This window comes from Perna viridis, chromosome 5, assembly GCF_037379345.1.
Source record: "Perna viridis isolate PV_CMFRI_1.1 ecotype Kerala chromosome 5, ASM3737934v1, whole genome shotgun sequence".
NCBI lineage: Eukaryota > Metazoa > Mollusca > Bivalvia > Mytilida > Mytilidae > Perna > Perna viridis.
Window position 1 is genome coordinate 42,039,746 of NC_142449.1, and position 203,305 is coordinate 42,243,050.

The 203,305-nt window shown below is 32.3% G+C and overlaps 8 protein-coding genes and 1 long non-coding RNA gene across 22 annotated transcripts in view; 3 read left to right on the forward strand and 6 right to left on the reverse strand.

Annotated features, from left to right (window-relative positions):
- Window positions 1–1,976, reverse strand: part of LOC148617776 (uncharacterized) — a 5,146-nt gene extending 3,170 nt beyond the window's left edge. For 2 of the 5 annotated variants that reach the window (XM_088585321.1, XM_088585319.1), the window contains exons 1-2: window positions 1,816–1,976; window positions 946–1,223 (exon numbers count right to left, since the gene is read on the reverse strand). In XM_088585321.1, the coding sequence (XP_088441447.1) occupies window positions 946–1,215 (270 nt within the window). In that variant the 5' untranslated portion in view covers window positions 1,216–1,223; window positions 1,816–1,976. Of the gene's footprint in view, window positions 1–945; window positions 1,224–1,543; window positions 1,767–1,815 lie in introns of those variants that run through there. The other 3 variants (XM_088585323.1, XM_088585322.1, XM_088585320.1) reach the window with 3 other exon arrangements.
- Window positions 1,977–18,754: 16,778 nt separating this feature from the next.
- On the reverse strand, window positions 18,755–27,379 carry LOC148617777 (uncharacterized). 2 transcript variants are annotated; one of them, XM_088585325.1, is made up of 6 exons: window positions 27,234–27,379; window positions 25,308–25,628; window positions 24,719–24,784; window positions 22,214–22,300; window positions 19,936–20,064; window positions 18,755–19,656 (listed from the first exon to the last, which is right to left on the reverse strand). In XM_088585325.1, the coding sequence occupies exons 2-6, from the start codon at window positions 25,596–25,598 to the stop codon at window positions 19,420–19,422; spliced, it is 810 nt and encodes a 269-aa protein (XP_088441451.1). In that variant the 5' UTR covers window positions 25,599–25,628; window positions 27,234–27,379; the 3' UTR covers window positions 18,755–19,419. The 2 variants fall into 2 exon arrangements, with proteins under 2 accessions (XP_088441451.1, XP_088441450.1); XM_088585324.1 differs by lacking the exon at window positions 27,234–27,379 and adding an exon at window positions 26,892–26,936.
- A 5,969-nt stretch (window positions 27,380–33,348) lies between these two features.
- LOC148617778 (uncharacterized) lies at window positions 33,349–40,630 on the reverse strand. The gene is made up of 6 exons (XM_088585327.1): window positions 40,499–40,630; window positions 37,269–37,601; window positions 36,190–36,255; window positions 35,067–35,153; window positions 34,403–34,531; window positions 33,349–33,894 (listed from the first exon to the last, which is right to left on the reverse strand). Exons 2-6 carry the CDS (start codon window positions 37,530–37,532, stop codon window positions 33,664–33,666), a joined length of 777 nt encoding a protein of 258 aa, XP_088441453.1. The 5' UTR covers window positions 37,533–37,601; window positions 40,499–40,630; the 3' UTR covers window positions 33,349–33,663.
- Window positions 40,631–43,322: 2,692 nt separating this feature from the next.
- Window positions 43,323–52,615, reverse strand: LOC148617779 (transmembrane protein 208-like). The gene is made up of 6 exons (XM_088585328.1): window positions 52,467–52,615; window positions 49,306–49,401; window positions 47,465–47,524; window positions 45,579–45,682; window positions 45,102–45,186; window positions 43,323–44,203 (listed from the first exon to the last, which is right to left on the reverse strand). Exons 1-6 carry the CDS (start codon window positions 52,470–52,472, stop codon window positions 44,081–44,083), a joined length of 474 nt encoding a protein of 157 aa, XP_088441454.1. The 5' UTR covers window positions 52,473–52,615; the 3' UTR covers window positions 43,323–44,080.
- Window positions 52,616–54,685: 2,070 nt separating this feature from the next.
- On the forward strand, window positions 54,686–63,768 carry LOC148617780 (uncharacterized). 5 transcript variants are annotated; one of them, XM_088585331.1, is made up of 5 exons: window positions 55,041–55,218; window positions 55,576–55,636; window positions 58,620–58,735; window positions 62,597–62,851; window positions 63,484–63,768. In XM_088585331.1, the coding sequence occupies exons 3-5, from the start codon at window positions 58,636–58,638 to the stop codon at window positions 63,744–63,746; spliced, it is 618 nt and encodes a 205-aa protein (XP_088441457.1). In that variant the 5' UTR covers window positions 55,041–55,218; window positions 55,576–55,636; window positions 58,620–58,635; the 3' UTR covers window positions 63,747–63,768. The 5 variants fall into 5 exon arrangements, with proteins under 5 accessions (XP_088441458.1, XP_088441457.1, XP_088441456.1 ...); XM_088585332.1 differs by lacking the exons at window positions 55,041–55,218; window positions 55,576–55,636 and adding an exon at window positions 54,686–54,841; XM_088585330.1 differs by lacking the exon at window positions 55,576–55,636 and having other exon boundaries at window positions 55,042–55,218.
- A 3,062-nt stretch (window positions 63,769–66,830) lies between these two features.
- LOC148617781 (uncharacterized) lies at window positions 66,831–70,092 on the reverse strand. The gene is made up of 3 exons (XR_015922527.1): window positions 70,060–70,092; window positions 68,959–68,987; window positions 66,831–66,948 (listed from the first exon to the last, which is right to left on the reverse strand). It is a non-coding gene; the product is annotated as an uncharacterized LOC148617781 (long non-coding RNA).
- On the forward strand, window positions 66,944–71,906 carry LOC148617782 (uncharacterized). Its single transcript, XM_088585334.1, has 5 exons — window positions 66,944–67,189; window positions 67,756–67,899; window positions 68,085–68,149; window positions 68,641–68,938; window positions 70,248–71,906. The coding sequence occupies exons 2-5, from the start codon at window positions 67,758–67,760 to the stop codon at window positions 70,379–70,381; spliced, it is 639 nt and encodes a 212-aa protein (XP_088441460.1). The 5' UTR covers window positions 66,944–67,189; window positions 67,756–67,757; the 3' UTR covers window positions 70,382–71,906.
- A 607-nt stretch (window positions 71,907–72,513) lies between these two features.
- Window positions 72,514–162,658, forward strand: LOC148617783 (RAB11-binding protein RELCH homolog). 3 transcript variants are annotated; one of them, XM_088585335.1, is made up of 28 exons: window positions 72,514–72,803; window positions 74,019–74,108; window positions 74,513–74,584; window positions 75,144–75,316; window positions 76,669–76,857; window positions 77,328–77,416; window positions 78,345–78,689; window positions 79,050–79,128; window positions 79,841–79,939; window positions 80,622–80,734; window positions 82,649–82,739; window positions 84,415–84,486; window positions 84,721–84,861; window positions 85,627–85,785; window positions 86,225–86,399; window positions 87,906–88,062; window positions 90,078–90,201; window positions 91,059–91,104; window positions 91,474–91,509; window positions 95,573–95,664; window positions 101,018–101,124; window positions 101,471–101,570; window positions 102,009–102,091; window positions 102,628–102,691; window positions 121,389–121,527; window positions 154,190–154,306; window positions 156,350–156,500; window positions 159,211–162,658. In XM_088585335.1, the coding sequence occupies exons 1-28, from the start codon at window positions 72,527–72,529 to the stop codon at window positions 159,323–159,325; spliced, it is 3,495 nt and encodes a 1,164-aa protein (XP_088441461.1). In that variant the 5' UTR covers window positions 72,514–72,526; the 3' UTR covers window positions 159,326–162,658. The 3 variants fall into 3 exon arrangements, with proteins under 3 accessions (XP_088441461.1, XP_088441462.1, XP_088441463.1); XM_088585336.1 differs by lacking the exon at window positions 91,474–91,509; XM_088585337.1 differs by lacking the exons at window positions 121,389–121,527; window positions 154,190–154,306; window positions 156,350–156,500; window positions 159,211–162,658 and adding an exon at window positions 116,797–118,143.
- Window positions 131,958–145,930, reverse strand: LOC148617784 (uncharacterized). 3 transcript variants are annotated; one of them, XM_088585340.1, is made up of 2 exons: window positions 145,743–145,930; window positions 131,958–134,342 (listed from the first exon to the last, which is right to left on the reverse strand). In XM_088585340.1, exon 2 carries the CDS (start codon window positions 134,276–134,278, stop codon window positions 133,133–133,135), a length of 1,146 nt encoding a protein of 381 aa, XP_088441466.1. In that variant the 5' UTR covers window positions 134,279–134,342; window positions 145,743–145,930; the 3' UTR covers window positions 131,958–133,132. The 3 variants fall into 3 exon arrangements, with proteins under 3 accessions (XP_088441466.1, XP_088441467.1, XP_088441465.1); XM_088585341.1 differs by having other exon boundaries at window positions 145,726–145,930; XM_088585339.1 differs by lacking the exon at window positions 145,743–145,930 and adding an exon at window positions 145,548–145,700.
- Window positions 162,659–203,305: the final 40,647 nt, after the last annotated feature.

A 203,305-nucleotide genomic window follows, 5' to 3' on the forward strand; every position in this document is an offset into this window, starting at 1 on the left:
ATGAAGGTGGTTGTAAAATGATATGCCTTTTGTAGGAAAGAGTAATCAAGGAAACCATGATTCTAGCAGGAATCAAAAGAATGTCATCCAGATGCAAAGACCAGACATGAAAAACAGACATACTCAACAAAGAACATAAAATAACCATAATAATACATACAAAGTAACAAAAGTGAATGAGCAACTCGGACCCCAGTAAAAACATGGGACATGGACCAGGTGCACCGGCAGGGTAAGTGTCCTCTGCTTTTCTAGAAACACCCGCCGAATTCTTCATAAAACGTCAAGACAGTCCAGGGTAGACAAAAGAGGAGAGGTAAACTATGACACAATGAACAAATCGGTTTTCATGGTGCAGATGGATACACCGAACCTATCCACGAGTTCATGATGACAAGCATAAAACTTCTGTAATAATGACTTCGACCTTGTAGCAACATAACCCTGTTCCAGAAGCCTAATTATAAGTAGTCTAGCGCGATACAAAAAGTCTGTGTATTAAACGGCAAGCTCTGGCATAATGTATGAATTGTGATTTGAAAACTTCATACGCATGTGCTAATGGTATGTTGCCACAGATATAATACGGAATAAAAAGTTTGTCGTATAGTTTGGTCAATAGTTTTCCCATCCATCGATCTCAAAGTGTAGGTCAATATAAGATATAAGGCTGACTTCACAGTGTTTGTAGTACCCTTCATCGCAAGTTCTTAAGGTAGAAGAGATGTATACAATCCCCAAAATTAGGATTGTTTAACGATAACACGTTATCAAAAGATTTCAGTATACACTTACAGAAGATTTGTACAGGATTTGAGCAGGATAGTTGGATTGGCAAGTCCAAAATAATTTCTTAATTTCTTTAGAAGGGCTCTCCATTCACCGTTACTGAGAAATACTGTCATAACTGTATTAATTGGATGTTAAAACTCTCAAAAAGCTTACCCATCCTGATAACACGAAGCATGTAATGTCGAAACCTAAAAATAGATCTACGAAGCCGTATGAGTCATGACATCTTCGGTAAGTATAATCTATAACGAACTGACAGCCCTTGGATTTTGTATTCCCGTCAATAATGATTCCTACCAAACTAAGAATTCCACAAAGTACACCAAGTCCAATTTGTATTCCACCAAATATTTTCAATGTTCCAACTTTGTAACCACGATATTTTCTTTGATACTCATCGCTATGTGTGTTGTCTTGATTCATCTTCTTAGCTAGAATGGAGTTGAATTTAATTTAAGTCACTATTATATCAATAGTCACAAGATATTATTTAAACTTATTTGTTTCTAAAATTTGTTTATTTCTAGTTAAAAAAAACAATCAGTAATAGAACACAAATAATGATACACCATTTGCATTTTTTTAAATTCCATGTCAATAATTTATACATTCGTAAATTTCCCGTTTTTATTTTTTCGTTACAAGTATCTGTTCTTATCTGGATGGTTCATCAAAAACATAGAGTTATCAAACGTTTTATAATAACGTTCAAATATTTGTTTAGTTGTATTTTTCAATTTTCAATACTTACCTCGACAGTGTGTATCAACATTCCTTTTTCATTGCCGAGCATAACAATAAACCTTGGTTTTGTTACAATATTCATAAACGACAGTGTCAAATGTTGTTAGAAATATTCATATAAAATAAAATGTCGAATAATTTAACTTAGTCATTTCAAGGTTTGACAGGTGAGCATACGAAAAGGATATTTTCGGGATAATATTTCATAATTGTACTTCTGAAGCGGGCAAATTACACACACACCAAATTAAAATCATGATAACAACGAAATGTACTTACCTTCTAAACTTCCTTATATAAAGTAGTGTAGAGTTTGTTTTATGTTATCTTTGTTTGATAAAGCATACCAACATTGTCAAGACCGTGGTAAACACCACCTCCGAATCGATACTTTACTGTGTTTAACTACTTGTTTTATTGCCGTTCGGAAAGACTTGTTACTATATATATACAGTCGGAAAAGTAAATTGGAAATCCCCAATTTTCAAAATATCAAAATATTTGTACGCGTTGTGTCCCTTACCCTAGGTCTACCTCCTTAAGCGTAACAAAATGTCTACTCATAGAGTCCATAAAGTTTTGTGTGTTTATATTTTGAAGATGCATTTTACGGTAGATCTATTTCACTGAACATTCTTTTCTGTCATCTTACAAAATCATACAGTCAAATATACTTTCAATGAATTAATAATGTTTAAAATGATATAAAACAGTAAGTTTAATTGATCTTAAAAGAATTTTCGACATAAAATATTAAGTGGTTAACTAAAAACATTAATTGAATAAAGGTATAAAGCATCCTTTAAAGGGAAGTAACTAACGGAGGAAAAGAAAAGAAATGCAATAGGAACTTTATTGTGTTCAATATAAAACGAAAAAAAGTTCAGTGATTTCTAATTTTCCTTTTGAAATATAAAGTATGGAAGTTAACTGTTTATTCTGTATTTAGGAGAAATATTACTATTTTTTTTAAAGTTTGCGAAATAGTGAAATTTCCAAAGAATCCATATAAAAGTTGCCTCTATCAAGACTCGGTTATCTTGAAATCAGGTTCGGTGACCTATCTTTTTTACATTAAAATTCTAAGGTATGTTCAATCAAACCATCTTCCAGGAAAACTAGACATATTATCTTCTAGAAATGAGGTATCAGATTTCTCTCTTTCTTTGGTGTTAGATTCCTCGTATTTCCAATTTTTACTACTTTCTAAATGTCCCTTGACTGCCTGTGGTTAGAAAGCTAGGATTGCTTTAAGATAAGATAAAAAAATCCACTTCTTGTATTCATTTTAAACATTTAATTATGACACTCGTGTTTGTATCTATCACTGGACTAAATTAACATAAAATTGTTCAGGTTTACAGTTTTTCGGTCGTTACAAATTAAATTGAACACACACATAATACAAAGATGAAGAAGACTTCTTTTGAAATATTTTTATCAGTGAAGTGTATGATATTGAAAGACTTCTTATCATTTAAGGGAAGTATTAATGACTTGCCCTGGACTTAAAAGAAATATATAAGTAGCAGTCCTTGTAAGAATCATGCAAATTTTGTAAAATGTGATACACCACAAAAAAGGCTACACACCTTTATTTTTTTTTGTTATTGAGTTCCTTTATATGTCTATATGGTGAAATAAATAATTATTTATTCCTACCTGTCTGCTCTTAGGAAATTATTCACTTCGAAAATTCGACAGTTTCTATTGTATGTTAGTTTCATTTTCTAAATTATCTCCCTTAGTTTTGGATTTTACAGTACATTCTATATTCTCCTAAGAACAAGGGTTATTTGAGATTCCACAAGTTTTTGTTTCTGTTAACTATAAAAGTTTTAACAAAACATTAAGAATAAAAAAAATATGTAGGCTCTTCAATGAATCACACTTCTTTGCAGGATTCATATTTGTAGTGTTACTTAAATACACATTAATTTACATTAATTTTAAGACAAAGGTAGCTTAAAATGCTCAACTGATTTAAATCTGTACATTAAAAATTAATCAGCAAAACAAAAATGAACAACACAATCATTGTATGTCTGAATAGTTTAACTATAATATTACGACGATTTTAGGGGTAAAATGCAAGTTACGGATGACAAAAATGATTTTTCTGTAATTTGATTATGTTTGTATAAGCAATTTCCAAACTTTACTTTTCTTCTCATTATTTTTCATAAGAGAAAATTGTAACAAGACGTTATATATTTTTGAAATAGTGTGGGTATATTCCTGGCAAATCCAAGTTCTGTTAATTAAATTTATTACACTGGTTAATCTGAGTATTAGTAATAAACTGATAATTATTCACTGAACAATAAAGAATTACGATGTAATTTAAACTATGAAATGCTGAGGAGATTAGCGTAATCTATCTTGGTACTTAATTCACGCCTCTAGCTACGTAACTACCCTTTTAATTTAAAATGGTATCCCAAATTACAAAAGTAACAAATCGAATGGAGGTAAGTTTTGATTGTTGACGTTGACAGCTTCCCGGTTTCTGCTGAAGTCATATTGTTTGTGTAAAGAATTTTTTTATTTGCTAAAATTATTTTCTTATGTTTTTTTAATAATCAAAATATAGAAAATATTTTCCATTGATGTTCAGAATATTTGAGAAAAACGTATTTTTTGATTATTTACGCTGTAAAAAATAAATCGTTTCGTGGTTTGTTCGACCCTAAATCTTTTATATCCAATATTCCAAGCAACATTTTAAACCAACACTTAAGCATATACACAATTTATGCTCTTTAAAATGATTTACGCATTTTCGGATGCAAATCCAATCAGATCGTAAGTCTTTTATTTTGGAATATATATAGTAAATACCGGAAGCAGCTTTTTTTCCAGAACCATTTTAAAGTCTTTGCTTTGTAAACGTTTTAAAATGTCTTAGACTTACATCAAGGAGTGACGTCATCCGTTGTTCAGATGTCATTAACGGAATTTTAAATGGTATTGACAATAGGGTATGTAAGTCTCGTTATGTGACCCCGTGATTTCACGAGAACGGGTCCTAGTCTACCATTCAAAGACATCGAGATAAGTCATTTACAGATCGTTGAGTTCAGTGTTAAGAGCAAATCATCTTTTTTGTATAAACAATGCCAATGACAAATGACAAATATCTATTTCTACATAATAAAGGTATTAAGAAAAATCATAAAATAGAAGATTTTGCATTGTGATACAGCGTTTCGAGTACCCAGAAGTAAACAATTAAATGCAAATCGGTCTTCGGTTTTCAATACGTTTTACGCCAGAAATTCCCATAAAGAAAATGAAACTAGAACGAGACTTACATACTCTATAGTAATGGTTCAATACTATATAAGTGTTGAAACATACAACAACGTGTCCAATATCTACCTGTATTTTTAGGATGTCAGTCAGCTGTCTTTGCTTTAACATGTTTACCATATTCATTCATTCTCGTTATCTGTTGTAGTGTGTTGTGGTGGCAGAAAGTAATGTTGGCATTAATAATAGTTCAATACTTTCAAAGAACAATTTAACTTCATTTTTTGTTCTCGTCGCAAGAGTGAAGTTGTTCAGTATTAGTCAATGAAAGAATCAGACAGTTGGTGGGTAAACATGGTATGAAAAAGCCACAGTTTTAAAAGTTTAATTTGAGTATTTGCACAATTAGAATCAACGATAAAGACTAAATGTTCTTTATCAATTTGGTAAATTGAGTTATAATTTCATTGAAGTGCACTGAAAATTAACATTTCAAGGGCAGACAACTCTAAAAAAACGCCTTATTTGTGAACATTCTATTGAAATATTTTAAGCAAATCCAGTGATGCAGGCGTTAAATATGTTTTATTAATAGAGAATGAAGTAATTATATTGTTAGATTTGTCGGTTTTTTACATGCATATTTCTGGTATATCCTATTTGCCTGATTGACATTTAAAAAAAAATTACACTTAAAATCTAACACTACGGAGGGTTCAAGACAGGAATGTCCTAGACATTTAAGGATACGATTTCAAGTTCTCTAACGAGTTCCAGTACATTGAATCCTTACCCGAAGCAATCTGAAATTTCGTATTCTTGCAATTTGTAGCAACGATTGATTCTTTTTCGCACTTTTATTAAAGTATACAGTGTTGAAAATATTTTCTATATTTTTATTATTAAAACAACATAAGAAAATAATTTTAGCAAATAAAAAAAATCTTTCCACTAACTGGATTCCTAACCTCAACAAAAATCCAATGTTTCAAAGCTGGATCTGCAAAATGTGCCACCAAACCTCCTTCAAAACTTTAAACTTCTATACTCACAACTGTAAAAGAGGGTCTGCAGTCCTACCACAACACATGTTACTCCCGTAGTGGTATCAATTCAATGTGGATCCTGCAAAATTCGAAAGATTTTTGGAGACAACCAGTTCAAGATTATTATATGAACATAATAGCATCAAAACCTATGATTTTTCAACACTGTATACTTCTATTCCCCATTCTCAGTTAAAATCCCGACTTAAAAACATTACACATCGTTGTTTTTCCAGAAAAGATGGTACACCTAGATACAAATATATAGTTCTTTGTACAGATTCCCCATACTTTGTAAGAAATAATTCCAAATCATCTTCCAAATATACAGAGGAAGCTGTTTACAAAGTGCTGGAATTTTTAATAGACAACATATTTGTCCAGTATAGTAGACGTGTTTTTCAACAAACGGTCGGCATTCCAATGGAAACAAATTGTGCTCCTTTACTAGCTGACCTATCCCTCACTCTTATGAGACTGACGTTATAGCTTTAAACAATCCTAATTTCGTGGACTTGATACATCGAATCTACTCCAAAGAACTTGAGATAAAGGATACTACAGACACTGTGAAGTCAGCCCCATATCTTGACCTACACTTAGACATCGATGGTAAAGGAAACCTATTGACCAAACTTTACGACAAACGTGATGACTTTTCATTCAGAATTGTAAACTTTCGTTTCATCTGTGGCAACATCCCTTCAGCACCTGCGTATGGGTGTTCATATCACAACTCATACGTTATGCCAGAGATTGCCGAAACTACGCAGATTTTTGTATCGCGCTACAACTCTAACAAATAGGCTTCTGGAACAGGGTTATGTTGCAACAAGATTGAAGTTATCAGTACAGAAGTTTTATGGTTGTCATCATGAACTCGTGGATCGTTGATGGTGTACCCATCAGCACCATAAAAACTGATTTATTCAACGGGTCATAGTTTTCCTTTCCTCGTTTGTCTACCCCGGACTTGACTTTTTATGAGCAACTCGGCGAATGTTTCTAGAAAAGCAGAGGACGTTTACTCTACCGGTGCACCTGGTCCGTGCGTCCAGTTTTTAGTGGAGTCCGAGATGCTTATTTGCTTTTGTTACATTGTATGTATGATTTTAGTTACTTTATGTTCTTTATGTCTGTTTTCCATGTCTGGTCATTGTCACTGGATTACATTCTTTTGATCACTTCTATAACCTTGGTGTCCTTGATTATTCTTTTAAGAGTGTAGTAAGTTTGTAGTAAGTTTGTCAATTTAGAACGCCCTTCTTGCCGAAATTCTTTTGTTATAACAAGACGTCGTATAGTCAAGCATGTTATTGGTACGTTTAAACATAATGTGTATAATGTCACCGGTGTTTGTGATAAAGACATTCACATGGCTAAATATATGAATATTGTTGTCTTTTTAGTAAGAAAAAGAAATCAGTCCAGTTTCACAGTTTAAAGAAATGTTTTCATTTGATCAAAAAATTGCCTGCTGCAAAATCATCAGATAGACATTGACTTCCCAACTTAAAATAAATTGAACTCTTTAAAGTCAAAAGTTTGATTAACTATATTCAAAATTAGCAGCAAAACAAACGAAAAAAAGCTCCTTTTCTGTGAAGCTAGTCATTACAAGTTTAAATTTTAAGAAGTGGTGATTGATCAGTATTTCCAAATTCTTGACTGAATCCTGGTTGTTGTTGGTCTGTTATTCCATTTGGTCTTGGTGGTAAATTTTGCCCAAGTGGTATATGTTGCTCTTGTGTCATGGTTCCATGAACAACGGGAAAACCTTGTGTTTGGCCTGACTGCACAGTGTGAAAGTAAGGCGCCTGAATTTGTGTATTTGGCACAGAATAATCTCCACATGCTGACTGTTATGTTCCTCCGTAAACATAAGTTGTACCCTAAATATATAACTTAAAGTGATGTAACATGATCAATTTACAAAAAAACACAGGAAAGATCCTAATATCAACTTGTAAGACGCGGTTGTAAAGAAGAAATAGAATATATGGGAACACTAATAAAAAATATGAAAGCATGATACAATCGGTCACCTTTAAAATTGATGTTCGGCGGTGTTATTAAACGTATATCGTGGCAAGGAGATACACATGGCTCTTCCATGAATATAGATACATGAGCTATTCTTCATGAAAAAAACAAAAACAAAAGAACACGTAAACAAAACCATTCAAATCATGTTTTCTTATATCCCGTCGCAAATGTATTTCTAAATTAGCCTCTACCGTTTGTTTACAGAGAGTAATTTTCAGTTTGGGGAAAGAAACCTATAAATGTCTAGTTAATTTCAAACTACCTATATTCGCCCAAAATTAAATTGTCCTAGAACTAGATTCTATAAATACATTTACTGGTTCAATACATTTCACCAAAAAATACTTCCCAAATATCTAGATAGAATCGTAAGGATTAAACAGCTATTTTCGGTCGTTCATGCATGTATGTACGGATCTCTCCACTCCCAAACATTACATGAACGGCATTCGGTCGTTCATTGAGTTTGGTAGCTCGGAGATCGGTTAATACATGCATGGACGACCGAAAATAGTTGTTAAATTCTATAGTAAATAAAATGATCAAAGGGCATATAAACTACATCACAAACATTCATTGATGTATATAACCATGTATAGAAATAATAACGGTGAGCAAGCTATTTTTTTGGAAAGCCTGTACTTGTATTAGATCAACTTCATAACTTTCAAGATGCGTATAATTCTGTTGGTAGTTATCACCATGTCATTTGTTAAAAAGAGGTATGGTAATAATGAAATAGTTTAAGAGTAATCAAGATTATGGTGGTGATCAAAAGAATATAATTCTAATCATAAGATTCTTCATGTTTATAGACGTTTTTAATTGGTCGAGAACGTCTTTGCCAGAAAATTCGTATTATCATGTCTGGTCTTTGTCCCTGGATTACATTATTTTGATTACCGTTATAACCTTGGTTCCCTTGATTACGCTATCATGAACTTCACCAGATCGTTCATACATGCATGAACGCCAGTCTACTTGAAACCAATATGGCGGCAGTGTAGTTCGAAAGAGTGTGGCAACGGCCTGAACGGCATAAGAATAGTTTGTTACATCCACATTGATTTTACCGGTACTGTTTGTTTGCAGAGTAATTTTTAGCTCTTGGAAAAAAACTTATAAATATTTAAAATCTAACTACCATAATTCAACCGAAAATTAAATTGTCCTAGAACTAGATTCTATAAATACATTTACCGGTTAAACACATGTAAAAAAGCAATTCCCAAATGTCGGGATAGAATTATAAGAATTAAACAGCTATTTTCGATCGTTCATTCATGTATGAACGGATTCCGTCACTCCCAAATATTACTTGAAAGGCCTTTGGCCGTTCATTGAGTTTGAGAGCTCCGTGATCCGTTCATATATGCATGAACGCCCGAAAATATCTATTTAATCCTATAGTATTCCAGGGACAAAGACCAGACATGGAAAACAGACATACACAAAAAAGAACAAAACTAACTAAAACCATACATACATAGCAACAAAAGCAAAAAAGTATAACGCATGGACTGGAACTTTATCTTTGATTTTTATCATGTTCGATGTGTTGTTGTGGTTGCATGTATCACTTCTTTGTTGTCTAATTTCTTGTCTTGGTCTTGCCGTCATCCAAGAATTATGTGGTTTTTACCGATACTTGATCCCTTGATTGAACAAGCGCACGCGACTTACTGAAATTGTTTATTTTATCCCATGGAAAATCCTTTCACCTCAGTATTGTTTATGATTGTTTATGAATCATTTTCTGACTCACGAACAACAGAAGTTTCCAACTTACATTTGCTTGATATGTTTTTAAACATGTTTAATCGGTGTGAATTAGGCACTTTTTAGCAAAACGACGTACCAAACTATTGTTCTTGCTTTTGTCAGCCTGTTACAACAAATAAACCGTAAATAGTAGTTATAATAACTGATTATCGATATCAACCTTCAACAATTGAATGATATTACCCTTGTTTTTTCAAAGATGAACAGCAGCAACAGACCGAGGCGGCGACGATTGCGATAATAAATTCTACAAATCTCCCAAAGGCTATCAACACAGTCACTGCTGTTGTACCACCTCTATGGTTAAAGAGCTATGAAAGAGCCAACATTTAAAGATATACATATATATACACTACTTATCATACTTATATATATTTATCCGTAGAGCGGCAATTTAAACTAGTATAAATATGAACACCATACAGTAGTATTAGGCTACTTTTATTTTAATAATAATGATAAAAATAATAATGATAAAAGGTTTTTTTTCATGTTTAAAAGTCAATGTAATCAATTAACGCAGTTTATATCTTCGAATGATATTGATTAACTTACAGAAATGCTTCCAAATACTCCAAAACTGAACATAGTTGGTACCACCACAGCGGCACTACTAATACATATAACCATGTTAGCTATTTTCTGAAAAAGAACATAATATTCTCTTGGATATTTCAGCATAAAATCCTATCGTTATTTTGATAAATACTCTATTTGAATACGTCATAAGTATCCCATTCACTTCTTGATATTATGCATTTCAGAAATTTAATTTTAAATTGAAGATGACCTTTTTAAATATTTTGACAATGTTTGTTCATATGGATGGATTCAGCTAATTTTATACTGAATGTTTTATATCTTTACATTGTATGTTAACCTCTTTTTTTTGAACTCGTGGATCGTTATGGTGTATCCATCTGCACCATGAAAACTGATTTATTCAAGGGGTCATAGTTTTCCTTTCCTCGTTTGTCTACCCCGGACTTGTCTTTTTATGAGCAGTTCGGCGGATGTTTCTAGAAAAGTAGAGTACGCTTACCTTACCGGTGCACCTGGTCCATGCTCCCAGTTTTAAGTGGAGTCCGAGTTGCTCATTTACTTTTTTTACTTTGTATGTATGATTTTAGTTACTTTATGTTCTTTGTTGTGTATGACTCTTTTCCATGTCGGGTCTTTGTCCCTGATTACATTCTTTTGATTACCGCTATAACCTTGGTTCCCTTGATTACTGTTTAATATGACAAGTTACATTGTACCTACTAAGCATCTCCACCTTTGTTGTCTGTGCTTGTTCATACAAAATGGGAACATTCCGGTCAAAAGAAACTTTAAAAAAAAAAAGACTGAGAAAAAATTATAACAATGTACATTTTTTTTTTCAATTTTTGGAATTAATTTACAAATTCAATATGACAAACACTAAGACTACAAATTAACGGGTGAATTGTTACAGAATATGTGATTTTGGGCTTCATCAAGGAAAAACATGAAAGAGAAGTGTATGTAATTACTGAAGCCCTAATTTAGTTAATTTATGATTTATAGGTATATTGCATTGCACGATCACGTGTTGTTTATAATGATATGTTTAAAGTTAAGAATACCATACACCGCGGAAATGAAAAAAAAATGTTTACCAACTTTGAATACTCGAAAAGACAAGTTTTATATACTTCCAACAATTCGGAAGTTCATACAAAATGCAGAATATGTTTCATAGTAAATTGATTGTTGTAAAAGCAAGGGCACTTAGTTGTAAAGTATATCACATATATAGTACTGGAAGATATATACAAGATTTCAGGCTCATCATAGATGACCTGTCGTGTCCAACAATAATGTAATGTTTAGCGAGCAGCCGTCAATTTGGAATGGCAACATTCAGATGAACTTATAATAGAACGTGGGCTTTGATACTCTGCCGTGCAACACCACACTCATCAAACCCAATATGATTTCCAGGTTCCTTATACCTTCTATTTTAAAATCAATTTGTCTCCAAAAAAAGTAAACTGGGACATTTTGGTAATTTTGACCAAATTTTATAACTCGTTGGGACACAGTCCAAATTATATATCTTTTTAAATTCCTTAGACTTCTGCCTTCAACAAAAAGAAGTAAATTAATATGTATAAATCATTAGGTTGCCACATGTTTTATATTTCCAATTGTACAAAGAAAGTTGCAATAAAACTTACGATTATATAATTATATGCAAAACATATATCCCTGCCAACCGATGAATTATTTAATTGACAAATAGAAAGCAATACTTCAGTAAAAAAAATTTCTGATAAGTACTATCACAATTGATACCTTTAGTGTTGTTTTGAATACTTGTGTCGATTGACTTAGTCTAAGTGTATTAATCATTGCTAAAATGTGATATTTGAATTGTTCAGAGGTTAGCTAAATGGTGTAGCTCTTTTATAATTAGTTTTTATGTGATATTCCGGGATTACTCTTGAACAATTAAGTCACAAAATCATGGCTGTGAGTTACAAATAAAGGCTTATACCTTAACTGATTCTGACAGAAGAATATACTGAAGCGACAAATTTTTTCATCACTGGGGTTCAAAGGGTTCCTGAATATGACCATGAAGCGGATCAGTGAGAGATGCACGGTGGGCCAATACAGGCCATGAACTACAAAACGTTTAAATATAAAAAAAAAGCTTACCCAACCAGATAATCCGCAACATGGTATGTCAAAACCGAGAAGCAGCGCCATGTTGTTACTATGGCACACACGTTGAGTATAAAGGCATCTTTCAGTCTTGTAATTCGCGTCAATAATGATTTTTGCCAAACTCAGAATTCCACAAAGAATTCTCGAATCCAATCTGTATTCCACCATATTTCTTCAATTTTCCGACTCTGTATTCACGATATTTTCCCTGATACTCCTCACTTAGCAAAATTTCTTGATTCACTGTCTTTGCCAGAACCTTTATAAACTTCAGAGGATTTTCATTTAATACTCAGACAGTGGCGTGTTCATTTAATAGCCAGGCAGTGGCACAAGCAAAGTTTTTTTTAATTTATCATTCATTAGAGGTCACAAACTTATGTTTTCTGAAAAATGAATATTTATTTATAATATACTGAAATAGTTAAAAAGAAATTGATTAATTTTATAAAGCACTTCAAACTTTGAATAAAGGGAAATAACGTGTTCATGATTCAATTTATTTGTTAGGTAAGTTTGAACATATTACATGAGTCATCCATTTTGGATACAAAGTCATCTCTGTTTCCTCTTGCATTATTTAGCGCCATTTGCACTTATTTAACTAAACGATCAATGAGCATTTAGTCTGTAAAGTTCAAAAATCAATTTTTTTAAGTTACTGATATTCGTCTTTAATCGAATGAATCATCAAAGCATTAAGTTTCAGTCCATATAAAATTTTGATCTTGCTTTTAGATCATGTAATTCATCGGCTAAAAACATTCCACCCAACAAACGATGCTTTTTTTGGTCTTCGTTTGCTTTATTTTTATGTTACAATAGTCTTTTCTGCATTCCAATTTATACTGTTCAGAAAATCAAGCATTCATCACACTAAAATCAACTAAATCTGAGTAAATCAAGCTTTTTCAATATGCTAATTTCATGCTCAACCTATACAACTTTTATCTCAAAAGCAAAACACCCAAATAAAAAAATAAAACTGGTAATATGGTCTGTAACTGATTCTGAAAAGAAAAATGTGATTTCTATGGGTTTTTAAAATGCATGAATCACTTCCTACCATCTAAGATAAGGAACTGTTTGTTTTTACTGACAACTTAACATTTACATCAATAAGTTTGTAAATCCTTTTTGAGTACATACAATGTTTTGGAAATTTCCGAAAATATCACTTAAAATCTTTGTATTTATACAATGTATGAAACACCTGAGTTAGACGATATGAATATTAATGAGTTCGCATAATGAACAATTTAAATATTTAGTTATCTTTTTTAAGAATTGATCGTTACTCGACTAACAGTTGATCAACCTCAAATAACTCGTACAAAAATAACGAATATATCATAGCTGATGGTCGTTTTTTCCATTCCCAATAGAATTTGACTTCAAGTAATTATTTAATTATGATAAATCTATGTTTTTCAATGTCAACATGTGAACATAATCATTGTAAAGAGAATGTGGATATGTCAAAGAGACAACAACAACTCCTGCAGGCTGAAAACTGTCAGTTCGAGGCCACGTCGGCACTCGCGATCAAGTTTGGTTGTTCACTCTTTCCAGTTTATTATCTTTTCATTATCATAAAACTTGTATTTTAAAATGATTCAATTGTTGTTAGTAGTTTAACCAGGTTGATTCTTTGTCTGTCATCATCCAATTTAATTAGTAACGACTGACACACAATCAACCTAGTTTAACTACTAAATAAAGTTATATCACTTTGAAATACAAACTTTAATTACAGTTTCAAACATAGAATTGCCTTTAAAGAGTTTTAGTTCATTCAAGTACATGATTTTTGATTGACCTCGTGTAATTTATGGAAGTATCGAAAATCAAAATTTATTTTTATGACGCATTTTGCTTTAGGATGGATTCATCTTTCACGTTCAATATAAATATACATACAAGTGAACGAAACAGTCGTTTTACATCTAATACGTTATTTTATCATAGTAGCTTAGTTTTAATATTAGAATATTGTCTCAATTGTGTTATAAAATTGTATAGAATAACTTCCTTTTGATAATGTATTTTCCGCTTAGAAAGAAAATTACCTAGTTCAAGTGATTTGGTGCCCTATATTTCTGTTTCATCCGGTTAAAGATCAAATTCCAACGATTTCTAATAAATGGTTTTGGTATTGTCCGATGTTTATGATGATGCTTTATTTTTTTTATTTAATTTGTCTTTTTGAATTATTTTCATTCTTTCCCACATTATTTTTTTTCCTTTTTTAGATCACTACATTTTGTTGAATTGAAAGATTTCCCCCACTATTTTTGAAAACAATTCTATTCCACTACTCGTTGACCTTTCACTTTCATGAGGCTACCTTCTAATGACTACTCATATTTTCAAGGTTCCTTTCATCGATGGCAACATCGCTTCAACGACTTCATCAAAATTTTATATCACAACTGATAAGTTATAGTAGAGCTTTCCAAAAATATGAAGAATTTGTGTTTCATGTTACACTTCTTACATTAAGGCTTATGTGAGAGGATTGTGTTGTAACAAGATTAAAGTCATGTTTAGAGAAGTTTTATGGTGGCAATCATGATCTGAATGACAAAAATCGATTTGTTCACTGTGTCATAGTTATCGTCTTCCGCTTCGTCTACCCTGGACGTGATATTTGATACGCAATTCACCGCGTATTTCTAGAAAACTGAGGTCGGTTACCCCATCAATACACGTGGTCCATGTTCCTGGCTCATATTAATTTTCTTCTGTTTCTCTCTTTACGTGTTTTGTTGATAATTGCAAGTTCTTTTTGGATGTGTCTTTTTTCCAAGCGTAGTCTTCATTCTAGGAATAAATTCTTTTGAGTGTCGCTCGAATCTTCGTTTCTTTGAGTTATACAACTACATTTTGCCGATAATTGACGAATCATGATTAATTTATTACGGTCACTCAGGGAAAACTATGGTATAATTCAAATTTTGAATGGTGTTATAAAACATATTAAACATTAAACATCACATTGCGATAATGTTTGATATGTGAGTATAAGTCGATAATGTTTGATATGTGAGTATAAGTCGATAATGTTTGATATGTGAGTATAAGTCGATAATGTTTGATATGTGAATATAAGTCGATATTTTTATTTCACCTCAACAATTCGTCATAATCAGGTATTTTTAACTCCTTCTAATATGCCTGAAAATGTTCTATTTAAAACAAAAATTGTGATGCATTTTATTTAAATGCTCTATTGTCAATCTTATATAACACAAAAAAAATGAAAATGTATTTGGTTATTTTTAAATGGTTATGCATTTTCAATTCCTTTTTGTTATTCACAATTTTCTTTAGCATGTTGGTATTTTCGACTGTTATATCTGCTCTCACCTTAAATGAGATAGGAAAAAAATACCTATCAAAAGATCTTATCTATGGAAGAGTAATCAAGGGAACCAATGTTATAGCGGTAATCAAAAGAATGTAATCCATGTAGTTTTAAAATTTCCGCATGCTTTTGTGCTTCATATTGGATCTCAAAATTCAGTTACATCTATAAAAAAAAATTATCGTGGAACTTCAGTAGACAAAAACTTCGCGCATGATATAAACGATGTGTGTAATATTGTGTATTTTCATTTCGTACTGCTACCCAAGATTGGAGATAAGCAGACACAAACTCCAGAGCATTGGTCTCTTTCCTGCCGGCACTACTTGTACCATTCCAAAATAATTAGTGTAGGAACGTCAACGGTACGGAACTTGAGCTGCTATGGAGGTTAAAGCAGACGTTAACATGTTTTTATTTGTTTCCTTGTTTGTCTACCTCGGACTTGACTTTTTATGAGCAACTCGGCGGGTATTTCTAGAAAAGCAAAGAACGCTTACCCTACTGGTGCACCTGGTCCATGCTCCCAGTTTTTCGTGGAGTCCGAGTTGCACATTTGCTTTTGCTACTTTGTATGTATGATTTCAGTTACTGTATGTTCTTTGTTGTGTATGTCAGTTTTTCATGTCTGGTCTTTGTCCCTAGATTACATTCTGGATTACCGCTATAACCTTGGTTACCTTAATTACTCATTATGCCTTTGTCTTCAGTGCAGACACTTTCTTAATTTATTTTCCATTTTCAATTTCACAGTCTTGACTATGTAAACGTTGAACCAATTCGGAGACTTTCTTTCTACCTATCTGAGTTTACTTCAAATAGTGACGTCAAAAGGAATTACCTAGCCTTTCAATGTTAAAGAACAGGTAATCTGTTTAAAAATACACACAATGTATCCTTAATCATTATGAAGAACAACAGTGTGTGATATCAGCACTATCTGGATGGGCAAGGGCACATTCATTTGGGGAAAGCAAACTTCAATGCCCCTTTGATCCAAGAATATCATCAGTACAGAAATTTTATGGTCGTCATCACGAACTCGTGGATCGTTATGATGTATCCATCTGCACCATTGCACCATGAAAACTGATTTATTCAACGTTCATAGTTTTCCTTATCTCGTTTGTCTACCCTGGACTTGACTTTTTATGAGCAACTCGGGGGGTGTTTCTAGAAAAGCAGAGGACGCCTACACTATCGGTACACCTGGTCGATGCTCCCAGTCTTTAGTGGAGTCCGAGTTGCTCATTTGCTTTTGAAACTTTGTATGTTGGATTTTAATTACTTCATGTTCTTTGTTGTGTATGTCAGTTTTCCATGTCTGGTCTTTGTCCCTGGATTACATTCTTTTGATTACCACTATAACTTTGGTTCCATTGATTATTCTTTTATCGGGTATTCATACAAAATTTTATTCCAAATGGACAGAAAAGATCGGAATACCTGTTTAAACAAATATTTGTTGATGCAAGATTAAAATTTTAGACATTTCCTCATACACAAGATTAAGGAGTCTCACTGATGGCTCAAATAATGACTGTAATGTCCATGCATAGTCAAAATATATGTGAAGCAAACACATTTTGTCTACTTAGACCCTTATTTTGTTTAAATTCGTCATCTCTTGACCATATCAACACTTAAAATGTCAATTTAAAACCCAATTTGTCGAACTCCACACAAACATGCGTTGAAGTAGACATTCTTAAAACATCACAGCAAATGTAGTGTTCAGTAAGATACAAAATGTCTAATACAACGTTTTGTTTTGTTGAGGTTGACACATTTTGTCTACCTCAACCCAAAAAGTGTTGACGTAAACATTTTATGTCTAAATCAACGAAAAAAGCGTTGACATAAACATTTTAACCAATCCAACACAAAAACTATTGACATAGCCAAATAATGTCTACCAAAACATTTTATTATGTTTAGATTGACAAAAAATGACTAATGCAATACCATTCACCGTTGTGGTAGACAAAACGTATTATTCATAGACAGAAAAAGTGTTGATTGAGACATTTTGTGTCTCTATCAGTCAAAAAACGACTGTGGATGGTCATATCAGTCCTTATTTGGTCCAGTAGTGTCTGTTACGCAGAGTAGTTAAATAAGAGATATACTACAGTCATTTTTTATTATCAATGTACACTACGTTCTTGTATGTAAAGAGCATTTTCATCATGATTTATAATATGTAATTTAAATAGTTAAGGCGAAAACACCACATTTTTATAAGTTCTTTAATGGTAAGTGAAAATCAAGTTTTACAACTAGATGAACCCTAAGTGTTATTCTGACTCTGAGCGTCCTGACATACATACCATATCTGCCTTAGGAATTGAATCAACAATAAATCAATCAACCAAAAAGGGTTTAATCCAAAGGAAAGTACAACTATATCTCAGTAAAGTCGATGGTTTATTTAATGCATTTGCTACATACTCTTCTTATTTGGCTTTTGAGCTCGATGGGACATGGCATGGGGAACGGTGCTATAGCTATTTTGTTTACAAAAATAAATTCTCTCTGTTCATCTTTACTCTTGATGAAGATGAAAAATCTTTTTTGTTCACAATTCCCGACTTTTCAGCTGACTTGTTGATTTGTCTTGTTTTTAAAGTATAAACAAAAACGTAAAGCTAAAGTTGAAAAACACACCACACATCTAAATTGTTAATCAATTGACAGACAAATCAAGTTCATGACCAAAATGTGAAATAATGAAACCATGAAACAGATACGATCTACTTACACAATGTAGACAGCAGAATAAAATACCATTATAAATAAAAACTGATAAGAATATAACCATACCTATCAGAGGAGAAACATTCCTGTAGGTTTTTGAAAATTTTGAAAACCACAACCAACTTACCCCAGTTATAGAAAGGCTTAGTGACTGTAATTATCGTGTCCATCATTCAAAGCTGCCGGTTATACAGAACGGGGTTTTGAAAGCGATTTGTTTTGCGAACATGGTGAACCCAGCAATATACTTTGTTTGAAAAGATACTTGCGAAGGTTTACCTTTGCTATCAGTTTATTGTTATAAAGCAGAAAAACAGATATTAAAAACAAAATCATATAATTTAGTACAGTCCATTGTTATAGAGGACGACGTCCTCATATTGGTAATTGATATAGATTAAACCTATGGCCTTCGATACACTGAGATCCTAATTTCAGTCTAACATGATAATACCATGGCAAATAACCTGGTAACCTAAATGGGGTACAGTAGTATGCACATGTGTAGTATAGATCCATACCAGCAGCAGTAATACCGAGTAATGAAGTAGTTTCGTATCTTTAACAGGAATGAAATGTTTACATATCACATGTTAATAGTTCGTTAAATTATGAAGAAATACAAATCGTTGTTAATGTCTAATTGTCTAATTGTCCTCATCCTTTGACAGGTTACACCTGTCTCGTATTATTTCGTTGATTTCAAGCTGCAATGAATCATATTAACATCGAGTCGAATTTATGATAAATGGATATTACCGCATGAAGTTAATAAAGCATATAAAGCAACATGAAATAATTAAACTGCAGGGGCAGTCACAATACATTTTCAATTAGAACTGTAAATAAAATAATCAAGTTAAAACGATGATTAGACAACACAGTATGTGCATGTATCATCTAGCTTGACGAAAATCGAAAGACTTGTTAAGGTTATAGCTATGATTTGTAAGGTGGTGGTTCGGCTATGCTACTCTGTGTGGAACCAGTCTGTTGTATTGTCTGTACTGGATAGGTGTGTGTCTGCTGTGTCATTATTCTTCCAGTGTCATGACCAAATGGTACATTTTGCGTCTGTACAGTTTGTATGAAGGGTCCTTGGATTTGTGTAGTTGGCATTGCAAGAACAGTTCCAGCAGGTGTCTGGGATGTTCCAACGTACACATAAGCAGTGTTCTAAAAGCGAATAAGTCCCGATTAAGAAAACATTAAGAACGACTTCTTAGTTACAAATGCAAAAAACAAAAGACACTTGTATATGCAATAAATGTTAGACCCTAATTACCATCGTATAAAACTTTCTTCATGTTTTCTTATTAGTGTTTTATTCCGACGATTTTTGTTTCTGATGACATTTCAATTGTAGTTCTTTTTTCTTTCACCAATACAGCAAATCAAATTAGAAATGTTTTGAATTGATCGACTGACATGGATCAGCTGATAACAATCACTTACCCTTGATCCACCGAACGAAGAACAACAGCAGCAGACAGAGGCAGCAACAATTGCGATAACAACCTCTACAAAACTTATCACTGCAAGTAAACCAGGAACTGCTACTACACCACCTTCATACAGACCACGCTAAATACAATAGATGAAATACTGATACATTCAAACTGCATCTATTGTTTCTTTATATTGTAAAATCACAGTATTAAATATTTGTACTATACCAAAAATATTTTTACCTAATTTGACTTTGGTCTCTTTCGTAAGGATAATTTCTATTATTTTTAAATATAACGAGAATGGACATGGTGCATATGTCAAAGACAAAACAACCCCAGAATTTATTTGATTTTGTATGCCATTAATAGTTATGCATCATATGATATAAAAATACCTGTATGGAATAAACTTCCCATTTTATGGGGTATGGGGCAATGGGGAATGGGGGATGGGGCAATAGGGAATAGGGAATGGGGCAATGGGTAATGTTGCATTGGGAATGGGGTAAATGAATAGGGGAATGGGGCGAGGGAATAATTTTGATTGGTCAATCAAACAAATTGTTCTGCCTTCTTAAGCAAGCAACGTACATATCATAATTCTATGACAGCAATTAAAATAATTTTGAACAAGATTGTTTTTAGAGTAATTTTTAATTATTACAGATGTCGCAGTTCATTATTCATTGACATTTTGTTTAAATATTACCCGGAAGTACATTTGTTATTGATTGAAAATGTTCGCGCTCATACAATTTATAAACGTAAATTATTTTTTTTCAAGATTTACACTGAAATAATTTGTGTCGGAGACACTCGTATGATTTTAATATTGACAGATTAAACATATTAAGCAATAATAACAAGACCATTAAAAAAATAATAAGCTGTTTATTCCCTTAGCTTTCAATTGGCAGAAATATGTCGTTCGTCGCAATCTCGAAAAGGATAATAATATTGCCGTTTTTTTTATATTTTATACAAGAATTTTAGACCATTATTGAAATAAAACTGTCCACATACTAACAATGTGCAGAAATGTGTCATATTTACGTGATTGAACTGAAATCAATATGTCACAGCCTATGATGCCTATTTGACAATTTTAAGTTTTTAAACCATTTTATAAGACCAAGGTAATTCAAGTGTTCGCACTTATTCAATTTGCAAAAAAATCTCATTTTCAAGAATTTGGTCTGAAATATATGTATCACAGCCATAATATATAATATTGATATAGATAATTTTAACTACTTTTTTACATTGATTTTAGACTAAAAGGTATATTAAAGGTGTTCGCACACATACACTTTGCAAACATATGTCATTTTGAAGATTTTTGACTGAAATATGAGTGTCACAACCACCTACCGGATACTAATGTTGCCATTTTTAATATTTTTAACTTTATTTTTGGACCATATTTGAAATTAAAATTGTTCGCACCCTTAAATATGACAAATAATATGACATTTTTGGGAAATTTGACTGAAATTGAATTGTCAAAGCAACACATATGATACATTTTTTGACAATTTTAACATTTAAAACAATGATATAAGACCAGTAAGGATATTTTAAGTGTTAGCACTCATTCAATTTGCCAAAAATATCTCATTTTCAAGTATTTGGTTTGCAATATATGTATCACAGCCATCAACAGAATAATAATATAGACAATTTTAACATTTTTTACAATAAATATAGAGTAATAGGTATATTAAAAGTGTTCTCATACATACACTTTGCAAAAATATGACATTTCGAAGATTTTTGACTGACGTATGAGTGTCGCAACCACCAACCGGATACTATTATTGCCATTTTTAATATTTTTGACAATAATTTTGGACCATTATTGAAATTAGAATTGTTCGCACCCATATAATCTGCAGAAATATGACATTTTTGGGAAATTTGACTGAAATTCATGTGTCAAAGCATCACACATGATACTTTTTTTGACAATTATAACATTTTAAACAATGATGTAAGACCAGTAAGGCTATTATAAGTGTTGGCATTCATTCAATTTGCAAAAAATATTTCATTTTCAAGAATTTGGTCTGAAAAATATGTATTACAGCCATCAATATAATAATGATACAGACAATTGTTTACATTAATTTAAGACTAATAGATATATTTAAATTGTTCCCACACATACACTTTTCAAAGATATGTCTTTTTGAAGATTTTTGACTGAAATATGAGTGCCAGCCACCAACAAGATACAAATATTGCCCGTTTTAATATTTTTAACAATAAATAATGAGACTTACCAAAATGCTTCCAACAACACTTAAACTAAATACAGTCGGCACAATGACTGATGCACCAACGATACACAAAACCATATAGGCAATTTTCTAAAGAAAATAAAGAATAGAGAAACGAATTATTACAAAATTTGAAAGAAGATGTAAAAGGCTGAATAAAGGAAAACAGAGTAGTAATTCGGGCGAACCTTACACTGTCACTATTTATATCAAGAGCACCTTCTAGTACGCTGGAAATATGTTTATAATCTGTTTTCGAATTCACCCCAATGTTTTTTACATATATAAATATATCTTTATTCTCAATCACCAAAAGTACATGGTGAAGAGAAGCATACACATAATATATGTTATTATATACAAATACACATATGGATAAAAGAAGGCTAAGCCATAAATGATGATGCCATACCATAAGATACCCTAGAGTGTTTAACCTATTGTCAATAACCTTTATGACTTTACACAGGTTTGTTCATTAAATCCATAAGTTTAAGAATGTTATGTCTCTTTATGAATTTGGTTTTGAAATCTCCACTACCATATAAATTGCATATTCTATTTTCTCTACATATATTTTCAATCTATATGTTCCAATAGACAATTTCATATAGAGGGTTCTAAAACGGCATACATATCTTATATTTTTGTCTTTTAAAATTTCAAAATAGTTATTTATTTTTAATTCTAGTTTCCCTTGTATTACCTGTAGTTTAATGCTTTCGGATCCCCAGTGAGATTTTTAATATTTATTGAGCAATTCTTTAAGGATATTCGCTGCTCATGTTGAGCCTTTTTGTTAGAATTTCAGAATTGTTTCCTTATATAGATAAACCCTATTATCTTTTCCCTCAAAATTGCAATTGCTTATATCGAAAACAATCGGCCACACAGATCAAGGATTTTGTTCTACTGATATTGTATTGGCACGAAAAATCTATACAATCCCTTGTCATTCTTAAGAACAGAACATATCCTTAAGGTAATTTAGAGATACACACATATAAATAAAAAAAAATATAGTTATACTTTTATGACATAAAAACATATTATATCTGTAACTGTATTTAACAATAAGCTTCAATGAAATTTGAAAGAGTAATCAATGAAACCAAGGTTATGAAAACACCATAAACAATTAATTGTTCGTCATTTTTTTTATAATAGAGTGATACCTTTCTAAATCAATCTATATGTTCCAATAGCCAATTGCATATGAAGAGTTTTAAAACGACATACATATCTTATATATTTGTCTTTTAAGTAGCTGTCTATGTAAGAATCATGCAAAATCTGAAAAATGTGATACACCCCAAAAAAGGCTACCTATTTTTATTTTTGTAATTAAGTTGTTTTATGGGTCTATACTATGATATGTGTAATTATTCATTCAAATCTGCCTGCTCTTGGGAGATAATTAACATTGGAAATCCAGAAGATTCTATCATATTTGATCGTCATTTATAGAGTTATCTCCCTTAATTTTGAAATCTACAGTGCATTCTATATAAGTTTTAGCACGTGTTATAGAAAAACCACATGTTAATTTCTGTTTACTTTGAGATTTCAAACAAAATATCAAAAATAAAAATATTTAGGCTTTTTACCCATGAATCACATTTTGCATGATCCTTAGCTGGAGTACTACTTAAAATTTCAAAATAGTATTTTTTTTTATTATTCTAATTGGATCCCCAATGAGATTTTAAACATTTAATAAGCAATTCCTTAACGATATTCGCTGCTCATGTTCAGCCTTTTTGTCAGAATTTCAGAATTTTTTTAATTAGATAAACCCTATTATCTTTTCAATTGTTTGTTATTTTTTTTACAATTCAGTGATACCTTTCTAAATCAATCCTATTTCGAACTTTAAATTATGTAGGGTTTATACAGTTCATACGGTTTATCAAGTTCAATATTCATAAAAATAGATTGAAGAGACTAAAAATTGTCTGGTGTATACAGGTCTTCGAGTTATTCTAGATTTGGTTAAGACAGATTTCACTGAATTAGGTAACAAATTTGGACCGGGAACACAGGAACCACTTTGTACAGGATTGCTCCAATTGAGTTAAAATAAACTATAATACATTTGATATTACACAGAAAAATAGAAGATGTGGTATGATTGCAGATGAGACAGTCATCCACCAAATACCAAGTAATGAACAATTCAACTTCTATAGGTCATCACACGGTCTTTAATGATGGGAAAAACCAATACTATTATGCAAGTTATAAAAGCCCCATAAACAAATAAAGTGAAACTATAAAAACGGAAATCGAACTAATCTTTAAAAAAAATGCAAAACGATTAATAATAAACATTAATAATACAACGAAAACCAATGGACTAAGGTTCCCGGCTTGAAACAGGCACATAAAACATGTGGCGGGTTCAACACGTTTCATTTTTTTAATTCATTTTGATTTTCAAAAATATCTTTCAGTTTCTTGATTTTGTCTTAAATATAAAGTCTCTAGGTTGTTATTGTTTTCACTCACCATACATCTCCAATTCCTTTGTCTGTGTTTGTTCATAAAGAAGGGGAAACTTCCATTCAGCAAACACTAGGTTAAACAATAAACAACTGGATATATATATTTGTTGTATATAGATATATATATTTTTCCTATATATAGATATCTAGTTTAGCAGTATATTTTTTTTGTATATTTCTGTTGTATACATATTTTTCCTATATACAGATATATATTTTTGCTGTATATAGATAATATACTTTAGCTGTATATAGATATATATTTTTGCTGTATAGAGATATATAGTTTGTTCAATCATGTAAATGTTCATGTTGCTACAATACTGCAGTAATCACAATAAAATTTTATTGGTCGTCTTTATAAACTCGTTCTGGTGTATCCACCTACACCATAGGGAGACATTTGTTTAATACGTCATAGTTTTACTTTCCTCTTTCGTTTACCATGGACATGCGATTTAATGAGTAATACTGTAGGTAATTCAAGAAAAACATAGGTTTATGTTATGCAACTATTTTCCTTGTATGGTCGTACTTTTTAATTATATAATAAATAAATCTTACCTATCCAGATAGAATAAAACAAATCTTACCCATCCAGATAGAATAAAACACGTTATGTCAAATCCTAAAAGTGCATCTGCATTCTGCACATACACTGGACAATACCAGTAGCTATAGGGATAGTTATAACCATCATGATAAGTATAGGTGCAACCAGCAGATTTGTGGATGCCGTCAATAACGATTCCAGCCAAACTCAGAATTCCACATAGTATACCGAGACCGATCTGTATTCCACCAAATATTTTCAAAGTTCCGATTCTGTATTCCCGATATTCCTTCAGATAGTCCTCGTTTGATGTATTATTACCTTGTTCCATTTCCCTGGTTACTTTTGTTCTCAATAAAACCTAAAGCAGGCGGTCAGTATATTTTTCGTATAACTACATACATATTAACAAAAAAAAAACATTATCAGAGTTAATCAATCTACCAAAGTTCAAATTTTAAATGAACCTTTAACTTTTTCCTGGTATTGTAATATGCTATTTTGGGTTTTAACTGAATAGTGAATTCAAACATGCATGGAAACAATCGGTCATTGTTACAGCACAATGGCTATTTGTTATTTCAAAGTACATTTGACGATGAACTATCAATACGTAAATTATTGGAGTTCCACAAATAGAAAACTATACAATGTGAACCCGAAAAAAAAATTCTCAAATTTCAAACGTGTTGCAAATCTACTAATTATTATTATATTCTACACGTACAACTGTGCAGAAATTAGCAATTCTCTTAAATCGGTAAACGTTTGTCCATTCTTACAAAATATTGACAAGTGAACTGAAAAGTTACTGTTTCTTTAAATCATCATTAATTTTAGGAGTACAATTGTCGAAACTGCGCAGTTGAAGTTATTGATTATGTTATGTAATATGCATTTTGTTCGCTTTTCATTTTGTTCAGCTAAATTTTTGCTATGAAGACTATAATATTGATGGTGGAATTTTAAACTTGGCACAAGGAACAATCACTATACATGATTTTCTAAACGGAAATTTATGACATAGAAACACTTTTAGTTGATATTAAAGGAACTTATCAGAAAATGGCAAACAAAATGACCAGCGTTTAGTTGAAATAAAAGTTTATTAGTCTATTCCTGACGGCATAGAAAACAATGCGCCAGAGATTAGGTTTTTAACAAGACAATTTTGCATAAATAATTATTAAACAAACATTAGTTTGAACACTTTGCTAGACATAATTTTTTTTTACGGCCTTTTTAAACTGAATTGTTGGTATGGTAATTTTGTAGTATTTTTTCCAGAATGGCCACATTTTAAAGGGGAGGATTGTAATCATACCGAAGAGTAATCAAGGGAACCAAGGTTATAGCGGTAATCAAAAGAATGTAATCCAGGGGAAAAGACCAGGCATGGAAAACAGACATACACAACAAAGAACATAAAGTAACTAAAATCATACATACAAAGTAACAAAAGCAAACGTGCAACTCGGACTCCACTAAAAACTGGAAGCATGGACCAGGTGCACCGGTAGGTTAAGCGTCCTCTGCTTTTCTAGAAAGTACTGTAATCCGGCGACATTTTTTTGTGCCTGTCCCAAGAAATTTCTGGCCTATGTATATCTCGTTTCGTTTTTACCTTAAGTTTATGTTTATGGTACTTGAGCATATAGAGGCAACTCTTTCGCTGTATATTGTATAATAATGTTTAGGAGCCAGCGGCAGCCTACTTTGTGGTGTGAGGGTTTGTTCGTCGTTCACTGAAGAGGAATGGGTGGCTGACATTCTCATCTCGTTGCGGCTGTTGCTTCTTTGATATATACACCATGCATATTATCTTTTTATTCAAATCTATTAGTAGTCGATTGTGACTTTGATTGCAAAAACAAGTTAAGTTTTACCAAAATATTGTTTTCTCAATCAAGGAAAGCTTTTTCTTGACAAAAATGAACGAAATATATAAACATGGTTTAGACCTTACCTGTGAATAGTTTTATATTGATCCAACACAGTATTTACACTTCTTATCAGGAAATGATAAAATTTGTATGCGACACATTTAAACATGTTTAACTTAGGTTATCACGGATATAAATCGATGTTTTACAAACAGCATGACAACAGTGGACAAAAACAACCACAAGAATACGCACAAACAAAAATACAAGCACAAAAAAAATACAGAAAAGCAGGATTATGATAAACCATAATAAAACAATAGATACGGTAAATCCCTTATGTATTTAATTCAGAAGTATATTTGTTTATATTCGTTGTCGTGTGTTTAATTTTCGCAGCAATTTTTGACTTCATTTAATGCGTTAAAAAAAAGATCATTATTTATATGCAGTTTGTTTAACACCCAACTAAGTTTTTAGTTAAGAAACAAAAATTCGATCAGGTGACTTGCGTTTTTTTGGAAGAACGTCTTTAAAGTCAAATGGTAAAACGTGAAACTATACCGACTGCGTCAGAAAAAGATAAACGCAATTACAGTTAGAAGAAGGGAAATGATAATCGTAATTGGCAAGAGATTTATTGATTTGGCACAAGACAAGTGTCTATAGTTCATCTTGCGATGGAAACTACTTATGGACAGGTAACTTTTTTGTATGTCTACAATCTAATTAAAAGCCGGTTTTGCATCACTTTCTGTTTTCTGTTAAAACGCCTGTAACTTAATATGAAACCCGGGGCTACGCGAGATTGGTTTATAATTAGATTGGTATGTTCATTGCAAATTAAAAATTATATGAAAAGAAACCCCTATGTCTAGGGGTGTGAAATAGGGTATGCGATATAGGTCTAGAGGTATAATATATGGAATGCAATTTAGGTCTAAGAGTGTGATATAGGGTATTTTATATAGGTCTAGAGGTATGATATAGGGAATGCATAAAAGGTCTAGAGGTGTGATATAGGGTATGCGATATACAGTCGAACCTCGTTAAGTCGAAGTCGAAGGGACCATGCAAAAATGTTCGAGTTATCCGAGGTTCGAGTAATCTGAGGTCAAGGATAAACCGGATATACTAGTAGTTTAGTCCATGATTGTTTCTGTAGTGACATCATTTGTTGTGCTTGTACATGTACATGTACTTCACTTTACACGGTACTTCGTAATGTCAAGCGTTTCATATCGGAAGATATTTTTTGTATGTTGTATATCATGTTTGAAATACTGAACGGCAGCGAATGTTTTAGTGAAATTTCCTTTTTATTTTTCTATATTAGAAACGTCATAGTTCATAACATGCTGCTTTGTTTGATTCACAATCAGGAGTATCGTCAAACCATGTGCTCTACAATATTACGATAAAATTTCAAATTCACTATTGAAACGATTGTAGTCGTTGAAATACCCTAACTATCGTCTGTTTGATGTTTCATTAAATAGTCAGATACCATTACAATTCATCTGTATTTCTTTAAACAAATTTCAAAATATCCGATATCACTGTTAGTGTAAATTCCCACGTTTTATTAATAAAATTCGTTTCTTTTAACAACACGCGCAATTTTAAATTAATTAAACAAATCAAACCATAAAGAGTGTCAACAAATTAATTTTAAAAGCCACGCTAACTGTTGTTTAAACACACTTCGATCATGGTTTGTAATAAAGCAATAAATTAGTTGACTAATTAGTTTACTTCGAGACATCAGGGTTAATTAACCTCGAAGTACTATCGAGGGGACTGATTGATTACCTTGAGTTGTCCAAGGTTTCGATTCATCCGAGTCGTAAAATTGTATTGAAGTAAGGGGAGTTTTGCTGGGACTTCGTAATTATTTCGAGTTATCCGAGATTTCGACTAATCCGAGTTCGACACATCGAGGTTCGACTGTAGGTTTAAAGGTGTGATAAATGTCTAGAGGTATGATGTAGGGTATGCGATATACATTGTGTATATCAAATGTGTTTATTAAAGCATAATTCACATTAATGTTAAAAAAATACATGTAAGATGTTAACAACCAACAAAAAACGACGAACACGTACAATGTATAGTAAATCATTATTAGTTTCGTTTTGCAAGTTAGATTTCGAAATATACCAATTACTGAGAAGAATACGTCCGGCGCACATGATCATTCGTGGATAGTGCTTCGTACAACTTGTTTTGTGTGTCTTTTGTGTATCGTGTGCGTGTATCGTGGGATCGTGTTTCGTGTTCCATGTGCGTGGGATTGGGAACGTTACACGATTCAGGAGGTGTAGGTCTAGAGGTATGATAAAGGAATGCTATATAGGTCTAAAGGTGTGATATATGGTATGCAATATAGGTTAAAAGATAGGGTTTAAACAAATACTTATGATGCATATTCAAGAAAAGGTATACGTTGATCTTAATATATGATATATGCTCTTACCAATCATTTCAATCTTTGTCGTTCTTAGTTTATAAAGTGGGGGAAACTCCCAGTCAGAAGACACTGGGTGATAAAAGTACAAAGGTTGTAAAACAAACTTTGAACTCATATTTCAAAACATCTTGTTACTTAACGGAACTCAAAGGTGGACTAAACAGCTTCTTTTTTTAAAATTTACTCTACATGTGGCGTGAATCAGATGTAGATTCTCAAGAATTAAAAAAAATACTAAAATAATATATTTTGTCAGAAGCGTTACCTTTAGTAACAGAACATTTGTTTGTATACTACACTGGCACATGACCAGCTAAAATCAGTTTAACGTGATCTTGTTCACCAATGGCTCAATACAAAGTGGGGAAATAAAACAGTAAACTCATCTAGTCTTAAGTAGAGAATAGTCATATTTTGTGGAAAATTACACTGATTGCAACAAAGGTATTCCGTGTCTGAAGTAGTTAAAATGTTGGAATAAGTACTGTCAAATAATTTGAAAGTACTATTGTTCGTGGGCAGGTCAAACCTCGAATTTTGGTTTGCAAAGAAAAAGAGATGTGTACACTGAAAACCACGAATTCAAGAATCCATACTCTTGTGTTTCTTCCCTAATCAATGAAAATTGGTACCCACGAATTAAAGTACTTTAAAAGTAAGCTTCTTTATCAAGAATAAGTTTAGGTTTTGTTTATATCAATACTTCAAATGTCTAGACTACTACTGGATTACATGTACTTGCAATGTGAGGGATGCCAGTGGCAGAGCAGTAACCTGATGTCTGATCAGGTTTTTTTTCAGGGAGTTCATATTGTGCTTAAAGTTTATTTTGTGTCTTGTTTTCTTTGTCTTCGGTTTTTATTTTTTTTTTCAATGTAATCTCTTTTATTCGGTTCGACACACTGTTTGTAAAGTTCGTTTTTGTTTCCAGTTTTTACATTCAAGTTATGGACTTAAATGTTTATGCATTCATTATTTACACATCGGATAATTTATTCAGTGATTTTTCTCATACCTCTCTTCATCCGGTAATAGTGCTCCATAGGTTGTGATATTTTACTATTTTCGAATAATGAATATCCCTTATTTGTCGTTTTCCCTGAACAATAAAGATATCATTTGTCACAATTGGCGATTAATTCAATTCGTTTGCTAATCTGCTTTGCAAAATAGTTTTTGTCTGATTTGATTTGATAAAAGCTAACATAAACAATACGGTTTCATGAACTTACAAAGACGGTAATTGGTTATTTTCTGTAAGCAGTTGTTCTTATTTGTCAACTGGGGATAAATTTGTACATCCAAAGTATGCTTTATTTGACACGAAAGAAATCATTTTTTTAAATACAATAAAAACTGTTGGATTTCAATGTGGATTATCTCCTAAGAGCAGACAGATTTGAATGAAAAGTTTTACATTACATCATGTAGACCTATATAGCAACTTAATAAAAAAAATAAAATCTGTAGTCTATTTTTAACATAATTTGCATGATTCTTACAAAGACTTCTACTTAAATAGAAATGACAATTATAGCTAAATAGCTATATAGGCTTTCCTAAACGGTAAAAATAAAACGCTTTCCCTGGGAAAATATGTTGTCCCTATGTCAAGGAGTAATCAAGGGAACCAAGGTTATAGCGTTAATCAAAAGAATGTAATCAAGGGACAAAGACCAGACATTGAAAACAGACATACACAACAAAGAACATAAAGTAACTAAAATCATACATACTAAGTAACAAAAGCAAATGAGCAACTCGGACTCCACTAAAAACTGCGAGCATGGACCAGGTGCACCGGTATGATAAGCGTCCTCTGCTTTCCTAGAACCAACCGCCGAGTTGCTCATAAAAAGTCAATTCCGGGGTAGACAAACGAGGAAAAGAAAACTATGACCCGTTGAATAAATCTGTTCTCATGGTACAGATGGATACACCATAACGATCCACGAGTTCATGATGACGACCATAAGACTTCTGTAGTGATGACTTCAATCTTGTAGCAACAGAACGCTGTTCCAGAAGCCTATTTGTTAGAGTTCTAGCGCGATACAAAAAGACTGCGTAGTTTCGGCAAGCTCTGCCATAACGTATGAGTTGTGGTATGAACACTCCATACGCAGGTGCTGAACGGGTGCTGCCACAGATGAAAGGAAAGTTAACAATTTTGAATGAAAAGTCATCACGTTTGTCGTAAAGTTTGGTCAATAGTTTTCCTTTACCATCGATGTCTAAGTGTAGGTCAAGTTATGAGGCTGACTTCACAGTGTCTGTAGTATCCTTTATCTCAAGTTCTTTGGGGTAGATGCGATGTATGGAATCCCCGAAATTAGGATTGTTTAAAGATAATACGTCATCTACGTCATCTATATAGCGGAAACTGAGATTAAAGGATTTAGCTAAACGATATTCTTTCTTTCTGATCAGATCACTATAAAGTCAGCTTAATGAGAGTGAAGGAAAGGGTCAGCTAGTAAAGGAGCACCAATTTGTTCTCATTGGAATGCCGACCGTTTGTTGAAAAACACGTCCACCACACTGGACAAATATGTTGTCAATTAAAAATTCCAGCATTTTGTAAACATCTTTCACTGTATATTTGGAAGATGATTTGGAATTTTTCTTACAAAGTATGAAGAATCTTTACCAAGAACTATACATTCGTATCTAGGTGTACCATCTTTTTTTGGAAAAACAAGGATGTATAATGTTTTTAAGTCGGAATTTTAACTGAGTATGGGGAATAGAAGTATACAGTGTTGACAAATAATAGGTTTTAATGCTATTATATTCAGATAACTGATTGTCTCTAAAAGATCTTTCGAATTTTTCAGGATCCACATTGAATTAAAACCACTACAGGAGTAACAAGCATTGTGGTAGGACTGTAGACCCTCTTTGACAGTTGTGAGTATAGAAGTTAGAAGTTTTGAAAGAGGTTTGGTGGAACATTTTGCAGATCCAGCTATGAAACTTTGTTTGTATGGACTCTTGTGGAGTTTTGGAATCCAGTATATAGACGGTAAATCAAAATCATCGTCCTTGGTAGAGAGACCAAAAGAGGATAGCACATATTTAATGTTTTCTGCAATCTCTTCTTTTGAGTGTGGTAGCAGTATAGGTCTTACCACTGCTATTATTTTCTACGTCTACCTCTGATAATAAACATTGGATGTAAAACGTTTTGCGGACAAAAAACATGTTGTTTTGGGCTTTGTCTGCTGGTACGACAACATATTTGTCATGTATAGTAGACAATGGTTTTGCTACATCGGGTCTTTGAAAATCGATGTAGCCTTAGCACTCATTAACCTTCTTAAAACTTTCATTTGTTTCAAAATTAAAGACCTTTAACCACTCTGACAGAGAATCAATGTCTTCTTCTTCTCGCTTTATCCATTTTCTTGCATAGTCCACGACGGCTTCCATAAGAACTTTAAAATTTTAATTCCAATTTATGGAGCGTGGTTCACGGTACTTGGGAAAGGATATTACGCATAGATTCTTTTTCGATGATAGTTAAATCTCCTGTAACGACGTGACCAGAAGGACCATATTTGAATGGAGAGTTTTTGCAAGAACAGTCAGGTGGTTTAGCCTTGAAGTCCTCAATCTCGAAATTCATCACATTTATGCTATTGTTAAGTTTCATAAACATTTTATGTGCGTTTCTCTATCATTTGTTTTCAGTAAACCGTGCATTATCCTATGTGACATTCTATTAATATTTGTTAATGGTGTTTATTGATAATGTTCCATTCTTACCGAATTTGTTATGGTTTTCGAAATGATACAAATGTGGAATATAATATAATTGTAAAGAAACACTAAAAAGGCAGAATGTTTATGTCTGTTCGTTTTGAGGCTGCAATCAGTCATATCTATATCGGTTATAACTTATGATACCGGTATTCAACAATGAACTGCAAAAATAGTGTAGAGCAAAGGATCAAAGGATTAAAATACATAATAATAAACATAGATATATAGCTCTTAGTGACATTATTTAGCATAGTCAAAATATAAAATTTATGCTATATCTATGATTTGGAAGGTGGTGGTTGGGCTGTACTGGCTATTGTCTGTGTCGGTAGATGATACAAGTGCATCGGTTGTGTCATGATAGCTCCACCTTCTTGCACAAATGGTACACTTTGAGTCTGGGCTTGTTGTACAGTTTGAATGTATGGTCCATGGATTTGTGTAGTTGGCAGGACAAGAATATCTCCACCAGGTGATTGGGATGCTTCGGCGGACACGTAAGTAGTGCTCTAAAAGTTAAAGCGACAAAGAAAGTATTTACAATTTGTTTCCCGTCGACAAAATAAAAGGGAAAAATGTTTAGGTAAGAGACCTAAGATAAGGGGTGTAAATATAATTTTAAAGTTTTTCAGTTACTAGAACATTTTAATGACTCCTGATATTCAAGCATCAAAATTGATATTGATGAAAGTTTGTAAGGCTCCTATTCTTCCTTTGTAAACAAAGAATATAAACTGTTTCTTAAATATTCAAATGGGTGCATTATCTGCCTGGAAAACATTGGGACAGGAAACTGATTTAACTAGAATTAGGTTTGACAAATTGTATAATAAAAATTTGTTTAAGGTAAAAAGAATAGGTTAGTATAGAAATATGCTTCTGTGTGTGGTATTTGTTTTAAAAATCGTTATGGCCACTACCGTCGTATCTCATATCTCCAGCGGTACTGCAATTTTTTTTATGGAAGATAATTTATTTTATTGACAAACATGTATCAGTTGATAAAGAGTAACGTACCCATGATCCATTGAACGATGAACAACAGCAACATATAGAGGCAGCAACAATTGAAATAACGGCCTCTGCAAAACTTGTTAGTGCAATCAAAGCAGGAATTGCCACTTCATCACTTTCATAGTAAGAACGCTAATACAAAAAATATATATATCAAAGATGAATATTATGTTCTCCATACATCATGGCTGTAACTATTAAATGTTATAAATGTGGATTTTTTATATTGTATGTTCCATAAAAGCTATCAAAGCGAAACTTCCATACCAAGCCATAGAACTCTACTTAGGAACTGGTGCCATGAACGATATGAAACAATGAAACAATGGAATGTCATAACCTTTTTATCACACATAAAAACTCAATATAACAATTTCAAGTCATATTTGAATATAATATCTTCTTTTATAAACACATTATTTGAAATACAATCAGAGTTACTTTCTTTACTGATGACGTTGTCATTGGTGACGGGTCAATAACAATTTATCAGCACGGGGCTGATAATGACTTGCAACTTTCTGCGTTAGTTAAAGGGCAACACTTTTCATATAACTTCCGATTATGTGATAATTGTTGCATAATTTGATATTTCATATATTCCTGACATTTCACAATATAATTACACAATTACACAATATAATATAATGCTAATGGAAGGACTTACAACAAAGCTTCCGTCGACTGCAAAAATAAACATGGTCGGTACTACGACTGCTGCACCAACGATACACAAAACCATATAAGTTATTTTCTAAAACATAACAGCATAATAAAATGAAAACTTTTGTGGAAGAGAAACATTTAAAAAAACTAAATTATTGTCGATTAATTAGGATAGGAGCAAAAAAAATCCAGGAAACTTAACTCGCACTTCATTAATAATCAGGGCATAAATTAGATCTTAATTACTACTTCCTGGTTAAAAGGCCACTCCTTTATGTAGTACCGAAACACACAGAACCTAGATGTATGCATGTAAGTGCATAATATGTGTGTATGTCTCCTCTAATATAGGAAACGATACAAATGTGAATTTTCAGTATTTTATTAAGCAAATTTTGTGTCATGTAGTATAATGATTTTAAAAGCCTTTTTTTCAAGCTTCGCAATGGTATAAAACATTGAGATGCAACTAATACTGGTCATTCACCGTGAAACTTTGAACATTACTTTTTTTAAATGTAAAGCATTGGAAACGTATGAAGTGGTCAGTGAGACCCTAGGTACAGTGGAAAGATTACCATTGCAGTACAAGGATTTTGTAAACATTCGATGCGTAGAAGGTGCTTAAGTGATCCAGACTGAAGAAATCATGACATAAAGACGTATTGGTTCTATGACTGTTCTTAATTAAGTGTCACTCTCTGATGGTATGATAAAATCCATCGTTTTGAAGTCTTAGTTTCAATATTTGCACCATCTAATTCAAGAAAAAAGAATATCCATATCACTTTGGAAAATTGAGTTAGTTACATTAAAATGCACTAGTATATCAGAACGATATCTTCAAAAAAACACGTTCCTATTTCAACAAATTTGCAAAGGTCAACATTTTGATAAAACAAAAGAGTAGAAGATATTTACACTCCAAAACATGTCCACGAGGAACAGATTTGTACCAGATTGTGTGTATTCAATAAATGGAAAATGTGGTGTTTACTTTATTAAACCAAATTAACTATGCTATTTAAGAATTTGTTTCGTGATTTTCACAAACATCACAGTACGAATTCGTGGTTTTGTCTGAAATATGTTTGTTGATATAACACCATGTTATTAGCACTTACCAAACATCTCCAACTGCTTTGTCTATCTTTGTTCATACAAAAAGGGAAACTTCCAGTCAGAAGAAACTAGATGATAAATATACCAAAAGATTTTAAATTACAATTATTATAGTATTTCTTCTGCATGTTTATTTTATTTTCATACTTTAAACTTACTGCTTTCATCACATTCCCGGTTTATGTTTGATACATACATAATTTCAAACACTATGTGAAAAAGTCATTTATCCGTTTATCGACGAGGTTTTCTTTCGGTAAAGATTCAGTATAATTCAAAGCATAAGTTTATCCTTATTATGCTTGATAATGGATTTGGCCTCAATATTAGTGTTCACATCATTTTCTTCCTAGGAAAATTGTCAGTAATGCATTTCGCAAAGTATCTGGTCTTCTATTCGATGTTTTACATTAGTTTCTGCTATCTCTTGATTACTGTTTTTCGTTAAATTTAAACAGCAGAAAAAACGAATAATTCCCAATTCTTACTGTTATTTGTTTAATGAATCTTACCCTATCGGTGCACCTTGTCCACGCTCTTAGTTATAGTTAAGTGTGGTTATAGTGAAGTGTGGTTTGCCCATTTAGTTTTGTTTCTTTTTATATGTTACTTTTGTTGTTTCGTGTTCTTTGTGTATGTGGTTATTTTCCTTGTCTAGTCGTTATCCTTGGATTGTAATCTTTTTATTATAGTTCGAATCCAGGTTCTTTTGATTTGCCTTGCACATCAATCAGTTAACAGGTCAAATATATCAAGTGCGCCATGTTAAACAGTCATTGAATTTCATTCATGTGAAAAATTCTATTGAGTACCGTCATTAACGCATTTTTCCCATAATTTGTTGTTAACGGTGCATAAAGTATCGGTAGTCGACTGAGATGTCATAAGTCTAATGAACAAATATTATGAAATAAAATGGCCGTTAAAAACTGTTTTTAAGATGCAAGAACCACCAGGAACACTTTCCATTTACATTCGGGGTTAAGATTAAGAAAAATGAAACATAAGAAATGTATGAATAGAGAAAAACTCTGTTTGACAATTACATTTTACTATCAACATTAGCAAATGTAAATCTTACCCATCCAGAAAGTATGAAACACGTGATGTCGAATCCTAAAAGTATATCTGAATACCAATAATAGTTACAATTCGTGTAATCATGATTATAGGTGCAGCCATCAGAATTGTGAATTGCGTCGGTGGCAATACTTGCCATACTCACAATTCCACACACCACACCGAGACTTATCTGTATTCCACCAAATATTTTAAATGTTCCAATTTTGAACTCCCGATAATTTCTCGGATAGTCATCATTCGTAGTATTGTTGCCTTGTTCCATTTTCCTGATTTTCTCCCGTTCTTAGTAAACGCTCATTTGATAGATACTACTTGTCTGTTTAAGCATTTACTAGAAAAATAAGTAACATTATTTATTTTAAATGAAATGGCCAAATATTGATGACTAAGTAAAGTTGGATGCTTCTCCTTTATGGATGGCAAATTTGAAAATTATTCGTCCATGTATTAGACGTTGTGCCGTGCATATAACAGGATAGTTTTTATCTTATCAAAATGCATGGACACAAAACGGTAATTGGTGTATGATATATTTACAGGCGCGTAGCTGAGGCCAAACTGAAGTGTAGGCAAAATTACGGCAGGTGGTCTGGGGGTCAGCAGGTCCAGGGGGCGAAGTCCCCCCCCCCACGAAGCTCCGCAGAGATAACGTTTTAGAGCATCATTTATGCCTCTCCTGGATGTATTTTATCTCCAAAAATAACAAACTAACAGACAAAATGGCAAAATTAAGTGCAGGCAAAAGTTTTTTTGCCTAACGGCAGCTAGGCGCCTGATTTATGATATAAAAAATATTGTTAAAAATAGGAACAATTTTCTCTATCTTTATTGAATGCTTTTAATTGACCAACTAAAAGTATTTTTATATTACTTCTACCAAATTGCAGGCTTGTCAGATTTTTTTAACAAGATCAAGATTAAAAATGGATAACCCCCCCCCCCAAAAAAAAATACATTTTTGTACCATTTTATCAAAATGTTTAGCCTGATAATTTTAATGACACGAACTATGTTTGTCTAATATTGTCAATGATATCATTACTCGTCATCCTAAATAAGTAAGTGTTAATATGGTTGGTGTCCTAATGTTTTGATCATATTGGAGTAATCAAGGGAACCAAGGTTATAGCGGTAATCAAAGAGTAATCAAGGGAACCAAGGTTATAGCGGTAATCAAAGAGTAATCAAGGGAACCAAGGTTATAGTGGTAATCAAAGAGTAATCAAGGGAACCAAGGTTATAGCGGTAATCAAAAGAATGTAATCCAGGGACAAAGACCAGACATGGAAAACAGACATGAACAACAAAGAACATAAAGTAACTATCATACATACAAAATAACAAAAGCAAATGAGCAACTCGGACTCCACTAAAAACCGGGAGCATGGACCAGGTGCACCGGTATGATAAGCGTCCTCTGCTTTCCTAGAAACACCCGCCGAGTTGTTTATAGAAAGTCAAGTCCGGGGTAGACGAACGAGGAAAGAAAAACTATGATACATTGAACAAATCAGTTTTCTGAGGTCTGGAAGTGGCAAGTCAGTAACTGCTAGGAGTTCTGTGTTTTTATGTTAATGTTTTATTCATGGTTTATATTATGATCAATAGTTTTACATTGGCCTCAACCACTCTTGAATTTCATCGTGTGTCCTTGTTTATTATGATTTCTATATTTACTTAAGGTACTGGAGGGTTTGGGCACCACCACACCATTTCAACCCCTTCAACTGTGATTTCCATTTTGGTTAACTAGTATATTTGTCGTTTCATGAGCCAGTTAAATGAAGATTTGTGGATAGGGAAATTTCGCATCGTTCATGGGAAGCCAATGTACCGCCTTTGATTGTGTTTTTCTAATACATGTAGTTTGGTAAGGTTGTTGTCTTCTTAACACATTTCCTGTTTCACTTTCGTCTCTATTGTTTGGATTCGATATTTATATTGAATGCAAATGAACTGTTGTTAATGTATACATGTTACTGCAGAGAAGTATTAGTGTTAGGAATTGGTGTTATTATTGTTCGCGGTATAAGGGGTAAGGACCCACGGCAGTCTAAAAGATAAAAATCTTTTAAGTACTTCTTTATCTAAGAATCAGGCAAAATGTGTATAAGGTATGGCACATGAAGGAAACACAGAGATTTTATTGCATTAACCAAGTATTTATACCCAATACCTCCAGAAATGACCATCAAAGTGTTTGTAAAATTTGCCTTTTTAAGAAATTGAAGTTAGTTGAAATGCACTATGGAAAAAAATTTTCCCGCACTTTTTCCTTATATAAGCAGTCAAAAAATATCTGCTTCATGGATGCTTCAGGATAAATTTAAATATCTTTTCAGTTGTCTTCTAGATGTATTCAATATATTTGAGGCAAAGAAGACCAAATTTAGAAATATGATGTGCCACCCATTGCCCGATTCTTATACAGAATGGTACTTAACTGTTAAAACCCTTAATTTACATGAACGCAATCTTGTTTTTCCCTTTCAACAAATAAGAAGGCATGAACATTGTAATTACATAGTGATAGTGAAATATTTAAATTAATACGAAAGCCACGAGCATTGTTCCTATATTATGTGACGTTGTCAATGAGGTTTATTGTATTTTTTTATGATAGAACCAATTACCTATATAGGAATATTGTACTGTAAATTGTATTTAGGGTAGGGCAATTTATTTTCTACGAAACTTTTTACGTTGCCCAACAAAAATTCTACGAACTAGAGGCTCTGAACACCCGGGGAATACGTTATCATGTGGTTGTATCATCAGGAGGTATCTGTCATCTACCTAGCTACCTGAGCCAAACAAAAAATGGATCTGTTGTTGAGGGCGTGTTTTTTAAATAAAACATTTACGACGAACGACAGGCAACGGCTAGGCGAAATTAGGGGGAGACTGATGCAACGTAATGGCACAAGCTCACTTGGACCCTTTGGTCAAGGTATGTTAAAAGGGATCCAGTAACTGGCAATTGAATTATGATCTTTGAAATGTATGATTGAATAAAATTTTCTGTATGACCAAAGAAACTAGCTATAGTTTCCAGATGAACTTTGAATCTTATGTTAGAATGATATCAATAGGCAACATTGTCCACAGAATTAATATAATTATTTAATTAGATTGACCGGAACTAAGTGACCACGGAACAAATAATCATTCATTGGACTGCAACCGCTATAAGATATAAGAAATAATGAAATTTGGTCTGAACCCTACCTGTTCAACTTCCTATTTTGATCAAATACAGTGTTTACAATTATTATTCGGGGGTGATTCAAGGTTTGTACTTTACGAATAACGAGATAACGTGTACACACCGACATCGTTCAAACAGCGTGTAAACAATATATCTCCTGTGTATCAACATATTGTATAACATTTCTTAATATCTACACTCAGATTGTGAAATTTCTGACCATCCCGAATCAAGTTGTTACTACGGAGAACAAAGTAATCTTAATTTCTAATGACCATTCGGAATGATAAATATTTTTATACTAATATGATACAATACAAAATTTAGAACATAACATTTATACAAAAACAACCGATTCTCCATACACTATATAGTAAAGAATTTTTTTTAACTTCAGAAATAGTTTAAGATAACTGTGTATACAAATTGTGCCTTTTCCATCATGAATAGTACCTTTACATATAAATGAATTCATTTTACCATACAGTTGGTTGTATTTTAATCGAAATGTTTAAGTGAAAGTATATGATAAAATGTCTAAAACAAGGTCTTCGTTCAAATGCCAGAACAAACGGTAATGGCAGCAAGAAGGACGAAATGTAAAAGAGTTAATTATTATTTTCTTTATTAACAAGAGAGTCAATGTTTGAACCAACAAAACATAATTCTAAGGTTTTAACGATCATACGGTGGAGATAACCTTTCCGGATAAGTTAGGTTTTTTTTCAGACTAAAATTATTCTGTTTATATTTTTGAGCTTATTTATTACATGACCATAAAAACTAGATTGTGAAATCCCATTTTTTTATTAAGTTACGACAGGTACAGCCAAACTTTAGCATTCAATCATAACCAGTCATAGTTTTTCATTTGGGGGTTGCACTTTTGAGAAAATATTTATATAGATTGTATATGAAATTTACAATGAAGTTTTCTCAAAGAAAGGACTATTGTCACATAAAAATACAGCATATGTAGACCAAAGAAGCATCGTCTGATCTATGGGTTTTTCTACATCATGAATCACTTTTACATGGGCCACGTCAGAATTTTATTGGTACTTAACAAATTACCGGTAATACATAGATTCCGTTCATTTAATTTTAATACATCGCTACAAACAACACAGGCATATCGAACAAATATTGAAATATATACACCGAAAGAAGGAGCCGTCAAGGAAGAGAAAATTAACAATTGGAAATTGAAAATCGTTCCTCTTGTGGTAAATTATAGTTATGAAGTTACCTTCTGAAATGGAAACATTCAAATCCAGAAAAGGGCAAATAAAAATGTCCTTATTAGCTTCATCTAAAGTCAATTCCTTTGGGTAAATTTCAGTGTATTTCAAAACGTCAGAATTATTCACCTAAAAATACCATCAAGGTAGCTACAGGAATTATGAATTTTGTCCATTAAATCAGTTTTGGAGGGATTTTTATGGAGTTAGGTCATAAAGTGAGATTCATAACAGTACAGGATAGAGGACTTTGGATTTAAGTCAGCTTTATGTCTATTTGAATAACCAAAATATTATCTGAATGTTTCATGTAGTAATAACACAAGTAAGAAAACAGAAGTTTGTAAAGTACAGGTGTTAATTGTAAATTATAATTTGTTATCCTTTTTTGGGCTCTTTCTTTTTTTTAATTTGTCTTATTTATTTAAGTATGTATTTATTTATTTATTGATGTACAAGTTTTTTTTGCTTTCAACTCTGTCAATAAGCAATGAAAGATTAATTCAATTGGTTGAAACAAATAAAGATCAGTTGTGACTCTATATTTATTTAAGTCACTGATGTCTGCTTCCAACATCAGTTTATTATTGTTTAGATGACTTAATCAATATGGTGTATAAACTTATACATTAGAATTTCACTGCAATTGTTTAAATTACATGCTGCTTTAACACACAATCTAAATATTAATTTATTAGTTGACTTATTGAGGTTTAACATCATACCACATATCATTTCCTGCATTTTTACGAGAAAGTTTGGCCAGTTGACAGACCTGCTATGTACTGGTCCAGAACTCTGAGCCGAAACTTTATTTTGCTTGCTCACAGAAGCAACAGAATACAGACATTTTACCCCACTATGACATTATTCAGACTCCTAGCTTAGCTGGGTCTGTTCCCATGACCTCCCATACTACAGGTACAACCAAGGCGGTGACCATCTTAATGTTATAAATATAGACACACAATTCAATCAAATAGATTTGTCCTACCATGATATCTCAAGCTGCCTAAAAAAAACTGATTACCTTCAATGAGACTTACGGTCCCTGTCACTTCATGGTTAACTATACAGTCAAAGATGTTTTCGTGAACCCTAAAATAAGTGGAAACCTGTCCAAATGGAATTCCTTTGCCCCTTTGATATCAATTTCAAGATACTGTAAACCAGTTAAAGTAAGAAAATCTTCCTAAAACCGCACAAATTTTTCGGTGGTTTGGTGAAGACGGGTTTAATGTATATTTCTCATCCAGGGTATACAACATAATGAAGATGTAAGGCAGAGCATAACAAAGGACATTATTAAGGACAAACGGAATGAGTCTGCCATTCCTGCTACACTAAGAAAAATAACCTCAGACACGGAAAGAAAAAATTCTTCATAAATTTTTGGCCGGAAATATAGTGATCTACAGGTCAATGTATTTCTATCCACCAGGGGGCGCTACAAATATATGTATTTGATACTGACCAGTAATTCTTCTCAGAATTTTGATGGATAAAGAGGAGCTATGAGAGTACTAATAGCAAAATATTTCATCAGTTCAACTATAATTTCAGAATTGGATCAGACAAAACTACAGACATTATATACGGTACATACTTACTGATTTATTTTATTTCACAAAAACAGAACAACTGAATATCATCTTGTGCACTCAAGTACAAGTTCTTAAAAAGTAATTTAAAAAGTTATCTCCCCTTCATAAAGCATTCTACATAATCTTCAATGTCATGATCAATACCTAAAAAACAGCATCACTGCCATTCACTTTAAGATCATCTAAATAAAGAACTAATATCAAATTTTATATTCTTTTAAATACCATATATCACCCCTGCCTGGCTCTTACACATAGTTATACATAAATAATAACGGCAGTAATTTTAACAGAAATAAGAATAAATGGATTATAATGAAAAGAAACACAAATATTTTTTCTTATCATTCAAAAGCTAAACAAAGACTTAAGGAAGTAGACCTAAGGTAAGGAAAATAACTCTTTAAATCAGTAATATGTTTGTATCATTTTCAATTTCACCAAAGCCTATCAAGCTTTCATTTGAAACAGATTAAAATCAGTCCAAGTTACGTTGATGCCTACATGAGGTTGATGTAAAATCCTGAATACAAACATTCCAATGATTTGTAAGAGTTGTGTCCCTTACCCAAGGTCTACCTCCTCAAAAATAACTATTTGTGACATGACTTAAAGCATACTTTCACATTTATTTCATGTGTTGCTGATATATATAAATATTTAGAAAAACCCTAAAACCAATGACATGACTTAAGTGTTCATACATGTAAAAATGAGAATGAGACACTTAATAAAAAATCCCTAAAATCTGACTCTGTTAATGTCTCCTCATCTTTCTTTCCATTTTTTTCATTTTCTTGTCATCCTGTTCAGGAGCAGGAGCAAAGAACCATGGTCCTAATATATTAACCCACAACAGATAAAAGGCACGACCTGGTATCTAAAAATAAATATAATACAAATTAACATCTGTGTCATGACCCAGCCATTATAGAAAAAAAAATATACCTTACAGTTTTATAATAGATAACATACTGTTCCTGAAACGATCCATGCAAATATTTGACAGATTGATGACTGATGATTAAATGATTACCACATCGATAACCTGAGACCAGTGACAATCTTATCACAGTTTCGTTATGTGAAATGTTGGATGATGAGTTCATGTATCTTTCAGAATTTTGATTGGAACAAATCAAATAAAGTGTTATATAAGATATACTGAGAGCATAAAGTAATTAATCAACCATTTGTTTTAATTAAAAATATTTAATTTCAGAGAAAAGTAAATGAATAAAAGTCATTACAGTGCTTGTAAACTTTAATAATATTGATAGGCCAAATTTAGAAGAAATGCATTATGGAAAATGGCGTGAGAATTTTCCTTCACATTTCACTACATAAGCACTCATTAATATAAACGTCACAGATGAATCAGGATAAATTTATATGGTCTTTCAATTATTTTCTAGAAGTGATGGAAATATTTGAGGCAAAAAGAACCAAAAATGAAAAATAATGATGTGGAGGTAGACCTAGGGTAAGGGACATAACTCTTGAAATCAGTGATATGTTTGTATCATATTCAATTTCACCTATTGAGCCTTTCAGGCTTTATTTTGATGCTTACATGAGACTGCTGTAAAATGGTGAAGACAAAAATTCCAATGATTCACAAGAGTTGTGTCCCTTACCCTAGGTCTACCTCTGAGTTCAGAAAAGGGCATAAATTAGAAAAAAATTACAAACCGTTTTAACATTTGCATATTAACATTAGCAGAAATATGGACGACATGCACAAATATTTCTTAAATCATCCAAATTTATAAACTTACCACAAGCCACAACAACCAAAAATAACTGGATAGATTTGACAGACTCTGTACTATAGATGTATATAATATTATATCTTTTGCATGTCTGAAAATAAATTATAAACAACATAGCAAATAAATCAATCAACATTGTAATAATAAATATGTTTTTCTCTTCCCTTTTTTTTTCTTGTTTTGGTCTCCAGCCACTACACAGAAGTGGAAATAGAAATACTGTCGTCTGCCCTTACATATATGATATATTTATCTCCTATAGACCAAGTCAAAATTTTACATGTAAATTAAAGGTAAAAATATATGTCTTCAGCTAATTTTGGGTTCCATAAGGCAATTTGATATGCATATATTCACTGTTTTTTCTTCATGTAGTTCTTGAAGGTATTTTCAACTTCTCCCGCAAAGTAGAGGTATTTTGCCTCCCCCCCCCCCCCATTTCAACCTACCAGTAACACTGTATAGTAGGTACTAAGAACTTACTCAGACATTCCCTCACTCATATTGAGGTCAATCTTGCTGCCTGCCATATGTGACATAAACTGGTAACTTCCAAAGTTAACTCCTACTGCTAATAATGATAGAAACTGCAAAAAAATAGGCATCATAGTTGTATGTGTGTACATTGTTAAGTGTTTCTTACACTTTTATAAAGCACACAGTAATCCACCTAAAAGAGCACACTAATAACAAATTTAAAGGCATGTCATGCAAGGATAAACAAAATTTTAGGAAAAATTGGCAGAAAAGGGCAGGGCATTTATAAAACTCATCAAAGAGCAGGAACAGATCCAGGATTTTAGATTAGTAATCCCTTGTTCATAGAGGTACTAGACTCTGGTTCATAGAGGTGCTAAATCCTGTTCTATTGGGGTTTGCAAGGGCAGATCCAGGATTTTAGATTAGGGGAACTCAAAATAAAAATTTCGAGTGGAGCAAGGCAAACAATTTTTTGGGGTTAAATTTTTGAAATATTCTTCTAGAGTGAGTGCAGTGTAGGTATCTTTTGTGGTAAAATTAGCAAGAAATTAAAGTTTCAACCTAAAACTGCTTAAATCTACCCCTGACAACCCATGCTTTGCATATGTTAGGGGGGGGCACGTCCGCCACACCCCCGCCTGAATCCACCCTTGAAGAGGGCAAGGCGCTTATAAAAAAACAATAAAAAGGGCAGGGCACTTATAAAATCCGGAAAAAATGCATGGTGCTTATAAAACCCATCAAAAAGGGCAGAACATTAATAAAACCCATCAAAAAAAGCAGGGTTCCTATACCCAACAATCTATAGGGAAGGAAAGCTGATTGTATATATATGGCAAAGATTCTAAGATGTCCAATTTAACTTTATTATTTGTAATAAATAAAGTAATAAAAAATTGATTTTTTAAGGGGGTCTTCTTTAATGTCTTTTTTGCTATTTTCAAGACCACAGCTAATAGCTAAATGGTAAAACAAAATTAAAAGTAGATTGACTGTAAAGACTATGGTAAAGGTCATTATATTTAATTTGATTGTAAAGACCATGGTAAAGGTCATTATGTTTAATTTGACTGTAAAGACCATGGTAAAGGTCATTATATTTAATTATCATGAAAATGTGACTGGGTTGTAAATATTACAATCTGGAATTTTCAGAAATACAAGTGGTATACTCCTCAACATTGCATACTTTGCTAAAAGTGTAAATGTAAAATGGTGTTAATACTACTAAGAATTCATGTAAATTCTGAAAAAAATACAAGTTACAAAATATAAACAAACGGAACACGAGATAAATTCAAAGTTCAAAAGACTAAGACTCACTACAGCTGAAAGTTTTCAACATTTAAAATTAATGGTAATATTTTCTCGACTTTGAGTGTTTGTAACCACAGAAAAGTATACAAATTATTGGTAAGAATTTATTTGTTGGTAAGTAATTCAGGCCATGTTTGTAGAAGTTTACTTCTAACAAAATAGTAAACACATACTGCCTGCTGTTGAGGGTTATATACTACATTACCAAAGGAAAGAAGAATTATCACCCAATTGTTGTGTTATTTACAATAAATATTGGTACTGATAATTTCTCTATTTACATCTTATTTTCCATCATTAAAAAATTATCGTCTGATTTTTTTATGTTTGAGTGGAAATATCAAAAAGCGGACATTGGAACAGAAAAGAAAAGGAAGATTTCTGGTCAAAGCAGGACGTATTCTTAAAAGAGGGTTGTACTCATGTTCGGGAGAGTGGTATTCATTAAGAAGGGGTGTACACATGATGGAGGATGGTGTACCAGAGTAATTAATCTTTATAAACTAATGAAAAATGTAAATTTTTATATTAAGTATAATATTATTTAATAATACCATTCACAGAAAACTCACAATAATGCCTGCTGTATAACTGTCCCAGAACAGGAAAAAATGTAATATGAAATACACAGCCTGAAATTAAACATAGAAAATCAAACCAATAAATAATAACAGAGGACAAAACCTTAAGAGGAAATCTACACAAAATGTAGATTTAACCTATGACTCTAGAACCAGAAGGTTTGATTTCAGCCTGACAGGTAGTGACCTTCAACAAATCATGTGGTGTAATATGGATGATGAAAGTTTTACATATGGAATAACTAGGCTTGCAGACAAGTCACCCAAAGTCTGCTACCACCTAGCCTGTCACCCAGTTTATCTGGAGTGACTTGTCATTTGATTAGGGCACTTTAACTTTCAAATTTGTCTTCTTACAGGTTGTGCCTGCCATATTAAAACGGTGATAAATGTACATTAAAAACTGTCTATATAACTTCTTATTGTTGAAAAGAACACATCATGCACATCAGATGAAATCCATATACAAGTACAGATCTAGGAGGGTGAGGAAAGAAAAAGGCATATCCAATATTGCTGGCAGTTGCAATAAACTCTACACCATTTCCCTACCATTTTTATATCCCAAAGTAGTGAGGTACTATGTGACACCCTAAGAAAAATTGCCTGTCTGTCCATCTTGCCATCCCCCAACAGTTTCCAGGAGACAGCTTTAAATTATATGAAGGATCTTTTTCAAACTTAGTATAGTTATTTAAATATCATAAAATAAAGATCAAGTTTAAATTTCAGATTGATTTGATTATTTACACAAAATTTATGGCCATTTTAAGTTGTATTTACCCCCAAAATTTGTTTAACAATGTGGCAGAGTATCATTTAATGTTCCATTAGATGCCCTATTTTTATTGCCATGTAAGGCATTCTACAACACATATTCCACAGCACTATCATTTGTTAAAGACTGTTTTGTACCTTGAATGTACAATTTAGCATAGACCTTTGACCCATGATTTTTAAATATTGTTTTAATAATTAACAATTAGATTTACATGCATTCAGTTCAATTGCTTTTGAATCAAGGTAAAATGCAAAGTGATCAACTTCCTTGCCCATTTCATACACAGTTGATAATTCAATGCAAAAAAGCCTACAGAGAAGACAAAACCTCATATGTTTGTCTAAAATATGTAATGTAAATTAAAACAACATTATACATGAAACTGCATATATCATATCAATAATATCAAGTTAAAATTGAAGCAAAACTCAAAATTCAGGAGATGTGTATGTGCACATATATACATAAGGTAAAATGTATTATTAAGTAGCAGTCTTTGTATAGTATGAAATATGTGATACCTCCCCCCTAAAAAAAGGCTACATATTTTTATTTTTGTATTAAGCTGATTTATGGGTCTATACTATGAAATATATAATAATCTGTCTGGTCATAGGTGCTAGCCAATTTTCTATTGTAATTATCAGAGCTATCTTCCTAAACTTTGAATTCGAAACTATATTCTATATGAATTACCGCCATTATATTGTATTGTAAGATTCAGGTTTAAATGAAAAGCTGCATGTTAATTTCTGTTTACTATAACATTTTGAACAAAACATCAAAAATAAAAATATGTAGACTTTCCACCCATGTCTTACATTTTGCATGCATGATCCTTACCTGGAAAGCTACATGAAAATCATTGCAGTCCTTTCAAAAAACCATCCTTACAACTATTAGCTTTTGCTGTTTAGAAAATTCATTAAAGATTCAAAGAGCATTAATACAATTTCAAAGATACCATTTTTTGCACTAGTACTTATATGTCCATTGTAGCAAAAATTGGTACACTCCGAAAGTTCAAATGCTAACATTAATATCAGCTTACATTTACACCAAGAATAATGTAAAGATAAAAGTTGAGTGTTGATACATTTTCCTCTTCTATCTGTTTCTGTCCTTTAGTGTCTGGCTTTCCTTTTGGCTGAAAAGGAAGAAATCAAATATGATATATACATGTATTCATAGAAATAAGAATAATCTTTACAACATTAAAATCAAAACTCACCATTATTCTGTTTATACACGTAAGTAATGAAATTAAAGAACCTTATTGAGAACGCAGCATGTGTTTAGTCCAAGACCAGTAACTATGGTAAAAATCAGTGAAGCAGACCAAAAGATGAAGCTGATCTGAAACTCATCAAGAAAGACTCACAAACCAGAAATCATCTAAATATCTACAAGCTTTTAGAAAAAGAGTCTGGAAAATTAGATGGACTGACAGAATGACAGGTCAAAAACATTATACCCTCCACAATGTTGTTGCGTGGGGTATAATTATACATTAACATGTACTTTTATTTTATATTTTAGTTATTGACTAATCATTTTCTCAGGTGACTAAAGCATTTTGCTAGATTTTGACCCTTTTCAGTCAAAATTTGTATGTGTTTGTACAAAATCCCAAAATGTGACTAAAGCTTTTCAAATCCTGGCAAAAACACTGCTTTTATTTGTCTTCTTTTTCTCAAAATTATTGGTGGGTGAAATAATTTTCACTCAAAACTCTTAAGATGATCTAATGACATCACAATTACTTTAAACGTTTTGTCAGATATTTTCATATACATGTATGTCATGTACGAAAGATAAAAAATTTCTGTCAACAAGACCAAAAGAAAAAGGTACAGAATACAAACAAAAAAACATTCATTTGTATCTGTTTAGTTATGTATCTGTCTTTGATATGTTTGCAGTACAAACTGAAACAGAAAGAGGATGAACTTCTCAATCATCATGACAGGCCTTTTGTTTTAGTGGAACTCGGTAAAACACAGTGCTTATATTTTTTTCCTGTCTTCTGTGGATGTAAAACAATGATATTATCTTTTTCAAAATGAGTTTCCAAAAACCCCCACTTGGAGTGTTGTGTATATTTTGTTCTTTTTGATAACCCCTTTTAATGTTCTTATAGGCATATGAACAAAGTTCTAAATCTTCTTTTAAAAAAACTCTTATCTTTCTTTTATAGAATTTAAAGTATTTTGTTGTAAATCAATTGCTATTTTTGACAACTTAAGCCTAAGGAATGTCTACACAATGTACATTGACATGTATTTAAGATATGACTTATATTTTTTGGGTTGCCCCGTGCAGGTCCGGGTGTGAAAAGAATAGGCCTGCAGCAGTGCTAAGCTTGTCGTAAAAGGTGACCAAATAGTGCTCAGAACCCTAGCCGGGGGCTAGGGTGCTCTGCCCACAGAGCAACTGGGATGTGTGCCCCAGGTGGTGGAATGGGGTACCCCTGGCATGTTACATGTTGGGGTTGTCAGGCTATAATACGGAAAACCTGACCGCAAACCATAGTGGTGCACTGTGTTGGGAAAGATGCCACGTTCCTTGCACATTAAAGAACCCTACTGTAGTATTCTCCCGGAGTAGGAACTGTAGGGCCACAGGAGGCTAAATTGCCCGACCCTACCCACCTCTCCCTATTTCCAGTGGCAATCAAAATTTGTGGAACCCATTGTCCTTGTGTCCCATCCCTTTTTCATTATATCATCATTTCATGTTCATTTTATCATCATTTCATGTTCATTTTATCATCATTTTCATGTTCATCGTCTGAATATAACTGAAATATTGCTGCTCGGATGTTAAACCCCAACAAACAAACAAATTTTTTGGGTCTATGAAGAAATATCCTCAATCAGGTAGTGCACACTACATGTAACTAACCTGCTAAGCAGGTTATTTTCAAAGGTACATGTACATCACAAGCATTGAGATAGACCAACAAAAGTAAAACATTCATTCCTTTTAATTCAAGTATCAATATTCAACAAGTACATGTACAATTTGTACATAAGGTTGGTGACATCACAGTCGCATTACAAAATTTGATCTATGAGATGATAGAAAAAAACTGTTATCCAATCAGAACTCCTGAAATTAAGTTATATAAGTGTATAACCATCATACACAAACAGATTTTCTATAATTGGTTCAGTATAATTACACATATTTAAATTATTGAAATTAAATAGAAACATTCATGAGAAGATCAACTTAAGGAGGTAGACCTAAGGTAAGGGACATAACTCTTAAAAATCATTGGAACATTTGTATTCCGCATTTTACATCAATCTTATGTAAGCATCTAATTAATTTGGATTCATTTTATTCTGCTTCAAATGGAAGCTTGAGAGGTGAAATTGAATATGATACAAACATATCACTGATTTCATGAGTTATGTCCCTAGGGCTACCCCCTTAATAACTATGACTTAACCTGCTGTGAGTGATATAAGCATGGGTTGTTACAGTTAACAGTACCATGTCTATGTACATGTACATTGTACTACCGAAGTGTACATGTATGCCCTAGGCCAAAAAGAAAATGTTTTTATCCTAATGTTGACCACCAACTCAGCAAAAATTCTAATTAAATACTGTCTAGTTATTGATATACATACCTGATTTATTTTCTACCTTTTTTATAGTATTGTGTGAGAATTATATAAATGTACATATATTGTAAATGTAGATTCAGAAGAAAACTTTTTTCTCTTAAATAAATAATTCATTGTAATTGGTCCAGGTATATCTTATAGGTTATGCATGCATAATTGTCACATTTGGGTAATTGGTCCCACATAATATGGTCTGGATTTTGTGTAATTATTGTCCTCATCCAGACACGTTTTGTGTCTGACCATTTTTACGAAATGACCAGCCAAATTAAAAAAAAATATGAACTGGACAAAATCCATTTCGTAAAAATATATGAATTAAAAAGGAAGGGAATTTGAAAAAAAAAACAGTATTCACAGAAAATTATCTAACCCTTTCTGTACTTGAAGGCCTGGAAACTAAAATGACAAATGTTTCATTAACGCAGAACAGAAACAACAAAACTGACGTCGTGGACACCAATGGCCCTTAAAAACAGCCTAATGCAAATTTTACAGAGTAGCATTAAAAATGACCCACGAGGTACGCATTTCAAATACGTATTGAACATTCAATTTAGAAATTTTACATTACCGGCATAGTTGATATCAAAGTCACAACAAAAGACAAGTTTTCTTCGGCATATGTTTATTTCTTTCGCCGAAGCTTCTGGGGTTAGCGGTAAGGGGGAGTGAAACTCATTAAACAAGATTAACGGTCAGTGTCGAGTCGTCCAATGACATAGATCGGCCTTCAATTGATACAAAACATGTATTAAGTAGTACTCCACCTAAGAATCATGCAAAATGATATTCATGGTTGGAAAGCCTACATTTTTTTTTATTTTTTTTATTTTGTTTCAATTGTTATAGTAAACAGAAATTGACATGTGGTTTTTCATATAACCCGTGCTCTTAGAAGATAAAAATTGTATAGAATGCACTGTGGAATTCATAACTAAGGGAGATAACTCTGTAAATGACAGTAAAATACAATAGAAACTGTTGTATTTTCAATGTGGATTATCTCCTAAGAGCAGACAGATTGGAATGAATAATTATACATTTTATAATATAGATCTACAAAGCAACTTGATAACAAAAATAAAAGTATGTAGCCATTTTTAGGTGTATCACATGTAACAGGATTTGTATTCTTACAAAGATTACTACTTAATGTAAAACAAAAGATAACTCTGATTTTCAACCTACCCTGTTGGTGATAAAATATTGAGATTAATTACTTTTCAAATTTTTTTGTTGTATTCTGATTAGAATAAAAACAAGATTGTCTATAGAAAATACCATTCTACTATTATTTAACTTCTATCTTAATAAAACTAGATGCACATTACAAATGGCTAATTTTAATTCTTGATAAATATCTTTTTGACATTATGAATACACTGTTGTGTATGTTCATCTACAGGGTGCATGCTTGCATACCAATAATGAAAGTAGTTTGATTTTTTTTTAATTTCATGTATGTAATAGATCTAAAATGGTATATTGGAAATGTTATTTTCGAATTAAGTGAATACCCTTATCTATATTTTATTCTTTTTCAAGTTTGCCTCAAGTTATTTTTTTCATTGAATTTATAAAGTGATACATTAATTGGAACTATTATTCTCAAATCATGTAAATAATTTTATTAATTTATACTTCATCTTACTCAAACAGTCAAACTTCTATTTAATGCGAAGAAAGATGTAAGTCTTATTTTCAACTTTTCCTTCTGGTGATATATTACATAGATTATATAACAACTTATCAAAACTTAGTTATGTTGGGTTTGGAACAAATCACGATTGCGTATAGATAAAATGAATAATTCTAGCCTCAAAATTGAAAGTTAGAAAATACCTCAAATTTATATGTAATAAAATGATAATTGCATTACAGTTAAGCCTCTGAGGGCTGGTTGGTAAAAAATACAAAACTATATTTAGTGTCATGACTATGTACGAATGTGACCTTACGTTTGTATGCCAAGCTGCACTTGAAAATAAGATATCTATCTAACATGCATGCTCTTTTCAATATTAGATATAAAAATCATATTTTATTCTTTGTTTTTCTCGCGTCTCTGTTTTATCAAAATAAAACGAAATAATGCGATGAGGCACAAAGAGAATTACCTGATCATGCTGAAAGAGCTCATATAGAACCATCATTGTCAGGTTCCTTATCATTTGTTTATGTGTGCCTTTGATAAAGGTACAATCACCCACAGCGTACGTGATTCAGCTTCTGAATCTGTTTTGATCTTGAACTTTGTGAGTTTTATACTCATAAAGTTTTATAAGTTTTATGCTCATAAGGTTTTATGAGTTTTATGCTGAAGAAGGATATCTGTTATCCGAAATATTCAATGTAAATTTTACCATCTTCTGGTGATGTTAAACATATTTAGACGTTTACATATATATTTTTTTTCAAATTTTTCTTAAGGATGATTTGGAGTCCGGGGTTAGCCCCTTTTATCGTAGATGAGGCACGTAGTGAACAGTCTAAGACTTTCATTGCATACATGAGGACATTCTTTTACGCTTATATACATAATATTCATTACGTGTTAATTGTTATAGATTGATGAACACATATGTGCACAATACTCGATATACGAATATTAATACGTTTCAAATCACCCAAGCTGTTCGATCGTTTAAATTCTGCTTTGTTACTTTTTACCAACATATATTTTTTGCTTCAACTCAAGTTTCATCAATATTCGTATGACAGTATAGATGTCGGTTTATTTATTTATTCAATTCGGCAGATAGAAACAAGGCCAACAAGGATATTGACCAAAATGACATAATGTATACTTATCCTACTATAGTTCAATAATCGGATCAGCAAAAAAAAGGAAATCAATCTCCTTTTCTATTTTCCCATGAAACAACAAAGAGAAAAGGTGACTTGTGAACTGTAGTTATGCGTTTGGATGACTAACTCCTAATCTAGGTGAGATACCATTAATTCATAGACGGAATTATTAAAATAAATAAATACCATTTGATTCATAAGAATGACTAATTAAAGCCACTTTATTTATTCATTTTGTAAGCGCCTTTTTAATCTTTTGATCCAATCTTTTTAATCTTTTACATTGGTTTCAGATTGACTAAATTCGGACAGATAAGTATTTAAATCACCATTTCCTATCATTTTGTCATTTGGTGTGATATGCGACACTTCTCGCAGTAAAGCATTGTAATTGAGTCCTTCAGGTGATTCGGATCAGTACATAATTGTAAACGAAGTGTAATTTCCGGCTTTAAATAGTGATCGGTGACACAAATTTGGAGAAAATATGTTGTTTATGTCGTAAATCGATTACGGTGAGTTGTTTTGACTTGTAATGATGAATAATAACAAGTAATTTACATTCTTTCCAAATGACAATAATTTTGTAAATTATTTCATAGTATTTTTAGATTTAAAATTATCATAAATACGCTTTGTGTAATTATAGATAGCGTTTTATCAATTGTGATAAAAGAAATCCCTCAAAGTTTCAAAGTACTGTATTTCGAGGAGACATTGACATTGCTAACTGTCATGGTCTGTGTGGTTTGGGGATCTATAGTTCCTTGATTGTCTTTGTTGGATGTTTTGTCAAACTCAAAAAAGAACAAATAAACATAAAAAACGGATTTAGAAAATATCGTATTTATGAATTTCTTTCTCTGCGCCAGTTTAAGAAGTTCTGACCAATATCAAGGATTTTATTCATATTTGGGCTCACATATAAGAATGGTAAGTACAATTAATGTCACTCTTCAACCGCTTTACAAGTTAAAGATTGATTTTACGATGTCATAAAATAAACTTCATAACATTCGTCTGTTTTGTTCCTCTTATATTCTTTAAGGAAGTTAACAAGATAAAATTGACCGATAATAATTCTTAATCTATGTATAAGTTTTCCGAAACTTTTCAGAAACTATTATTTTACTTTGTCACGGAATTCTTATTTTTTCACTGTCGACGGTTATTCATTTTACATTTAGCAGATGGTGCCTCTTGAAAAACAAGTATTTTCAATGTCGAATCTTATGGTTATAGTAACTGGAGCTCAATACTGACAACTTTTCGTCTGAAAAATCCAGTTAGAAAACCCTTTTATGACACTGGGAACAATATCCATTTCTGTTTAAAGCAGACATATGATAAACAATTATAAACTTAGAAAATGCAACTATACACCTTTAATTCATTTGTCAAATGTAAAAAAATGTTATAACAACATTTTAGTACATTTTTTGCCCATTTAATGGATTTGACTCATGACATGAAGTCCCTGTGCAACAACAGATACCAATAAGTATGAATTGTATATATACACCGAGAGAAAGTTGTTTATACCGTCGCGAAGTTCCAATGAGTCTCTAATTATTGTTTGTATAAAACGTGGTTTAGTTGAGTATTCACGAAGCATGAATAACATATACATGAAACAACACATCTATATATGCATGTACATGCTGCAGTGGTAGTGGAGTATTTTAACTGTGTTTGGCCTTCAGACACTCCTATACATTGTACGTGTATCATATTAAATTCCACAATTCAAAAGAAAAAAAAACAACCTGATAAGATTTAAGTATCTAAATTTCATATTCAGTTGGTCAAATATCGAAAGTGACCCACCAGCTTACAGTAGGTCCGAGATAAGCATATACAAAACTTTAATATACGTCTGACCTGTTCACACTGCTGAGACGCAATAAAATTCAGACATAAAATGCATGGATGTTAATTATGAGTGTATTCTATTTATTTTGTTACAAGAGCATTTACGAGATGATCACCATTAGTTTCTTTTTAAGGGATAAGATATTAGAATAATATACGAAGTGGTCAATGAACATGCGTAACATCATTTTCCTGTAGAACAACAGAAATTTTCTTGTGAAAGTAAAACTTAACGTGCTCATCGACTACCCCAAAGTTAATAGGAAAGGGTTCATACACTATGATCTTTTTAGTTTCTAAACACGAGGCCCAAAATGAAAATGAACATGTTTAAAATTAACAATATGAAGACCAACCATGATACAAGAAAGAAATTTATTCATATAATTTGGAAAATGTTCACGCTTAATTCGGACACACAGTATGTAATTTTTTCGCGGATAAAATTAAGTCCACTTTCGTTACACATAAGAAAACAAACAAGATACAAGATAAATATTCATGGACAAGAAATTTCATGTTGACAATTTCTGACAGGGACATTAAGATTGATGTTGACTTTTCGTTGACATGACTTTTAAAAAATCTCACTTAGGACTGAAAATAAATTAACAAGATGCGTGTCTGTTTATTTATGGATGGCATTTTTAGACAATAGAAGTTTGCATGCCATTTTAAAAATTCTTTTGGATCTTCGTTTTGCACGGTAGGCAGTTTTTTATTACTTATCGGTGAGCACACTTAAATCCTTCAAATTTAATTCTTGTCTGGTCATTATTTTATTTTAAAAAAATGGAAGGGGAAGGCATTTCTTTTCACTTATTTATTGACCCGAAAAAGAGATGATGTAATTTTTCTCATGTATCATGGACAAATAAAAAATGCGGGTGGTGCTTAATGTCATAGAAAAATGGGCAATACCCCTCCCCAAACCGCAAAAGAGACGAATGGGACTGAGAACCTAATTATCAACATCGAGAGGCCTTAAAAACTGGTTTGGAGCTTACAGTATAAATATATACATGTATTTTTTCGTAGAAATATGGAAATGAACAACATGTATTGTATAAAAATGAAGAAAAGCTGATCAAATTTATAACAAAACTTAATGGAATATCAAAACGAAAACACGTGTGTATTACCGACTTTCCGGTGATTTAATACGTTCTCATGGCGTCTTTATCAAATTATTCGGGTCACCATATTCTTTTTGAATAAGAGTTTGTATACATTTTGTAAAGACGGTCTTCTTTTTAAAGTGGTTTTATAAAATATAAAAAAAGATTTGTTGTTCCCCTCTCTAATTCAAAACCAAATTGTATAAAACTGATACCATTCAAAAACATCTGAAAGGATGTAATGTGAACTATCTCAGCTCTCGACCTGTTCTTCATACCGACATATTCTAATCTGAATATAAATTTCATCAGATTTGAAGGTTACTTTTAACTGCATTTTTACTTCAACGGCGTTGAGATTGCTTGATAAACTTGCAAACAAAGAGAAAACAGCTCAAATTTGGACCTGATAGTCTATTTTGTCAGAATAAGACAAAGTTTTATGGAAAACAGTCAAGCGAGAGTTTTATCAGTATGAAACTGTTGAATTAAGACGACAAGTATCAATGTACAGCTGTGAGACTCCTTAATAATTCATTCAGTCATATTGCCTAATGAACAGGACCCCAGGCTTATACTTGAAAGGTATATTAAAGGCTAGATTAAGTACAAGACTTAGTGTTTCCCCAAATCAAATTAACCATTGTTATCTGCATGATCCGCGAATCATGGTGTACTAGTAAATCGTTATTATTCTGAGTACTTGAATGGTGGTCGACGACCGGATGTTTGGAAGAGTAAGCGGTACACAGGAGAACTCGTGTCGTTACCATCCCCAACAAAAATATACCCATACCATTGACCTGTCTAAACCGAACAAAGTCCAAAAGGGGTTTGGATTAGAAATGTTTCGTATTAATAAGTTAAAGTCTTAATTATTACAACGACTATCAATTCCTATTAAAGTTATTTTGTTTCTCTTTCAGAATGTAGACTGACGTCATGGAATACGAAACTGGAAATCTTACAAATTGTGAGGTGAATCCAATAACCTACAAATTGTGTTCTCCTTATACATGTGTAACCAGGGAAACGCCATGTCGTAAGTTTTTGTCTCTCGAGTCCGAAACCTGCTTAAAAATGGGGCCCTAAATCCAAGCAAACTTAGACAGTAGATTCTCACCCAACCTTCACAAATATATGTGGCGCACTGGAAGATTTTTTTTTATTTCTTACCATATATTTGCTAGCCTTATTGTAGCTATTTGAAGTATGGGTATGTTCTAAATCCATAGCCACATCAGTTTCAGAGAAGAAACATGGATTTAGTCTCCAAGAAATGAAAGATTTGTGCGTTATAGTATCTCAATACTAGAAACTGATGCGAAAGATATCCTGATTTTTGAAGTTCATGCCCCAATATTTTTTTTTATTTTTGTCAATTTTCATGGAGGGATAGGATGAGAATCTACTAGGTAGTTTTACTAACTAGCATTTATACATGTATTTGTTTGGTCCATAAAAGTGCTAGATCCTTGTCCACGGATGTACTAGAACGTTGTTGAGGTACTAGACACTTGTTCGTAGAGGTAGTAGATCCTTGTTCATAGAGATAGTAGACCCTTGTTCATAGAGGTACTAGACTCCGGTCCATAGAGGTGCTAGATCCTGATTTATTTGGGTTTGCAAGGGCAGATCCAGGATTTTAGATTGGGGCCGCAGTTAAAATTTCGGGGAGCGGAGCGAAGCGAAAAATTTTTTGAGGTTAAATTTTGAAATATTCTTCTAGAGTGAGTGCAATGTAGATATCGTTTGTGGTAAAATTAGCGAGAAATTAAAGTTTCAACCTAAAATCGCCTACATCTACCCCTGACAACCCTTGCTTTGCAAATTTTAGGGAGGGGGCGCACGCCCGCTACGCCACCGCCTGAATCCGCCCCTGGTTTGACTCTGGTCCATACATGTCCTAGACCCTGGATCATAGAATCTGAGGCACTAGACTCTGTACCATAATCAGATGAAAGGAAAATTTTGGCTACTACAACGAGTGTACAGACCTAATCTATGCTCCGTTCTTAAGTGTGCTTATTGAATGATTTTTCAGGCATACCGATGGAATTGCAACTGTCATGCAACCATTCCATTTTGTACACGACTGACCAATGCAGTTGTTGTCTTATAATGCCCTGCGTTTTTGTCTATTTCCTTCTTATTTTATTTAACGCTTACATAAGGAAGTTCCATGTAAATATACTTGTTCGTACACATGCACATATTCATCTTAAAATCAAAATATGGCAATTTGATACTATTACATGTACAAACGAATTTTTAAAGTTTTGTTATACATGTATAATGGAAAATAACACAAATTAAATCACGAGATTTATTCATTGATATTCATCTCAATACATTGTGCCAGGTTTGAACTTGCATGTAATGTGCTATTAAATGAATTAAAATTAATTGCCATTTCACAAATGACAAGTTGACATATATTTATACATTTCAAACATGTTTTAGCCTTGCATAACATGTTTGCAGTAGGAGTTCTATATGGAAAAAAATAATGCGTTTGACATTTTATGAATATCAATCTTTTGTTAAAAGTGCAATTTTCTTTTTTTTTTAATTTGAATAAGTTATCAATTTCACGGAAGAGCTTCTATTCAATATACTGAGAAGTACACTAAAACTGTCTAAACCAAACCCTGAAAAATTAGAATAATTGTTTCAACCAGGCTCTTTTTACCATCCTTTTATTTCAGCTTATTTGTATTTTGAACCTTCGTAAATCGAACATCTCTTTAAACCGAACCAATTTTAAGATCCAAAAAGAGGTCCAGTTTAGACTGGTTTCATTGCATAACATATGTAGAACCTACAATACCTGACGGTTCCGGTCTAAGAGATTGACTGTAATTGTTTTACAGTTTATTTCCGTTTAAAACTAGTTTGGCTGTTTTATTCAGTATGTATTGTTTGTGTTTGTCACAGCTGTTGTTTCTTATTACCTTTTTATAGGCACCCAAAGGCGGATCCGAGCCCCCCCCCCCGCTTAAGTTCGAAAAGTTTGGTTAATTATATAGAAAAAAAAATAGACTCCACTTGCGTGCCCCATCCAACTCAAAGACTTTTGGCACCACCCCCACCTCCCAGCCCCCGTTTCGTAACTTTTATAAATCCACCACTGAATTCTCCAAGATAAGGGTTTAGGAACAACCATGGCTTCTCCACATGGAGCGAATTAAGTTGGTTATGCTAAAATATAACTTAAATTGGGAGGGTACTGGTTAAGAATTTTCATTTTTTGTTCTGATTGCATATAAATTACTCTTAAAATGGAGTGCCCTTCAAGTATAGTGGGTATATGAAGTAAGTCACCGACCAAGACAAGGCATTTAAAAAATTTGATATTGGAAGTACTATTTACATATAGTTTGATATTAAAATGCGATAAGGTTGATAATTGAAGCATCATTAAAGATAGGACAATAGCCCCATTATGACATTAAACACCCTGTAATGTTATTAAAGTTACAAGTGACGGCCTGTGACGTAAAATCATAAAATAAGCCTATAATACTGACCAAACAAATACCGAGGCCCTTTATTCTTGTTCAGTCAGCAAGTTACCGCGACTTAGTGACGAATATGTTCAGATTAGTTATTTTATACCCCCCCCCCCCAGAGTTTCGTCGTAATTATCTTGATTCCGAATGGATGGATTCATTTCAAATTTAGTATATGGCTTTGTTAGCAACATTCTTCTTGTAGTTATGCCATATGGTGGCATTAGTTTTCAAAAAAAAAAAAATGCCAACAACTTCATGTTTACCGAGGACTTTGTTTATTTTCCTTATATCGTGATTGAAAGCAGGGATATCAGTAGTGAGCCATAGCTCACATACTTCTTGTTAATCATAAAATTAAATATATTCATTCATAAATCGTTGTGCCTGGGTTATGTGTATGTGCATATATATATACTAATATATAAAAAGTCCTAATACATAACTTCGTGTAACATGTTACATTGAAGTCAGACAAAAACTATTTCATCAATTTATTTACATTTTCCGCCGTGTAATTTCCCCCAACAGCTGCATGTACTTGTTCACGATATTTGCAGCCTGAGTCACGTCATTTGTATACAAACTAATCACCAAAAACATCATTCCCTATACAGAACAACAGTTATAATCTATGTCTAAACTTACAATTTGAAGAAGTTCATCAAAGGCGTTAATTCGCTCTGGCCGTTATTCACCTGAAGAAATTACAAAGTTAAATACATGATATATGGTACACACAATTCTAATATGTGATTCGGAAAAGATATTTTAAATTATTCTATGAAATAAGCTTTTCACTAAGTTGGGTCTTTCAAGCAGATGCTGAGAATTGTATTTTATCAGGAGAAGAGCATTGGGGGACAAGGGGCGAATCCGGTAATTCCGAAAGGGGTACGAACTGGCCTAAGAGGGGGTCTGCTTCAGACATTTTTTTTCTGTATAATCAATCAAACTTTTCTAACATTATGGAGTGTCGAAATTTTATACACACATGGAAACCGATGCAAATATGTTAATGGATATTTTAATATACTATGTCGCTGAGCGGGAAAACCGGTCGACTTTGTCTCTCTATAAAGAAAAGAAAATATGAATCTCTTGAAATTTACTATCGTTCGATTATCTGTCAAAATTATCATATATGGCAGAAAATGATAACTTATACATACAATTGGCTCCTTTAGATATATTATCAACAGGAAAATGACAAATACGACAAGATAAGATACGATTTGAAAAAAAAATGATGAAAAGAACCCAAAAACGGTTGTAAAACAGCTAATCCACAATATAAAGAGCAAACTTCATGTTTTCCTGAAAGGATGGAATATAACTGTAACATATGCCATATCAAAGAGGATTTTGAGAATCTTTGTTTATCTTTTCAGCTTGTGGACCACTCGAGTTTACATGTGCTAATTTAAGATGTATTCCGGACCTAAACCTTTGTAACTCACGTGATGACTGTGGAGACAACAGCGATGAGCGCATATGTGACCATGGTAACTGGTACAGGGAATCAGGCACCATCACGACACCTGTTTTGGCGGGAATAATTGTCGGTTGTTTTGCATTTTTGGTAGTAGTTATTTTGGTGTCTGTGGTGTCCTTGAAATGGGCAAGACGAAGACGGAAAACCACAGGTACGTATTTTTTTTCTTTAAACATTAAAGTTAATACTAATAGTGAATATATCGTTATAGTGATATATTTAATAAACAATAGCTGCTTTCAAAGTGTGTCGTATAGTTACATCAGAATAGTCGTTAAATCAAATAGGTCGACCAGAATCAAATCTTATACCAAAAAGCAAACGAAAATAGATTGTTAATGGAAACAAACTCAAGTCCGTTGTCATTGTTAAATGAAGCCTGCCAGTAATGGTGTTACACGCACGTACATGTAGCTATACCTTAAAATGACAAAAAGCCTAAGGGCACCGACCATTTTATTAGCGAAGCTGGTTTGGGATCTTTTTAAAAGAAATAAATGTTCCAAATTTTGAAGATTTTTTTTTTGCTCATCCGTTGAAACTAATGAAAATAAAAATTTTGCGCATTCGCGAAAAAAAAAATCATATCCGACATCAAATCCTAGCCCCTTCTCAGAATAAATATGATCGGTGCCTAACATATGAAATCAAGCTATAATGCAATGACACCCGCCAGATCCGTCCATTTTTGTCATATCGGTAAAACTTAAGTTGTGGTGAATTTAGTATTTTTCTAGCAATGGATCCAACTTCATTGTAATCCTGTTTTCTACTTTGCTTCAGGCGAACCTATAAAGAACAAAGAAGATCATTTGCATGAGAATAAAGCGTTAGTCACTAGTACCTCAATGGAGGATTCGAATGGACCTCAAACTCCTAAAAAGTTGGAACCGGTGAATACAAAAGACAAGAATGGGTTGAATACTCCAATGAAAGACAATTTTCATATTCCTATGGACTTTGAAGAGGGCTTACTGTGTACTTCCACACCGAAGCAACCAATGCGACAATTACTCATGACAATTAAATCTATCGACGATGTCTAATAAAATATATTTTAGCACGGTACTTTCATCAGTATATGTGTTGAGTCCCAAACTTCTCATGGTTATAAAAAAGGACCCGTTTTTACAAAGAAAAAAAATGACATGAAATTAAAGTGTACTACGGTAAACCTTTAAATCATAACTTGTGGATCGTTACGGTGTATCCATCTACACCATGAAAACTGATTTGTTCAACGTGTCATAGTTTTCGTTTCCTCTTTCGTCTACCCCGGACTTGACTTTTTTTATGTGCAACTCGGCGGGTTTTTCTAGAAAAGAAGAGGGCGCTTACCCTACCGGTGCACCTGGTCCATACTTCCAGTTTTTTAGTGGAGTCCGAGCTCATTTATTTTTGTTATTTTGTATATATTATTTTAGTTACTTTATGTTCTTTGTTGTGTTTTTTTTTCATGTCTGGTCTTTGTCCCTGGATAACCTTCTATGATATGCACTAGACTGTTGGTTCGCCGTGATTACTATTTTAATTTTGTACTACTATCTATGCAGTTTTTCTCTTTGTAGACAGTTTATCGTGGCCTAACTCTATGTACAGTTTAATTTAAAAAGATAGGAGATGAACGCGTGAAATATATGGGAACTAAAACTAGTTAAACGCAAGCAATGTCAATCAAGTGACAATCAGAAACCCCCAAAAGAATCCCCTTTCAAAAGTTGATTAGGTAGGTTTTCACATAAAAGAGCAACTTGAGCATTCACATTCTAAATAACCAAGGAGTTTATTTTCTTGTTTATAGCAAGAGATAGCTTCATAATGCAGTGGCGGATCCCGGTGGGTGGGGAGTATGGAGTGTTGGCACCCCTCTTTTTTATTGGAAATTTGTAATTTTCATGTGTTTAGTTGACTAAAATAGTAAATAATGTTCTAGCACACACTCCTTTTTCTGAGGAACGTCGGCTGGCACCCCTCCTTTTCAAAGTGTCTTGATTCCTCCTACTCCTGGAGTGTGACTGAACCGATAGTATCGATCACCAAGATCCTGCGATTTCTCGTGGAATGGCGAGTCATACAAGTAACAAATAAGTATTTCACGTTGTTCTCAAATACCTGGTTTTCCAAGTGTGCTAAGGAGGGACAAAGATATTAGGTCAATATTTGACCAAGGTTAATTCGAGCAAGGTTTTCTTGTTCCACATTTACGCCACTTATGAAAATGTTTAGATAAAACAGCCATGTTTACCAACTTAAATTTTCAGATATAAATTGTAACGATAAAAACCTAAAATATGTGACCGTCTTGTTTTGTTGTTACTGATGTTTGAAGACAATTGAAAATAATTAAGTAGCAGTCTTTCTAAAAATCAGACAGGAGGTGATTCATGCATATCAAAAACCCACCAATATCAGTTTTATTTCTTGTTCAGAAACAGTAACTGATCACAAAACCAGTCTTAGTTTTTTATTTGGTTGTTGCACTGTTGAGATAAAAATTATATATATTGTACATGAAATTTGCACTTTGCAAGCGTTATCGTTCTTGGTTTGGCTTCATTTGGTTGATTCTAGTGGGAGATAAATGAATGATTTTCTAAAAAATGCACATCTGAATGCAGAAAATATTGTTGTTATGTTAAAGTATAGCATGTGTATACTAAAAATGCATCGTTTGTTTGGAGGGTTTTTATTGACCATGAATCACTTTATCATTGACTGTGTCTAAATTTTATGTGGACTGGTACTTAAATGAATGAGGGAGTTGTATATCGCTTGTCATTCTATGGTCCATATTATTGTTCTGTTCGAACTTATTCATTGCACGTCCAAGTTCTGTTCGGATTGGTTTAGGCTTAAATGCGATCACAGCAAAAAATATCAGAAGTTACTGTATCCTATTACAATCTAAATGTATTAGGGGCGTTACTTGCACAATTCTATAATCCTTATATTTTTATCACTACAGCAAAGATATAACAACAGCATAGTGGTGGATTCAGGGAACTCCTTTTTGTTGGAAAATTTTATTAAATTCTTTCAGAATTTGAGCAAAATTGTGCAAAGAATAGCCTGTAATCCCCCTTTTCAACATCTCTGGACCCACCCCTGCAGCTCATACTACCACCCACAAATGTACGATGTACAAATTTAAAGAATCACTCTAAAGTCTGGAAAGATTATTTTCTATATTAGTACAAGTCTCAAAATATCGTCGTCTAACCTGCTCACCGAGTCTATAATACTCGAGTGCAAAATAAAATTTTATACACATTTTAAACATTACTATAGGTGGATAAAATGTTGCAATTTATATACATGTAAGCTATTGATGAGCAAGAGGCCACTTCATGAAGCAAATAATGACGAACATGTGCCTGTTTTAATTTTACAGATACCAATTAAAATGGCTTTCAGATACCGTTATGTATGCGTAAGATATACACGACGACCCTAAGGACAACAGAAGAATAGATCCAAAACTAATAAAATGAAAGGTCATTTAATATCTAAGGTCAGTTAGGACAAGTGATATCACCGATCCTAAGTATTCAATTGATCTTTACTTATTCAAATTCCAGAAAAATATTTACATAGTTAAATCATATCTTCACTTTACCATCGATAGTAAAATTACATATATCAGCAACTTTTTCACTAGAGAGGCGACCATTTGATTCGGAAGGAGGGGGGTAGTTTTGTTAATAAATATCTTGGCCTCCAAAACTTTGGAAGTAAATATTCTGGCATTACTTATACATAAAACAAATCTTGTCTCATATTCTAATGTACAGTATAATGAAAATAAATTATTTAGCTAAATAGCATTTGAAAATGAATTTTCTAATTCGCAATTATTAACATTTTGCTCCGATTAACTGAAACTACCAGGCTCAATCAGAATAAAATGTTCGTCCCCTAATCTTAGTAAAGTACTGTAAGCAATACAGAGTCACTCGGAACTATCGGCATACCAGCCCGATTATGTTTAAAGTGACGTCAATAAAAATAAAAATGAATATATCGCTTTTTCACATCCAAGCTTCCAATTAGTTTTTTTCTTAACTACGAATGTCAATCAGAGCAAAATAACGTTATCAAACGAATATTTGACCTTTATAGCGGAAACGGTTTCATCGCAAACCACGTCCTACGCAAGACTTGATACGAGTGCGTCTGCTGCTGTTTGGAGCCTGACCACTAATCTCCTGTACTGTCTGGAATTTTCGCAAACTTCGTTACTGTTATATCCTATGAATTGAAAATACACGACGTAAGCCAACAGCTGACACACACCGGAAATGTTGTATTGCCGTGTAACTTTAATTCAAACGTCACAGACGTTACGTCGCTAACAAAGGCACCATCGTTTGTCTGTTTTAAGATAGCACAGTCGTGTATTTTGGCAGAGCAATAATTTTATTATTCACGGAGTCCGTCCAAAAGATTACCATACCTAGTTTTATTACTGTGCGCAATTTTTAAGGAATTGGTAAGTTTGACATTGTTTTTTTAATGATATTCAGACATGAATATTCACAATTATCAAATAATGGAAAGTAAATTTTACTTTTTTAGGTATTTTAGATTTGTGTAAGTGTTTGGTGTGTGCACGTGAATTGTTGGCTGCATGCTTGACAGTGATGTTAAAAATTCACCCGTACCTGCGTATTTGAAAATAATATATATACATCATATAAAATATACATGTAGATAAAACATGCTTCAGTGTATTATGGTACATTACCAAAACGAACTACAAATGAAGGGTAATAACAAAATTACCGAACTGCATCATAAAATCAAGGCAGGTATCAACAGGAATAGTCTAAAGGGAAAGCCTGCATGTAAGCAAAATGGCAATATCAGCTTCTAGGGCAAAACAAAAAACTGCAATGGTCCAGACTTGGTACAGGCATTTAAAAATGAAAGGTGAATTAGAGGAAGGCGCCTAACCTGCGAACCTCAACATCAATATGTGAATAGTTATTGTGTAGTTGTATTGAAGATCGTTGTTTCGAGATTCATTTGAATCATTGAGAAAATCCCCAATTTCAGGTATGGAGAAGAAAGGTCAGGAGGAGGAAATTGTATTGACATTGTCATCGCATGAATTTCATTTTACCTTGCTGCCTTCTCAGATTTCCAGAGAAGTTTGGCTTAATCGCAAATATGAAGAACATATTGGGCAAAGCGAAAAAGGTAAGACATTGACAGTACCATTTAGTCAAGATAAGATGTGCAACTAAAGTATGAAAGTCGATTAATGAAATAACGAAATAACAACACTTACGAAGCTAAAAGAAAATCATGTTTAATTTGTGTATTCAAAAAATTTATAAAAGTATGTCCCAAATTAGAAATATTGTTTGTATTTAATATTACAGAAGAAATTGCGAATGAAGAGAGAAAAAGAGAAAAAGAACAACTACTAACAAAACAGCAAAATGAGGTTAGTCACTAGAGTGATTGATTCTAATACCAATGTATGAATCCGAAGGAAAATCGTTTTTGACTTATACTAATTTTGGTACAAGTAACCAATTTAATCTAAAGCGAGAAAAAGTGTGAGCAGTGCTCAATAACTTGATACCCACCACTCACTCATTTGATAACCTCCATATTGATTAGGATCACGTCTATAATAGGAGGTGCACAATTTCATTCAGTTCCATTTAATTGTATAGGAGGAGTAAGAGATGGGTCCCCTGTGTAACGGTAGGAAGGAAGGAAAGGTGGGGGAACGGAAACTCCCCTATATACCTCTTCCCACTTCGCAAGTTGGGGTATAATGATCATGATCATGGTGTTTTTTTCTGTTGTGTTGCTTCAAAACCGAGATGAATTTTAAATTAAATTGGTAGCAAAAGATCTTATACACGTATGTCATTTACAACTGAAAACACGACATACTAGATATGGAAAATTCCTTCTGTTTAAAAGGGTCTCAGCAAAAAGGAGGAGCAAAGACTCAAAGAAATAGAAAAAGCAACAAACAAAGAAAAGAAAAAAATACAAAGGTTTCAAGAAAAAGAATCAAGAAAATATGTAAAACTGATTAATAAAAAGTACAGAGAACGAAATGCGTTGATGAAAAGAGAACAGAGAGCAAAATTAAAGAGAAACAAGAAGAAACAAACAGATTTAACAAAACGCATGAAGGAGGAAGCAAAGAGGGAAAGAAAAGAAATGAAAAGCAAAGAAAAACAGACAAAAAGAGAAAAGAATAAGTCTGACAAAGGTGAAATAACTTTTTTTTACCTGCCCGCTTCTAGCTTTTCAAATCAACACTAAAAAACAAAAACAAAAAAAAATATATATATTAACGCAAGTTTTAAGGTTCTTCCAATGCCAATATCATGAAGATCTAGCATGAAGATCTGTGACGCACATGCATATAATAGAAAAACTTATCAAATATTTTCATTATTGAATAACTTTATATACTTCTCAAAATAAGTTAACAGCATTTAAAAAAAATCATTTAAAAAATGAATACAATGAAGATTTATTTGAATTCGTAGTGGAAAGTATAAGTTTTGTTATGTTTATGTGTCTCAGATTTGATACTTCCTGCCATTAAATTCAGAAAATCTAGATTTATTAATTTTGTAAAAAAAAGGGGATTTTTTAGAAGTGGCCCTCAACTTCTTGGTGGACTTTATAATGGACAGAAACTCTCTAGAAAGTTTGTATACAAATTGAATACGTATTCTTCAAAACATTATTCTTTTCACTCGAACTATATGAAATATGTTTTGGAGTACATTATTTTATGTGGTATCGATTTTTTTTTTTAATGTACCGGAAAGACAACTGCGTACTTCACTGCAACATACATATAAATTTATCTCTTGACATCGCGTTTAGGCCATCCCAAATGTTGGATTGATAAAACTATTGCATAAGTAGTAGAAAGTATTTCTGGGTCGAGCATATGTTTTTGCACAAAAATTCATTTCTTTCACTTTAAATGTGTCCCCCCCCATAAAACCAAGAAGGTAGGATGTGAAAGTAACACTTAACAAATATGGAATTGAATACCCATTTCTCTTGCCTATGCAGTTTTTATTTTAATTTAAGAGTGACCAAAAAACGTATGTACATAAAACACATTTTTACATATTTTTTAGAAAGTTTTTTTTACACATTTTTTGAGGAAGTAAAAATGCATTATGACGTATGCTATAAGTATGAATTTCAGTTACATTGACATTCTTCTGTGCATACAATGTATGCGAGTCCTAGATCTAAACAAATATTGATTTTATAGTTATTTTGCTTTACTCTCATTAGTTTTCACTTTTTTCCAAACAAAGAGAAGATTTTCATTTCGCTTTAGTCTGTTTTTATCCTTTTTACCTTTAATTCACAGCCAAGGCGGAAAGGGAAAACACCTTGGAAGGAACCGTAACTCGCATAAAGCGCATTAATTTGCATGTGAACTACGTCACACTATGTTGGGAGTCGGACAGTTTTAGTGTCAAAACGCTACAAAGAGTTCATGATTTTGTGTAAACAATATAAATATTTTTGTTTTCATGTTTTAGACAATAAAGCCGCTTGTGGAGAAGACTTAGATGTACAGAGTCCACCAAATACTGACGAGATAAAACGTGAGACAAAGACCAGGTTCTTTGACAGTTTAAGATGCTTTTGTGTATTCAAAGTAAAACCTTATTAAGACAGAGTAGTTGAAAATAACATTAAAATTTAATAAACAAATCCTTACTCCTCACATAGATGTTTATATACAATTATATTTATTATTTTAATGACATTTGCTTGTATTTATTTTTTGTTTCATATAAAGTAAAAGTAATAATAATTCATCATGGCATTTTACATGTATCTATGATTGTTACTTATTTTGTTATATTATCTTTATTCAACAAACAACTAATAATTTCAACATCGAATTCGTGCTGATATTTATTTTGTTCGTTTAGGCAATAATATGTTGGTTTCCTGCTACCCCCTACCTACCTTAGTTTTTTTGTGTGGGGGGGTACCCTACCATTTTTGGCCATTTTGGCTCAAGCACTGTTAAAGTTCAGATTGTTTTCCCATAAACTCATTGTAAAATGTTTTTGACTAATGAAATAATATCCTTACCTACCTACCCTTTTTTTCTTGCTGGTAGCAAGTCTATTTCAGTTATGTGTCACTTTTTTTATATTCAATTAAAGACACCAACCATTTTATCATATTGTATTATACCGACGGAGACTGGAATTAAAATTAATATATATTATGTCGTAAATATAACGGCATTTTATTTTAAAAATATATCCGTTAGAAATACAAGTGAAGACTAAATATCACCTCCTTGAATTGTGAGTAGTATAAATTATCCTTTTTCACTGGGTGTATCACATATTTCTTGAAAGTTTTTGAAGACTAGAAACTTTCTATTTCAAGCATGAAAATCTCAACCCAAGCCCTCGGTAATAAAATGTTTGGTGCCTAATGGCATAGATTTACGCTATGTTTTTTTTTTTTTTTTTGCTTTGTTATTTGTTTTAGTTGTTGTTTTTGATTTTTTTAAATAGCGGACTTTTGGTTACTGCAGCCATATCTAATAAAAAATAATTGATATTGTAAATGTATTTCCGATATCATGTCATATTTCAAATTAAAACAACACCAATTTAAGAAACACGACATTGAATGCTAATACAGTCATCAGTGATGTACATGATGCATCCCCTGTGTTTTAATGAAAGTAATATATCGCCTGTAGATCTTCTGTAGTGGGCAAAACACAAATACGCACAAAATGAGCTGCTTGAGCGAAATAAAAGGCAGTTTTCCTTTAGAGCTTCGATCTCCTTTCATGTTCTTTAAATGTGTCTATTTTCATGTGTACATGATGTCATTTATCAACATTCTGATACTGGTCGTATTTATTTAGAAAGCATGAATTTACAATTGTGCAGATTGGTTGGTTAAAAGAAGCCGGCTTTGGCAAATATTGAAATCGTCATTTTTTTCGAGACATGCATTTGGCATTTGGGTGTTACTTCACCTTAGGTCGTGTCACGTTGTTGTATTTCTAATAAGTAAATATAGCTGGCATGAAACCCATACGTGTATCAATAATAATGTAAGCATGTAACGATAAAATACCTTTTCTTTTCTTTCAAATTGGTTGTAGTGTTAATTGTACAAAACTATTTGTTCTATTTCTAATAAATGTTATAAAGTTATATTTTGTAGTCGTTTTTTTTCGGCCAATGTATGTACAATTCATACGAGGTTAATTGAGGCAGTTCTAGCTATTTTAAACAACTACAACACCGAAGAATGAAATACACCTTATCTAAAAAAACTTGATGATAGAAAATTGATCTTTCACAAAAAGAGATCTCCATGAGTAGTGATTGTTCCACACTGCGATGCTAGGAAAATGTCTTTTGGTTTCGGTTATTGAACTTTCTAAACATCAAATCACCTGGCGTCGGGCAACAGCGGAATTTTTTTTTTAGATATTTTAGTAAACACAAAATATCATCTTTAAAAATGAAAAAAAAGAGTATACCCGCAGATTTAAACAAGCATATCATACTTCATACCACTGATAGTTTGTCAAATGTTATAAACAATGTGGCGAGTTAGTTATGGTACGAATCATAAGACTTTGGTATATTTGTTTTCGTATAAATAAAATGAAATGGAAGCAAAACTACAAATGACGGACAAATAAATAATATTATCGTACGTAAACAAATCACAATATATTAAATCATTTCCTGTTATTCTCGAATATTTCAACATTTACTTGATACTAAACTTATGCCGGAAGCAGTCATACCACGTGATAATAAAAATGGCGACTGACCAAAACACAAATCCGTTCCTCCAAGATGACGATAGCATTTTGGAGGATAAAACTGTAACTCACATAGTAAAGGCAGATGAATGCGGTGAAGCCTCATTGGATTCTCTTGCTGCAATACTTCTTAAAGAAAACTTTTTGCTTACTGCCCTAGAGTTCCACACAGAGCTAACCGAATCTGGAAGAGATATTCCTCGCTTACGTGATTACTTTTCAAACCCCGGAAATTTTGAAAGAACGAAAGACGACCTTACCTCCCCAACCTTACGTAAGCTATACTATGTTCTTTTTCATGTGAAGCATTCTGGATTTCATGCAAGTGATTAGAATTGTTTTGTTACGAAAAATATGTGATTAGGCGCAACTGTGAAACTTGATACACAGGAACACACTCCAGGAAACGATTTAGGAGTTGTGAAATTTATTGGGATATTTAGCTATGTCAAATCTTTTTTTCTATATACATCATAAGGAAAGTGAAAGCCTGTTTAATAATATGAGGAAGATAATGACCTTATATGTATGTGTGAACAAAGTCCAAAGCATAAATTTTTAGGTTCCCTTTTCAACAAATTAAGACTTCATGCCTTTTATAATTTTGCCAAGTTTGTTAAGGATTTTTTGCAACAGTAATTTCATGGGAGACAGCAAAGGACATTCCAAATATTGGTAAAATTATCAGAAGAACAGTTTTGGGTTTGGTATATATTGCAGGGTTATCAAGATCCATTCAACAGGATTTTGATTTTTTTTTTAAATGTCAGAGTTATTCCGAACAAATAACATTTATGTCTTTTAAACAATTTGTCTAGCCAGCATTTTACTCTTTTTGAAGCTTCATTGGATTGCGATATATTGTTTTGTTGGACAAAAGTTTTTCTAGTGTCAGTATGATTCATTTTTAGACAAATTTCTATACATTTAAGAGTTAGCTTTGCTCGTTGTCAGAGATTGTGTCACTTTGAAATTATTTACCTCAGACAGCAGGCTGTCTCCCCAAGCAAAATTATCTCAAAATCATGCAGTATTTAAAAAAAATAGCAGTTTGTCCCAGTTTCATTAGTTTCCAATAGGTTCAAATATGTAAAAGATATATTTTTAGTTGACTAGAAGAAAAGATGTAATGGGAAGAAATAGTAAAACGGTATCATCAAGAATAATTTTCTTTCAATGAAATTCAAAACAAAATGATTAACCACACAATACAGGGTTCTCAATAAGTGCCGGCGACCGACGATTTTGTCGTCTACTTTGACTGCTCCGACTATTTTGTTGCTAGAAAAAAATCAAATTGAAAAAAAAATGTTTGGTTATCAATGGTGCCACCTACATATAATTTTCTTCCACCTACTTTAAAACTTATTAAGGACCCTGACAATACATGTACCTTTAGGTGTGTAATTAAGTATAGATCTACACTGTTATAAAAAATGTATTTGTTTTTGGACATAGTTTGCCATTTAAAGTTATTTATTCTATTTAGAGAGAGCCTCTAGCATACAGACATTTGACTCCTTAGATTTTGCCAGATACTCTGATGATGGTGGAGGACAAGTTGATGAAAGAGTTGCAGGTTTGATTTTATGATCATCGGGTTGTCAATATATTTTTATTTTGTAGCCAGTAATGGTAAAAGTACTTAGCATTAAAATGGTTAAGAACATTTTAATCTGTTTTTCCATAAGACAAAATGGGAAACATATAAATGTACATGTACATGTATCAATTAGATACAACATACATGTATTATACTAAAAAAGTGATACTAATAAAAATATACTTTTATGAATAATCATGTGGTTTCATACTTTGCACATGTACATAAACATTTCTTGTCATGGTCTTACTTTATCTACTCTGTATTTCTCCTGTGTGATGATATAAAAATATGTTATTTACTATAAAGGAAGTAAAGAATCATTTTAAAGTACCATTCACCTTCAGGCTTGCCATTGTAGATTAATTTTCTATTTTCAGTTCTTGAATTTGAGTTAAGAAAAGCTCAAGATACTATCAAGTCATTAAGAGCTAGTCTGACCAAAGAAGCAGGTAAACTTCCTTTTCTTAATATATGTATTTTTATTATGAATTTTTTATTTTGAAATAATAATTTTTCTCATTTGAAAGTATTTAAGAATATCAAGCTAACAAACCACAGTTTACTTGTAATTGTCAAGATACAAATGCACCATTGCATAGTAACTTTTGTACTTGTTTTGTACAAAATAAACACTAAAAACTAAAACTAAACTGTTCACTAAGCAATGCTAAGCCAATGCAATAACGAACACCAATCCAGTTAAAATCAGCTGTTTGTTTGGCTTTGATTCCTACATTAGTTGTATAGTACATAGTAATCACAGCCAAACAAACACATAATTTTAATCAGGTTGTAACAGAAACACACAAAAAATCCAGTCTAAAAGACAGTACATGTATATTAAGTGTATGAATGTTTGCGTTGTTAATCTAAAGTAGCTGTCACTAGCCACTTGTACTGGAGGTGTTTAACAGAAGATCCTTAAACTTATTTACTTGAAAATTATTGGTTTTGAAAAAAAACATAATTGTACAATGTATAACATCAAAGCCATGCTCATCATTTTAGAAACTGACTCTGTACCAACAGAACAAGTCAATGAAGATAAAGCTACACCATGTAAAGATGATCCTATCAAACCCCTGGAGAAAAAGGCTTTAAACTTCCTGGTTAATGAGTACTTACTACAGAACAACTACAAACTTACCTCTGTCACTTTCTCTGAAGAAAATGAAGAACAGGTATTTGGGTAGATGCTTTATCAGTTTCGTTCTTGTTTTGATTTTAATTGATTAATATGTAGATAAAAGTATCATTAAACTATGCAAGATATATTTTCATTTGTAAAAAAAACATATGGAAACATTTGGGACTGGTATGGAAATACAGTGCACTCAGGGACATTGTTCACAGAGCTGATTAAGAGGTTCTTTGAAATTCTTATGTACACATTATCTAGAAGTCTTGGGACTTGTAAGTAGTTTCTTTTATTTCTGGAAAAGCCATTCAATTATTAAAACTATCAGAAACAAAAAGTGTCACCAGACTGTTTTCACAAATCTGTCACTCAAATCAAAAACAATCAATACATTCAAAGTGTTTTATTTATAATTATTACAGTAAATATCATTTTAAAAATGCAGAATTAAAAAATCAGATGATTACTTTATTACTTGATAAAAATATGAAGTAATATTTCTACATGATATCTCCCACTCATTGGACGTAGCTGTAAATAAAAAATAACACATCAACAAATGATAAACATGTACAAAATGAAAAAAAATATATAATGTACCCAATTTTTAATGACATGACTAAATTTTTATCCTAACTAGAGTGCTTTGAATTAACAAAGGATATACACCTGAGAAACAGAAACAGAATAGACATCTAATCTAATAAATTTGATGAATTTCCCATTATGCCTCATTGAATTTTACAACTGTTATAATATACAAACAATTAGTGTTGGCTAGGTGGATTTTGGATGTCAAACACTGATTTTCAGTCAGGTCTGTTAGAGAACCATTCCACTCTGAGTGTAGTGTATATGTATTTGTGAATATAAAAACATAAGATAAAATATATTTTCCACCATCATACAATACTATTCTCTCTCACTGTATACATGTATGCATTCTTATGGGAAACACAGTAGTGCCGTATGATTTCATTGAATGGATTTTTATGACGTAACTTACATATCCAAAACATGATTTTCATTTTAGTCCTAAACATATGAAAACAGTTTCTTGCTATTATTTCCTGTATTTGACCTCCACAGCTAAGCTAATCAAAATTTATGATGGATACTATAGCAATCCACATAAAGAAAAAGAAGAACAAAAGCTAAAACCAAATCAAATGATTTTTATTAGCCTGTTTACCAAGTAAAAACAGATTTCTCAAAGTTTTCAATTTTTGACAGACACGTAGACAATATACTTGTACATAAAACCAAGCAACATAATGGGATGAGACAAAATCCAAACAAATGTTTTGGTTAAAAATGCAGAAACGACAAAAAAAAATTCATTTCACTTTAATATATCTTAAAATGTCATAGTTATTTCTACTGCAAATTTTTCAGGACTTTGAAGATTGGGATGATGTTGGTCTTAACATGCCACGACCACCTGATTTATTACATCTTTATAAAGACTTTGGTTGTCACTTGTCTCCACTAATAGAAAGGGCTAATGCTGAGTGTATGGCATGTTTGGAAGATGAAAAGGCTACTTCCTTAGAAGAAGAGCTTGCTCGTTTTAAACAAGAAATGGTTTGTCAGTTATCTGTTTTGTATTGATGATTATGTGGATAACCTACATGTATATAAAGAAATATTTGAATCATCTTCAGATGTTGATGGTATTGAGTCATAAAACTCATTAATTTTGTTAATCAGAATTTTTCCTTTTTGAAAGGGTGTTAATAGAGAACGAATATGAAGGAATGCATCCTGGGAACTTAAAAACAAAACAATGTAATGTTTGTGAAGTGACAACAGAAAATTATATTCAGTCAGTGACCACATATCACTTGTAAATATACAGTCAATGCATTTTGACTGCTCAAATAAATAGTCACAGCATAAATGCAGTTTTTGTCTAAGTACACATATTTATGCTCTACTTCACTTGTTCATACATTTTATTTGTATTATCTTTGTCGCCTGAATATAGCTGAAATATTGTGTTAAACCCCAATAATCAAACAATCAATCAATGTATTATCTTTGTATATTTGTAGGAAATAAGAATCTCACAATTAGAAATAGAACTTGACTGTTGTAAAATAGAGAAGGACCAATTGATGTTACAGCTGGAGGACTTGAAAAGGTAGTTGTTATCTTTTATTGAAATCAAAATGTTGTTTGCCCTTTGAGGATGAAACCCATTCCTTTGAAATTCTCTTTTTTTTTCTTTGTTTTGATTTTCTGTACAGGTCGATTCAATCTAAAGACTAGGGAAAAATTCTGAGTTTCCTGTAACATCTTTAAAAAAAAAAGAGTCAGAAGGTTACATTTTTATTATTGGATGCTTACCCTACAGGTGCACCTGGTCCATGCTCCCAGTTTTTAGTGGCGTCTGAGTACTCATTTACTTTTGATGCTTTGTATGTATTATTTAGGTTGTTTTATGTTCTTTGTTGTGTGTGTCTGTTTTCCATGTCTGGTCTTTGTCCCTGGATATCATTCTTTTGATTTCTGCTAGAATCTTTGTTCCCTTGATTACTCTTTATCATACCCCCCACTTTTGAGTATATAACCTTAGGAGTGTCCTTCCATACTTCCGTCCTTCATGCAGAAGGGTACCCATCTCTTATCTGTTACTCCTCCTATACCACTGAATAGAATTTATTCTTTAATTAATTTTTTTTAAATATTGTATTTGGGATTAAGACAATTTACTTGATTATACTTAGTCTGATTCCAGAATTAGGTTTTTAACCAGAAAAGACAAATGCCTTATTGTTATTTAGTTTTCCATTAAATTCTTTCTTTGTACAGTTTCTGACACCTTTGGAACAACATAAAGTTTCCTTAAAGAATTTTCCCTGCAAATAATAGCATATTACAAACTCAAACACTTAAGTTGGAGTGTCTAGCTAAAACTATTATATTTTATTGAAAATTTAATCTCAAAAATCCAACTTACACGCGAGTATATATGTTAGATACTATTAAGATACATAGTATTTGTAATATCAAATATGTTTAATGAAATTATTTCTAAAATTTGTTTAAAGTAAAACTTTTTATATCAGCAATGCTCCTTCCAATGAAAGAATTATACATTCCACACCATGTAGACCAGTTGACTCTCCAAGAAAATCAGATCAGTCAGATGGAGTGTCTCTCAGCTTGTCTGAGACCATGGATACTGTAGACAATGGATTATTTTCTATCAGGGAGATGGGTGACGGCTCAGAGACATTGTCTATTGACCAGCAACCGTGTGACATTGATCAATCACCGTCAACCAATCAAAATGAAGTGACAAATTTAAATAGCGGAAATCAATCCAGAGAGGCAAATCACACAGATGAAGCACAATTACCAAAAGAGAAACCACCTAATATTAGGGTGAAGAGAGAGAATAGTTTTTCACGGTAAGAGAAAAAAACCTTTTGTTTATTAGCTATGATGTATTTGTTGGTCGTCAGTGCTGTAATTGAAAATTGAAAAAATGATCAAATTTGTGGAGACATATATATTTCTTAAGGTGAAACCAAATTATGATTTTATACTGTTAGCATATTTCCTATTGTGCTTTTCTAAGTTTTATTATTCTGTTAAATGAAAATAAAATGATGGATTTGTTTGTTTGTTTGGCTTTCAAACCCTTACTTACCCTGCTCTCCATTTTTTATAGATTTTTCAAGGTACTTTGAAAGAAAACATGATTAGTGCAAAGTGAAGAAAAAACTAAATTCACCCAATACATATATATTGTATATCTCTGTTTTAAGGAAATCATCAAAAGCATTTCACAGAGCCCTCAGAGATGTCTGTTTTCATGTTTCTAAAGACAACAGACTTATTAATGAGGTAAGCCTTGGTATATGTAGGGAGAGGTATGTATTCAGAAGTGGTAAAATTTGTAATTGGATTTTAGGCTTTGCTCATGAGGAGTGGAGCCATTTGTACTTAACCTTGGACTTAGTTAATTATAAACTGCTATTTTGTATTGCTGATATCTCAATCAGTTGTGTTTTTTAGACTTCCTATAGCACATGCTGTGTGTCTTAATGAAAAGAGTTAAAACAATGGCATCCTAACTGCATACATCATTTACAAAATACATCACTTCCAACTGAACAATTTTGAGCTATTCATGTTTCAGAGGATCTACCAGTATAAGAATCTTTTAGTATCAATACCTCTAAGAATCAGGAAAAATTGGAAAAATCAGAAACATACATGTCAAAACCCCACCGATCTGACAATGTAATATCACTAAGGGATACTTTCATTATTTGAAAAGACTTATTTGATCTCTGCATTATTGGATTTGTTCAAAAAATTTTTAAATAGAATCTTAGAAAAATAAGGTTTTTGACAGCATTTTCTGCCCCTGAAATGTTCATTTTAAGTGCATTTCAATGAAATTATAACTCAGTGGTCCAGCAGGATATGAAAAAAAAAACTTCTTTTCCTTGATTCTGATGATACAAATAGTCCAATTACTCTATCAAAATGATGGGTTTTTTTCATACCATGTTTCAAGTACAAAGAGCTTATGTTTTGGTTTAAATTCTAGGTATCCCATTTTGTTGGATCAGATACTGACGCTGTTGTATTGATGCTAAGTAGATGCTTACCACATATTGTACCAAATGTTTTATTAGCAAAAAGGGAGGTAAGTCATATTTGTTTAGGTCTCACCACTTCTGGGTCAAATATGTAGTACGAAAAATACACTGAACCTAGATCCTTGCAATATAAGTGCATGATGTTTGTGTACGTTGATCAAAAATACGCGTCACAATAAGCTGAGAATTATACATTATATTTGAAACTACAAAAGTGTATGAATATTGTTTTCTTGTTTTGAGTAATTTGCCTCCGTGTTGTTAGTTAGCAAACGAGGTAGATTTTCAGTATAATTTATTCAAGTAATTTTTGTGAAAAACTTCCATGATCCATTGTACCATTAATGGTTTGAAAGCCTTTTTTTTAAGCTTCACTATAGTTTGCACCATTTGTCATCATTTGTCCTCCATTGACTAAATAATTTTATGGTTGGGATTGATAATCTACATCTGTTGTCATTATCAAAAACTGTCTCTCAAGAGATTCAATGAAATTATTTTATGGATGTATCTTAGGAAAATAGCTTGGTGATAATGATGCCAACTTTCTAACAAATCATTAAAAAAATTATAAACAGTTTTATGAGTCATTTCACTGACTTAACCTACTTAACATAAAACTGAAAAAAGGGGGAGGGGGTAAATATGTTTTGGTTGAAGTATTAAAAGGAGAAGATAAAGGAAAAATGATTATATTTATTCCAATTTGTATTATTATACTTCTTTCAGGAGTTAATTCCCTTGATTATATGCACTGCCATGTTACACCCAGAGAGTAAAGAAAGAGACAGGCTCCTAAATATTCTCTTTAACCTCATCAAGAAGCCAGATGAAGAACAAAGGTACCACAGACATATTTATTTTCAAAGTTCCAGTTGAGTGAACATATTCCTAGGAATCAACCTATAGCAGTTGAAAGAGTGACTTTTGTAAACTTTTTAATTTTTAAGGTTGCTTCTTTTCGTGGGTATCAATTTTAGTGGTTTCAAAAAATGATTAGTGATATATGGTGTTAAACATTCATTTTTTCACAGTTTCTGTCCAACATGAAAATAGCGAAAATTGATACATTTACAGTAATTTTCACAGTTCCTGTCGAGTGAACATATTTACATGAATCAACATGGTGTTAACAATTAATTTCATTGCTACTTCTTGCAATCTCACCTATCTATTATGAAAAAAGAGTGGATTCATATATTAGCAGTAGTTTGAATATTCATTGATTGAAGTGCCAAACAGCAAAAATAATATGACAAAAATGTGAGTCAAGTTTCCGAAAATGATTTTAAATGGACAGAAAAATTAATGTAATTGAAAGAAAGTCATGAAATTATTATTCATGCATTTAGTTATTTTTAAAAATTTTAATAGCTGCTTTTACCAGTAAATTTGACAGTTGTATTAAAATAGAGATAACCATATTGTATTTGTAGATTTGTCGTCATCAATCTAGATTTGACGCCTCCAAATTTTCAGTACAAAAAAAGAATAGATATAGTGAAATGCAAAACATGGAATACAGTTATCTGCTACTTATATATTATAGGAATCTGTATTGAAGTAAAAAATGTTTCAAAACAAGTTTTTTAGCTCTACTGGCTGTAGGCTATGTGAGCTGTTGCTATGACTTGGCACAAAATGACCATTTGGATTTTTGATCGGTTAAAAAACATGGCTGATGTTACTAAAAATTGAACATAGGGGTCAGACAGCAGATTTTTGCACATATCTCCAAAACCGTTAGGTTTAACTAAATTCAAACGAGATAAAAGTATTCAGCATGATGAGATCTATCTGTGGTCAAATTTTGGTGAAAATCTGTCGACCCATGTCGAAGTTATTGCCCTCTTTAGACAGTTTTTGCTGTTTTTGATGTTATTACTTTCAGAAATCTTCTCCTCAGAAACTACTGTACAGAATTCAGTAAAATTTGGTATTTTTGTTTTTTAGGGTATTCTTAACAAGAGGACGGTTTGGATTTTTGATCGGTTAAAACATAGCCAACTTTACTAAAAATAGAACATAGGGGTCATACAGTAGTTTTTTGCATATATCTCCAAAACCGTTAGGTTTGGCCAATATCTTTCAATTGCTGAAATATTCTTATTATAAGGCCTACTAAATTCTTCTGGGCTCAAAGTTGTCAGACGACTCCATGTAAGGGTTAGTGCCCTTGAAAGGTGAAAAATGACTTTTTTTTTTACAGTTTTCAGCCTATACCTTGAAAACTATGATAGATAGAATGAAACTTTTGATTGCTAAAATGATTCTTATGATAAGGCCTACAAAAGTCTCCAGGGATCAAAGTTGTTAGACAATTCCATGTAAGAGTTACTGTCCTTGAAAGGCAAAAAATTGTCTTTTGCAGTTTTCAGTCAATATCTTGAAAACTATAATAGATAGAATGAAACTTTCAATTGATGTAATGATCCTCATGACAAGTCCTACCTAAGTCTTCATGGAATCAAAATTGTCAGACAACTTCTTGTTAGAGTTATTGCCCTTGAAAGGCAAAAATTTAACCAGGTGAGCGATTCAGGCTCCTGGGACCTCTTGTTTACCTGAAGGGCAGTACATTCTGGGTGGCAACTTCTTTTTTGGAACTGACAGTTGGAACTTGAAACAACAAGGGAAGGGTTAGAGTCCATGATATTACATGTACATGCAACACCTTATTACATTTGCAGCTTACTATAAAGTAGTCAACAAACAACATATTTCAACAATGTTTTATATTTGGTGTAATTTTTCAGAAACACAATACTTAATGGTATAGTAGCCTTTGCTCAGCATGTCGGTCCACAGAGGTTGGAAGAGGAGTTATTACCACAGTGTTGGGAACAGGTCAGTTGTCCAGTTTGAAAACCATCTAAAGACCCTTTAACTCCTAAACAGAAACTCTTTTATCTTAAGTATGGTTCTGCCTAAAAACCAGGCATCATATCTTCAGATAATCAATGAAACTGTATAAATACATTTGTTAAGTCCTAAAAACAACTCTTTCTATGTTCATGTCCTTGGATCTGCTTATTTTTTTAATGGTTATAGTGTAAAAATTCTCACGGGAAATTTTCCCATACTATTTCTGTAGTAGAACATAACTAAACTTTAAGTTTGAATACCTCCAGTGGACTACTTTTATTAGCACTTATATTTCCTAATACAGTTTCTATGGGGCCTACAGAAAGATTGACAATAAAAAATATTTTGTGTCAAGAAATGCATGAATCACCCTTTATAAGCATCTGCCTGGTTTTTATAATGGTCAGACATGAGGTGTCAAAAGTCTTCAAAATTCACTTTTTTGTTAATTTCTAATTATTTTCATCATAAAGTCAAGCAGTATTTGAGTGATAAGTGATTTATGTATTGACAAATACACCTGTGTCAGTTTATTTTGTGACAGTAATGCATATTTGTATTACTTAATATTTTTTCTTTGTTTTTTTTTCTCGTACAATTTTGTCTAGTTTGTATTCAGACATAATGTCTGTCTCCATTTGTATTGAGGGCATCAGGGAAGATTAGTTATTGTAAACGAACTGTGTTACCCTTTAAAATAAAGTCCATTATTATTATTATTATTATTATTATTATTGTTATTATTATTATTATTATTATTATTATTCGGAAGCAGTTACAGACCACATAATAATAATAATAGAGATTGTATATGAATTTGCCACTTTACAAGAGTTATTGTTCTTGGTTTGGTTGATTTAAGTGAGAGATGAATATATGGTTTTCTAAGAAATACAGATTTGAATACGGAAAGGACTGTTATTTCATAAATATATAGTATATAGCATATGTAGACCTATGAAAAAACAGCATTTTATACCTGGACTCACTGAGTTGATGGTAAATTGGAGTCATCTTAATTTTCAGTACTTCATCCATCCCAATTTCTTCACAATTATATCTGCTTTCAATGCGTGGATTTGTTTCTTATTTGGTGTGTGGCTTTGTTTAGATAGAACATAAGTTGTAAGAAATTTTGGGTGCTGTCTGATATCAACTTCCTGGACAAGTGAGAATATACCTAGCAAGACAATGCGACAACACAATGTTTTGTTTGGTGGTTTTTTTTGCACTATGAATCACCTTTACAAGGAGCAGTGTCTGAATTTTATATGGATTGGTACTTTTTAGATACAAAAGCCGAATTGTTGTTAGAATAAAACCTTTTTACATTTATTAAAAGACTGGGATTTTTTACTGCTGTGTATGAATCTGGTCATTTGACCAGGTTCAAAGTTTGAATCAATTAAGTGCCTTATATTTTAAAAGAAGTTATTTCGTAGAAAATTATGAAAAGCTGACTGAGTTATTGTTTAATTTAACCTTTCAGAGATATTTTCTATTTGGAGGACTTTTAACCATATTTTCTCATAAAATGATCAAGTTCTTCTTCTTATGAAAAGATTAAGGAGAAAATAATTATCACTGAATACCTTTAAGGGAAAACATAGTTTAAAGGTCTTATAATCAGTTATTTTATTTCCATTAAATATTACAGATTAACCACAAGTATCCAGAAAGAAGAATTTTGGTGGCTGAGGCTTGTGGGGCTTTGTCACCATACATTCCAGTAAGTAGCGAAAAATGAAACTGAATTTTCTAAAAAGCAAATTGAATAGCGAAAAAATACAACAAAAGATGTTGGATCAATTATGGAATAATTGAACCTGAAATATTAATATTTAAACAACTTTTGATTTAAACAACAAAAGAAAGGCATAATTTTACATGTCTTCTTTAAAAAATTGAAACATTGTCTAGGTATAATACATCTTCATAAAACTATTATTCTAATCAATTTCAGAATGAGTTACTGAGTTCACTAGTGTTATCAATGTTACAACAGATGTTGATGGATGATAAGGACGATGATGTACGTGAAGCTGTGATACGTAGTCTTGGTCTGATTGTTGGTTTTATACAGAATCCTGACAAATATACTCAGGTAGGTGGTACCTAATACTGAATCCTGACAAATATACTCAGGTAGGTGTTACATAATACTGAATCCTGACAAATATACTCAGGTAGGTGGTAGCTAATACAGAATCCTGACAAATATACTCAGGTAGGTGTCACATAATGCTGAATCCTGACAAATATACTCAGGTAGGTGTTACATAATACTGAATCCTGACAAATATACTCAGGTAGGTGGTAGCTAATACAGAATCCTGACAAATATACTCAGGTAGGTGTCACATAATACTGAATCCTGACAAATATACTCAGGTAGGTGTCACATAATGCTGAATCCTGACAAATATACTCAGGTAGGTGTCACATAATGCTGAATCCTGACAAATATACTCAGGTAGGTGTCACATAATGCTGAATCCTGACAATTGAACTTGAGTATGTTTGGCTTTATAGCAAACTCTAGTTTGTATACTCAGTACATTGACAAAAATTACAAATAAAGTCTCATAAAAAGTACACTAATTTTTAAAAAAATGGTGTTATGTTTGTTTATTTATTATTGCAAGTAAGTTATTTTAGACTAAAATTTGATTTTTTTTTTAGATTAAAAAAAATCATGCTTAAAAGATGTTTAAATTTTCAAAATGTGAGTTTCAGTTATTGTGGTTCAACCCATCTGACTGATTTTCCATAATTTCTATAATCCAAATTTTACAGTTCATGTATTTTAATAGTAATGAAGAATTGTATAAAGATATTTTCGAATACTTTCAACTATTAAATTTTTCAGGGCAATGAATTATTGAAGATGGCATTAAAGGATACATCAGAGAAGGTTGTAATAGCAACACAGCAAGTTTTCCTCCCGTCCTTTGCCATGTGGGCATTAGATCTTGACAAATTACAACATAATCTTATACATAGCATCCTGAAAGATCTTGAAGAAATGGTAAGTTGTCATTGACACCTGTCAATACAAACTTAATTAAATTTAATTTTGGAATCATTAAGCTAGTCAATAAGTAGTGTTTTTCAAAGAAAATATTCACAATTGATTAATTTTCACATTACCGGTCTCTCTGAAAATATTGCTTAAATAAGACAGTCCCCAAAATTTTAAGGTAAACAGTATTTCATGGACTTTTTTTATGTTGTGAGTACAGTCAAATACGAGTGACCTAATGGAGAGCAAAATCCTGGTCAGTTTAAACAGGTGGTTATTATATGCAGGTTAATTTTACATAAAATGCATAACATAGTGGTATTTTAATCATAGTCTTTTAAGATAGGTTATTGATGAATATAGGTGGTTAACTAAGACAGGATATTGATGAATACAGGTGGTTAACTAAGACTGATTTGGCTGTAAATATTTCTTATAATTACAGTGTGCAGCAGGTGCTAGGAGAGCATCCTCTAGTCAGACTATTCCTTTGAATGAGGGCAGGTTCCTCTTATTATTATCTTCACTACGAGAACTAGTGACATTCCTTTATTTATCTGTGATTACATCAGGACCATATTTACACAAAGATGTTGACTGTGATATTCCCCAGCTTGATGGTAAGAGGTTGATAACTATTTTTGGTTTGGTAGAGGACTTAATTGTTCTGAAGATAAAGGGATGTCACTTTGATAAGCATGTTTACTTGTCATATAATAAATCTACCTCCATGCTAGGCCAATGAATTAAAAATGTACTGTATTTCCGGACTGTAAGTTGATACCTTTTTTCAGCAGGGTGTCAGCCTCAACTTATCATCCACTTTGACTTATCTAAGGATTTTTCTAGAAAAATGTTCATCTACAATGCATTTCATTAGATTTGTTTAGATCATTTTTGATTGCTTTGATTCAAGATTTTGGGTACACTGCAATCAACGAAATCCGTCACTCAAACAGTCAAACCTGCAATCGAACTGAAGGATTATCCTTTATGAATGAATACGACAAAGTTAATAAAAACTTTGAAAACATTAAAATATATAAACAAACTCTAGAAGATACATTAACAAAACTCTTTCTTCCTTTAACTGGAAAGACATTATCGAGTTTTCCTGAGTTATCGGTCCTTTAATATGCAAATTTATACCCATTTTTGGTATATCGTAACACATTCACACGTGGCTCAAATTATAATCAGGCAAAGTGTTATCTAATTGGCTAATTGCAAACAAATTTACAGGTAGCCATTTTTTTTTATTGTATTTCGAAATACCAGGTTATATTGTTTACCACTCGTAATTATGACCTATTCATCAAACTAATTTCCTGCAAATTTCACATTTGGAGGCACACACTTGACATGTTTACCATTTCATACACCTGATGATCTAAGGCTTCAGAGCAATTGACATGCAATTCAATAAAAATAATTGAACTCTCGGCCAAAGTACACTTTAACAAAAATACAAATATTAATTTAATTCAGAATTACTACCGATATATGAAGTAACATCGCTGGAATAATATGCTGTTAAAAACAAACCACTCAGCTTGGATTTCCGCTGACATCTATGATATAAATGCACAGGTCTGACCCTCAACTTATCTGGCAAATTCGACTTATCTATGGTTTTTTTTCATTCTTTTTGGTCAAAATTAGGCAATTCAACTTAATACTCCACATCGACTTATAGTTGGGAAAATAAGGTACATGACTTTTTTAACAATTGGATGTAGATTAAATTTCTGTGAGAGCTTTCCCACTGTTTATAAAACATTTTCAAGTTATCTAAAGATTTAATGGGAGAAACCAATTCTAAGCCAGCTTATTCATGATTTAATCCACTCCACTCTCTCTAGTAGAATAGATAACTTCGACTCCTTTGGCTTTTTGCATGTGCAGATCCTAATTTTATCATATTGAATGAAAAAATTCTAAACCACTAATTACTTAAGAAGAATCTATATTTAATCATTTAAAGGAATGAAATAATTTATTAGCATTCATGGTAGAAGGAAGCTCTATATTATGTATTACATTCTTTTAGGTTTCATATTACAGTAATCGGAATTTTACTGATGCTAGCAAACAGGGAAGCTAATTATTACATGTTCTTTTTTCAGAGTCCCAATTCCCCAAATCCAGTTCTCCTCTTACAGATCTGAACATAATTGTTGGTGACAGTATACAGTTATCTACCCTTGTACATAGGTTTCAGACACATGTATCCCAGGAATGGTTTGAACCATGGGATACATTTAATTGGGTTGTCAATAACTTGTAAGTATTTTATGCCAATATACAATTATTTTTCACAATAAATTGCTGCCTTAACAGTTCTAAAATAACCAATGTCATTGAATAATGAAAATAATTCTTTTTTTTGTGGTTGAAGACACAATTGTACTTAACTATATGTTCCTAATGAAAATTCTTAAATCCACCCCAACCTATAAAAGGACTGGGTACACTATATGTAAGAACTATTCTGGCCCCTACTAATCAGAATTTTTAAATATGGTAATAGATTATTACCAATCTACATTTCTGGGGAGGACTTGTAGACTAACAATATTACAAAATGGAACTATTATAGTCTGTTCATGTTGAGAAAATACAGATCAAATGTAGTCTTGTGTAGGTTTAAACTCCTCAAGGTTTTGCAAAGATAGCTTCATTTTGATAGAAAATTGATATTTTTGTTCAGTGGAAGGCCTGCACCAATGTATACCCATCAAATCTTGAATTTTGTATAAAATAAACAATTTTAAAAATATCAGAATATAACATGGGTCTACATTGGTACAGATACTTCATGTTAAATAAGAATCGGTAAAAGTGAAGAAAATGAACTATTTTGACCTAAGATTGTGACCAAATGTGCAGTACAGATAGTCTAATTTGACAATGTAATATCACTCAAGGATACTTTCTCTATTTGAAAAGACCATTATTTGATTTCTACATCACTGGCTATGCTCAGAAATTTTTCAATAGAATGTTAGAGAAATTAGGATTTGTACAGAGTTATCTGCCCTTTAAATGTTTATTTTTAGGACATTTCAATGAAATTATTACTCAATGTGCCAAAATGGCATGGTAAATATTGTCTTTTCTCCTTGATTCTAATGGTACGATAGTCAAGTTACACTATCAAAATGATTGGTTTCTTCATACCATGTTTCACTTACTGCATGATTCTTACAGAGACTTACATGTACACTTAGATGAAAAATTTTTTTTCTCACTTTTAAAACCAATATTATCCAAACGTTCTTTAGTGATTATATACACATTGAAAATGTGCTCCTCTTATTATGGAGAAATTTGATAAATTTTTCCTATATTTATAGCATGTTGAACTTTTTCCAGCATTTTATGCTCTCATTAATAGTACATTACTTTAGGAAATTTGTAACCCATGCTTTAGTTTTTAACATGCTTACTGTTTATAAACATATTGGCAATACTAATATGACAGTGACACAGGTCCTGACATATATTGGTCTAGTTTATTGAGGACTATTAAGAATTGTGTCATTTTTGGCTTTGCATATGAAGGACAGAGTTATTTGTATAGAAATACATGTAACATTTGACTTTGTTGATAATGCAGTGCTATGCTGTTAAGTAGCTGTCTTTGTAAGAATCATGCATAATCTGAAAAATGTGATGCACCCCAAAAAAGATTACATATTTTTGTTTTTGTATTTAAGTTGTTTTATGGGTCTATACTATGAAATGTGTAATTATATTATTCAAATCTGCCTGCTATTAGGAGATAATCAACATTGAAAATCCAATAGATTCTATTGTATTTGAGAGTCATTTACAGAGTTATCTCCCTTAATTTTGAACTCTACAGTGCATTATGTATTATATAATTTTTATCTCCTAAGAACATGGGTTGTATGAAAAACTTAATGTTGATTTCTGTTTACTATGGCAATTCTAACAAAATATCAAAAATAAAAATACCGGGTATGTAGGCTTTTTACCCATGCATCACATTTTGCATAATTCTTAGCTAGAGTGCTACTTAAATCACTGATATCTTGACCAATCGGAATATGCAAGACTTTCTATACCACACTCTGTTCTTCTGTGTTAAAGCTTAAAATAACTACTTCCTAACTGCATAGATCATTTCCAAAAAAAAGCATCACTTCCGACAGAAAGATTTTGAGCCATTCATTTTTCAGAACATCTACTTATATAAGACATTACTGACACTCCCTCCCTATTAATTATCATATGATCGAGAGTTAATTTACTGCGATAATCTTTTTTTCCAGTATACCCCGGATGTTAGAAGTAGTGATGGGATCTGGATTATCTATGCCAAAAGTGATTGTACAGCTGTGTTCATGTTTCCTAACCATTTCTCAAACCTTTGGCAAAGTTTTTGTGGAGAAGAAAGTAAGGTTTAATCCTTATATGCATTTTAATCAAAGGAAATAATGCTACTCTTCATTTCTTATTTTGTATGCAAAGTTTGTGAAAGTCCTTTAAATTATGCCAAAGTTTGGCATAATATCAAGGTATCAACTTGTCTGTCTGTGGTATCAAGGTATCAACTTGTCTGTCTGTGGTATCAAGGTATCAACTTGTCTGTCTGTCGTATCAAGGTATCAACTTGTAAGTCTGTCCATATATCTTGTAGGCAAAACTCTGCTTAACCTTCAGTGAACTTTTTCAGACTTGAAATGAAAATTGGCCTTCAAATGCAGATGTGTATGAAGCAGGACATTTTTTTTATGTAAAATTGCAAGTTGCAAGTGGAAAATTATCAAAGTAAGGTTTATAACTGTGTCACTAATGGTAGTATGCTGCTCAATTATGTCTGTCCCTTTGTCCTTCATGCTTAAAGGGTACCTACTTTGTGTTATCTGTAACTCAAAATGTGCACAATATTTTGTACTGGTACATATTGAAGATTTGCATATCCTATTATGTGGAAATTCCATGAAATTTTTCCTACATTTTAAGTATGTTGAACTTAACTATTTTTGCTATTTTATACTGCTGTACATGCATCATCAGTACATGTACATATTTTATTATATAGTTTTGTGTATTGGAAACATGTGCTAACAGACGAGGTCTACATAATATTGTGAAATGGATCATTTTCATGTTTAGTACTAATCTATTTATAAACAAAGTTAAAGTTTAGTTTCACTTTTCAAATACCATATTTAGACTTAATTATGTTTTCTATAAAATAAATGTATCAGAAATTTTAATAAATTTTTGGGTATTGTATGTAATTTCAGGTCAGACCAAAGTTTATAGACCTTTTAATACAGACTGATGATGAAGGTAGGAATTCTGTTATTTTCAGCATCTTTTCACTGTTGATGGAATAATTGATTATTTATTGATTGAATATAGATTTTTTTTAAATTTTAAAATTGTGATGTATTTCAATCTTGAAGAAGCAATCACAAGAGATTTTGATATCTTGCACATTAATCACAAATCACAAATATTAAATTTTGGTGGAAAGTGTTTGAGAAACAGTGTCATACATAATGACCTGTGGATTATTTGATTTTTTATTAAAAAAAATGCAGGTATTTAAATCCTTTTGTTTTGTTTTGATGTTTTTGGAAGATATGGAATTGGCACATAAGCTTTATATAACAAAAACAAATTGTATTGAAGTTTCAATGAGTAGTTAATTTGTAGAATCTCATCCACCAGGAAATCAGAATGGGGCAGATGGTAGGATTTTATTTTTATATCCCCAACCTTGAGTGATAGGGGTGTCTGTCTGTCTTTCCTTCCTTCCTTCTGTTGCACAGAGGCTCCCCATCTCATATACAATGTATGTTACTCTTCCTATACCACTGAATGGAATTACATGAAACTTTCACAGAATATTTATTACATACCTATTGTGCACCTCATATTTTAGATTTTCACACTAATCAGTATGTAGGTCAAGAAGATTTATGCTATTCAGTGGGGAGTTTGGATATCAAGTTACTGAGCATTGCTCACATTTTAGTTTATTTTCAGGAACTATAGCATCTGATTTTTAAAAAAGAAATTGTAGACTTGTACACTAGACTTTATTTCTTTGTTTACACTTATTAGACATACGACTTACATTTTGTATAACTAAGAAAATCTGTAGATCTGTTGATTACTGATTACACCATACATACATTACAATTCGATACCCCTACCCAAAGAGTGGGTGATATATTGGAATCACTTTTTCTTTGCGTTATTCTCCCTGTCTCTCCATTCGGAGATCTGGTGATTACTGATTACACCATACATACATTACAATTCGATACCCCTACCCAAAGAGTGGGTGATATATTTGAATCACTTTCTCTTTGTGTTATTCTCCCTGTCTCTCCATTCAGAGATCTGCTGATTACAGATTACACAATACATACATTACAATTCGATACCCCTACCCAAAGAGTGGGTGATATATTGGAATCGCTTTCTCTTTGTGTTATTCTCCCTGTCTCTCCATTCGGAGATCTGGTGATTACAGATTACACCATACATACAATTTGATACCCCTACCCAAAGAGTGGGTGATATATTGGAATCAATTTTTCTTTGTGTTATTCTCCCTGTCTCTCCATTCGGAGATCTGCTGATTACTGATTACACCATACATACATTACAATTCGATACCCCTACCCGAAGAGTGGGGATATTTGAATCACTTTCTCTTTGTGTTATTCTCCCTGTCTCTCCATTCAGAGATCTGCTGATTACAGAATACACCATACATACATTACAATTCGATACTCCTACCCAAAGAGTGGGTGATATATTGGAATCTTCTTGTCTGTTTGTAATGCTCTCTCTCTGTCCATCTGGAGATCTGCTAATTACAGATAACACCATATATACACCACAATTTGATACCCCTACCCAAAGAGTGGGTGATATATTGGAATCTTCTTGTCTGTTTGTAATTCTCTCTGTCTGTCCATCTGGAGATCTGCTGATTACAGATAACACCACATATACACCACAATTTGATACCCCTACCCAAAGAGTGGGTGATATATTGGAATCTTCTTGTCTGTTTGTAATGCTCTCTCTCTGTCCTTCTGGAGATCTGCTGATTACAGATTACACCATACATACATTACAATTTGATACCCCTACCCAAAGAGTGGGTGATATATTGGAATCACTTTCTCTTTGTGTTATTCTCCCTGTCTCTCCATTCAGAGATCTGCTGATTACACATAGCAACATATATACACCACAATTTGATACCCCTACCCAAAGAGAGGGTGATATATTGGAATCGCTTTCTCTTTGTGTTATTCTCCCTGTCTCTCCATTTGGAGATCTGTTGATTATAGATTACACCATATATACACCACAATTTGATACCCCTACCCAAAGAGTGGGTGATATATTGGAATCTTCTTGTCTGTTTGTAATGCTCTCTCTCTGTCCTTCTGGAGGTCTGCTGATTACAGATTACACCATACATACATTACAATTTGATACCCCTACCCAAAGAGTGGGTGATATATTGGAATCGCTTTCTCTTTGTGTTATTCTTCCTGTCTCTCCATTCAGAGATCTGTTGATTATAGATTACACCATATATACACCACAATTTGATACCCCTACCCAAAGAGTGGGTGATATATTGGAATCTTCTTGTCTGTTTGTAATGCTCTCTCTCTGTCCTTCTGGAGATCTGCTGATTACAGATTACACCATACATACATTACAATTTGATACCCCTACCCAAAGAGTGGGTGATATATTGGAATCACTTTCTCTTTGTGTTATTCTCCCTGTCTCTCCATTCAGAGATCTGCTGATTACACATAACAACATATATACACCACAATTTGATACCCCTACCCAAAGAGTGGGTGATATATTGGAATCGCTTTCTCTTTGTGTTATTCTCCCTGTCTCTCCATTTGGAGATCTGTTGATTATAGATTACACCATATATACACCACAATTTGATACCCCTACCCAAAGAGTGGGTGATATATTGGAATCTTCTTGTCTGTTTGTAATGCTCTCTCTCTGTCCTTCTGGAGGTCTGCTGATTACAGATTACACCATACATACATTACAATTTGATACCCCTACCCAAAGAGTGGGTGATATATTGGAATCGCTTTCTCTTTGTGTTATTCTTCCTGTCTCTCCATTCAGAGATCTGTTGATTATAGATTACACCATATATACACCACAATTTGATACCCCTACCCAAAGAGTGGGTGATATATTGGAATCTTCTTGTCTGTTTGTAATGCTCTCTCTCTGTCCTTCTGGAGATCTGCTGATTACAGATTACACCATACATACATTACAATTTGATACCCCTACCCAAAGAGTGGGTGATATATTGGAATCACTTTCTCTTTGTGTTATTCTCCCTGTCTCTCCATTCAGAGATCTGCTGATTACACATAACAACATATATACACCACAATTTGATACCCCTACCCAAAGAGTGGGTGATATATTGGAATCGCTTTCTCTTTGTGTTATTCTCCCTGTCTCTCCATTTGGAGATCTGTTGATTATAGATTACACCATATATACACCACAATTTGATACCCCTACCCAAAGAGTGGGTGATATATTGGAATCTTCTTGTCTGTTTGTAATGCTCTCTCTCTGTCCTTCTGGAGGTCTGCTGATTACAGATTACACCATACATACATTACAATTTGATACCCCTACCCAAAGAGTGGGTGATATATTGGAATCACTTTCTCTTTGTGTTATTCTTCCTGTCTCTCCATTCAGAGATCTGTTGATTATAGATTACACCATATATACACCACAATTTGATACCCCTACCCAAAGAGTGGGTGATATATTGGAATCTTCTTGCCTGTTTGTAATTCTCTCTGTCTGTCCATCTGGAGATCTGCTGATTACAGATAACACCACATATACACCACAGTTTGATACCCCTACCCAAAGAGTGGGTGATATATTGGAATCTTCTTGTCTGTTTGTAATTCTCTCTGTCTGTCCATCCATCTGGAGATCTGCTGATTACAGATAACACCATACATACACCACAATTTAATACCTCTACCCAAAGAGTGGGTGATATATTGGAATCTTCTTGTCTGTTTGTAATTCTCTCTGTCTGTCCATCTGGAGATCTGCTGATTACAGATAACACCATACATACACCACAATTTGATACCCCTACCCAAAGAGTGGGTTATATATTGGATTCATTTTGTTTGTCTGTCCATCTGAATTCAGTCACAATTATCACGACTAGATAGATTGATTTCAAATTTGATATGCGGTTTTGTATAGATTGGGCATACACTGTAGGAGATTATAATTGCTGTACAATGTCAACTTCCTGTTTCGTGGGACTTTGCTATTTTTCACTTCATGGAATGATAGAGAATATTTTGGTCACACAATTTTTGGTTCCAAATGAATAGATGAATTTTAAATTAGGTGTGTGTCTTTATATAGAATGAGGCAAAGTTGATTGATGTATAATATCAACTTCCTGTTTGAGTGGGAGTATCGCTAGTCATTCTAGCAGGAAAAGGTGTGCAACTTCATGTTAAACTTTGTTATGTCTGGAAGTCAATAGTCATTGTGGTAAAGTAGTTCCATGATGGATATGGACATGAAAAAAATTGGGGAAATTCCTGAGGGACAGGCAGGGATGAGAATATATAGATTAACTGGATGTGACCTCATTCAAATTATGCTAAAAACCCAGATTGACCTCAATGTAAAACTTTGTGAGGTTGTTAGCCATAATGTTTTTATTATACTTTTGTAGATTTAAACTCTTGTATGAGAAGCAAACAGTCTGCAGTAACAACAAGTATAGTACCAGTTTATGCAAGTGGAGTGTTAGCTGCTTTTAATACAGTAAGTCCAAAATATTTAAAACTATTCTGTAATCTTTATTTGTTGCTGCTATTTTCTGTCTATGGATGTATAGCTTGTATTCAAGTTAGTGTTTTGATCTCCAAGAAATGCTAGTTTTAGAGTGTGATCAAATTGTTTGTTTTTCCCCTTGTATATCATTTAAAGGAATTTTTACCTTTGTTCCATGCACTGATTTGTTTTTCTGCCAAGATATCAGTCATATTTTAAGCACAGCTCTGCCTTTAAGTCTTTTATATGTGATACATCCCAAAAAAGGCTACACATTTTTATTTTTTTCTATAGGTCTATATGATGAAATATATAATTATTTATTCCAATATTTCTGCTCTTAAGAGATAATCCACAATGAAAATCCAACAGTTTCTACTGTATTTTAGTGTCATTTGCAGAGTTAGCTCCCTTAATTTTGTATTCTACAGTACATTCTATATAATTTTCATTTCCTAAGAACAGGGGTTATATGAAAAACCTTATGTTAATTTCTGTTTACTATAACATTTTAAACAAAATATCAAAAGTAAAAATATGTAGGCTTTCAAACCATGAATCATATTTTGTATGAATCTTAGATGGCATGCTACATGAAGTACTAAATATGGTTGCATTCTTATAGAAAAAAGAACAGGAAATTTTTACACTATAACCTGTCAAAAATCATTTCACAATATATATATGTGTTCCAAGGAAATGAATGCAGGAAGAGTTGTTTTTTTTGGCGGTAACAAATGTATTTGAACAGATTCATTGATTATCTTCAGTTATGATGAATCCCCCCTGCCTGATTTTTAGATAGACTCATACTTCATGAAAAAACTTCCTCCTAGAAAATGACATTTAAAATCAAATAAGATATTTCAAAGTAAATCAAGTTTTATTTAGGTACTATTCTGTGTAAGAATCAGGCAATGAGTGGCACATCATATTTCTCAATTTGGTCTTTTTTGCCTCAAATATATTTAATACATCTAGAAAACAACTGAAAAACTATTAAATTTATCCTGAAGCATCTATGACATGATATTTTTTTACTGCTTATTTAAGGAAGAAGTGCAGGAAAATTTTCCGATCATTTTTCCATAGTGCATTTCAACTAAATTTGACCTATCAATATCTTAAGAAGGCAAATTTTACAAACACTTTGATGGTTATTTTTGGAGGTTATCAGGTATAAATACTGGGTTAATGCAATAAAATCTCTGTGTTTTCCCCTTCATGTGCCACCCCTTCTACACGTTTTGCCAGGTTCTTAGAGAAGTACTTAAGATCAAGGAGAGCTTTTGTATAAAATGTATACATGAATAACATTACAACATAAAACCCCAAATACATGGCTTCACAACCGTACCATGCATACGTAGACATACACATATAACATCGGCAGAGTTAAAGGCATGGAGCAAAACAGAAAGAAGATCAGTATTAAAGGTCTAAGCACTTACAACATGGCAAAGCAAACAGTATACAGATAAGTACTACACTGGGCATATTCACAAAGCACTCATAAGACTTATGTACATGTAAATCCTTAACAAATCAATGTTATGTATGCTTTGTGAAATGATGCCTTGAACTGTTCCATATACTGTAAGTACTTAGTACTTAGACCCTTAATTCTGATCTTTTTTCTGCTTTGCTCCATGCCTCTAACTCTGCTGATGTGATATTTGTATGTCTATGTAAGCATTATAATTTTAAAAATCAATTTCGAAGGTACATTGTTCTATATTTCACGATTATCTGTCCACCACAAAATAGCAAAATTAATATGCAACAAAATGAATACTTTTACAGTAACCATTGAATGGATTTATGACTGATTATTGACATATTACTGACCTATCAAAAACCAATGAACAATCGGATCAGGGTTTTGTTATGTAAAATATTGGATGATTTATTTGTGAAAATTTCAAAATTTTCATTGGAACTGATCTGAATATGGTAAATTTTTTTTTTGTTTGAGGTATGAAATTCACATTTGTATTTGATTAGAATAAAAGCGACCAATTTTAAAAAAATATAGAATTTTCTTTGGAATTGATCTAACATAATGCTATGGTTTTTTTTTTTATTATTTAAAATATGAAATTGACTTTAGCATTTCAGTAGAAGAAAGCATTTTTTTTTTTAAATTTATGCTTAAATCTGTATTACTAAGTACAATTATGTTTAATGGAAAAAGACCCAAACAAATCATTCCAAGTTAATGGAAAAAAACCCAAAGCAAATCATTCCAAGTTAATGGAAAAAAACCCAAAGCAAATCATTCAAGAAGTATATGAACACATCAGTAGACATGTGATATAAATATAAGTGATTACTGGTTTTACGGACTGATGAATGATTAGAAACTAATTGATAATCAATGGATCAAATTTACACTTGCATTGGATTGGTTTAGATACATTTCCAGGGTACTGTTCTAAATATTCAATGATCTGGAAAATTTATATAAATTATGTTCTTATCTGATATGAAATTATAAACCATTTCATAGGGTATGTAAGTCTCCTCATGCGACCCTGTGGTTTCACGAGAATGGGTCCTAGTCTACTATTCAAAAGCATGGGGATTTGTCATTTAGAGAGCATCGAGTTCAGTGTTAAGGCAAAACATCTTTTTGTGTAAAAAAATACTGATAAAAAATGACAAATATCTATTTCTACATAATAAAGGTATTAAGGAAAAACAGAAAATAGAAGATTTTGCAATGTTATACAGCGTTTCGAGTACCTGGAAGTAAACAATAAAATGCAGATCGGTCTTCGGTTTTCAATATGTTCTGCATCGGAAATTCCAGTAAAGAAAATGAAACTAGAACGAGACTTGCATACCCTATATATAGTAAAGCTAAAAAATATGTGTGTCACATGACTTCATTTTTTCTTGTTTTACAGATGGTACATCTTTAGTTCATATTTGAATGATTTCTTTGTTATTAGTATTAATATACTGCAGTGATATTGCCAGGCTTTTTTTAAATTACCTCATAATTTTTTTTTAATTGAGAAAATATGTCATTATATTTTAATTGGGAAAAGATAAATAAATATTCAAAACCTTGCATTTGTAGTTAAATTGATTGATTTTACATAGGATGACAAGAAAACAATTAACCAGTGTAATTTTGAACAGAAACACCATGTCTTACCCTTGGACTACCAATTTATTGTATTTGTGATTATTTTTAGCAATTTTGTTGTACACATTATTAAACAGAGGTATATATAAGGCAAACAATATCACTGTATTGGGCTTTTTTTATGTTAATCTTTAATGTTCAAATGACTATGCTTATTTAAATATTAACCAGTTTGATTTTACATATTTCAGATATTTGCCTGAATTTAAAAAATAATCAATTGGTACACCAAATAGCTTGGCCCTTCACTTTTACACACTGTATATATACAGTTGTTTAATAAGTTAATTAAACTTTTCTACAAAAAATCAAAGTTTTTTTTCAAAGAAGCAGTAAAATGACATGATGTTGAAGAAGTCAAGTTCTTTCAATAAATCCATTAATATTCCTGCTACTTATGGTTATCAGGGGCAGATACAGGATCTCAGATTGGGTTGGGCATAAATAGAATTAAAGAATTTTGTGGGTAAAATTTGTGTAAAATCAACATTTCATGCAAACAAAAATGTTTGGTTTTTTTTTTCAATTCTTGGGGGGGGGGGGGGGGGGGGGGCTATGTCACGCACTGCTGTCCTTGGATCCATGCCTGGTTACTATACCTACACTCAATGAGTGGGTGGTAATTTTGAATCACCTTATCTTTTCTTCTGTCACTATATTATAAATATTTATATAGCAGATGAAGATTTGAACAACTGGGCTTGGATGTTTCAAAGTTTATCCTTGGACAATTTTTAAATATGGTACAGTGGGATTGGATAATAATCAGTATGATTCAATATAATCAAATATTTAAAGAGGTAGACATTATTTAAGTTAGGGAAATAACTCTTGAGATCAGCGATATGTTTGTATCATATTAAATTTCACCTAAGCTTTTCAAGCATTCCTTTGAAACAGAATGTTATCAGTCCAAGTTACTTTGATTCTTATAGGAGATTGATGTCAAATGCTGAATACAAACGTTCCAGTGATTTGTAAGAGTTGTGTCCTTTACCCTAGGTCTACCTCCTTAAAATGACAGCATTCAGGGAACAATGAATACATTCTTGTATTATTCCTCGATACCAACTTTAACTTTCAGCATTGTCTCAGGTAATAGAAAAGTTATGTTGGATAATAGATTTATTGTTCCCCTCATAACCTTTCAACATACGTATAATTTTGTTTTCCATCTTAAACTTTTCCAGCCTTCATTCAAAACCTCTGTAAGCTGACAGTGATGGATAAAAAAAAATTTAAAAAAATAAATATTACAATGTAACGGATTAAAAAAAAGGGAAAATGGTGTTTGAATGTATCAAAATTATTTAAAAAAAAATTAGATATGGTTTGCTAAACACTTATAATGACTTAATGGATGATAGTTTCGTTTCCGTAAAATATTGTTATTTTTATATAGTTGTCCAGCTTATGATTTTTTATATTTTTTTGTAATTGTTTCCACAACAACAGACTTTAAGAAAATATTTATATTTGATTTTATCTCATTGTAACCTGTAGCTTTTTTAATATTTAACTTTTAATTTGCTTACTAAATGATAAAACTCAGACTGTCTGTAACTGTTTTTATTTATACAAGTACAATAGCAATAGCAATTACCAATGTTTTGGCAATGTTAATTGAAAAAATCATAATAAACTTCTGATTTTACTTCTGATACTGTAATGTGATATAATGAATGCTACAGTAACACTACTTCACCAAAATGCATTTATGTTGACAAAATCTGATAATTTTGAACTGATATTTTTTGGAAGCCATATGATGATATGGCAATGTCATCTTCATTGTTGGTACCATCCATAGACAATTGATTTTAGACTTGGCTTTACATGTTCAAACCTTGAAAGCACAACTCCCTTAAAAAAATACTCAGTACATACTGACAAAATTTGATAGAAATGTTAGACATTATATTTAGATTTACCAGAAGGTATGTAGTTATTGGTCGGTAATTTGATAGCATAAACACTATATTTTCCCACTTTGGTATTGTTGTTTGTATATCTAAGGTTAAAAAAATTTCTATACCATTTATTTATATTAGTAAAAGTAATATGAGGGGCTCCTAATGGGTGCTGGCATTTTGAATTCTAGTTGTTTTAAAATTGAATACAAATATAATTTTAGAATTGAATACAAAATTGATGTATGTTTTTTGTTAATGCTGTTCTATTATTCTACAGGAGGAAGATAAACAACAGTTATGTCAATTTTTACAAGAAATCCTTTGTACCATATCATTATACAATGCTCCTTTGGAGAGCCTCAAATCTGCCATATCTGTTTTAAGGTAGGTGTAAACATTATAATGGAAGATTTGCATTGTAGTTCAGAAAGCATTACATTTAGTAAAATTAAATAATATATAGAACTTTTTTAAAATTTATTTGAGATGTGTGGTTTATGAAAAAAGAAATCTTCTTAAAATCTTTTTAGATTATACATGTACTTTGAATACATATGAAGTTAAATGAGATATTATTGAATTTCATGGGTCTATACAAATTTATTACACTTTGGATTCAGCCTTTCAAGTGAAAATATACGTACTTGGAAAACAAAAATATCCCTGATGCTGTTTCCGTAAGTGTAAAATACAGAATAATAAAAACAAATTACATGTATTTATATTTCAGCTGTGATAGTTGTAACCATGACCTTATTTTGACTGTACTATGGGATGGAGTTGTTCACACATCAGCTCAGGTCAGAGCATCTGCTGCAAGGCTGTTTGAGGTAGGTATACAGACATACTGACAGTATTACTGAATGTAGCTGTACACTCATTAGCTCAGGTAAGAGCATCTACTGCAAGACTGTTTGAGGAAGGTATAAAGAAATACTGTGAGTGTTGCTTTAGGAAGTTGTTAATACATTAATTCAGGCCTGAATATCTGCTGTCAGTCTGTAAATTGTCTAAGTGATCTACATCTCAGAAAAGTTATTATACCTTGCTACAATGATTGATTTTTTTGTTGGGCAACAACAACTTCCTGCTTGAGAACTTGGTTTATATTTTGGCCATATAGTAAAGTAAAGAACTAAAAAAAAATAAGGAATGTATTAAGCTACAAGGTTTATCAACATTTGGTGGTAAAGCTGACGTTTTGACATCTATAGTACTTACGTCATATCTTCAAATATATTTCTTTCAACATTATCTTTCTTTTACAGTTGATGGTGAAAGGTGTGAGTGAAAGTTTGGTCTCTTCAAGAGTGTTCCCAGCACTGGTGACCCTAGGCAATGATCCAGAAATGTAAGTCACTTTCACATTTCGTGGTCATTTATTTTATACACTGTATATGATAATAATATTCAAAGTTAATTCCATGGTTCTCAGGCCATTTTTTTTGTATGAAAAACTGTGAGGAAGGGTCATATTTCTTTTTATTGTTATATTCCCCCAAATCTTTCCATTGTTGATAGCTAAAAAAATTACTTTTAAGTACTTTTGGGTATGGTTACGCTCCACACATACTGAATGTTTGGTCCAACATGAAAAAACTGCATAATTAAAAACACCTTGTAAAATTGTCTTTTTATACCAGTTCATATCTACCATGGTATAAATATATTGTTCACAAATTAATTATTCTTATTTATGTTAAATTTGAGCATGTTCACAACTTATATTATTTTCATATCTACCATGATTGACTGAAACTTATAGATGCATACTTTTAAGATGTGTAAACTAGTATCAGAAGGATTTCAAGTTAGCTCATTCATATAGCTTGTTGTAGATGCTATTTTATGTACATTTTTAATTGTTCTTTTGTTTCATATTTGTAGCTCAGTAAGAACAGCCACCATTCCTGCCCTTGGTGCAATTATTGAGAATGTCACTGTCAGGGAGGTAAGATTCACATTTACATGTCAAAATAGTCTATTGGTTGGTACACTTTCTCTAGGTAAAGCTCATGAATTTTAAAAACTTAGCACATGTTTTACTAAAGATTTGTGTAACAAAATTTAACATTTGATTTGAATAGCCTGTTTTTTTTTACACTGGTATTTAGGTAGAAATATCCATTGGAAAATTTATACATAGGTTTCTGAGTAAAAAAAAAAATGTCTTCAATTTTTTTGACTTTTCTAAACAGCAGATATATTTGATCCATGAACATTTGATGAAATATCAGTCTCTGTTAGAATCAGGCAGTGGATGAAACATCGTATGAAAAAAAACACCATTTTGAAAGTTTAATTTGACTATTTGCACCATCAGGGTAAAAGAAAAAGACAAGAATTTCCATATCATGTTGGTGCTTTGAGTAATAATTCCATTGAAATGCACTGTAAATGAACATTTCAAGGGCAGATAACTCTGTCAAACACCTCATTTTTCTAACATTTTATGGAAAAAATTCTGAGAAAATCTAGTAATGCAGAGATCAAATAATGGTCTTTTCAAACAAAGAAAGTTGTGTTTCCATCTGCCCTTTCTGTCCATCTACTGAGGGTCCCCAGATGATGATTTGAGAATGGATCAATGATTCTTTTAAAAACTTTGTGCAGTTTGTTAAATACCATAAAACAAAATTTATTTTCAATTCTCAGCAAAATCCAAAATGTAGTTTTCGAAAATTTTGCCACCCCCTTTTTCCACCATTACATGTCAGGGTATGCTTAATGTTCCATTAATGCACTATTTTTAAATTGTTGAGTGTACAACCTTCCATATTTACTTTTTATTGCAAACCAAACCTATGGTACTTTTTGTCAGTGAAAAAATAATATTAAAAAAATAATAATAATACAAATAATATTAATTAAGTAGTAAAATTCACTGTATGATTATCAAGGGAAATGTTTTTCTATGTAATCTTTTGTTTCATTTTGAATATGAAAAAAAAAAATTCTAAATGTTTAATGTTATGAAATTCATTTTATGACTCTCAGAGAAAAGTAAGTGAAAAACTGTATTTTCTTGGATTTAATTTTTAGCATACCTATTTGTATTGAGGCATGTTTTTTATATAAACAAACATGAAGTTTTCTTTAACTTTATGGAATAAGGTTTTTTATCAACCCGTATCTTTAGGTTTTTTCCCTATTTTTCTTCCATGTCAGATCAATATTCTTTCATCAATGCATATTGTGGAAATGTGGAGATGGGGACAGTTTAATTAAGCAGTGCTCTCAATTACCATTCATAAATATCAATTTGCATTTCAAGGTTAGCTTAAAGGGGATATGTAAACCATGTGCTGAAAGGGCATCATTTTTTCCAACCCCAAAAAAATGTGGTCATATATTGCTTAGGCACTGTCGTCGTCTGTGTCCTCATCAACACTTGGTTTTTGTATGATAACCTGAGTATAAGTTGGTTGATCATTATAAAATTTTATAACAAGGTTCCAAACCATAAATTGAAGGTTGGTATTGATTGTTGTAGCCCTAACTTTTTTAAGAATTAGGGGACAAAAAGGGGCTTGAACAAGCATTTCATAGAATTCAACTATTTAACTATATAACTCCAGTAAAAGCAGAGGAATTTCTGATATTGTTCCACTGTATTCAATACCACAATGAAAGGAATTTTGGGTGAAAGACTTGAACTTTTCAGAAATTAGGTGCCAAAAAGTGGGGGGGGGGGGGTAGAAACAAACAAACCAATTGACTGTCAGTGAAGGAATCTCTTCAAAATTGTATTACAAGGTGCCATACCACCATAGGAAGACTGGGATTGATTTGTGGGTTTAAGATTTGAATCTTGTAGGAATTGGTGGCCAGATTGGGGCCTGAAACAAACATTTTCCTTTCGTCTGTTTAAGGACTTTGATAGAGTAAATGGATCTCATATAACTTTTACTGCAAATTGCTGTACCACAAAAGAAAGACTGGGATTGATTTCTGGGATTGTGACTTGAGTCAAGTAAGAATAAGGGTCAGGAAGGGACAAGAAACAAGTATTTTTCTTCTGATTTCTAGACGATAACTTGAGTAAAAGGGAGTGGATCACTTTTTGTACCACAAGGTGCCAGTCATACCCTTTGGTTGATTTTTCAGGTTTTGACTAGAGTGCTAAGGTGTCCACTTAGGTTCTTGTCAAATTTTTACCCTTTGTCTAGTTTGAATGGTGTGTCTGTACTTGCTTCAACTGTTCATTGTTCAACCTCTGCAGTCGTATCAAGCTGCATCATGTGAAGCATTTTATTATTCATATTGAAATTATCATTATAACTTGCTCTATTTTATGATACCATGTATCAGGTTATTTTAGCAGAGTGCTTATTTTAGTTTAAAAATGCTGAGGGGAATTTCGGAAAAAAAAAAAAGACAAGCTTAAGTAATTAGTGCACTGCTTAACATCTGAAAATATTGGAATTGGAAAAATTTTATGCATATTTTTTTGCCTCAAAATCACTGAAATTTACACCTGCCATAATAACCCATCATACAGTATTGAAACGTTTCTTTCACTGTTTGTGAACAAAATGTTAAATTATAAGATGCATGCAGTATATAGAGAATACTGATGTGTGCATTTAAGATATTTTGCATGATTTTGATATTGTATTGAGTTATGGACCTTGAAATCTGTCAAAACCACCACCTTAATTCAGCAATAACTTGTCTTAGAAAATGAAAACAATTGAAATAATCCTATGGCAGTGCTTTCTATTTATAATTAACCTATATGTTTAGACCTCTTGTCTTGAGTTTATTTGAAATATTTCGGTTTGATTAAGTAACCTGGAAAAACGGGGTTATATTTACGTTCCACGAGTTTCTCTCAAATATAACCAGTTACGTCTTCTGTCTTTTGATTGGCTGAGCATATATGACGTTATTTTATTTACTTTATATGTTCTAATCTTCAAATTTAAGAGAATTACGTTTAAATATTTTTATTGAATTACTTGTTTCATCTTCCAATATAAGTGCATAATAATTAGTTTATTTAGATAATTTCGTCTTTGTTTTTGTTTTATTTCATAAGTGGCAGTTTACTCATATATTGTGCATATTCATCGGTGGTGACCTGAGTATATTTTTGTGATCCTAGGGTCACTTATGATATCAAACAGGGAACCAGATTATTTGATTGAGGTAGACCTAGGGTAAGGGACATAACTGTTGAAATCAGTGATATGTTTGTACCATATTCAATTTCATCAAAGCCTATCAAGCGTTCATCTAAAACAGAATGAAATTAATCCAAGTTACTTCTATGCTTACATAAGATGGATGGAAAATGTTGAATACAAACGTTCCAATGATTTGGAAGTATTGTGTCCCTTACCCTAGGTCTACTACCTTAACTTTGATCATTTGGGTCCTGTTTTATAATGAATCTCAAACTGAGATTTTCCTCAAAACCTTCCACAGCTTTATAATTCCTTATGGGTTTGAACAATCATTTTACAATATATTAAGAATGAATGTAATATATTTATGACGAAAGTTCACAACTTATAAGGACGAGCAATTTACAAATGTAAGTTTTTAAGAGTAATTCAAGTACAATACAAATTGTAATGATTTTACAACTGCTTTTACTAATTATCAACAAATAGTTTATGATAACTTACAAGTTTTTATTGGCGATTTAGTTAAGAACGTTTAACAATGGTAATGATTTTTCTATGAGGTTGCATTTATTTATATAAATTGTAGACTGTATATCCTCATTTATTCTTCAATTAGACATTCAAGGAGACAAGGCATGTCTATGAGAGACAAAAGTTAATTAATGGTATATACATGAACTTTTTTCGACCTCTTCTCCAACTGGCGTAAAGAGAAGACGAAGTAATTGGCAAAAATTTAGGCCTAATTGTTCCTGGGGAAGAAGGACTGTCTCACATTGGAACAATTAGTAGATTTAATTTATCTTAGATTGTAATTGTATGAGTAATCAAGGGAACCAAGGGGACTTAAATAAACAATTGATAAACAACTATTGATATTGACCTAATGGTTAGTATATTCCTTTTTTAGCTCACTTGGACGTAGGCCATGTGAGCTATTGCCATTACTTGGCGTCCTTTGTCGTCGTCGTCATTAACAATTTCTTCAAACTTCTTCTCCTCTGAAACTACTGAATAGATTTGCATAAAACTTATAATGACTGTTCCTTAGAGTATCCTGCACAAAATGACCTTTTGGATTTTTGATTGGTTAAAAGACATGGCCACCGTTACTAGAAATAGAACATAGGGGTCAGACAGCAGATTTTTGCATATTTCTCCAAAACCGTTAGGTTTAGCCAATTTCTGACACGAGGTAAAAGTATTTAGCATGATGAGATCTATCTGTGGTCAAATTTTGGTTGACCCATGTTGAAGTTATTGCCCTTTTGGATGTTTTTTTTTTGTTTTTTTTTATGTTATTACTTTCAAAAATCTTCTTCTCAAAAACTACCTGACAGAATTCAATAAAAGTTGGTATTCTTGTGTTGTAGCGTATCCTTAACAAAATGACTGTTTGGATTTATGGTCAGTTAAAAAACATGGCCGCCGTTACTAAAAATAGAACATAGGGGTCAGACAGCAGATTTTTTCATATATCTCCAAAATCATTAGGTTTAGTCAAATTCTGTCTGGTGGAACACTGATGTGTGCTGTAAGCGTTCCACTATCTAGTGAATTGATAGGGTACTCTCGGATGATGTTGTCCAATTCAGCAACTTGGCCATGGATAATCTGTTTCCAAACATCCCTTACTATTTCTATCCTGTTTTGAGATGAACATAGCCTACACAATTGTAGAGCTAACTGTGTTCCATCATGGCATGACTTGTAAATCTTCAAAGACTGATGAAGATATTTTCTCTCCTCGTCAGTAAAAACCTTAAAAAAATATGTTTTGATGAAACATATTTGACCTGTATCAGATGCAAGTACTGGGGTGAGTTATACTTGTAGTCAAATGTTAAGTCCGCAATTACAATATCAATAACAGAATAATGTAAAAGTATTATCATAGCATGTACCAATATTCATGCTTATTGTTTTTTTGTTGTTGCTTTTTTGGTAAACCATGAAATTTGGTTTCAAATGAAAAAGTAATTTCCCATTCATTTTTATGATCCATGAATTCAAGTATCTACAAACTTATTTTTTCCCACTAATCCACAGCAGATTTTTGCATATTTCTCCAAAACCGTTAGGTTTAGCCAATTTCTGACACGAGGTAAAAGTATTTAGCATGATGAGATCTATCTGTGGTCAAATTTTGGTGAAAATCTGTTGACCCATGTTAGAGTTATTGGCCTTTTTGGACGTTTTTTGCTGTTTTTGATGTTATTACTTTCGAAAATCTTCTCCTCAGAAACTACTATACAAAATTCAAAAAATTTGTTTTTTTAGTGTGTCCTTAACAAAATGACCATTTGGATTTATGATCGGTTGAAAAACATTGCAGCCTTTACTAAAAATAGAACATAGGGGCCGTACAGTAATTTTTTGCATATATCTCCAAAACCGTTAGGTTTGGCCAATGTCTTTTAATTGCTGAAATATCCTTATTATAAGGCCTACAAAAGTCTTCAGGGATCAAAAATGTCAGATGACTCCATGTAAAGGTTACTGCCCTTGAGAGGTGAAAAATGACTTTTTTTTTTTTTTTTTACAGTTTTTAGCCTTTATCTAGAAAACTATGATAGATAGAATGAAACTTTTGATTGCTAAAATGATTTTTATTATAAGGCCTACAAAAGTTTCCAGGAATCAAAGTTGTCACATGACTCCATATAAGAGTTATTGCCCTTGAAAGACTAAAAATTACATTTTTTTTTGCAGTTTTCAGTCAATATCTTGAAAATTATAATAGATAGAATGAAACTTTCGATTGTTGAAATGATCATCATGATAAGTCCTACCAAAGTCTTCATGGAGTCTAAATTGACCGACAGTTTCTTGCCAAAGTTATTGCCCTTGAAAAGCAAAAATTTAACCAGTTGAGTGATTCAGGCTCCTGGGAGCCTCTTGCTTGTCACAGATTTATTTCCTCAATTTCTTCTAAACTGCTGTATATAGATTTTTGTAGACTTTTGAAGAATGTATAGTTGAAGTTGTATCGAGCTTGAGTTGCTGTTTCCATACTTGCTCCAATTGTTCTGGTTTTGGTATTCAGATCAAGCTGCATCCCATGGAGCATTTAATGAAGTCATTACAAAATGGCTAAAGGTCATCAAAATTTCCAGAAGTTTACTGTTGATATTCTCATTACTGTGAAAATACTTTAATTTGTGGATACCAATTTTCGTGGATTAGGGAAGAAACACAAGTTAGTGGATTCTTGAATTCATGATTTGGAGATTTTCAGTATACACATCAATGGAAATCTTCTTTTCATTCTTTTCATTGGGAACCAAAGTTTGTGGTTTGGTCTACACTCAAAATTCACGAAAATTGGTACCCCACGAACAATAAGACTTTAACAGTTTTTGCTGTACAAGCTGTAGACTTGGAGATACAATAGCACTGTACTTGTCCAGGTCACCAACATTTGTCTTTGTTCTTGAAAACCTGACCACAAACTATAGTGGTGCACTGTGTAGGGAAAGATGCCACGTTGCTTGCACATTAAAGAACCCTTCTGTGGTATTCGATAGGAGTAGGAAGCATAGGGCTCCGCCACAGGAGGCTAAATTGCCTGACCGTACCCACCTCTCTCTATTTCTAGTGGCAATCAACATTTGTCAACCCCATTATCCTTGTGTCCCATCTCTTTTTCATGTCATTTTATGTTCATTTTATCACCCATCTCATGTTCATTGCCTGAATATAGGTGATATATTGCTGCTCGGGCGTTAAACCCCAATAATCAATCAATCAATCAATCAATCTTTGTTCTCCTTGTCTGTATCAAGAATGAATGTTTTATCAGTATTTGTCTGAGCTTTACAGAGTTTGACCTTAGTTTGGTGTTGAATGAAGTTGTTTCTTGTGGAGCTTTTTATTTGAGAGAAAAGTGTTAATCAGAAATAGTTGAATTTCTAGCATAAGAACAATCTATTGTTCAATACAATTTAATATGTTCTGGTGGCCGTTAAATCTTTGAAGCAGAACAAACATGGTTAATTTAATAAGGCCATGTAAACTTTAATCGTAGATTTCATTCAACCTTCACAAAAAAATATGGCGCGTGTGGGAGGATTTTATTTTTTATTTCTTACCAAATATTGGCTAGTCTAATTATAACTATTTGAAGTGTAGAGATGTTCTAAATCCATAGCCACATCAGTTTTAGAGGAGAAACATCGTTTTATAGAGACCAAGATATGAAAGATTTGTGTGTTATAATACCTCAATACTAGAAACTGACATGAAAAAGAAAAAAAAAACTGATTTTGAAATTACCGCCCCAATTTTTTAGGGCCGTTAGAGGATGAAAACCTACTTACTAGTTTGATTTGGTTATTTTTACATCACATGCAATTGCTATCTATCTGAAAAAGAAATGTACTCAGTTTGAAAGCAAAGATTGTTAACAATCTTAAGACATATCTTAATTCTAACATTGTTACTCCTTCAGGTACATAGCCAGTCAGTCTGATTAGTTGATGTAAATTCAATTAAGCCATAGTAATAACATGGCGCATGCTTTTATGTAGTACTATGTTAACACATAAGGTTGTAATCAGTTGTCAGGTTCAGGTATATGGTTTATCAGCTTCTGGTTTGATCCTTGATGGTAGATTTGTCAGCAGGATGTATCTTTTCTGACTGACATATCACTCTCATTAGTCTTTCAACAGCTCCAAGGTTAGAACTAGCTCTGTTTAAAATCTAAATAGATGTGTTTTCACAGCTGTTTTATCATCAGAGTTTTTGTGTTTATAGATGACTGCAACATTCCTGTAAGGATTATCTGGAATAATCGTCTGAATATAGCTGATATATTGCTGCTCAGACGTTAAACCCCAACAATCAATCAATCATTATCTGGAATAAGTATTAATGTATTTTTGCATTTTATTTATAATTTTGGAATTGATTTTTTTTTCACCCATTATTACTGTTGTAACTATATATATAAAGCTTCAAATAAGTTTTTCAGTACTATGAAAAGTCTTTAGGATGTCCTGTAAATTAAAAGGGGAAACAACAGAACTGAATTTATCTAAATTAGAACAAAATTAATACCTAAAATCATGCTGTAATCTGCAAGCATTTAGAAAAACAGTACGAAAACAGTTATTTCTGTGAATTTTGTTAAGTTCAATTTTGGTAAAAATCATCAGAGTGGAACCAAACGTAAACTTGACCTGTAACTTATCATTGTGAACTTATATACCAAAAATCATGCCAATATCTGCAGGGGTTTGGAAAAAAGTCTAGAAATTTATATTTCAATAGTCATAGTTTAAAAAGCCTCAAGATATGACCTTCATCAAGCCTCAGTTCTGATTTTTTTATTCAATGTTCAAATAGCAGGCTTCATAAAAATCAGACAGGCGGTGATTCATGCATGTCAAAAACCCACCAAAGTCACTTTTATTTCTTATTCAAAGTCAGTAACAGACCACACAACCAGTCATAATTTTTTTTATTTGGGTGTTGCACTTTTGAAAAAAAATATATTATATGGATTGTACATGTACTTTGCAGGAGTTGTCATTCTGGATTTGCTTTGATTTTAGTTGATTTTAGTGTAAGATGAATGTATGGTTTTCTCAAAAGTACAAAAGATTATTGTAACATATCAAATATAGCACCTGAAGACAGAAAAAAAAACATTCAGTGGGTTTTAGTAGACTGTGAATAATCTGTACCATAGGCAGTGTCTGAATTTTATATGGACTGGTACTTAAAACAATATATATCAATTAGGTCTAAGTCAGAACAAACGTTAATTGAGACAACATATACAATTTCTGCCACTCAATAGTCATAATATAGTCTTTTTGATATTTGTTTGCCTCATATAAATGATTTTAATTAAATTTAATAGATCTTCAACTTTTTGTGCAGCCATTGTAACAAATAAAATTCTGACTGAGACTATGGGTCTCCTTTCCAAAGTTTTATTGACAGTTTGATGAAGTTTAATATAAGCATTTTGACATCTGATATTGATGAGGATAAAATGATATTCAATTTAATATTATAACCTGCATTATCAATAATGCATTAATTTTGTCAAACTACATGTATAGAATAGAATGGCTCTTCTCTTTTTTGCATTGATAAGAAAAAGAAAAATTTTCTTCATCAGTGCTGCCAGTACTTTGATTTACGATCATATTAACCAACTTTATTAGGACTTTCTATACAATCAGGAGTAATAGTTGGTTTATTTACTTAGGTACAGCTTTGCCAACTAAAAACAGGCAAAGGGTTATTCATACATTTCTGAATCTCAGATATTTATACTGCAAATCCTTCTGTGGGCCCCATAGAAACTGTATTAGGAAATTAGAAATATAAGTGCAAATAATAGTAATCCACTCGAGATATTATACTCAAGTACAAGTCAGATTGTTGGGAGTAAATTTTGAGTTGCTAAGAGGGGTTCCGTTTTATAAGCGAGATCTTGGCCGTGGGTTACAAATTCTAGTCTGAGCAAGTGGGAGAATCAAGGTATTGACACGAAAATGACACCTGCCTTTCACGGTCAGATCGGTGCTGTACTTGTGTATTGTAAAAGTCGACCTATATGTCATATTTGTTATTGTTGTTTATGCTTATGAAGTGATGAAATCAATGAATACTTGTAGTTTTATTTTTATTATGCCTTACAACTAAACTGTCTTTAATAAAATTTGTATTTCCTGTATATCTTCTTGTGTTTGTTATTTTCACTTGCATGTCACATGGTTGTTGAATATATCCTAATACCAAAAAGATGGCATTTAACATGACTAAGCAATGTACCAGAGTCTACAAGTAAAACATGTATTAGCAATGCTAAGAAATAATTAAAATTTAATTTTAAATTGTAATAAAAAGAGGTTAACAATATCTTTATTGGTAATTTCATAACAATATTACGATAATAGGTATGGTGTATATGTCAAAGAGAACCGTTTTGATGGACTTGATTGAAAAGAAAACAGTGGAAGATGATTACCTGGAAAAAAGTGTTATAACATTAATGAGCAATCAATCGTTTAATCACCTTAATGGGTAATTAATTTATTAAAACTTAGAATTTGGTTATGTTCTACTTCAGAAAAAGTAAGAGAAAATTTCCTGCCAGAATTTTTACACTATTACCAGTCAAAATCTATTTCACAATAATTAGCAGACCCAAGGACATGAACATAGGAAGGGTTGGTTTCAGGACTTGATAACTGTATTTAAACAGTTTTGTTGATTATTTTAAGATATGATGAATCACCCCCTGCTTGATTTTTAGGCAGAACCACACTTTATATTTGATATTTATTTTTAGGTTTCTTTGATCCTTATTGCTCTGATATAACCGTAGCTTAACAGTAAAACATAAACAATAAGGTAAATGGCTCATAATTTTAATGGAATGCCGTATGTAATTTGATTGGACGACTCACAGAAGATAGAAAGATAGATTTCTTATGAGAACATTGGGATTTTTCATATATTTATTAACAATTGATACAATTTATGTAGCATTTCATTTTAGTAAATAGAAAAAAATCTCAATAATAACTCCAGAATTATGAGTGAGTGAGGGAGTTTTTATCACCCTTGACTACCTTGTCAGGTCTTGCACGGACAGTCCAGAATTATGAGTGAGTGAGGGGGTTTTTAATGTCCTTGACTACCTTGTCAGGTCTTGCACGGACAGTCCAGAATTATGAGTGGGTGAGGGGGTTTTTAATGTCCTTGACTACCTTGTCAGGTCTTGCACGGACAGTCCAGAATTATGAGTGAGTGAGGGGGTTTTTAATGTCCTTGACTACCCTGTCTGGTCTTGCATGGACAGTCCAGAATTATGAGTGGGTGAGGGGGTTTTTAATGTCCTTGACTACCTTGTCAGGTCTTGCACGGACAGTCCAGAATTATGAGTGAGTGAGGGGGTTTTTAATGTCCTTGACTACCTTGTCAGGTCTTGCACGGACAGTCCAGAATTATGAGTGGGTGAGGGGGTTTTTAATGTCCTTGACTACCCTGTCTGGTCTTGCACGGACAGTCCAGAATTATGAGTGGGTGAGGGGTTTTTTAATGTCCTTGACTACCTTGTCAGGTCTTGAACGGACAGTCCAGAATTATGAGTGAGTGAGGGGAATTTTAATGTCCTTGACTACCTTGTCAGGTCTTGCACGGACAATCCAGAATAATGAGTGAGTGAGGGGGTTTTTAACATCCTTGACTACCTTGTCAGGTCTTGCATGGACAATCCAGAATTATGAGTGAGTGAGGGGTTTTTTAATGTCCTTGACTACCTTGTCAGGTCTTGCACGGACAATCCAGAATTATGAGTGAGTGATGGGGTTTTTAATGTCCTTGACTACCCTGTCAGGTCTTGCATGGACAGTCCAGAATTATGAGTGGGTGAGGGGGTTTTTAATGTCCTTGACTACCCTGTCTGGTCTTACATGGACAGTCCAGAATTATGAGTGGGTGAGGGAGTTTTTAATGTCCTTGACTACCTTGTCAGGTCTTGCACAGACAGTCCAGAATTATGAGTGAGTGAGGGGGTTTTTAACATCCTTGACTACGTTGTCTGGTCTTGCACGGACAGTCCAGAATTATGAGTGAGTGAGGGAGTTTTTATCACCCTTGACTACCCTGTCTGGTCTTGCACGGACAGTCCAGAATAATGAGTGAGTGAGGGGGTTTTTAATGTCCTTGACTACCCTGTTTGGTCTTGCACGGAAAGTCCAGAATTATGAGTGGGTGAGAGAGTTTTTAATGCCCTTGACTACCATGTCTGTTCTTGCATGGACAGTCCAGAATTATGAGTGAGTGAGGGGGTTTTTAACACCCTTGACTACCATGTCTGGTCTTGCACAGACAGTTCAGAATTATGAGTGAGTGAGGGAGTTTTTAACACCCTTGACTACCCTGTCTGTTCTTGCACGGACAGTCCAGAATTATGAGTGAGTAAGGGTTTTTTTTAATGTCCTTGACTGCCCTGTCTGGTTTATTTCTGACTAAACACTTTTATTATACCCCTCCCTCCATTTTGGAGGAGGTATATAATTATCACTGTGTCGTAGAAAATTTTTTACAGGGTAGGCTTATCTTTAATTTTATCTTTTTGAGTTAAAGGGGTACAAAATGGGACACACCCCAAAAAAATAGCTTTTTTATTTTTGGTCCTATTTTGATTTTTTTTTAATTATTTAGCATATTTTTGTGACATTCTGATATCAAACTCAAAGCATTTTAGTGATCAAAAGTTCTGTTGATGAAGCCAATATATGTTCATTAAAATTATTCCCATGAAACATGTGATTTTTATTTTGGTTTGATATTAAAAAATTTTAACAAATTTTCACATTTTGTGCTATACTGTGACCAAACCAACTGTTGTGTCCATAATTAAGTATTTTTTTATGCTTAGGCGTGTTAAAAACTAATATTGTATCCATACTTGTCCCAACTGATCAGGGTTCGACCACTGCAGTTGTATCATGCTGCATTCTTCAAAGCGCTTTATTTGCAATTATCTTAGCTTCCATTGGATGAGTTGATTTCAAATTTGGTGTATGGCTTTATATAGATAGTGCATATAATGTAAGTAATTTTGTGTGCTGTCCAATATTAACATCCTGTACTAGTGGGGGTATGAATGCCTAGCTTGACAACACATGCAATTTTATGTTGATACTATGTGAAGCACATCATAGGGACAAAGATAGGGGCAAACAAATGTCAAATCCAAAAATAATCAGGGCATGATGAGTCTTCCTAATTCTGTTTACTTTTACTTGCTTCTGTAATAGTTTTCATGTTTTTAAGTGTATTTTCGTAAGAATCAGGCAAAATGGGATAAATCAGAGACATGCAGGTCAAAACTCAACCAATATGAGAATTTAACTTCATTCAAAGATGCTTTCTCTGTTTGAAAAAAAAATTGATCTCTGCATCACTGGATTTGCTCAGAAATTTTTCTATAGAATATTAGAAAAGTGAAGTTTTTACAGAGTTATCTGCCCTTGAAGTGTTCATTTTTAGTGCATTTCAATGAAATTATAACTCAATTTACCAACATGATATAGAAACCCTTTTCTGTATTTCTTGATTCTGGTGGTGCAACTATTCAAATGAAAATTTTAAATGAAGAGTTTTTTCATACCCACTGTCTGATTCTTACAGAGACTGATACTTAGGTTATCATTTTTATTCACAAAGAATTCAAAAATTCATAGGCTCTTTAATATATAAAATAAGATTTTTGTTACCAGTTAGTTTTTGCTTACCATGTGCAGCTGAAATTAATATTGCTCTGGTATCCTGCTTGGAAGTTTTATTTTGATGTTTACAAAATGAAAAATCTGTTTTATATAAGTCACCTGCAGCAATTTGGCACTGTACGTTTGTATGATCTTTATTTGCCATATGGATTAATAAATCAGTCAAAACTTATGACTTATTTTGAAATAAAGAAGTCTGATTATGACTCATGCTGATAGAATGCTGTAAAGTGATGCAACACAGATTCAATTGATTAACCTTTAATTACCACCTATTTAGAAACTAATGAAATACAATGGTTTTGTTGTTTTTTTTTCTTTTTTTGTTTTTTTTTTAAATCTAATTATTGTACTTTTAATTTATTTATAAAGGTGCTATTCAGCTTTGGAAATATTTTCTGGAAAGCCTTGTTGTTTATATACTCAAGTGAAAAATCTTAAGTTTTTTACATGGTACGAAAAGCTCTGAATCCAGATATTTTAAAATAGTGTTTTCCCTATAAGGACACCAAGTCAGTTTTCCTATCATCAGTACAAGATCTTAATCAGAGCTAGTTCATGGGTGATTTTTCTGTGACATGAAATTTATTTGAAATGCACAATGATTCGATTGTATAAAGTCAGGAACTTTCTCTTTGCTTATGACTTTCTCCACTTTTCAGCATCTCATGCCTACAAAAGTCTCCTTTGGATCATATTGATGGACAAAACTGCTTATTGCCCTTAAAAGGTGATTTTCTATGCCAATATCTTGAATGCCATAAAAGATAGAAAGAAACATTCAATGAAGAAATGATCCTTAAATCAAGGCTGGCAAACTTTTCCCTCAGATCATGATGTAGAATATTGCCCTTGGAGGAAGTCTTCAGATCATGATGTAGAATATTGCCCTTGGAGGAAGTCCTCAGATTATGATGTAGAATATTGCCCTTGGAGGAAGTCCTCAGATTATGATGTAGAATATTGCCCTTGGAGGAAGTCCTCAGATTATGATGTAGAATATTGCCCTTGGAGGAAGTCTTCAGATTATGATGTAGAATATTGCCCTTGGAGGAAGTCCTCAGATTATGATGTAGAATATTGCCCTTGGAGGAAGTCTTCAGATTATGATGTAGAATATTGCCCTTGGAGGAAGTCCTCAGATTATGATGTAGAATATTGCCCTTGGAGGAAGTCTTCAGATTATGATGTAGAATATTGCCCTTGGAGGAAGAAAAAATGATTTAGTTTGTTTTATAGTTTTAAATAACTGTTTATTCAAATTTGCCTGCTCTTAGGAGATAATCCACATTGAAAACTCAGTAGATTCTGTTGTATTTGAGCACCATTTACAGAGTTATCTCCCTTAATTTTGAAATCTACAGTGCATTCTATATATTTTTTATCTCCTAAGAGCACAGGTTATATGAAAAACCACATGTTAATTTCTGTTTACTATGACATTTCAAACAAAATATAAAAAATTGAAATATGTAGGCTTTTTACCCATGAATCACATTTTGCGTGATCCTTAGCTGGAGTGCTACTTAAGACAATACCTTGAAAACCATAGCAATTGATTAAAGCATACTAAAGAAAAAGGCCTATTGAAGTTTACTTAGGGTTGCAGTTAGAGGAAAAGCTAAACATGACATTTTTTTCTCAGTTTTATAGCTAATATTTTGAAATGATTAAAGATTGATAGAAACTTTCAATTGAAGAAATAATCCTTATGATCAGCCCTTCAAAATTCTCAAGTGATTTCAGCAAAGAAAAAAAATACCTGTGTTTTATGCTTTGAAAAACTTGGGTGGGTTGGTGGACAGAGCTTTTTATTCTTTCAAGGTTTTTGACTTGTTTGTTTTTAAGACACATTCAGACTTTATAATGTATGTCAAACACTGGCAAAAAAAATAGGATGAGCACTACAAATTTGTATCAGTAGGAATACCAGAAACACAGGTAATTTATTAAGAGTTACTGCCCTTGAGAACCAAAAAAAGATATTTTTGCAGTTTTAAGCTTTTTATCAACCTTTGCATACAGGAAAAATGTTTCAATTGCTTGGATATTTTCTTGTTCTTTTATATAAAATATTCATAAGGTAAAGAAATGAGTTTCGGGTGAGCTATACAGGCCTTCTAGGGCCTCTAGTTGTTTTTTTTTATGTTTCTGTTATTTTGTATTGACTTAAACCAGTAGTAGGTTTGTTTTGTGTAACTTCAAAACTTTATTTATGGTGTTGATAAGAGTTAACTGTTTATTAATTTTTTTCATTTGTTGAAGAGGTGACATCTTCCTCCCTTTTAAAGTAACATACATGCTTACATGATGGAATCATTGATGGTTTTCGCACATCTCTAACTCACTTTCAGCATGCACAATCAGCTTGACTTTTTGGTTGATCACATGCAAGCCACACCCTTTGTTTTGATTAGGAATTATTTAGTTATTTTATCAGCATAAAGTCATGATGAGTTATTAATTACCAGCTGGTATTTTCTGTTTTGTTTGTTGTTTTTTTTTTTTATATTTTTATTTTTTTATTTGCAATAAATTGCATTGGATGCTACCATGTTTTACCTATAACAGGTAAATTTAGGGGCATGCTAATTTTGATGCATTTTCATACCCATTGCAACAAAGTTGTGGAGAATTAAATGTTTTTGGCCCGTATGTCAGTCTATTCATCACTCCATCATTTTCTGGACTTTTTTCCAAATGCTTGCTGATATTGAACTGCTTGATTTTTGGTGTGTGATTCTTTTATGATGAGATAAGATCATGCTTAAGTTCTCTTCTGCTCTGCTGATTTTTACCAAAATCAAGAGCTTTGTACTTAGCAAAATTTTTTTAAATTATGGTTTTGTAGAATTTTTTCTTAACACTTGTAGATGTTGAGCTGATTTTTGTTATGTGATTCTACCAGAAATATTTACAGATCAAGTTTAGGTTTCGTTCTGCTAAGCTGATTTTTACTGAAATAACAGGCCTTGACTTAGCAAATTTCATAAAGATAACAGTTTTCCAGGTTTTTTTTTCTCCACACTTTCAGATATTGAGCTAATTTTTTGTGTGTGAGTCTACAATGTGCCAGGCTGAGTTACAGGTTAAGTCTATGTATTGTTGAGGTTTTTTACCTTTGAACTTTTTTTTTCCAAATTACTTTTTATTTGAGAGCCAAATAAGAGGAGATTTGGGGTATGTGAGTGCACTAGTGTCACTAAGGTTTTTTAATATTGTAATATGGTCTGTCAATGAATGCCAAAATAAATTACAAGATTGATTTTTTTTTGTGTGACTCTGAAAAAAAGTCATCAGACTGAAATTTGATATACCTGTTACAGTATGTGAGTAAAGCTGGCAAACATGCCATGGTTTCTTTAGTGCTGCTCCAGTTTTTTTTCTTTAATGTGATGTTCTGTACTACTAGAAATGTCAGGAACTTTTGTTGGTGTCATGATCAAAACATGACAACTCCTTTCAATTCATAATTAAAACAGCAACTTTTCTTTCATTAAGATATGTCATCTTTCTCATATTATTTCATAAGTGCCAGTTTGGCTGAAAAACAAACAAGAAGTTTTATTGCATTGTCTAAGTGTTGTAGTTGTTTGATGGCCTACAACAAATGTTTACAGTTAGAGCTGGTAGCATAATTGCCTTAATTATAGTTTTCTCTAATTGAGGTCACAAGCATTCACTCCAAAATACTTGTATGCATGGTATTTGCAGTAACATTCGTGTCAGCTGCTTCCTCTCAGCAAACATTCAGTTTTAATGCTAATTGCTATTTCCTCTAATTGTTCTGGTTGTTTTTCTAATTAGCTTAATTAGCACACATGTTTTATTACCTAATTCTACATTTTTTATATAATTTCTTCTATTGTGTGTGATTGATATAGGTTGTATAATGGAACGGCTGATTGTTACTTTTCAATTTCTTTGTATTTTGACAATCATTTAGTTCCTACTACAGGGAATGAAATAGAAAACTTTGGGGGATTAAGTTGGCCTTCCCTTGTCTTAAATAGCATTACCTAATGAATTGTCTTAGTTAGTTTTTAATACTAGACAATTGTGAAGGAGTAAAAGCTTTATAAAATATCTTAAGTATTTGAATCTTTCTATGCCTAAAGTAGTTGTATAGTAAAAACTACCAAAGGTAATTAATTTATCAGGTAATGGTCATTCTATCAAGGGAAGACAAACTTAATTACATAAAGTTCACTACTTAACTCGCTGTAAGAAGAGGTAAAATTAGATACAAGAGTAAAAAAATTTTTCGTTGACACTATATTTTTGTAAGAATTAGAATTGTGTATGCATCAGCTTAATAAAGAAATGTTCCTGATAATGCTTGTGATAGTGCAAACACTAAATGTAGTTAATTGTAACCTCAAGTGAAATAACGTAATGTAAAATAAGTAGTACTGCATGTATAAATGTCTCCTGAACACAACCCTTAACATTTAACAAATTATTACTACATTGTACAAGTTTGACTGTGTGGACTGCACAGCTCACTAAAAGGCTCTTTAAAACAATATAACACATTGCCTTTACTGCATTCTAAAATTTTAAAAAATTTGATCGTGTTATTTTGAAAATGATTACAAGTATTTTGCAAAGTGCTTAGGCATTGACTTTAACAACAGGTAGAAATGATGGGGATAATTGATCAACAAACAATATGTAAATTCCTTAAATTCTTCTCAACTCCAATTTCAACTAATCAAATTGCTGGAATTAAGAGATTTGAACGGAAAGTCAAGGAAACGAAGACAATTTTTACAAAACCAAGGCCTGTAAGGGACTCATAGTCATCAGATAAAGAGAATTTCAGGGTAAACCTGTCATGTTCGGAAGTATTTTTGTGTAACATAACATGAAAATTCAATATAAGGATACAACACACAAAAATGTGATCATCATTAATGCCAGTTTGTGTAAGAATCAGGCAGTGTGTTAAAAAATCAGGGGAAACAAGTCTGCAGAGTTATAGAGATCAAATGATAGTTATCACTAGTACAAAAGACCACTGACTGTAATAATGTTGCTAGGTTGTTTTTTTCATATATGTTTTAGGTATAATTGATATTGCCTGAATTTTTTACAAGAACTTTTACTAATGGCTGATTTTGTATCAGCTTGCCAGACATTCATTTGGATCTTTAGTTTAGTATTTATGCTTTCTTGTACATGTACTGGAACAAACTTTAAAAAAAAAGACAGATCTGTTGAATTTAACTGTTTTATATTTCATGTTTTGTAGATGTTAGACAGAGCTTACATGCAGTTCCTGACATTTATGGATGATTCTGCTTATCGAGATGAACACAAAGTTCACATAGAGCTGATACATACACTTGCCAGGGTTGGACCAAATACTGAACCAAAGTTCAGGGAGGAATGTAAGTACTGACTGCAAAACTGTTTTTATTGGCCGGTGTCATATGATATTTTAACCCCCTATTGCGATAAATAAACCCACTGTTAGAACATCTTTTCCCCCTGTTGCGATATTGTAACCTCCTTGTTTTATTCAACTTAAGGTAGTGGAGTTTGAATATCATAAGAGGGGGGGGGGACAAAATTTTGTTATGGTATTTTAACCCTGGGGCCATTTCTATCTTTGACCCATATTTTGTTATTTAGGATACTAACAAACAGCAGACAGTTAAGACAGGTCAAGTCCAGAAGGGCTTTGGTTCTAGACAGATTTAGTCCAAAAGGACTCTGGTTTAGATGGGTTAAATCCAAAGCGACTTTGGTTTAGAAAAGTTAAGTCCAAAAAGACTTCGGCTTAGACAAGTTAAATCTTTTGTTTAGACAGGTTTAGTCCAAAAGTGCTTTGATATAGACAGGTCAAGTCCAAAAGGATTTTGGTTTAGACAGGTCAAGTCCAAAAGGATTTTAATGTAGACAGGTCAAGTCCAAAAGGATTTTAATGTAGACAGGTCAAGTCCAAAAGGATTTTGATGTAGACAGGTCAAGTCCAAAAGGATTTCTTTTTAGACAGGTTTAGTCCAAAAGGTTTTTCTTTTGAGACAGGTTTAGTCCAATAGGACTTCTTTAGGCAGATTTAGTCCAGGAGGACATTATTTTCGACAGGTTTGAATTTAATTATAATAGTGAAGTAACTACAGGCAGTATATTTTTTCAATTTAGTGTTTTAATCAGAAATGTAACAAGATCATTCACAATATTGTAGTGGAATTTTACTCCCAAAACTTTTATGGTGTTAACAAATGATTATAATTGTGACTGATGTCAAATTAACTTCACTGTAATTAATTTATCAGAAGCTTTCAGTTGAAATCATATTAATGAAAATGTCATTTAAATTGTTACTGTGATGTTACTCCAGATCATGCTTTTTCTATGGTAAAGTTAGTTAAACATTGTGTTAAATCATTGATTATTTTAAAGACTTTTGTTCATGAATAAAGGAAAACATTACAGATTGATTTTTTTTTCAATGTCCTTGACTGCACTTTTGGGGTCTTGCATAGAAGGAAAAGGAATATGATGGAAGAAACTTGTTCATGGTCCAGAAATTACATCCAATCTTTATGTACTTGCAGAAAATTAAAAAAAAGAAATTGCAGCATATTTTCATTGCTGGCCTAGTGGGAATTATATATATAGTGAGGCCCATGTTAATTTGTCTCTTCTTATGTCTACCAAGTGGTCCATCAAACTAGGAGTTTCCAGAGGATATTATAAATAACAAAAAAACAATGTTGTGGTCACCATGGCATACACGATAAACTTGGTTATGGTGTATACTGTAAACATATTAATTTTCATGGATTCTGTTAAGTAAATATGTCCACAGATATCAATTTTCACGTTTCCAAAAATTAATAAGCATTCTATATAGTATTAGAACTCAATTTCGCACCTTCCTGTCCACCGCAAAAATAGAGAAAATAAATACACCCTGAAAATTAATATGCTTACAGTATTGCAATTGCAGAGTTTTTCTTTTACATTTTGAGTAGGTTTGATCAACTTTAATTATACCTCATGCATGTCTTACACCAGATGACGTTCTCTATCAGTGACTGTTGTGATCAACACTGATTTTCCCCCATTCTTAGCTGGTGATTAAAAATGCATGTGACTTTATAACCACTCTGTGGTGATTAAATTAGAGCTTTCCTGCCATTTTGCATTTTCTGAGTTTTCTTCAGATGTCTAGTTAAAATTCAATTTAATACATAATTATTTCTCCTTTCTTTACGGTAAAATTCAGATTTTAACATGGTCGCGAAAGCTTGCAGGTTAAAAATCTATTTTACCATCTACAGTCAGAGATATAATTTAAACCTTTATAAATTTACTCAAAGAGAATCTATAGGTGAATAGCTGATTGTACATCCCTTTCTTAAAAATCCTGGATCGTTGCTTGATAAATTACAGCTTACATGATTAGCAATGCTCCCTATTGTTATTTTAGTATAGTTTATGACAGTAATTGATGGTATTATCTTCTGTGTTGTTTGTTTTAGTCCATCAATATTGGAAATGATGCAAAATAATACTGGAAAAAAATATCAATTGTCATTAATAAGATTACTTAAATGAAATTTGTCTTCTAACTTTCAGGATTCAGGCTATACCAATGAATATTATTGGAATCATATAACATATAGTGTCTTCTTTATATTAATAATGAAACCTTGTTTGACATTTGAGGAATTTTAAAAACATTTCCTTCTTTATATGTTTACAATGGAAGATAAAGATTAAAGAATTATTCTTATAAAGAAACAGGCAAATTCTTTAATAAAAAATTTGAAACCATGAAAAATTCATCAGGTCTATGGTACTTACATTGACCATCATTGCCTGTACCTTTCTGAAGAAATTTTTCTCTGAGTTTTTGAAAATTTTGGCAGTTGTTGGTTCTTGATTGTGTTTAAGGCTGTCTGTCGGTCTGTCCACCCCTCTATCCATATTTCTTGTGTGCTTTATTCTTTCTGAAATACTCATGGGATTCCAATGAAACTTTATATGAATTAAACTTCATAGAAAAGGTGGGTGTGAAGAAATGTATTTACTGTTCAAGGACTTCAAGGGGAGATAATTGGACTTACAGGTTTTACTTTTACTTCATTTGAAGCAGGGGGTATTCTTTTTGCAAGCTTGCACACAGTATTTCATATTCTATCCAGTTGATAGGATAGGGATATTTTTATTCAAGAGGTGCACCAAGAAATCTTTAAAATGAGGTTCCAATCCAGAAATTAAAAAAGGTTCCTTGCTCTTCTAAATCCTCAAATTTTAAACTTACTTAACAAAAGTTTAACAAAAAGGATTACCAATCCTGAGACATTCCCCTGGATTGGTGTTAGGTATACTACAATCCATATATCTGTGACTTCGAAACTTCCTTGTTCACAGTTTTAAGTTAGTCTCTTTCAGTAGTTATCAACCAACTGAATACATTTTTGTCCTTAAAAATAAAAGAGTCTATTGATGAAATTTATTGTACTGAATGTTCTCAAGCTTAATAAGTTATTTTTAGGACAATTTTCTAAGAATCAGTTATAGAACAATATATGTAATTACATTCTACAATGAAACCTGTCTTGAACTCAGAACATAAAACCTAGCTTAATGACTCAATTTTATAATTTAAATGTATTTTGAACATCTTTCTGAAACGAACAAAATTAACGGTCCAAAAAGGGGTTCAGTTTAGACAATGTTCACTTTATACCATAATTGTCATTTTGCAATGTGATTCTGTGTTGTGTTGATGCTGACAAATTATTAGGCATATGGCCTATATGATAAGAAATAAAACCAACTCCAAATGTAATTATACAAAGTTGTTTTGACACACCAAATTTCCTGAATATAGTAAATATCATTTTTGTAGAATATGATCATAAAGTACAGTGATAATGTCAATCACCTCTCAGTTAAATCTGCTTACAATACTTAAATGGTTAATATTGTCTAGAAAATAGCGCTTTTTGTGGTAACTAGAAATGCCATTGTCAATAATTTGCTCAAATTGAGTAGCAGACGACACTTCACTGCCTGTTGTCTGCTCCTGCTGTTGTCATATCTACACTATTGAATTCAATAACAAAACCACTGTCCTTCTTCTAACAAAGAGATGTATAATTGAATTCTAAATTTATTTGATTGATAAATATCTCTGTATTTGTGGTTTAGTAAAAGCTTACAAGCAATTCTTTCAGATTAGGCTGTGGTTTTATACATCAAGTTCACATGGCTGTATATTAGTCGAGGTGATGTGTAACTGTCAATCCTTACCTGATATTAAGTCACTATTAAATAAAAACTATGAATTATACCTCCACTCAATAACAAGTGGCAGTATAACTTGCAGTATATTGGAAGTATAACTTACACCTAAGTTACATGATGTCTCCATAAATGGTCTCCTTCCTTTCATACAAAAACCTCTTGGACTTCATCACATTAGAACCAAACTTTATTCTATACCTCTCACTTTACTACACTCCCTGTACAAAACAAGTCTTAACCTCCTGTTTCTGACCCCACCTCATCATTAAACAGACTTGTTGCCATCATTTTGGATATTGGTTTCCACAGACTCTTTAAACCAGTTTGTGTGAAAAGTCAAAATGAAGAAAAACGATCATTTCTTCCACTACCGTTTGTCAAGGTATAGATGCGATTAATTTGCCTAACATCCTCCATCACAAAAACGTCACCAACAAAATTCCCCCATATTTCAAAGACAAATCCATGTCAATTATTTCATATTCCTATACTTCACCCATTGCATCCAAAATTTTCAATTATAAAAGGCTATTGCATAACCTCGAGATTGAGGACTTCAAGGCTAAACCACCAGACTGTTCTTGCTAAAACTCTCCATTCAAATATGGTCCTTCTAGTCACGTCATAATGGGAGATTTAACCATCATCAAAAACAAATCTCTGTGTAATATCCTTTCTAAAGGTCCCAAGTACTGTGAACCACACTCCATAAATTGGAACTATAACTTTAAAGTTCTTATGGATGCCATCGAGGACTATGCAAGAAAATGGATAAAACGAGAACAAGAAGACATTGATTCTCTGTTAGAGATGTTAAAGGCCGTGAAGTCTTTAATTTTGAAACGAATGAAAGTTTTAAGTAGGTCAATGAGTGCCAAAGCTACATCAGTTTTCAAAGACCCTGATGTAGCAAAAACATTGTCTATTATGCATGACAAATATGTTGTCGTACCAGCAGACAAAGCCCAAAACAACATTGTTTTTGTCTGCAAAACATTTTAATCAAATGTTTATTATCAGAAGTAGATGAAGAAAATAGTAGCTGTGATAAGACCTATACTGCTACCACACTTTCCAAAGAAAAGATTGTGGAAAACCATAAATCTGTGCTATCTTCTTTTAGTCTCTCTACCAAGGAGAATGATTGTGATTTACCATCTATGTACTGGATTCCTAAACTCCACAAGAATCCATACAAACAATGTTTCATAGCTGGATCTGCAAAATGTACCACCAAACCTGTTTCAAAACTTTTAACTTCTGTACTCACAGCTGTCAGAGAGGGTCTACAGTCCTACCACAAAACTTGTTACTTCTGTAGTGGTATTAATTCAATGTGGATCCTGAAAAACTCGAAAGATCTTTTGGAGATAATCAGTTCAAGACTATTATCTGGAAATAATAGCATTAAAACCTATGATTTTTCAACACTGTATACTTCTATTTCCCATACGCAGTTAAAATCTTGACTTAAAAACATTATACATAGTTGTTTTTTCCAAAAAATGATGGTACACCTAGATACAGATATATAGATCTTGGTAGAGATTCCTCTTACTTTGTAAGAAATAATTCCAAATCATCTTCCAAATATACAGAGCAAGATGTTTACAAAATGCTGGAATTTTTAATCGACAACATATTTGTCCTGTGTGGTGGACGTGTTTTTCAACAAACGGTTGGCATTCCAATGGGAACAAATTGTGTTCCTTTACTTGCTGACCTATTCCTTCTCTCATATGAGGCTGACTTTATAGTTGATTTGATCCAAAAGAAAGAATATCGTTTGGCTAGATCCTTTAATCTCAGTTTCCACTATATAGGTGACCTATTATCTTTAAACAATCCTGATTTCGGGGATTTGATACATCGCATCTACGCCAAAGAACTTGAGATAAAGGATACTTGGGTCAGCCTCATATCTTGACCTTCACTTAGAAATCGATGGTAAAGGAAAACTATTGACCAAACTTTACGACAAACGTGATGACTTTTCATTCAGAATTGTCAACTTTCCTTTCATCTGTGGCAACATCCTTTCAGCACCTGCGTATGGAGTGTTCATATCACAACTCATATGTTATACCAGAGCTTGCCGAAACTACGCAGACTTTTTGTATGTGACTCTAACAAATAGGCTTCTGGGACAGGGTTATGTTGCTACAAGATTGATGTCATCACTACAGAAGTTTTATGGTCGTCATCATGAACTCATGGATCATTATGGTGTATCCATCTGCACCATGAAAACTGATTTATTCAAGGGTTCATAGTTTTCCTTTCCTCGTTTGTCTACCCCGGACTCGACTTTTTATGAGCTACTCGGCGGGTGTTTCTAGAAAAGCAGAGGACGCTTACCCCACTGGTGCACCTGGTCCATGTCCCCAGTTTTTAGTGGAGTCCGAGTTGCTCATTTGCTTTTGTTGCTTTGTATGTATGATTTAATTACTTTATATTCTTTGTTGTGTATGTCTGTTTTCCATGTCTGGTCTTTGTCCCTGGATTGCATTCTTTTGATTACTGCTATAACCTTGGTTGCCTTGATTACTCTTTCTTGACCTTGAATGAATGGACAAATTCAAATTCGGCATGTGGCTTTATATAGGGCATTGTTGCGAGTGTTCTTTGGATGCAGCCTGATCCTCCACTTAAATGGGACTTTTGTATGTTATAAATACGAAAGAAGCGTACTTATTATTTTGTCTTTTATATTCATTGTATTCTAGTTTACATTTGCTACTGAGGGTGTAGATTAGTTATTCAGAGTCATTTTCATAATGCTTAAGATTTTAGCAGAGTCCTAGTTGCTCCTTTACTTTTGTTACTTTGTAGGTATTATTTTGATTATTTTATGTTCTTTGTTGTGTTTGTCTGGTCTTTGTCCCTGGATTACATTCTTTTGATTTCTTTAAGAATCTTGGTTCCCGTGATTGCAAACTTTCTTAAGTGGTTTTGATATCAGCCTTTGGAAATGTCATTTTATATTTTATTTTCAGTGGGAAGTAATTTGTTAAAGCCTTTTTTTATGAAGAACCCTATAAAAATACACTAGTTTCTTTTTAAATGATAGAACAGAACATTTATGTTCTCATATTTGATTTCACACATTTTAACATAAATGTGTCATTTGGTCGGCTTTCAGGGAAAGATAATCAAGGATGAGCCCTTAATCAGATTGGACTAGATTTGTTTTACTGCTCCTAAATAAGCCTAAGGCTTACAGGTTTGAATGAGATCAAATGCAATATTTAGCTGACACATATTGTTTCTTACTTTCAGTGCAACATCCTACGTGCATTCTGCTGCACGTATAATTCAGAAATTGTATAGAGTTTTGCAGGGAATAACATAATAAAATGAGGCTGTTAGTATTCTAAGATTAACATTATGAAGACTATGTCCAGAACTACACTTCACTTATTATAAATGTATTGAGAGTAATAAAAATTTTTCTCTAACCCTGCCTCCTCCTCTTTTTTATATGCATATTGATATATCAGGTTCGGGTGGGTACAATGTGCCATGTTACAAGTATGATAATAAATGGCGCCAAGGATGTATTTATTTACCTGTATTTAACTAAGTACAATCTGAAGAATGATGTGTTGAATGTTTCACTTCTCATGGTATTTCGTTGTTTTTTGACAGCTTTTGTGGAACTATCAGTTTTTGTGGATATCAATAGAAATGTATCATTATTCTTGTCATAACATTTTAACATTTGTTGATGCCTGTCTTGAACATTTAGCAAGATTTGTCTTAGTTGTCAAGCTCCAAATAATTGCTTTTTCACGTCAATTGAAACTTGATGGGTGTCTGTTGAGAAACAGGTGCTCACCACACTAACACTTTGGGTTTGGTACCAATGCCATATACTTTGATGTTCAAATCATATATTGGATTTTATCATATTCCAAACAGATAACAATATGGTCATACTTAATGTTATTGTTCAGGGTTTATGTTGTTGGGTTCTGTTGTCACAGCTAACTAAGTTGAAGCATAATTAACTATTTGAATGTCAAATGTGGAAGAAAAGGCACATTAACACTTTAAAATAACAAAATTATTGCAGGATGGAATTAAAACCTTAAACAAAAACTAAATGAGTTTGTTGAATTCAAACAAAAACTAGAATGCTTTTTTTCCAATTTCAATAATTGGTGGTTGAGTTCAGCTGATAAAGTTTAATTTGAAAGGTATTCAAACATTGGGCAAATTTAGTTCGAAATAGTACCAGTACTTTATGGGGGAAAATGAAAATATCATTTCATATTTTTTTTTCAGTGGGTCATATGTAAAGAACTTTTTTGTTCAACCTTATAAGAATGCAATAACATCTTTTAAATCAATGAACAAATTATTTAGATTTTACTCCATATTTGGATTACAAATTTATACTGCATTCCAGCCCAATTATCCTGAATGGTATTTCTTCAAAGCAAAGAGGTCCTGACAGTATAATATGAAATTTAACATAGATGTGTTATTTGGTCAGCTTTCAGGAAAAAAATACTCGAAGATAAATCCTTGATCAAGTTGGACTTAAGTACTGCTCTGCCTTAAAAACAGGCAGAAGCTTATGTTTAGTGAATTATGCATTTTTAATCCCAAATATGTTTTTAGTGGAAATTCTTCAGTAGACCTCATAGAAACTGTACTCAAAAACAAAAGTGAAAATGAAAGTTGCACACTGGAGATATTAACACGTAAAAGTTTTGTTATGCTGTAATACGGAAAAGTACTAGAAAATTTCCCGCCAGAATTTTTACACGTCAACCAATCAAAAAAATATTTCACGATAGGTAGCAGATCCAAGGATGTGAACAGTTTTATTGATTATAATGAGATATGAAGAATCACCCCCTGCCTGGTTTTTGGGCAGAATCATACATAACTGTTTTGGTTTTACTTCACCCAGATCATCATAAGAACTTTGTGTTATGTTAGGTACAATATTTAGCTGACACTTATTGTTTCTTGCTTTGTATTGTCCCAAGTGCATTGAAATCATGGTATATATTTTTGTATCTATTTACTTGTAAATAACTAACTAAAATCTGGAGAACAATGCGTTAAATGTGTCACTTCCAATGGTATTTCATTAATTTTTGACAGCTTTAGTGAAACTATCAGTTTTTTGGGATATCAAGAGAAATGTTTCATTATTCTTATCATTACATTTGTTGATGCTTATAATTATGTTTATTCCTGTCTTTCACAAATCTAAGTTGTCAAGTTCCCAATCATTGCTTTTTCAGTACAACTGAAACTTAGTGGGTGTCAGTTGTGGAAGGTGCTCACCATACCAACATTATGATCATATACTTCAATCCAAGAATATTGATATTCCATTGTAAAAATAACTCAAATCAAACCATTTGGATTTTATTACATCTAAAATAGTTGAAAATATTTTCACATTAAATTTTTACAAAAAGTAAATGAGCTTGTTTAACGCAAAGTAAAACCTTTAGATACAAAATGTTTGCTAGTTGAGTTCAGCTAATAAGTCATTCAAGTTCTGGGCATTCTTAAGTAGTTGATGGGTCAATTACAAGTCTAGTTAAATATTATTTCATTGTTCAATTTTTATTTTATTAGATACTGGTATAATCGATGCTTCTTTATTACTGTAAAAATATTTAATTTACATTTTGTATTAGGTTGTTTGAAACTTTCTTTTTCAATTAAAAGCATTTTGATTACATTTGTCTGAATTATTGAGTATTTGTCTGTATGGTATGTAAATAGTTCGAAAGAGAAAAGTCTGTCAGCAATTTTTGTTTCTGAATATTCCATTTGAGAGTAAATAAATAGCATCAATTTTGTGATTAAGCATTGTCCATGGAGATGTTCAGTTTAACGTGAAAGTCATAAATATCCTATTTCAGACTAGTAATGGGAGTGAAATGTCCCATGGTAGCAGCAATATCAGGGAAGAAAGCTCCCTACTCACCTCTATATTGAATGTTATGAGATATTTTGTCAGTATCAAAATCAATAAGGCACATTGAATGTAATTTTGATTTCTAAACCACTAATCTAATTATCAGGAGTTGTAACTTGTTGCTACATTGGTGTGATGGTTACGGCATTTGTATAGTTTCAAATTTCCATTATTTTGTCACTTTTTTTTTCTTCCCATTTATCTTAAATCAAGTAATTCCGTGACAAGATTATGGACTTCGGATAGAATGACGAATTATGAAAAATGTGTTTTTGCAGTACCATGAATGTTATTACTTTTGTGACCAAAGTCAGCTTTCATTATTAAACTCTTCTTCACAAAATATCTAATTGTTTTTGTTTGCCATAAAACAAAAAAGATGGCAAAATACTTGTAACCTTGGTGTACAATACATGTATTTGCAAAATCAAGGCAAAGTTGGTATTTGTTTTAACAGGTCAGAGAATATAGTGCATACAGCAACTGTCTGTCAATATTTCCAGTCACCATACTGTATATGATTCCTTTCATAAATGCAATTGATGGGACATTAGAGCAATATTTTTTATTTTATTTTTTTTGCATTTGGCTTATATATGCAGTTGCAAGAAAATATTCAAAGCGACAGATTTTTTGGGACATCTATAGTGTTACGTTAAAAAATCACAGATTTTGAGAATGGAGTCTTTTTATTGATGAATTTGATTTTTTTTTCGCATGTGGTCTATTTATCTGCTTCTTGGTGTGCTTTCAGCAAGAGTAAAAGAGTATGCACTCAGTTTTCATGAATGAATAAAATCATAGATGCTTAGAATTGAAACTTTTTACTGTAGATAACATTTGTAGATTTTCGGTGTCTGTTTTTGTAAGAACCAGGCGAAAGGGAAAAAATCAGAAACATGCATATCAAAAACCCACCAATGGAACAATATAATTTCACTCAAGGATGTTTATTTCTCTTTATGAAAAGACCATTATTTGATTACTGCCCTTGAAATGTTTATTTCCAATGCATTTCAATGAAATTATAACTCAATTTACCAAAGTGATATTGAACATTTTGTCTTGCACTTGTATTTCAAGGACTAAAGTTTTATCAACTGCTTTAAAACTGCATACATGTACTAAAGAAGTTTACCATTCAAAATAAGGTTGTATAAGAAGTATTCCAAACCAAAAATATTGAAATAGGAACCCAACAGCAGCAACGATAAGTTTTACCAGAGAATGTCATTGGAGTTACAGTAGTGTAGCCCTATGTAAAATTCAAGGAATGAAGCCTCAGATTTTATTTTGGTATGATAAATGTTGATAAATAATATATGATATATAATAGTTTGAAGTTAAACAAGTCTGACTACTGACTACTGGGTTTTTGAAAACAAAATTGGATGTTTAAGAATGTACTTATTTTCGATTGATTTAATAACTCCTTTCTCCATAAAGTGTTTACTTGAAAACACATACTGTCCTTGAACTGATCTGGGCAATGATTTGACAGATTGATGACCGCTGACTGATTGATCATTGACAGATCGATGACTGAACATCATCATTTACACTGAGAGAAAAGTAATGTAAAAACAACAAAAATGTCAGTATTTCATCTTTCTTTCATTCATATAAAGCCTTTACACAGTAAAAGCTTCTTAGGTTCAGTTTTTGCGAAAAAAAGCACAATATGATATATAGTTTTATTTTCTGATTACCAGTACAAACCTTCTGATTCTTGGATACGTATTTCCCCAATGATTTGACAGTACATATGATATAAGCTGTTACACATTTGTGCATTTTACATTTCCCAGAATGTCACCATTTTGTTTTTTGCCATATTGTTTTATATCGTCTGTTGTATTGGTTGTTTCTGGTGCAATGTAGGATTTGTATCTACTTCTTCTGCATATAACCTTGTTTATGCATCTTTTAACACCTTTGATGATGTCTTGACGCAGGTTGTGACATAAAACTATGAAAACTATAGGTTTGAGACTGATAAATATATATGTTAAAGTCATATTTGCAAAGGCAAAATACGGGATCGTTAAAAAGTTCACGTTTACGCCAAAATAGACAACAATAAAACGCAACAGTTGTTCTGAGCTATGACATGCCTTCAACAAAGCAAATGCTGCTAGCACAATGAGCATAGGTTTCTGAAGTTGCTCGAGAGTCTTAATATCCACAATATATTTCTTCAATTCAAATGAAAGGTCCTTTTTGTGCAACTGTATTGAAATTGTTGAAATGGAAACAAATATTGTCACAATAGCAAAGGGGAGCAAGTTTTCCAGCAGAAAGTTGAATAATGACACAATTAAAAACACTTGATCTGCCATCTGTGGCTGGTAATTGTGATGGCATATTGCTTCGACTACATCTGGGTCATTCTCAGGTTGGGATAGTCCTATAGTCCAAAAATAGTGGAGATTGAAACAGATCACAAGAACTGTTATCAGCAGGACAACTGATCTTGCCTTGTCCACACTGCACATTTTATACATCTTTTTTGGATAGACTACTGTTATCATTGTTTCAATAGAGATCGCTACCATAATCCATGAATTGAAGAACAATAGCACATTTGTCACAAAGTTGTAGACCTTACATACAGCATTGGACAGAACATTGATTTTTAAGGTCAAATTACTGTTTGTGACTTTTTCAAACCAATTGTTACCACAGTAAATGTAAAGTTCTATTAATCCAAAGAACATTGACAAGATAAGATAGAAACAGACAGACCAAGATGTCCGGTAATACTTGCGGAGAAAAATTGAACACACAATATTCCCAAATGTTCCAACTAGAAGGAGGAAAGCGTAGAGGTATTTAATAATACTAGCTTTTATAGATTCTAATTCAGAATGAGCCAAGATGTAAGGAGATATTGGTATATCAGTTGTGTTGTGGTATGTTTCCATGGTTACTGTTTTTGAGAATTTTACTTATCCACAGGTAGTATTTTTTTTTCTTTTTAGTCACACTCTGCAATGAAAAAAAGATAATCATTGTATTAATAAGTACAGTAATAAATTAATTTCTACAATCTTACTTGAAAATTTTTTATAAGTTAAAGAATGATTAAGGATAATACAAAAATTTTCGAAATTGCTAGTTAAGGAGGTAGACCTAGGGTAAGGGACATAACTCTTGAAGTCATTGATATGTTTGTAACATATTAATTTCACCTAAGCCTATCAAACTTTCACTTGAAACAGAATGAAATCAGTCCAAGTTACTTTGATGCTTACATGAGATTGATGTAAAATGCTGAATACTAACGTTTCAATGATTTGTAAGACTTGTGTCCCTTTACCGTAGGTCTACCCCCTTAAATCTAGGCATTGGTCAAAAGGAATAGAAAAAAGAAAGTCCATATAACAAATGGCAATATCGAGGGAAATTGATGTCAAGCCATTAAGAATACAATGATATACAAAACACAGTTTTATTGACTAGCATTATACCCCTTACTGTGATGATTTACCTGCAACATTGATACTTTTTTTAAAATACTCATTGACATACATGATATATGAATTATTGTATAATAGATGAAATTTATGTCTTTTACAATTATTGTATCGGATTATATAAGTTTTTAAAGCTTAAGCCTCTAAACAATGCAATGTAAACAAATTCATTAATAGAACAATCATAAACAAAAACAAGATTTGCTTTTTTTCTAAAAGATGGGTCTAATGCAACAAACCACATTAGAAGTCCAGTTCCAGTGAAGAATGAGTACAACTTAAATGATTGCACTTTGTCCATTTTGTATACATTCCTAGCGTAGGTACACATGCACTTAGTTCTGGTGAAGTCTAGATTTAATCATACATAAACAAGGATGATGAACAAATGTACCTCTATCATTGTTGTGCTCTTTTTATCACATTGTTATTTCTGTTATAGATCAAAAACAGGGATATCGATTAAGCATTGTCTTCTGATTAAACAATTACTGAGGTTCACGTCAAGAGTGGGGGAGCAATTTGTTTTCATCAGTTTTGGCATCATTAGATTCCCCAAGGTGATGCTGATGGATGTCTTCTTGTATATATTATTAGTGTTAGAAGGTGGAACAAGTACTAGAATGTTTGGATTTAAGTCTCAGAGTATTCATTCTAATTGTGTTAATTTGTTGTTGACTATAGACTACAGTTGGTTATTTAAGTACAATTCTATGTTAGAATCAGGCATTGGGTAGCCCATCATATTTCTCAATTTGGTCTTGTTTTACCTCAAACATATTTAATATATCTAGAAAACAACTGAAAAGCTATTTAAATTCATCTTAAAGCATTTGCGGAGAAGATATTTTTTGACTGCTTATATAAGTTAGAAGTGCAGGAAAATTTCCCTGACTTTTTCCATAGTGCATTTCAACTGAATTTGACCTATCAATGTCTTAAAAAGGCATATTTTACGAACACTTTGGTAGATATTTCTGGTGGTTTTCGGGTATAAGGCACTTCAACTTAATTTTTTTCAAAATGTTTTTGCAAGATTAAACCAGATGAAACAAGCTAAGGTTAACAACCTCACATAAATCAAATGTACACATTCTTTAATAATGAGATATGGACTGGTGCCAGATTGTTATCTAAAACAGTGTTCTAGGATTTTTCAAAAATTGAGATTTCCTCTGGAAAAATCCATGTACAATCAACTTTCCCACAGTCAATGACTGCTTTCCTAACAAAACAAATCCTTACTGCATATGAAGTTTTCAACTTGCCACGGGAAAGTGTAACTAAGTACCTAACTTTCCCTGACCCAAATTTCACTTGCCCCGGGTAACAGAAAATAGGAATCCTAGAACGCTGTAAAATCAAATAAAAGTAAATACTTCGAAGAGTAATTATGGTAATTATGGTAATTATGTGTTCAGTGATGAAATAATCTGATTAATAAATGTTAATATATAACTGATTACTAGGATTACTTAATGAGTGTTAATTTGTTACTCCTACACTGTGTTATTGCTCCAAAAAGTTCAGTACATTTCTATGCAAGAGTTAGGTGGTCTAGTTATTGCACCCAAATGTTAAGTACAAGTCCATTTAAGAATTAGACAGGTTGGTTATTGCTCCAGAACATTTAATACAATTTTTTGTTATAATTAGAAAAAACAAGTTTAGTAAGAATAAGACAGGTAGGTTTTCCTCCAGAATGTTAAATACAAGTCTGTTTAAGAATAAGGTAGATAGGTTATTGCTCCAGAATTTTAAATATAACTCTGTGTAAGAATAGAGAGGAAGGTGTTGCTCCAGAATATTAAATACAAGTCTGTGTAAGAATAAGATAGGTAGGTTATTGCTCTAATACAAGTCTGTGTAAGAATAAGATAGGTAGGTTATTGCTCTAGAAAGTTAAATACAAGTCTATGTAAGAATAGACAGGTAGGCTATTGCTCAAGAATGTCAAATACAAGTCTGTGTAAGAATTAGACAGGTAGGCTATTGCTCAAGAACGTTACATACTAGTCTATCTAAAAAATAGACTGGTAAGTTATGCTTAAGAACATTAAATATAAGTCTTTGTAAGAATTAGGCAGACTGGTTATTGTACCAGAAAGCTCAGGACAAGTCTGTTTAAGAATTAGATAGTTTTATAACTGTACCACTTTAGTAAAGTACAAGTTTGAACAAGGAAAGAGTTCATACGCTTAAATATTTAACAGAAATTGTTAAAACTTTATGGGACTGATTGTAACAGATTGTGATTAACTCTTCTTATTTTATCTATTGCATTGGTTGTTAATGATGTGTTTTGTTTTTATACCACCACACGAAATGGCGAGGTATTATGTGATGTCCTCAAAAAAGTTGTGAATCTGTCCATCTATTTGTCCCCAATGGTTTCCATTGAAGGAATTAATGATTTGTGTAAACTTTGTACAGTTGTAAAGTACAGTTCAATACAGGTTAATTTAGATTTCCAGCAAAATCTTTAATGAGGTATTCGAGTTCGGTTATTTTGAAAATTTTACCATTCCCCTTTTTCACCATTATGTGGTGAGGTATCACTTACTGTTCCGTTCATGCACTTATTTTTTATTGGTTGTTTATTTGTATTTTTGTTCTTTTCATAAGTTCACTTTTGTTTGTTACTTTATTTATATGTACACATTTGTTTGACTACCTTGGAACAAAGGTAAACAAATGGAAAGAAAATACTAGAGTAGGTGCAGTGTAAATACTTCATTGATTTATTTGAAGGTTGAAAAATTCCATTCCAAGTTTAATTAGTGAAAGGTTACAGAAGTGACAACAAAGGCGATATTCTATGACTTTAAATTTCAAAACTATTTAGTCAGTTTTAAATAATATTTCCAAAAGATCAGTAGGTAAGCAATAAAGGGCATATGCTTGCAACTTTGTCTATTGTGTACATTATTTTACGGAAATAGAAAAGATAAGGGAAGAATGTAAACATGTATATTCTCAAGATAACACAAAATGGTGCATTTAATTTGCATGTGTAAAAAATGAATAAAAGAAAAATCGTTTAAGAATGAAATCATAAATGGTACACCATATTAGAACATGTTTATGGATTAATCTATATTATCATTCGTTAGACTCATTATTACCATTTGTTACAGTATTACTTGCATATATTTGTTTGGGTAATTGAGCAATATTTTTATTTTTTTATACCACCACAAAAAATTGTGGGTGTATTATGTTATGAAGTTATTGTTGTTATCATTGGCATCTTTGTTGTTATTTTTTTCCTTTCTGTGTGAAATCTTTAGTTGTATTGAACCGAATGTCATGATTTTTTTTATTTATTTATTACTTGCTGTTAGGTGAAAATTGCTGTTTACAATGGGGTCAGTGGCCCCTACCGTTCAGACGAGGTAAAATAAGTGTTTATTTAAAATTTATGTAGAACGTTAGTTTCTTATTCAATTTTGACAGATTTTTTTTTAATTTGCTTCTTATAAAATTCTGTATTGAATATGTTTAACAAATCTAAATGAGTGCTTTCCATTTTTAATCTACAGGGCCCAAAAACTGAAAATAAAACAAAGGGGCAGTCAAAATTTTTTCTAATATATATCTCCAAAACCGTTAGGTTCAGCCAAATTCTTTCAATAATTGAAATGGCCCTTATTGTAAGGCTTACAAAACTCTGCAGGGGATCAAAGATGTTTTACAACTCCTTGTTAGAGAAATTGCATTTGAAAAGCAAAAATAATTTTTTTAGCAACTTTCAGCCAATATCTTTAAAACTGTAATGTATAGAAAGAAACTTTCAATTGATTAAATGATCCTTATGATAAGGCCTACTAAAGTCTTCTTTGAGTCAAAATTGTTGGACAACTCCTTGTTACACTTACGGTACTTGAACTGCAGAAATCTAACCGGGTGAGAGATTCAGGCTTTTGGAGCCTCTTGTTTTATTTGTACAACATTGTATCCAAACAAGGTGTTTCCATAATGAACTATATGTCCCTATGTTTGGTTTGTCCAAAAGAAATATTGTGTCCGCACTTGCACTAAGTGAACAGAATATAACTGGATGTTGTCGTATCATGCTGCGGTCGGCTGTTATTTTAACAGATCATACATAACTACCTTTTCAAAAGTAAGTCCTTTATTTTTTTTTCTAATGGATTTATATATAATACGTACCAATCAAAATATATGACGTATAAAACCAGGTGATGCAAAATAATGTGGCATTCTCGAAGATAGCCAACCACTCAGAAAGCTTGTTACAAATCAAATTCCGATATTTTTTGTTTAATATATCTACTGCTTCCTTTACTGCCATATTGACTTCCAATAACATTACCTTATTGTCAATTATAGTGCAGTAGAGTTCTTTTGACTGTCAAATCGGATGTGCAAATACAGTTATATTAATGACAAGTTGCGGAAAAGAGATTGCTTACAATAGATAAATGTTAGCTTAACATGCTATTTTAAATAAATTACAAAAAGAAATTGAAAACTGTCTATTAGTTTTGTCAACACTGTCTGGATTTCTTACGAAGCTTTTCTATTACATTAGTACTTGAATGTGATAATTGCATTTATCTGTGGTAAACGTACTAATTTTCATGGTGTGCTTATTTTCGCGGAGGACAAAAAAAGTGCGAAAATTAATTGCTGCAAAATAGGTTTTTCACGCTTCGAAATGCTTTGCATTAGCTTGTGTTCTCGTTGTCTGGTCTTCCGTTTAATTTCCGTTAGAATATTGCTTCCCTTGATTAGTCTTTAAAAAATCTGCGAAAATTAGAAATCGCGAAAGTTTATTCCTTTACAGTATTTTTGGGAAACTGAAACCAAAAGTATTCAAGCATTGTAACACTTTAACCTTTTCGATTTCTACATTTCTATCGCTACACTGACAAGAGAACATTTTAATACACCTATTTCTTAATTTCAAGGGACAGAAAGTTTACACTGAGTGAAAGATGTTGTAAAAATTATTTGTCCTTCACCAAAAATTCTGATGCAACAGACAACTTCAGTAATAAAGCCAAACGTTGAGACTTTATTTCAACAAGTTTTATTTTACCATGTTTAAACCCCGATGCACAGCCCGTAAAGTATTGTTGAAATTTCTGTAGTAAAATTCTCAAGAGTACAATGCACATATTTAAGTGCAGGAAAATGTTTCTATGTATCAAAATATAATGGTAAGAAATTCTTTTAACCTGGAAGTTTCATTGTACGAAATTTATAGAACATAAAGTAAATCTTTAGATCGATTTTACGAAACACTTATCATTCTATCATTTAACCCTGAATTATGCCCGATTCTGAAACGTAACTGTATACGGTGAAACATGTTTTAACGAAACCCTTTTTTGGACTTAAAATTCGTACGGTTAAGACATTTGTTCGGTTTATTTAGGGTGCTTTCCATTATGAGGTTCGTTCCCCTTAATCACAAATTCGTGTTCCATTATTTGCTCGTATCCTAGTGGTTCGTCTTAGACGTCTAACCAGACGAACCGGAAGTAGAATTAGAGAAAGTTAGTTCAAAATACATTTATATATATATATATGTATTGATATAAAGGGATTTAAAAAAAAAGTATCTGGTTTAGACTGGTTTTCATTTGATTAAGGATTCAGTTTAATTAGTTTTAATTTCAGTTTCACAAACTTAAAGAAGTTGGTTCGGTAAGAGCAAAACGTGGCCTCATAAACAAAGTCTGTATGAAGCAAAATTTATTTTGTTTCTCTTGCTCTTTGATGTTGATTTGATTAATTTATGGTATTAATTTGAACGTATACGGTCATATTTGGCTGAGATTGTGAAAATCTGTTAAATATACTGGAAAACACAAAATTGTGTGCAGTTTTCCACACTTTTAACAGTGGCAACATACATGTTTACTCTCATGCTTCATATATGTTGTGTGTAAGTGCTAGTTACAACTCGTGTAAAATACCTTGAGTCAGCAGATGTGTGGCCACTTTCGTTCCACAAAAACTATCTTAAAAATTGCATAAATGTTAAAAGTTAAAATTTTGTAAAAGTTGCATAAATGCACACTTTTAAAAAAAACATTCATATTCAGTGTTTGCGATCATTTGACTGTTCTACTACTACATAGAAATCAGCTTTAATCAAATCTTCGAAAATGCCCGAATCATGAGGGCAAAAGGGGTTCTTACCGAACCTTCTCCTTTGTTATATATATATTTTTTTTCAATATGAAATATTCCATATATGATAAATCACTTACCTTACGTGTGGATAGAAAACAAACGTAGTCAAAAAGTATAATAATTGGAACATTGTATGTGGGGCTTCTACATCTCCTAAACGCACCCCATACTTTGAATTTACGTCATTTTGTTAATCATTTAAACATGACCATATATCGTAATGTTATACTTTCCTTGGCGATAAAAAGTCGTCTTACTAGTTTTTATTGATCGTATTTGTTTGGCATAAATGTATTGAAAATAATGTAAGAACTCGCAAATTCTATGAAAATAATGTAAGAACTCGCAAATTCTATTATTAAAGATTGTTTAAGAACATATGACAGGCAATTTAAGAGTAATATTAAAAGAATCAATGTATACAAGATTTTGACCACCCTTATTTTCTAGTTTATTTTTAGAAACCTTAATAAAAAAAACATTACAGTACATATGACTGCATTACTGTCAGAACGTTCCATTTCATCATTGTCATGTTACATGGTGAGGACATAGGTGTTAAGACCGCCAGTTATAAATAAAACTTCTCTGTTAAGGGTACAACCATCGAATGTAATCCAGGGACAAAGAACAGACACACACAATGAAAGCATTCTCGGCTTCAAGTTGCTCATTAACAGTCAAGTTCAGGGTTGACGAAAGTGAAAACAAATCTGAGATGAACACTTTGGTGAATCCAGGACAGGCCTTAGTATAAATTAAAAAGTAATATAGGATTCATTGAAAGATTTCCCCCTTGACTGAGAAGAAGCACTTTTCAACTTCAACGAGACACATGCGAAAAATGTTGTGAAATCAGCGTGATTTTACTCCATTATATCTATTAAGATTCTGATCTGATCATCCGACAATATTTCATGTTGAAACCGAGTTTGACATGTTTCAATTTGTGTTAACAGATAAATTATTGCCAAAGAGATTTTACACTTATGGCTTGAGTGACTTATGTCACAACCGTGTATTGGGAGTTCAAACGAAAATGATTGAATTACACGTTTTTAAACATCATTTTCAAGCTTTTACATAATTTCCGGACTTTATCTCTGATAGCAAGAGTACTCACGACCCACCTTTATAGGGTATGAGAACATGGAGGCCAAATATGTTTTGCTCTACTTTTGTGCAATACAATTTGTGTACATTCTCACGTAAAGTACATTTACTTAACAAGAAAAGCTGATTAGGGGTAATTAAAATATTGTTGTTCGTTGGTAAATGAGAACTGCTTTATTCATGACAAATCGTAAGCACGCGCACATTTTTTGCTTTGAAAAGAAAATAATCGGTAATTGTCTTATTGGTCACGATCTATTCTGTCGATATTTAAGGTAAAAGAAGTGACACAAGTAAAGTATATTAAGAACTTGACTAGAATCATTACGTTGGCAGTGGTCGACACATGACACAAATGATGGACACATATTGAGAAAATTTCGTAGGTAGTATGGAATACTTTTTAGGAAACATTAAGTACTTGATATGGTTGTACCTATAGTTTTTTTTTATTACTGCCGGGAGTGGGTTCTTACACGATCTGTTATGTAGTTTCATTTTTGGATAAATAGTAAATTTATAGCCCTACTAAAGATAAAATTGTTTGGTTCATAAAAACTTTAAATATTAATGCTGATATTTAAACATTACAAAATTGTAGTTATACAATATAGTGTTATTGCTAATATTTTAGAAATTAGTTGTATTGGCAATTACAATTTACATACAGAATTCTTGAATTGATTTACAGATTCATGGAAAATGAAATAACTCTTTGAAAAAAAAAATCATAAAATTATTTTACATCGACTATGAACGGGATTTATATAAACTGTCATTTAACAAATTGTTTTGTTTAAATGGTCAATCCCCATACTGTTAGAATCTTATCTTTTCAGTGTAATCAGAGTACTTGATTCCAATCATATTAATACTGGACATTGATATATTACTGTAATTTTGCTATCTTCTCAAATTTGACTTGTTTTATCAATCTTGAGATACTTTGAAACATAAAACACATGAACCTGCAGACTTTCACTTTGAGTTCGATCTTATCCGTAAATTTCAAAACTTTTTGGCTCCAACAAGCTAGGTTTTCTGCACTGTTATGCGTCACAATGGTTTAAAATCGGATTGAATTTAGAATGACTGTATTGTATTGTATTTTTAATGACTATTGAGCTTGAAATAAGTTTAACCGAAGTGTAAACTATAGCATATAATAGAACAAAATTAAACAAAAATCTTTTTTAGTCAATTGAACAATTTCCATGTTGAGCATGTTTCTAGTCTCAAATGTTTTATAGTAATATATATCATATTGGTCATGATATGTCTTCATTTTGACGGAAGAGTAATCAAGGGAACCAAGGTTATAGTGGTAATCAAAAGAATGTAATCCAGGGACAAAGACCAGACATGGAAAACGGACATACACAACAAAAAACATAAAGCAACCAAAATCATATATACCAAATAACAAAAGCAAATGAGCAACTCAGACTCCACCAAAAACTGGTAGTATGAACCAGATGCATCGGTAGGGTAAGCGTCCTCTGCTTTTCTAGAAACACCCGCCGAGTTGCTCATAAAAGGTAAAGTCCGGGGTAGACGAAAGAGGAAAGGAAAACTGTGACAAGTTGAATTCATCTGAGTTTTGAAGAAAATGCGAACTAAGCGATACTTTTTTCATGTTTGAAAAACCTTTCCTGGCGCGATATTATTCCAGTTTTTCGTGATCAGTCTCCCAAGGTCCCAGTTTATTAGTTTCTTCACAAATAGGAAAACTATTATTGAGGATTCTGTCTCTCTTCTATGTTAATTGACAGAAAATTTATTGTTATATATAGCATAAGTGTCAGACCATTTGATTTGTTCCTAAATATCTATTCAAAGTGTCCCTTAATCGTTGAATAATCTCGTTAGCTTTAGCTGTGCTGACGTTTTCAGTTTTCGAATTAATATCCATTTAATAAGATGAATAGAGTTATTTTAAACGTACTTGTACAAATGTTTCTTCTAGGACAAACCCTTGCAGTTGAAACTTGGATTCAAAAACTGTCTTGAAAAAAAAAAGTAGCTTAGCTTTAGTCACTGGTCAGAGTGTTTCCACTTTGGGCAGGTTTATACATTGTGTTAAAATACAACAGTATTTTGTTGTTATTATTATTTTTTTGGGGGGGTTTGTAGACTTTAAACATTATTTAATTTGTCGTTTTCGATTTAAAAAAAATTGTCTTGAGGTTAGAACATACCTTGTCTTGAAGTCATCGGAGTTTTGAGTTTATATTCTCATTGTTTTATCAAATTTAAAAAAAATCTGGCTTGAAGAGTAGTATAATAGTTACACGGGAAACAAGAAAAAGCTGATGTTATGGTAACTACACGCCAGTTATGATCAGTTGATACTTTTGAGCTGTTCGTTTTGATTGATTGTGGCGTTGTTTTGACCACTTATTACTTCCGTCTCTATCAGGTTGGTTGGGTCTTAGCCAATTGTGATCTTCCGTATTATTTGTTAAAAGAGTAATCAAGGGAACCAAGATTCTAGCGGAAATCAAAAGAATGTAATCCAGGGACAAAGACCAGACATGGAAGACAGACAAACACAACAATGAACATAAAATAACTGAAAAAATACATACAAGATAACAAAAGTTAATGAGCAACTCGGACTCCACTAAAAACTGGGAACATGGACCAGGTGCACCGGTGCGGTAAGCGTCCTCTGCTTGTCTAGAAATCCCCGCGGATTGCTCATAAAAAGTAAAGTCCGGGGTAGACGAAAGAGGAAAGGAGTGTAATGAAGTGTAATTCTTTATTTGTACTAAACTGACTACAGTCTTACACGAGATAAACGTAGAAAACACAAAAAGAGGACGACAACCAACATATGTAGAAAAAACGGATATGGTGTAACACAACAAATGCACACCTGTAAGTAAGCTCTGACAACAAAAGTGATAAAATCCACGGTAATAGAACGACGACATTTTTTTCAAAAGTCAAACTGAAAAGTAATTTAATGGCACAAAGACACATTAAGGACCAACATCTCCTGAGTGTTGACAGTCGCAAGAAATCTGCGATGGGCTTAAACTAGTTTTATAATGCCTTAATCATGCCCATTTAACGTAAGATCAAAAATGAACTGAAACATCAAACAAATACATCGTCAAATTCACTATATAATATCCCTAATTCTCTCCATGGAATGCCTCAACATATGGCTGCTTTATCAAATGTTTGTGGTAAGGTGAAAATGTATTTCTGTTCCAATTGTAGGATTATGATATATTTTACTGCTTACCCTTTTGTGAGTTTTTATTAAACATTGTTCCTTTCAGAAATGAAGTTTATTACATGTAACAGTTCAAAGAATTATAAATAATACAAACAAATAAAACATGGATCAGATGTAGAAAACAGACAGAAAGTTCGTCATCAAGTATTAATTGGGTTAAAAAAATAAATACGAACGATAGTATCTTACCTTGTCATGGGAAATTCACATTTTCAGTAGAAGTATGGTAAAACTGTCAAGTCTTATGTCTAAACAACACGATTCCTAACGTACGATTCTATCATAAACATACAAATCGTTTGAATTTTCTGATTGAATGAAAGCCCAATAGTAAGGCCTTATGGTAGTGGATCGGTAATACACTTACAAAAATCTGTTGCTTACCGTACTCTATTGATGAGATCTAACTGGCACGATAGCAGTCGTTTCATGATTGTGGTCGTAACTGACTTTCTAGGATTTTATTTGAATAGAATTTTACCAAAATGAGATGTGATTATGGGTTATCGCATGAAATTTTCCATATCACTCTCGATATTATCCCAAAATTCCTAAATTGTTTCATGGGCTGATGTCAGTGTAATATGAAAAATACACTTTAATTACCTATTGGCTAGTTAGAAGTGCATATTAGATAACAAGTTAATGAACTACAAAATGTAAATATTAACAAGAAAGAAAAAAAAACCAGAAGCTCATTAGAATTTGAACAGTGTGTATATTTATGTTAAAAAATGTTACTTGTAATTATAACAATTATGGTAACTCAACAGAACTATCATCATTTTCAAGATTCTAGAAAAGTATGTATTCAATATCACTTCTGCATGTTCGATATTATTTATGCATTAACAATCTACTTGTCCATGGCAAACAGCTTTATTTGGTACATTAAAACCACCAGCTAATTAAATTACCGGAATTAAAGAACTGTTTTCTGACCGATAACGTTTACAGGCATAAAAAGACCATTAATTTTTAATGCTTATCTAAGGTTGCCTTTTTTACAATTATTATTATTATTGCATTCCAAAGAAGATTTAAAATTCGGTAAAGATGTAAAAAAAATCTGTCTCAATCTTGACAAAAAAACTGGAAATATTCGTCGGTCACATGATCAAAACAGGACAACCCGATACATTTCGATTTCGGCACATTGTAAGACTTACTAAGTTGGTACCTTTTTATATTACTTGTTTTGATTTGTTAGTATTCTCATAACTGATAGTTGTTGTTTTGGTATAACTATGACATTTAAAATTTCATTTCGTTTTCATATTTTATTGGTATCCTGTACTTCAGAGATTATCTTATGTCCTGTGAATTTTATTACAAGCTGTCAATTTTGTCGGCAAAGATTGTAAAAAAAAAGTTGAATCAGTATCTTATGTCTACGAATGTTTACACATGTCTAAAAATGCAGCTTACGTTAGTAGTGGTATGGAGATGCTTTTGAAAAACCGGAACATTATTTTATTTTAATACTCCGCCACACGTTGTTGTGAGGTGATATGTATTATTTTCCGAAAAGTTGCGTGTCCGTCCATCTGTCTGTCTGTCTGTATGTCAAATTTTAATTTGAAAACGGATCAGTGAATTTTTTTAATTCCACAATTATTTAGTTCTTTATATACAGACGCTGTGTCTGTGAATATTATTGTTTTTGGCCCACTTGCTACCTCTCCAGTGGTACGAGTGTTTCCACGTCGTTCATTGAAGACCCATGGGTGGTCTTGAGCTGACATTTGTCATCCCGGTCGTGTTGTCTCCGTTATATCCACCATATGATATCCAATCTCCTCGACGGTTAAGTTTTCAATTTTCAGCAAAATCCAAAATGTAGTTATCGATCGAGTGAGGCCATTTTGAACATTTTGCTATCCCCTTTTTCACTATTGCGAGGCGAGGTATCACTTATGTTCCATTAATGTCCGAATTTTATCATTTAATTGATCGGAATTTCAGTAAATAGTATAAAAAGTCTTTATATGACCATGCCTCAAATTGCTTAGGTTCTTTTATTTTATTTGATAAACTATTTCATAGAAACCATAGAGAGAAAAAAGTTTAAGTACCAGTCCAGATACAATTCAGACACAGTCAATGGTAAAGTGATTCATGGTCAAGAAAAAACCACTGAACAAACGATGCATTTTTAGTCTACACATGCTATACTTTCACATAACAATCTTTTCTGCATTTAGTTGTGCATTTTCTAGAAAATCATTCATTTATCTCCCACTAAAATCAACCAAATGAAGCCAAATCAAGAACGATAACTCTTGCAAAATGCAAATTTCATGAACAATCTATATAATTCTTATCTCAACAGTGCAACAACCAAATGAAAAACTTAAGACTGGTTTTGTGATCAGTTACTGTTTCTGAACAAGAAATAAAACTGAAATTTGTGGGTTTTTGACATGCATGAATCACCTCCTGTCTGATGTTTAGAAAAAACTGCTACTTAATTACTCGTGAAATATGAATATCGCAAAATAGTAACTCGTTTGTTATGATGTGGAAATTAAATAACTTGAGATGATATTTTGCGTTATTCAACTTTCACTCATAAAACCTATAAATAAATAGTCTAGGTAAGCTGTGGATGCCAAGTGATTTAAATGTGTCATAATTTCCATAGAAGGATATAACAGTTTAATCAATATATATACCTTACACACTTCCCAACAAAATAAGCAACATTTAATTGAATAAATACTTGGTAAACAGTAGGGATTGATTCCCTGTTCTCCAACTTATGAGGTTACCGTGGGAATTAAGTATAATATCAGCTTATGAGTATTTTTCTATTGTTCATGGTTCTACTCTATACCATCCGTAGTATCTAGGCAAAATTAACAATGGCATATTACAGTGAATCCTGTCTAAACCGAACCCTTAATAAACTGAAAACTTGTTTATTTTGAAATTAAGCAAACCAAACACATATTTAAGGAGGTAGACCTAGGGTAAGGGACACAACTCTTACAATTTATTGGAACGTTTGTGTTCAACATTTTACATCAATCTCGTATAAGAATCAAAGTAATTTGGACTGATTTCATTCTGTTTCAAATGAAGCTTGATAGGCTTTGGTGAATTAAATATGAAACAAACATATCACTGATTTCAAGAGTTATATCCCTTGCCATAGATTAGAGTAAGATAGGTTTAATTATATCTGGTAACTATGTCAGTAACCAAATTATAAACACGAGTAAGACCAAATATTAAATTTTATTTAAATTTAAATTTAGATAACAGAAATGGGAACATCAAACATTTCGTTAATGAAAGAAAATACAGACAAACAAAATCAACAAAGCTAAGGTCAAAGTTTTTGTATGAAACAAACAAAAATGGAAATATCAGAAACATGCATGGCAAAAACCCACTGATCTGACAATATTTCACTTAAGGATGCTTTCTTTATTTGAAAGACAATAATTTTATCTCTGCATCGCTGGATTTGCTCAGAAATTTTTCAATAGAATGTTAGAAGAATTAGGTTTATGACAGATTTTCCTGTCCTTGAAATGTTCATTTTCACGTATTTCAATGATATTATAACTCAATTAAGAAAAGTATGGAAAATCTTGTCTTTTTCCCTTGATTTTGATGGTCTCAAATAGTCAAATTAAACTTCCATAATAGTTGGTATTTTTATACCATATTTCACACATTGTCTGTATTTTACAGAGACTGACAGTTAATACCTCAGTTCAGAGGCTGTTTTACTTAAAACCGAAACGAGAGGAGGGTATTTCAGTTTTTTGTTTAATTTGCCTTAGGATTTCTGAAACGACCAATATACCGGGTCAGCGAAATGGGCACCACAACATGCCCTTAACATATTGAAATAATAAAACGACGTTGAGTGACAACAGCCAGGAATCTTTATTTATTCCCTTTGACAAACCCAGACGACAAAATAGTCAATACCACACGATAAAACTAAATTTAAGAGGGATTGAAGTCAGATGTTTATTTAAGGAGCTAGACCTAGGGTAAGGGACACAACTATTCAGCATTTTACATCAATCTCATGTAAGCATCAAAGTAACTTGGATTGATTTCATTCTATTTCAAATGAAAGCTTGATAGGCTTTTGTGAAATTGAATATGATACAAATATATCATTGATTTAAAGAGTAATGTCCCCTACCCTTGGTCTACCTTTTTGCGTCATGTATTTTATTTTTTTAAGAATATTTTATTTTGTTTTTGTTTGATTTTGCTTTACATACTAGTAATTGTTTTGTAGTGTATGTATTTGGGCTGACTCCTTTATGTTAAGTGGAAATATCGAAAAAAGTTCTTTGTCTGGTTTTACGTGACATGTTTCCTGTTTATTTTCTCCATTTTCTTTCTTGATAATACAAAAGGGATAAACTGAAAAGGTTAAAGTACAAACTGCCATCTGATTCTGTAATGCAACAGTATTCTCCGTTCAAAGTCATCAATAAGATATACAAGAACCATTCAATAACAACATGTTGGCTCTGTTATAGAAAGATACATTTTGTGGTTTTTGGTTGATTTCCCATGAGCCTTGCACCAGAAGAAACTATTTTAGAAATGTAATTATATTAAAGATCATTTCTCTTGATTACATTTAACAAAGTTTGATAAATTTAACAGAAAATTAATTGGTTTGCAACTTGAAGTATGGTGTTTTTTTGCCGATTCCACGAATGTGCCCGACGTTTGACTATGATAAACGAGAGAGAAATAACATTAAATGAAGAAACTATAATGATTATTTAAGTAAAAGTCTTTCGAAAAATCAGACAGAAGGTGATTCATGCATGTCAAAAACCCAGTTCTATTTCTTGTTGATCACATAACCTTATTTTTTCATGAGGGTTTTGTCCTTTTGAGAAAAAAATATATATAGATTGTACATTGAATTTGCACTTTGCAAGAGTTATCGTTCTTGATTTGGATACATTTGGTTGATTTTAGTGGGAGATGAATGTATGATTTTCTAAAAAGTGCGGATCAGAATGCAGAAATGATTATCCATATGTGAAAGTATAGCTTATGTAGACTGAAAAAGCATCGGTTTTTCTTCACCATGAACCACTTAACCACTTACAGTGTCTGAATTTTATGTTGACTGGTACTTAAGTATATGTTTAGCATTTAGAGTAGAGAAATAAGACTTATTCTTTACAAACCTGTCTTAGCATCTGTGACTAGTACAAAGCAAGGGTTTTTTTATTGAATAGCCGTTCGTTCTGAAATGTATGAAATATCTGCCATAAAATGGTAAATCATAATTAATCAATCTAAAATCAATATGTTTAGTCACGGATTTGGTCCAGATTTATTCCGTTATCCGCCCTGGGACGGTTATTAATGCATGAAGTTCAGCCAATAACATATTTGCTGAAAATCCGTATTTTTTGCCGGGTTGCACTCGGGCAAATCGCATTACAGAATGGTCAGTGGCGGGTCAAATATTTTTGTAATACTTCAGTATGAGGTTCCATATCGTGGGATGCGAGTTTTGGTCTGTCACACTTCTAGTTTACCGAGTTACGGCAACCCGGCCATTTCTGTCCTTGACCCATTTTGCTCTTAACGTATGACAGTATGTTGAAAATACAACCTTTTATACTGGCCAGCGATTTTTTACTTTTACAGGATTCGATGATATAAATGCATTCTGTATATTCAAAATACTTGGCTTCTGTGATAGGCATTTCTAATCTGAATTCCCTTTGTGGTTTCCTTTCAAATTCATTTTGTTTCGGTCAGTCTGTAATTGGTAAACATGCTATAAAATTGAGTTTATCGAACAGTTAATTTCTTCCTTAATGTGGAGAAACAGACTGCGAGGTATTTATGGGGGCTTACGCTGTCATCTGTTTCATTCTGTACTTTATGTAGTTGATGTCTGTATATTTTAAGTCTTTTTTTTTAATTTCATATATATAAATTATTTGAGTCAATAAATCATCCTTTTTAACTTCTCCGCGTCACGCATCCTACATCTACTGTAAATGAAATATTGTACTTTAAGAAACCTTTTTTTTTGTTACAGTGTGAATTTTTAGCAAAATTTCAGTTTTATCTACAAATAACAAAAAAATGTAAATAGTATTGACAATAAAAAAATGCAATAATTTCTTCAATAAATGGGTGTTAAAACCTTTATATACTTCCAATCCCCATTTCTCAAAAGTAAATCATTTTTAAGCAATCACTTTGCGCATCATTATGCTTCTTATAAAAGGAAACTTATAAATGACAGAAAACCTATTCGCTAATTCTTTTCTCGAGGTTAAATATGTTTTCTATAAAGTTTTCATAGAGAACATTGTCATAAACTTCATGTAAGAAAAAAACATGGAAATAATCTCTATTTTATTGTTTGAAAGTGCTTGAATGCTATATGGTAAAGACGCGTAGCTCTGGTTGAAGCCTCTTTTTGCAGTTGTGAAGTAAATATATAAACTGAGACGAGTGTCATACTCGACTCGAAATGTGAAAGTTACTATATAGAATGAAGAGCGGGTATCGATAGTAAATACATATTAACAGGGTATCCACTCAAAAACCAGGCAGTGGGTGGCACATGACAAATTTTGTTTTAAAAAATAAATCATCAATTTCATATCGCAGATGCATCTAAAATTTGAATATTGGTTTTTTGATTAACTGTAACGGTTATAAACTCCTTAACTTTGTGCAAAATTCTGTTGCTTTCTTAGGGAACTGTAAAATCATTTTCTGCGCCATCCATAGTAGATTTAAAAAAAAGTTTGTTCTATTGGACATAAATGTAAACATTACATTTGAACAAATAAAAATCCGTGGGAAAAACATATCATGTGCCATCTTGTCATACAAACTGCCTGGTTTTTAAATGGACAGTCTGTTAATGAGATATAAACATTCAATACTCATATGAATGTATAAAAAAAAGTCTGAAAAATTTCGTACATTTATAAAGATTGAAATTGAAAGGGGAGATTCACATATATAACCAGGGTTGCTATAAAATAGTGATATGTTTTGTCATTTCAAGGTTTTACCATTTAGCATTTGCTTCTTTGTATGTATTATTATAGTTACTTTATATTCTATGTTGTGTGTGTCTGTTTTCCATGTCTGGTCTTTGTCCCTGGATTAAATTCTTTTGATGTCCTCTAGAACCTTGGTTCCCTTGATTACTCTTTCAGCAACATATGTACCAGACTTATTATTGTACGCATTTGATCTATTGTACATTCTGTATACCACTGCGTCATCTTTGGCTTAACAGAATAAAGCATATAGTTTAGGTTATTTGTAAAATACTTTTAAAAAGTCAGTAATTATTGCGTGCAGTTATTACTGTGATGTAAAGTACTTAGAAGTCAATTATTAAATTTCTGTCTTTTTTTTAATGGCGATGTGAAATACTGAAAGAAGTCAATTATTATTGCGTGCAGTTATAAATTCCGATGTGAAATACTTTAACGTAGGCATTAGTTATTGCGTGCAGTTAGTATTGCGACGTTGTTTTGTACGACCAAAATATTTTTTTTTTAACAACGTTGAAATTTTTAAAATGCGAGTTTCAGTTAATGCATCTATCACAAAATATTGAAATACTTTCTTTGTTTACAGTTATCTGTTATCTGTATGGAATTGGAAATTCAATATAGATTCCCTGCAATGGCAGTAATAGAATATCATAATTGGTATTTCCCATATTGGAATCAAATAACACCTTTAAATCCAGCGTTGAACTTGTGTTACCCATTTATAGAATACAATTTTCTTTACATAAATCTTTTTATTTAATTGATTTTTTTTACTTTCGATTAAGAAGGTTAATGTTTCTGTATAGTCATAAAGTGATCATTTTCAGATTAACACTCTTTTGTTGTTTCCCGCAGCGACGCGGAAGGGGGCATAGAAATATCGATGTCCGTCCTTGCGTCTGTCCGTCTTTGTGTACGCAATACCTCGGAAACCGCTCAACAGACTTTGACTGATTTGACAGATTTAACTGGAGTAATGGAATTTTATTGTTTTAGTCATGTCATTTCACTGAAAATGCTGGTCTATGAAGAAAGTCCGTTCATATAAATTCTATGTATTATTTGATTTCACGTATTTTATGCCTGCACTCAACGAGTGGATGTTATGTATATTGGAATCACCTTGTCCGTCCGTCATTCTGACCGTCCGAATTTCGTTGCAATCATCTCGGCTCCCAAAAGATGAATTGATTTAAAATTTGGTTTGTGGCTTTACATAGATGGGTTATACGCTGTAACTTTAAGTTGTCGACAAAAAAAAGGTAAGCCGATCTCCGACATGAGGAGAGTTTCTTCTCCTTCATTGCACAAGACATAACAAAACGTAAATTGGGTAGTGTCCCAGTGAATGACGATTACTTACTGGTGCATCTTTTCCATATACTCAAAATTTATGTATTTTGTAATAGTTCAATTAATAGTTTCCTTGTCTTTTTTTTTCTCGTCTAAGCTGAGTTTAGGCCTCGATTCTATCACGGTCATCCTTCTTCGATTTGTCATGCGTAAGAGAAAGCATTTTAAATCGTCGTTTCCATACATTTCTTTGGAATAAAACATTGATACTTACATGCGATTAAATGAATTTGATACCTTTGTCATAGTATAAGTGGTATAAATGTACATGAAAATCATAAAGTTGCTGAGATTGGGGTGTACCGTGGACCTTCCCAGTCCATGGTCTATTGTAGAATGAAAGAATGATTAATTAATAGAATTGGACATGGATATAGGAAAATAGTACCTATGACATTCTGAGATAAGTGTTCGAACTCAACTCTTTTTTTATTTCAGTTATTCTCCCAAGACTTGCAGCTATGGCAATGGCAAACAATCAGGTTGCAGACGAGATAAAGAAACGAGAAGTGGCTCTAGAGCTCTTTGAAGCATACAGTTCCATGTCATGTTGTTGTATCTTTTTTTACGTATTGTTATTATTTGCAAAGCACGTTAACTCTACATGGACATACCAAGTACTTGTTCTTCCTTCATTTGGCGTATTCGACTTAAGAAGGTAGACCTAGGGTAAGGGACATTGCTCTTTCAAATCATTGGAACGCTTGTATTCAGCATTTTACATCAATCTCGTGTAAGCATCAAAATAACTTCAGATGAAGGCTTGGTAGGCTTTGGTGAAATTAAATATTATACAAACATATCAATGATTTCGAGAGTTACACCTCTCACACTAGGTCTACCTCCTTAAGCTAACCAATATGTAGCTAGACTTGCACTCTTATTGTCACTTGATAACCCAATACAAAATTGGCGACATCAGAGGGATTTGTGGTTTTCCAACGTAAGTGACAACGACAGTTGTGTGAAACTTTTGATGTATACTAACTAATTTCAGGTAGATTGCTTATAAAATGCAGTTTTTACAGAAGTCAGTATTTACTCGTCTATGAATTCTTCCACTTTGAAGAGGAAACTCGTTCGGCTGCACTTTACTCGTGTGAAAAACCGATTTCTCAACACTCTTGTAAGATACTTTCATTGTTATTTGTTCTTACACTGTTTTCTTATTTTTTTAATTTTTTTTTATTTATTTATTTATTTTTTTTTTTTTTGAAATTTGGAGAAAATCGTTTTCTGTGGCCCGAACGAACTTTCTCTATTAGACGTTTTAACTATCCAATTTAAAGTGCAGTGTGTAATGAATTATTTTACGGCCTTGACTGCATTTTGGGGGTTTACAAGATACATACCGGGTCGCTATTGTTGTCAAAACTTCCAAGATATTGGACCACATTTTGACTCGCATTTCTAGGATCCTACTGACTCTAACTGTTATTTATTTCAGCCACCTTTAGGTATATGGTCAACTAAAATTTGTGACGTCACGGTCATTCAAATGAATATGTTTTAGGAGAATTTGGTAAACGGAAACACTAATTGCAAACAAAAATATAATTTATTCAGTTATTCATTTATCTTGTCTTGTATAAAAAAAAATAAATTACTGGTATTTAATATTGAAGGCCGATATTTTACTCTTTGTTTCAGAATGGGGACGTCAACGATCTGTTTTCGGCTCACCTGTCCAAAGGCCAGGTGAGGTATTGACATCACATGTCGTCCGTCGTCGTCGTCCGTCGTCTTCGGTAACAATTTTTCAAAACTATTCTGCTCTGACACTACTTGACCAATTGGAACCAAACTTGGTATGAATGTTCCTTAGTGTATCCTGTATAGAACTGTTGTGGGGATTTTTGATCTGTCGAAAAACATGACTGCCGTTACTAAAAATAGAACATAGGGGTCAGACAGTAGTTTTTTGCATATATCCCCAAAACCGTTAGGGATAGCTAAATTCTGATATAAGGTTAAAGTGTTCAGCATGATGAGATTTATCTATCAAATTTTCATTTTAATCCGTTAAGCCATGTTGGAGTTATTGCCCTTTTTCAACATTTTTTGCTATTTTTTATGTAATTTCTTTAAAAAATTTCTCTTCTGAGACTACTTAACCAATTGGAACCAAACTATGAATGAATGTTTCTTAGTGTATCCTGCATAGAACTGTGGTGGGGATTTTTGATCTGTCGAAAAACATAGCTGCCGTTACTAAAAATATATCAGGGGTCAAAAAGTAGTTTTCGCATATATCTCCAAAAACCGTTAGGTTTAGCCAAAGTCTGTCAATAGCTGAAGCTGAAATGATCCATATTATTATGACTACAAAAGTTTTCAGGGATAAAAGTTGTTAGACGATTCCTTGGAAGAGTTATTGCCCTTGAAAAGGGAACAATGACAGAGTTTTTTTTTACAATTTTCAGGTAATATTTTGAAAACTATGATAGAAATTCTTCTTAAATTTATTGCCCTTGAAAGACCAAATTCAACCTGATGAGCAATTCAGGCTCCTGGGTGCCTCTTGTTTTTTCAACGGCCTGTTCATATATAAGGCTCCTCTTTATGGTTATTTATGGTATAATCCTTAACTTGTTCAAGTAATGAACGACCAATTAGTGAGGGAAACAATGCTACCTGGACTTAGATGTTTACAGCAGGATATGTCACAGACAGCGCCGGAGCATGAAGAGGTTATTCAATCAATGATCAAAGATTACGAGAACAAAATGGAAATTTCTAAATCTGAAAGGTACGTACATATAAAAAAAAACCATTTTTTTTGTATACATTTAAGGAGGTAGAACTACAGTATGGGACGTAATTCTTGAAATCAGTGATATGTTTGTATTATTTTCAATTTCACTAACGCATCTCAAGCTCTCCTTTGAAACAGAATGAAATAAATCCAAGTTACTTTGATGCTTACATGAGATTGATGTAATATGGTAAATACAAACGTTCCAATGATTTGCGATTACTTAAGTTGTAGTAAATTAAATGTCATAAAAGGCTTGCTACAAGAGAATGCTTGCTGTATGAAATAGGGTCACTGGTCCCTATCTTTTTGCAAAAGGGGTAAATAAAATTGATATAGAAGGTTGAATTTTCATTTTCATTCAGTCTCAACAATTTATATATGACGGTTTTCGTGCGATATCTTGAGTATTAGTTAGTTGATCTTCATAAACAATGTTTCAAACTGCCAAAGGAAGTTTGGTAATGATTTTGGGTGGTTATGGCTCATCCGTTTTTGAATAAACTATACAACACCAGTAAAAGCAGAGGAATTGGAATATCAATGGTATTGTTTCACAATATTCTATATGCCCCAATAGTCATACTTGAACTTTACAGAAATTGGAAGTCAAAAAGGGGTCCTGAAACATGCATTATCCTGATGTCAAAAAAGTTTTTTTTTTTTTTGTTTGTTTGTTTTAATTTGGGAGGGTCCGATTTTGAAATTTTTTTTATTGGATTCCATACGAAAATCCCTGTCTGTATGATTCAATCAAATTTCAGATATCTTTTGCGTGTTTTGAGTTATTAGGGGTCAAAATGACCTCACCCCCAAAAATCAGCTTTTTTTATATTTTTGGTCCGATTTAGAATTTTTTTTTAATTGGAGTCCTTATGATAATCCCAGACTGCATTTGTCAATTAGATTTCAGTTTTTCTGACAATTTTCGAGGTATAATGGAACAAATGGGCCACAACACAAAAAAAAATCGACTTTTTTTTTAATTTATGGTCGGATTTAAAGGTTTTTTCTATTCATTGAAAAGAGAACATAAGGATCAGACAGTAGTTTTTCGCATATATCTCCAAAACCGTTAGAGTTTAGCTTAATTCTGACATAGGGTAAAAGTGTTGAGCATGACGAGATCTATTTCTGGTCAAATCTTGGTTTTAATTTTAAGCCATGTTGGAGTTATTGCCCCTTTTCAACGATTTTTGCTATTTTTAATGTTATTTCTTTCAAAAATCTTTTCCTCTGACATTATTTGATCAATTGGTACCAAACTTGTTATGAATGTTCCTTTGTGTATCCTGCATAGGACTGATATGGGGATTTTTGATCCATCAAAAAAACATGGCCACTGTTAATAAAAATAAAACATAGGGGGTCAGACAGTAGTTTTTCGCATATATTTCCAAAACTGTTAGGTTTAGCCAAATTCTTTAATTAGCTGAAATGATCCTTTTTATTAAGACTACAAAAGTCTTCAGGGATAAAATTTGTCAGATGACTCCTTGTAAAAGTTGTTGCCCTTGAAAGGGAAAAAATGACTCTTTTTTACAGTTTTTAGTCAATATCTTGAAAAATATGAAAGAAACTTTAAGTTGTTCAAATGATAATTATGATAAGTCCTACCAAAGTCTTCTATAGTCAAAATTGTTAGACAACCTCTTGTTAAATTTATTTCCTTTGAAAGGCAAAATTCAACCATATGAGCGAATCAGGCATGTTTTATTTAACACACTTATCAGTCAAAATCTTCATCTGATAAACAGGGAGTGAAGAGTAGTTTTTTCCCACTTAAAATTTGCGGAAAAATTCAATTTGATGAAAAAAAGAGTTGTTTTTCTTCAATCTTATTTAAAAAATGTGAAGAGGGTGAATAAAAAAGTTGTTAATATGTGTGAAATTGGATATATTTAAACTATTGATCTACAGATCATATCCATACATGTTAACCCTCCATATTAGGGGGAAGATTCCCACAATACTCATGAATAATGTAAAACCTTCTACATAAAAATGTAAGATTTATGGTACATTTTTAGTGACAACATTTTCGGTGAAAATGCAAATAATTAATTTTTTACTTAAACATATTACTTATTTAAACCCCCATAGATCTGTGCCCAGGTTTAACAATTTTGTATGTCTCTGAAATCAATAAGGATTAACATTAAGTTTAAACTTTTAAGAAAAAAAGCAGTTCTAAATATGGGAAATTCAAGTTTATAGTAACAGTTCATTTTACATCACATAATCTTTGAAATTGACTGTGTATGATTCTGTTTTTATAAGAATCAAAAACATCCAGTGCTAACAGCGCTGATTGAGATTATGGGGTACAAAGTAGTCTAATTACGCACCTTGAAAGCAGAACGTTATAATTAAACTGAATTCCACAATATTGTTCAATAATGTATCCAAACCAGTTTTTGTGTCCATAATGAGCTGTAATTCCCATGTGTGTGTCATAAATTACTATTTTGTCCACATTTGCCCGTAGTGAACAAAGTTCACCTAGCTGCGGTTGTATCATTTGCGCTTGGCGAAGATTTTCATTTTGTTATCTGTTGTTGATTTCATACAAAATCGTATGTGCGAAATAAATCTTAAGTCACAATACTTTCGACGAAAATACCACTGACTTTTTGTGAATTTGACCATTGTTTTGAAAGATATTTTATTTCAATAGAAAAATTACATTTTTATTTATTTTCAGGAGTTCAAGCTTTGGACATTCAACATCTAGTGGATCTGATGATATGAAATCTCGTGTTTTTAATAAAATTAAAGATACTACAAACTTGTCAAATATATTTACCAGGAAGAAATAGTGCAGAAGATGCTTTAATTTGTTGCCAATGAAAAATCATTACTTGTTTTCACTCATAAATGTACCAAATTATTCTCATACATGGTAGTACTTAAGTTTCATGCTCATGTTCAGTCATTTTTGTTAGATTTTTGGACTCCTCTGGTTTGATCCATTTTATAGTATGAATATTTTTTTGACCCGTGACCCCCACTTTTCTTTCATTATTTCATTAAACAAAAAACAAAAAAATGCTTTACGGTAACCATTTTATGAATTCGGGATTTTTAATAGATAAAACCTAATAAGACAAAGCCTATGAAAAATCAAGAGGAATTCTTCTCCCGTCAACATTTCAAATGTTTTAATCTCACAAACAAGCAAACTTTCCCATCAATATTTTGTACATTTATCGAAGATTTCACAACCCTTTGAAATGCGTGTTATTCTTAAACAGAGTATCGAAAATTCTTGAAGCAGCTTCATAGTCTAATCTTAAACATGAAGAATTGCCCGTTTGTGATGTTTTATGAAGCCTGTTTTTTTTAAGCTTTGTTAAGTGTTTAGTTTAATTAATTGATTATCTTTATAATTACAGCAAATGAACTAGCACGTTTGGTTTAAAGATCGGTTTAAAAATCAGTTCTGTAGTCGGGATGAAAGAATTGACTTATTGATTATATTTGCACTGAAAACATCATTTTTTTCTGTTTACTTGTTTGTCCTTCCTAATAATGACGCGATAATTTTCTCTTGTCATTGCATCAAGAAAGAAAGACAACTCTGTAATATATTTTAAGCATTGTTTGTTGTTAATTACATGATGTGATTTTTGTGATTGGTATTGATCGTGTGATAAATGATAATAATGCATTTTAATTTATTTTGGGCGATTGATTTATTTAAATATATACACTATGTTGAGATATTCAGTTTGTATTCTTTATCCATATCATTTATCTCCTGCTCATAATGTTCAGTGTGCAATATTGTATATACGCTTTTACATGAAAAAGATATCTATTTATATGGTAGCCTACCGCCCTTGTCACAAAAAATCCTAAGAGTCAAATTAGTCGTAAATTGTGACGTCACAATACTTAACTCTATTATGACATCATAACTAAATTAAATTTAATCATGAGGTTGCAATTAACATTCTTCTCTGCACATATCATGTATTGAACATTATTCAATTTTTTTTTGTCATTTTTAAACCAAAATGATAAAAATCTAGGTTGGAAATTAATTTAAGTTATTTTTTTCTTTTTTAAAAAAAAATCAAACACTTGTACCTATATATAAATCTAGTGTTTCTCTAAATTTCTGTTGTTTATGTACTCCAAACAAAGTTCTTGAGGATGTATGTGGTATGTCTGTTTATCCATTCTCTCCCCTTTCATGTCCCTTGTAAGTACTTGGTATTATAAACTGTTCAACGTTTTATAAGACTTAACATGAAGGTTGAGAGGATATAAAGATTAAATATAAGACAAGATCACAGTTTAAGTTTAGATCTTTGCTAAAAGCAATAATACATTGTAGATGACTTTTTGTATTTTCAACTTGAAATTATTGATGGATGTTGGAAAATCTTAAAATTTTGATAGTTGAATATTGTTTGTAAATGTCCTTGAAGAAAAAAATTATTGTCTGACGTATGTAAGAGACTTCATATAACTAGAGGGTTTACATTTATTTTCAGAGTACAATTGGAAGCACAGATTTTTTTAATCATTCATAGTTGGGTTTTTTGTGGGTCTTTTTGTCGTAAATAAGACGCCTACAGAAGATTATGGAGGGTTGTTGGGCGTTGTGCTAATAGGGCTTGTAAGTCTCGTCATGTGACTCCGTGGTTTCACGAGAATGGGTCTAGTGTACCATTCAAATGCATAGAGATTTGTCATTTTCAGAGCGTTGGGTTGAGTATATAAAAGCAAAACATATTTTCGTGTAAAAATATCAATAAAATGACAAATATTTATTTCCACATGATAAAAGTGTCAAGAAAAGCGTAAAATAAAAGATTTAACATTGTTATACAGCGTTTCGATTTCCTTTAAGTAAACAACAAAATGCAGACCGGTCTTCCGATAAAGAAAATGAAACTAGAACGAGACTTTCAGACCCCATAGAAGAAAGACGAAGGTTACAATATCTATGCAACATGTGCTTTAACAATTGCTATCCCTATATAAGACAGAGTCGCTGTAGATGTTAACTTTGCCAATCTTCTCAAATACCCAATTAAACTTGGGCTCAACGAGTGAGTGGTATATTGCAGTACCATTTTGAGGCCGTCTGTACTTCCGATTTCGGTTGCAATTATCTCTGCTCCCAGTGAATGGATAGATTTCAAATTTGTATGTGAATTTATGCAAACAGGGCATACTTTGTTATCGATATTGGCAGATTCCCGATATCAACTTTTAAGTGATCCTGTACGAGTACGGGTTTTCCTAGCGAGCGAATTTAAACTTTGAAGCTTTCCAAGAGTGGATGGTATATTGCACTATCCTTTTCAGTCCGTCTTTACTTTCGATTTTGGTCGCAATTGTCTCAGCTTCCTGTTGTGGATAAATTTTAAAGTTTTGTGCGGGTGGGTGTATAATACTACTATATCCGTGCTCTTTATGTTTGTCTTGTTAAATTTTACGTCGATTCGAGTTACGAGTCGGCATTTGTATTTTTGTACATATGTTTGTCCATTCAAACGTCGTTTGGATTTCTTTATTTTATGTTATTCCAAATGCTAAACAACATAAAGGTCAATTGCCATGGCAGAAGTAATATAGCCGACATGAAATTTTTAATACATTAATTTATTTCCTGTACATAAAAATGCAACATAATAAACTACTGAGTGGTGTAAGTAACAGTAGAACGCAAGTAACAAACTCTTTTTAAAGAAAGTCACTCTTAATTTTAAAAGCTCTACAAATTATTTTTCCAAGTTTGCACAATTTGTCTAGTACGTATACTTTCTAAAATTAAGTAGCCCCAGTAAGTTTTTTTTTTCTGAAAAAATAAGGCTTTATAAGCACCTCGATATTATTTGAGGGTTTTCATTATGTTTTGATTAATTGTTCCCTTATCGTTTCAGAATAGTGATAATTGAAATGGCTTTGTTGCTTTGAGGACATTTTTAGCATAGTTGTTGATTGTTATTACGTTTTACAGAAATATGAAATAGGCACAGATTATTAGACTTATGTGTTTCCTTTGTATTTGCATTCCATAAAACACGGTCACAATAAATTTAGAAAGTCTATATTTATTATTTATATGTTAACATAATTTACACATTTTTTACAATCTGTTTTATTACTGCTAATAAAATCTGTGATCACTGGAATTTTTGTTTAATTTAAATGATGTTTGAATGAGGGAATGACATGTTCGTTCGAGGATATTTGTATATTAAAGAAAACACTATGATGACGAAACATCCTACAGAATTACAAAATATTCTCATTATTGCATATATTGATGTTTATGGCCCACTGCATATGTCCTTTTCAAAATTAATTGGTACATTGTATAAGGCAAACAAACCACACTAAAGGCAAACATTACACATTTCAAGGTGATGAACAATTGGATTCAACCACCTGAGACTATTTGAGTGTGGCTTTAGTAAAATAAGTAAATTGTATTTCATTTTCCACCCTGGACTCGACTTTTTAACTCGGCGGGTGTTTCTAGAAAAAAAAAACAGGACGCTTACCCTACCGGTGCACCTGGTCAATGCTCCGTTTTTAGTGGAGTCCGAGTTGCTCATTTACTTTAGTTACTTTGTATGTATTATTTTGGTTATTTTATTTTATTTTATTTATTATTATTATTATTTTTTTTTTGGTGGGTGTTTTGCATGTCTGGTCTTTGTTCCTGGATTACATCCTTTTGATTTCCGCTAGAATCGCGGTTCCCTTGATTACTCTTTTTAATCTTGAACTGCATACATGTTTTCTTTTGTAAATTTTTTGAATTAATTTAACAGAAATAATATGTCCTCGCTTACAATAAAAATATTATATAGAAGTGTTCCCTTACATGATGATATATAACAAAGCATGGTGTCTTATCCGTTATTATTATTTTTTTGTGTTTTTTTTTTACTATTACTTTAGTATACTTTAGCATAAATATTCCATTTACATTTCTTTACTGCAATGTGTTTTGTCCTACACATTTACTTACATGTTAGACGTGTTTATTGGTCAAATATTCTTATTTCTTTTTTTAATTAATTATCTTAACTATTGAGAAAGGTGAATGCCACCGATGTCGTTTTGAATTATAAACAAATGATTTATATAAAGCCAATCTGTACTTTTGATGCCAGTGTGTAATGTCGATACTAGATTTATTTTATATTTTCTACATATATATAAGAATAAACAATTAAACTTCTATAGGTTACCCTACGGTCTTCTATGATGGGCTTAACCATACAAAAAAAGCTGTAAAATGCACACCCCCCCCCAAAAAAAAAGTATATATATATATATATATAACCTCTCAGAATGTGACGACTCTATTCTCTACATTGCTCCATCGGATGAAATGGATACAGGAAAGATAACGTGAACTTGTAGAAGGGTCTGAAGAATTCCCAACGATGTTAGAACTGTCAAATTTGCGAACAAATTTTTGGTCGTTCCTTCCGTGGAACTCGTACCGCTGTGACATCTATGGCAACACCGCCTGCACTAAGTCCAGCGTCCTAGACCACTCGGCCAGCTAGGCTATATAGGCCCAATTTCAAATTTTTAGTAAGCGAAAAGCATATCAGTGAAAACAATTTTGTTAAAAGAATATTGTTTTTGTGGATTTTTTTTTTTTTGGCGGGGTGGGGGGGGGGAGGGGGGTTCCTAATTTCCTTTCCTTTCCTTTTCTAGGCATATTTATCTCTCGATCTACCTTGATCACCATTTCCTAAAAATACTTTAATACAAACATAAGTTTTAAAAAGAAAAAGCTATGGAGTCCTTCGCTGTGTCGTATATTTCGTTGGTACAATAGTGTGGTTCGGAAATCCTCCTTAATTTAATGCGAATGTTATTATATTGGCAAAGTGTTCTCATATGCTTGTCTCGGTTTTAGAAAAGCAATTTCGTTTGACAATTGTGTGTGCAAACTTCTTTTAAAATACTGTTTTAAACGACTTACAAAAAAAAACAACAGTTGTATTTAGATAATAAATACTGCTTTTGGCTGAAATAATCGGCATTTCAAACACTTGCTGTATATAGGTCAACACACAGTCATTTAACCGAGACAAAACTAAACTGTGTGTATTCCTATTTATAGATCGTTCGTCATAATATTTAAGAACTAATTTTGTACTAAAAACTATTTTAACATGAATGCATTTCAAGCAGTTCATGATCATTTATTAACTGAATAGTTTTTGAGCTTCTAGATTAATGTAATTATATGTTCCATATTAAAAATATATAAATATTGAAATCGTCTGCTTAGGCATATTTATTCTGTCAAGTTTAACATTTTTTTAACAGTTTGACTTTTTCTGATGTCTACATTCTATTCATACACATTTTATATTTTTTTTTGTGAATCATGAAATCGTTTCTGTTCTGACATTGGTGTTCAGCGATTGACCAATAAAATGCCATGTTACAAATTACTTTTTCCGAGTCTGATTGCGTACGTAATTTAATTTCAAAATGGCGCGTATATCACACGAAACTAAATGCTTCGCTTCCAAAGCGAAGCAAAAAGCATATTACTTGCGTATTATTTGTGTGTTTATGTACTTAATACGTGACATTTAAGAAGACCATCGTTAAGTTAACAAATTTCGACTTGACAGACACGATATTTATTATTTGTTCTCGGGGAGTTGGCAGGCATATATATGATAGTGGACTTCAAATAAGGTGTACTAGGCAATATTCATGAAGAAGTAGAGAACAATGAAAGTTCTTTTTAAACCGATCACATTAATAAATTCTATGGCTTCTGAGTTAAGGATCCGTGTACAAATCTGACTATTTGAGTTAATTAGTATTATAAATGGAAATTTGTACAATCGGAACTGCATCAAGATGTTGAAAACGCAAACGATTATCCGAGTACTTAAATTGTAATCGAGTACTCGGCCTTTCAATCAAGTACTCGGGTATTCGTTGCCATCTTAACTAATTTATAATCCTGCGACTTTCGTATTAAGCGGAGTTATTTCTATTTAAAAAAAAACTACTTCAGAAATTCGAGAGGAAATTTATATGAGCCTTTAAAGTATAAATTCCTTGATTAATACTGGTAAGTATCAAAGTATACTACCATTTTTTCTTATAAAATAACGAAGAATGTCAATTAGTTGTAGTCAAGAATTAACTGTCATCCTCAGCTATCTACTAAAGACTCTGACATGAAATATTACCACCATATCTTATTAGCTTTAATAAATTGACGAACATGATTCTTTCTACGCTACGGGAGAGTAGAAGAAGTCCGCACGATCTTCAATATTTACGCTTACATATCTTCGACCAATCAGATAGTTTAAATTATATCAGGGGAAAATTTCAACTTAAAAAAGATACTAAACCTTCACTTGTCTTCAACAGAGCAGGTAGTGATAAACAAACGGAAGTTACTGTTCTAAATTAGTACCAATCAGAACTTGCAGCATTGGATAGACTTTTACCGTAGGGGGATTAATTTGAACGTTTTGATTCCTGTATATTTAAGAAATACTCCGCGATTCCTTAAAAAAAGAAGTTTCGGATATATGTCACAGACACGATGTCGGAAATCATCAAAGGATAAAACTACAAAATTCTAATTTTGTGTAATTTTAATTTTTTTCTTAATACAGGTACTAATCGATATATAAATATATACATTCAATCTATTTATTGATTTTGTATGTTGCTATAACTGATCGAGATATTCCGAATTGTTTTCCTTTCTTTTCAGGGGCTGTTACTATTTGTAATACCCTATTCTTTTTCGTGGTAGTTTTAATATCTTTTATATTTAAGATATGCATTGTAAAGGAGGAAATAAATGGAACCAGGATTTGAAAGGTGTAAACAAAAGAATATGATCTAATGATAATGAGTAGACAAGTGAAATAGCAATACATAACAAAGAATATGAAATACCCAAAATAACACGAACAAAGACAAAAATAAATGAGCAACCCGAACTCAACAAAACACCAGGTGCACCGGAAGGGTAACATTCCTCTCATTTTTAGAAACAATGAAAAAACATGTCGGAATATTAGGTTCCGGTTGCCAATATCAATATATTGGTATAAAACGTGATCATTATCTTAGAACTTTATAAATCTCTGATCATTAAGAAGAAAACCTGTTGTTTATGGAATCGTTTATCATGTTTTAACATCGTTTTCGCCAGAGGTTGATATAACAGGCGGTATGTGTTTTAATTAAAACTTCTACCGATCGTTGCGACAAAAATATATTGAAACTTTCAGTAGATAGGTATGGTGTTAAATTAAACGCGATCAGTATGAAACCACCGTCTTCGAATTTATGGACTGGAAGTTATATGTCACGCATCTTGATTTAAGACAAACTTATTTTTGCGATTCTCGAAACTTTGCGAATGTTGCGCTTATGCTGCCGGTATACCTAGTCCATGCTCCCAGTGTTTGAAGAGTTGCTCATATGTTTTTGTTTCTATGTACGTGGTATATAAATTATGGCATATTCTTTATTATTATTCTGGCTCTGTTCCTTTTTTTATTAACGTTAGATAATCTTGGTTTGCTTAATTTCCCTTTTACTGATTTAACTTCAGTAGTAACATACATGCTATCTTACTGAATAAACATATTGTCGATCATATATGTAACTCTAAAGCTCAGGATCTGATGTGTATAGAACCTGGATAAATTTTATCGATTCCCTGTCAGAGTGGTTAAAGGCCATGAGGTCTTTAGTTTTGAAACGAAAGAAAGTTTTAAGTAGGTCGATGAGTGTCAAAGCTACATCGGTTTTCAAAGACCCCGATGTAGCAAAAACATTGTCTACTATACATGACAAGTATGTTGTCGTACCAGCAAACGAAGCACAAAACAACATTGTTTTTGTCTGCAAAAAGTTTTACATCCAATATTTATTATCAGAGGTAGACGTAGAAAATAATAGCAGTGATAAGACCTACACTGTAACCACACTGTCCAAAGAAGAGATTGTGGAAAACCATAACTGTGCTATCCTCTTTTGGTATCCATACCAAGGACGATATTGTGATTTACCGTCTATGTACTGGATTCCTAAACTCCACAAGAATCCATACAAACAACGTTTCATAGCTGGATCTGCAAAATGTACCACCAAACCTCTTTCAAAACTTTGAACTTCTATACTCACAACTGTCAAAGAGAATCTGCAGTCCTGCCATAAAACTCTCTCAAAAAAGATCTTTTGGAGACAATCAGTTCAAGACTATTATCTGAATATAACATCATTAAAACCTATGATTTTTCAACACTGTATACTTCTATTTCCCATACTCAGTTAAAATCCCGACTTAAAAACATTATACATCGTTGTTTTTCCAAAAAAGATGGTACACCTAGATACAAATATATAATTCTTTGTATAGATTCCTCATACTTTGTAAGAAATAATTCCAAATCATCTTCCAAATATACAGAGGAAGACGTTTACAAAATGCTGGAATTTTTAATCGACAACATATTTGTCCAGTGTGGTGGACGTGTTTTTCAACAAACGGTCGGCATTCCAATGGGAACAAATTGTGCTCCTTTACTAGCTGACCTATTCCTTCACTCTTATGAGGCTGACTTTATAGCTGATCTGATCCGAGAGGAAGAATATCGTTTGGCTAGATCCTTTAATCTCAGTTTCCGCTATATAGATGACGTGTTATCTTTAAACAATCCTAATTTCGGGGATTTGATACATTGCATCTACCCAAAAGATTTTGAGATAAAGGATACTACAGACACTGTGAAGTCGGCCTCATATCTTGACTACACTTAGAAATCGATGGTAAAGGAAAACTTTTGACCAAACTTTACGACAAACGTGATGACTTTTAATTCAAAATTTTCAACTAACCTTTCATCTGTGGCAACATCCCTTCAGCACCTGCGTATGGAGTGTTCATATCACAACTCATACGTTATGCCAGAGCTTGCCGAAACTACGCAGACTCTTTGTATCGCACTAGAACTCTAACAAATAGGTTTCTGGAACAGGGTTTTGTTGCTACAAGATTGAAGTCAGAACTACAGAAGTTTTATGGTCGTCATCATGAACTCGTGGATCGTTATGGTGTATCAATCAGCACCATGAAAACTGATTTATTCAACGGGTCATAGTTTTCCTTTCCTCGCTTGTCTACCCCTGACTTGACTTTTTATGAGCAACTCAGCGGGTGTTTCTAGAAAAGCAGAGGACGCTTACCCTATCGGTGCACCTGATCCATGCACCCAGTGTTTAGTGGAGTCCGAGTTGCTCATTTACTTTTGTTACTTTGTATGTATGATTTTAGTTACTTTATGTTCTTTGTTGTGTATATCTGTTTTCCATGTCTGGTCTTTGTCCTGGATTACATTCTTTTAATTACCGCTATAACCTTGGTTCCCTTGATTACTCTTTTTAAACAACTGGACAATTATCAAAGAAACTAAAATTACATAGAAAGAGTGATCTAGGGAATCAGGATCCTACTGGAAATCCAAATAATGCAATCCCGGGATAACGACTAGACAGGGAATACATAAACACACAACAAAGAAAACAAAATAACCAAAATAACATGAAAAACGAAACAAAAGTAAATTAGCAACTTGGTCTCCGTTAAAAAAATGGGAGGGTAAGCGTCCTCAGCTTTTCTACAAACATCCACCGAGTTGCTCATAAAAGATCAAGTCCGGGTTAGACCATAAAGAGGAAAGGAAAAGAAAACTATGACACGGTGAACAAATCGGTTGAGAATTGTATTTATCTGCCTCCAGCAAAATTGTTGATATTACTTTCATGGTTATGTCAACATATATAGACAACAGCAATAAAGAAGTTTATCGATGAACAGCTGTGAACATATGTTTTAAAAAGATCACATTAAACTTTTGGAAAGGTTTTGAAATGCGTGACACAATGCTAAATGATCAGGCTGATCATAGATAGACGTATGCAGTAATGGGAAGGAATGTTTTTGACAATTCGATAAGGCGTTATCGAAAAGACACATCAATAATACCAATCTAATTAACATATGCTCTTTTCGTTCATTATGATTTAGTGACTACCTTTCACGATCTCGGCGATGACAGTTTTTACACCAGTGTTAGCCGACAGATATATTAAAATATCTCTGAATGATACAGTTTTTGCAATGTATTATTCTCCATTTTATCCTTTACAATATGTTAATTATATATACGTCTTCATATCTAGCCATCGATATTATAGGAATAAAAACTGTTATCTATAATTTATAATTCATACAGACGTATACATTTTCAATTAACTGATAGTGTTTAAAATAGCGTAAAAATAATATGCATAATTATTTTTAAAAAATGTTTGAGGACGCTTATCCTACCGGTGCACCTGGTCCATGCCCCTAGTTTTTAGTGGAGTCCAAGTTGCTCATTTGCTTTTCTTACTTTGTATGTATTATTTAAGTTACTTTATGTTCTTTGTTGTGTATGTCTGTTTTCAATGTCTGGTCTTTGTAACGTCACGTTATTAGTACATGTATTGGCAAGCATTCGTTACGTTTGAATTGAATACACGCGTTTAGAGAGCTATATATACGTCTTTGCTCTTCCTGTTTTACGAAGTTTAACACAGTTAATATATCCGCGACATCGTTATCCATAGAATCCGTTCGAATCCTGGTTCCCTTGATTTACCTTTTATCGTTGACTCAAATTAATCATTTTTTCCAGTTTCGTTTATCTACATTTCATTTGTATTTTAATGTGTGTTTATTCTTTTTGTATTGTGTTTTATTTTGTATTCTATTTTTTTCTGTCATCTATTTTCTTTTGTGATATTTTGCATTTGATTTTTATGTGTTTCATTGTTTGTCTTGTGTGTGTGTGTGTGTGTGTGTGTGTGTTTACTTGTTGGTATTTGAACATTTTATTGATCTGTATTTCCGATGCTGTGAACGAAAGTATTGTTGACGATACCAATTAGTCATTCACGCTATGTTGCATTTGTCAAAATTATTCCGTCTCTTTTTCTTTTATCTGTTGTCATATTCGACTTTTTTGCAGTCGTACATATTCATACCACTGTCCGTTAATCAATTACGTACTAAAAGCAAGGTTTCAAAAGGTTAAAACTAAACGTTTACTTCAATGATAGAATTGTACTGATTGTAAGTCTCTGTAAAAATTAGGCAGTATGTGGAAACATTGTATGAAAGGACTCACAACTTTGAAGCGTACTTTGACTATTTGTACCGTCAGACCAATGATATTCGATATCATTTTTGGCAAAAAAAAAAAAAAGGAATTACAATTTTGTTCATACCAACTGCAAATTAACTTTTCAAGGTCAGATAACACAGCCTAAGACTGTATATTGCTAGGAATATTTTCCAAACATGTTAAATAATGCAGAGGTAAGCCAACATTTATTTCAAAATATTATGTTTTTTTTTACGAGCATCTTACAGATCTTTTACACTTTGTATTTTGTTTTATGACCATAATAGAAGTGTCTCCTTTCAAATACGTCTAATTGAAAATCTTGACATGAAATATTTATAATTATCGAAGAACGTTATAATATTATCGGTATCTAGAGCTCACATCGTTCTATTTGAGTAACCGAAATGCATTGACAGTATTTTTTTGTTTTTGGTGTTAGACGGTCACTGAACGTGTATAACAGTTAGTATAAATAGTATAAACACAATAACAGTATATTGACTAGAAATTGAAACGATACTCAAGCCAATAGACTGTTACTGTCTATGTAATTGTTTTTTCAAGATGCAATTTCGCGTTTATTTTTCTTGTTTGTTTTTTGTTGTGTTTTGTCTGACTGTTATTATTTTCTGTTTTTTTTTGTTTATTTGTTTTGTTTGTGTTGTTTTTTGTTTTGTTTTGTTGTTTGTTGTTTGTTGTTTTTTGTTTTTGTTTTCAGTCATATTTAAGCAAACAGAAGAGTATCTTTGCATTTTGTGGCAAATAATCCGCGCGTTTTTATTTTTGTTCTTATACGGTATTAACGCCATATCATGTTTTGATATTTAATTGAAAACATTACTTTTGACGCCCATTTCCCTTCTATATCAATTTATCTAACTTCTTAACGTTATATGTAGATTCATCTGCTTTTAATTTCATTTAACGTCTAGATTGGAACTAGAAATGTCGCTTGTTTATAACCCGACTAGATAATTGTGACAATATAATTGGATGAATTCTTAAATATCAACATTTTTAATTCATCTGATGCATTATGCTGTTTGTGCTCGTACAAACATGTCTGATATAGGAAGAGTCTTTATTAGTTTTTGCGTCATTATTCACATAGTGATTGTAGTATAATGTGTTTCGTCGCAACTTTACACGAAGTAAATATACTACCCGAGACGCAGGGGGGTATTAAGTTGCAACATCCTCTACAAAAGGCATTATGTGTTATAATATACCGAATACATCTATATATGCGATTTAGAATATAAATGTGGGCCAAGAGAATGTTGTATTAAAACCAGTCTTATCAGGGTGGTTTTTCATTCGTCCAATCTTTGTTCAGGGATAAGTAAGTATGGAAAAGGCCAAAAGAAGTATTTCTATAATAGTATTCTAGATTTTCGTACGAAGAATAATATCCGGGATATTAAATGGCTACATTAATAAATATAAAACCAAGAAAAATGTAATATATCTGTTTTCTTTTGTTCCACCAATTAACGATATATAACAGTCTTTTGAAAAATGATTTTTTTAAATATACTGCCAATACTAATGAATAGTTATCGAAAGAGTAATTAAGGGAACCAAGGTTATAAGGTAATCAAAAGAATGTAATCCAGGGACAAAGACCAGACATGAAAAACAGACATACACAACAAAGAACATAAAGTAACTAAAATCATACATACAAAGTAACAAAAGCAAATGAGCAACTCGAACTCCACTAAAAACTGGGAGCATGGACCTGGTGCAGCGGTAGGGTAAGCGTCCTCTGCTTTTCTAGAAACACCGGCCGAGTTGCTCATAAGAAGTCAAGTCCGGGGTAGACAAACGAGGAAAGGAAAACTATGACCCAGCAGTATCATCATAGGCTAAATGAGTTATAATAATCATATTTCCGCTTCGCAACTAGCAATCTTATTTACCACGCATTCGAATTCATAATTCATGTAATGTTGGTTGAGATTGTCGATTGTTGTATGATAAAATCGATGTTAAAGTGGCTCTCCCTGATTATAGCAAGTTAATTTGATATAATTTCTGTATTGAGAATTCTTCTTTTATATTATGGAGCGAAAATACAATGCACCAAAAAATAACTCATTCGGAAGGTTTTTTACAACATAAGATGTTTTTGATAGCATGCCGTAACTCTTTAAAACGAAAAGCGTAAATAAAAGGATTAACAACACATTGTAATGCAACAAGCATGGCTGATATATTTCCAATCATTGGTGGAACCTTCAAGCCAAAAGCGTCGCAAAAAAGGCAAGCAAGCAGTGGTCCATGAAGAAGTACCGTTGACCCAATTATATAACCGGATGTTGCCAATGCACGATGTTCCCATTCTGTCCACTGTGCATTTTTATCAGGGCTTCTCTTTGAGCTGCGTTTACCTTTATTGTCGTCTGTTGTTTCTTGCCACACATTAGTCTGTTTACAACTTAACGTAATTACATGAACGGCCGAAGTCGAAGCACTTTCATTTTTCAACTCAGATGAACAACATGTATCTATGTTATTGGCTTGAGTAAGGTCAACAATGCTGGTTTTACTTAAATCATACATTTGGATACATTCCTCTTTGCAACAGTTCAAACTTTCGTTGTTTTTTGTGACTTCGAAGAGTGTGTCGTTACTGAAATCAGTATCAATTATGTCTTCAGAGCCTCTGTTTTGTCGATTAAATTCACTGTCGAATGGTTTTATCTGGCTTTTTATTTTTAAGTAACTAAACAACATGCATATAACTCTGGTATATACAATGATGATTGATAACATAATGCTCAAAAATAGTCCCGACAGCAAACCCATCATTAGCTGATAAATGCTAGGTAAGTACAAATATTCCAGTCGGCACATATATTTAGGATTTCCCTCTGAAGGAAGAGCGGTCATACATACGATTACAAATATTGTTGTTGTGGCAATTGAAGCCACCGACATGTTCTTTTTCCAACCATCTGATTTGGCAAGTGTACCGAAGTTAAAATGCCTAACGGTTACGTATCGTTCGACACAAATCATCAGAGCTGTGGTAATACTCATTGCAATTGAAATGAATAAAAGTAGTATTTGTCCTTTACACAGGGCCTTAAAGACTTGAGGCGATGCCCTGTTAATAAAAACCAAAGAAAACAGAGATATTCCATACAAGCAATCCGCACCACACATGGAAAGAACAAGCATATTATGGGCCTTTTTCTTCAATGTCTTTAATCCTGTTGCGAGGAAAAATATATTGACGACTAATGTAACAAATGCGAATGCTCCTGTTACAACGCCTGAATTGGCCGGCTGTTCATACTCAGATGCTATTGTAGCATTATTCATCTAGAAAAAAAAGAACAGAAGTAATAAAATGTGGTTGTCCGTTTCAAATACAAAAAATACCAGTTTTATATATTGTAAATTTCGATATCCTGTACACGTGTTTCAAAGAGTACGACATGTTTGTTGCAGTGAATCATAATATAACAAGGTTTTTGCATAATTATGAGAAATTTTGCATTTAGGATAGTTTTGCTCGGCCTTATGATGAAAATAGTGTTAGAAACGTTCTTATAAAAAATCGCCTTAGAAAGGAACAGGAGAAAACAGATTTTTTAGAAGGACTCGATTGAGATTCCATTTCATAAAATGGTGTACTTTTTAAAACTTTTTATACTTCGATAAGTCAATCACATTCTAGGGCTAAATTAAAAAAAAACGAATAGAAATTGACGAATTTGATTGGAGTTACAAATGGAATATAATAATATTCCCTGATGTAGGTCTTTTTAAAAGTTTTATAGCGCTTGGTGTTTTCAAACCACACGGCGGTAAAGAAGGCCTTAACTCATCAATTTATTCAGATTGATACGGCCAAATTCTGTATTTTCGTGATTGGTGATCAATAAATATCTATCATAGACTCTAAAAATTGAAAAATATATTAGTTTTATATAATATAAAAAAATTACGATGTTTAGTTTCAGAAAGTAACGTTTTTCAATAAAATACTATTGAAAATCTTGGGTTGGGAACCTATTGCAATCATTCAAGTTGGTTTATTCCCTAGAAAACATTTCCAGTCATTTTTCTACTGCAAGTCGTCCTCTTTTTTCATTTGATATTATTTTTGTTGTTTTGTTTGTTTGTTTGTTTGTTTGTTTGTGATTCTGCTATGATATGACCTCATAAATTAAACAATTAAGTACCTGTCTTTGTAAGAATCATCCAAAATCTGAAAAATGTGATACACCCCAAACAAGGCTACATATTTTTTATTTTTGTAATTAAGTTGTTTTGGGTCTATACTATGAAATGTGTAATTATTCATTTAAATCTGCCTGCTATTAGGAGATAATAGACATTAAAAACACAGTAGATTCTATTGTATTTGAGCGCCATTTACAGAGTTATCTCCCTTAATTTTGAAATCTACATTCTAAATAATTTTTATCTCCTAAGAGCACGGGTTATATGAAAAACCACATGTTTATTTCTGTTTACTGTGACGTTTCAAACAAAATATCAAAAATGAAAATATGTAGGCTTTTTACCCATGAATCACATTTTGCATGATCCTTAGCTGGAGTGCTACTTAAAACTTTTAAAAATTACTGAATCTGTCTATCTTCACCCGCCGTAGATCGCCATTTTACCTTACAATGAATAACGTGCAACCTTTGTCTTTAAAACTATAAGTACCATTTTCCCAAGCACTCTTAAAAATGGATATTGGTAAATAGTGGCAACTAGTTGGAGTAAGAACAATATGTCGAAGTAGCCTGGCATGCCTGCCTATGGGGTGTTGCTTTTCTTAACTAGCCAAATAACGATCTGGCTCTGCGTGACTACCATATAAAGCAGGGTCTGTTAGAATGGTAAACCTTTCACGTCGTGATCAGCATGAAAATTAGCTACCTGCCGTTGGACGTTAAACCATGTTTAAATTCACTCACTCAATCAATTAATATATGAAATTTATTGTAAACGCTGTCGAAGGACGAATATCAATGCTATTTAATAAGGTAGACCTAGGATAAGGAACGCAACTCTTACAAATAATTGGAACGTTTGTAATCAATTTTTCATCTATCTCGTGTAAGAATCAAAGTAACTTGGACTGATTTCAATCTGTTTCAAATGGAAGCTTGATAGGCTTTGGTGAAATTGAATATGACACAAAAATATCACTGATTTCAAGAGTTATGTCCCGTACACTATGTCTACCCCCTTAAATGCAGGATTATACAAATGTATATATAAACGATGTGTTGTTATCTAATTTTTGATAATAAACGGTTTCACCTACACTACACACAGGACACTGAGAATGACATTTGACCAGATTTAACTTTATGATAAATATTTGATGCTTTTATATTTAAAATCTTGAGGTTATTGTGGAATGAATTCAAAGACTCATTTGATACTTTTATTTTTAAGGAAGTAGACCCAGGGTAAGGGACATAACTCTTGAAATTAGTGATATGTTTGTATTTTATTGAACGTCACCAAAACCTATCAAGCTTTCATTTGAAACAGAATGAAATCAATTCAAGTTACGTTAATGCTTGATGAGATTGATGTAAAATGCTGAATACAAACGTTCTAATGATTTTTAAGAGTTGTGTCCCTTACACTAGGTCTACCTCCTTAAATAAACAACAAGGGGAACACCAGAACAAAAGAAAGATTGCCACCTTGAAGCACAGATAACGAGTTTCTTTCATCTTAATAAATATTTATGATCACAGACATGCTTCACCAAGTTCATTAATCAGTTAAACATACTTCTCTTTACTTACAACCGGAAATGAGTTCGGAAATGATCAGACTGATAAACGTTTTTACGTAAGTCAATGATACAATATGCAATATCATTTTCGTTGAAGAAATTATTACATATTTAGTTTTAAATACCTGAATACCTTTTGGGATAAAATCAGATATAGTCTATCTTATGGCAAATTCTCTTAATTATAAGAAAATATTTTCATTTTAAAGATCATTTGAAATCCCGGGTTGTCGACGTAATTAATGGAGAAATGACTGTAGTCGCAGGGACTTAGCGGCAGATTATTTTAGCGCCGTACCATTATTTTTTGTTTGTACGGCATCCCGTATAATTTGTTTTTGTTCATTTTTCCAGATTTAAAAAAAATAAATGGTACTTTACTAGGTAACTAGTGAAAACAAGTGAAACACACCCGCCGTACCAATTGAGCCTCTGGGGCTTCCTTACAAGACAATGATTTCTCAAACACGGTTAATTTCAAGTAGAAGAAAATTCTAGTGTGTAATAGACAAGAAGAAATGCATAAAAGTAAGAACAATTTAGACCCAAGAAAAAAAGGCGTTCCCGTCGATAACAATTTTCGGTCCCGAATACGAAAATAAAGATGTTCTTTCCATATTTGTTTCTTTCCTTTTGTTCTGCACTATTTATGACTTGATTTTCTGTTATTGTATAATGCTCATTAATAGATAAAAAATATTTGTTTTATTTGAATACAATGGCTATATATTAGGACCTTTATGAGAACTACGTTACGATATTGTAATGTTTATTGCTGGGAAACACATTGCATGGCAAGCATTGGTGTAATTATATTATCACTTTTGAATAAAAAAAACACCTTGGTATAATTTTCATCGGAATCTTATTAGGGATAACATAAAGAGTTGTTTATAATCGTTTATTCTTCAAATACCGATCAGGCCATTTATGCAAATAAGACTTCAAGTTGTCTATTGGCAGACATCAGTACAGGCAATTGCGTCATTCAGCAAGTGCAGGAAGGTTGAATCGCTTACAAAATAACTTCCTTTATTGTTTCAAGGCAATAATTATCTTAACTAATCTTTTCAAAAAACGAAACATTTTAGACATTAAAATAATTAATTAAGAATAAATATCTTATACTTCCATTCATTTTTTGACAAAAATTCACATTGAAAGACGCATTTAACAACATCATCCCAAAGCAGACGATTTTTGCCTCAGTTAGGAATGGAAGTGTTACCAAACTGTTCAAATGAAAACATTTGTATTATTCCTTAACACCACGGAAGAAAGTTGTATTCATTTTTTAATTTTATTTCTTGTTTTCTGTTGTTTTTTTTCCGTGCAGGTCCGGGTGTTAAAAGAATAGGCCTACAGCAGCGCTAAGCTATTCGTAAGAGGCGACTAAATAGTGCTCAGAACCTTAACGGGGGCTAGGGCGCTCTGCTCACAGAGCAACTGAGATGTGTGCCCCAGATGGTGGAATGGGGTACCCCTGGCGTGTTACATGCTGGGGTTGTCAGGATATAATACGGAAAACCTGACCGCAAACCATAGTGGTGCACCGTGTTGGGAAAGATGCCACGTTCCTCGCACGTTAAAGAACCCTACTGTGGTATTCTTCCTGAATAGGAACCATAGGGCTCCGCCACAGGAGGCTAAATTGCCCGACCCTACCCACTTCTCCCTATTTCCAGTGGCAATCAAAATTTGTCGACCCCATTGTCCTTGTGTCCCATCCCTTTTTCATTTCCTCATCATTTCATGTTCATTTTGTCATCCATTTCATGTTCATCGTCTGAATATAGCTAAAATATTGCTGCTCGGACGTTAAACCCCAACAATCAATCAATCAATCTGTTGCACTTTCGAGATGAAAATAATTATATAGATTGTACATGAAATTGGCTTTTTGAAGTGTTTCCATGTTTGATTTGACTGGTTTTTTTTTTTTGTTTTTTGTTTTGGTGGCATATGAATGTTTGGATTTCTCAGTTTAAAATACAGAAATGACATTATATTCATAAATATGTTGCATGTAATCCAAATAAAAATCGTTTGTTCGATGGGTTTTTACATTTATCACCACGAATCATCTCTACCATTAGTAGTGTTTAATATCAATTAGCACTTAACCGGTAGTGCTGCTCAGTCTCATTCATGATTGAAAAACGCATAAAAAAAACAAATACTAATATGACGCGCTTCAAAGCTCTTTAGACCACACCCATAATAAAAAGTGATAAACACATGACCAGCATATTTCGTGCAACACATGGGCTTCGTCTATTCAAAAATATGAAGAAAATAGTCCTATTAGAATTGAAATAAATCACAGTAACTCCATGTTATCATTGTTTTACCATGGGCTGGCCATTTATGTCGTTATTTATGTGACATAAATGGCCAGCCCATGGTAAAACAATGATAAACTAAAGTTTTTGTAATTTATTTCTTAAACAAATACATGTTATAGCTTAATTGCAAGACATTTTTTGTAACATTGTAACTCTCAATAATTCAACATGTAGTTTTAATTGCCATATTCTATACAGCCGATTGGTGTGTGTTATTGTCTTGTCTTTTATCAGAGTGTTCTGTAACGCCAATTAGTTAATTTAAAGCTGTCCACCTGTCACATTCAGTGCTACCTTTCAGCCATTACGCATATTGTGCAGAACACTAAAAGCAGTTTTATGGATTTGTAATTAGTGTTCATGCCCGTGATTTTTTTTCTTTCCATATCCTGTATAGCAGAGCTTATAAGCTACACAGAACAAATTGAAAATATGTTTTTATATGTTTTAAAACATATGGAAACAAATGTATTATAGGACCAGTATGGTAAAACAATTTTTTTTTGGGGGGTGGGGGTGGGGGGGCTTTTAAACCAACACGAAATCATATGTTTTCACAAAATCTTTTTTTAAAAATAACCATACACTTTATATATGAAATTTTATTGAAAACATAAAAATAGATATAATTTTTATTTACCTATTTACTTGTATTTCATGAATTAATTCATCAGTCACAATCATATAACCTTAGTTCCCTTGATTACTCTTTCATATGTTTTTCATGATTGGCCTAAACATATGATAAACAAATGTTTTCAGGTGTTTCAAAAATCATATGAAAAACATATAATGCGATTGTTACTATGTAGCGGTATGATACGCAGCTAATCAGAATGTGGTTATGGGTCTGCAGTTGAAATTTCTGAAACGCCATACAACTGCTGTCTTTTGTTTTGGTTGATTCAGCATATATATATCGTTCGTGAATGAGGGATACAAGAATTTATTCATTGAAAAAAATCCAAAACTAGTTCATAATTTTGAAATATATTAATTACGCAAATTTGGGCGTAACGTAAAAAACGAAATTTAAATGATTAAACATAAAATAAAAAATGCATGGGTATTAGTTCATTACGATTTACACATAAAATATTGCATTAGTTTTGTTAAGGTTGAAATTTGTGCATTGGAAATAAGTTCGAAAATAATAAATTCGTAAATTAGATATAAAACAGTAACACATATTTAAAAAGCATGACACTGAAATGTAAAAAAAAACAAATAATGATGATCTACAATTACGGATATTTGAAAATAAAACAGCCAATGATAAAAAATCTTACCTTAACGATGCTTTAATCGTCTAAGACTATTAATAATCGACTAACTATAGTCATGAAAAGGCGAGTAATGGAATGAATTACCATTTTATACTTCTTTATCACATGATACAAAAAGGAAGATTTTAGTATTAACCAGTAATTTGCTACTATAATAGATGTTAATGAAAAAGTAGCTGTCACGTTTATATTTATCATCCCACAAATGCGTTCACATTTCTTGTTTTTCGCAGTAATTAGATTTTTTATTGATAAGTAAGGAAAGTCATGATATTGAACCAATACAGTGTATATCATTGAAAAAAGAATTAAGTGAATGATATCAGCAATATATCTTACGTTATTTATTCTAAAATATTTTAAATTATAATTATTAAGAATGTGCCAAGGAGTTCGAGGAGAGAGGGGGGAATATAGACTTCTTCAGGGGTACTCCAATCAAACAATGCAGATTGGATCTGTTTTTAAATTGGAAAAGGCGTCATGATATATGCTTCTTTTTTAACAAAGAAGACGAAAAATTGTAGATAATAATAGGTTATGAAATATATTTTAAATTTTTGTGTGTAAAACATCCATTTTTTTAGAAAGTGTTTTGATTATATGAATGCTACATAATAGTCATGGGCTTAAAGACGTGAAAATAAATAATCAATATATTTAGCAAAATTAAACATAAAAAGACTGGTGTTCGTTTTGTTTGCCTTTGGCAATGGAAAAGAAAAAAAAGAAACTACGAAACTTGAACACTAAGTATATAATTTCAAGCATATAAAAAATATTGTTTTCGTAAAACAAACAGCAACAAAAAAAAAACAGTCGAGTTTCCTTCATGAATGGAAAATATCAAAGATATTTACTATTCACGTGTTCGAATATATATTTTGTCTAGGGTTGATAGAAAGAGTTGTGTTGGCTATGTACTTTTTGACTAAGTAAATAAGGGAAACAGCAAAAATACCCAACACTAATCCGATTCATAATCAAATCAATTCCAACATGAATCTGGCAAAATAAATGTTACACCACCGGATCAAATATTGATAATTCATTTCATTTTAATTCGCAGTCTCATTAACTCATTGGAAACTGTTTTTGAACAATACTTTAAGAGTAGATCACATGTTCTCATGTTTTCAACTGTCTTTTTAACTCTTTGAGTGCCAAGGCTTGTCCTTGATTTTGCCAAGGAAGAATTCGAAGATTCAATTTACCTGTCCTGTCTGTGACGTTGACAATAAACTAATGTCAAAAGAAATGGCTAAACGGAGGGGCGATCGAACGCGGGAACTAAAAAAGGCATTGCATATGGAATTAATCTCTAGAATGTTTTACGAATGTAATTTTTACTGTCACGTTACGTAATATATGTACGCATTGTCGTACATACGTACATGTACGTACACAAAAAGGAAAGAATGATAAAAAAAAAACGGTAAAACATAAAAAATGATAGTAAGTCGTTACAGAAAGAGTAATCAAGGGAACCAAGGTTATAGCGATAATCAAAAGAATGTAATCCAGGGACAAAGACCCGACATGGAATACAGACATACACAACAAAGAACATAAAGTAACTAAAATCATACATACAAAGTAACAAAAGTAAATGAGCAACTCGGACTCCACTAAAAACTGGGAGCATGGACCAGGTGCAGCGGTAGGGTAAGCGTCCTCTGCTTTTCTATAAACACCCACCGAGTTGCTCATAGAAAGTCAAGTCAGGGGTAGACAAACGAGGAAAGGAAAACTATGACCCAGCAGTATCATCATATGCTAAATGAGTTATAATAATCATATTTCCTCATCGCAACTAGCAATCTTATTTACCACGCATTCGAATTCATAATTCATGTAATGTTGGTTGAGATTGTCGATTGTTGTATGATAAAATCGATGTTAAAGTGGCTCTCCCAGATTATAGCAAGTTAATTTGATATAATTTCTGTATTGAGAATTCTTCTTTTGAATTATGGAGCGAAAATACAATGCACCAAAAGTTTAAATAACTCATTCGGAAGATCTTTTACAACACATTGTAATGCAACAAGCATGGCTGATATATTTCCAATCATTGGTGGAACCTTCAAGCAAAAAAGGCAAGCAAGCAGTGGTCCATAAAGAAGTACCGTTTACCCAATTATATAACCGGATGTTGCCAATGCACGATGTTCCCATTCTGTCCACTGTGCATTTTTATCAGGGCTTCTCTTTGAGCTGCGTTTACCTTTATTGTCGTCTGTTGTTTCTTGCCACACATTAGTCTGTTTACAACTTAACGTAATTACATGAACGGCCGAAGTCGAAGCACTTTCATTTTTCAACTCAGATGAACATGTATCTATGTTATTGGCTTGAGTAAGGTCAACAATGCTGGTTTTACTTAAATCATACATTTGGATACATTCCTCTTTGCAACAGATCAAACTTTCGTTGTTTTTTGTGACTTCGAAGAGTGTGTCGTTACTGAAATCAGTATCAATTATGTCTTCAGAGCCTCTGTTTTGTCGATTAAATTCACTGTCGAATGGTTTTATCTGGCTTTTTATTTTTAAGTAACTAAACAACATGCATATAACTCTGGTATATACAATGATGATTGATAACATAATGCTCAAAAATAGTCCCGACAGCAAACCCATCATTAGCTGATAAATGCTAGGTAAGTACAAATATTCCAGTCGGCACATATATTTAGGATTTCCCTCTGAAGGAAGAGCGGTCATACATACGATTACAAATATTGTTGTTGTGGCAATTGAAGCCACCGACATGTTCTTTTTCCAACCATCTGATTTGGCAAGTGTACCGAAGTTAAAATGCCTAACGGTTACGTATCGTTCGAAACAAATCATCAGAGCTGTGGTAAGACTCATTGCAATTAAAATGAATAAAAGTAGTATTTGTCCTTTACACAGGGCCTTAAAGACTTGTGGCGACGCCCTGTTAATAAAAACCAAAGAAAACAGAGATATTCCATACAAGCAATCCGCACCACACATGGTAAGAACAAGCATATTATGGGCCTTTTTCTTCAATGTCTTCAATCCTGTTGCGAGAAAAAATATATTGACAACTAATGTAACAAATGCGAATGCTCCTGTTACAACGCCTGAATTGGCCGGCTGTTCATACTCAGATGCTATTGTAGTATTATTCATCTAGAAAAAAAAAGAACAAAAGTAATAAAATGTGGTTGTCCGTTTCAAATACAAAAAATACCAGTTTTATATATTGTAAATACGATATGCTGTACACGTGTTTCAAAGAGTACGACATGTTTGTTGCAGTGAATCATAATATAACAAGGTTTTTGCATAATTAAGAGAAATATTGCACTTAGAATAGATTTGCTCGGCCTTATGATGAAAATAGTGTTAGAAACGTTCTTATAAAAAAATCGCCTTAGAAAGGAATAGGAGAAAACAGATTTCTCAGAAGGACTCGATTGAGATTCCATTTCATAAAATGGTGTACTTTTTAAAACTGTTTATACTTCGATAAGTCAATCACATTCTAGGGTTAAATTAAAAAACAAAACCAATAGAAATTGATGGCAGAGGACGCTTATCCTACCGGTGCACCAGGTCAATGCTCCCAGTTTTTAGTGGAGTTCATGTTGCTAATTTGCTTTTGTTACTTTGTATGTATGGTTTTAGTTACTGTGTTTTATTTGTTGTGTATGTCCGTTTTCCATGTCGGGTCTTTGTCCCTGGATTACATTCTTTTGATTACCGCTATAACCTTGGTTCCCTTGATTACTCTTTAAAGCGCATATGCACTCAAGTTAATCAACAACCTTTACTCCACTTAAACAATAAAAATAAGAAGTAAGCCTTTGTAAGAATCAGGCAAAATTTAAAAAAATCAGTAAACCCTGCGATCTGGCAATTTATTTTTTACTTCAAGATTTTAACCGTTTGAAAAGACCACTTTATGATCTCTGCATCACAGAATTTGCTCAGAAATGTTTAAATGTAATGTTAGAAAAATGAGGTTTTTGACAGAGTTATCCGCCCTTTAATTGTTCCTTTTCAGTGAATTTCAATGACATTATAACTCAGTTACACAAATTTATATGGAAAATGTTGTGTTTTTTCTTTGATTCTGTCGGTGTAAATAGTACTTTTAAAATGGTGGGTTTTGGTCAAACCTTGTTTCATCCACTGCCTGATTCTTAAAGAGACTGAAATTAAATACCTTAGGTTATAAAAAGCATACGTCAAGATTGAAGTTAATCACAACAAAAAGAAAATAAGTAATGCATGCAAGAACAAGGAAATGCATCATTTATTGGTGGTATAAAATGTCGTTAATTCAATTTTTAAAGCCATAAGGATATATTTTCCATGTTAAATTAGAAAAGATCAATGCTACGTCAATACAGACTATAAAATGTGGTAAATGCTTTTATAGATGAATCTATGATGTTTAGAATCATTTATTTACAACAATAATACAGTGAAAATTGTCTAAACCGAGCCCTGAAAAATCCAAAAACCTATCTAAACCAGACACTTTATAAAGTCTGTATCAGTTTTTATTCATTTTGAAGTTACCAGAACATCTGTCCAACCGAACCAGTTTCAAAGTTCAAAATGTATTCGGTTTGGATAGGTTTTAATGTATAAATGAAATATTAGTCTAATATTGTTGTCTCGATGGATCATCCATGTTTGGTCTTTGTCCCTGGATTACAGTGTTTTGATCATCTCTATAACCTTGGTTCCCTTGATTACTCTTTTAAACTAATGATAGAAATAAAGAACAACGGCGATTATTTTTAATGATCTATTTCCGGTATTTTTCTTAATTTAATTGGAATGATTGTAAAATATTTTCGGCTAAATCAAATGGTGTGCACTAGGACACAGACACCATCTAATCAACGTGTGGGGGTTGGATTGAAATATTCCAATTACTAGGGATAACATGTTTTACTAAGCCGTGGACAAAAATACGATTCAATGCTTTCACAATGCTGATATGAGACAGGTGTAACCTGCAATAGGACGAAGTAAAATGTATTGATATTCTTAAAAATAATGATGCCCTTTACCTTTTTTATCTACTACAATTTAATTATCTTCATGATATAACAAAACTTTAAGAAGCGAGCCATAAACATTTCATGTTATTAAAGATTTGAAACTAAAGAAGATCCTTGCTTTTTATTACCTTGGCATTACAAGTTTAGTTCCTTTCTAACTGAAATCAGACGCTCAGTACTACTTAGGTCGTCAAAGGTTAAATTGAATTGATTACCATTATGACGATTTCGTCCTTCATAATTCATTAGCGTCAGCAAGAACTCTTCTGCAAGTATGTACTATATAAATAATAATGACTTTTTCTTGTAAAATAATTTCTATACTGTTTGCATATTTTCCATTTTGCCTCTATTATGTTTTGTATTTTTGTTATCATAATAGATTCTTACTTTTATTTAACTATATCTATGAAGGGCATTGTAATTTCAAAACCCAACTTTAATAAGTTAATCAATACTTATTCTTTCTAGAATGAATTTACTTTGTGCTCCGATTACTGCCAAATACGATGATGTAAATCATAGAGGCATATTTAATAAGACATTTAATTCCTGTTCACGTTTAAGGGATGACCTAGATTGGCCTATCAATCAAGTCAATGATATACCTGAAAACGTCGTGATTGCAAGTATACTTCATATATTAGATGTTCTCACAAAATCTTTTTTTTTTAGATTCGGTACAAATGATAACAGACAACATAAGTTCTGGTGAGTTCTTAACCGAATGAATTTAGATGCAAAGCATAGCGACTGCACATACAAATAGGCATGCAATGCTTTAAAGCAAAGAACAGCAAAGCACAAACATGTACAACACAAAACATATTTTCGTGCACACACAATAACGATATAAATATAGAGAATGAGTCAAATTAAATGCACAAGTACATTGTAGCACTAGTGAGCTTAAAAAGCAGATGAAACGAAAGAAGCTTTTTGCAGTACAACGTCATTCCGAGCTATTGCAGGACCGAATCTAAGATTTACAAAATGTGAAAAACTATTTTCTGTCCTCGAATGGTTCGGGAGAATGTTCCATAGAGTAGATGTTGCAAAACGAAAGCTTTTCTTTCCATATATACTGGTTTTGCCCAGTGAGATATCTAGTATATTTTTTTTACCTGAAAATACATTTATAAGATTTCACAGCGATAAAATCACGTAGGCATAAAAGTGATAAATCATTCAGGATTTTAAAGGTTTCAACAACCTATTTTCTTTGGCGTCAAATATGGAGAAGCATCCTGGCTCGATCCAGAAATTCTTCGTATGAGCTAGACATATCATCAAACACAAACCTAGAATGCTCTTTCTAACACTTTTTCCATTTTTAGAATTTTAGCAGTACCGTAATGTTATTCCAAAAGGCAAAAATTAAAATTGCTAAGAATAAAAGTATTGAAAAATTATGAGTCTCAGTGTTTTGTATAATTTGTAAGTTTATTTCCGATTGATATCTCCACCAAACAACTTTTAGAATTGTCTTCTTGTTTTACATATTCAAAAGTATTTCCGGAATAAATTGTCCGTCAGTGGATTATTAAGTTATATGCAATTACATTCGGCTGCGTGTTATTTCTTAGAAAATACTTTATCAGGAAATTACTTGAAAATGAAATCCTGACGGCGATGTCAAAGTTCCATATTTATGAACTGTTATACTTTGGGCAATAGTAAAAATAGTAAAGAAACAAAATCCATATAAGGAATGGCAATATCAAGGTAAAAAACCGGTAAGTTAAGAATAACTGCAGTGATCCTTTTGCAATCAAAGATGAATCATGTAGTCATACAATATCAAATACGCTTGAAATATTCAAACATACCTTTAATTCTACGAATGTAATTTTCAAACATGACAAGCATCCCCCATCAGTCATAAATTGTCTTTCTCCTTTGCTAAATATGACATTACAACAAGCAATACAATGGATAACATTTAAAAAGAGACAAATACTTTAAGTATACCCAGATAATCTAAAACCAGTCTAATAAAGCTCCAAACTTGAAAAATTAATCGGTTTGTAAAGATGATATTTCTACGTTGTGTGAAGTATCGTAGCAGAGAAATATTCTGACGTAGTTTACCAGAAATTGAATTGTTTGCTATGCGAGCAACTGCATTAATTTATTTGTCCTGGATCTTGCCGAAAGGACACAAATTTACATACATGCAACCGCTTCCTGATTTATTTCACTATTCCTCCGTTAGCTTGTGAGCTCCGATAAACATCATATGAAAATAATCACTAAGGCATTTACGCTTATTATAAATCGGCAAAGTTGTGTCCATTTTATTATACTATTTTGCATATAGAGAAGGAAATTGTTCTTTACCTTTGCTCTTGCTTAAAAATAAATTTGTATATGACCTAGTTTATGACAGTGCTGATTGAGTAAGCTGATTTTTTACTAAAAATTAATTTGTGGTAACTAAGGCTATATATATATATCTGTGGATATTTACCATTTGGTTTCGATAAATACTTAGTTTTATGGGAATTTTATGTTCATCTACTTAAGAGGATTTTCTTCTTTCTGTGTTGAAGACGACAAAACATCTGCCTCTGTATTTCAGAACTCAGTTTTTCTGGTCAGTTGAATTTCCTTAATTTGACACTTGATTATTGATGTCTTTTACCCATCAACGTGTTTAACTTTGACTTGAATAGTTTGTTTGCTCTTTACTTTTAGAATAATTTGAGTTCATTGATTGATCGTTTCCATCTTTCAAGCTAGCTTATTAGTAATGTTTGACTTGGTACTGTAATATGCCCTATTCAAATGAATTCAATACAAAAACATTTTAATTAGTAGTCTTTATAAGAATCATGCAAATTCTTTAAAATGTGGCACTTCTAAAAAAGGCTACATATTTTTATTTTTGTTATTAGGTAGAACAATACGGTTAGGTCATTTCTGAAAATTGGTCTAATTTTGTTGAAATGAAGCTGATTTGAGGCAGACCGCACCGACATTTCAAGTGTTCTGTCATAAAAAGTGAATAGTTTTTAAATCCTTGGTGTGTGGAGGTTCAAATGATTTGTAAGTAATTTAAAGATTATTGTTACAAAATCCAGTAGCCATGGTAACATACTGAACAAAATATTACTGAGTTTTAGTACAAATCAGGAAGCCTTTCCAAAACTAACAGCTAGATACTATGTTTTATGAAATATCAGGCACTTAGACACTACTACAGGATGAAAGTATGCATGGAGTAGGTGGAAAAAGGGTGAAAATAATAAGACCCTTTTCGACTCATTCTCTCTCAAATTTAGTTCCAAAAGCGATCGAAAAATGTATTTTGAAAATCACCCATCTGATGCTGAGGAGAGAGAGCCTAATACAGCAGGGGACTGAAACGCTTCGAATACCACTCTTCATTTAAATTACACCTATTTTCCCATTACATATATTACATCTGTCTATGTATAAATGCTTAACTACATTTTAACAAGATATGCACTAAATTTCATTTAATTTTAAGTTTAACAAAATGAAACTCTATAGTGCATCTTTAAGTTGCTTTATAGGTCTGTATGATGTAATGTATAATTATTCATTCCAACTTGTCTGCTCTTATGAGATAACCCATATAGTTTATTTTATTTGTATGTCATTTAAGAGTTATCTCCCTTAATTTTTTTTATTTTACAGTACATTCTATATAACTTTTATTTCCTAAAAGCATATGTTAAATGAAAAACCACATGTTCATTTCTGTTTACTATAATATTTTAAACGAAATTTTAAACATAAAAATATGCAAACACTAAGAGAAATTAGAAAATAACGTTTGATATTGGATGCTCAGGGCCGGGGATTTTGAAAAGGAGGTGTTAACAACAAAGGGGTTTCAGACTTTTTGCACAGTTTCGTTCTAGAATAAACGAATTCACACTAATAGGGGTTTGCACCCCAGTGGATGTTCTCCCCAGATCAGCCTCTGCATTCTTACTTAAATAGAATAAAGCAACAGACATGAAGCAGAATTTTATTGGACAAGATACCAATAGAAAGAAGAATGATGTTGTCCAAGTACATGCTCCACAAGTCCTGTTCTGTGTTTAATGGTTATACGATCTCCTTTTGATAAATACATCAGCGCATTTTGTGTGTTTGAAGGAACTCTTCCACCAAAGTAGAACCCGAGAATAAAGGCGTTGCCATTTTTAGCAATAGAATTATGAACAGAACTATAATCGATCGACTGAATCACACATCCAACTGCATATAAACCATTCACTGGAACGGTAAATTCTCCCGTATTCGTATTATAGACATTGTGGTGGTTTACTGCAAGCTTATTAAACTTCAATGCATCGTTACCTCTGAAGACATTCTTATAGGGTGTCAATATGGCTTCAAATGCTGGTTTAGTATCTACAAATGAATAAAATAACTATCAAATGATTCGTCGTTTGATTTTAATCATAAACAGGCAAATCAAATTGATTTCAAGACAACCATATACTTGAATGAAGTTTTATACGAAATGAAATATTGAATTCTTAAATTTACCGTTTGTAAACAATACGATTTGATAAGCAAATTTCAAACACTGCTTCATTGGTGTTAAAATATTATCAAGTACAAAATAACAACTTTTAAGTGGTGATACTGAGAAGTCGTTTACTCTAGTTGATACCGTAAAAAAACCATCAAACGTGAAATATACTTTGTTCAATTAAGAATAATACAAAGGTCCATATTTTTGTCTCCTTCATAGTCATGAGAGTGTATATGTATCTAATATATTCCATTTGTAATTTTGGAGCATGTATACAAGAAGAAAATGGAGACTATTATAAACTTGTCGTTTTGTCCCTATCTGTTTATGTGCTTTTGAACGTATGCTTGCCTATAGAAATCCAAGCTTGGTATCCTTCCCTTTTTCATTGACATCCTTATATTTGTTTTTTGCATATAGTGATCCGTACTGAAAACAAACTCACGTGGGATGATTTAAAAGAACTAACTATTTTCAAAATTTCATAACAGTACATGTTCGTAACTTTTATAGATTTTCAGAAATGACACATCGCAAGCTAGATTAATCTAGTCTAGTCATTTATATATTATATACACTCAAATAAGAGAGTAATTGTATATTTTTTTTACAAATGTACATTGGTTTGTCACAGATACAATACTGAAATAATTGAATTTTTTATACAATTGCTAGCCTTAACTTCAATACTTCAATGTTTCAAAATGATCTCAAATTTTTCGTTAAAGTACACGAACTTAAAGTATTCACTGTATCTTTCTAAATCGAAATAAGAACATTTAGCGTGGTATTTACTTAATGATTCGATTTTTTACGTATCAAGTTTACTAATTAAATCATAGATTATATACCGAACTTTGCTATAGGGAATAATCCCAAGCCACAAAATTTAGGGTTTGTTCCTTGCATTGTACAAGATAGAACCATGCGATGCTGAAATTCGTCTCCTACGTCAATTTTTGTGGTTATGAGTACTCTTATATCAATTATTTTGCGATTAATATTGCGAATGGAATTTTTATGAAACGTTATTACTGAATCTAAAGCATGAACTTATGAAAATTCTACGAGAAGTAAGATCATAATCTCGCACTATGTTGGCTTTAAAGAGTAATCAAATGAACCACAATTCTAGCGGAAATCAAAAGAATAATCCAGGGACAAGGACCAAACATGGAAAACAGACACACACAACAAAGAACATAAAATAACTAAATAACTAAAAGAGTACGTACAAAGTATCAAAAGTAAATGACCAACTCGGACTCCACTAAAAAACTGAAACCATGGACCAGATGCACCGGTAGGGTAAGCGTCCTCTGCTTTTCTAGAAACACCCGCCGATTTGCTAAAAAAAATGTCAAATTCGGGTATACTAAAGAGGAAAAGTAAACTCCGACACGGTGAATAAATCGGTTCAGACGGACACACCGTGACGATCCTCGAGTTCTCGGAGACGGCCATAAAACTTCTGTAGTGATGACTTCAATCTTGTAGCAACATTACACTGTTCCAGAAGCCTAAATGTAAGAAGTCTAGCGCGATACAAAAAGTTATGGCAAGCACTGGTATAACGTATGAATTGTGATATGAAAACTCCATACGTATTTTTAAAAAAATCTTCTAAATTTTTTTAAGATGCTTTGGAATATTTTTTAAGCAAAGTATGAAAAATCTCTGCCAAGTACTTCATGTCTGTATCTACATTGTAGGTATACCGTCTGTTTTGGAGTAACAACGATGTTTAATGTATTTGATTCGAGATTTTGACTAAGTGTGGGGAACAGAAGTATAACAAGTTGAAAAGTCATATGTTATGATGATATTGTATTCGGATAACAATCTTGAATTTAGGGTTTCAAGAAGACCCTTTGAATTGAATTAATACCATTACGGGAGTAACAAGTGTCGCGGTAGGACTTGAGACCGTCTTTGACCAATATGTATTTTTGTAAACAACAAATATCCCTAAAATATTGGTACAAAATGATGCCAATGTGTACCAATGCTTAGAAAAATGTCCCCATAGTCCCCCGCCACTTCTCATTAAAATTAAAGTAGCTATGACGTTTTCGGAATAATCATATTAACCATGAGCGAAGAAAGAAGTATATATTTGCAGTGCAATAATTCACCATTTAGTATTAAATAGTACAATATAATACAGCAAACCCCGATGCATACATAGCACAAGGTGTTAATTTTATGTAAAGAGGAAAGCAAAAATATCTTATGTTTGGAAATCGGTAAAACCCATGAACTATTATAATTTGTTGAGTTCGAATCTAAAACAAGATCTTGAATTAAAAGTACATAACTTTTCATACTCCAGTTTGTATACAATAACAAGGACTCTCAAACTTTTCTGAAAGATTAATCAAAATTAAAAAATAGAAAAATCGTGAAAAATCCGAAATTTTCCTTTTCTGTCAGTTATCAATTCACATTTGGTCACAAGTTTTGCCATAAAATAAATAATAATAATTGTATTTAGCTTTTCATATTGATGCATATTATGTTTAACAATTATTAAGATTACTGAAATGATATTTTTCAATATTTTATTTGGATGGGCCCAGGTATCAACTTTCTTTCAAAGTATATAAAACTTGATGTAATGCAATTTATCTTATAGGTTTTCAAAATAGTTTGTGCTATGCTATAAATAAGTTAATAATTAATACTTAATTAGAATATCTTATGTGTTTTTATTTTACTGGCCAATTGAATCTTAACTATCGATTAAAACTAAATTCATAAATTCCAAAAGAGGGGTCAGTGTTTCACTACTTGGCCAAAAGGGACCTTATTATATTATGAACAGAAGCAAACATAGACATGTGAAAACCAATTTCCAAATATATTAGATTTGTTCATGAGAGGGAGAGTTTATTCAAGTTGAAATAGCAAAACAAATCTTACACTTTAGCTTCGTGACATCAGTTTTCTGGTTTGCAATTTGAATTCCGGAAACATTTCTAAAACCGAATTATCCTTCTGCAGTGTTAGGCGTCCATGTAGAATAACAAACAGAGTAGTATACAATAAAGCAGGATTCATTTTCTCAGCTGCACTGAAAGGTAATTAAACAACTTCTATTAATTATTGATTTTGGTGATTTTTTACTTTTTTCAATTATTGAGGTAAATTCTAGGTTTTTGTTTGTCGATATTGAAAGTACATATAACACTTTTAATAGTAAACATAATTAATTTTCATGCAATACCCATATAATTCAACGGCAAATACTTTTTGGATTCAAAGATTGTATATAAAGCTGGACAATGTGTCTGTTATATGAAAACATAGATCATATTAATGTTTATACAGTGATCAAGAAATTAGTTACTTATTCTTCAGATAAAGATTGAAATATGCACATTCTTAAATTTTAATGTTCACCGTATGCTATACAAAATAAAATAAGATTTTTTTTCAGAATTTTTACCATAATTATTTTAATATGGAAAGCCGAAGCTATTAAAACATTTAACGAATTCATACTAAATATATTCAAATAGAAAGCAAGTAAAACTGGCTTTAGGAAATTTTCTCCTTCCTTATTTTTAACACCAAAACAAATTCAGTATTATATATTATTCACTTCTATATCAGTCTTATACATAAGTGTTATACTTTACTTACATGCACACAATTAACTGGGAAACTTTTAACTCGTCAGCTACAAACTGGCCTCAAAAAGTTAACAGCAAAGAGGTGTATAAATAATAGCATCATGACTTGAACATCTGTACACATTTTTACACGTGTTACAAGGTAAATAGGACATGGAATAAAATTGTGCATCATACATAGTAAGATTGTAATTGAGATTAAAATGAAACAGAAGTAACAGCTCTAATAACTTTAAAAAAGCTTAACTTTACACCTAAACTTAACTGATTATTTCTTCTCATCTCCATTTTCTTTTATTTTCCTTTATTATTATTTTTGGTTTTTGTTTTTTATAACTTGTTTTTGTTGTTGTTTTTATTATTTTGTTTTTTGTCGTTTTTTATTAATTTTTGTTTTTTTGTTTTTTTGTTTTTTTTGTTTTTTTTATTTATTGTTGGGAGTTTCTAAGTGTATTGCGTGGTGACATGTTACCTGTAACGTGTAAAGCATATTATTTTAATGGATTTTTACTTATGTTCATTGGAACTTCAGGGAATGTACTTCAAACCTTCCCTTCATTTTTAGGAGTTAGATCTCATTGTACGAAACCAGTTTCAGAACGTGTCTGAAAGCATCAGCGAGCAAGGGTGTCATTGTAAACGTGGAAATAGTGTCAATTTACGTATTCTGTCTGCAGATGTTAGATTTCATAATGAGTGAAAGTTGAATATCGCAACATATCAGCACATGTTCTGTAATTTCAAAATCATAACAAACGACTATCAGTGAGTAATAATATAGAAATAAAATGATGCAAATTGATATTTTGCGATATTGAACTTTCACAAGTTGTAAAACCTGTTTTTTCGTCGCATCAAATCTTCTATGGTGTATGTGATTTCGCATATATCAAGCCGTCCAAGAAGTAGATAAAACGACCAAATCACAGCGAATAATAGGCTCCTACACGACGGTTTAAGATTTCTACCACGAATGTAAGAAATTATGTCTTTTGTCAGTGGAGAGCAACGGAACGAGTGAAAATACGAAAACTTTTTCACTCCAGTGAAGGAAGTCCCAGATCTTCAATAACTGACGAATGTAAAAACAAATCCCTTCCGTTTTACAACAAAAGGTGTAGAATTACAATAGAGGTCAACGAGTAATTTGTATGAAATATGTGTTGTACTTTTGGGCGCCAATTAACCACCTCCGGTTAACAGAAATCAACCCAAAAATTCCGTCGTATAGTACTTTATTTTTAATTTTTTGTATAATTTGAATATGTTAAGATACATTGTCATACACAGATGCAGACTTTAAGAGAAAAAAAATTATTTATTTATTTATTATCAATTTAATTTATTCATTGACCCTCTGAACTTTACTGGTCTACTTTTACTTTTAGTGTTGGCTATTTTACCCATGAAACAGTCGCGTACACCTGCCTGTCATTGGCTGTCTCTCTTAGAAAAATAACGGAAATGGAAAAAATTTATTTTACCGTATTTATTTTTTATATTAAACATATTTAAATATGGCGTATAAATTTTAAAAAATGATATATGTCAATTCGATAAAGGTATGCGTATGAAGTATGAGGCAAAACGTTACTTTCAAAGACGTCAAAAAATGTAATTACATCACCCTAAAGCTGATAATTAGTGACGTAGTAATACTGTGATTACTACACAACAAAACCTATCTATCACAATGAGCTGATTATTTAATGTTATAATGTGTTTTATCTTCATTTTAAGAACAGTTCAATATAATAACTTTGACAAATATATAAGGGTTGGTGGCACATGATAAGTCTACACATTTCATGGCATCATTTCTTAGCACAACATACACTAAACACATAATAATGCCCTGGTATTTATGTTAACACCAAATGCAACAATTTTGTTATTCATTTCCGTCGATAGTGTTTTTCAAGAATGCCCTTTGATGTAACAATATACAAATATTCCTTCTACAGAATATAGACATTTTGATCAAAATCCGTCTTAAATATAAGGTTTTTTTTTTTGTTTTGGTTTTTTTTTTGATGTTCTATATTCAACTTTCAATAAAAAGGTTTACATTGAACTGTATATGCAGTGTTTTGAATTGTTTTAACTTCCTTCTAAAAAATCATTTAAGGATATTTGTTAGTCTACGTCTTTGTTTCTTTGACATATCAAAAGTCTGCCCTTTTTTAAAAAAAAAAAAAGATTCTAAATCATCTTCTTAATATACCAAAGAAGGCTTGTCCAAATGCTGAATTTTTTTATTTTTTTTAATTTTTTGGACTTGACTTGTTTATCGAGATACGATCGGCATTCCAATGGTGACAGATTGCGCTCTGCAAAAAATATCGTTTGAAACTACCAAACTTTGTATTAAAGTTTGCTTGTCCATGTCTGGAGAAATAAGATTTATATTATCCTCTACCGGAAGTGGGTGTTTTTGATATAATATTTTTAAATCATAGCACAATTTTATATGATATATTGACTGTGCTCTTGTATTAATGCCATGGCTTTGCATTTTCAAAACGCTTTTAATTTTGATGTACAGAAATATTCATACACAGGTTCGGCTAAAATCAATATCAATATCTTCTTTTATATTCATTGATCTTGTTTTTGGAAACATCGTGTTATAGAGTTGGTGCGTTTTTTGTGCATTAAGTTTATTTCCATGAGATGTTAGAATGAAATTTTAAAACAAAAAGAAGCAGAATCCTGTCTTCTTGAAATAATAAGGCAGGGCTGGTTGTAAATGAGAAAACAAAAATAGGAAAGAGCTCTTTTCATTCTGACATTTTATTGTTTCTGCTTTAACAGAAATTTCGGTACCAGAAAAAAGGTAGTACCTATATATTCGCAAGAAAAGAATAGAAAACAATTTCCAAGTGTCCTCCACTCGGTAACTCTCTAAAATAAAAATGTTTTGATTTTACAGATTTATTGATCCTTTTGCCTAACTACCTGGTCAAATACATGAAAATCTTTGCTTCTGAAAATTCTGTGGACTTTATTGGTGTTAGCTGCTTTAATTTTGTTGAAGTGGAAATTTGTGACAATTTGATCGAACACTGGCATGACACAGCGTTTGGCTAGATCCTTCAATCTCCGTTTCCGCTATATAGATGACGTATTATCTTTAAACAATCCTAATTTCGGGGATTTGATACATCGCGTCTACCCAAAAGAACTTGAGATAAAGTATACTACAGACACTGTGAAGTCAGCCTCATATCTTGACCTACACTTAGAAATCGGTGGTAAAGGAAAACTATTGACCAAACTTTACGACAAACTTGATGACTTTTCATTCAGAATTGTCAACTTTCCTTTCATGTATGTCAACATCCCTTCGGCTCCTGCGTATGGAGTGTTCATATCACAACTCATATGTTATGCCAGAGCTTGCCGAAACTACGCAGACTTTTTGTATCGCGCTAGAACTCTAACCAATAGGCTTCTGGAACAGGGTTATGTTGCTACAAGATTGAAGTCATCACTACAGAAGTTTTATGGTCGCCATCATGAACTCGTGGATTGTTATGGTGTATCCATCTCAACCATGAAAACTAATTTATTCAACGGATCATAGTTTTCCTTTCCTCGTTTGTCTCGTTGTTTTCTGTGTTTCTAGAAAAGCATAGGACGCTTACCCTACCGGTACACATGGCCCATGCTCCCAGTTTTTAGTCCGAGTTGCTCATTTACTTTTGTTACTTTGTATGTATGATTTTAGTTACTTTATGTTCTTTGTTGTGTATGTCTGTTTTCCATGTCTGGTCTTTGTCCCTGAATTACATTCTTTTGATTACCGCTATAGCCTTGGTTCCCTTGATTATTCTTTCATAAAATGACACCCAGCTCCCCTATGACATAATTTGCAAACATGCTTTCTATAGTTTGAAGATAATATTGAAGTTTTTGTATAAACACAAAACGTATTCAAAACAAAAGTTTAAACTAATATACACAAAGACATCTTATAAATGCGTGTCAGATGTAGATGGGTACGCCATCAGAGTAAATGTCGTAGGAGAATAAAAAATACAGGAAATTATTAATGCCGAATACCTCAGGCTTAATATCAAAGTTTATATGTACGTTGGCATTATCTATAAAAAAAAATCCCCAGAATATGATTTCACAAAAAAAAACAACAACAAAAGCGTTTAGGAGGATTGATTGATACATAATAGGTACCAGTTACTATCCTTTGCTATTGGCAAAGTCTATATTACACCAATAGACACTTCATAATCATTTGAATCTAAAACAAAATAGCAGGGTGAAGAATATCAGTACACTATTACTATTCATATAAAGTTTCATAGAAATCAATCAAGGGGTTAAGGAAGAGTTAAAGTGGATGCCCCTCCCATTCATCTCAGTCAAAATCATTGTTGTTTTGATATTTTTCATCCGGGTATTCAGTTCAGTAGCAGTCTTTCTAAAAATCAGGCAGGAGGTGATTCATTCATGTCAAAAACCTACCGAATTATGTTTTATTTCTTGTTCAGAAACAGTTACTAATCACATAACTAGTCTTATTTTTCCTTTTGGCGGTTGCGTTTTTGAGATAACAATTATATAGATTGTACATGAAATAGGCACTTTGCAAGAGTTATTGTTCTTTACTTGGTATCAGTTGGTTGATTTTAGTGGGAGATGAATGTATGATTTTTTTGGAGTGCAGATTTGAAAGCAGAATTTATTATTGCTTCTGGAACAGGGTTATGTTGCTACAAGATTGAAGTCATCACTACAGAAGTTTTATGGTCGTCATCATGAACTCGTGGATCGTTATGGTGTATCCATCAACACCATGAAAACTGATTTATTCAACGGATCATAGTTTTCCTTTCCTCGTTTGTCTACCCCGGACTTGACTTTTTATGAGTAACTCGGCGGGTGTTTCTAGAAAAGCAGAGGACGCTTACCCTACCGGTGCACTTGGTCCATGCTCCCAGTTTTTAGTGGAGTCCGAGTTGCTCATTTACTTTTGTTACTTTGTATGTATGATTTTAGTTACTTTATGTTCTTTGTTGTGTATGTCTGTTTTCCATGTCTGGTCTTTTTCCCTGGATTACATTCTTTTGATTACCGCTATAACCTTGATTCCTTTGATTACTCTTTGTTAAAGTATAACATATGTAGACTAAAAATGCATCATTTGATTGGTGGATTTTCCTACACCATGAATCACTTTACCATTGGCAGTGTATGAATTTTATGTGGACTGGTACTTAAGTCAAAGTTTCCTGCTAATTCCCAGGAAACAAATTATATTTGAAAATAATAAATGATAGAGTACATGGTTCATTTAGAAATCTTACAGCTGTTTTATTATCTTCAGTAAGGAGCGGTTTGAATAACTTTTTCCATTCGAATTTGTATAATCTAAACTTTGCTACGGAGTAGGGTAGGCTGAAGTAAAAATTGTTTATTATTCTATGAAAAAATGTGCATTTGGACAACTCAAAGAGAATGAGCAACTAAAAGCTAAACCATATGTATCGTATTAAGCAAATAATATACAAGGAGTATATTAACTAGCATAATAGAGTTTATCAGCTAATAGATAAACCGATTTAATCGAAGTGACAATATTGTGTTAAGTTTTAATTATACCGAAAATGATTCCGTTATTGTTCCCGTCTTAATTAGTTTAATTTATCATCCGGGTATTCAGTTACAATTTAAGCGGTTTTTCAGCTGAGCGCTCAACTTCGATTAGTGTGTGTTTTACGTAGAGGATTTTAGTTTTTACTGACGCCTAGTAATACACGGGCAAACCACTTTATGTGTGGCGGTCCGTTACCTTCACGTTACCTCATATTCTGTCTGCACAAAAATATGAACTGTGACTATTACATCCTCTATATATTGTTAGTCTTCATTATATTAATTTATATAATTATTCACGTCAAGAAAGTGAAATTATAATGTAACATTCACAATTGTATTCATGATGTACCTAGAAGCGGTATTACTAATGTCCGAAATCACCCTAATACTCCGAAAACCCCAAAAATATATCCGAAATCCCCGCTGGAATAGGGAAATCCCCCATGAAATATGGCATATATACAAGTAGGTTAAATTAATATATAATTATTTTACCCAAAAAATATAATTTGATGAAATTATTTAATGTTTTACATTTTGTATCGTTTCGTCCTATACAAATCCAATATGGCTGACGCTATGAGAAACACTAAAACAGAGTTTACCAATACCGATAATCATTTCTATTGTTTTGTTTTTTGTTTTGTTTTGTTTTGTTTTGTTTTGTTTTGTTTTGTTTTTTGTTCCAGATTTGACATTCTTGTATAATAGATTTTTTTACAGCTGGAACTCTCTCTAGTTCCCCATACACCATAAAATTGGTCGTGTTATTTCTTACTTTCAAGATATTTTTACAAAACTGAAGATGCATTCTTTCAATATTGGTTTTGTTTTCAAACCCCCATACCTCTGAGGAATACAATAGAATTGGAGATATCAAAGCATCGAATAATTTCAGCCGTAAGTCTACTGGTATTGTGACGTTTTTAATTTTACTAAAGAGTGCGAATGTGTTGTGTGCGTGTATCTTTTTATCTATATTAGTTTAAATTAAGTTCCTTATGGATCCTTATGGACTACCATCTTTACCATGAGGACAGACTTGTTTTAATTGTCATGGGTTTTCCTCTTTCATCTTATACCGGATGTGACAACATATGAACGGCTCATGAAAACTATATGATTTTATTATACAAGAAATTACATTTAGTTTATTTGATAAGGAAGAACACATAAATAAATTAAACAAATTATAGAAAACAAAATATTATTATTAAAAAAAAAATACCTAATGAATATTAGTGCGTATTATTAAGTCCTTGTGCAAATGATGATAATTGCTTTTGATCTCAATTAACATGGCAGATTGAGAAAGTCTACAAAGGTGTCAAATAAATCCTATTATACATTATTATAACTACAGTAGGTATTTTGTACAAACAGACTGAACAATTATGTGATTATTAGTTTTAATTATGTGTTGTTAGTTTTAAAATAAATTGTACAATTTAACACACAAAAACAAACAAAACCAAAAAACAACAACAAAAAACAAAACAAAACAAGAAATGTGATTTTCTTTAAAATAAAAAACGAAGTTTATCAACATAGAATACAAATTTTAAATATAGAAATACATTTTTTAATTGCATATAAAAAAACATGTAATAAGACAGAAAAGAAGTCCGCTTCAATGGTATATCCGTGTGACTGTTAATAAGATGTCAGGCTTTATGGTCTTGTATACTGACGCCTGTATATTGCAGGTTAGACCTCGTGAAAGTGACAAGGAGGTATGGCTTCAATATTATTGATTCTCTTTTTCTCTCTCTTTTTCAAAAAACGAGTAAGCATATGTGTGCAAAGTAAAATTTAATTTATTAAGATATCAAAGCAGTATGCCTAAATTTCCGTGTGGTTTGTGTGATCTACACTGTGAAGAGTCCAGTGAATGTATTTATTGTAGTGGTTGTGAGAAATGGCTACACATGAAATGTGTTCCGATGACTTTATCGCAGTTAAACTCATGGTCTGATCCACAGCTAGACTTTTTGTGCAGAAGATGTTGCTTACAGATAACCAGTTTAATGGAGAGAAATCGCTACAGAGGTGAGTAGAATATAAGCTTGCCCGTGTCATTCGACTCCATATAACTATGTTGACCTAAAATTAAGCTTTTATAAAAACTTTCTATTTGCTCTGTGATATAAGTGTTAGTTTTCTGTCCAGTATTTTTTCCAACTGTTTGAATTCATGAAGTTCATTAAGTATAAAGAGCTACGTTGACAAAATTACAAAGGTCGACGAATTTCTATTTAAGCTGGTTAATGAATTAAATATAGAATGTTGCATCAATATTTATAAACATATTGGTTAAATACGCGTGTATACAAATCTCCAAAAATAAATAAACTTTATTCCCCCAATACTCGTCCTAATCTATGTGGTATATATAAAAGTTTTTATATGGTATAATGATAAAAAATGTCGAAGACAGAATGTAAATGTCAGACGGTAGCGTACCAGTTCCCCGTATCCCACTTTGCCGTATTCCAGTTTGCATTATTTTTTTTTTAATTTACGTGGATTTCTGAAAAAAAAATCATGAGAAACTTAATAACTTTTTATGCACATTCAGTCACTGTAGCTTAACTCTGCTTTCACGTATTTGCCTGTTTAGGTGGTCTTGGTGTATAGAGGTTCAAACTTTATTATATCCGTCTGAATACAAGTATTATCTCCGATTTAAGATGTGATCTTAAATTTTTATTTTAACATATTTTGATACATGCAAATTCCAGAAAATTTTTATTTATTCATTTTTTTTAAAATCCTTTTAATCAATTCATTTATTCAAATTTCTATTTTTTTTTCAGTTTTTCTTCATTAAGTTTTAAATACTTAACGACTTTCACATTTTTAGTGATTTTATCTTACTTAATAACTTGTTTTACTTCCCGATTTTTTGTACATTATTTTAATATAATCTTACGCTGACTCAGCATACGATTTTTACATGTTTTTTCCAAAATGTTTTTCTCTCTTTTCTTATTTTTTCTACTTATATATGTATCTAAATTGTACTTTTATGATTTGATACAGTGTATGTAAAGCGCTAAGAGTAATTGTATGAAATTATATAACGCGCTGTATAAAACGTATGCAAAAAAGTCACTTTTCAAAGTTTCATAGCTTGATTATCACTTCATCATTATCCATTAGTCAATTTTCTCCACTTTCATTTCTTTTCAGTTTTAAACCAAGTTTAAACACTAGTGTAGAATACGATTAAAATAGTAATATTTTTTTACAATAAACGAATTAGATAAAGTTAATAGTAAAACTTGGAGAAGAAATTTATTTCATAAATAATAAAACATGACGTTTAATTAGTGAATAAAGCATGACATTTGAAGAATTGAAGACAATATAAATTATATCCATAAAGTTTTTGCATCAATTTGAAATTTTAATCAATAAATAATTAAAGTCAAAAGAAGCGCAAAGGTGCTCCGAATAATCCCGAAATTTTGATAATATAAATATGCTAATCATGGTGCAATTAGATATCTTGATATTTGCAACGCACAATAAATTAATTACTATATCAGCGCAATGATTATCATATGTATTAATTAAGAAAGCCGATAACAATTCAAATCAACCAATTTGACAGACTCATTAATAATAATTAATATACAATATCGTCCTGATCAAAAGTACAAATTCGGAAAGGAATACTAATCAAAAGTCCCAATTTTGGCATAAATAGCGATATTTTTTTACATGTCCCAATATCATTACATGAAACGTCAGCATGATAACATACGTTAGAGGTGAAAACGATAGTCTTTCAAATTTTTATTTAACTCCACTGGAACTTGATGCATCCGTTTTTAAATCAGCAGAACATTTGTATCAAAGTGGAAAGGCTATATTTCATGAAGAATATGAATTTGATGATATAATAAGAAATGCTCCAACAGCAAATATCGCTAAAAGTACATCTATATGTATGCACTAGTAAGCTGCAGACAAGTTAATGTAACCAGCCGTATAGTTTCGAATTAGCTGGTTCATGTGAGGAGTCTTTGATTAATTGTAAGTATATTGTCTGCGTAGAAAGACGATACATATGCGTGGCACATTGTAACTTCGATCCCACCATTGGTTGTGTTCCAGTGGTATGTTCAGCTCGTTTTTGTGTCGGAGAAAACAGGAATTTTTCTATCACGAGTGGATGACTCAGAATATATGGTCCTTAACAAATCAACCAAATTACGTACAGATCAAATAGTGATTCCCCTTAAAGGCCTCATTTCAAACTTTCTAGTGCTTTCTTTGTAATTTAGTTCATTCTTTTTACAGAAAACATACGTTTGTGATCTCTAATGGATGATTCCTTAA

Excerpts from the sequence above, each read along its gene's own strand:
- LOC148617777 (XM_088585324.1), bottom strand. The coding sequence starts at position 26,921 with ATGCTCAAGTACCATAAACATAAACTTAAG. Across the intron at positions 25,629-26,891 it reads ACCATAAACATAAACTTAAG|GTTTTATTGAGAACAAAAGT; the intron begins GTAAAAACGAAA and ends CGCCTGCTTTAG. Across the intron at positions 22,301-24,718 it reads AAAGGAATTGGAGATGTATG|AAAATTGCCTATATGGTTTT; the intron begins GTGAGTGAAAAC and ends TATTTTCTTTAG.
- LOC148617778 (XM_088585327.1), bottom strand. The coding sequence starts at position 37,532 with ATGGAACAAGGCAACAATACTACGAATGATGACTATCCGAGAAATTAT. Across the intron at positions 35,154-36,189 it reads AAAGCAGTTGGAGATGTTTG|AAAATAACTTATATGGTTTT; the intron begins GTAAGTGCTAAT and ends GTTATGTTTTAG. Across the intron at positions 33,895-34,402 it reads CATCGTTCAATGGATCATGG|AGCACTACTTACGTGTCCGC; the intron begins GTACGTTACTCT and ends TTTAACTTTTAG.
- LOC148617779 (XM_088585328.1), bottom strand. Across the intron at positions 47,525-49,305 it reads ACATTATTCTTGGTGTAAAT|GCTGTGTATTTCATATTACA; the intron begins GTAAGCTGATAT and ends GTTTAATTTCAG. Across the intron at positions 44,204-45,101 it reads TTTGGTTGTTGTGGCTTGTG|ATACCAGGTCGTGCCTTTTA; the intron begins GTAAGTTTATAA and ends ATTTATTTTTAG.
- LOC148617780 (XM_088585332.1), top strand. The coding sequence starts at position 58,636 with ATGGAATACGAAACTGGAAATCTTACAAATTGTGAGGTGAATCCAATA. Across the intron at positions 58,736-62,596 it reads AACCAGGGAAACGCCATGTC|CTTGTGGACCACTCGAGTTT; the intron begins GTAAGTTTTTGT and ends TTATCTTTTCAG. Across the intron at positions 62,852-63,483 it reads ACGAAGACGGAAAACCACAG|GCGAACCTATAAAGAACAAA; the intron begins GTACGTATTTTT and ends ACTTTGCTTCAG.
- LOC148617782 (XM_088585334.1), top strand. The coding sequence starts at position 67,758 with ATGGAGAAGAAAGGTCAGGAGGAGGAAATTGTATTGACATTGTCATCG. Across the intron at positions 67,900-68,084 it reads TATTGGGCAAAGCGAAAAAG|AAGAAATTGCGAATGAAGAG; the intron begins GTAAGACATTGA and ends TTAATATTACAG. Across the intron at positions 68,150-68,640 it reads TAACAAAACAGCAAAATGAG|GGTCTCAGCAAAAAGGAGGA; the intron begins GTTAGTCACTAG and ends TCTGTTTAAAAG.
- LOC148617783 (XM_088585335.1), top strand. The coding sequence starts at position 72,527 with ATGGCGACTGACCAAAACACAAATCCGTTCCTCCAAGATGACGATAGC. Across the intron at positions 76,858-77,327 it reads CTCGTTTTAAACAAGAAATG|GAAATAAGAATCTCACAATT; the intron begins GTTTGTCAGTTA and ends GTATATTTGTAG. Across the intron at positions 154,307-156,349 it reads CAGTTCCATGTCATGTTGTT|TAATGAACGACCAATTAGTG; the intron begins GTATCTTTTTTT and ends AACTTGTTCAAG.
- LOC148617784 (XM_088585340.1), bottom strand. The coding sequence starts at position 134,278 with ATGGAAACATACCACAACACAACTGATATACCAATATCTCCTTACATC.